This window comes from Triplophysa dalaica, chromosome 12 (assembly GCF_015846415.1).
Source record: "Triplophysa dalaica isolate WHDGS20190420 chromosome 12, ASM1584641v1, whole genome shotgun sequence".
In the NCBI taxonomy this organism is placed as follows: Eukaryota; Metazoa; Chordata; class Actinopteri; order Cypriniformes; family Nemacheilidae; genus Triplophysa; species Triplophysa dalaica.
Window position 1 is genome coordinate 19021634 of NC_079553.1, and position 216781 is coordinate 19238414.

Below are 216781 nucleotides of genomic sequence, written 5' to 3' on the forward strand. Positions count from 1 at the left end.
CTTTTTTTTGTAGCCTATGCTAGCAAAATAATTAAACCAGAGTCAATAAAAGCTTTATGGAATACACGATTGCTAGTTTTAAGAATAATGAATATAACAAATGAAAAGGTGTGGCCAATGCATCCTATAAATACTACAAATAGGCCTTATGTATTTGCCACACAGTTCTGTAAATCTGTCTGTGACATGCTTACACTGTAAAAATATTTATTTCTGTAAATATATTTCCTGTAGTTACTTTAGGCCTACATTTAAATGATATCAAAAATGCATATAATATTGAAATAATACAACTACTTTATTTTGCGTTTGTATTAATATATTCATCGACTTTTATCTTACAAATATCATAAAAATGCAACAGAAACAAACAAGACTTTTGCCTGTATTTCACAGACCGGATCGCAGATAGACTATAAACCTGAACAGCAGGTTTAGTTCTTTTCAAGATACTGATTCTTTTAATGATTTAAATGATTTTTTGTCAGTGTTGCCAACAATTTTAAATAGAAAGTAAACAACAAAACTCAGTAAGTGAGCTGGCAACACTGTTTTGCAGATCTACAAGTTGAAAGTGATGTTCAAACAAACGGACTCGTTCTCATGTTCATGTCACAGTAAGACGGACAGGTTGGGTTTCGCAATGAAATGGGCGTGAGTCAATTCACAAGCACTGTCAAACAGTCAAAGCTTCAGTCTTTCAGAGCAGAACACAACACAGAGAGCCGGTTAATACTTCTAATGTTATACCTTGTGCACGTTCACTGAGGAAAACAGATTCAGCTACAAAACTAAATTAGGATTCTTTGAAATAATTTGTGGGGACTGAAAGCAGTCAAAGTAAGACAACATGACAGATGATAGCAGAATTTTAATAAAAGGAGGGAAGGTGGTAAATGAGGATTTCTCAGAGATGGCAGATGTATACATTGAAGATGGAGTTATCAGTGCTGTAGGCTTAGATCTGCAGGTGCCGGCGGGCACACGGGTCATTAATGCCACTCAAAGACTCGTGCTGCCTGGTGGAATAGACACGCACACACATATGGAGCTGTCATTCATGGGCACTACAGCTGTGGATGACTTTAATACGGGTACCAGGGTGAGTACAACTGATATGATATGCTTTGTTGTTTCTCAAAAAAAGTCTGAACACATTGGAATGAATTATGCTTATAGTGTTTTAGTATATATAGCTATATGCATACATTCTTTTACAGCCACTGAAAAAAAGATTATTCAATCAGCATTTCTAAATATATTGTGGCCAGTCCAGTGTCTGCTGAATTTCAACAAAATCAAACCTCAGGATTGACATAAAGGCTGACAGTATGACAAGACACATGACAAATGCGTTTAAAATCCAAGTCATCACATAAAAAAAAGATTTAGAACTTTTCCTAAATACATGTACAAATATTTCTGTTATTTTACTTAAAAGTAAATATGAACTGTTTTTGCAATTTGTGAGGTCTAAAAGTGACAGAGTTCTGATATTTTCGACTGTTTCTCCAGTTTTCCGCAAGTAAATGTAAATAGAAACAATATTTTTATTTGAAGTTTGGGAGAAATATCGGCAGTAGTTGACAGACTGAAAAAAAATACACATGCATAAATAGTAAATTCAGTTTGAACTTCATTTTGAGACTGTATGCATTTATTTTTTGACATGGTGTATAAGTGGGTATTCTACGTTTTTTCCAAAATCACAAGGCAGGGTTAAAGTTAGTTACTATAAAAACAAACAATTACATTTTAACACGGTTACCTCAACTTGATAATAATTGACAGTGTTCTGTGTTCACAGGCAGCTGTAGCAGGAGGGACGACCATGATCCTGGACTTTGTCATCCCACAGAAGGGGTGTTCACTCCTGGAAGCCTATGAGCAATGGAGAAGAACGGCCGACCCCAAAGTCTGCTGCGACTACTCCCTGCATGTGGCTGTGACCTGGTGGGATGACACTGTATGGTTACTGTAAAAGTGTTTCATACCAGAAAAATGAATCATTATTGTTCTGCAATAGGGTTTGAATCATTTGTGTTAATAAAGGGATAGTTCACCCAAAACATAAATGGAATTGTCATTATAATGTCAGTTCATTTCAATCCTGTATGACTTTCTTCTACGCACAAAAGATATTTTGAAAAAAGTTGGTAACCAAACAACACTGGCTTCCTTTGTATAAACACAAAACCATTTCTTATAATGTCTTCTTTTGTGTTCCTCAGGAAAAATAGCCATATAAATGGGTCATGAATGAAAGGATGAAATGTTAATAAAAACAAAATAACATTAAATAGAAAAAATATATATTTTTACAGCATTTATTAGTTAATATATTTTTGAATTAACAATAAAAATAACACTTATAAAATGGCACTTTCTCTAGGTGAAGAAGGAAATGGAGACTCTGGTCCGTGAAAAAGGAGTCAACTCTTTTAAGATGTTTATGGCATATAAAGAAGTCTTCATGCTGCGGGATCACGAGCTGTACGCAGCTTTCTCTCAGTGCAAAGAGATCGGAGCTATAGCTCAGGTTCATGCAGAGAACGGAGATCTTATTGCAGAGGTGAGAGGCATTCTGTCTGTTATCTGTTTATCAGTGCACATGGTGAATCATTAACTCCCCGGGACCCTCATAAGTGTTTAGAATGACACATTAGTTGAAGAAATGTTCAGACTTTCTCAATCTGGCAAATAAGTTACCAAGTCAAAAATACTGCAGAGATCCTAGACCCCATGGTTAGGCAAAAGGAAGGAACATGCAAATATATTAACTAATATATATTTAAAAAGTTGTAACTGTTAAGATTAGAAAATGCACAATAATAACTGACATTAACAATAAAAAAACAGATTCATAAATGTTATAAATGTGCTCATTGTTAGTTAACGTATTTACTAATGTTCACAAATACAACCTTATAAAGCTGAAAGTGTTACCAGACAATGATTCATTATTAATATAATCTCATGTTTTTGAAAATTGTGTTGAATACATGTTTTGTGTTTGATACATCTTTATGGCTAATTTATACAAAACAAAATACACGTGTAAATAAAAATACTTAGAGGAAGATTTAAAGTATGTTAAGGATGTTGGTGACAAGTTAGGGTTAAATTGAGCTATTTATACCACAAACAATGAATATTTAGCATAATTCGAATGATAACACAATTTCAAAATATTATTAGTATTATTGTGTTTAATACATATTTAACTTCATAAATATATTTCACAATATATATTAAATGTAATAAAATTCCACTGGAGGGCACCAAATACATAAATGATTTGTAAATTGAGTTAAACGTTGTATAGAGGAGACTATGGAGCACCATACTAGAATTGTTTTTCAATTCTTTGCACAACAAAAGCACCTTTTGCCACAAAGTGCTCTTACACTAAAGCTCTGCCATCATTTATGAGAGGTTGTACCCATGCACATTAATATCACCTAGACGTTGTTTAAACTTTGCTATGTAAATGATTTAATCTTAAGAGAGAAATTTCTTAACTTTTGTTTTTAAGACATGTTCAATGAAGTCTTGCTCTCCTTTGTACTTACAAAGATAGAACCAGCATTCACAATGTGTCTTGAAATACTACTACACTGAATAATGATAGAGCATATTCCTTTAAATCTATTTCAATTTCAGTGAATTAAAATTTGTAAATGTTCAATGTTACACTTTGAGAAAAAGTTATGTGTCCGATGTATAGGTGCAAAACTGTAAAATTCTAAATCAGTAAATGTAATATTATTATTTTAACTTGCACATAATGATGTTTGAAAAATGCAAATAATGCAACAATCTCCCACACTACTATATTGATTTAGCTGAGAAACAGTCTACTCGATTCACACTGTTACCCACCTGCATATATTGATTTAAATGTTGATGTGTGTGTTTGTGTGTGTGTGCGCTCACCCAGGGTGCAAAGCGCATGCTGTCTCTGGGCATCAGTGGTCCTGAGGGTCATGAGATGTGTCGTCCGGAGGAAGTGGAAGCAGAGGCCACACAGCGTGCTGTCACTATCGCCCATTCGGCTAACTGCCCACTGTATGTGGTGCACGTCATGAGTAAATCTGCAGCAAAGGTGGTGGCCAACGCACGGAGAAACGGTGAGGGAACTGAGATCACAAGACCCATTATTACGTGAGGCTATATGCTAATATACCATAAACATTTGCTAACTGCTGAGTTATAAATAATCCTATTTTGGTTTAATGTTTTATTGCTCTATCCTGCCAATCCAAAATTCAAAATCTTGTTAACTTTTTTAATTCACGTTTTAGGTTTTTCTGCATTTCATACGTGCACGTTACCCCAAGTGAAAAATTGAGTAAATTTGATAATCGATTTCATCTTGTCTTTTCAAAACAAGAACATTTGCACAAACAGCTCTAGAGGATTTACAGTAAAAGACTCGAAGACTTAGTCTTCGTCAAATCATACCACGAACTGACGTGGATTTGTTGGGGTGTGGTTACACAAGCGTTTCAGTCAGGTCTGGGTGAGCATTCACTTTCAGATAGAATGCATCTTTTGCAAATCATTCATCACATCGGTTGTCTTCTGTCAGGTCGAGTGGTGTTTGGAGAGCCCATTGCAGCTGGACTCGGTACAGATGGCACAAACTACTGGCATAAGGACTGGGCTCATGCCGCAAAGTTCGTCATGGGCCCACCCTTGAGACCAGACCCCAGTACCCCTGGATATCTGATGGACCTGCTGGCCAAGTATGTAAGGTCATCATTTATTCAACCTTATGTTGTTTAAAACCTGTATACGACTCTTTCTTCTGTGAAACACAAAATAAGATATTTTGAGCTTTTTCAAAACATCTTTTATGTTTTGCAGAAGAAAGTCAAAGAGGCTTTTAATGAAACAAGGGTGAGAAAATGATTACAGAATTTTCATTTCAGGGTGAACCCCTTAAGATATGCTTTTCTGTAGTTATTCTCATTCATAAATTTAAATGGAATCCAAGTAAAATATCACAAAAGAAAAGGAAACACACCTTTCAAATGAAATGAGAGCGAGTAAACATCAATGTACTCTGTCAGGTCATGTGTAAAACAATATGGTCCTGCAAGTGTACGAATGCTTGCTGATCGATTCACTGTATCTTGCAGCGATGATCTGAGCGTAACAGGAACAGATAACTGCACATTCTCGATCTGCCAGAAAGCCCTCGGGAAAGACGACTTCACCAAAATCCCAAACGGAGTCAACGGCGTTGAGGACAGGATGTCTGTTATATGGGAGAAAGGAGTGGTCAGTTCCTTCTCACAGAAATTCCACATTCCACACCACACAAGAAATTTTTATCTCAAATATTTGCCATTTACACTCAAAAAACAGATCTTATATCTGCGGGCTCTGACTTTTGACCCTCTTGTTCTGTGAAATGAGGCGAAACGTTCACAAGGACACTCAGAATCCGTGTGTTTACTTTCCTCAGCACAGTGGCAAAATGGATGAAAATCGATTCGTAGCTGTCACCAGTTCTAACGCAGCGAAGATCTTCAACCTTTATCCTAAAAAAGGGAGAATTGCTAAAGGTTCTGACGCAGATCTGGTTATATGGGACCCGAAGGCCACAAGGTAAAAATTTCACCTCGTAATTTAAAAGAAATAGATATTGAGCGTTAGTTTTTAACAGCCGAAAGTTAGTTTTAGTCTGAATGTGCTAATTTCACTAGTGAAATACTGTAGGTATGTTTTTTTTTTTAATGTTCAAGCATTTTAGTCCAGATGAACACAAAATGAACACAGAAAAAAATGAAACAAAAATGACATGTTTGACTTTTGTAAATCAGGTCCAGTTTATGAAATGCACTCAGCGGCTCACTCCTCTCTTTCCAAGCACTACTGTGGCTGACACAGAACTAAGATGTCATCACGTTTTAGAAGTAGATAACGTTTTTACGAAACGTGCACTTTAGAGGATGTCCGTATAGGGCTACCGTAGAAACAACATGGTGAATTCCATGTAAGGGGAACCGCTGTCTGTGTAGATAGAAATAGCTCAGTCTAAGGTTATAAAAACATATCGCTTCATTATGAACACATATGTGCTCTTCTGTCAATAGATCCTCCAAACAATTACACACTGCTCCTTTAAATGCTTTAATAGCTGGTCTTCTAATAGTCCTAGATCCTGAACGAAAGAGGGCCTATGGTCGCAGGTTTAGATTTACATAAATTCTAAGACAAGATTTTACAAATCTTGTATGCTTGTGTACGTTTTCAAGTTCACATTCTGTAGGTTGTATAGGTGCTGGATGTGCTGCAGATGTTGCCATGACAAAGAGTAGTACAGTGAATTGCCTGCGAAGACGTGACTATAAATGGAAGAAGTGTGAAGCTCACTTCGAGCGTTTGTAAAGTGCACACATGAGAGCAGGGGACGGCTGGGAGTCTTATGTAATTCGGCCACGTTTCTCTACGGTTTCCTTTAATTCTGGGTTTGCTCCCTGTAGGCAAATAACTAACTGCTAATGTGATCGACACAGCGAACACCAATGTGTTACAATTAAGCGCAGAAGAGACTTGTGTTGATTGTAGATGAGCTCTTGTAGGGGAACTTCATACGTGCATGTGACGTTCTGGGTGTAGGTTAGACAATTAGGGTAAATGTGCTGAGCAGAAAAGCAACTGAAACAGTTTTTTGGATAAAAGTGCCAGTTAAATAATATTGACATATACACTCACCTAAAGGATTATCAGGAACACCTGTTCAATTTCTCATTAATGCAATTATGGTGGTGGTGTAATGGTGTGGGGCATGTTTTCTTGGAAAACTTTAGGCCCCGTAGTTCCAATTGGGCATCGTTTAAATGCCACAGCCTACCTGAGCATTGTTTCTGACCATGTCCATCCCTTTATGACCACCATGTACCCATCCTCTCATGGCTACTTCCGGCAGGAAAATGCACCATGTCACAAAGCTCGAATCATTTCAAATTGGTTTCTTGAACATGACAATGAGTTCACTGAACTAAAATGGCCCCCACAGTCACCAGATCTCAACCCAATAGAGCATCTTTGGGATGTGGTGGAACGGGAGCTTCATGCATCCCACAAATCTCCATCAACTGCAAGATGCTATTCTATCAATATGGGTCAACATTTCTAAAGAATGCTTTCAGCACCTTGTTGAATCAACGCCACGTAGAATTAAGGCAGTTCTGAAGGCGAAAGGGGGTCAAACACAGTATTAGTATGGTGTTCCTAATAATCCTTTAGGTGAATGTATATGAAGTCATACTTAATTCATCTGATTTTTATTCCCCTTTTTTAAATTTTTCATTGAATCTGTTTTTGAAGTTTAAATGAAAGAAACTGAGAAAAATGCAGTTTTTTCAATATTTTAAAACAATAGAACCTTTACCCTCACATCACAGATTACATTCATCACTTTGTGCTGCTAGTCAATGCATTATAAAGCTCGCTGTTATAAATCATACTACATCAGTATAATGAAAACATGTACAGTCAACAACACTTTCAATGGCAACAGAAAATAAATCACTTGCTCAATTGTTTTTGCTGAACATTAAAAAGGATCCATAACGTTAACTGTCTTCCTAAATAGGCTGTGTAAGACATTTTAAGATTAGTCTCGATCTTTACTGACACAAACTATCAGAAATGAAAATGCAGGGATGTGCTGATCCAGCAGTTGCGGCACAGAAAGGCTGAAATGACACAACATATTAAAACTGCAGATGGACTTGTAGTCCTGTGTTGATTTAGGAATCTCTAAAAGTGAGATTATATAATAATCTTGTGGAAAATCGCATACATGTTTATTAATGTTCGCACACAAGATCCTAAAAAGGATTCATTTGGGGTTTAAAAATGTATCAATGACAGAATTCACTCCTTATTATTGCTACAATCTTATCCAACGTACGGTTCTTGATTCATTTTCACATAAAAATTCAGGGTTGATGTAAAGAGCTGTGTTGGGGTGAATCAAATAAAACATATTTGTGAAATGTTTCAAACTGTATTGGATTGAAGATTAAATGATGGATAACATAATTTAGGAAATAATAAAAAAAATGGCTAAAGGCTTAAAACTGTTTATAGCAGTTTTCTTAGTGCCTTTCAAGTTAGCTTTACTTTAAACTACAAATGCCAATGGTTTTTCACAGCGATGCCATACAAGAACCATTTGGGTTCCTGAAAGAACCATTCTGTCAAAGGTTTTTTAAAGAACCATCTCTTTCGTACTTTTTTAAAATCTGAAGATTTTTTTATCATAAAGAACCTTTTGTGGAACAGATGATTCTTCAGATGAACCATTTAGACTAAAAGGCTCTTCTAAGGCATTGTGTTAATTTTAAGAATGTGGTTATTTAGCCTTGAAGTGAATCAAAAAGTTGTAATAGAATGTCTTCTATGCGTCATATTAGGGTCATTTCGGCAAAAACACACCATCAGGCTGTGGACTATAACATTTTTGAAGGGATGCTGTGTCATGGGCTTCCAGTGGTCACCATCTCCAGAGGGAAGGTGGTGTATGAAGACGGACAGCTGTTTGCAGAACAAGGCCATGGACGGTTCATCCCACGAAAACCCTTTGCTGAATTTGTGTATAAGAGAATTAATCAGAGAGAAAGGGTATGACAGCATCCCACACTTTGGGCTGATGTTTCATTTTTAGATCCGGCTAAAGAGCCCGATAAATAACTAAAATAACAATTTGATAGAGACATTTACACCTTACAATTTTAAGCAAATCTGCTTACTGACATTAAAAAAAGTGCAAAGGTAAAAGTTGTTTCACCCTACACTGAGAACTCTATGTGTGTTGCATTTGTATTTGTTATTATTGAGGATGGATTTCTTTTGTTTTTAAGGTTGGAAAACCAAGTCCCGTGAGCAGAGAACCGTTTGCTGGAAAAGTCATATCTCTAACCTCAAAATGACTCTGACACATCTGCTCAATGAAGAATGATGAATCATTCTTGTGCGTCATGTTTTGAGGTCTGTCTGCACAAAGGAGAATATTGTAGATACTGTATTTGTAAAATACATAACATACAATGCAGTATTGTCAATCAAAATGTGAAATATATTTTTTGGTTACACAGTGATTTAATAGAAATATTCAATTTGATAAATCATGAACAGACAAATAAATATTCGCAAAAAAAAATCCTGTGTTGTATTTAAAGTACACAGTCTATTTACACTCTTAACCGTTTCTGATACAATCTGTTTCTGTCTTCATATTCTATTATCCGCAATAATATAAATATATCATATGCAAAAATTATATCATATTGCAACAACATTAATGCAAGTTTACATTTTACATACAAAATTCAAACCCAGTTTATCACACATACCATGAGCTGACTACTTGGGTCACCTGAATCGCATTACATACACTTGGAAGGCAACACCCAGTCCCCTTTGGTGTACACATCGCACATGTCACATGTCCCAGGCCCCTCCATGCAGTACAAACTTAACACAATGCGTTGCGCAAAATGTGCAAATCGACTTTGCAATCTAACGTGGTGTGTATTATATCAATCTGTGATCAGCAGACAAACCTCAGACATTTAAACAGGATCTGTGTCTTTTCTGTGTTTATGGAAGAGTAGAGGGCACCAAAAACTGGGCTGCAATGAATAGAAAAAGACATTTCAATAAAGCTGTTGATAAAATCAGTGATAACATTTTTTTCAAATGATTGAAGATTCCTGCAATGAGCACTTCATGTAAGTCTGCCTGTGCTACTGCTCAGACTGCAAGAAAAACATTTCTATATCAGTATTTTAATCACGTTGTCTTGGAAAAAATATCAGCCCATACAACAAGATAAATTTACTTGAGAAGCAAAACGGCATAAGAGATTTCTAGATCTTGGCCCAGCATTTGATATGGTTGATCATTAAATTCTCAGTTCTATGGCAAGCAGAATTAACTTTTAATCATTCTCAGGATATACATTTTTTAAATCAACAATTAAATTTTTACTAGTAAAAATGATCAATTTTGATATAAAGAATAGAATTTCTAGTAGTTACAATTACTATTTTTGATATCAGTAATTACATTTCCATTAGTAAAAATTTGAATTCTTGATATCAACAAGGACGTCATCACTCGCAGAAATGTGTATTCTTGATATCAAAAATAGAATTTCAACTATTAAAAACGTAATTCTTGAAATCTGTAATTGCATTTTTACCAGTTAAATATCCCTATAGTCTGCCAATCCAATTCAATTTCAGATATCAATAATTTATTTCTTACATGTTAAAAATCTTATTTTGGATATCAGAAATGCTATTCTTACTAGTAAAAAACATAATTTTTATTATGATTACACACTTTATGCCTGTCTACATTTTTTGCCAACCCTAAAAAATTAGTATACTTCAAATTCATTTGATTAAAAATACTGAAGAAAACCTCAAGTATATGTGCAAATGTATTTTATGTATTAAGTATTCTAATACCGTTAGTAGTACATTTAGAAGTGTACTATTTTCATAATACTTGGAACTTAATTTTTTATCAAAGTTTATCGCTTTGAAGTAATAAACTTTAGCTGTTTTTGGGCGGTTCCCCGGATATGGGTTAGCTTAAAGGAGTCAATTGACTCGGCTAAGACGAATAATATTGTTGGCTTTAGATGTAATAGAAAGTGTATACACGATTTAAGGATAAAAACGCTGTATTTTCCACATACCGTGCATGTTTGTATCTCCTCTTTGCTCCGCCTCTCTGAAACGCGCTGATATTTTACAAAGCTATTCGCTCTGAAAAGCGAGGTGTGCTATGATTGGCGAAGTCACTAGTGCGTAGTGATTGGTTGAATACTGCACAGAAGTGTAACGCCCCTATCATATTCGGAACATCTGGCTGCGTCGGCAACAGTACAATGAGATTTACAAGACCGCCCACCTTACTTGTGTATACATTTGGGCGGTCCTAGTCAAATCATACCACAAAGTGACGTACATGCGTGGGGGTGTGGTTATACGAGGCGTTTCAGGCAGGTTTACGGTGCAAAATACCCTCTCAAATTGTTCTATCAGTCATAAATCAATGTGTAAAATGATTTAACAACAAAAATACCCTATCAGGTTGTCATAGCAGTATAAAATGAACAGGCTGGATGATTTTACAGCATAAGAATAGATATAATATTGGTGTGCACAGAAAAATCAGATGGGTGGGATGAAATTTCAGGATACTGGCCCTTTACGTTTTTAAGTGAATTTAACACCGTATTTTTACACTTTAAGTATCATATGTTCTATTTTTATACTTAAAATATGCCTTTAACTGCACTTTAAGAAGTATATTTCGATTAAAAGATTGAGTTCAAGTAAACTTAGCCAAATATGTTAAGACCTATCTGGCTGTATAAATCAACCACTTTAGTAAAAAATGGACTGAAAGCTTTTGTTTGCATATTTAGCAGAGTATGTTTTTTGACCACAGTCAGGTACAATTTCTGTTTGACTGGAAATGAAAAGATGCAGTACGTACCTGCATGGCTAAAGTCTTCAGCCCTCCGTGCAGCTCTTCAGCTTCATGTTTGTGACGCTTTCTTAAGATCTTGGCATGCAGATAGGCAGCACGCTTCTCTGCAACATCTGAGAAAAACTGCTCAGACAGCAGAACTCTGAGCTGCGTGAGTTGTGACGACAGCAGGCTCAGAAGAACCAGCGATACCAGTATGACAGACAGTGGAACCAAAGATCTGTAGAGCCACAGTTCAGGTTCAGGCAAACACTTCTTCTCGAACAGAGACACCGTGTAGGAAAAGTTTTCTGTTTTTGCACTTGTATCAACTGGTAAACCTAAAAATAAAGTTGCCTCCTTGCAACATGGAGAAAGAAAAAACGGTCAAAATTAAGACATTAAAATTGAAGTGACTGAAGCTGCTCATAGCCTACCTGAAGTTTTATGCCCACAGGAACATGAAGTGGCTCCAGATCCCCAAGACGCTTGCTTATAACCACAATAAGCCAGTAAATCATGCTGTCCAGACCGATAAACACCAGCCAGGTGAGACAGTGGGTGAATACGGGAATACTGAATTTGAGCATGGCTTTCCACCGCTGGGCTGTCAGACCAAGGGACGGCGTTATGACGTAACGTCTCGATTCGCTTTTGTTGAACGGCAGGACACTAGGCTTCCCTTTCTCCCTTTGCTTTTCATCAAACCGAATAAAGTTTTTTGTGATATATATGTTGTTGTATTTTTTGTCAACATGGAATCGCCTTAGGTACAGAGCGGTGAGAATTATCAGGAGGAAAAGACCTAACGTCGGTGACACAAACTTTCCTGCGGATGATATGGCGTCGGTCAGCGCAAGCACGCTCCGTGCGGTCTCGTTTAGGGTCCGTTCAGTATTGGCCAGTTGATTTTTAAAGTTCTCCGAGTGAACCTTTGGCTTAAGTTTTAAATCTACATAGAAGTCCCCTAGATCAAGATTTACAAAGTACTTTTTAAGTTGCTTTCCAACCCACTTCAGCATTTTTATGTAATTTCCAAGTGGCTCTGTGTCAATATACAACATTTTTTCCTCCAAGTTGCAGAGCAGGCCTTTCGCTAGCAATCTCGTGTTGCGTAACGTGTTCTGGACGTTGAAGAAAATAACCAAGCTGGTTCCGAATGTCAAAAGAAGAGACTTCACTTGTTTCAAACCCATGGAGATCAAAAGCAGGGCTCCAAAACAGCGGGCTCTTTCTGAGAAATACATGGCTGGAGTTAAACTTACACAAAAGCCACAGGTGATGGAAAGTGAGACTTCAGGGAGACATTTGAAGGAATTGTGGAGGATGAGGAAGAGTAAACTGCTCAGAATGAGGCTGGTGGTGATGCAGGTTAAAGCCAGGAGAAGTTTTTCCTTCCAGCTCTTAGTGGTGTTGCTTGTGTAGAGCCCATACACACTTGACCAGATCTGCCGTAGACTTGATATCAACTGATATATTTTCGTTCGCATCTTCATGACTTTGTTTACCTGAAATAATATCACAACAAACGGACGTGTAAAATGGAAAATGATGAATGATCTCTTAGAGCCACGGAATAAAATCAAGAGAAATTATTTTCATTCATTTGAATTTGTTGCTAAGTCTTGGCCTTCTCTGTGAAACCCGGCTGTAATGTTTCACATCTCGAATACTGCAATGAAAATATTTGTACATGAATTTTAGGATTAGTTATTAAAGAAAATTATGGAATAAGCCTGTTTTTTCTATTTATGTGTTTTTTCATTATCTCACAGAAATCTGTAAAAACTGAAATTTTCGGTACACTGAAATACAGAAAAATACCTTAAAAACAATTAAAAGATATAGGATATAAGGATGTATATTAAATTGTTTTCCCCGTTTAACTTAAAAAAAAGAAATCTTGTTTAAAAAAACGAATATTGCAACTGGTGTGCCAGTAATAAAATGTAAAATAAATAAAAATCCTGTAAAATTACAACCCCCCTGTGTTTCTTGTAAATTTGCCATCTTTTTAATAATTTTTTTTAAAAATCTGTAAGTTAAGTTACATTTCTGTAAAACTATTGACATTTACCCAGTTGAAACTGAATCTTGAATGATTTACTTGCAGGTGTCACATTGCTTTAATATTTTATCTATTGACATTCAGACATAAGTTATGTGTAACATTACTAACAATTGGGTTTAATTTCATAACCCTGAACCAAGCAGCAAAAAACTGTAAATATCATATAGACAACATTTCTAATCACAACTGCATTAATAGAGTGAAATTGTAAACACACCAAATGCAGGTGTTTGTCAAGTTTACCTTGTGTTTGTCAGCTGTCCGAATGCGTTGTGTGCCTGTTTGACAGCACACATAATAAGTGAAGCAAGAGGAAGTCGTTTTATTCCCCAGCATCCTTCACTTCCTTTTTAAGGCATCATCACAGTGCTGATTCATAACCACCAAGCAAAACTGACCAGTGAAAAAACACCTGATGATTAAAGCGTTTCTTCGTTCAGATGCTTGTTTTCGGAAAGTTGTTAAAACATGCATCTTTCATCATGTATGTTTTAGCATTGTCACTGCATGGTCGTTTACAGTAATTGCATCTGTTGTAACATTGTGTAATGGCTAAATAACGGGATATTCAATCGGTTTGCATTGTTTGTAAACGTTGTAAATAAAGACTGTGATTCTTAACACTCATTTTCCAGTGTAATATCCATTTTTTATTTTTTAATTTGAAAAATAACTTACATAAATCTCTGTACTCAACCATACTTGACCAAGACATAGCCTTGGCCAATTAACACATTGCACCAAAAAAAAGATAAAGAAATAATAATGAATCATAATAAAGAGAGAAGGCATTTGAAAGAGACATCATGAGACATTATCCCCCTTCCAAAACATCTATCTAGACAAGTTTGTGTCCATAGGATTCCTATTACAATATGACATTACAGATGTTCACAGAAATCATATGTAGACAAAGTTTGTTACAGAAGAAAAATACGCTTTGATAAATCACGAAAATGCAGAATTGTGTTATAACTTTTTTAATTGGAAGAGGTATAATGTCTCTGTGTATATTTCCATTCAGGCATTTTAACTGTGTCATACTTCCAAGATACAAGAAGCTCTGATTATTACTAAAAATAGAAAATAAAAAATAAATAGGTCTTGGCTCGTAAATAAACTAACAAAAATATATTAAATGACTTCTACTTTCTTGAAAAACAAAGAAATAAAAACAAAAGGTATATCGTGTGGCAATATCATCGTCCCAGTGTGCATTTCTCTTCAGACAGCATCATGCTTGGAAAACTGCACAGTACAATACTGCGAAAGTCCGTCGGCTGCAGTCACCTCCAGTGTAAAGATCTCGTGAAACGTTGGGCTCTTTTGACAGGAATACTGCAGCTTCAGTAAAGATATAAAAATCCCTGGTCACTTTTTCCTTGAAATTTTCAACAAAGAATGAGTTTACAAGGTGGAATGTTCATTCGGAACTTTGCCCTTCCGGCCCCCGTGAGACCGCTGTCTATCTTTCGCATGAACTGAATTCAGGGCTAAAAGGATCATCATCGACATGCACTGCACGAGAAACTGTTGTTTTTCTCCAAATATCGTCTTTATCGAAACATGCTGAGTTACTGTAGGATGTGCCCAAGCCATGTTGCCAAAAACCCTTTTCAACATGCTTGTTAAACGAATGAACTTCAAACAATATGCAGACTGAAACCGTCCGAAAATGAACAGCCCGGAACATAAAAAAAGATTGGGAACAATATTGTGAGAAATCAGACAACGGAAGCAATAAGTACATTATTTACCCTGGGACAAGGGAGAAGTAGAGAAACATGTACAATTTGCACATAGTCTTTACCTTCATTAGGCTTACGCCTTTACACTAGTAAATCATTTCATTTTTTAACATCTTTGTCACATGAACAGATTCTTCACTGTAAATAAATTTTAAGCACTTCATGTCTGTAAAATAGTCAGTGAAGACCAATAAACGGTCTACAGGACGAATGTTTTTGAAATCACACTGTAGCATTCACTCCCCCATGAAAACCATGCACTAGTGAAAGTTATCTTTAAAAATAATAGAAATCGTTGAAAATGGCTGATCCGGTTCGTTTTTTCCTTTTCTCTTGTCGTCTTTTTTTGCAAGTAGCAGTCTCAAGAAAACATTTTGTATTTCCCTCTTATTTTTTTCTCCAGTTCAGCTAAAGTTGTGTCCATGCAAAAAAAGTTTAGGTTTCATACAGTATCAAGAGAAGTAATTCATTTTGATCTTAAAAGTTCTTCACGATGATTCTAACGTACATTTCATCTCTGTATTGATCTAGTTGAATCCTATCTGGGGAGTGAGGTTTAATTATCAAAGCTCAATCCCATGTTATATTCTTGTGTACACTTCTGAGTCTGTTGGCATGGCTTGACCCAGTCTCTGGAAAGAAACACTGTTTGCCCATGTACATACAAATACATCAACATTAAAACAAACATGAACGAAATGGAAAACAAAAAGTCAAAGAGAACATTTCACCCCATTTCAAAAGGGCTTCTGAAGAACCCGTTAGGTTCTAAGTTAAGACCCATTTCTGATGGCTTCAAAAAGGTTCTAAAAGCAGGAATTGTGTTTTTCTTCAAGCTACTGAGCCCATTTCTGGCTTCGTTCACCTGTCTCACCCCTAGCCTAGTGGGTGCTCTTTTGCGCACAATGTGTGCGACTTTTTTTTGCGAGTAAAAACAGGACCGCTTTAATCACCCCTAAGAAACAAGCTCTGAACACACAACATCAAGCATGCAGTGTTACCGGGGAAACGGGACCTGTCGCAAATCTCAAACTCCGCTCGATGGCTGCTACAATAATGCTAAATTTAAGAAATCTGCTACGAGCGACCGAACGGGGCGGACCCGCTGTCGAGAGACGTCTGGGAAGCTCTTCTGGTCAACGGAGCCAAGGTTGGGTCGACCAGTGAAGAGGGAGGAAACAGCTTAAACCAGCCGATAACCAGGTTGGACAAGTCCAGATCATCTAAGAGAATCTGAGCAGCTCCCATGAAAGACTTGTGGTCCATACGGCCGTAGTCTCCCCACACAATGATCTACAAAGGAAAATAAAATACAATTTTCAATATCAAGTGACAAGGGGGATGAAATGATTATAGTATCAGGATTTCATTTAATTCAAGTGTATTTATATAGCACTCATAACAGTGTTGCATTGTTTTTACATGAAAAAAAAACACAAAATAGGAAGTGTAAAGAGTACAACGAGTACAATTCTCACAAAAGGACTGTAATGGAATTTGCAGAACCCTTAGTTAACATAATATCAGCAGTATTTTTGTAAAACCACAATTCCGGTAAAACTATCAAAATTCTGCCTATCAAACCATCTGAATTCTACCACTAAAACTATTAAGAGGCTGTTCACCCATCAACATTTAGAACTCAAAACTTTTTAAACGCTTTGGCTGTTTGTTTACAAGATAAAACAGCATTTTGGGCAACTGAAACCGCAAACTTTTAAAAACGGGTTTGAAAGTGCAAATTTGTCCTTCCATAAACATTAATGTAAATCTGTGATAATGTGTTCCGAATTACACAAAAACAACAATGGCGACCTAAAGACTGTGTGTTTGTTCTAGAAGAAGATTAACTGCACTACTTAATACATTGTCTGGATATGCATATGTGTGCGTAGTGTCTATTTAAAAAGCGATGTCGCCAACTACTGGCCTGCATAATACAGCTTTTTCACTTATTTCGGTAATACATGTAAACAAAGATAGTTTGTACAATGTTGTTGGGTGTACTTTTCACCTAAAAAAAAGCTAATTAAAAACCTTTTACAACATGTTGTCATGTAAAATCTCACTCTAAAACTGTACATGTACCATCAGAATTCTACCTTAAAACATTACAATTGTACTACATAAACCATCTGAATTGTATCTGTAAAATCAACAGAATTGTACCTGTAAAATTTTGCCTCCTGGAGCATCTTCGAATGATAGCTGCTGCTGGTAAAGTGGGTCCAGTGTTTTTCGTGCTACTTTTGTTTTCTTTTTGGCTATACATGCGCCGTTCTCCAGTAGATACACTTTCACATAAGGGGCTGTAGAGTAAACAGATGACGTTTAAACACACATCATGATTCATCAGCCGAGTATCAGTATCAGAAACAGTAACCACACTCACCTGGCAGTGACTTAGAACCTGTTTTTCCCACAAGGCCTCTGGCTCGGATGACCTCAACCTCTAGCGCTCCCTTCTTTTCCACCATCCCAATCTGAATGTCACCTATGGAGGATTTACGAGCAACAGATGTTACGAAGAAATTCAGGTTAAGTACGACCGGAGCCACAAGCCCTTGAGTCAAGAGTGTATACAGTAGCAAATAAAGGTCAGGGTTGAAGTTTTGTGCTTACCCATAGGGGGTGTGGCTAGCGTCTGCCTTCCCACGAGCTGGGCGGGGCCAAGTCCATCCAGGAAATCACTGAACTGGCTTTCAGAGGAGAGTCTTACACCGGGGAAGATGAGACTGAGAAAATACGATTTGCAAAGATTAAGTCTTTCGAATCATTTACTGATATATGGAAGTTCTGTTTGTGTGAGACGGCAAATTCAAGTGTTTTGTTACTCACTTCCCCTCCGAGCTGTAGCTGTTCATGCTGCCATCGGTGGATTCGCGGCTGGCCTGTCGGGTCATTCGGCTTCGCATCTCTACAGCCAGACCCGTCTCTGTGCTCCTTTGAATTGTACTGCGAAGCTTCTTTCCTCCTGCTTCTGCAGAGAAACAAAGAGAGAGAGAGAGTTGACTGTAAGGTAGCTTGACCCTTGCATTGCATACCAGGACAAGAATTCAAAAACATCTTCATTTTTTCCCAGTTTCTCTCTCCGGCCTACAAATACACCACTGGGAGCTCAATATGTTTTTCATTTAATTCTCAGTAGCTCTTCAATGTAAAGGGTTTTACTCTAGTTTAAAGTAAAGAAACATCTGTTAGTCATTTGGAGGTTCACTGAATGGTTCCTAATGGCCTACTGAAGTGATCGAGATCACTCATCTGTCTGAACAATGAAAGAAAGAGATAAAAGCTGGATGGAAAGAGAGACAATCCTTAATTCTGCTCTATCCAGTGGCACTGAAATTGCAAACATCACCTTTAATAACTATTTATGTTCAAATAATATAAAGTAAATAAAGAGATGAGACGGTAAGAACTAAGAGAGAGAGAGAGAAAGAGCGAGAGACATATTACAGGAAGCAGACTTGCATTATAGCTTATGATGTAAAACCATCTCTCTTTAGATTTCCTTTTGAATTCAATGCCATCCCCTACACCCGAGCCGTGGCTCAACACAAGAGAATGACGAACATATCGGCGGATGTGAAGGTTCCTGTCACATTAACAGTGCGCAGGAGAGTCTTATATAATAACAGAGAGCTCGTAACAGGTTGGAAAAAAACTGCAGTTTTAAAAATGATGAAAGACGAGCACTTAATACCTTTTATCGGTTAGATATTTGCAAAACCCAGTGATAAGGGGTGACTAATAATAAAAAATATATAATCACGAAATATGGTGATAATAAGTTTCAGAAGGACAGTTCTGTATTATTTATATATGATTATGTATATTTTAATATATTGTTACGAGCAAGACGGGACGAGAGCCGTAAGAAAATGATGCGAGGCCGGTATCGCGAGTGGTAATGGGTGTCAGCTGTGCGATGCACCGGTCTCGCATCTCTCATGGAGGAGATCGGAAGCATAGAAGGACGAGCGACAGGAGTGTTCGACGAGAGAGGACCAGGCCTGGATTTTATGTTTTGGTTTATTATTTTTGTGTGGCCGGCAGTCGTCCGTGACGGCATTTAACTTCCGTTTGGGTGTTTATTTATTTTATTAAAAGTTGTTTAATGTTCGCCAGTTTCCGCCTCCTTTTTCCTTATTTGGAACATTGCTACAGTTATTGTGTATCTATATATCACGGTAGTATTTGTCATGTAGCCATTGATTTATGTTGATTTTCATCTTCAAAAAATCAATATATGTCAATATTTTTGCAATACAGTATACTGTAAGTACAGTTTTACAGTCATGAGAATAATCTCTGAATAATATAAATCACAAAACTAAAACATCGAAGCATCCAGATGAAGAGAATTACAATAATGGATTCTCAGAAAAACAGGCCTTACGCAAAATATACTTCCAATAGAGTAAATGAAATGACTAAAATAATTGAGTTTAAATATTAAATATTTTAAAAGATAATGGTTCGCTCTATTTCATGAAAACTATCACATTAAATTAGACCAACAAATTGTGTTCTCCCCGATAGTATAAGTCACATGATATTTTCTAGGATATTAATCTCTGGAGGCTGAAACAAGAGAGGGAGAAGAAAAAGTGTGCGAGCAAGAGAGAATACGCAGGAAATCAAGCATCGTCAAGGTCATAACACTTGATACAGTTTGCACCCCAGCAAACCCTCACAACTCTGCATGACTACACACAAATAACTCTCTATAAAACAACCATGCCAGAGTTCCACTATATTGTCTACTCAACCAGAATCAAACATTAAAAAGAAGACGCAGTATATCCTACATATAATGCGACATATACCCGTCACATTAAAAAACAACACAATTGAGGTACGACATGTGAGAAGCGTGACCGGATCTCCCGAAGGTAAACCGTCACTCTCATAATCTCCTTTCTCTTACCTCCTTCTTCCTCATCGAAGGAATTCATGCAGGGGAAGTAAACAGCCAGCGCCTCGAACGAGGCCGACAGACTCATGCGGCTCTGGGAGCGCTGCATGCGCCCGCCGCTGCCGCCCGTGGTGGAGGCTGCATCATGGCTCTGCCTGCCCATGTTAACCGCTCTGCTGTCTGAGGCTACACACGCCGAGCCCAAAGGATGCTGTGGTGCTGAGACTGCGAAAGACGGGCTGAGCTCTCAGAACACAGCAAACTCTTAAACATCACTGATCTGGATGCGAGGTTTAACTGCGGTCCGTTCTGCACGTCCGGGTGCAGAAGCGGGTCTGTGCTTGGGTTGGCGGAACGCTCTGCGTCGACTTATCTCCCTGGTGTATGCAGCATAAGAGTGTATCCAGCGCTCAATGCAGTCAGGCTGTCTGCTCTTTTCAAGCTCTCTCTATTCCAACACACACACATGGAGGAGGGGGGAGAGAGGCGGAGTCAAGCTCTCTCTCGCATCCGCTCTCAGCCAATCAGAAGGCACGGTGTGGCTCAGTGCTTCAGATGCTCCTCGAAGCGCATGAGCTTTACCCAGAGATACTGAAAATGTGTGTGTGTATGGGGCCATTAGGAACTTGAGCATCTCTTGCCCTGACTGTCCACATGCAAGTCACCGACAGTTCACGTGTACACACACACACACACACACAGAGCGCTAATTCCTTCTTTCTCCACGGCTCCTATAAAGACGTGATTTATTTCTCTGTGCTGACGTAGATCTTTTATCTTGCACCTCCACGTCTCTTTTCACTACCTCCCAGAGTCAATGTTTACCGCAGAAGATTTTCTGCCTCAGAAACAACCGAATCACTGCTTTTAGAGAGAGAAAATACAACGGCAAAAACATGACAAATATTTGCGTAGCGATAAACTGCAAATAGCAGCCACATCAAAACATGTTCAACAGCCGCTTCGGACGTCAACACAAGTCGAAAGGAGTTTAATATGTGCAATGGCAAGAGTGATGCTTGCCTTAGCAAACAGCATTAAATAAGATTGTGACAAAAAGAAGACACTATTTCAAAAACGGGTTTAAAATTTAACAGCAGGGCAGCCGAGGTAAAGTGAATAGATTTGGGCTGTTGATGTGATCTTAACGAAACAGTTCACCAAGAGTTAATGGCCACCATTGACTATCAGAAAAAAATGCTTTGTACATTTCTTTGTACTTTTGAACACAAAAGAAGATAGTTTGAAGAATGTAGGAAAGCAAACAGCTCTGGGGCACTTTTGACTACCATGGTCAGATTTCCTATTATGGATGACAGAATTTAGTTTTTGTTAACTGTTCCTTTAACATGGCCATCTCTGTAAGGGGCGATTCCACCCAAAGAACAGAACACAACAGAACAGAATAGAAATATAATTTTATGCCATTGATATGTGAGATTACATTAAATTAAACAATTTCCATTTATGTGTAAGATAACATTTTTAATGATATTCATAATTAAAAATGTGCTGGGATTTTATGGCTCTTTTACATCAGATTGTTGCGAATTCTTCTGGCAGACATGAAAGAACATAACACAATATACGGCTACTACTAAAGCTGCCAAAAGCGCTCTCACACTAATGTCTCGCCAAATATGAGTTGAGAATATGAAACCGAACAAGGGCAGAGGTGACGTCTCCAAATTCCTCATTCTTATAACACAATACAGAGAGCTGCACCCGTTTAAACCGGCTGAGCAGACCACTGACGCCTGAACTCAAGTGTTATTGTAAAACTAAAAAGACCCCACAGTCTGAGTCTCTAAGAATTTTCAGACCACCTGTGCATGCACAAAAGCTAGTTTTAACACCAAGTTTAACTGCTAGGAAAACACTTGGAAAGGTTGGGTTAATGCACATGAGAGTTTGAAAAGATCCAAAAAGAAAAGTGCACAGTAAATGAAATGAAATAAAAATTATAATTTTACCTAAACGCATACCTATACTATAAATAGTCAATACTGAATAAAACGAAGCACATTTTAAAATGGTCTCCCTATTTTTCCGTGGCTGTATATGGTAACTGAATTAAATCTAATACTAACATCTGAGTAATAATGTTTTCTTTTGTTTTGGGAGATTTGGAAATTCTGTGAAAGTCCAGTTCTGTTATTTCTGAGACTTTGCAGAACGATAACAGGAAAGATTGTCAAATATGGTCTGCAGTCGATGATCTACAAACCAACAGATAATAAGTAACTGATGTGAATAACCGGGTCATAGTGATTCAGAAATGCAGGCGATGAGATATTAGGAATTCTGAACAGCTTGTACTGTATATAGGAATGTCTCAAGAGGACCTGAATGCGGTGCCATTAATCACACAATAAACAGCTTTCACAGACTAAACTGCAATTTTCCAGGAAGAATGAAATTAAAAAGGGGACCTCTTTGTTTGATGGGTTTACTGTAGGCCTATAATGTAAAGCTAAAAGCAACAACCCCTGCAGGACATCACATCTATAACCAATTCATACCTGGAAGCTGACAAGATCATTAAGAATTTTTAAAGAGGTTTAGAAACAGTAAGAAACACTATTTTTTCCTAAAAATGAATAGTATCCATTGATAGCTCATTCATTCATGTTCATCTGTGTTGTCTCTGCATTGCTTTAGCAGCCCATTTGGTTAAACCAAGAGATATCAACACACATATGGTCACAAAGAGTCGTTTCCTTGGAATTATGAAATATTATAATCTAACATAATACCAGACATTTTTCTCAAAATTGAGTAATTCACACATTTTAATTTAATTAACTTTTTTTCATAGAAACTCATCATCTCAAAACTGCTCAGAATGCAGATGGAACCTTGCAACTCCAAGGCGACGAATTTTTATGACTTAATTGTGTCACCCTATTTTATAAATCATTAAACAAAAGAGAAATATCTGAGATGAGTGAGATGAATAAATAACTCGCCATATCATACAGCATTAGCATTAAAAATGAGGTTAATGTTGTGTCCCTAGCCCAGATTTAACAGCTGTTTAACCACTAAACAGTAAAAAACACATATAAAATCACACACAGAGACCACATGCCTGGAATATGATAACATCTCATATTATGACATCACGTGCGAGAACTACAGAAGATGTAATGTCCTGGCAAACAGCTGTAAAATGAGTATGTGTGTGTGACTGATGATGTTTTGAACGGCTCAGGCTGGTATAAATTCAAATGTACAGCGATCGGTGTGTTTACGTCCTCCAACACACGCCATAATCCCAGCCAGACCTGCACCCCGTCATCACACTTGACAAGATAAAGATCTCCATGAATCTAACAAAAGGAATGTTCTGGTCTGGGGGAAACATGGCTGGTGTCTATTCCAGCAAAATAAAACAACTGTGATAATTGTGATGTGATGTCCAGTTTTTCTATTTCACTTTAAAATAAAGATAATTTAACAATAATAAATTGTTAAAATGTGTTATTTTTCTCAAAGAGATATAGTATTTTGAATAAATAGTATGGCAAGTAGTATAAATATTATACTAATAAGATATGAGTATATTTTCAGGTCTGCAGTATGTCAGTACATCGCAATTGTTATATGCAGCTGCTATAGGCTTTAGATTTAGATTTAAAATATGATCTGAGCATTTTGAAAGATCTCATAAGCTTCAACCTGAAACGACCTAGTAACAAAATAGATCTAACATCTCTCTCAGCTGTGAAGTGCAAATAATCACACTTGTAATGTGTCTTTTAACATGTCCAGTCGAGAGACAGACGATACAGATGGAGGAACGACCACTTCCTCAACCAGTGTGTGGCGAGAATGTGAACAGATGGAGAGAGATGGAGAGAGAGAGTGAGAGAGAGACCAGCACCGAATAAACCTTATCAAATCCTTTACCTACAGACAGATCAAACCAAACAGATTCTAAATAAACACAACAACGATGAGTCTGAGATGTAACTGATGTTATTGCATTAAACCTTTGCATTCAGCCTAACAAACTCCATAAGATCTTTGTTCGGCCACTTCATTTTACATAAAAAAACAACATGCAAAATATTAATTTGACATTATATAACACCGTTCAACTCTTAAAATTACAAGACTGCTTTAAAGCCTGATTCGATTGACCAAACAGAATCAAGTATTCCTGGGAGCCTTATAATAACATTCGCACTTTTGAACCCCTCAGTCCATACATGGTTATGGTGACAACGGAATAAAACAGTAGAGCTGAAGATAGTTCTGGTTTTTCCCCGCACCGCACAGTGTCTTCGTAACCCTGGTGTCAGATGAGGAACCAAATCACTGGACTATTTCTCACACGCTTGTTTTTAAAATAAGGAAGTTTTTGTGGGTGAGAGCAGAATGCTCTCCAACTCAAGAGAAAAAGGATTATAGAGATGATGCAACACAACCACTGAACATAAACATAATACTAAAGTGGCAATTCGTAACTTTTGCCTATTTATCGCCACATCTCTGTTTAAAACATAAAATTGTGTTTTATCTATGTAGGTGAATATAAAATGACCTTAAACTAGCAAATTGATTATATACCTTACATTTATAACCCACACCGCGTTCTTTCTTTTGATTTGGTTCATTTTCCTTTAAAGGAAAATTTTGCTTTAAAATGTACTATTGTAGCGACCTAAATCAACATTTGCTCAATTTACCAGGAAACTTTAGACTATCGTCATCTTTAAAATCTGACATTGTGTCTTTGTTAATCTGCTTGATGAGGAGTTCACATGGCGGGGCAGCATCTGCTTACAGCCGAGCATCTCTGTCGCCATGGCGACCTTCTGGTGGAGATGCATTACTTCTATTTCAACGACCAAACATTAGAGATATCACCATCATGGGCTGTTTGAAAAAAATGAATTTTACCTTTTTTGATGAAAAGAGAGCATTTTTCTCTTTGAATGTGCATTTATTTATAGACAGTAGACATGACCTTCTTTTTAAAGATCACTTGAATGTCTTCTGAAATTGTGAAATGTCCTGAATAGCCCCAACATTAATTGCTTTTGTCCTTCCTTCGTCAAATGTATGTTGTCATGGTGAAGGTTTTTTAATGAACCATTACAATTTATAGCAATAATAATGGTTCGAGAGGCCAAGCTATATTGTGGATGTACTGTACTTACAGTACATCTTTAAGACACAAGTTGTAAGGTGCTTTAAGACACAAGTTGTAGTTTATTACTTACAATCCTGTCTAATAAATAATATTAGTTACAATGGACTTTTTATACAAGAGAGAGGGTTAAAATGCTGTATGTTTTTCAAATTTTTTTTTACAAATATTCAATCTTAATGATCGAGAAAGATTAAACTACCTTCAGAAAATGGTGTATTATCATTAGAAAATCTGATATACAGTATATATATATATATATATATATATATATACAATACAGATATAGAGAGTTAGGTGGACCTGCTATTTCCTTAAATATATGTTATTGAGTACGTGGTCTAAAAGACTATCTCTCTCTCTTTGTATGACGTATCGATACAATTATACAATTGCCCCCTTTTGAAAAGTCACTGTCAAATGAAAACATCAAGAAAAATGAAAAAATATTTGTAAATAGGTTTTTTTAAAGTTAAGAAGAAATTAAAAAATTGCTCAGTTACGCTCCACAGACAAAATGACAGCACATAAGTTATTTTAATAATAAGAAGGGCTTGTGAAAACGTAATTGTCCTAGAAACGTTCCTTTCTACAAACACTTAATTTAGGATATGGATGAAAACGGCTTGAATATAACTGAAATAGGATTGAAGCTTGAAGCAACACATACTCGCAAAGCCCCAGTGAGACCAATTACAGTACATCCTCACAGACCAAAATACGATGCTCACATCAGGGCTCAGAATAAGACGAATGATCTTTTAATCTTCAGATATTTTTATTCATCTCAGGAATATAAGAATGCTGTTGAAGCTGCATTCCACCATCTGCTATCCATTCATTTACAAAGTACCTACAGTACATAGGAGTGAGGGGGGATGTGGAACATTAGCATCTAGGACACATCTCCATGACTACAAAGAATGTGACATGCTCTGCTTTGTCTCAGGTAACAGGGTTTGTCACAGCAGAAGATATTCACATCCCACTCTCTACATACAGTACCTTACGTTTACAACTACAAATAATGTGGTGCATACTTGTAAGAGTCATGAAACTTTCAACACAAATGTCATTGTTTCTTTTACTTTTTTGCCTTTTTTTGGTTCTTTCACAAACTTTTATTCATTCACAATGCTTTATGGGGGTTGGCGATGAATCTTCTCTGATCTGATTGATGACTGGCTGATCTAGTTCAGTTCTTCACCAGGATTTGTCAATTGTTATTTTGTTTTAATTCAGCCGAAGGCATACATAAGAAATAATTTCTATATAGTCCAAAAAATAAAGGTGCTCCATAATGCCATAGAAGAACCTTTTTTGTCTAAATGAATCCATAAAGGACCTTTATTCGGTTTCACAAAAGGTTCTTTGTGGTGAAAAAAGGTTATTCTGATTATAAAAAGGTAAGAAAGAGATGGGTCTTAAACCTTTGACTGAAAGGTTCTTTGTTGAACTGAAAATGGTATAAAAGCGAAGGTCCTTATGGTTTTGAAACAAGGTAGATTATAAAAATAAAGGAAGAAAGAAAGAGAAATAAAGAAAAGAACCCTTTAAAACAAGGGTGTAAATTATCTTGAGAATCAAAATATTCATGGGCTTATTTCTAATAAATGTAACTTTCGTTTGTGAAGTTTATGCTGAAACCAAGTCAAAACATGTTTTTCAGTGGGCTAAGAGAAATATATATTGTTTTATTAGTTTATTTTCATTATCCCGTTGGCAAACAGCTTTTTTGTTTGTTTTAAAAGCAAGACATAAAATCTTGCTAATTCAGAAGAAAGCATTGAAACAAAAGCAAAATGTCACACTGCAACTTTCCATCAGTGGAGGTCAAAGGACACCTGCATCATACACTATACAAGCGGTCTGAGAGACAAATTGTAAAGGCGTGACTGTTAGAATAAGTGCAGTATTTCTCCATCAAAGGATGAGCTGACCAGGGCATTCTGACAAACTCTGAATGTCAGGTCAGGTCTGAGATCGTCTGTGTTAAGTAAAGAAAACCATCGTCTGTGACCATTTCTGGGTCCCGTTCCAAAAGTCAAAGGGGATGTTCAAACTCCTCCACTTGTGTGTATAAACTCACATAATTTATGACTAGTAAATATGTTTGAGACAATCTCAACTTAGCGTGCGAACAGGGCAACAACTCAAACTGTGTGTGCTAACTCCAAGCATTTTGTTTACACCATCAAACTACAACATCTAAGGTGTCTAGAGTGTCTGTTCCTAATCCGGTACAAACACTACTGCACGGTCAGTTCGACAGCGAGGAACTTTAGCAAACAGCCCGCCAAAATTATTCTTTAACATTCCATGCCCTGCAACGCTGCATGACCTGTCTGCACAGAGCGGCGTCTACTAGCTCCATACTCCTTCTGTTCTACATCAAAGTGATGTCTCTGGAAACAAACAAAGGCAGAGGAAAGGTTTATACCAGCATGTCAAAGTTTTAAGTATGTGTAATATTTTTCCTCACAAACACATCTTAAAGAAACCGAACACAACATAAATCATTTGGGGAAAAAAGTGAGACACGGACAGGTTGTGCAGGAACTATATATAGAGGACATAATGGAAAATGATCTACAGTATAAGAAGAGCAATAAAAAAGAGGAATAGTTTTTTATGGAGATACCTTTCTGAAATCATTACAATTCTCTGAGCATTTTTATGTAACGTCCATAAAGCAAAATGTCACGTCCATATCACTGGAATTGCCCGAATGTCTTTCCTCATTTATTCATCATATTCATTTTTGGATGATCTTTTGACTGAAATACAATATAACATACACAACTAGGTCTATAAAGACCTTATATAATGAAGCATTATGTTTTTATTATCTTAGAATGAGCGATTTCTATCTTCATACAAAGCGTGTCCGCTTACATGGAAACCGCCATGTTGTTTCTACGGTAGCCCTTAACGGACAAACTACTCGACAGACCGCGTTTCGTAAATACATTATCTCCTTCGGTAAAGAAGCGAAAACATGATGAGATCTTAGTTCTGTGCCGGCCACCGTAGTGCTTTGAAAGAGAGGAGTGAAGTGGGCCGTTGGTAGCAATTTGTAACCTCACCACTAGATGCCGCAAAATTTCATACACTGGACCTTTAAAATGTATTGTTGTGATTTCAATTAAACATAGTGGTGATGAGCTTTTCTCTTTTGCCATGTGTACTAGGTGTAACGGCTTTAACAGTGAAGAGCGCTGCCTCGTCCGGGTAAGCTTCTTTTGCAGCATCACACCTCTCTATTACAGGAGTCACCTGAGGTTACAGTAAACATACTGTATAATCTCTTCATAAGAGTCATGGAAGCTAAGAAGGCTCCAGGATTGAAGGCAAAGGGCACACGGATGAGATTACATTGATTATCCTGATGGGCAAACCAGCAGTATCCGCTTTCCCATGATGCATTAGGAGCCAGTGGGATTTCTGTAAATCTATTACATGCAATGCTGCAGAGAGCGAGCGAAAGAGAGAGAGAAAGAGAGAGAGAGATCAGTTGATCTACTTAATATCTCATCCTTTTCTGCTAGACAGCAGTAGATCGGAGGAAATGGAGACGCTTGCTCAATTTGTGTCTGTGTAGATCCTCTATATTCTCACACGTCTCATTTTAAAATAAGGAGAGATTTGACCAATGCTGCAATCTGTCCTCAGATTTAAAATGAAACCAAAGTGTGTCATCAAATGATTTGAATGTAAAACTTCTCATCCTGTTCTTAATAACTATAAACATATAATATCCACATGACTACGTCATGCATGAGTTGTACATGTGTATGTGAACAATGGCAATGGATGTCCTTTTAATTCTTCTTACAAATTTAGGAGAAACATTTAAGACCAAGTTAAGTTTACATATATTCATTTAGCTTTTACACACAATAGCTTTTTTTTCTGAGCACATACTGCATGTTCCTTGGGAATCGAACCCACAACCTGTCTGGTTGCCAGCGCAATGATCAGTAGAGCTTTAGGAACACTGAAATATACTTTTTTTTATAAATCTATAAAATAAAAATTTAAAAACACCTAATACATTATATACAGCCACAAAAAAATAAGAGACCATTTCAGAATTACTTTCTGAATGAACTTTTTCTGAATAACTATTTATGGGTATGTTTTTAGAAACAATGATCATTATCATTTCATTCTGTGAACTACTGACAAATTTTCTCCCAAATTTGAAAAAAATATATAATTTCTATTTGTTTTTATTTGGAGAAAATTAAAACTGGAGAAACAGATCAAAATATCAGAAGAGATGCTCTGTATTATTTTCACACCACAAATAGGGCAAAGAAAACAAGTTCATAAACACTTTTAAGCAATACAACAGTAATATTTCTACATGTATTCTGAAAAAGTAAAAAAAAAAATATTGTGATAACCTTGATTTTTATCACAGTTTTCGTGTGTCTTTTCATGCTGTTAGTCTTTCACATTGCTGTTGGATGACTTAATGTCACTCCTAACCTGTGATTTTGCTCAAATTCAACAGACACTGGACCTGAATGCACACAGTACATCCAGAAACGCTGATTAAATGAATATTTGGAATGGTTTCCCAATTTTTTCTGTGGTTGTATGTATATGTATATATTGAAACATTTTAGTCTTCAGAACACTGAGCAATAATAACTCTCTAAAGCTTCTGCTTTGCCAAATTACGCATAAAAATTTCAGCTTAAAGCAACAAACATCATCCGTTTTCATCAGTGCTTCCAGCTACTGCCGTGGTGTTTTGCTGACACAGTTTTCGAGGCAGGCGCAGCAGCTCAGGAGAGAGCCGATTTCAGATGGTTCTCCATGGAGCGTTGGGTATAATTGCAAGAGAATTCAGGTCTCTTAACCCAGAGAAGAACAATCGCGCACCATAAATCAGAGCAATGATTCAGCTGGTCATGAATAAAACGGCGAGCCTTTAGCTCCGTGAAGCCATCTCTTGTAGGACTTGTCATCAAAGATTAATTAGAGGCGGCTGCAGGTCTCCTGCGCTCTCTCACCACCATCTCTGGACACTCGCTGTGCTAAACTAATAATAACCTCAAATATGAACGTAAAACAAAATGAACACATTTGAAGCACAGGGTTCCAGTAAAGGATGCTGATTGGGCAATACGTTGATTCAGTGCCTGCGGACAGCCACAGTCCATCACATACTTACGCAAACTATGCAACACGGAATCAAATCCTGCCTCTATTTCTTGAATTTCAGGGACTGGATCTTTCAATTTTAATAAACATATATTGTAATGCTTTCCTAAGCTGGCGCAGCTAAACGGCATCTCATTCGATCACATTCAAAAATATCACACAACCACTTTTATTTTATTGCTTAAAAGTCCAGTGTGTCATTTTTTGGAGGATCTATGGACAGAAATGCAATATAACATACATAACTATGTCTTCAGAGGTGTATAAAGACCTTACATAATGAAGCGTTAGGTTTTTATTATCTTAGAATGAGTTATTTCTATCTACATACAACACGGGTCCGCTTACATTGAATTGTGTTTCTACAGTAGCCCTAAACAGACAAACTGCTCTACCAGGATCGTAGCCAGGCTCGTTTTTTCATAAAAAGTGGCACTTTTTTATCCCCCCCACATCTATAATTTATGAATGAGGTTCAAATACTTGTATGCTTTAACTCCACTGTTTATGTGTATGCTTCTAAATCATTAAACTGTAAAGGCCCTGTTTTTTTTTCCTGTTTTCAAAGCTTTGAATGTGTTTTTTGGGTGTTTAACAATGGATGTTCATGTTTCTAGTTTCAAAAAAACCTTTATATTTCAAATTTTTCAAGTCTATCGTCCACTCCACTGCTTTCTCTCTTATCACAAAACGACTGGTTTTGTTCCGGTTTCTTCAAAGTCCCGCCTTCCGAAACGCTCTGATAACGCTGACCAGGCCTGTCGTGATTGGTTCCCCGGTTAGAGTGTGTGTGTGAAGATGTCCCACCCCTACTAAATCAGTGAGTTCCGCTCCTCAAGCTGTTGTGATTGGTCGGTGCCCCTCTCGGTGCATGTGAATTCATAAGCTTTGGCTTTTAGCAATAAACAGTAATAATAGTGTCAACTTCATCAGTTAAAAACATGGTGATCGATCAAAGTGTAATGAAGGTCTGCTAGTGCATACGCAAACGTCAATCTTTGTTAGAGATCAAGTCTTTTCCTACTATGGCAAGGGAAATGACACCGGACCGAATTGCGTCAGACCAGTTATATTAATTAACACTAATAACAGAAGCGTTAGTTTTGCCTTTTTGTATTGGACCCAAGTTGGATAATAAAAAAAGCAAATTGATCATGAGACATTGCAATCAGGACTTCAAAGGACGTTTCATAGAAGTGTTTTAGACAGAGGTATGCACACACACACACACACAATATCAGTGTATTACACAGGACATCAACAAACCTTTATCACGTGACGAATACGAGACGCAACCTAAATGCTGGTCATGTGACAATGACTATAATTAGACGTATAATGCAATATTGTTGACGAATAAAAACGAGACTAAATGTGGTTTACAAAATAAAGCTATGCTTAAATGTCCCTTCAATTTAGTTGACCAAAACGAGACGAAATGTTATAACGTTATTTCCTCTGATGCTTTAACCTAGATGCGGAGCAGAATCCTGTTTTTCATTTAAATGTGATCTGTCTGTTCTGCGTGTCTGAGTGAAATATGTGCACATTTAAACATACAACACGAGTGATGGTCAAGGATTTATCAGTGTCTGCACTGTATGAGGATATGAATAAATGAACTTGATCTCCAGAGTTGCTCTGAGAGTTTATTTTACGAGCGTTTACTCTTCGAGTGAAGCTATCGGCTAACACTCAAGCGTCTTCCCAAAGACCCTTCAAAATAAAAGTCCCGTTAAATTCAACACTGAGACAAAAAAAAATACTTTTTTACTGCAGTTTACTATAGTTTCTGCAGTTTAATTATATGGCCCTAATTTTTCCATCTGTATGTAACATGAATGTCTTTTGTCAGTTACCTGCCGTTTCATGATGAACTGCACTTGCATAATTTTTTTTAATGATGGCAACCAGCAATTTATACTTGTGCTCCTACTGTTTGGCCTGTGCTAACAAACTTTAAACCTTTCTAGCTCGAGTGCTATGTGCAAAAAAGTCTGCATTAATTTACTGCATTCTGTGTGCTACTACAGGGCACTGAGGGCAGTCACTCTTTTCCTGTTGGTTATTTGCAATTCTGGCAAATGTAACCCTCCAGTTGACTTGCAAAAGCACTTCCATTTGTTTTAGTTATAAAGGATTTTGGAAGAAAAATCGGTCTGGGTAACGACAAACACTTTCTATAAATAGTCACATAGCAAGAAAATGTTATTGTATAGGAAAAATATGCATCGAGAATCGTTTTATCATCGCATCGCAGCCACCTGAATCGTTATCGAATTCCCTCCCCTATACCGATGGCTGTAAATTCAAATCAGAGCATCTTCCGTGTCTGGAATGGATGTATTCTTGAGTCTATATGGTAACAATAATATACTAAGATAACCATGTTTGAAATGGGTTTGGCTAAAAGAAAATGTTGGTTTCGTCTGTACATCTAGGTACTATCTAGGTATACTATACTGACTGGGTTAAATAGAATTGCATTACTAAAAAGAGACTAAAATACAATTTTCATTGACTAAAATTTGAGTAAAATGTCATTAGTTTTCGTCAACTAAAAATAGACGAAGATAGTCATGGATAATTCTGACTAAAATAAGACAAAAATGCTCAAGACTTCTAGTCGACTAAAACTTGACTAGACTAAAAGAGTGTGAACGTGACTACAACTAATAAAAACTAAAATGACAGCTTGACACAAAGACTAGATTATTACTAAGATATCTAAGTTCTGTTAAACACCAAACAAGACATTTAAATAATTTAGGAAAGCAAACCGTTCTGGGGGACTTTTGAATACCATTGTAAGTTTTCCTTCTTTGATTTTTATTTTTGGGTGAGCTGTCCCTTTAAGGCAAAATGTTATGAGGTTGCAATATTATGAATGATATTATCATATGTGTAGCATAACACAACATCAATAGTAAGTTATTGTCAATACGTATATTGTGACAATCCTAGAATACACCTTAAAATAAATCCTGATGGGACTTAAAGCTTTCTGGAGGTTTTTTCTGCTCAAGAGTGTGTGGGCTTCAAACACAAAATCGTTTTAGCACAGTAAAGCCTAGAATAACCTCCTTTTGAAACACTCATCTGTGCAATGCCTCTTTACTGAGACGCTGGCAGCCTTTCTGAATTAAGCACAACAAAGCGAAGCTGCATGGAAGCAGCCGGAGAGTTGAGCTCGGCTCTGAGATCTTAAGACCTGCCCTGAAATATTCATTTGCATCTCGTGACTGTTCATGCACTTGTGTGGAGCTGAAGATCTCATCCTGATTTGACTTCCTGTGACTCATATGAAGTGTGACATTAGGCAGACAGCCCTTTAAAGACAAACACTGAACAGGTTTGGTTTGACTGTAATGACTTAGATGTGGATCTTCAAAAGAACAAAAATCAGTTCAACATGAAATATTATTATAAAATATACGGCACCGTATTAAGCTACAGCACTAAAGTGAAATGTTTTATTCAGCATACCTGAAGTGAATATAAAAACAAGTAGGATTTTAAAATTTATTTTGGAAATGTGAGTTTTGAGGTTTTCTTCTGCAGTCGTGACCCCATCCCACCCCAGGTTTCTATGATTTTCTGGAGAAAATTGTAAGTGTAGGTGAAAAAAAGTATTTTTATCCATATTGTTCCTTCACGTTTTTCTAAATTACTTCTGCTCCACCCATTTACATTACATTTATTCATTATTATTTGTCTAAAGTGGCTTACAAAGTTCATTTCATATTTTGTCATTGAGCTAACTGTAAATGCAGTCTACAAGGCCATGTTTTCATGACTAGTCCTCCGATATTCTTTGCACAACCAGCAGGCCCCCATGATACACCACTTGTTCAGTCAGACAAGATAAAAAAAGGATTTTTGTTCAAATGAACCCAGGATAATATTTTCCTATCAAACATCAACTTTCAATAACACTACGCTGCCAAAAACTCAAACCAAATATCTCTCAGGCAAAACGGCAACCAATCTGTGTGTTTGTCCTATTTTTTGCACGCAGATGCTCCGCCAGCGGAAAGATGCTCCGAGACATCACACGCATCCAGATCTAACTCCCCCACGAGACACGAAAGAGTGGCACAGCCCCCTGGCAACCAGCTGAACTTATAAAAACACACAGCGGACCTGTCATGTGCAGCACAAGCAAGAGTCGCCAGTTCATTTTTCAGGCATGTGATCTACCTGCAAGCCAGCCTTTATACTGACGTCCCTAAAGTATAAGCAGCCAGCCAATAGGGTGATTATAGGATGAACACAACAAAAAAGTAATCTGACCTCACAGTGAATGCAGTGGCATTCTGAAAGACCGAATTACAAAGTGCTCACTGATGGTACAGTATATAGACCCCACACAGACACAAGAAAACGGTCTTTCTACAGATTTACTGCAAACTTGCCACAAACTAAAGATAGCCAGATACTGCAAATGTAAACTAAATTTTATATAGTTCTGTGAAAACAGATGAGAAATCTGTTAGGATGGAGAATTTGTGTTAAGAGCTCTAAAATATTTGCATATGATTTGGAGCTATTATTAAAAAGTACTGTTGGTATCATGGTACAGTTAAAGTTTTAGAGTAGTACAGTGGTATTCTATACAACTTTCTCACTTGACTTTTCCTTCCAATGACTATCCATGCAGACCCGAAATAAGAGAAGTTTGTTAAACTCTGACCCCATAATTTGTATCGTGCCAAGATGGGCGACTAAAGATCAATAAGACATGGTTCATCCGAGTTTGAGGAAGCGCTAATAATATTAATATCTCATTGTGTACAATACAGCTTTAAAATGAAAAAAGTTTTGTCAACTTTATTTCTGGCTGCTCATACAGTATACGCACCAGCCTGAAGTTCTAGATTGACTATGGCACTACCTTAAAGAATACCATGGTAGCACTAGGGTCCATGTCCAAAAAAGAACATGAATAGTCGGGGGTCCGAGCTACTTTGAAAAAAATACATGATGTTATCTTCGTACATGTCCAAAAAAGCAAAGGAATGCCATTGTACTTCTTTTTTATCATAGAGCATATGCATTGGCGTCACTATCCCAGGTAAAAACGGCGGGACACGCTCCCTTGAGTGGGAAAACAATAGGAGAAACAAAGAAACGGGGACTAAAACACACAATTATTTTCTGAAATTAAATACATTAGGACTTGATGGGGATCCTTACGGCTTACCAAGGAACTAGGTGTCCTTGGACCAGGTGTCCATGTTGCGCAGAATTGCGTTCACTAGTATTGTTAGAAGCCATTTTGCTGAGTGTTTTGCTAGTCAAGTAAATACATCGTTTTTTAACCTTAAATCGTGTTTACATATTGCATTACATCTAAAACAAACAATAATATTCGTTTGAGCTGCGTCATATGACCCCTTTAAATGTTTTTTCGGGCTTCTGTATTTAGCAGTTGCTGGTTGATGTACAGCACACTTAATATACAAAAAGTAACCCAGTACTTGATCAAAATAGTTTAGTTAGTGATCTGTCCCTGTCACAAGTTTAACACAGTTTGGCTAAACATGAATCATCCTAATTGTATATAATGATATGATCGAATCACATGGATCCTGTTATGAAGCATTACCAATCAAATATTAACATCATAGAACGATGCAAGCAATCAAAATATAAAAACCCTTTAACACGACACAAAATCTGCAAAATGTTTACCCAGACATCAAAACAGAATTCATTAATTGCACATTCAACTTAAGAAAAATAGGGGATTCGTGTATCAACGAAAAAAAAACAAGGAGGTGTGAAACAAGAGGCGAAGAGCGGGTCTCAATTATCCAAAAGAAAGTAACTGGTGGTCCTTGGTTCTGCAGCGACCCAATTTACACTTTTCAGAAATTTGCTGTGGAGGATGCTAGATAAATGTTGTTAGATTGCTGGAGAAGATTCAAGAGCAGGGCTTTATGTGTTCATTAAAAGAGTTGCGAAGAACATACAGACGACAAAACAAAGAACACAGAGTTAAAAACAAACACGTGAACAGACAGGCACAGATGATTTTACTCTTACCTGTCTGGCTGAGCTGGGAGGCGCTGCGACTCTTCCGACTCAACCCCACAACTGCTGCCATCTTGGCGCCGATGCTGGAGCGTCGCTTCTTGTCAACGGTTCCCACCAGACTCACGGCCGTGTCCGATTGGCTACCGTCGGTCTTCTCCAGACTGCACATGTCCCCTCCGATACTGGTGCTCTTGGTCATGTTACCGCCGGGCGCCGCTCCCGTTTGCCTGTGTTTCATTTTGGATGTAAATTCACTGTCAGTGGTGGCCAGCGGAACAGACAGATGAAGAGAGGAAGAGGAGTAATAGGAGAGAGTAAGAACGGAGGATGGATGGTAGAGGAGGAAAAGAAGAGAGCTATGTGAGTGGGGGGAGAGAGGGGGCTTAGACTGAGGTCAGAAGTTAAGGGGTTTGGGCCTCCAATCAGCTTCACAACACTAGGATGTCAAAGCTCAGCCTATTTGGTTTAAACTGACCAACTGGTAAGATATGAATATATGGATATGGATACAAAATTCATTTCATTCGCTTGATTTTCATGGACAACCTTTGCGAATGCATTCTAGAACTGCGATTTCAGCAGGGATGTAACGATTCACCTTGAGCTGGTTGAAAATCATTTATAATATGTGACGATTCTGAGATGTTAATTGATATTCATGTTTTGAATAGCAGGGGCCACTGTGTTTACTGCAAACTTGATAAACGTTGAAATACTTACATTACTTTAAAAAATGTCAAAAAAATGTCAGATAGGAAATGCTCGGACAAAAGCTAACACCGTGTCTGCACCGGACACGACAGGTATGATGCGACATGACAACCTGCCTGTTCTTAATGGGTTTGTATGCCGTTTGTATCCAGTTCTACCAATTTATGCTACCCTATGAAATTTTGCTACCTCCTTACAAAACAGGACTAACCCCTTCCTCCACCCAGAGCCATTGATAGAGAGAGTTCTGTCAATGGAAGTCCAAAACAATGGAGCGTCATGTGATTCATAAAGTCTTCAGATAGTTCCAGGAAGCTTTATTTTCTTTTTAAATGCTTTATTTCTTAATTTTTTGTATTCATTAAATGGCTTCTGTCATTAAAAGGATTACTCGCAGCTCCATGCGTTACTACCCTGATAGCACACATACATCTGGCTTACATCTATTTGACATCTGCATTTACATCTGCAAGACATCTAAAATACATAGTTCGCTCATCTCCAATACGTCTCGGAGATGTCTGCTGTCAGACGTCATATAGACATCTAGAAGATGTCTGTAAGATGTTTATGATTTAGAATAGATGTAAAGCTGCTCTTTAAAAGATGTTAAGCAGATGTTTTTACGCAGGAGATATCCAGATCTTTAGCAGACCTATTACAGATTTGGAACTTGTTTAATAAATGCAATACACTTTTGCGATTTGACATAAAAAAAAATATTTTACAAGAAATGATCATTCTAGAGACAACATTTTGAGACACAATAAAAGGGCACTTGTTCATTTCAAATCAGTCTCAGCTAATTTTGTAAAAAAAACTATTGTAAGACCAGTATCGTGAATTGTATCGCGAGCTGAGAGAATCATTACATCCCTCCATTTCAGTAAAGTATGCAAATACTTGTCAATGCATGTTTTGTCGAAAGTCTAAAAAAAACTAACCAAACTGTCTTGTATTCACCAGCAGTCCCAGTTATCACTTCACCTTCAACAACGCTGGCTTTTGTTGTTAACATCACTCATTAAAAAGTGAAACGCATGATGCTCTTTATACCAAACAGACGGCTCTTTTTGACTTCATGCGAGATAAAGAAATGTCTGGCACGAATAATAGGACAGAATTAGCGAGTCGTGTGCCTGTGAGGAAGCCGAAAGACAAATGACTTCCTGCACAAAGGATCCTAATGAAATCTTAATGATAATAAATGTGTTCAAATGACGCTCAGGCAGCGCTGGAGAGATCTGATCTTCTTCAGCGACACAATTACGACTGAAAGAAATGTGACAGAAATCAATGAGCTTTAACAACCTGCTCTTCAATTTCTACAATTAGACTTTTGGAAATGCGACATCGTTCTTTGGACTGCTCTCCTTAAAAATAGCTACGCTACATCAAGCTGTCTGTAATCCTGGATGTTGAAATATTTGACCTGATGCGTCTCCTGAGAAATTTTGGAACTTATTGGAGAAACAATCACATTGCTGTAGGATTACTACTGTATGGACCAAAGCTCTCCTATTCAACACACAATGTCAAGCATTTAGGGCTCATTAAAAAAATGTCTACAAATGTATTTCATAAAGAAACAATATGGAAACTTCTGTCATCATTTATTCACCATCATGTGGTTCAAAACCTGTACATGACTCTTTCTTCTGTGGAAGAGAAAAGAAGATATTTTGAGAAATGTCTCATTGGTTAAGTGCCCATATACTGGAACTTAATGTGACCCAATGTTGTTTGGTTACCGACGTTCTTCAAAATATCTCCTTTTGTGTTCTGCCAAAGAAAGGAAGTCATACAGGTTTGGAATGACTAAACGATGAAAGGATATTCGTTTTTTTCCAGAAAAAATACTTTTAATATACCGTATCACTTCTCATTTTATCGCCTCCTCATTTTTAAGTCACTTTGTATAAAAACATCTGCTAAATGAGAAATGTTACGTTTCAGAAGAAATCCTGACTATGTCTCACATTGTGCTCAAGATGAAGAAAATAGAGTTGAGAGTCCATCACGGTTATAAATAGTCAGTGTTTTAAGATTATGTATTGATTGATTGATGTGGCGGGGTGTTGCCAGAGTCTCATCCAGCAGCAGGGGCACATGAGATGCTGTCAGGCGCTCACGTTCTCACGGGGAGATGTGTCGGGTGCTGCTGGGGATCAGACGGTCATTACCCCCCCTCTTATCACTGTAATGAGACAGGATGATGGAACTGTGATAGACACACACTTCACACTCCAGGAGAAGATTAATGCTGGACGCTGGATTCTTAAAATTCTTCATGCTGCATGTGATACAGCAACACATTTGTCTCACAGCCAGAATTCTACATCTACAACTTAAATTCACTAAGAACATTATGCGGTTTTATAGTACAACCATATACAGCAGTAGAACTAACCACAGATGACATTATGTCTAATTTATGGTACAACTGTGCAGATTGATAACCTGACCACAGGAACAAAAACGCACATATCCACGTGAATGACAACATCTGACACAAGACAGACCCGTCTTGGGTGGGTCAGTCTACTTATGTGCAAGATTTTTTTAGTTTCCTAAAACTCAAAATAAATAACAATCAACAAAAATATTGGCCTTAAAATGATTTGAAAAACGTATAAAAACATAATAATTTTGGCCTGGTTTCACACACAAGCTTTAAGGCTAGTCCCAGACTAAAATGAATGTTTGGCCTGTCTTAACTGAATAGAACTTGCCCTGAAATATCTTCAAATATATCAGTGCCTTTGTTTTGTCTCAAGATGCACACCAGTAATGTTTTATTCTAATGCATTTTTATAAAAGCAATAACATATCTTAATTCAACGAAAACGTAGTCCCGGTTTAAGCTGAAAATGAACAAAAACAGAATTTTACAGAATAATAATAAAATAAAAAAATCTATTCATCTTTTACTTTTAGATTTAGTGTGAAATTAGGCAGATGAATTATAATGGCACAGGTAGGTTGGAGGATCTTTTTGATGGAAATGTCACTGCACTTGTAGAAGAGGCGATTCTTTCATTAGTCGGTAAAACTCTGATAAACTAAGACTTTAATCCTCAGATCACTGGCATTATAAAGGCGTGAAATGAACTTCCAACATGAATGAGACTCGGTCTGCAGCTTTGGTATCTTGGCAAATCTGAGCACATTTTGAGACCTTCTCTAGAGACCTATAAGAGATACTGGGTCATTTTCTGATACGCACAAGTCTTGAGCAAAGTCTCCATTTGCTCTTTATTTAATCTCACTGCAGTCTAGACAAACAATACTATTTTAAAGAGAATTCCTTTACAAGTTCTCTTTCCTACAGGAAGATTTTAGTGTAATCCACTAGTTTATGGTAAAGTTACAATTCATTTCTAAAGTTACACATTGAAATGATCTCAACCTGCCAGTGATGGAGCAACAGGCTTTCGGACAGATGGCAGAGTTGTCTACTGTTGGGGATTGTGATCTTTGCATTAAAATATTCTCCAGCACATAATATTTATAGAGTGTGAATCAAAATTATATTAAATAATATATATCAGCTACTATATAATATACATACACACACACACACATATACTGTATATATATATTTATATATATATATATATATATTTTTTTTTTTTTTCAAATAAATAAAAAATTCCTTAAAATATCAAAGTGGGTAAAAAAGTAAAATATAAAAAAAAGAAGAAAATAAAATACGAGAGTTTGCTGCTTCCAAGGGGTCTGTGTTCCAAAATGTAAGGTCAACTCAAACCAACAAACTCATTTTTTGATTGACTTGTATTATAAAAGCATGTTAAACAAGCATCTGTTATACCAGCTGCATACCGCTGAGTTATCTGCAGTACAAACTGTTTCTGAGGCTTCAACTACTCAACACCTGACGACAACATCAGTTCCCTTAAAGGACCAATGGGGACCATTTTGGGTGAACTATTCCTTTAACTTTACCTTAGGAGGTCTGTGTCAGAGAGAGCAGAATCATGCACCACTGACAGACACCAGAACCATATGATGCTCCAAGAGAGGACATCACTTCTACAGCCAAACTGGACATTTCTCCACCAAAGGCCATCCAAAGCGTCTCCTGCTGGTCCATCAGGAGGTCTTGGCAGATAAGTTGATCCCTCAGCAAATGTACTTGGAATGTTGCGGTGTCTCTCCGGGGATGTTTTCGCTCTCCCACAGCTGAACAGAACGTTCTCCTCCATGCAGATTTTGCTAAGTGCATTTTTTTCTAGGCCACGATGTTCTTTCAAGGCAAACAAAACCTGCCACAGTGTTTTCAGTACGAACTCATTTGCTGTGCGGTGGCTTGAGTCCATTTTCTTCTTTCATCCCACAGTACTGTATAGATCAGTTCTAGACCACTGAAGCTCGAAAACCATCACAATTACCACACATTACCAAACTTATCTTGTGGAATAAATGTGCTTGTTTTAAAGAGTGGGTTCAACCATACACGAAAAGTGTTTCCTCATTTCCTCAACTGCTACAAACTAGTACGACTTTTTTGATATTTTATCTTAAGATATTTAGATATTCTGTTTAAGTATCGTGTCTGCGGTTTTACTTTGAAGTTAGGGGGGTTCAAAACAACATGTTTCTTTGTAAACAATTGACTTTAACTTTGTGGAGTAAAACAATTATAATATCTTTAGCATTTTCCAAACCAAATTCGCAACAAAATGAGGGTAAAAAAATGATGACGGCATTCTAATTTTTGAGTGAACTATCCCTTTAAAGTACCATTTCTGGAGGCCGAGCATTTAGAAACTGAGGATTTAGCTACGACAACTATGTAACCTCAAACTCACAAGATTCATTAGTTCATACCATCACGTTTGATGGAATTTTACTATGTCTGGCACGCGTGTCCACTGTCAACATATAATAACGTATTGAGCAGTGTGTGTACAGGACAGAGGATTATAGTCGTTACGTGTCGTCTGATTCAAAAAGAGGTGGTGATGCAGAAAACGGGTTGCCACGGAAACGGTGCCCTGGGATCCAATTAATTGTGAGTCTAAATGAACGTGGCCTATTAAGGACTCTGTATTCAGCCAAGGAATGATATTCGGCCGTCCCCACTATTAATACACACAATTTTAATGACAAAACCTCAAGGGCTCTGACACCCCAAAAATGCCATTTAAAATATTCCCTTGAGTTGTGTGCAAAGACAGTGTTTTATAGTTATTTTTAAACATGAAGATGGAAGATAGATGTTGATTTTTTTCTTTATGTTACTCAGTAAGTCCAAACTACAGCAGGGTGAGCAGGACCCTGACACAAAGCGCTGGGGGCTTGTATGACCCTGAAGGGGTTCACTTTGTGACAATGACTGATTATAAAATATAAAGTAATAAATAAATACATCTTAAACGTCTTAAGGTGGTTGGTTGGTCTTCCAGCCTGATCAGATAAAAAAAACGTTAAAAACCAGCTTTACCTGCTAAAACCAGGCTAAGAGGTCCATTTAAACCAGCCAACCAGCTTACGCAGTTTTTTCAGCAGGGTTATGCGAGAAGAGATTACGAAGTCATAAAATAAATATTACACTTGCACAGTTTTGTGGGAAATCTGTTTCCTGGGAAACAGTAAATGAGAAAATGTAGCACTAATTATACTACAATATCTCGAGTATTATTTCCCAGCCAACACAACAGCCTAGATTCTGTTCTGAGCAAAGCTGGCTGATATGCTAACAACATTTAAAGGGATAGTTCACCCAAAAATTATTTCATTATTAATTTTCGTTTTTTCTAAAACAGGTTTTCTTTCTTCTGCAGAACACCAAAGAAGATATTTAGAAGAATGTTGGTGATCAAAGAACATTCTACTTCCACTGTACGAATACAAAACCACTGAGACATTTCTCAAAATATCTTATTTTGTATACCACTGAAGAAAGAATCCTATGCAACGTAAAAGTGTTAAAATGATAACAGAATATTTATTTTTTAGGTGATCTATCTTTTTAATAGAAAAAACTGGTAACATGTATAAAACAAGGCAGATGACTAGATTTAGGAAAAAATCCGCTCTGCACCAGAAGGAAGTGACCTTTAAATGAAACGTGACGCAGTGCCAAACCGCTTTAGGCAATGCTAATAAAATCTAGCTTCATCAACAACATCCATCCACATTAAAATGTGAATTATAGAAGTGAGAATACAGCATTGGTTCCTTTTCTCTGCTGAACCTTCCCTGATAGAAACTACACAAACCCATCTGTAAAAGAGAAATACATCTCCAAAGCTCTCTATACTTGACATTTATGAAAATGTGACATTAATGATTCGAACTTCATTTATACTTTAGTTAAACCTGAAAATAATGATGGATAAAACTTGACCCACCCAATTCCACGACGAATCATTCTGTTCTGTATAAAGACAGGTCAGAATAAAAGCGCTGTAACACAGGGTCAGTTCAACACAGCTACTTCATTTTACATTACATACAAATAAATGGGCCTTTTAAGTCAATTTTGAAGTCAATTTGAGCTCCTTTGTACAAGAGGTCAGATTTGCTTTTCTACTAAAGCACAAAAGATACTCTTGGAACATTCGCCAGCTCAAGTGATGCTGTCATTAAAGCAAAAGAGGGACATAATAAATACCAAGAAATTCAATGAATATTTTTTTCTCTGTCATGTTTTATTATAAAATAAAACTATATAATTTCTAACGTAAGAAACTTTAAAATGTTCAAATTAATAAAAAACATTTTCATAATTTTTTGGCCACATTGTATATTTAGAAGCATATATCAGCAAATTCAAATTAGAAATTAAATATCAGATTAAATTAAAGATTTATTGTGTAATTTTTTTGGAAAATCTATTGAAGAATGAGCTATTTCTATCTACAAACACAGCCGGTCCCCTTACATGGAACTCACCATGTTGTTTCTACAGTAGCCCTAACCGGACAAACTGCTCTACATATTGCGTTTCATGAAAACCTTTTCACCGTCAGCAAGAAAAGGGAAAACGTAATGACATCTTAGTCCTGTGTCAGCCATCATAGTGCTTTAAAAGGGAGGGGTGAACGATGGAGTGAGCTGTTGGTTGCAGTTACTGCTAGATGCTCCTAAATGTCATACGATACAAAATACTTTCATGCAAAATTTCATGAGTTACATGAATGCATTGAGTTACAATCTCTAACTTTAGCTGCTATCGTCTGCAATCTAACACAACAGAAAACCAAGTATCATTAAAACATCTTATGACTGTCTTTGTGTGATATGAACACATGCTTTGGTGACCAAACAGAGACCTCAATGAGTCTACGTGCCTTCTTCAGCAATCCTCAACAAACACTTTATTCTCTTTCTTTTTCCACCTGCTAGTTTCAAGTGTATCTTAATCATAACTAACCCGCAGAAAACTGCAACCAAAACACGTGTCTTGCACATGTTACACAAGTCATCTGATAATGCAAACCAATGCCCGCGGCTCATCCACCATCATTGACATCACTTCCTGTTTTTCAAAGAATATATTTTCTGCCTCAGCGCACCTCGGTAAACACAGATGGAGAGAAATAAGTGATTAAATATTGGATCACCTGAAGAACGCATGAATGTAAAAGGGCAAACTGTATTTGCTTCTTCAGCAGAACCTGATCATTAACTCACATTTATTTAACCCTATATGAAAACCAACAAGCGATACATGTCTGTGTATTTTTCCGGTCACTTATTAACTAAGAAAATCACGTTTCTATCTCGATCAGAGCAGATCAGAGTCTAATGCACCACTTGTGAGACTGTGAGAAGTGCAAGGTCAACACTGTGAGATGGACATTAACTCACCCGAAATATCACCTGACAGAGCGGATAAGTATAACAGATGTATCTCACAAAGAGAGTCAAAAACATGTCCAGGTCATATTTCACTAAAGAAACAGAAAAATATATAATATATACAGTATCAGCAGAAATAATTAAAAGACCATACCAAATTTTCATTTATTCAGCAATTCGAGATGTGTTCCAGCCCAGTGTCTGTGATACTGGCATAAAACTGCGAGGTTATCACATTAGAAAATTTGTTTTTAACTTTCCTTAATGCATGTACAATATTACATTACCTCTACTTTACCTTAAATATTACTATATGAATGTGAACTTGTTGTCTTGTATTTGAGGTCTGAAAAAATAGAGAGCATCTTTTCTGTTATTTTGACCTGTTTCTCCGGTTTTCAACTTCTGCATATAAATGCAAATAGTAACAATATTTTTGTTTGAAGTTAAGGGGAAATAAAGTTTCCATTTTACCTGAACACATACCTATAAATACTAATTTAAGAAAAGCTGAAAATTGTCTTTGAAATGACCTCTTAATTTTTTCTGCGCCTGTATTTATATATATGTCAAAGAACATTTTTAAATATTTAGTAATTGTTTTGTATGAATTACTAGAATTGAATGAAATGTACTGTAATGGAAAATATCAAAACCCATGTCATTTGTCAAACTAAAATTAAATGATATTTTATAGCAGCAATCAAAAACTTTTCTGGGTTAAAAACACACAATGAATGTTATTGAGCAAGAACATCTCAATAACAATACATTTATAAAGTTGATTTATAAATTGAGCTGTTGGGCACTATTTCACAAGAAATATCCGTTTGGCACATTATTTGACTTCACACCACGCAAAGCTAAGTATATAAAGCAACCTGCAATTTTCTATTTCGAACAAAAGTTATTTGTTGTTTACCTGTTATTTTATATTTAGTATTATGACTACATAGAGGGAAAACACATTGCAGCTTTAAATAAAACAATCTAAATAAAATCATTGTGCTTCAGTAATGCCATAAAACCTGGACATGTTTTTGTGATGTGTGTTGAGTCATTTGTAACACTGTTCTGCGTCAATCAAGTGTGAAGCTGATGCTGAATGGAGGCCTTTACAGGAGTACGTTGGTACAAGGTTTTAGGAAACACTGGGATAAACTTTTACATTTCATTTCAGTTTTGTTAATAAACCACAAATAAAGCCCACGGTGTTAAAAGTGTTAGATTATAAAATCACAACACACACAAACAACACCACAGTAAAAAGGACAAAACAACAACGGAACAATGGTTTATAAGGAAGTGAAATAGGTTTGGATTCATTTATCTTGAGTTGAACACCATGGCTTGCCACCTACTGTATCCATTCATTCATTCAAGATTAAGTTTCTTGCGTTTATGTAACCACTACCAACAAACTATATTTATCATCACGATATATAATACTGTGCAGTATACGCTAAATAAAACCTAGAAAATGTTTGCATTATGCGATAATAAACATTTTAATTCTACATATACTGCCCATAATTTAAAACAAACTAAATAAACAAGCATTCACTTCTACATTTATTCAATAAAAGTCTTGTAGTTATATACTATTAGACTACAAGACAAGATACAGCTGGCTGCCATGGCGACTGATTTACCTGAGGTCCATCTCTGAGACTGTCCTCTGGGCCACGCCCTCTTCAGGCTCCTCCTCCTCAGCATCTTCCCTGTCTACACTACCTGTCCGTCTCCTCCCTTTACCTACCCTCCTCCCACCTCTCTTCTCCTCCCTCTCCTCCTCTAACCTTTCAACCTCCTGTAATGCCTCCTCAACAAACTCCTCCTCCCTGGAGAGTCTCCGCCCCTGCATTGCTTTGCTGTGGGCGTGGCCAGCAGAAGCAGAGAAGCAGAGAAGCAAGTGGCATGCAGAACAGAAACGAAGGGAAAACAGCCGTCAACACTATCTGAATGATTTCTGAGATATAGATTATGTATAGAATGAAGTATGAAAGCATGACAAAATAATGCAGATGATACAAACAGAAGCCAGACATTGTTCACATAGGACAGAACATAAACATGTATACAATTTATGTATATGGGAATAAAACAGTATTTCATTTGAGTAAAATTAAGGGGTTTGGCTCTGAATTCACTTTAATGGAGTCAAAAATGAATTCACTCCAAATCCGAGTAATGATCCGAACATTTTTACTCTTAGGCCACGTCCACACTACAGATAAATACAGTACTCATATTGTGTGTTTAATCCTATTTTGAACACACAGAGTTTCGTTATTTAGGATGGTGACAACTGCATTCTTAAACCAAATCAGTCCAATAAATACTAATAACAAATGATATTTAACAGAAGTGAAAAAAAATAATGATGTTATGATTCCATACTAATACCCCCCAACTCAAAAGTATATAATGTTGGATTATTATATAATACAAAAACAATTTAATCTCAGTCAGGTGCGGTAGCCTATGAAATCACTTCTCCATCCTCTAAGGAATGAATCGATTAGATGCAAACTGTATAACATAATTTGATTCCAGAAAAAATGCAGCTAAATACCAAAAGGAAGCGAAAATCACATTTTCAGTCTTTATATTTAAAACATTAACTGTGACTTTTCATATCACTCTTAAGAATAATCCAGTCATTTAGTAAATATAAAAAAGCTATATTAATCTTTTTAAATCATTTAAGTGACTTTTTAAGTGGGACATATAAAAAATTGATAAAAAAACCAACAGTTAATTCCTCTTAAATGTACATATTATTTAAGTTTATTTAATATAAAGAAAAACTATTTATAATTATGTATTATCTTATTATTTAAAAGTATTTCATTAAAAAAAATCACATAAAAAATTATATATTTAATAAACCCTTATTCTGGTGAATTCTAAAATAAATATTTGTGTTACCTAACTTTTTACTTAATAAAAAAATTATATATTATATTTTTTTATTTACATTTACTCAATTTAAACGGTATATTTAATTGATTTCACAGCTTGAAAATGTCCTCAATTTTATAGTGTACACACATTGGAAATTTACTCTACATGTATTCACAAATCAATGCAGTTGTCACCTCCAAAACTCTGCAGAGCGCAGGTGGCCTAACAGAACCCTCCAGAACCTCACGGGTCCCGAACACAGACTTGACTGTGATCTGTTCCCAACATCCATCTCTGTTCAAAAAGACAACAGGCTCTCACCTGATCTTTCGGCTTCCCCGCGGCCGTTCTGATTGGACAGAGATGTAGCTCATGCTGCTGAATCGAGATGCGCTACTGGTTCTCGACACAGCGGACACGTCGCTAACATCACTGTCCGAAGATTTGGCCGAGAGGTTTTCTCCTCGATGAGGGTCCCTGCCCGAACGCTGTAGAACAAAATACACGCCTATAAGACAACACTTAAAAGACAGAAAGTAGAAGACCTAGCAGAAGTCTTTGGTTGGGGGCGCGTTTACATAAACCAATGTGAGCAACCCCTTATGTAACATTTGTTCTCATTTTGGCCTTCACAGTGACAAACACACCGGCTTAACTGGATTTTAATAGACCCCTGCAGAACTGATGGCCATGGCGATATGATGCCTCTCATACAACACCCTTAATAGGAAATGAAAGGAGGGTGATTTGACCATATATGGTGTTGAACTTCCTCTAAAGATCATCTGAGGATGAAAATAAAGGAGTTCCCCGCATACTGGCAAGTATTTATAAATAGTGTGCAGTAAATCTTGAGCATAGAGACTGAACTACAGAGATTATAGAGTATAAATCACATAAAAATGTTATTTCTTTATTTAATCAATTTATTGAATTACTCAACACATTTTGAAAGTCAAATATATTAGATATGTTAAAACGAAAATCATAAAAATGTACTTCAACAACATTTACTACAACAAGAAAACAGCTTGATTTATATCAAATGGAATCAAAGCAGTTAACATCACCATTTAAAGCGATATTTCATCCAAAAAAGACAATTCTGTCATCATTTACTCACCCTTTGGTCATTTAAAACCTGTATGCATGATCTGCAGAACACAAAAGAAGATATTTTGAAGAATGTTGGTAACCGAACAATGGCAGTACACATTGACTTGAATTGGTTTTGTGTCCATACAATAGAAGTGAATGGGTACCGCCATTGTTTGGCTACCAACATTCTTCAAAATATCTTTTGTGTTCTACAGAAGAAAGAAAGTCATACAGGTTTGAAATGACAAGAGGGTGAGTAAATGATGTCAGAATGTTCATTTTTGTGTAAAACTGTAAAAGTGTGCGTGTGATGTGCTTCAAAATTTTTGCAGAGTTAAACACATTCACTTACCTTGGACTGATAATCCTGTTCCAGCCTGGAGTCTGAACCCGTTCCTTGTTTATACTTGTTCATCTTCAGCTTCATCTCCCGCGTTCGTTCCTCGACATCCAAAGCACCTTAAAAGCACAATAGAGGACAATAAGATGCGTGGAAACAGATCTGTTGATATATTCACTTAATGAAGCAAGAGAATAAGGTGAAATGTCTTCTGAAGAAGTCTTTCTGACCAAAAACTCAAGGGTTTTGTATAAGAGGCGTTTGGTACAAATACACAATAAGCACGTGTTGGGCATGATCAACAGTTGTTTCTTAAGGAGATTAAACTGTTAGCGAATTACTTTAAAACCGTCTGAGCTCAAGACATCTGCCTGTTTAGAAATTGTTCATCAAGTGTTATAAGGAGGATACACTGGCATTTAAAAATCAACCCAAGGCACAAAATAATGCTGAAAATATGAATTAATAATTAAAAGATTACAGAATAGCTTCAATACAAGATATTCACAAATGTATACATTACATATTGTGCAAATTTTTCTACAATGTCCCTAGTTGCAAATTAACAAATACGCCACAAATGCATATTTAGTGTTGTTTTTGAACAAAATTAAAATCACACATACTCAACATTCGCAAGGTCAATTAAATAAATACACTATATTGTATTTGTATGCCTAACTTCTAGTCAAATCAAACATTTGCTTGTCATGCAAATGTAAGATACAAACTTAATGACATTTTCGAAAGTAAATGTCACGGACACACATGTGTTTTCATGCACATAAACCACTAAGACACTTCAGGTTGCGAGGCAGTAAGCTCCTGTTTTAATTGGTCTGTTTGAATCAATCACATAATTCGCTCGTACAGCTAACAGCATCTGTCTTCGGCAAAGCAGGTGGCGTAAAATGTCAATAGCAATTTTCTCTTGCCAATAGCAATTGTGCTGTTAAATAGTTAACATGATTTGCAAAGTACCGAATGATAAGTGTTCTGAGAATCATTACATTGGTTTAATATAATAGCAGTGCTACAATGAGTTATACACGAAGTGTGGTTTTACCTTAACAGTGCTACGAAATACGTTCAAAACGCTGTGCTTCATGGGTAACTTACCCTAGTTTCCAGTTTTGTTTCAATGTAATCTAAAGATATTTCCAATACTAAAATCACCAAAAGTGTCCATCTTTATAATTCATATGATGGTGATGGGGAGGAAACAACATGATGTAAAATAACTGAAATTAGCCTTATATAATGTTTTTTTGAGGGCTGCTTCATTAGCTCAAGCCATAATCAAAATCCATACTATATTTTCAAATAAATCCGGTTAATAGAGCGTAACAATAGATCATACGTGCTCAAATTTTACCCTTACAGCTCATTGAAATAATGCTTCATTCCTCCCGAAGAGTGATGAAATTAAAAGCTATTGTATCATGTATACCTGCATGCCTTTGGTGTGTCCTAGAATAAAGCAAAGAAGCTATGGAAAGAGATGAATTATTGCTTATTCTACAAAAATATTGTATAATGGAGTGGACACATTTGTTGGTACCCCTTAGAGAAGATAATACATGTAGGAGAGTAGGCGGGGCGAGACCGTGGTTCGAGTCCGGTGAGTAATTGTGAATGAGCGCCAGCTGTGCGCACACCGGGCTCGAATCACGTAGGAGATTGGGAGCATATAAAGGGAACGAGCGACCGGATCGTCGAAGAGAGAGGACCGGGCCCGAACATGTTTTACGTTCGTATTTATATTTATGTTTATATTTTTATATATTTTTATATTTATATTTATATTTATATTTATATTTATATTTATATTTATATTTATATTTATATTTATATTTATATTTATATTTATATTTATATTTATATTTATATTTATATTTATATTTATATTATTTCGCCGCGGTCGTCCGTGAGGGGCCGCCGGCTGTTATTATTTATATTAAAACTTTATTTGAATGTCTGCCGGTTCCCGCCTCCTTCCTTCCCTTTTATGGAGATTTATTACATTGGTGCCGAAACCCGGGAGGAAGGAGAGACATGCTGTCGAAGCGGTGGCTCTGGGGAAATGGAAGTGCACAGTGCGGCCACCGTCAAAGCTTCGGTGGAACGGCAACCTTTGCTGCCGCGCACCTGGGTCGAGGTGGGGTGGCTTTCGTCCAAGCGGGAGCGGGGGAGGAGCAGGGGGCGGAAGTGCCGAGTGCAGCCAATGCCTGCCAGAGGCCCGACTCTGTGTACGTCCGCCCGAGGGGGAGGAGCAGGGGACGGGGAACCCGCCCCGACTCCCAGATAAAGGAGGAGCCACCACCGGCCGCCGGGTGGTTCCAAACTAATTCAAACTAATTAAGCCTATTTAAACCGAGAAAAGTAGTCACTGTGCTGTTTGGTATCATTGTGTGCACCACACTGAACATGGACCAGAGAGGCAAATAATGCAAAGGAAAGCTAAACAAAGTTGTCTGAGGAGTTTAGAAAGAAAATAATAGACAAGCATGGTAAAGGTAAAGGCTACACGACCATCTCCAAGCAGCTCAGTTTTGCTGTGACAACAGTTGCAAATATTATTAAGAAGTTTAAGGTCCATGGAATTGTTGCCAACCTCCCTGTGCACGGCCGCAAGAGGAAAATCCACCCCAGAGTGAACTGAAGGATAGTGAGAATGTTTGAAAAAGAACCAAGGATAACTTCCAAAGAGATACAAGCTGAACTCCAAGATGAAGGCACGTCAGTTTCTGATCGCACCATCCGTTGATTTTCGAGGAAAAGTGGGCTCCATGGAAGAAGATCCAGGAGGAATCCACCTTTGAGAGAAAAACCAGACTGGAATGTGCTGAAATTCATATTGACGAGCCACAATCCTTCTGGGAGAATGTCCTTTGGAACGATGAGTCAAAACTGGAGCTTTTTGGCAAATCACATCAGCTTGATGTTCACAGAGGGTAAAAATCAAGCTTTCAAGAAGTGAACACCGTACCTACAGTGAAACATGTAGGAGGCAAGGTTATGTTTTGGGCTGCTTTGCAGCATCAGGGTGCCTTGAATCTGTGCAGGGCACAATGAAATCTCAACACTATCAAGGGATTCTGGAGCAAAATGTACTGGACCGTGTCAGAATGCTCTGTCTCAGTCGCAGGTCATGGGTGATTTTTAGCTGTGTGTTCTGAGTCATTATCCTGTTGGAGGAGCCAAGAATGAATAAGAACAAAACATTGGACTTCTGTAGTTGCCTTATATGAGTCCTGATCTGAATCCTATAGAACATCAATAGAAGGAGCTGAAACTAGCGGTCTGGAGGAGGCACTCATCAAACCTGAGACCGCTGGAGCAGTTTGCTCTGGAAGAGTGGGCCAAACTACCTGTTAAGAGGTGCAGAAGTCTCATTGAGAGCTACAGAAAATGTTTGCTTGCAGTGATTGCCTCTAAAGGTTTTGCAACAAAATATTAGGGATAGGGGTCCCATCATTTTGTCCATGACATTTTCATTAGTTTTATTATTTACAATATTATGTTGAATAAAATATCTAAAACAAAGTCTTATTTCTTTTTAATATGGAATAAACAATGGTGGATGCCAATCACTTTTTATTTCAGAGAAAATTGTGCATTCTTCGTTTTTGTGGAGGGGCACCAACAAATTTGAGCTGTATTTATTTTCTCCTTGGATAAATTAATTATTTGCCAGTAATTTAAAGGAATAGTGCACCTTCAAAATAAAAATTCTTCCATCATTTACTTACCCTGTTGTCATTTTAAACCCGTGTGATTTTCTTTCTTCTGCAAAACATTGCAAAACACATTTTCAAAAATGCTGGTAACCAAATTTCGTTGGTCCCCATTGACTTTTGTATGGACAAAAACCAATGCAAGTTAATGAGGACCAATGGTTTTCTGTTAACAACATTCTTCAAAATATCTTCTTTTTTGTTCAGGTTTTAAATGACTAGGAGTGAGTTAATGAGGACAGAATTTTCATTTTTAAGGATGAACTATTCTAAAATTATTTAAAAAAAGCCAAAAGCAACATTTGCATTTAAAGTAAAATCAATAATGATTAATATTCAATATTTAACATATTTTATCTAAACAATTTAATAACATAATAATCATTAAAAAACAATGCTCAAAAATGCTTCATGACATCATAAAAGACATGCAAATTTTCCTTTCTGACATTAAATACTTTTTCTCAAAGCTGTAATGATAAATCACAGAGGTTCGTTCAAGGCATAAAATGTAAAAAAAATTATATGGAGAAAATAAATGGAAGTGATACTTCCTGAACTCTTTATAAAGCTCAATATATGTGCCACTGTTTCTAAGCGTGTTTTTAAAAAGAGGACAAGAGGAGGAGCTCATATCACACATGATTATGACTGGCGCTGGTGAAGAGTTTGACCTCGAGAGAAATATAACACCTACTGTACAACCACCACATGAAATGAAAAAAAGCTTGTGAAAAAGAGAGCAGAAAGGAAGAAGTGATGGAGAACAGCCAGTGAAGACAACAGAACGGGTGTTTTTAGCTTTCAAGCACAGTCCAGCATTTCCAACGTGACACTTTTAACGCTTTATATTTAATTCAGATGGATTTAAACGGGTCCAGACTGATTTTCACAAAGTCTATAAATAAATGTCAGGGTCATATTTCAAACACAAATCACAAGAAAAAAGTAAGAAATTATGTTTTGAATAAAACCAATGAAGCCTATTGTTATTACCTGAACAGTTTGATTTAAAATCACAATGTTTGTATAAAGCCAATCCAAAACAAATTCAATATATATGAATAGTACAAAATATATTATAAAGGTAAATTAATACAATTTATTTAGGATGAGATATGACTGTGACATGTTCTTTGTGAGTCTTAAACTAACATGAATTGCTTATACCCTGCTGGAAAAATATTTTTTTATGGTGATTGTCTAGATGGACCGGTGAACCTGGTTTAGTTCTAGTAGAGCATTTTGATCAGTTTGGTTAGAGCTGGTAAACCACGTTTGACAAGCAACAGACCAGTTAGCATTTGTTTTCTTTCCCAGCAGGGTACACAACCGTATTGGAGAAAAAAGACGTGCAAAAGCCAAGAGGATTGGAGAAAAACAAGGCAGAAGAGAGGACAGACCTGAGTTTATCCGACTGTGGGAGTCCGTGTCTTCTAAGAGGGAGGGGTTTAGGGTGGTGGGGTCACATCACAAACATGGACAAACACAGAGGAGAGGGTGTGAGAAGAGGTACGGATGGAGAACCAGGAGCACCCGGGGCAAAAACACACAGGGAAGGAGCACAACACAACACAACAACTACACGACACAAACACCAACATACACAAAATGAGGAAAAACCAAAAACACAAGTTTCGAGTTCCATGACAGAGAGAAGAGATCACTGGAGCTGAACACTAAAATCGCTAACTTCATGTGTCACTTCAAATGCATGATAAAAGCTAACAAAAAAAGAGAGAAAATAAAGGAGAGTTCAGAAGAAAGACAAGTAAAGTAGTAAGTCCTGCTTTGAGGCAAAACCTGAAATACTAGAGAACTGTTAATAAAGCATGCAAATGAAGATACATAAAAAAGGACCTGTGAAAATTAAGGAATAGAGCTGAAGAGAAAGATCTTCAAAACCCCTGAGGAGAAACATTTTTTCAACAAAAGTGTTCAACAACTTTCAGCATTTGTACACAATTATGGCTGCCATCAGTGTCAAATTTCTTAAATTATGCATCTGTTAAAAAATATTTTCTACATTTAACATTTCCATAAAGTGGAGCGTCAGTAACCTTGGTTCAACTATTGCCGTGAGTTTGGGGCGGGACTATCTGTTTGTTCGACCAATGGCAGTGGGAGTCCTCCCAAAATCAATGAACCCTATATTTATAAATACAGGGGCAAAAACACATGTCAATCAAAGGTAGGACGTGCCAAAAAAGTCTAGTCAGTTGGATGAACTGTAACGTTCACAGACAAGTTGAACAGCGTTCAGTGTGTTATGTAATGCCGTTTGCCACTAATTGGACTTCATCCTCCTCTGCAGATTTATTTCCTTTATCTGCATCTATACAGAAACAAAATCTGCTGATGCTTCTGTTTTTTTCTCCATTTTTCCTTGTTCTCTCAAGTAACAATGAGCTGTGCTTTAAACAGCCCCAGCATTAATCACACAACCGCCACTGTGTTCATAATCTTGTGTACCCAAGCATATTACTGAAGCATTAATAACCCAAAACCAGGATGCCACTCCATACCGATGACTGCATGACGGTACGGTCATTAGCCGGGCCTGATCCGAACACTATGATCCCTCCAACACACACGACTGTCTCATTAAAAAAATATTCTGAACTTTAAGGTGAGTTAGCAGCATTGGAGCGGAAATTCTGTCTGACAACATCTCAAAGACGCTACGCACCATTTGACTAGTAAGTACAAATTTTAACTACAGTCTGTGTTCTTCTCACCCAACTGTTAAGAATGTTACTGCTTTCAAATGCATAGAGACTGTGTCTGTCCCCCGAATAATACAACCAAATAATAATTTATTTAAAAGTCAGAGAAAAAATCTTATCATGATTAAACCAAAAGACAATATATTTAATGAGCAAAACCAACGCCTAAAGTTTGGGCTACTTAATATTAGATCACTAAATTCAAAGGCAGTTATTGTAAATGAAATGATCACAGACAACAGTTTTGATATACTTTGCCTCACTGAAACCTGGCTTAAGCCAAATGATTATTTTGGTCTAAATGAGTCTACTCCTCCAAGCTACGGTTATATTCATGAGCCACGTCCGGTTGGTCGAGGTGGTGGTGTCGCAACAATATTTAGAGACTTTCTTACCGTTACTCGGAGAACAATGCATACATTTAAATCATTTGAAATGCTTGCGTTGAACATAACAGTTCCAAACAAAAGTAAAAAATCATTGGTCTCTCTTACATTGGTTACTGTGTATAGACCCCCTGGGCCTTACACTAATTTTCTGATAGAGTTCGCAGACTTCTTATCGGATCTATTGGTTAACGTCGATAAAGTACTGATTGTTGGAGATTTTAATATCCACGTAGACAGTGCTAACGATCCATTAGCTGTGGCGTTTAAAGAACTACTAGACTCTTGTGGTGTAACACAATACATCAATAGACCTACTCATCGCCTTAATCATACCCTAGACTTGATTATATCTCACGGAGCCGATCTAACCAATATCGATATTATACCTCAAAGCGACGATGTTTCCGATCACCATCTTATAATATGTACACTGCGCACTGCAGAAATCAGTTGTATATCTCGTTATCGACAAGGTAGAACAATCACCTCAACTACTAAAGATAGTTTCGTAAAGAACTTGCCAGATCTGACTTCTCTAATTACCTTTCCAACGAATATAAAATTGCTCGATGACATGACCAGCAACATGGGCACTATTTTCTCTAATACATTAGAAGCGGTCGCACCTATGAAGTCAAAAAGGATAAATGAAAAGAACATAGCACCATGGTATGATAACACCACTCGCGCCCTAAAAAGAGAAACGCGTAAACTGGAGCGAAAATGGAAACAAACCCAATTAGAGGTCTTTAAAATTGCATGGAAAGAGAGTGCAAGCTGTTACAAAAAGGCACTAAAAGCAGCAAAAGCCGAGCACTTCCGTAACCTCATAGAAAATAACAAAAACAATCCAAGGTTTTTATTTAGTACAATTGCTAAATTAACAAACAAACAGACTCCACCTGACCTGGGTATTCCGCCGCACCTTGGTAGCAATGAATTCATGAAATTTTTTACAGAGAAAATCGAAATAATACGAGACAACATAGCTAAAACCAAACCTCCAAGTTTGTCGGAAGAATTAGTTTCAACCGTCAGACAAAAAGAAAAGCTAGAGTGTTTTTCTCCTATAAATCAGGAAGATTTAATTAAAATTATTGCAACATCCAAACCGACGACATGCTTATTAGACCCCATTCCGACTACTTTATTAAAAGAGTTACTACCTGCTGTAATTGAGCCCATTTGTAACATAATCAACTCGTCTATTAATCTAGGACATGTCCCAGGACCCTTTAAACTGGCTGTAATTAAGCCTCTTATCAAAAAACCAAATTTAGACCCAAATGAACTTGGAAGCTATAGACCGATTTCAAATCTCCCGTACTTGTCTAAAATACTAGAAAAAGTAGTGTCAACTCAACTGTGTACCTTCCTACAAAATAATGACATGCACGAAAAGTTTCAGTCTGGCTTTAGACCGCATCACAGCACTGAAACTGCGCTCGTTAGAATTACAAATGACCTTCTTATTGCTTCAGATAAAGGAAACATCTCACTCTTAGTCCTGCTTGACCTTAGTGCTGCTTTCGATACTGTAGACCATAAAATACTACTAGATCGTTTACACCATTATATCGGTATTCAGGGACAGGCACTGCAATGGTTCAGATCTTACTTAACAGACCGATATCAATACGTCCATTTAAATGGGAAATCGTCAAATCTTACGCAAGTCAATTATGGATTACCACAGGGATCGGTTTTAGGACCCTTGCTTTTCTCCATATACATGCTGCCCCTCGGCAACATTATTAGAAAACATGGAATTAGCTTCCACTGTTATGCAGATGATACTCAGCTATATATCTCATCAAGACCAGATGATTCCTTTAAGCTATCCAAACTGGCAGAGTGCATCGAGGACATAAAACATTGGATGACTAGTAATTTCCTCCTTTTAAACTCTAGCAAAACAGAAATATTACTTATAGCACCAAAATTAAGTAAACCGAATATCTCCGATTACAGCCTGCAAATTGAAAGCTGCACTGTTACTCCAACAAATACAGTTAAAGACCTAGGCGTTATATTAGACGGCAACCTGTCATTTAAAAATCACATCTCAAATATCACAAAAACAGCCTTCTTCCACCTTAGAAATGTTGCCAAATTACGAAATAGTTTATGTGTTGCAGACGCAGAAAAGCTTATTCATGCATTTGTGACCTCACGGCTTGACTATTGTAATGCTCTACTTAGTGGTTGTCCTGTATCATCGATAAACAAACTACAGTTAGTTCAGAATGCAGCTGCCAGAGTTCTTACTAGGTCAAGAAAATACGATCACATAACCCCAGTTTTATCATCGCTTCACTGGCTACCCATTAAGTATCGCATTGATTTTAAAATTATTTTAATTACTTACAAAGCCCTGAACGGTTTAGCACCTACTTACTTAACCGAGCTTTTATCACGTTACAACCCATCACGCTCGCTGAGATCTCAAAACTTAGGACTTTTGACAATACCTAGAATAACAAAATCCACCAAAGGTGGACGAGCTTTCTCATACGTAGCACCTAAACTCTGGAATAGCCTTCCTGATACTATTCGAGGGTCAGACACACTCTCCCAATTTAAATCTAGATTAAAGACACATCTTTTCAGCCAAGCTTTCACTTAATGCATAGTTAATGAACAGCAGCTACGCTAATTATTCTCTTTATTCTCTTTCCGCCTCTGCCTCGGGATGCCCATCCCGAGGTAGGAAGAAGTTCCACCATGTCCAGACGACCGACAGATGCCCATCCCGAGGTAGGAAGAAGTTCCACCATGTCCAGACGACCGACAGATGCCCATCCCCAATTTGAGATTACACCAGATACAGCTGCAGACTGACTGACCATCCCAGCTCCATCTAAGGCAATTCCACCAGCTGCCAAGAGAAATATGACCATCGGACCATCCCAGCTCAGACCACTACATCCCCAACCAAGAGCAAAGACGGACTATTTGTCTTATTAATGCTGAAGTTACAATATTTGGTATTAAATGCTAAACTAAAATCACATGTCACCAGTCTGAGTGCAGCTATGACACGTCAGAGGGGATCTGGCCCTCCCGGTTGAGCCTGGTTTCTCCCGAGGTTTTTTTCTCCATTAATCAATCATTGGAGTTTGGGTTCTTCGCCACAGCAGGGCAGTGTTGGCCTGCTCACCGGGAGACTGCATTCATTCATTTATTTATTTAGAAATTAGATGTTATTTATTAGAATGAACTTACTCGTTGTATAAATACCATGCACTGTGCTGTGTTTTAACTTTTCTGTTTTTCTTGTTTGCCCCTGTAAAGCTGCTTTGAAACAATACACATTGTGAAAAGCGCTATATAAATAAACTTAAAAAAAAAAAAAAAAAAAAAAAAAAAGGTAACAGTGATCATAATCGTCTCATTGTCATCTCATTTGGGTTTGGTTGAGTAAGAGCCAGTCATTTCCATGAGAGACGAATGAAGCTGAAACGCCCGTCTGCAGCACAATTCACCACATACAGCTCTGTGTTTTCTTACAATAGATTTGGTTTGATGAGTGGGTAAAGATAATGTTGAAGTTGTACTTGCTTTATACTTTTCAATGAATTACAATTGTACAAAATGAACGCAAAATGACACAAATAGAAGAACGTCTGTGTGGAACATGTAGAAAAAGGTTGTGCAGAAGATCATGAACATTCAGACTAATGCATGCAACCTACGGCAGCAAACACGCAGCATCTTTTGTTTAAAACAGAAGCAATGTGCTGCATTCTTCCACCAAAATATAACTATTAAAAACAGCATTTATGAACCGTGTCTCATTATTAAAACAGGAACAAGAGCTAGAAGACAGACACAAAAGAATAACATGTGCAATTCCAATAGTTGTACTGTAGATGACAAATAAAACTAAAGATCAAACACTTTTGTACTAAGCAAGAAATAATAAACCACTCACCATGAAATCCAACATGTTCCTAGATTTATAAAAGTGACACAATAAAGTTAACTTCAAAAAGCTTACTACAAAAGCTTTCAGGCCATCTGTAAACATACTGTGGTCAGTTTGGGGGCTCAGACTGATCCAGACTCCCCTGATCAGACAAGAGGGCTTCAATAAAGTCAAAGGTCAAACGCATTACGATGAAGAGAGGAAAGAGCGGACAGTCATGGTCAGAGAGGTCAGAGGTCACTGGGATGGACCTTCACAAACCTGTCTGTGCCGGGATGTGCATCACCTCCAGATGGCCATTAGTCAAGTGACCAGAACTGATCAATGAGCTCTGCTGGTCCTCCCATGTCACCTCTTAACACGCAGGTCAGCATCACAGAGACACCGGGAGCGTTAACACACGGCCAAAACGTTTAACACCTCAGAGAAACTGTATGGTAGAAATTCTCTCTATTGCATACAGCATCTCTAAAACACACCGGGACACTTCAGTCACACAGACAAATATCAACTGAAATGGCATTTATGACTTACATTTTTTTTCAAGAAAAACATTTGATTAAAATGATGTTTTCTACTGTAGGTTTTAAACGATAAAACAACCGACATGCTATTAATCTGGACAATGAAATTCAGTTAATGAACTATATTTTTTACTGGCTACAAGGAAGATGGCCTGGTCATTTGTATTATTAGTTTGAATAAAAATAGCTTTTTATTGAATACAGATTTCTTATAAAATGATAGAATCCACATTCTTAAGGAACAAAATTCTATATTAGTTTATAATTGAAAACTTCTTGTGGTTTATGCTTGAGGAATATACTGGATTATTTTCCTTTCAAATAAATGCAATTTGTTTTGACATTTTCCCATCAAATGCAATGTATCTATTCATTTTTAAGTGTGTCCTTAGTGTACACATCTTTGGGCCATCAAATCCAAAAACATTTCAGCATTGTGGCAGTAAAAAGCTCCTCTCACCATGTAATCGTGCGCCATCTGCTGGTGAGCAGCTCTAACTGACAGACTCTTTTACTGTCAATATTCATACTAGGATGCGTCTTGGAATAACATTAACTAAAAAAATGGATTAAAAGAATAAAGTAGAACATTTAACTGCAAAAACTCAATCCAGGTCATTGTCATTCAACACAATCTCTGAATTATTCACAGCAAATTACAGACCTAAAAAATAGCAACCCATCACACGATAGAGAGAGAGAGTAAGAGAGAGAAACGAGAGCAGGAGAGAAGAGACGAGCGAGAGACTGACCTAGAAACACGTTACAGAGAAAGAGACTCATCCATGCAGCACACAATGAACACAGACCAGCATCAACCCTTGACAGAGACGATTTAAACGATTTAAACTAAAGGATAGTTTAATGATGCAGATAAGGTTGGGCGATACATCTGAAATCAAACTTCAGATGCCGTTGCTGCTGCAAAGCAGCTAAAAAAATAGGTGTGTATGGTCCTATAATAAATATGTGCAATATTGTTCTAATCAAAACAAAAACTACACTGCAAACACACATCTCGTGACACTTGCCTTTCCTCTCGTTGACCGTCGGGCCACTATGCCTCAATTCACAATCTTTAACACAACAGCAGAAACAGTCGTATCAACACTAAACACAATGAAGCTTCAAACTGAATTTCCTGTATGCAGATTTTCGGATGCCCAAAATGTATGAGTTAGAATTTCAAATGGCTTATGTAGAGTAAATAGCAGTTGGTGAGAAATGATGCATGCTGGGAAGGTGGCAGACGTACAAACTTCCAACAGAGCAGATCTTGTGGCAAAAACACCGGATGTGACAGATGGCCGTGGAGGAAATGTGTCCAGCTGGAAAATCCAGCATTTGTGCGACTGTATCAGTCTAACTTACTACCAATTGTAATATTTCAATGCACAAATGATCATGTATGTATTTGTGATTTGAAGCTCTAATCCGACCCGAAAACAAGACCATGTGCTCACGCAACCTATTGATGTGCGATACACTGACCTAGAACCCTACAGTGTGTCGAGTAGATCTCTATAATCTGGGGCACAGATGGGACAAAAATTAGCACTTTGAGTATCAAAGCGCCACAAGTCTTCTGAGAATTTGCACGACATGATAGTTTGTGATCCGGAATGAAGCTTCCAGAATGTTTAAGGTGATTTCTTGAGATTGTCTGTGTCTTCAAAACAATCAAGAATGTAAACTACCTTCTAGTTTAAACTAGTAAACTAGTTTGTCTCCAGGTTTCTCACCCATTGTGTGGTGCAAAATAACTGAAAAGAGACTTGAGTACAACAAAGAACAAAAACTGAATTCAGAGACTTTTACTATTAAGTCTATTAGGGATCAAGTCTCACAAACATCTTATGAGTTTTAGATAAGACGTCAATAATGTCTAAAACTGTGCTTAGATTTGCCAATATCCTAAACTGTGCCAGACAAATGTGGAAGATCTATTGACAGAAATGTTGTGTGTACATGTTAATGTACATAACTATGTTTTGTGAGGTAAATTAAGACCTTACATCACGAAGCGTTGTTTTTATAATCTTATAATGAGCTATTTCTATTGACATACTACCGTGGCCGCTTGGTGTCACAGCGCTGCAACAGAAGAAAACACTTGCAAATAGAAAAAACACCAACAAATTCAGAAAGCATTTTCATTAGTTTGGCGACACATGCCCTGCAAACACTCGCAACACAAACAAACACTGAAGCGCCCTGAAATACTAGCAACACAAACGAATACAAAAACGCTCTGCAAGTGGCACAGACAGGGATGAGCCCTTCAGAATGGAAGGCAGGAAGTGAATGATCCTAGCCAGGTGCATCAGTTTTTAGAGTCCCCCAGAAACACTGTCGTTGTCATCGGTGACACTTGCAGCACGACTCTGTATTTGTTTGTGTTGCAAGAATGTGCAGAGCATGTGTCGCCAAACTAATGAAGATGCTTTTTGAATTCGCTAGTGTTTTTTCTATTTGCGTGTGTTTTGCAGCCACCGTAACATACACCGCAGGTCCCCTTACAGGGAATTCGCCATATTGTTCTACAGTAGACCTAAACGGACTAACTGCTCCGCAGAACGCGTTTCGAAAATAAATTATCTCCTTCGGCAAAGTAGAGAAAACGTGACAACATTTTACTTCTATGTCAGCCACCGTAGTGCTTCAAAAGGGAAGGGCGGAGTGAGCCGTTGGTTGCAATTCGCAACCTCACCGCTAGATGCCGCTTAAATCTCAACATTTACCCTTAAAGTCAAAAGTACAGTGTGTAAACAAAACGGAACCACACCATCACAACTAAGGAAAAGAACCAATAAAGGAACAAAAAAATAATAAATTTCATCACAACATTGTCATGATTACAAGGAAATAGACAAAAACTCCCTTAATGTGACTCATATTATTGCTATGTGTCACATTCATAAACAAACATAAAGTTTTGCAATGGAACTGGTCTCAAAAGCTCCCAAAGCTTTATTTATCACATGTCTCATGCTTTAAGAAGCGGGTCACTTTAAAATCAACTTTTAAATACACAGCATTTTAGAAAGCACATCCCTTTGGAATTCTCATTGATCTGCATACGTCAATGGGAATGCATTCTACTTTACATTTTCTTAACTTTTGGTCACACTTTTGCCAACCTTTGCATTTTTCTTGCTTCATAATGCATCGCCCCCTTAGAAATCAATGCGTTCTCTGACGCAGTTCATAGCTCAAGACCATTGCAGAAAGGTTTAATTTAATCAGAACAATATTTTCTGACTGATTAAACCATCACAGTCACGCTACACACCTGAACAAGGCTCAGGTTCTTCATCTCGGCCTTCTGAGACAAGAATGAGAGAGGGAACCGAATTGAGATGTTAAACAGTCGCACATGCATGACTAAACCACACACGTCTGTAATGTGATTGTGTGTGGTACACACTCAAATACAACAACAGATGTTACATCATGACTACTGATGTCATATTCAGGGTAATGAAACAATGCAATGTTGTGATCTGTAAAAGAGTTCAATTCATTCCTTAACAAACTGTTTTTACTTTTTTGTTAAAGCCAATAAAGACAGTTTGTAAAGTGGATTGACCGGCACTATGTGAAATAAAGAACTCCCAGTTATTGCAGCAACTTCTGCTTTTCAAGAGGTTTTGCATTTTTCAGATGGAAAAACATATTTTTTTTGTTCTATACTGTAGTTTTTGTGGAACCATGTAGTGAATACAAAACTGTGAGTAATTTATGCAGCTCATCTTCCCAATTTTTGTACTTTTTTTAAAATAACCAATTCGATTGCATTTTTCTTTTTCTTAAAACCGACTCCAACCAGGATTTCATATCCCTATAAACCATACGGCCCACTGTACCTACTGTATGGAAGATCAAAGCACCGCATTTATACCTTCTCACAGTCAGACCCTTTACAATCTCACCCCAGAACACATCTCTGCATGAGCATGAGACAACGGAGGTCAAATGGAGAGGAGCAGAAGAGAAAAGTAAACGTACTTCTTTCCAGCGTTCCTTTGGCAGGCAGTTGTGGTAGCTGTCGTCCTCTCCTGCTGTTTGCAGGTGTGTCTGTGGGGCTGGTCTGAGCCGATCCACCACGAGGATGTGCCCTGACACACAGGAAACAAAAAAACAATATTACTACTAATGTATGGACCTTTACCCCAATACCCATTACCCAGAATGCTCAGCTCTCAGTAATGGCACAAGAACCAAGAAACTGCCAACAAAAACAAAAGCTGTAAGATACAATAAAGGGAGATATCAAATATAAAGCCATAAAACATTTTCAAGTTACCTAAGGAAACATTGATTAAAGAAAAAATGATGTTATTCTATAAAATTCAACTTGATAAAAGTAGAGAAATGAAAGGTAAAAAAGCATGAGTTAAAATGCAAAAAACATGATTACGGCAGACATTGGAACATGCAAAGCCATTTCAATGCTGTTGGGGATTCATATAACAAGAAATGTACATGATGTGGTTTTCCATAAGCATAAGTCATAAACAAAACGAAAACAAATAATAATAAACTGATGCAAAGAATGTGTGCGACATGCTTGTGACATAAACATGGATCTTCCAAAGTGATACTGCAAATTTGTTCTTCCTCTATATATAAATATCTAAAAGTGTAACAAAAAAAGATTATTTCACACTTTTATAATAAGTTGTAATTAATGTGTTGTGTTCCAAAACAAAAAATGTAAAGAAATTAACAGTTTGTATCGTCTACGTGGATCCCAGAGGAAAAGTGTATCGCTCATAGTTTTCTCTTTTATAACTCAGGAGACGTTGTTGAGAAGATTTGTCCGAGACTTTAGTCCTTCAATGTCTTTAAAAAATTAAAATAGACAAACCCAACAACCCAACATTTTTAGGCTATGAGTGTGTAGCACTATAAAATGAACATAGATTAGAATAGAATAGTTGTGAATTGAGTTAGAGAAGTTTGCTCACTGTCTGCGAGAAACTATTGAGACATTAAACAGATCTCCTGTGTGATTTTTCTCTCCTGTGGGATAACATGGAGTAGATATTACAGCACGGTTGTACAGAAATCAAAAATCAAACACAAAATTAAAGAAACTGAGCGGCTGGGGTGGATGGATGAGGGGATGATCTTTGTATCGTAGTAGGATGTTTTGGTTAGTCAGGGCTGGGTCACCTCGATAAGGCAGGGGAAGGTGGAGCAGAGTTTCCTGACGGCAGGGAGGGCATTGAAGACCTCAAGTGAGGGACGTCGGGCGGCCGCTCCGTGGAGCGAGAGCGACTGTACATGGGACGCTCAAGTGCGGACCGCTGGTCTGCAGAACGGGACCTGTGATGGTAGTCGTGTCTGTCTGACGCTCCGTAATTCCTGAAAAAATGCGATTGGGGAAACAGATTGATGTTCAGTGTGGGTGAGGTTGTTGGGCTTATGAGGGCATTCAGAGAGACTCCAACTGGCATCTGGTAGCAGCTGGTAATATTTCCTTCTTTGGCACTAGGGAACAAATTATGAACAACTAACTCGCACCGCTACGGAGCGACTGTGATGAATTTCATATTGACTCATTTGCAGTCACTTTTTGGCCATACAATTAACTGTTTACATATAATCTTGTGTTAAAACTGAAAAATAAAATGGCAAAACAGATGGCTTCCAGAAATACTGACCCCTTTGATTTTCCCCATAGAAAAAAAATCTTAAAAAATCTTAAAAAATGCTAAAACGTTTAAGACTACCAGTGGCTGAAGATTGTGAAGTCATTGTATTCACGTCTGAAAAAGCCTCGAGTCTGGTTTCAATTAAACAAAAACATTCAACCGTATTTCAAATGCATTGAACAAAAACATTTCTAAAACTGAGGCCACTTACAAAGTGAGCTGTTGAGCTCTATAATCAATTACACTTTTTTTATAACATTTCAAACTGAGACATTTGACAAGGTATAACAGTACACAGGACAACGACAGAAAGGCACATGTAGTGTTATGTACAATATGTGAAATGCATGACCAGTTGTCCAGCAAAGATGTGATTCTCTGTTCATTTAGAAGCCTAAAACGATAAAGGTGTAATGGGTAATTTTTTGAAGGATCTATTGATAGAAATGCAATATAATAAACATAACTATGTCTTCAGAGGTGTATAAAGACCTTACAGTACATAATGAAGCATTATGTTTTTATTACCTTAGAAAGAGCTATTTCTGTCTACATACACCGTGGGTCCCCTTACATTGAATTCGCCATGTTGTTTCTACAGTAGCCCTAAACAGACAAACTGCTCTGCAGAACGCGTTTCGTAAATACGTTATCTCCTTCGGAAAAGAAGTGAAAATGTGACCTCCTTGACGACATTTTAGGTGAGCCGTTGGTTGTAATTCCCAACCTCACCTCTAGATGCCGCTAATTTTAATTCACTGGAGCTGGTGGCCTCCAGTTGTAAAATACAGCCATTTTAAGACTTGACTTCTTCTTTGAAGCTGCTAGCATCTGTTTTATATTATAATCCTATGGAGTAAACCATGTTTTAAAAAAACGTCCTAAGCGCTTTCTGAAACGCCAGCACCATTCTCTTTTTCTGCAGCTCAGAGCTTCTTTTGATGTTGAAAAAAGTTCAACTTCAAGTTCAAAAACGCCCTACGTCAAGCTCCTTATTCACAACTAAAAAATGACAGAGATCTGTCGTTTCCGCAAGGAACGTGATTGGTTGAGAAGGCTCAAGCTCGAAAAAATAAAGAGGGCGCCGAAACTAGTATAATGATTGTAGTTTTTAAATATGTGATTAGTTATAAAAAAAAAAACGCTCTCTGTTTGTAATTCAAATAGGCTTTCATTACGCTGCCTCTGTTTCTCTGGGCTGCCGTCTTGCGCAAAGTCGTGGAGTTCCGCTGCTGCTATTTGTAACCAAACGCTGCGGGCATTTACTTTTTTCCTAAAAAAGCGCTTTTGTCAACTTGATGTTATGACGTCACAAATATGCTAATTAGTTGGTGACCTCACCAGAAGTCTGTCCCAAAATACCAGGAACTGACGTAGATTTGTGGTTACACGAGGCGTTTCAGGCAGATCTGGGTGAGCATTCACTTTTAGATTTTTGCAATTTTACGTGTCTAAGACATGCATTGGCATCTTATAACACATCAAAGACACAGAAAAATATGAACATATGACACCAATCAAAAGATTTAAAATATTTTCAATGCATTATAATATAACACACCAGATAGCACTCTATCCTTCTTGCAGGACTGAAATAAAATGTCTTTTCTGCAAAGAGACAAATTATTGACATTACACCCTTTAATTCCTGGTAAAATTTGCATATCATAATTCTTTAGCAATTTTCAAAGGTCACTAAATCAAGACCGCCTACACTTCAGTAACTGTAATTACAAAAGAAAAAACTGTAGCGCTCCGGGCAAAACATGTAACAGCTGCTATTAGAAAAATGTGTGACGAAATGAATCCTCAAAATCACTTTACATGTGTAACCTTACGGACTATATTTTTAATTAGATACTTTTTCAATTTATCAAATCAGATGCTGGACAACTTTTCACACAAAAACACACAGTTAAAAAGATTACGCACACTTATATCACTGTGCAGCAAACTATGATCACGTCACTACGCTTTCAGAAGTGAAGTACTGTATTTACTGTATTTCATTTGTCATGATAAAAAACAACTTTGCCATACACTTATTTAGAAAATGGATTCTTTGTGATGATATAATGAAGAGGAAATGACCGTGATGCTTTAGGAATGAGTCAAATGTATACAGTAGCTCACCGTTCTCAAAAAGACAGAAGCATGTTGTATATATTCTTTCTTGAATATATATACATTCGCTGGGATGTGTACAATAAGACAAGAGGAATGGGGAAATGTACATACACTTTTGACAAAACTAAACAGCATTAACAGTGTTTTGAATTGTTCAACGGTCGTTCAACCTTGTGGCAAGTAATTTTGTTCCACATCACATTAAAAGTTATTTAAAAATGAAAGACCATCAAAGTATTCTAGATATGACGTTTAAATGATGCATTGCATCTTTTATATTTTTTCTCGTGTATGAAGTCCAACAGCACGGTTTTATCAACTAGCAAAACATATTTTACCAGTACACATGTTAATGTATATGTGAACCAGTTTCCATCCTTATGTTAACACAAGGCCGAGCCGATTCAGGTTTGTCAATGTCAGAGAGCCTCGGTAATGTTCAGAGGAACCCTGATGTGTTAGTGATGGTTTCTAACAGGAAGGTTAATGGGACGGACGGTGGTAAGAATGGTTCTACCTGAGCTCCTCCAGCTGACTGTCATGAGGCTGACTGTGTCGTGTTCGAGGTAAGGTGAGAAAATGACTGCAGGCAGATGGAGAGAACACATGGATTTTCCAATAGGAATAGAAATGGAGAGATTTAAGGAGAGAGAGGATTGTGATTTCATTGGAATTGATTGTAGATGTATGAACCCGAACCCTTTGTGGACGAAATGTGGTTACTGACACCAACATGCTCACATCTTTACGGTAATTGTGTCAAGATCATCAATACATTAATAATAATGCCATTAAAAACGTCATATCTTGCGATCCTAATTTTTGAAGTATGGTGTTTAAATTGAAGAATTGGGTAATTCTTGACCTGCACATAATATGAGTCTTAACATGTAATGTATTTATACATATCATTCATAACCGTTTGTAATATGAAGTTATAATATTATTTATATAATATTACAATATGCAGAATACAGAAATAGATTTGTTTTTCACTGAAGGTCTTGTTGTATGTAGTGCTGTTGAATCTAATGTTAAATTCAAAAGCATAAACAGATTCGGATGTAAAAAAGTAGAGAATAAGACCATTCTGACCTCTGAGAAGGGGGCACGCTGGGTGACCGTGATCGCGCCCGATTGAAGTCTGCTGATCGTGAGCAATGATTGGACGATAAAACCTGGTCTGGCACAGAGAGGGTGGAGCTCTGAAGGTCCCGGCCATTTCTATAGTCTGTAAAAGAGGACAGTATGAAATTAAGGATGAAAGTTATTGCATCTATTCATGTATCTGTATAATGTAAAATACATGTGATGTTTAGTTTTTTCTGTCTCAAACACACATTCTCGTGTGAAAGTGACCTCGGACCGCATGAGTGCACAGACTATATCAGCATCAGTAGATCATTCTGCGATAAACGAGCGCCTGCTAAACACACGGGCCGGAAAACAACTACAGCGGCACAGAGTGAATGAAGAGAAAGCGGCGATCTATAATCCTCTGAATGTTAATCATCTGCTCCCAGTGGAAAACACTGTATCAGCACTTTACAATCGACACGGAGCCAAAATCAATGAAAGAGAGACAGAGGGAGGGTTTCCCTCTCACATAGAGTAGCTATGACTGGAATTTTAAAATGTGCGTGTCTGGCTTGTTCGGACTTCCCTTTCTGCCTGTATTACAGATAAGCAGTTTGACAGCTCAAGTATCTGATGTGAATTGTGTGCAGTAAACGGTACATAAATACTATATCACGACTTTGTAGATCCAGAGTAATGAAGGAAAAAAATATACACTAATAAATGTGCTTTACGATGCCATATAACAACATTTTTTTGTCTAAATGGTTTCATGAAGAACCTTTGACCTTCAAGGAACATTTCTGTTTCACAAAAGGTTCTTTGTGGGGAAAGAAGGGTCTTCTGATTATAAAAGGTCAAGAAACCAAAAATGGTTCTTCTATGGCACATATGTCAGAGTCAAGGCCCGCGGGCCACATCCGGCCCGCGAGAAGGTTTTTTACGGCCCCTGGGATGATCTTGATTTATTATTAGAACCGGCCCGCAGACCGCAGCAAGCCGGCAGCCCGCAGATCTTTTACACGCACCAATACTACATTTCCCACAATGCAACGGTGACGCACCGAGCAGTAGGCTGCTTCATTTCAATATTTATTGGCACAGCAGTCGTCAGCATCACAGTAAAATTAACTTTCAGATACCCATCAAAAATGGCAAAACGGAAGGTGGACACTGAGAACCGGGGGTTTCAAACAAGGTGGGAGTCGGAGTATATGTTCACGGAGGTAGCTGGAAAACCTGTGTCTTGTCTTGAAAATTTGAGCCACTTTCCCAGCTGCCAGACCATGAAAGAGAAGCTCTCTACCAGTGCGTTCCCGAGCGCACAGTTGGCTGATAAAATAGGTATGCTTGCCGCTGACTTTCGACGCCGATTTGCTGACTTTGAAGCACAAAAAAGCAGGTTGGAACTGCTCGGTAACCCATTTGCTGTTGACGTGGAAAGCTCACCACCAAACCTCCAAATGGAGTTGATTGACCTCCAATGCAATGATGCACTGAGGGCAAAATATGCGGCAGTGGGTGCTGCGGAGTTCGCCCGTTTCCTCCCCGACACAATGCCCCAGCTGCGCATCCAGGCTGCTCAAACGTTGTCTATGTTTGGCAGCACATACCTGTGTGAACAACTGTTTTCTTTGATGAACCTGAACAAAACATCACACAGAAGTCGATTTACTGCTGAACACCTCCACTCAATTCTGAGGATTTCCTCAGCTCAGAGCCTTACCCCGAACATTGATGAACTTGTGGAAAAGATGGGACACCACCAAGTATCACCCTCAACCTCAAACAAGTGAACATTACTGTACAATCACATATTTAGAGTTTTTACTCAGTTCAAGTTTAAAAGTTAAAGTTTAATATTTGTTTTCACTGCATGTTACTTCTCCTTAAACAAAGTGTTGTTTTTGATTAATAGATTTTTGCACTTTATTTTATTGTATTTCAATCCAATTATATTTTAAAAATATTTCAGTTGAGTGGATGATAGAAAATTGCTATTATTGTTTTTTTCTTTGAAGTAAATTTAGCCCACTTTTGCTAAAATAGAAAATATAGGCTACTGATGGTGCCTTGAATACCGGTTTCTTTCATTTAATGTTCATGTTATGGGGATTTTTATATAAAGGAAATTTGTCTTTTGTGTCTGTTGAAAATTAAAGATTACTGACAGAGCCATAAGAAAATATTGCTTTATTTATCTGATCATATTGGAATATATTTGTTAGGTTTTCAGTAGGTTCAATTAGGTTCACTAGACTATATGCGTCATTGAAAAATTTTTCAATGAACATTCGAACAGTCCGGCCCTCGGCTTGTAGCTAAATTTTTTATTTGGCCCTCCGTCCATTTGACTTTGACACCCCTGTTCTATGGCATCGCTGTGAAGAACCTTTAAAGCACCTTTATTTTTAAAAGTATACTGTCTTGGCCAAAAGTGATGTATAACTTTGGAAAAGTGACAGCTTTGCTCTTTATTCCAATATATAATTAAACATGTATTAAAACTTTGAATTTATATTTGGCAATTGTTTTTTAAACATATGTCCGAAGCTTACTGAGGCATGAGAGAAAGACTGCAACATATTAAAACATGATAGGATCAACAAATGGACAATTCCAGCGTTATGGATGTGCAGTTTTGCGTTATGGACATGACATAAATTTGCTGAGAGAACGTATTTGTTACAAATAGATTGAACCACCTTGTTAATATTTTACCAAACCCTTGTTGATAGAGTTTAAACATCAAAAATATTAACCCTTTTTTTAAGGCACTGTTTTCGGGAGACAACAAATTTTGTAGGATTAATGAAAATTAGTCAATTTATGAGGAATATGTACATTTATGCATGTGACAATAATGAAAATAGCACTAACGTGACTATGAAATATCATGCACTTAAAATAAAACAAATGCTTTAAAACTTGAAGAGAGACCTCACATGGGTATTTGAATGTTGATGTCTTTGCTGTTAGCATAGTAATAACCGTTGCTAAAAAGGGATTTCCCAAATATTATTAAATGATAAACTGTAATCATTGTATGTTTTATTTTTTGTGAGCCGTGATATACTGTAGTTTGCTTTTCTGCCAAATACATTTGCCCAATAAAAACCTTAAAAGCCACATATCTCTTATTTTAATGGTTAAATCTAATCTGAGAAGCGATAAAAAGCAAATATTGTTCAATTATTTATATTTTGGTTCCTAACATTCTCTAAAATATCTTCTTATGTGTTCTGCAGAAGAAAGAAAGTCACTTTTGGAATGACAAAAGTGTGAATAATTGCTAACTGAACTTTTGTTTTTGGGTGAACTATCCCTTTAAAATTGAACCCGGCCCTTTGAAATTCTGTGAGATGTTGGTCCTCAATAACAGAGAATAACTTTATATTGAAGGAATTAAGCATTCATTCTCTTTATCGGCTCAGTAACAGATATTTTACCTGATACGACACCAACGCCCTCTTCACAGTCGTAGTCTGAAAATTCACTATCACTGATCCTCTGAGACCCTACAGGAGAGACAAACAGAACTTTTAACATCAGTCAAGGATAATGTCATGTGTCTGTTTTTTCAGTATTAGCAGTACACCTTCAAAGCTTCAAGTGGTAAAGATACTATATGCACTCGCTTATTTTAGACCACTTACAGGTAACCAAATATGTCAGTCAGATGTCTCTCTTGCTCTTTTTATATCACAATACAAGAACACGGTGTTCTGGGTCTCGTATTAAGCGAGAAAATGGATCTTCTTTTCACTTCGTTTTAGTCATGAGGAATAAACCTCACGGAATGCTGTTCCTGAGCGCGTAACGCTGACGCTTGTCGAGTTTGACACTCTGAGGCGGCCACTCCATCATTCATCTCACATTGAGAATGAAAGCTAATCTGCCGTACTGCCTCAAAGAACTCCAACTCGCGGTCATCCACCGAGCGGACGCTCGCGCTTTTATGGGGATAACAACCCAGCAATAAACCTTCTTCGGTGCTTTCCATCTCTTTCATAAGGCTGTCGTCTTTTTTGCCCCATGTTGATCTGGGTTTCATAAATCTCTCTGTCTATAGCACTAAATCAAACACGCGAAGATGTGTCAAAAGAGATTCGTGAATTTAAAAAGTTCCAGTTCAAGCAGTGGACATGTTTTTGGGATCTGATGGGATGCATATAGTATGAGCTCTATCATTTTAAGACTGTGCTTTTAAGTTAAATGCAGTTTGTATAAACATTTTCTGTGCAATGCATCAGATTTACCAAAGAAAATACGCAAGAGTGCATGCCAGAAAAATTACTACTTGGTATTTCTTATATTGTAACCCACAAACTGGCAAAAAATAGTTTGAAGGTAATCCTTACCTCCTTAAAAAACAGTAAATGTAAAACCACAAAGAGAAATCTCACTCTTACTACTTCAAATTTGGATGCAATACACGGTACAACCAAAAACAACCAGCAAAGCTAAACTAAAGTGTGTTAGTTTAGCCTTTTAGACAACATATTCTGTTACAGTATTCAGAGTTTAATAATGTTCAATATGAAGAAGAAAAACTCTAGGACTGGGCGGTATGACAAAACAAACGCATCGACATTTGCAGAGATTGCTGCTTATTTGTGAGCCAAACTGCTTTACATGCTTCTCATGAGAGAGAATAAGACGGATGAATGCAATACAAACAGCAATCGACATACAGCAAAGTCATCAAGATTATGAAAATGTTTATGATGGTGTGGAATCTAGTTGCTGTAAACGAACTCAATTGTGATTTCAGTCATACCGCCCGCTCTTACCGCAAATTCAAAAAAACAATACACAGATGTGTGTGAGCAGTACTGTATTGTGTATGTCGGGACGATCTGCAGTAAAGAGGAATAAACTGCAGCACGGGGGGGAATAAGAGGGCATTGTGGGAAAGTGTGGCGGAATGGGTACATGGTCCATTTCATTCTGTGTTCATTTAGTCTTTCACAGGAGTGAGAGGGAGAACAGGGTGGATCCAGTGTACAAACACACAGATGAGCATGCAGCGTTCTTTACCTGATGCGTATGAATACTGGCCTTTGGCTGCAGAAATAATGAGGTCAAGAAATAAAATAAATGAATGCAGGACACTGATAACCAAATGCCGAAGATGATCTGGACAGAGGCTTGTTTGAACGTGTGCAAAGGTCAGATACATACTCTCGCAAGAGTATGTTTCTGGCCTGATACTTTATAAAAGTATTATGTTATTCTTCTGTCACATTCACTATATTTCTATTTGCACATTGCAATGATTTTATATAAAGTGAGAGTGAGAGACATACTCTGAAGTCTGCGTGAGGGACTGTCTCCATGCAGTGCTCTTCTCTGCAGGCAGGGGGAGCTCTTGGGTAGGGGCACTGATGACACATCATGTGTTTGGAGTTTGTACCAGTGTGGCTCATCATCCAGCAATGCTGTTTCCAACTCAATGAGGATCTACAGAAGATTGAAAAAAATGTAAACTATATCTTAGATACATTGAGCTTATTCAGTGTATTAAAATTGTTACCTTTTTAGATATAGAATTTTAAATAAAGAAATAAAATATAGAAATATATACATTTCAATTATATATATTTTCACTATAAAATTTTGAGAAAAATGAAAAATTATGTTGTGGCATAAAAATCTTTTTAGTATTACATAAAAAAATCTTAGTACTGTAATTAAATATATAAATATACAATTGAAGTATATGAAGGCGTGAAAAAATTAAGAGACCATTCCAAATGTTATTTTTATTAGCATTTAATCAACATTTTATTTGAAATTTGGGAGAAATTTTGTTCACAGAATGAAACAACAATGATCAGTTTCCCTAAACACATAAAAGTAAATTCAGAAAAACTGAGAATGGTTTTTTTTTTCGATGGCTGTAAATGTAATACTGAGAAATTATGTTTTGGCATAAAAATATGTTAGTACTACATTCTTAAAATATTTATATTACATAGCTTTTGCATTTTAAAGCAACTTAATGTTATAAAAATAGCGCCACTAAGGACGATATTCTTTTAGCAAAACACATCACAAAATTGTATTTGCTAATAATATCTGTTACCAACGTTCATTGTGTTTCTTACCTCTCCCAGGAACTCGCTCTCTTCCTCTCGCACCCTGGCCTGATCCCACAGCGTGACCTCCAGCATGCGTTCCCTGAACTCTCGCCGGTGGACGGGAGAATACATAAAGGTCTGGTTCCATTTGGGCTCAAGTGATTTCTTTACCGTTTTTGTTCTTCTTTTGCTTTTGTCACTGGAGAAACAATTATTCAAACTGTTTTTATTTACCATCATGAAAAAGAACCCAGGAACAGACACTAAACACTGCAACCTCGCTGCAACCTTGAAGAGATTGGATTACTGCATACTGTATACTTTTTTGTAAATATATGCAACAAACAGTATGAGGTTCAGTCAGAGCTGTGACATTATTTCTCATCTCTACTGTCTGCTCGATGTTGTAGACAAGAAAAAAGCTTTTGAAATTGTTGTATGCTACATTGGCTATGTTTACATGCACCCATTTTTGTCAATCCGAATGAATTCAATCTGATTACAGATCATTTCAGTGCAGTTTACATGTCCCCTAAATGTTGCAATACGATTCAAAAACATGTTTACATGTTATATTCGGAGAAAAACTTCTGCGCAAGCGCACATATAGGGTTGCCAGATTCACGTAACAAGTCCAGTCCAACGGCTATTGAAATGGTCCATAGGCTATTCAAAACGATCCAAAAACTAGCTCAAATAATCTGGCATAACTCAAATACCAACATCTGATGAACAACATTCTTCCTCTTTTGACCCATGGTAAAGAAACAACTGCGAGAACTGCCTTGTACTTTAAATGTAGCAGGACCTGCCAACTCTGCGCAAGGGTGTAACATCTCACTTCAAACTTCGTCTTTGGATGGATGTATAATGCCAATAAAGTGCTTATTTTCACATTTAGAATGAAAACGAAGTTGTCGAATAATACAATGTTCTCTCTTTGCTTTATGTTATGTTATAAAATAACACACAGAAGCACAGAAGCTCTTAAAGTACAAGTAACCCAATCTCACCTTCTGTCAGGGAGGAAGTAGATTTTCACGTAAGGATTCCGCGGTCGTCCGTCTTCCCTTGAAGACAGGTCCTTCGCCCCCAGAATGGTGACGATGAGCTGATGGCCGACTTTGTCATACCACAGTTTGACCTGTAGGGGGAGAAAGATGAGAGTCCGATTAAGATGAACGTAGACTTGATGTGCTCAACTGATCCGTCTTGTCTGTAGGCTCTGACCAATCCCATTTTACCAACTGATCCTGTCTGACATCATTTTCTTTTCTAAAGCTTTATCAAAATCCTTGGAAAAGCATATGCTGGATGGAAGTACTTGATAGACCTCTTATCAAAATATGTATGACATCATTGAGAAATTTGACAATTGCTCTTAAGTATCATAGTAAGTATGCTGTAGATACATTAATGTTATTGGTTCAAATTGCATCAAAAAACTATTGCCTCAATTCAGTTGACTGTAAAAAAACACATGAATACATAGTATTGATTTCACAGTAAGCTTCTTTAGTCAAGCTTAAAAACCAGAGGACGTAATATGCATTCTAACATAGCAGTATTTTACATTCTAGATGCATGACAAAACAAGCTTGCTGCCCATGCAAGTATGGATGTGCCTAAAAATGCTTAGAAGTCAGACACACACATAAATAACAAATCATAATCTAGATCTTCTAAGCCCAGAGGCCACACTTGCTTTAATTTTAAAGAAATGCTTTAAAGGTTTAATACAAACACTGCCTCCTCAGGCCAAACTGTGAAACGTGCAATAATATGTAAGAAAAAAGAAAGGAGTTAAACAAATTGCACCAGTTAGCAATCCCAAAACGCCTAGCATGCCCTGTGCATTAAGTCTAAAATATTCTTTAAAATCATCTGAACACATCCTTACATTAGAAAAGTGTTTCTGTATAGTAAAGTGCGGAACAACTGTAAAAACTAGTACATGCACCACATTATTCTGTATATTTAAAGGAAGGGTTATCGATTTCTGAAAACTGTTGTTGTTATTTGAAATCGACAACAAAACACATTTCTAAAAAACAGGAACACGGCCATTCCTACATTGCTCCACCGTCAAACGTGCTCTGCAATGCAGACATGAAATGTCTTTCTCTGCTGGAAAGTCTTAACATAGTACCACAGGTCCTGACGCGTCTCCGCTGGACAGTCTTTATAATAATGCGGGTCCTAGCTCCTGCCTGACTTTTATTCTTGTTTTAATATTTAAAATCCACAGACCCCTTACTTTTATGTGATAAATAAGACATTGCTCTTTCGACAGTCTTTCTAGTGCCCGATTGCTCTCTTCCCTCCCACAACATGAGCGGAAACGCCCCGTTAATGCTGATTGGCTACAAGTGTGTTTTGGTACTCGGCCCGACTAAAATGCTAACCCTGCCTTTAAAAGAAAGTCGCTATCAAAACAGTTACTTTATTTATTTTGGTACCACTGGTTACAATTTGCTTTTTGCCGCATCTCTGCACTTGAGAAACATAAAACAGAGATCGTTTACTGTGCTATAAATCAGCTGATTTGCAAACTTCAATTACACTGAATCACTGCATTACCCCGCCCTCATGACTTTAACCACACCCCCTATCCAAGTCTCCGCCTTAGCTGAGATCAACACCGAAGTTTTAAAGGGGTCATATGCCGCGACTATGTGTTTTTCTGTGTCTTTGATCTGTTTGTCTTTGCCCACGTAAAATCACAAAAATTTAAGTATTGAAACAAAAGATGCATTCTATCTAAAAGCGTTTGCTCAATCAGACCTGCCTGAAACGCCTCGTGTAACCACACCCCCACGAATGTATCTCTATCTCACACAAACTCTGTATGATGTATATGGTTGTTTGTTTATAGTCTTTACGACGTTGTATATAAAAGGTAAAACAGTCAGCTATAGTTTTTAACTACTTAACATAATATTCTTTTTATAAAAACTTACCAATTCTTTACATCCTGCTCAAATCGCGCTGGCAAAGTTAATGTATCGTCTTGATCATCTTCATTTTCCATATCAGATTCGGGCTCGTATTGATATAAGGAAGCATTGATGACATTTTGTCACCTGTAAATACAATTGCTTTGGAACCTGATGTTCCGAATACGGTAAGAGGCGCTACATTTCCATGAAACGCTGTAGTATTCGACCAATCACTACGCACAAACCAACTGGCCACGCTTTTCAGAGCGATGAGCTTTGTAAAAAATCAGCGTGTTTCAGAGAGGCGGGGCAAAGAGGAGACGCATACACGGTTTGTGGAAAATACAGCGTTTTTAACCTTAAAACGTGTATACACATTACATTACATCTTTAAAAAAACGATAATATTCATTTCAGCCATGTCCTTTGACCCCTCTTAGAATAACCATTTTAGCAATGTCGTAAAATATCTTCCTTTATGTTCTGCAGAAGAAAAAAGTTTTTTTTCCAAGTCCAGGTTTGAAATGACAACAGGGTAAATAAATGATTTATATTTTTGGGTGAACTATCGATGTAGCTTTCTCGCTTCAATGTCCTTTTGTCAGAAACAAATTATTTTAAAATTTTAAAACTCCAAAAGTACACTGAATCCGTTTCATTTCTAACAGTGTGGACGTGTATCAGAATTCAATAGAGTTTCATGTTACATGGAAAAAGAATCAAATTTTATGTCCTCACATAATCTGAATCATTAAAACATTTAGAGAGACACAGTACCCCTCTGCCCGGGGTAAATGTCACGTCACAGTAACAGGTGTTACTGTCCATCATTACTCCTTGTTTGTAGAGAGTCAAGTGTTTTTTTTATATTTTGATCTATTTTATTACATGCACATGCTTTGTGGCTTATAACAACATTACAAAAAGATACAAATATATCTAAAAAACAGATCACAAGCAAAGACTATTTTAAACACGCAAACGGAAATAAAGTCGATAATGCAGTCGTTTTCCTGCTGCGCATTATCCATAAGATTTAAAGAACTAAAGCAATGCAATAGTGTGTCTTATAAACAGGAATGGTTACCTGGACTCTAGGGTTAAAAGGCTCAATTCTTCTACTAAGGCTTTGGCTCTGGGTAAGAAAAAGTGAATGAAAAAAAAAACAATGATGAGAAATGTTATAAACTTAAAACCTGAAATGACAAAACCAGTTGTTAATGCAACACTAGGGAAGCCAAGCAGGAGACTCAATTTAAAGATGTTCTTTCACATAGGAATCTTTTGCTTTTCTTTACATTCACCTCCATTCATGTTACAGTCTATTTTTTCTCTTCGAATTCAGCAGAATATTTTTGTCTTTAAGTCTAATGGGTGAACTGCTATTAACATTGAATCTCCCGCTTAGCAAATACACAATAGCTAGATTTTTATTTAACACACAAACACACGTACGGTACACGCCATATAGTGTTAGAATGGTCAGATTCAATGGGATACAGAAGAAGAGTATGACAAGTTTAGGAAAATGTTGAAAAATCGTGATATAAATTGATCAGCCAGGCCAGTAAATAGGTGATATTTGTCTGTCAATAATACAGGATCTCGCTTATGTCAGTTCCAAAATAAAACAACAACACATTCAATAAACTTTGATTTTAATTCCTTTCAATTCAAACACAAGACTGAGCAAATATGATTATGGTAAAAAGATAATACTATCAAGATCCCAACGATCATTTTCCACATATGCACAGTCAAATATTTTAAAATCATGAAATCTGCTTTTGTCGCTTAAGACAAATAAAATAAACATGAATGTAAGTTGTGTAAAAGTTCATATTTTAATGTATTGATGTTATATCAGGCATTCACTTGCTTTTTTCTCTATACATTAGTATCACTTATCAGACATTAACAAACCCATACTGTTTAACCTCTAGTTGAAAACATCCATTCTTTTCTTTCCCAACAGCTTTAAACAGAGAACAACCTGCACTTCATTTATATTGCTTAAATCAACCCGCTTGTGCACTTTACACCAGAGTTAATCATGTTATACAAGCAGACAGGGTATTTTTACAGTCGCACAATGGACTTCATGAGAGCTGAATGTAATCTGATCAGGTGTGGAGAGACTATAGCAGAGGAGGTCTCGCGTTATGTTTGCCAAACTTCCAATGAGCATTAAAGAGGCAAGGATAACTCATACTTAAATGACTGTCCATTAATGTCGGTTACACTGTGAATGTAATACTAGTAACATTCTCATAAGAGCGGGAAACCAATTGTAAAATGTCTTTTTTATATAATAGAGAACACCAAGTCCTTTGCAAATAAGAGAAGTATTGTGAACTTACTGTAAGCTGTCCCGATAAATACTGAGGGGCGTCCCGCAGCATGCCGGGACTCATGGGAGACGTGATGGATATGGATGGCCGATCCATCTTTTGTGACTCAAATGAACTGGAACCTAAGTAGACATTCATTGAAGGGAAAATGCATATATGAGACAGAAGAACAGACGCTCAGTTTACTGTAAAAACACAAAAAATAAATAGAAAGGTCTTGTCAGATGTCGAATAGAGTTTTTGCTGAAAGGTTTCATGTTTTGCTGAATTCAATCATCAATGTCATCGCTGTGAAAAAAAGTACTGAAAAATCTGTAAATAAAAACTTATGGTACATTATAACTTTCAAAACAAAAAAGGAAATTGGAATTTAGGAATCAGAATAAGAAAGATCAAATTAAGTTTATAAATCATAAACTAATTGTGACGGTGTGGAGTCAACCTTTTCAATTCAGCACATAAAAGTCAAGGTAATAGATTTGATTATACCAAGTAACCAATACTGTTTAAAAATCTTTATATATCTGATATGAACTGCTTTGGAAAAAAACTTAAAATTTACGGTATACTGCTGTTCTACATCAAAATCTTTTCATGAAGATTTAAGAAATACAAATATGTTCAAAATGTTCTGCATTTCCACCAGCTACTCACTGGACTCCAGTTGTGAATGTGTGCTTTCTGGTATCCTGGGTATATCTCTGCAATGACAAAACTTAATTTTACTTTATTACTTAATTTTATTATTAATAGAAAATGTACGGATACAAATGTATTTAACATATTGAAATGTTTTTTTAATACTAAAAAACAAAACAAAAGCTCAGAAATATATCATACCCAATGGGTCGTGCGACCACTAGTTCCACCTGAGGCTCTGGCTTTGAGTCTAAAATGATATTGTAAACTTCTTTAAATGTGGCTCCTTGCAACTTTCGGCCGTTCCACTCTAGGACCTGGTCACCTATGAAACAAGCACAATCTTTGATCAAAACACTCACAACTAATGCATAAAGTAACTATTTGAGTAATACAAATCCTATGTAAGTTACTAAAACACTGTAAGTACCTGGTCTGAGGTGTCCAATGGTATCTGCTAAACTCCCTTTCCTTACTTTGGTGATGAATGCACAAAGTTTACCAGACTCTGTCATCTTTCCCCCAACCACCTGCAAAATGAAAACAGGTGTAAAATGCAGATGTCAAAAGTCCGTTTGGTTTATAACATATATTTGTACATTAACAATTATACTTTTGTTTAGATTTATTTATATTAAGGCACTCAACGTTAACGTGTGACCTTTTCAACGTAATAACGTATTATGTGAAGTCATGAAAGCGCATTGCAGAACAGAGCAAGGCGAGCATTTTTGTTTATAAAGCATATATATATATATATTTTTTTTTTTTGACCGATCGGTTCGCTAGATAATACCCGTATTCATTGTCTGGGACCGTTTAAAGCCCTTTTGAAGCTGCACTGAAACTGTAATTTTGACCTTCAACCGTTTGAAGTCCACTATATGGAGAAAAATCCTGGAATGTTTTCAGCAAAACATTAATTTATTTTAAACTAAAGAAACAAATACATAAACATCTTGGATGACATGGGGGTGTGTCAATTATCATGAACATTTATTTTGAAAATGAATTACTCCTTTAAGCTCTCTTTCGAGCTTGGATGACAAAACCACACAATATTAAGCCAGAAAGCACATTTTGTCTAGCATTTTCGTACGCACAGACTTCAACGTGTTAAATAAAATCTTATATGAATGCAAAGAGTTGTGATATTAAGAAAGGCGTCAGATCTGTATAAAGAGACAGCTCTTAAATGGGCCGCATTCTTAAACCTGCTGCTGTGTCACTAATTTTAATTAAAGAACAAAAGAAAAGAGGAATTCAATGTGTTTGAGGCTTTAATGAGAAGTCTTCTGTATACAATTTAGCATTACAGACTGTAAAGTGTTTGAGAATTTCATTCAATTTCTGTATATTTTCTACCTATTTGTAGCTCTCAATTATTCTGTTGAAGGGCTATATTTAAGGATATAATAAATACAAAATAATCAATTTAATGGATTAATATCATAATGTTGGCTTTCTTTCTTTAAATTATGCTGTTAAAAAAAACAGTTCTTTCTACATTAATTTGAAGATTAAATGTCAAATTATTAGAATCTAAAAGTATATTCTAAAACATTAATGTAACAAAAAAAAAAATTTATCAGATTAGTTTTTTAATTGACTGACAGCACTAATATATATATATATATATATCTTGTTTCCCTTTCAAATTGTGTATATGAATATTTAATCTAAAACAATGTTTACTTAATTTGTTCTGTTGTTTATTGATTGTAATGTTTTATTTTGTTTCTGACTCAAACCTGCAATTCACTTGCTGATTTGCGACGGTAAGCTCATAATAATAAATTGTCGAGATGCACCAATATTTTGGCCAATAATTGGTATTGGTCGATAGTCGAAAAACAATCGATGATAAGGGCCGATATATCCTCTCAATCAAAAGAGGACTGGAAAATGCAACAAATTTGTGCTCTGTATATGGAAAATGTTTAGAAACATCAGCAGTTTGATGTTTAATATTATTAGTCATTATATGTATACCATTCAGAAAGTTAAGAAATATTAATTTAATCTTCAGAATCTGTCTCGCAGATATCACTCTTACTAATTGGTATCGTTGGAAATTTAATATAAGTTCATCTCCAATCATTTAAAATGGGAACTTTTGGTTAAAATTATGAGGAAAATATCAGTTTGAGGTCATCTGACTTCAACTCATGTGAGTTTAGTCTGTAGAATGACCTGCCTTTTTTGTTTCAAAAGTTACGGATTGCAGCTTTAAAAATACAACAAAAATCAATGTTTCATTAAAAGAGAAATACTTGAAGGCATGCATTGCCACACTGGAAAAACGAATGTGCATGTGTGTTATTTATCAGAGCTGTCCATGGTACTGAAAGAACTGCTGAAAAGGCCTAAAGGTTTGTTTTAAAAACCACATGACCAATCGTTCTACTGAGAGCATCATACAAATCAAATCCCCACTAATGGCAGCCCATTGCAAACATACAAAGAAGATTACCAGCTGCCTCCTGGATAAAGATGGCTTTACATAACGACAGGCGTAGAGCCGAGGGCAATCGTGTGCGTGCGTGTGTGTTTGTTTGTCTGACAAAGTGCTGTTGGTAACAGATATAATGCGCACGGTAGCACTGAGCTGACACACAGTCAGTCAGTCGTTCTCTATCAGTAACGATTCTCAGTAAGTGCTTTAACAAAGAACACCAGCTTCACGCTCCTGCTTTTAAACAGCTGACATGAGTGCACAGACTTCATTTACCTCCACTGTAAGAGCCTTACAACACAGCTTTAATTTTGTTTTGTTTTTTTTCACTATTTCCATGGTCCTGAAACATTAATTTAATCAAATACATGTGTACTGAATCAGATGTGAATATTCTGTGACACCATACATAAAAACGGATCAAAATGACCATCTATTAAAAAATTACTTTAAACTTTCAGAAAGATGAATATACATTCATCCTTACGATCTACATTTTCACTTTAATTGGGTTGTAAGAGAATGTCCCCGTCCAGTTGGGATAAAAGTTGTTGTTTAAACTAGAAATAAACAACTTTTTTATTTAGCTTCTATTCCTGTGTAGCATGTGCTGTTCTCTACATCATTTTGAAGGATCCAAATGTTATAAATGAACCCAAGTTTATTTTTTTTAATAAGGTTCCTCATTACTTTATCCCAATAGATTGAGAGACACATTGTAGTATTTATATTGCACATGCTAAGAGAGCGGCATGCTTTATAGGTATCAGAAAGAGTTTGGAAGTAGGTAGATGAAAAATAAACCTTAAATGTGTCCTATTGAAAAATGAAAAAAAACTAACCGTTTGATAAAATACTATTCTATATTATGACTATTTATATTTCTGATATAAAATAACATCGTAGAGATTTATCTTCATTGTTCGTTTTTTCCCCCACATTTTTGCTATGTCACACCATAGAACACATTTGGGCAATTCCAGCGTTATGGAACGTGAGATTTTGGGTTATGAACATGACATAAAAATGCTCATTTGTAACGATTATATTGAACCATCTGTTTATATTTTACTGAACCCTTGTTGATAGTCTAAACATCAAAAAATGTCAGCCTATGAAAAAAAAAGGGTAATAAATAAATAAAGATTTGATGTGACAAAAAAAGAACGTGTTTTTTGGGAGACGATAAACTTCCTGCACAATCCTGAAGCAATAATACCCAATGAATGGAGAAGGGATGCCTCTTATATTAATTTTCATGTGTTCATTTATGAAGAATATGTAGCGTTATGGATGTGACAATCCTGAAAATGGCACTTACCTGACTATGAAAAAACATGCACTAAAAATAAAACAATTGCTTTACAAACATGGGTTTTTGAACTAGTGAATGTTAAAATCTGTGCTGTTACCATAGTAAAAACCGCTGGTAAAAACTTTCGTGGTAAGGTTGACATTTTCACGGAATTGCCCATGTATGGTTTATTTGTCAACTACCCAAATATTGTTGGAAAGCTACATTAAATGTTTTATTGTGCAAAGATGTGGACACAAATTAAATAATTAAACAACATTTGACATGAAACTTTATCATAATTATTGCCATTATTAAACAACACAACCATTGTGACATCAAACTCAAGTCCAGCCAGGTGGCCGAGGGACTCACTTTCAGTCCCAAAAGAGCTCCGGAGTCGCGGGGAATGCTGCCATCCTTCATCCGCTTGTTGAGCAGAATCCTGCCTATGAGTCGATCTTCGTCTTTGGAGGGTTGCCATGCGACCGGGTGCTGTCAGGTCAAAGCCACAATAAACAGTTTCAGAACACAAAGAAACCTGCCAATGCCGGTGTGGGGAAGGCTGAGATTAATTTGATCCGATTTATCACACAAACTCTGTGGTTATTACAGACGTACATCTAAAATAGGCTAGAGGCTTAAAGAAATTTTTGAGAATGAATCTTTGATCTGAGCTTAACTAGACGGCAGAATTTTTATTTTAAGGTCTTAAATTAATCTCCACTAGAGCAATGACATGTCTCAAAATGTATTTTTTTCTACAGCACATGTAAAAATACCCTCATGTACCTAAATGTTTCCATGCAATGTCAATACTCATATTAAATACCTAATAAATATTTATTAAATATATTTATATATAAAAAGAATTAAAGAGAATATAGAGTCACATCTTGAACAAAGTGTTCATTCATTTTGATAAAGCAATTGATGACATTCCAGAAACAGTTTTACAGAATTGCACTTAAAGGGACAGTTCACCCAAATTACAAAGACATCTATACAGATTTGGAACAATTTTCGGGTGAGTAAATGATGACAGCATTTTAATTTCCGGGTGAGCTGTTCCTTTTAAATGGAAGTCCATGGGGCAAGTCATTTCATATCCTTAAAAAGCAAGAACAGAGTCCACATCATTTCTTATGGTACTATTATAGCTGGATGACCCTCTTATGTCTTTTAGGCAAATTTCACTTTCATTTTGATGCGATACTGTATCTTGCGCCATAGACCTCTATTGTACTTGCATTTCTGTAAGTTCTTTTCTGTTTTGCTTGAAAGACAAATTCTTAACTTCTTGTTCTTTTAACCATGGCCTAAGTATTGTAGAGTTTGTGTGATCTGGTCGGGAGTGACATGCACACATCACATGCAGAGAGAAGCCCCCAGGACCTTCTCAGTCACCACAGCCAAACCCCAGCAGAAAGAGAAAGCAAACACAATGCCAGAAGAACAGCACAGAAAGACTCATGAACACGAACGGTGATGTCACTTAAATGAAGAGCAAAGGAATGACAGTGGAAGGGAAAAAAAGAAAAACTTTGTGGCAGAACAATTTCTGGCTGGCCGCCTTTGAGCGAGTGAGTGTATGTTTCCTAGGTGCGTTTCCTGGGTAGTGTCGGGCAGGAAGGGGGGGAGGAGTGAGGATTTAAACCAGTGAGGGGGTCTGGGACCCTACTGCGGCTAACAGGGCCACTACATGGAAATAACACACGAGGCCGAGAGGACATGCAGCTCTAGGGGGAACCCACATTCTCCGAGTGCCATGACAACACACACAGTCACATGGTGAAGTGATACACCACTACGTCACTAGCGTGAGTCTACAGCCGCTAAGAAGCAAACGATAAAAGAGCAGACGACTGGCTCCCCAGCAACTGCCACAAGGAAAGGAAATCTGAAAAACGTCACTTTTATTTAAAGGAACAGTACACCCGAAATCAAAAATCGCCATTGACTCGTCCTCAAGTCGTTTCAAACAAAACAACTCCTAATCACTGAGGGAGATTAAATGATGCGACTTTCACCGGGTGAACTATTCCTTTAACATCCCAAAAGAGAAAATCAACATCTCACCTATTAGAACAAGGACCATATGAACATAGAACAAAATGAAGGAAAGGAAAGTCAAACGAAACAAAACATCAAACAAATGCAGGCTAGGTTTGTCCCAGTACCTTCTCACTATGGCTATGTTCCTCATTTAGGGTCGTGCTACTGCACGTATCAACCCCCGAGTCTTTAACTTGGGGTTCACACCAATCAGCATCTTCCTCCAAAGAGTGGCCCCCAAAGCGCACCATTTTCTTTTGGCCCTCAGATAAGATGTGTGACTGCTCAAAAGTTTGTCTTTTTCCCCTTTGACTGTCCCCTACAGACATGGGATACAAACAGAAAGAAACAAAAGACATGCAGAAGTGAAAATAAATCAAAAGAACCATGAAATGACAAAGAGAGAGAGTGACAGAGTGAGTGAGAGAGAGAGGTGGGACACTAGGCTCCGCGTGTCTCACCAAAGACATGGAGGCAGCATCGCTGCTATGCCACGTTGTGTGATCCCACCAGTGGCCATCCAAATCCCCTGCGAGTGCCACACACACATAGCAGAAAGCAGAGGTAGATTGTGAAGAAACAGAGAGACATAGGGACAAATACAGTATATTCATTCATTCACGACACAAACATTTCACGCCAATCAGACTCACACAGATCAAACACTCATTCAAACAATTGCAAACATGCTTGAAATGTGCAACATTTGCTCACATCAATCTGCAGAAAGACCAAAATTGTGCAGTGCTCAAAGAAACCTAATGTCGATATATCGTCTATGCCTGACTAATAAGATTTGAAAAGATCTAAGAACTGGGCAGCAATACGCTTAAGCTGAATGAAAAACTAGAACTGTCTAACTTGGCTTCGGTTTAAAATGCAGACCTTTATCAAACTGAGTTTTTTGCTCTGACACTACCACGTGACATCATCAAATTTTAGAATAGCAGAAATGACTCCATCAGATACAGTATGACATCATCAGATCAGTTTATCCAAAGCTCTGGTTCAAGCCTAGACGACACCCAGCCATAGACCGGCTAGATGTGTTTAAACACCAAAATTGACATATAGGACTTGGTAAGCTAAACGTCTAAACGCCAGAGCTTGGAGATATGAGATTTAATCCAGAAAAGAGAATGCGTCACAGCCTAAACCTTTTCCTGTGGTCCACACAAAAACCTTCAGTATACAGAACTGATGATGTCAGACAGAAACTTTGCATCTCTAAGACCACCACTTTAGATGAAATAATCCTTACAATAAAGAAACACAGTGTTGTTAAAATGGCAAGCTCTTTTTAATACTTTTTGTGGGCTAAATATTTGCGAAACCTACTCACAATTATGAATGATGAAAAGTAATGGTTTATTAAAAAGAAAATTATGAAATATGTTGTTGCATGTTTTTTATCAAAAATGTATTTTATTTCATTTCATTCAATTGTTTCTCTAAATCAGCTACTTTATATACTTTAAAACTGCTAAAACATTGTATTTTCAAAATAAAGAAACACTGTGTTGCTTAAGTATGCAAGCTCTTTTTAATACTTTTTATTGGCTAAATATTTGGGAAACCCACTCATAACCATAAATGATGACCAATAGAAAATATTACAATATGACCGTACAGGGTTTTAATTGTATAATTGTATTTTATTAATGTGCAAAATGCAGAAGTACTGTAAGATTTGTGGTCAACAGGATACTGTAGTCACCGAAGTGAAATACTGAATTTAAATCACTGTAAATTACTAAACTACATATAAAGTCTTGGAGGGATACAAACAAAGATGTTCCTCTAGCCCACTTGGTATTACCCGTTGAATGCGTCATATGGCGCGAACATGTGTTTTTACGTGTCTTTGGTGAAGTTGGCCATGCATGTATTAGTAACGTATAATAAGAGAGAGGCGGGGCAAAGAGGAGATACAAACACGTTTTTGAAGCTTAAATTGTGTATAAATTACATCTAAAACAAACCATAATATTATTTTAAGATGTGTTATTTGACCCCTTTAAGGGTCACGAATACGATTCAGGGCACCCACAAACTGATCAAATGTACATCATGAATGCATATCTGCCATGTTAACACAATTAGCTTCCACAGATTCGGTCGGGATCTATTTCTCTCTTGCTCTCAGCAGGCGGCTGAAGTGCTGATTCAGACACGAGCGCAGCTCTCAGCCCGCGAGCGCACAGCTCTCCATCACTCTGACAACTCAATAAAAAAACAGTGTAAACTATTAATTGGATCATTAATTATTGATGCCGCTTTTACTACGGAGGGACAGAAGCGGAGAGAGAGAGAGACAGAGGAGAGTGACGTGGCGTGCAATCATAAAACCAGTATTGATATTGGTCTTCCAGAAAGATTTAAATACGAACATGTTCTCTCTAAAAGAGATGCAGGCTCGCTGGATCTCACACATATCTTCAATAGAAATACAGTAGAAAATATTTCCTTCTCAACTTTTTCTTCTTTGTTATAGCCTTTCATTAAAAGAAAATTTAATAATGCCATCATCCAGGAAGTGACATCTTTTTTTATGAGAAAACAATAACGTTCTCCTTTTCTCTGGTAAAATTATAAAAATTAGTATGATTAAAACGTTACAAAAGTTTAAAAACATTAAGAATGCACTTGCTGATGTCATGCTTGTTTTCATGATCTGGCTAAGCTCCGCCCCTAATTTCTTCTAATCACAATCTGTTCTCCTGCCCATGACATAGTTTGGCTTGAATCACATGAGGTCTTTTCAGCTGGTTCTGAGAGCCGGTCTAAACGCAGAGCCAGACCTGAGCCAATCGCAATAGCTTATACTGATCTGAAAGCAGGCCTGCAGCCAAGCGAATGCCATGGTAACCTGCTTTCACTTCATTACGTCTGATCTTCAGACAGTCAGACAGCAAAACAAATAACGTCAAAATCTGAATTCAGAACTGGAAGCACCAACCATCTAGTAGCCTGCCTGAACCATAAAGTAGAAACAGGATGTAAAGGAAACTTCCTGAATATTAACTTCTTATGGCCATTCAGGTTTGATTGAACCGTTAAATACGGGATGTTATAAAAAGGAGAACGCACTAAAATCGCTGAACAAAATGTTTTGAGCAAACTTCACAACTTCATGGAATTAAAGTCACAGAAAATAGAGCATGCACTGTCTACAATGTAAGAAGTTAGTAATAATTTACTGGTCCCCACCTTTTTACAATCTTAAAGTTTTGTCCATGTGCTACATGACTTTTTGTCTCCTTGAAGTCTTCCCAAACCTGAACTTCGGTTTATACTCCAAATACCCAACATGCATACAAAACCATTCAGATATCTTCAAGAATAATTTGTTTAAAGGTCAATGACGATATGCAAAGATTTTCAACATGCCAATTTTAAAATTCTAATAAATAATAATATCTGTTGCAGTTATTCAAACATTAAGAATGTGGTGTACACACAAATGCAGATTCAAATTTGAGATTTTAGTGATTTTCATCTCCACAGCCCTTAAAAATGTCATGTGGTGTGATGATTTTTTGTCTTTAATTAACTTCCATGACATTAACTTTTTTTACAAAAAGTATTTACAAAGTATTTGCATTTCTTTGTGTTTTGGTAAGAAATCACCTCATATTCTTTTCCATAATTTTGTCTCCTTATATTAATTAAATCAACAAAGTTCATTTTAAAATCACATATAACTGATATAAATGTTTAAAAATACCATTCACTTAAGCAAACTGTATCAGAGATTCATATTGAAGCCACAAAAAATATATATATACTGTAAATATTTTATTTTTAATTCAATACAACTATTGATAATTTTGGTCGGACAACATGAAAAGTGGTCATTATACGTCATTGACCCTTAAATAAAGCCATCACTTTCACTAGGTCACATCACTTTTGGCCACTGTAGATGCCACATTACATTTGGAAAAGAATGTATTTAATAATATCCAAATCTAAATAAGACACTTGCATTTTCTTCTTTAAATAAATCGATAATAATGCACCAAAAACAGCCAATTGTAAAGACACGCTCTTGCAGAGAGTCTGCTATCCCCGTGCAGAATCTCCACAGCGCTCTGCTCTCGATAAAGCTGACAATAAAAGTCTTATCTGGCCTGGGGCTCTCTTCTCCTCTCTATAACACAGCTGACCTTCACAGAGAACGTTCCTACTCCCCTCTGCTAGAAGTGAAAGTGTGACTGTGAAACCTGCAAAAGCTAAACATCAATAATGTAGAATTGTATGGTTGCCTTTGTCCCCAGGACGCTTATGTAAGCACCTCGGACCGATCGCTGCAGTTTTCAGTCCCCTTTCCGTTATGTACTGTATTGTCCCCTACGGTATATCATGTCGCACCTGATGGGAATCCTGTTTGTAGTGTCAGATAATAAATCGTTTGCATATTTCTCTCTATTACTCTTTTATCATGAGTTTATTTTTACTTACTTGGTTACAAAGTATTTTTCACAAATCATATATCTGCTGATTTATAAAATTAATTTAAAGAAATCTTTAAAAGCAGCAACAGCTTTTCAATGAAACTTCAAATGAAGGTAGGCAGTTCGCTAGGTTTTTGAAGCCAGTTTTGCCTGTGGGACCTTTAAGCCTAATATTCTTTCTAACCAATTAGGTAATGCATTTCTAGATCAGCTTATGGAAAATAATAAAGCTCCTGTCATGTTTTCCTGAAGACTGCGGTCAAATCCTGGTGGAAAATGTTGCAATTAGGTTTAGATTGAAAGAACATTTACTTTTATGCTTTCGATTAACCCGAAGCTCTGAGCTAAAGAGTCGTGTGGATGTGGAGACTGCATTACTCAATGAACGAACACTCAAAACACATAGTTACAAGCACATAAACACATTCAAATACAGTGAGGGAAACAATTATTTGATCCCGTGATGATTTTGTATGTTTACTGCTTACTGCTTGTTTACTTTAACTGACAGAGACAGAATATAAAAAAATCAGGGGGAAATGATTATACAAAGGTCATACATTGATTTGCATTTCAGGCGGTGAAATAAGTATTCGATCCCTTACCAACTAGTAAGAATTCTGGTTCTGAGGATTGGTTATGTGCCTATGTCACTTTAAGAAAGTACTCCTAAGTCAACTTGTTATGTGTATGAAAGATGCCTGCCAACAGAATCTGTATCTTCCATTCAACTCTCCACCACCATGGTCCAGACCAAATTGGTTTTAAAGGACGTCAGGGACAAGATTGTAGACCTGCACAAACCTTGAATAGGCTACAGACAGAAGCTTGGTGAGACGGAGACAACTGTTTGTACGATTATTTGGAAATAGAAGAAATACAAAATAGCTATCAATTTCCCATAGTCTGGAGCTCCTTGCTAGATTTCCCCAATGGAGTAAAGATGATCATGAGAAAGGTTAAAGATAAGCCCAGAACTATTCAGAAGAAGCTTGTTGAAAATCTGTGGAGGAGGCCAAAACTCCAACTTGCTGAGCGACAGCCAAGAAACCTTAAAGATTGACAGAGGAGTGGACTAAAATGTATCCTGACACATGTGCAAACCTGGTGATCAACTATCAGAAATGTCTTACCTCTGTGCTTGCCAACATGGGTTTCACCACCAAGTACAAAGTAATTTTTTGTGGGTGATCAAATACTTGTTTCACTGACTGAAATGCAAATCAATTTATAACCATTATATACAATATTTTCCCCTGATTTCTTTTGTTCTGTATCTATCAGATAAAATAAACCCACCATAAAAATGATAGAGCCTTCATTTCTTTGTAAGCAGGGAAACTTACAAAATCAAATCAATTTATTATTTCCCTCAGTGTACATGCACAAAGGTGCTCACTTTTCACACACACTGCTGAAAGACACACACTCTGCTCACTAGGTGTGAAATCACACGACACACACGCGGGCACATGGACACACCATGATGACTCCTGTTAAAAGAAACACTCCTTGCACAACGTATACACAAAAGGTATTCACACACATCGCTCTCCTTCGTACACACACACACACAATGACTCCTGTTGAAAGAAACACTTTGCATATCCTTTGTAAAATGCACACCGGTACACACACAAAATTTTCACACACATCACTCTCACTCAGACACATAACTCCTATTGAAAAAACACTCTTCGTTCACTCTCTATAAATTCACATCATTCACACACAAATCATTCACAGACACACACACACCATACACAAACACTGTGGGAAAGTGAGATCAGCATCAATCAAGGGTTATCTGACAAGCATTTGAAATATTATGAACGAATATTATTAAAACGGTACTTTCTCAAAAATAATTTGCTTTTACCAGGTGATGTAACCACTGCAAAGTTTTGCAATCACTAACCACATTTTCTATTAGCAAAACCTTTTCAACTATTAGCACTGATGCTGCACTGTGTTTAAACATAACTCATAATAGTACATTACCTTTCTCACTGACGGATTCACTCTCAATCTCCACGTCCTCGCAGCTGGTGTACTCTGGGGTTGTGGCTAGTTCCTCCTCGGAGCTGCTCAGAGACACCTGCCTCATTTTGCCGCCCCTCTTGGACTTGTGTGGTTTAGGTGGCGGCGGCCTGACAGACTCGGATTGATCGGAACTGAGCGAGTCGTTCCGTAACATGCTTTCCATCTTCTCTCGTTTACTCTTCCATACGGCTGAGACGGGATCTAAGTGCTGCTGCCTGTGAAGGGAGTCCACACCTGGGGGGCTGTGGTTGGACCTCCGCTGGGTGTGTCCGGGACCCGGTGGGTGGTGGGGGCCGCGCAGGGGCCCTAGAGGCTCCTCCATCTCCGTATACGCCAGGGAGACATCGCTATGGCGCCGTTCGTGCCTGAAGCGTGAGACTTCCGCGTGCATGCGCATCTGCTCCTCATAGGGTTGCGGCTTGACCGGGTAGCGGGCCAGGTTCGGGTCACTACGGTACCGGTTCTGGTACTCCTCCTGCCGCTGACGCTGCAACTCATGCTCGCTGACGGGCGGGCCATCGGGTAGGAAGCCGGGTTCGGGCGGGTACTCTTCCTGAGAGTGCCAGCCACCCCGGCGAGTGCGGTACGCCCCCCGCGCTACCTCAGCATCCTCGTAGGTGCGGTCGTAACCTCCTCTCCACTGGCGCTCTCCGGCCCCATAGTCAGACGGCGATCGTGGCATGCCGCCCTGCCTTGGGGCATACTGTGAACGCCCCGCCTTCTCCTCCCTTTGGTCGTATTTTTGGTTTGGATCCCTTGTTGCTGACGGGCTTCTTTTTCTGCGAGGCAAAGAGAACAGCAAAATTGTTAATACAATATCAAAGGTAAAAAAATGCTATCCATGTGATCTTTGCCGAAATATAAATAAGAGTACACTATCAATAACAATCTCAGTCGTGCTTTAAACTGCATTGAGATTTTTGTGAACTCACACACAGCAGAAGAATTAAACCGCACACTGTTCTGTTGAAAACCAAAAACATTTTAAACTCATTTAAAAATGAAAGTTGGGCATTAAGATAAATAACCTTCGGTTAATGAAGTCATAACAAGGTAGGCTGGGCATATGAAGTTCAGAGGAACCCCAAATAAACGCAAAAAATTGCATTTGAAAAAAAACATTTGCAAGATTTCACCCATCCACTGTACGCTTACAAAAAAGCTATTCATACCTGAAAACACTCGGATATACTTCAAAGATGTAGATTAACATGAAAGTTAATTGAAAGGAGCAAAGTGGAGATTTAAGCGCCATCTAGCGTTGAGGTTGCGAATTGCAACCAACGGCTCACTCAACCCCTTTTGAAGCACTATAGCAGCTCTCAAAGGACAAAGATGTCGTCATTTTCGCTTCATTGCTGGAGAAGATAACGTATTTACAAAACACGCTCTGTGGTGCAGTTTGTCTGTTAAGGGCTTCTGTAGAACCTACATGGTGAATTCCATGTAAGGGGACCCGTGGTGTATGTAGATAGAAATAGCTTTCTAGTGTAATAAAAACAGAAAGCTTCTCTATGTAAGGTCTTTATTCACCTCTGAGAACATAGCTATGCATATTATAATGCATTTCTGTCAAAAGTTCCTGCTAAATGTCACACACTGGACTTTTAAGTCTACACAAGAACACCCGAAGACACTCTTATCCATAGTAACTTGTGTATTCCCTGGTACTCAAACCAACAACCTGTGCACTGTTAAGCTAACGCAACACTCACCCACTGAGCTACAAAAACACTTTAGAAATATCAGAAACCATTTCTCGCTCCATTCAATGGACCGCAAATCTGTTTAAGAAGCTTAGACAATATCTCAAATTTAGACACTGAAGACACTAAAACAGGTACTCAAACAATGCGCTCAGCAGGCAACTTGAATTTGTCTTGTCATACAAACTACACAGGCAGCCTGAAACAAAGCCAATGATCTTATTACAGTATATGAAACCGTATATGTGCATCATCAGTGCTAGAGTGATCTGCGAGCTGTTTTTGAGCCTCTACATGTACAGCCTGATTAATGATGGTCTCTCATGCGTCCCCTGGGCTCTGCTCGGGGGTTTTACTATGGCCGGCGCGTCCCTGCTGCATTATTCAACAGCAGCCAGACACAGCCGGAGTCCTGCGCCATTCACAAAACCAGAGCAATGCAGCGCCTCAGACACAAAACTGAATAAGCAGGCAGCATGGAACAAAATGTAATATCCCAATACAGGTAGCTTTATTCTAACAGACAATTCAACAGAAATGGTCTGTGACCTACTATATATACTGTGTGGGTGTATACAGGGGTGCCGTAACAGGGGGGGGGGGGATTGGTTGGGGAGATGAGACGATTCTAAGGGCCCTTGTTTCACTGGGGGCCCAGCAGATCCCGCGTGTGTATGTGCGTGTACCCTTAAGACATATGCGGTGTGTGTGTCCCCTTAAAAAGACGTAAGCAGATCATTCAGAGAAGCGGCACTGGTGCTGCAGCGCTTCACAGTTCTGTATGTGTATCGACCTGGCGCAGCGGCAGGAAAAATCAGGATATAAAAAGAGAAACAAGAGAGAGAAGAGAGGTCGAGACGAGAAAGACAACTAGTCACCCAGTTTAAAAAAAAACAAGGTGATTTACGTTCCCTGTTTTGTGTTATGGTTTTATAAGCTGTTGTAATTAGCATAAACTATCAATTGTATCAGTTACACACCCCAATGTTTTGTTACACAATGTGCCAAGGAACTATTTTTATGCATTCGAGAATGGAGTTGATTGTGATGAGCTTTAGAAAAGACTGAAACGCAACAAAGGCTAAAGTAGTCCATCTATGTATATTAAAGCTAAACACCTTGCAACAGCTTTAAGAAATCAATCAAAATTAATGTTGTAATCTGCTATTGCTATCCTCTTCATTTCATTTAAGTCATTGTAGAATCCTGTTGATAAAAAACTGTTCTAAAAATAATTTAAGATTATAGCTGTTTTCTCGAGTTCACTGTTGTAATGATCTGATTCTTTCATTATTTTGCTTGTGCGAAAACTGTTATGAAAATAATGATGATGATAATAATAATACAAGCTTCAGTCAAGCATTTCTTGATCTAGTATTATTCAAGGGAGAAAGTAAACTTCAAGAAAAGATGTATTGTTGTTGTTTGCCATGTTTAAATGTTACAGTTTTGTTGGTGTGTGTAACAGCTCAAGAAGGCCTATACTGTATGTGTGCAAAAGTATTTGTAACTTGGTAACGTAATTCATATTTTGGTTTAGCTTTACTATTTATAGACTGAGATTTGGGGGCCTGGAGAACAAATTACCCAGAGGGCCCCCAAAAACCCTAACGGCACCCCTGGTCCTACACGGTATAAATTAAAAACAATAATTTCCTATATTTGGGTGATCTATGCTATTAAAGTAAAGTCAAAACCAAACAAATCGGAATTGTTATTTTAAAAACAGTGCCGTTACCAAAACATATAGGCTATTCCCAAAACACTTAATCTCAACATTCTGCTTTCTGGAATGATCTGTGTTCAGAGCTTTGGTTTTAATATTGCACACAGTACTGATGCTCACAAGGGAACAAAATATCAGATGTAAGTGGGTCAGTTCTCTATAACATCTCCTGCATCCACACAGCTTTCCCCCTCAAAGCGACAGACCGCAGCAGTGTTCATCATGCTAAAGAGGAAAGTGTATAGGTTAACACAGGGTTATCATTAACGCTATTTATTATGTGACCTGTGCAGTCGTATAAATCTGTCCACCTGCACACAGACACAAATGTACTGTCCAGCTGTGCTTCAGATGACCCAGGTGGCATTAGTGATTACACGAGCATCCAGTGCTCTTCAGACAGTCATAAACTAGTGTGTGATGCTATTAATCCTGGTCCGGGGACCCACCAGCACAATTTATATGTCTTACTTATCTAACACATCCAGTATAGATATTACAAAATACATTCTGCTTTCCATACAACAAATTGGCGTACTTCAACAAGGTACTATGATACGGTATTAAATGATTATCGAATAACTAAGTCATGTGAGAAGTTTAAAAAAATCACAGTATTTTTCAAGCGTTCACATGTTTTAGTAAAAATTATTATTTATTTAAACATTCTGAATCTACTAGATAATAGAAGCCGTTGATATTATGGATTTCAATAAAATGATGACCCATATAAACCATTTCCGTGCAAATTCTTGAATACTGCTGCCGTAAAAAATACTAGACCGGTCTCAAATTATTTTTTGTTTTTCTCAATTTAATATTTATAATATTATTTTAATTTGGATTATTGCTGTAAAATGTAGCGAGACAAACTGGTCAAACTAACAAAAAAGATGCAATGTTTGCAGATTTTGAATACTGCAAAAAAACAATACTACACTCTTAAAAAATAAAGACGCTTAAAAAGTGCTTCTCAGCGATGCCTTTAATAAAAGAAACATTTTTGGTTCCACAAAGAACCATATCTTTCTTATTTTTTATAATCTGAAACAGAACCTTTTGTGAAACAGAATGGTTCTTCAGATGTTGAAGGCACTTTACGGAAAAAAAATGTATGGCATCATGAAGCACCTTTATTTTCAAGAGTGTAAAGAGTTTACACGTATTTAAGTATATAGATTTAAAAATAAATATTTGATGGAATAAGCCCGATTTTTTTCACAACTGATATGTCTTTGCATCGCTCTGTCTTTTACATTTCATCTCAATTTTTTTCCAAAGCTGTAAAAAAAATAATGTTTTAAGTATAAAAAATATAATTTATATAATTAAATCTCAAATTTGTTAAGCTAACAGTCCTTATGTGAAGCAAAACACAATTGGTCGTCAGTTCAGATGAGCAGGAGCGCTAGATTAAAAAGCAATCAAGGTGAAATAATGGCCCTCTGGGGACCCCTTAAGAGAAGAAAACAGTGACAAGTGTAATAAAAACGAGAGAATTCTACACATACCTTAATACTTCAGGCAAAACCTTACTGAAACGATCTCACGAAAAACAGAAATTTGTTTCTATGAAATCCACTTTAAATGGCAAAGAAAATTTAAATATGGTCCACCAAGAGTCCCCAAATCCCTCCAGCAAGATGATACCATCAATTCTGACGTTTGGAGTTTGTTTTCACACTCATCAAATCCTTCACTGTCACGTCATGCAATTCCCACGTACATCTGACAAAATCAGATTATATAAATGTCTCTCAAGACTAAAACGTACATAGAAGTGTCCTGTTTTGTGTTGGAGATATGTCACGATTCCCCGTCTCCCTCAGCGTTCTCCTTGATCTCAGTAACATCACAGTGCAAACTGGCTTTAAAGCAGCCGCAAGGCATGCTGGGAAGCCGGAGCCCAAGGCAAAGCTGAAACAGGTTGTAACAGATGACCTGTGAGCAGAGATAGAGATGTTTCTCTGGAACAAAAGTGGCATTACATCCCTCAGCCCGCTGCTGATTGGTGGAGATTCAGACCGTGCCCTGCCAGAGGATTTTTATCTAATCTGTGTATGACTGTGTGTTCTCACAAAACAGCACAGCAGAAGCGAACAAATCTCAAATTCGCGATTTACGGTCTCATCAGACTTCTTTTGATTTCCAAAAACGAGGCCGATTATATTTGGGAATCCAAATCTGTCAGCTTTGGGCAAGGACAGACGGTGCATTTTCAAAGATTCAACAGCATTACATAGCACAAACATTTAAAGACAAATCATGTCTGAATCCAAATAGAAACTATAAAATTACAACAACAAAAAAACAAAGATGCTCTACTACCATCCCTATAACACCTGAGTACTTTTTTGGCAATTGTATTCATGTTTCATGGTATTCACACTATAAGTATTTCAAAGAGTAACCCAAAAATCCCAAAGCAGAACATATGGTAGTACATTGGCACTCGTGGCCTCCACTGTGAAAGCATGTGAACAGGCTGACACAGGAAGTAGGACAGCACTGCTTCCTGTCTGCTCCCTGCAGTGGCGCGAACGTCATTATTACTCCCCTCTGAACACAACTCAGATGACCATGTGTTCCTAACACATCCACCCGGTACACTTTGAACACCGCGGCATCCAGGTTAACCGCACACGCTCTTACAGAACGCTGGCAGGGTGTAAAATAGGCAAAACCCCTGTAGAATTAAGCCAAAGAACCACCTACGAAACAATTCTTTTTTTTGCAGTTTTCCAAAACACTACCAAACACACATGGCAGAACATGGCAACGCAGGGTTCTCACTGAAAGCCTTACGAAAATGAAAGGATACTTCACAGATTTTGTTCAATTGTATTTCTAACAAAATAACAATGGTGTTTGTGGCAAATCTATGGTCATGAAAATCGATCTGCCAGAACAACACTTTTACTATAGAACACTTGGCATAATGTAAACACTGGTAAACACTGGCACTTCCGGTTTCAGTTTTTATTTTATTTTAGTAGTATTTTTTTATCTTACATATATCATTAAATCTTAATGAAAGCTTTTAAAGATTTTAAACTGGTTATACATTTTCTGTTGGTTGTAATTTGATTTTAGTATTTGTGTAGTGTTCTTCTAACCAAAGTTTTTTGAACCAGCGCTTTTTATGTCATCCGAAGAGTCTATAAAAATATATAATTATATTAAATTTTAATTTTCAAAACGTAGGGGCATGTGTTTATTAAGGTTACCCATTGTGCTTCAATAATCTAATAATAAAATAATAAAATAAAGCATTCAACATGAAAAATGTAAAGCAGGACTTTTCTCCATCAAGAAAGTGATGCACTGCATCTGAAATCGCATAAACGTACTGATTTAAATGAAGTGCCTATCGACTGTTCAAACAGTACATACTATATAATATGTGCGGGGTAGTATGAACAGATTTGGGACATACTCAATCCGCTATGTCTTATAATCATGTGACCCGTATGTTTCTTGACCTACAGTATGAAGTATTAACACCAACCTTTACCTAGGCGTCGGTACAAACCAAATTTTTTCGCGATTAAAAGTTACATTTAAAAAACGGACACCTGCTTTTAAATTTCCGCTATTTCTATTTGATTACATTTTGAGATTTGACCGTTGCTCAGCTCCCGTTGCATCATGGGATTGAAAAGTGTCCATCCGATCCACACTCACAAATCTCGGCATAAGCAGTAGACCATCCGGGTATTTCTCGCTCACTGTTTTGTGCACACTGAGGTTTCAGACATACTCATACTCATTGTCAGCTATATAGTAAGGAAGTCGGCGATTTCGGACGCGAGGATGGTTCATGTGAAGTGGGCATTACATAACAAAACAGATGAAAAGGAAGGATTGAAAAAGGCTATTTTTTATTTCAGTAATACATTACAGTAACATTCAATTGAAAGTTGTGAAGGATGCTGCAGGTCGGGGCGAAGCTGGCAGTTCATTCCACCACAGGGGAACTGAACGAGTAAAGGTTTTTTCAAGCGGTTTGGTGCCTCGCTGTGATGGAACAACAAAGCGTCGCTCATTTTCAGAACGAAGATGACGGTAGGGATGTAGACCTGGAGCATGTGACCCTTAAGCGGGGAAACAGTCCAGACAAACAGTGTGTAATAATGCTTATGTGCGTCAGCTGTGGCGGCCCGCACGCATCAGCCCAAAACCCATTTAAAAGGAAACTGCAGACGGCAAGCTGAGCATTCACCACCAGCGGCCTGCAATTAACATGATGTGCCGTTCATTGAGCCCAGAGGAAATAAACAGGTTTGGAAGTGAAGAAGGTTCAGTCTGAAGCACACCAAAGGACGTCTCTCCTCATAAAGACCCATCAAAGATCCTCGACAGGCCTCACACAGACTGGTTGTGAAGACAGACGGATGAAGCTTCATTGAAAACCATGATATTACCTAAAAATCATGATAGCATCATTTTATTTTGATACTTTAAAGATTTGTGGGTTTTGAATGCAAGAAATTTGAGATATATGAAGAAACAATCAGGTTAGAGAGAGATAGAAAGAGAGAGGGCAGACTTACATAAGCTCACTTCAGTGTTTATTTTTCTAAACCAACACTCGGCGCAGCATCTGATGTTTGTCGACATAACTGAGGCCGCCTGAGCTTATGGACAGCCTTTTCCCTCTAGATATGAAAACTATTACACACGCACACACTCATGTCGCCGTATCTGCTAACTTTGCATTTTTCATTGCGGCACATGAGCTGCGTTTTAGATGAATGACAGTCGCAGTCGTGCAGCAGGAAAGATGTTTGGCTGTGGAGATTGTGGAGGAAGGGTGAAAGAAACACACTTCAATAATCCAACCTCAAAAAACACGTGAGACCCTCACGACAAACTCGCTGTGTCAAAAACTAGCTGACATGTGCTGTCATTCTTGTGCTTCGCTATTTCATTTAGATGGAAGCCAGTATACTTTAACATATTTGTTACATTGTTTTATTCATTTTTTTTGTTTGTTTGTTCACTTAAATCAGAGAATCAAACAGAATAAAATTAGTCTGAACAAATGATGAACTATAATAAGTATCTTTATGTATACAGTGTGCAACAATATAATATAAAGAATGAATAAATATATGTATTTTATAATATGTATGATAAGAATATATAATATGTTATATATTAATAATAATGTATACCGTAGTCTGTGTGAATACTCGATTTTGATTGGCCTGAAAGTTAGCATTAAAACCCTTTTATCCACGGCTAGCATTATTCACATTAGAAAGGTGGATGTTGACAACAGGAACTGGGTTTCTTGAGAAACCTGCACTCGGAAAAAGAAACGAGTATTGAAGTGCTTTCGCAGAAAAGAGCGTGTCAGCTGAAAGAAAAACACCCACAATGCACGTCGTCTATATCTCCCCTCAACACTCCCATTCTATTTAAAGTTGGCTTCTTCCTGCACCAGTAAGCATTCTGCCCGGAGGGATACCAGGCAAAGCAAGACAGCCATTCTGCCATCTATTTTTAACTGCCATCAATTATGTAAAAATGAAGCTCCAGCAATAATTACAGTAACATGTACGGCACGCAAACACATCCCTGTGCGCGCTGGCATAAAATGCAGCACTTTACAGAGAAATAAAATCCTTTTCTGTACGTCACAGCTCACGTTTGTAATGCACTGCACTTACTTTAATCATTTGGCTGTGATATATGCAGTGTCTTGCTGTAGGATCTGATGGCATGTGAAAGGCCATTCAAAGTGTTTAATGTTGCTGTGGAGAGCAGTTAGAGTCATTACAGAAGGCAGACACACCATCTATCCATTCATCCGTCCATCCACAGCACTGCTGATCTGAAACAACTAACAGCATATCTGCTTACAAAAGAGAAAGTCTCGCTTTCTGCTCACATCACTGGATCTGTGCGTACATTAACAAACACAACACTGTCAACACTGTATTACAATAGCTTTTGGATAATATTATGGATAATATTGTTTTTAATGCCAAATTCATAGTTTTTTAATGATTAAAAAATATTGAACCCTACTGTTATGTTATGTCAAATTGACCCCAAAGCAACTTGACATCATCGGAAAAGTATCCTGATTGCATTTTAACCTTAAGTCTCAGAAAAAAACAGCAGGAAAATGCATGTATATGATAATAAAATAAATATATAAAAATAATATATATTTTGCATGCCTTCTAAAGGTGTGAGGGTTTTCCATTTCTTTCTTTTTTTAATATTTTTAAGATTCTTGTGGTTTCGGCAGCAACTCAGTTCAGAGAACTCAGCAATCAAATGTAAATATATACAAATCCAAAAAGTTATGTTTTGTCCTAATATTTTATTCTAAAAAACATTTTTTTTTTAAATTGTATAGAAAACATTTTATTCCAAATATTAGATACACAAGAATATTTAAAATTATGATATTAAATATTATTTTATTACCAATTGTGCATACAATATTTTATTTAAAATATGATATAGCATATTAAATAATACTTATAGAAATAATAAATCATATTTTATAAAAACAATTATGTGGGTAAAACTTGAGTAATTTTTCATTTAATAAAACATCAATACGTTAAATCATGAAAATTATTTATCATCATTTACTCTTATGTAAAATATTTTGTTGCTAGATATTGTTATTTTTTCAGTTTAAACTTGAACTTGAAATCTTGTTAATATGTCTTTTTGGTAAAGCTCTCCGCCGTCCCTTCTCTGTGCTATAGCAGACCAAGAACTGGTACTGCAAACATGAGCATCCCGCCTGGTGGCCTCCCAAAAGATTCTTGATGAATAAATTATTAGAGAATGAATTAATAGAGTTTGAGGTCCCTGCACCATCACCCCAGGCCTGAAATCATGCAAGTCTACTGTCTGACTCTCCCCATCACCAAGATGCGACGTCACCTCTCCACTCCGATTCGCTCAACATCACATCTGACTGACACCACAACCTGTTGTCATGGCAACGATTGAGGGCTAAAACCACATGGGGCGGAAAACAAACTTGTTAAAGAGAAAAACAGAGTTAAAGAACATTCAGACCGTGTGTCGGTCACTGGAGTGAAGATGACGCACTGTCGCAGAGACATTGAAAGATAGCCAACTAAAAACTGTTTTAATTATTAGAGGTCGTGTGTAATGGGAAATTACCTACATACATGTGTCAAATAATTGTCCAAAATATTTTTTAAATCATGTCAAAAACACAAAGACCACAGGGAAAATAACCCATCAACCATGACAGCAGGTCTAATACGACGGAGCACAGAGAGAAAGATGGAATTGGTTTGTGACGTGCGCCTTATCTCTGCATAACCTTATCTAGAGATCCTAAAACGTCCTTGAGGTTTCTCCATCGCCGCTGCAAATAGCCGAGTGCTTCAGCGAATGCCGACTATAACTGTGGTTTACCTGCGGGAATCACTCTAATGTTACATAATGAAGCAGAACAAAGCAAATTTCTTTTTGGGTCTCTCAAACACAACAAGTCTAGAAACAAGCTTTCTTGGTCTTCGGCGCCCTGGGAGATAAAATCAAGCACTTTCCTAAAAGCTAATGATGGAGTAAACACACATTACACAGGCTCTTAGTAATGAGGTCTGACCACAGAAATGAAAATGACATACAGAAAACTACCACTATCAATGCTAAACCAAGAGATCACAGCAAAGACTTTTCCAGACTGATTTCCCAAACGCTAAGCCATCAGAGACAAAACAGGCCTGGCCGACACATGCTGCGCAAACATACATCAGCAAAATTCTGCCGTCATTAGCTTCTACTACCACTTGGTGATGTTTATTTGAGGTGAAACTCCAGGTCGTGAAGTATTTTTGTCAGATTTTCTACACTGAGATTTTACTCTTTAAAGTGAACTTAAAATTGTTGCTGTCCTTTTAAAACCCTGTGATTCAAAATTCTTTTTAAATGACTACATACTGTGTTGTCAAAATTGACAAGCACTTTTAAATTTGTTAAATATTTATAAACCCTGTGACAAAAATAAAGGGTGAGTAAAAATGATTAATGGCATCGAAAAAAAAACCTAGATAGTAGGTTTCAAAAGGACACCGGCGAAATACAAATTCACATACACTCCCATTCAAAAGTTTAGGTTCACTTGACTGAAATGTATTTTCTGATCTTAAAAAACATTTGATCTAAAGTCATTTGCTTTTTAATTTTTAGACAAAAATATTATTGTGAAAACATAATAATTTCTTTCAACTGAAACTGACAATTAACATCATTCACTGTGAAATAAAAATCCCATAAAAAACTGTAATTTTGAGGCATCTGGGGCGTCAGACGGATACTGTAAAATAACAGTTTTCTCACGTAAAATTACAAATTGTTCTTGTTAGTATGTATCTGCGTGAACATTTGTGAAAAACAGTTAAATCTCATAAAATATTATTTTTACAGTGTAAATAAAGAGGAAAAGGCAGCTAATAAGAGAACCTGTTCAAAAAGCATCTCATGGTGAGACCTGAAGAAACTGGCTGATAAAATGCCAACTCTAGACACTATAACATAGATTTGATTTGTTTTAGTTTTCTAGTCACAACATAACTCTTATCACATTATTGTTTCAATTAGTTATTATTATTCTACAATCTATAAAAAAAGTAAAAAATTAAGCGGTCACAATCTTTTGAACGGCAGTTTGCATCCATTCATCTCTTCGAATGCCATTAATACAATACGTAATTTTGCGTCCATATCGCCATCTCAGTCTGAAACATAAACCTACAGGTTTCTTCATGGGCTAAAAAGAATTAAGTTACATTTACATTTCCAGACATTATATAGCATTTTAATAAGCTTACCATTATGTGTAAATTAAATTCATATTTATATCCGTGTCCCTATAATGTATTGTCTGCTGGCCCGTAAAATGTTATTTTTCACATCAGATATTTTGCCTGTTTAATGGATAACTGCAAGAATCAATGATGTAATTGGCAACATAATTGGATTCTCGATAACAGCTTTAGGAACCTGTTAACAATTGTTCAGAAGCTTTGATAAGAAGCTTTTAAAAAATCGATATCCAAGGCTAAATAAAATCAGGCTAACCAACGTGAGAAAAACATCTAGGAGGTCAGAACGTAATAGGATGTCATAGGTTTGTCTCCACCGTCACAAAGATAAATATGAGCAACTGAATGAGCTGTTTGAGATTCTGAAACGATGACATATTAGGGTCTTAATCTTCTACACAACAAACAGTTTTCCACAAAGATCCAGCGAGGTCCAGTGAGATCTCTTGCTTCTAAAATGACCCTAGAAATTTCACAGGTCTCCTCTAGAGTTTCAAAATATTTCTCAAACTGTTGTCAGATTTGCTAAAATATCAAAATCTGTGATCAAATATAAACAAAATTCCAGACCTTTGTATGTACTGTTAAAAACAAGAGTAACCCCTGAGCATTAAATAGTGTGGTCCGCTATTAAAAACACAAACTGAATGGAGTGTGTCACAGCTGGCTGAAGGCCTAAGTCCTATGCGAGGTCAACCTGAGAATGAGTTTTTAATACCAGGAAGAGCTCTCTGCCATTAGAGCTTTCCGCTGCCGTCCTCTCACAAACAAACTCTCATCATCCTTTCAAAGAATCACTTGTGCCTGCGGAGCATGAAAGAGAGCAGATGTCTCTGCAAACCATACACTCGGTACTGAGAAATACCAGCACCGGTCTCTGTGTCTCTGTCTACCTCCCTCCCTCCTCTCACTGGATGTTCTGTACAGAATGTCGTGAAGCTGTATGTCAAAGCCAAACTGAGATATAAATTCAGGAGACTCACACAAACTGTGTGACTTCTTTATAAGGGATAGTTCACCCAAATATTAAAAGCCTGTCATTATTTACTGAACCTCTTTTCATTTCAAACCTGTATGACTTTCTTTCTTCCGCAGAACACAAAAGAAGATATTTTATTTATGCATCCCTTCACTTCTATTAGACACAAAACCAATGAGTACCGCCGTTGTTCGGTTACCAACATTCTTCTTAATATCTTCTACTGTTTTTTGTGTAAGAAAGTCATACAGGATTGAAATTACAGGAGGATGAGAATACGATGACAGAATTTTTATTTTTGGGTGACCGATTTAAGAATATAAAAAAGCAGCCTATCTGCACTTTACCAAACATTTAATGAACACAAAAAGGACAAACATGCTACTTCTTATTCCCAAAAGTATATCAATGAAGAGGATCTACAAAATTGTGTTTTTCTTAGTGTACACTTTTAACAAAAAGCAGGATCATAGTGAACAATTGTAAATGTTCAGAGTTCAGGAAACATTACAAAATGACATGACAAAGAGACATGACCAATAGTTTCACAAAATGTCTCCCTTTAAAATGTTGTTTGTTAACATTCTTATTTTCTAAGATTCACATCTACACACCTGCATCATTTTCTCAGAATCTTAGACAGAGTTTACAGAAGCCTCGTAAATAAACCCACAATAATCCTGCTGTTCTTTCTCTGCATCTCTGTGCGGGGGACATCCCTCTCTCGCTCTCCCCCGCAGGTCTTCCTGTCTAACGCATCACCCACAGCATTGATCAAACAATGTTGCCATGGCGACGCAGCCTCACAAAAGACCGGGGTAGTGGGAAGGGATATTCCATCTAATAGAAACTTCAATTATGATTTATCGCTCCTCTGCTTCGCTCTCTCACTCTATTTCTGCGGAGACAAAAAATCTGCTAAGCAAAATTTAAGCACACGGTTGTAAAGAAAGAAAATACGGTCAGAAATATAAAGATCAGATAAATATCTATTTGTTTCCTCCTGTCTATCCAACAAACAAAGATATTTTGGATAAGCAGTCAAGCACACATCATTTCCCTTAAAAGTAAACCCACAATAGAGGAAATTTTGTGAGTTTATACAACACCATCATCATGGTCACCAAACAAATGCAACTTGCAAATCACTATTCCAGCTTTGAGAGCATCATTTTTAAAAAACCCTTATTTGCCTTAAGCCCTTAAATCAAGTGTTAGCAGAGAATAGTAACCCTCTGCCCATGTACTTGCAAGAGTTTTTGAGAGCAGCTGTCCTGCCACATACAGAGCATCTCTGGGGCCTTGATGGAGTCCAACTAGAGCAGGAAAAACACAGTTGGACTGATCTTTGAATAAGGGCTCCGGTTTTGGCAGACAGTGAAGTAACCGTTCCCTTAGGACAGATTTTGTCTACAGGAGGAAGCCATGATGAAAGACATTTTTGTGACGACATGATAGGGTCTTTGCCCAATGTTAACTATGAACTAAAAACACAAATTACGAAAAATGAGTACAATGTTCCGTTTTGTGAAAAACATCATATGAACATTACATTGTAAAGGCTCATATTGCTCGTGTTTAAAGGGACAATGTACCCAAAATCACTTACTGACCCTTAAGGAAATAGTTCACCAGAAATGAAATTCTTTAGAAAATTCTGTCATCACTTATGTCATGACTTGCCTTCTACCGCAGAGCACAAAAAATATCATTTGAAGAATGTTGCTAAACGGCATGCATTCACCTGCATTGGTTATGTGTCAATTTAAAATTGAATAGGTGTCAGCAATGTTTGGTTCCCAACATTCTTCAAAATATCTCCTTTTGTGTTCAGAATCTTCATTTTTGGGTGAATTATCCCTTTAAATATATATATATATTTTTTTAATGTGCATTTAACAGTTTTGTTAAAACTATTTTGTTAATTCCCACAAAGTGCATATCGAATGTTTGTGATTTTATCATCGCCTCAGTTTGATGTTTCTGTAAAATGCAGTCAGTGCAATTCTGCAAACAACAGAAGTTGGCAGCCACACCTCGCCTCCGATCGAGGCTTCAAAACGTATGTGAAAATGAGCATAAGCAAAGAACAAGTGATGCTTGCACTGAGCCCCTGGTGCGAGCGAAGTCTAGCGTGCCGATTTGCTGAGTGTGTGTTTGTTATGGCATGGGAAGGGGTTTGTGCTGTACATATCTGGAGTGAAAAGATGGGTTGATACACTGGTTTTACACTGCATAAAAAACATACGCTTCAATTGAAATGACTCATGCATTTACACCCTTCAGTAGAAACATTAACAGTTAGGTGAAGTACCACTACAAGCCCTCTTCAATAGAAAACTTGCAAAAATCTGTTACAAAAAGATGATGATGTATGGACATTGTTTCCACTTAACATGACACAAACTAGAACAGCACATTGCTAATGCAAGTTGTATGTGTTTTTTTTGACATTCCTACATCCAAAAAAGCTACAACTAATAGAACTAGGTGCGCATGGTTTAAAGTGTACCCTTTCACGTCTTTACTGGTAAATTGACAGACAATTGCAGTTACAGATCGTGTGTGAACAGAACCTTTCTGGTATCATTACCCCAATTTACCAGTAACAGAAGATTTCTATCAAATTACCAGAATACCTTGTGTGAACAGCATTTACTATACATTTACCTGAATGACTTTACCTGTAATTTACCAGAATTGCAGTGTGAAAAGGGCTATAATAGTCTATTGTATTATGGGAAAAGGGGGACCCCCAAATAAATGTCTGCTTAGGGCCCAGTAAAGGCTTAGGCTGCATAAAAGAGTTATGAATTGCCATGAAAGTGTGCTGGAACAGAGATTCAATCAATTGACGTGGAGCTGTAAACTGAGCCTGTGATAAAATAAAAAATTACATGAACTCGTATTTAACAAAATATTTAAACATTTAAACAAGAAGTGTGCATCATCCACTGACATCCAGTTTTTGGTTCTTTTCAACACCTAAGTTATGAACTTTAGAACTTCAGTCAATTTTTTAATATCCGCATATCAAATGATAACTGGCAGTAATAATATTGTTATATTTACATCCTAAAATTGTAAATTGCTTTTCATTGCGTTATTCCTATACTGAATTGTGATTGGTCCTTCCCTCCTCGCATCTACTGTATACGTACTGCAAAGACGGTGTCGCGTTATGTGATGCTCTCACAAGCGTGCTGAGTGTCATGACAACGGATGCGGCATTTGAATCACACATAACTAAAGCCACGTTACATGTGACCGAGAAACAAATGTGATATCCGTTCACCTTACACCGTCACGCTATTCTTGTGCCGCCTTCACGTGCAGCCATTTCCTTATAGAAATTCAAATCGAGTGACTGCTGGTGCGTTATGAACTCACCCGATACTGCCGAGCGCCTGCTCCAGCAGCTCCGTCTGCAGGATGTTCTGCGGCGACGTGAAAGCCCCATTAAAATGTGATAAAACCGAGCTACAGAACTGACGCAATGTCTCAAACTGCATTTTCCCTCTCCGTTATCCTGCGTATATTCCCTGTTCCCTTCAAGCGAAGCTCCACCGGCGCGCCTCGCTCCGGACGCGCAGCATCTCCAACGCAACATAAACACGATTCAAGTTCCCGATGTCTTCTGATCCGGATGAAACGTGCGCTCGACAGATGAGAGCGGACCGACACCGGCTCTCGCGGTCATTGTGGTCCGAACTTAGGAGAAACGACGCATCCTAAAAGGCGACGCACCGAGATCCCCCGCATCTATTCGTGATGATGAACATCCACGCAAACGCACGCAAGCGTATCCGGATGCTGCACGGTCCAGGCGCGCAGGAGATGCTGCTGTGAGGAATTTCTCTCCGATCTAACAGCCATCAGGAGGAACCGAGCAGCACTACACATCCTCTAACAGCGCATGTTGCGTGGGGTGGAGGGGGGATGGGGGAGCTTTCTGTCCCACATCAATCAGGGTTTTCAGCGGGGAGATGCACTATTGTGCGTGGATACTTGATGAGATGTGTGGGAACGAAAACACTCTCGTGTGGATCGCACCGCCCGGAGACCCGACAGAAAGCTTTTAAACATGTAGTCTGACCCAAAAAATCTCACAAAGTCTCAAAAGACAGCAGCACTCCGCTAAGAAATAATATCTATGACGAGTAACGTGATGCAACCTAAAACAGCACTGTATCTCTATTAAAAAAAGAATAACAGTGTGATATATAATTAATGGTTTAAATGTAAATAAATAATATCATGTAATATGATATGATATTATGAAATTTAATGTAATAATTATTAAATGTACTACTTGAAGTAACTTATAACATTTTAAATGACAGTAAAAACTAATTCTAATTAAAAATAGGAATAAAAAATATTAAAAAGTATAATAATAATCATTGTTAATATTTAGAAACTATAAAAAGTAAGCAACTGTAAATTTCTGTAATGTACTGTAACAATACATTAATGAATGAATGGGCCAATAGATGAATCTATAAATGACTATAAAAAAGTGTTCATGGATCAGCAAAAAAATAACATTACCAGCATTTTGTGTTTAAATGTCTAAAGGTCAAGCATGTGTGAGATCAGAATGCTGATAGTGAATTCCTGCAGGTGTATCTTTCATTCTCCTAATAACTGTCACCAGATAAAACCTTCATATCACAACATCAGCTCTTTAAACATAACACTAACCCATGAGCATTAATCCAAGTGATGTCATTATACTACTGAAACAGTCTATAACAAACATGCCTATATGACTCAATCCAGTCTGTCTATACTGGAGTATTATGCAGCGATAACAAGATCAGTGCCCAACCCTACATTTGTCAAACTAACTTCAGCACTAAAACAATCAAAGTTGTATGCTGAACAACCTGTGGCATCACATCGCATTCAACTCCAATAAAACAACACTAATGGATTTTATAGATGATGGGGAGGAGATGAAATCCAGGGAAACATTACAGCGGTAATTAAATTCAAATCCCAATGTAATTATTATTGTTTCATCCAGCAGTTTCACCCGCAATCGTGCCACGTCTGAGCTCTCAATGCGACGGCACCTCGGAGACCAAGACAAATTATAGGCTCTTCTCACATTATTTCAGGATATAAATAGTCTGTCAGCAGTTTCTCAGCAGAGGAGAATCAGAGTTAATTTAAACATTCTTCAAGATTAATGGAAGTGCTTTTCAGTGATATCCTGAGCACCATTACTGGGCATCAAACTCTTTAACACATTCTTCCGGTGAACGCTCGAGCCGGTCTTATCCACCGTGGCAGCGGTTAACCTGAAAACAGCCCCCGTCATCGCAATAACCTCAAGATTTAAAGTCACAGTAACCCCATAAATGAAAACTCTGTTATGCCTCTCAAAATATAGTTTTGTGAGAGCAAAAGACTGTAATTAAAAAAAGATAAAAAAAAAGAAAAGTGTGATCTGTGTGCATTCACATTGCATACTGAATAAATTTGAGGCAAGATTTTTAATTCTTGGGTGAACTCTATCAAACTATCGAACTCTTGGGAAAAAACTATCAAAACTAGCCCAACAACCCCAGATACCAAAACTCAAACTTAACTTTACCTATACCTAAAGTATAACTCACAGTCACTTTTATGCATTACGCACAGTTTTATCTAAAAAATAACTGTACAGTAGCACTCATAATATACTCTGTATCATAAATAACTTAATTATACACAAAAATGACAAATGACAAACAAAATCTTTCCATCTTTAACCTGTGGAATAAAAACAACCCACAGCAAGAGTAAAAAAGCCCCCATCCCTGTGGCACACGGCCCAACATTCTTCTGCCTCCCCAGGTATTCACGAATGGAAAATTAAATCCAAGCACTGCGGACGTCACAGATTCAAGGGAGCGGACATCTGTTTCTACAGAGACATCTTTCCAGGACTGACCTCTAACCCCTGAGCAATGAAGCTAATAGAGATATCTTAGAAAACGAGGGAAAGTGTTTAATGTCAAGACATTGAATTATCACCACCTAGTGGTCAAAGATGGACTCACGCCCGCCCTCTGTGAATTAGCATCTCTACGCAGATTAGGGGCGTAATGTTTGACAAATGTGTTATGACTGCCTGCATTTGTTCAAGAGCAGGTTTCATCATAAATTACTGATGGTTATTTACCTGTCCAGACTGTTCTGTTCCACATTAGCAATTATAAAAGGGTGAAACAGATGGAACCTGAACAAATGCAGCGTTTGGTACAGATGTTGTTGTATATCAACAGAATACTTAGATCCTTATTTGAAATTAGACGCCCAGATGTTTGTTTCCCCAAATTCTTCAAATATATAATTTTGTGTTCAAAAGAACAAAAAAAGGAATAATTATTTATATTATTAACATCCCCTTAATTCAATAAAAAGTAATAGTAGTGTCAGCAACATTACACACACCAAAATCAAAGTAGATGCATATTTTACTTTCCCATCCTTTAAAAGCATCAGCTGTAAGCCAAAGAATAATGTGGCCACCCACCTGTTGGTCAGCGTGTCGTTGTTGAGGGACGCCTGGCGAGGGAGTCCTGGGCCTCGGGTGCGTTCACCTGGGGGGCCCTGGTACAGAAGGGGGGCTTCCTGTAGTTTGGCCTTCTTCTCTTGTGGAGCCTCTTCGTGGCGTCGATGGGGGTCACTCGCACCCGAAGCCAGGGTGGCCTCAGGACCCCCGCTGTAGAACCAGGCCCCGGACTTGGTGAGGATCTCTTGTTGTTTTCGGCACAGGTTGCAAACCCACATCACCTGAGGGCAAGAGAACAGAAGTTAGGATGCAGAATCTACATGCAAGAACCTGAATCAGAAGCGTATTATAGAGCCAAATAAATATGATCAATGTAAGTATTGGAACTTTGCGCGGATGGTGAGAAACTTTTACGCAAGTCCCACAACAAATAGTGATGGTAGTGCCAGTGTTCCACTTGAAACGTAATTTCCGCAAGAACTGATGATAGTTTGCACTAAATTATAAATAATTAAATGTGTTTTGATTAAAAGCCATCCTTTAAATGTTGCAGAAATCTTTCGAAATAAAAAGGTTTAGCAGAATGTCCTGTTAAAAAAAACTGAACTGGCTAACTATAGGAAACCATAAATTCTTACACTGTTGAAATGCTGCCTTAAATGTAGAAGCGTTTCAAATTGTCAGTACAAATCGTTAGAACTTATTATTTTAAATTGTGATTAGATATTAGTATATATATATATATATATATACTATATATATATATATATTTACACACACAGTATGTATATAATAAAATACAACTTAAAACAGAATACAATTAAAATAGGCTGATAAGTTAATTAAGTCAATTTTTTAATGAGTCAACTTATTCTCAATTATTTTATCACATATTTTTTTTTCAGTGAAGGAAAAATTTAATTATGCAGGTAAATAATATCATATTGTGCACAAGTCTGTACTGTACTATCTGTAAGTCTATTTAACAAAAGGTGAATACTTACTTTTCTAAATGACCATTTAAATAAAAAACACAGATACACTCACATTGCGAGAGAAAACAGATCTAAATCTTTCCTCCAATATGAGTGAACTGTCTATTATAGAGATTTAGGAGAGCTGCCATTCAACCACAACACTGTAACACCTGTATATCAATGCACTTCAAACCTCTCAAAACACTAACAGCATAGCAACACCCTGGAAACCACCCACAACACGTTAGCGTCATAACTGCTAGTTTAACTACATGCAAGCATTCACACTAAAACAATCTCTTCAACAATCCAGAGGCCACGGCAGGGTCGTCCTCTCATTCTGTCCCTCGGGTCTAATTTTACATTAACAACCTCCACGTACCTCTCTCGAAAGTTCAGTCTCGCCAACACGGAGGGCAAGTTAGTCTGACCTTGTTATTTACCCTGCAGAAACAGCCAGTTGGGATCCAAGCCCCCATTGAGGTTGGCAGTAAAACTGACACACATACAGATGCTTGATGGGCGGACACAGGACATGAATTGAGAAAAATTCATTCCTTAAAATTCAGAAGTGAAGTACAGATATACAGAGGATAAAAAGGCCCTGATTAAGGGGGGTTAAAGGGGTCATATAGCGCGAATACGTGTTTTTCTGTTGTTTTGTTATAAGTTCCCCAATGCATGTATTAGACACATGAAACTGCAAAACATAAAGTGTCAGAACAAAAGATTAATTCTATCTAAAAGCGAATGCTCACCCAGACCTGTAGAAATGCCTCTTGTAACCATACCCCAAAAAAATCTACGTCAGTTCGTGGCATGATTTGACTAAGACCACTCAAATGTATACGCAAGTAAGGTGTGAGTGTACCTGTCAGAACAATTGCTTTTGAACCTGTTCTTCCAAATATGGTAAGAGGCAATACATTTCCGTCACTTGCTTGCAGTTTTCGACCAATCACAATGCACTGGTTAAGTGGCCAATCATAGCACACCTCGCTTTTCAGAGCGATGAGCTTTGTTAAAAATCTGTGCATTTCAGAGAGGCGGGCCAAAGAGGAGATACAAACATGCACGGTATGTGGAGAATACAGCGTTTTTGAAGCTTAAATCATGTATACACATTGCATTAAGTCTAAAGCAAACAATAATATTTGTTTAAGCCGTGTCATATGACCCCTTTAAAGAATAAAACCATTCTGATGTCAGCCTACATTGCTACACTACACATATTTTTAGGAAAGAACAATACCAATACCAACCATTTGGCCCATAATGCTGTTAGAAACTTGTAGTGATGATCTTCCCTTACAGATATACAGTAGGGACCAGAATTTGGGGATTATGCTCCATTGACTCGGACCAGCAAACAACCACTTAGCAGCCATTCATAACATCCTAGAAACTGAATATCAATGCACTTTGAGCATCTTAGCAACCGAATAACCATAAGAACCAATCAAATCACAGAAAACATCATGTCTCATCTTGAAACAAATTATCTTGTATCAAAAAACATAACTTTAGTTGATTTAGGTCACCTGTAAGGTAAAAATCTGTAACTTTGTCTTATATCTTGTTTTTTACTCAAGAACTGAAAATAAATATCTAAAATAAAAAAAAAGTATACACTTTCTTGACAGGTGAGGTTTTGCCTGGAGACAGAAAGTGACATCTTGCACTGCATTTTAAATGCAATCACACCTGTCTGTCAGAATAAAACACTTTCTCTAAGATAGAATTAATGATCGTGGCTTCCATAACATCTAAACCAAAACATGGTCCTATACACAAAACCGTTATCATTCCACATAAAGATTCATATTCAAAGTAAAAGTATATTCATATTCACTTCAAAAGTAAAAGGGTCACATCATTCGAAAGGATTTTGATAAGATCACAGCGAGGATTGTGAAACAGAGACTGCACAACAAATGTATTGTGAGTAATGTTTGGTCAGTCAACTATGGCCATACGAAAAGATGTGTGCAGTGAAACATTGATAAAGTGTTGAGTGAACTTTCGTTGGTATCAGATGGCACAGGATCTTTCTGGGAGTCTCACAAGGCCTGACCAGATCATGTCTGGGTCATATTTCACCCGAAACTCATAGAGAATAAAAAAATAAATGTTTTGAATGAAAAAAAACAAAATTTGTTTTCTATGACAACTCTTACATAAAAGTGAAAAAATTAAACTCTTTCTTTACAAATATCTAATAACGACCTAATTCAAAATCTTCAACACTCTATATTTGTAAAACATACAGAATATCCATATTAATTTACTGTATCCATCCTGGAGCGCTGAATATTTAATAAATGTTTGACAAAATGAAAGAAGTTCATGATGAGAAGGGAGTTATCATTCACCAGCTAAAGACTGCCTGCAGGTGGATCATGAATATTTAATAAAGTTCTATATTTAGATCCTAGCAGCTCCTAACAGCCTGGATGCATATTCATATGTTTGATTTTCTATGAAGCTTAAAGGAACCTGTTAAACAATGTGTGAATTATGCAGCGACACAATCAAAAATAGACATGTCGAGGACAAGAACATATATAAAGCTCCTCTTCACCAGTACATCACAAGGTGTTGGCCAAATTATCAATTCAAAAAACCAACGAGATTTAAAAACACAAGCAATTTATAGGAACGTAGAAAGCACAATGAATCAATATTATCAGGGACTTTAAATCATATTAATAAATAAAAAAATGCAGCTTGTCTAAATGTCAATTCCAAATTTGAGAAAATACTGTTTTTAGCTTACCCATGTTGGTTTTGTATATTGTTTGGTCCGACTAGGAAAAAAAGTAATGCTGAATAACAAGAGTCAAAACTTCAGGACCATGGACAGCTCCACGTGTATTTTTCTACCAAAGTCCTGCGTGACAGGTGACCTTTCAGATTTGGATATCAAATCCTTCTTCTGTAGTGGAAATTATGTTACTGTTTAAGTAAAAAAATGCTTATCTAGAGATGGAAGATGTCAACAATAATAAAGAGAAAAATAAAAGCAACTGTTTTCATTGGCTGATGATCCAGAATGATCTGAACGGCACGTAATCATGTTTTTGTCACCAGAGCATCACTAATACGAGTCTCATTTCCGACGCATGTGAACTCACAGCTCCAGCAGGCTAAATCTGACTCATTACCCACGTACAGCACTCTCTCTATCGCGCTACTGAAAAGACACCCATATTCATGATGATGAAGATACTATTAACTTAGTGCACAAATATACACACACTCCCAAATTCCTTCTGTTTTATTACAGAAGAAACAACTGTATGGATTTGGAACTACAAATAGAGTTCTTGTTTCTTGTGATAGCTATTTCTTCAAGAAATAAAGTTTAGTAGAATTTACAGAAATGAAAAGACACCAATTATAGGCATTTCGTCCAACGCTGACGCACAAGCCAGTGAAATCTGATCTTTTCCAGCAGACTCTTTTGCTCAAACACGGACAGTGAAAGAGATCTTGTCTGAGACGGCATCAATATTTACAGCACATGGTGTCCCGTGCGGCGAGGGGACCTGTCGGACATCACACACTGGAATATGATAGCACGGCTGAGTCGGGCTTTGGTGACAAACATGAGGCAATGTCTGAACGCTGACCGAATATCCCCTGAAAGCCACTGTGATAGAAAAACTAAAGCTACATTTAACATCTAATGAAATAAATTCACAAAGTCCAATCCATTTTTGTTCACGATTTTGCTGCATCTACTCACAAAAAGTGTTTATATATTTGCGGAAGGAAGTTTACAATATATCTTCGCGGAACATCATCTTTAGTTAAAAGTAAAGTTTGTAAGAATTTTGAAAACCACTAGGCCAATGTTATATATATTTTTACAGCTGAGTACAATCAATATCTCAAATGTTTCCAACTACTTTTAAATCCTGAGAAAATCACCATTCTAAACAGTGGAGTTGAAGACAACATATCCCATCATTCCACGATTCTACACAGTATCATCAAGCTATGTGATTGTTGTTGTTTTGATTGTGCGCCCTCTAGCGGAAATTTCTACAAACTTTACCTTTAAAATCCTAATGATTATTGGCATAGAAAAATCAATAATCTCTTTAAAATGTAAATGAGTACTAAGTACTTTAGCACTGTACTTCCACTAATATATGATCCTTTTTTGAATAAATCATTTGAGGGAAACAAACACTTAAACACAAAATAACGTTAAAACATAAAAAAATAACATTGAAACAGGCTTTTTTCTTTTAGCATGTTGGTGCAGGTATAAAACAAAAAACAACAACTTCTAGGATAATATAAAAAAAGTCAAATTGTAAAAAGTAAAAACGTCTATGAAATTGCCATCTCCTAATTCATGGGTCAGTGAGGTTAGATTCTCAATAAGTGCTGAATCTGTTCAAACGTTAATTGTGGAAACCACAGAGAGCAGAAATAGAAACCAGTCACCGAGAAGCATCCAGCAATTCTATCTTTAGCGCTGCAACCGGATAAAAGCTCAACAACCGGTGAGATACAACAGACCTGCAGAACCAGACACTTAAAGCAAACAATATCCAACCGAGGCCAGACACAACAAACATAGCACATATCATCATTGCCCCAGACTGCTTCCAGACAGAAAGCGATGTGTTTTCTGACAAACAGGACTGTGGAAATTGATAGAATAACATACTGAACAGTTGCCACAGGAGAGAAACATCACAACTGAGATCTCTTTAGAGTATTACACTTTTACAAGAGATCTCAATCATGTTAACCAAAAAAAGTCAGACATCTCAGCATAAGCAACTGTAAAGAACAAAAGAGTTCAACATTTATCATTTACTTCTGTGGAATTTTAGGAGAATCTTGTATTTTTCCAATTAGATGATGTGCTAATTGTGTATGTGTGTGTGTCTGTGTGTTTTCTGTCTCACATACATGTACGTGTGTGTTACAGTAAGTGTGTGTTTTATTTTGTGTTTTCTAGATGACAATGTTTGTGTGTGTGTTTTTGATGTCCATGCCCATGTATGTATGTGTCGGTGTAATTTGTGTTCTTCTGTAAGATGACCTGCATGTTTGTGTTTTCGGAATGATGTGCATGTATATGTGTGTGTGTGTGTTTCTGTATGATTTGTATGGGTGTGTGTTGTTGTGTTATTCTGGCTGTACGGCATGCATATACATGTTTGTACTGTACTGTATGTGTGTGTTATTTCATGTTATTCTTTCTGTAAGTCCATTGTAGTAAAATTGTACTGTCCCGGTGCAGGCTGTGCGACAGAGCAGCTCTTTGTCCAGAAGAACAATAGAAGAGATCTCGGGTTCCCCTGAGCACAGATGGTGATGCTGAAGTTCAACTAGAGTGTTATCTATCACACACTGGCCCCGCTTCTGACTTACAGTAACTCCCCATACACACAGATCTCACTTTCACAAACTGCGGCTATAACTCATAAAATGTCAGACTTCATTAGGTGTCCTCAGAATCGCATTACTGTTAAGGAGAAACATTTGATATATTAAATCAGATGTCATTTGTGAGTTTTACCTTTGCTGTTGGTTCTGCCATGTAACACATCTATATCAATATAACCAAAACCTGCATATTTGGTAATACCACAGCCATTTCTAATTAGAATGAGATTTTTACAATGCTTCACAATTATGCAATAGTTATTCAAATAATCAAGAAAAGAAAACAATAGTATAGGAATATAGTATTGTTTATAAAACAATATGTCCATTTCATTTAAAAATAGTAGACAACAATTTAAACACTTTTAATAATATTTTGAAAAATATATATAAAATTATAAAAGTTATAAAATATTTTATTGATACTTTAACGATCAAAATTAAAATGCAATACAAATGTTTACTTTGTAAGGGGCTCTTACAACACCATAGCAAAGTACATCTTAGGTCAAGATGCATCTAAATATCAAAACATAGACAAGGAAAATTATGCTAACCATTTTATCCTCCTGTTGCAATTCCACAGAGGAGGAAAAGCAAGAGAGAAAGACAAGAACAGAAGAGGACAAAACAACTGTGAGTTACATTCAGACAAACATATAAACACACAGTCAGGGGTGTAATTTCCACTGCGGACAAGTGGGACAAGTCCCCTCGACTTTCAAAATCCGTTCGTGACCCCCCCCCACTTTCTAATTAGTTTGTTATGAGTTTTAACCGCACACCGTCGTCGCCAAGGAGAAACAGGATTGAGTAGATTCCCTGTGTCGATGCGGGTGTCGCGTGCACACTCTTAAAATAGCTCACTGAAAGGTTGTTTGCAAACACGTGGACGGCAGCAAGTGACTTATGTGACAAACTCAAAGTACTTATGTTTAACAACCTGAACAACGACCAGGTAAGCCCAAATTTCTGACAAACCTTACTTGTAATAAACACTAGCTTCTGTTAAAAGAACGAGCACTTATTAAACAGATCAAATAAAAAATGTGTTACTTTCCTAAAATCCATTATAAGGACAGCTTAACGTACCAAAACAATAACCACAGAAAACCAAATTAAATACATTTTGTCTATCAGTGGTATTAAACATAAACATGATAACAGAAAAGTTATATGTTCTCATTTTGTGTTCACGTTATGTTTTTTTTTTTTTAATAAACAAGCTTAACGTGAGACTATTGTTTGGCCTGGAATAAGTGCTTGTTCTTTTAACAGTAGCTAGTGTTTATTACAATTAAAGTTTGATAGAAATTTTATTTTGCATAGTTGTTGTAAATTTAGCTGTTTTCATATAATGTACGATCAAACTCCTTTTTTTTAACAGCACCTGGTGTTTATGACAAGGCTTGACAGAAATGTGGTCTTCCCGGGTTGTTGTTAGGGTACGTCAAATGTCGTTAAGCGTTTTAGAAAGTCATCCGGCTCGTCTCGACAGCAGATTCAGGTTTACAAACCATTTTGTCCTCCGTTTCTCAGTCAATACGCACATTTTACCCCTTCCTAAACATCAACTTTTCCTACACAATAAAAACACAGTGTGGTTTCATGGATTAATCCATTTGAACAAACAAAAACGATGCAAAACAGGTATTTTGAGTTTGTGATAGTGAATTCCCTATGGAGAAAATCACTTGATGCCCTCCATCCGCACTTCGCTCACGTCACGCAGAAAATCCATTATTTCATTATTTCATCACCATAGTGCCTAAACGTGTGTAAATGCAGGAAATGGGACTTAAATCAAAAACATTTTCCCCCATTTTATGTCCCCCCATTTCTCAAACCAAAGTAACACTCTAGATATGTACTACTGCAGTCAATCCCATCGCAGTTTATTCGTATAATGATTTACAAGCGGCAGACTGCACTGGGAAAAACATCAAGAGGTTAGATAAGCTGTTTCTGGGCTGATACAGCCATCCCCCCGGGCCAAGACGCTGTTGTGACAAAAACCGAGGGAGTATTACCATCTTGTGGTCAATGTGGTAACTGCACAACCCTTGGAGCAGATCAAACATGTAGTATGTACAGTATATACGGCACAGTATGCCTTAATATAGATTATATTAGTATAGAAAGTAGATAAAATATATGGGATGTTATGGCTGTACCTTGTTGGAGCGTAGTGAAACTCGTCCCCCACAGCGAGCACAGAACTTGGTTTGGCAATAAGAACAGAGGTGGCCGCAGCCGTCGGCAAACTTGGTTTTATGGCAGATTCCGCAGGTGGGAGCGTCAGCCTTTAGTTCCTGACTGGTCTGTGCTTCCTCTCCCATTTTCTTCACCTGATCCTTGTAACTCTCAAATTGCTGGTGCAATTTCCTGTGGGGAGCAGAACACAGCCAATCAGAAAGCAGCAACGTTTAGTATCAGTAAACTGGTAGCCCCTTTTTGGTTGATACTTTTGACTCACTTTTCACTTATCACTTATTATAGTTTTTTCCACTATGAAAATGTCAAAAAGATGCTTAAAATACTAACAATACATTCAAATTGATACTCACACTCACTTCCCTACAATGTCTAACTTCAAATTTTATTTTCATCCCGTTACACATTTTAACAGTTTGTTGATTATGTTTACTATGTTCTTACCCTTGTGTAAAGGATAAAGTTACTGTATAATGAAAAAGTTCAATTCACATTCAAGTACATTTTATTTGTAAAGCTCTTTTCTCAATGTGCATCGTAGCAGAATGTAACAAATCTCCATAAAAGGGAAGGAAGGAGTCGGGAACCGGAAGACATTTTAAACATTTAATAAATTAATATAACAGCCGGCGGCCCCTCACGGACGACCGCCGGCGAACATAACATGAATATAAATACAAACATAACATAAGTTCAGGCAGGTCCTCTCTCTTCGACGGTCAGGTCGCTCGTTCCTTTTATATGCTCCCATCTCCTACGTGATTCGAGGCCGGTGTGCGCACAGCTGGCGCTAATTCACAATTACTCACCGGACTCGAACCACGGTCTCGCCCCGCCTACTCTACTACACAGAAAAAAGTCTAAAAGTCAAAAAGAGTTCAGATCTTCTGCGCTACATAAATATTTTCTTACCAGAATATTATGAAGTAAAAATGTCCTATGAGCAGAAACAACTATTTATAAATAAATAGCAAGTGCATTGAGGTCGTTTATGAAACATACATAATTACATAATAAGAGATCAGTGCTTGTAAGGTTTTCTCTCATTACAGTGAGAGTGGTTAGGGTCAAAGGCTTCGGACAGATCCTGAAATGCTAGCTGTATCCTTGCATAATACGCATACATTTTGTATGTCTCCTGTCAATCAACCTTAGCCGTAGAAACTAAACACAGGGTGAAGAGGGTGTAAACCAACTACACCACCTCCCACCCAAAATCAAAGATGAGGTAAATGCTTCTTTCAGCTAAACCAAACTTTCTCACTCGCACACACACATCGAAGAAAGGTAAGCTCCACTTCTCCCTTCACCAGACATTTTTTCTGTTCAAGGTACCCTTTCACCCTTTTCAGGATCAAGTCGCCCTGTCAGCAGGTCTACTCTCAATGAACTTTTGACCTGTGCACTTTTAGCATGTGGATATACAGTGCCACTCACTATCTAACCTTTATTAAAGAGACCGTTCACCCTAATTTTAATTCGGTCAATATTTACATCAAAAGCCTTGACAGATTTTTGTTCGACTAAGTGTGTTTCTATTTAGCACACACTTCACACAGCTGTCCGGTAGATCATATGTAGATAATGCAGTGCCGATCCTAGACGTCAGGGGGCCCTATGCAAACCTTTGTGAGGGGCCCCTTGTCATTATAGTTAAAATTAGACCAACGTAACTGTAAACTATAATAAATAAAAATAACAAATCAATTAACACACTTAAATGAATTAAAACTGAAAACAATAAACTGACAGTAAGAACAATTAAGTATAACATTTAATTCACATTTTGATTCACATGAAAAAACGTGAAAAGTAAGGAGTGGCTCTGGAACCATCTAGCTTTAAAGAAAACATTAACACGCAAACTCTGTGTGTATTTTACTAACCAAATGAGTGAATAACAAAAATAAAGCGTAATAAATGTAGTTTACTCAAGAAAGCTAAGCATACGAAAACACATCAATGATTCTCAAATGTAAAGAGATGAGATGTTATAAAGAGATGTTATTATAATTAATATCAAACATCTAAAAAGTGTGCATTATAGGTGACACCCACTTGAACACATACAGATGGTTTTGTGATTATTCCATTCCATTCCATTTTCTACCGCTTATCCGAACTACCTCGGGTCACGGGGAGCCTGCGCCTATCTCAGGAGTTATCGGGCATCAAGGCAGGATACACCCTGGATGGAGTGCCAACCCATCGCAGGGCACACACACTCACTCATTCACTCACGCACTCACACCCTACGGACAATTTTTTCCAGAGATGCCAATCAACCTACCATGCATGTCTTTGGACCAGGGGAGGAAACCGGAGTACCCGGAGGAAACCCCCGAGGCACGGGGAGAACATGCAAACTCCACACACACAAGTGGGAAGCGGGAATCGAACCCCCAACCCTGGAGGTGTGAGGCGAACGTGCTAACCACTAAGCCACCGTGCCCCCTGGTTTTGTGATTATAAGTTTTTAAAATGCTATTGAAGTGTATATGAATGTGTATGTAACTTTGGAGACAGTCCCTTAATTCACGACTATTGAACTACCAACGTCAAACCAACTGGATCCCAGTGGACAAATACTGAATTTGTAAATCTGTACTTGCATTTGACAAAACTAAATAAGAAATAGTACAAAAGCACATGCATTCTTGTTCTTTTGCTTCACATTGTTGGCGTTCTCGTGTACAGACAGGTTTGTAAAGACGCATATCAGCACATTTTCTGCATTGTCTTAATCACCTGCCACGCACCGCATGATTTACAAATATGTAACAGCAATTTAATAAACTAAGTATTGAAAATGAAATTTCCAAATGATTCCTGTAAAGTTAAATAAAGTTATAAAAATAGCTTCTTTTTACATTATAGCGTTTTTGATTCGGTACTCCTACGCAACTTGCTTAGTTTGTTAGGAAGGATTGGCTCTGAGATGATGTGAATGCTGGATGAGCTCCAGAGGTCTGGCAGCAGGCAGGGCAGGTGCACAAGCTCAGGTAGCATTACAGACAGATGGAGACCAGAGTACACCTCACCTCCAGTCCGTCAGCCAGGAGACGCATAACCCATAATATAATGTCTCATCTGATACACACGTCAGAGAAACATGAGCCAATGCATCGATACATGAGCGACACCATGCCCAGCCGAAGACCTACACATTAATTCTCATGCATTATACAACCAATGCATGACGCAACCATTATCTGCAATGTCTTTAAAGTATAGTATATAACTTTCTTTCCAGGCCAAGAATTTTAAAATATATAATATATATAATTTGTGTGTGTGTGTACAGCTGTGGGAAAAAAATATGAGACCATTTGAAAATCAGTATTTATGATTTAAGATTTACCATTTATAGCAATGTGTTTGGGTAAAATGATCATTTTTGTTTAATTCTGTGAACTATTATTAAAATTTCTCCCAAATTTCAAATAAAAACCCTGTTTCTATTTCTAAGTATACATTCACTTTTAAGCAATACAACAGTAATATTTGTAAATGTATTTAGAAAAGTTCAAAAAAATTGTTTTTTAATGTGATAACCTAGATTTATTAGTCTTGTCATCCTGTCAGTCTTTCACATTTCTGTTGGATGACTTTATGTCCATCCTGAGTTTTGATTTTGTTGAAAATTAAAAGACACTGGACTGGAATGGGAAAAATACATCAAAAAAAATCTGATAAAATGAAAATTTCTTGATTATATGTAAAGATATATGTTTATATTTTAGATTTACAGTCAATGAAAATTCTTGGCCTGGGAAGAGGGTTAAACAAAATATACATACAAATATTATTTGAAACTAAAGCTGCAATAGACAAAGAATGAAATAATTTCAGTATGGATTGAGTGCAAATAATTGAATAATAATCAATAATCTATTTTAATCTAAATTATAATTGAAACTCCGTCCCTCTGTAACCTTGGCTATTCTCCAGCATGAGTATAATTAGTGATTTTTTATTATTATTATTTTTTTCTTATGAATACAAATTCAATCAATAGTATTATAATTCAGTATTACTTTAACCTAAGCCTGCTAGCTAATTAAGCAATTTTTGGTTTGAGGGCAATGATAAATCCTTCCGGTCATACTTACGTCTCTGGCTCCTTTGGAGGAGGATCTGTTTGAGGTTGGTTTTCGGACTTTGTCTGGGGTTGAAGAACATTATTAACCAGATCAGTGATCCCGCTAAAGGGAAACCACCTGCATAAACAAGCAGACAGCGGAAACTCAACATCCTGACCATCAAGAGATGAAACACTGCAGACAAACGGGCCGACACACGGGCCAATATCACGACGACTGCAGTGCAGCTACATTCATGAGGAACATACATGAAGAGCACGTAAAACTACAAGAACCACAGGAACAGAGAAAAAGACAAAGATGAACAGGTACAGACCAGAAAAACCTGACAAGCTGTAATCTGATTGGCTGGATTTGTTTAATTTAGTAGATGTAAATATACACAAGGATGCCCGAAAAGTCAACTTAAAAGTTACCTGAATGACACAAAGATCGCTTTAGGAAGAACAACTTTTTAGAAGTTGATCTTTGAATAATCTTTAAATATAGCATTTGTCTTGTAGTGGTCTTGTTTACCTAAAACAAGGTTTTAAAGCCAAACCATAGAGTGGCCTCTACATCATATAAACTCTCCTTAAAAACAATCCTGATACTTCACACAGAATTCAGAAATATGGCTATGCAAGACTAGAGAAAGGGGAACAGACTGAGAAAGAGGTCAAGAACAAACGATGGAACAACATCAGAACACACAGTCAGCCAAAGAAGCCGGAGCGGATGAAATGAATTTAGCATCCATCAGCCCAAGATGCTGTTATATACCCAGAGACAGAGAAACGTATCCATTAGCAACTGACAGAATCAAGCAAAATAAAGCAGGACAGCTCACACACGTAAATGAAGCTGCCGAAGCCATGACACATTGCGGGGAGCCATCACCAGAGAGAGGAGCGTCAAACAGCTGCCAATCACAGAGGAAGCCACAAAAAATGCACACGGCACTAACCAGCCAGAAGGGAATGTCAAGATCTCTAGCTAAAATCAGACCCCCATGGAATCATGGACAACTTTGGAGAATTTGAGTATTAGTCAATTCTTCTATTAACAGACCAGTATGTAACATTGTACCATGTATTAGAACATGTATCGTTTTTGAATTCTGCTAGACGTTCAGTGTGAAAGCCAGTGGAGATTCATATGGGTCTGACATAGTTACTTACTGGACTGGCTGAGATTTTGCATCTTCTTTGACCCTAAAACAAAAAAAGTGAACAAAACTCAGTGAGAACAGCACAATGATAACCGAAATATAAGACAACAAACATGTACAAACAAAATCAAACATAAGATGAAAAGGACATTATCAGAAACAGATAAATATCGATCAAAGGTCAAAACAAATGTACTAAATATGCAAACACACAGGCAATGAATGTGATGAATCAAACAATAAAAACACAAACATGTAGAGACATGCAAGACTTAGAACGTGATGTTTGTACTTTCTGCACCGCTAGTGTCGCCAAATTATACATTGTTTTCCTAAATGCCTGCTGCCATTGGTCAACACACAGAGGGTTCTGTCCTGAAAAATGCCATTGCAAAAAATTATACAAATGGTATCATATTTTGAAAAATATTTAAATGGGAAAATGAGTCTAAATATTTAGAAATAAGCAGAGAAAAATGATTTTTAAACTAAAATGACACTTTTGCTACCAACTGTTATATCACACTATGTGTCCATTGATAACACATTCACAACACATCTTCTTGCAACAGTGATGAGCTTAAAGGGAAGTTCCCCAAAAATATATATTTTTTTTCGTCATTTACGAACGCAGAGAAAGATACTGTATCTGGAAGAATGCTTGTAACCAAACAGTTCGGCCACCATTGACTGCCATGGTAGGAAAAATAACAATGGTAGTCAAAAGTGCCCCAGAACGGTTTGCTTTCCTACATTCTTCAATAATATCTTCTTTTGTTTTCAACAGAACGAAGAAATTTGATAAGCAATTATTCCTACTTTGGCAGTCAATGGAGGCCAAGAACTGTTTGGTTACAAGCATTCTTCTAAATATCTTTCTCTGTGTTCATCAGGACATTTCTACGGATTTGGAACAACTCGAGGGTGAGTAAATGAACACAGAATTTTCATTTTTGGGTAAACTGTTCCTTTAATAACCCTAATGAATTAATAAAATCAATCATTTAGATTTCCTTATATCCAATATTCCCATCCAGACCAAAACCTTAAAGTGATACCATCAGGACAAAGAGTTTCATTTCACTTCGATATGACTTTTTTGTATCACTGTGTTATCCTTTACATTACATTTTATGTTATCTGTAATTATTTTATGGAAAAATGTTGTACTGTTTGTATACCCCCAAAAAATGTTAGTCGGTATGATAGTGCCCTCTAATGGCCAGATATGTTTATCATATGAAGAGACATCAACCATAGCCATTGTATTTTTGAAGTTTCTTTTAAACTTATCTGGCAACACCAATTAAATGTATAACTAATCAAATTAACCCCATACAGTCCTTTAACTATTCGGAGACCTTATCAATTATACAACCCCTCATAGCAATAGTCCTCAAAGGGATAATTCACCCAAAAATGAAAATTCTGTTATCATTCACTCACCCTTAGATTGTTCTTTGTTTTGTTGAACACACAGGAAGAAATTTGGAAGAATGTCAGATCTCACCCACCATTTACTGCCACTGTAGGGAACATGAATACTATTGGAGTCAACAGGGGGTGAGATTTGACAATCTTCCAGATATCTTCCTCTGTGTTCAGCAAAACCAAAAATTTATACAGGTTATAATGAGTAAATAATGACAGAATTTTCATATTTGGGTGAAGCATACAGCCCCTTAGATCTCACTCGCACTCACATAGTTGCGAACTAGACTTCACTTCTCTTTTTCTCTCTCGCTCTAACTCTCTCTCTCTTCTCTCTTTTATGGAGAGAACAGGTGGAGAGAACTAAATGAACTTCTTAGACTGGCAGGGGTGACACCACCTTTAACAGAGATGTCTGTATCACTCTCTATCTCTCAAGTTTCATGAGAATAAGATGCCACATCATGTTATGACGACAGCGCCAGAGCCGTTGAAAAACAGAGTTATGACACTCCCATAGATGTCCGTTGAAAGAATGGAATGCTGAAGGACCTTGTGTTATGGAATAACCAATAGTTCCAAACACTGCACTGAAGCCCATTCATATCAATGTCTCTCAAACGCATTTAATGTACAGTTGGTGAAATAACGGCATGTTCATGCATTTTAACAAGTTGGCATCTTATCATAGATCTTATATTCCTATTACTCACCAGAAAAAATGCTGTCATAATAGTATTAGTATTAACATGGTATTCAGTGTACACAATGTGCTAATATATTTAGCAAAAATTATGCAAATAGAGTTGTCTGTCCCGCTAAAATCCATTCAAGTAGGTTGAGAGCAAGGATTTGTTTGGAACTATTGAGCGCTCCATGAACCACTTGACCACATGGCGACAAGATTGAGTGTCGTAACTCTGTTTTTCAATGGCTCTGGACAGCACAACGTTGTGTCAGGTTGTCATGGAAACCTCTACGCAGTGGAAACACTCAGTTATGACATCACGTCAGCTGATGCATATGAAAGTAAAAACATGATTTCAGACCAGCGTGACCCCGAGCTAAGCTTTATCAGAACTCAGTGGTTGAAAGCATCACGTCATGAGGAATCAAATTTTCCTTGATTTTTGAAGGGGGAAAGAGTTCAGTGTACAGTAAAAACATAATACAAACAATAGTTGCCCCAAAGTTTGTATTTGCATTTTTTGGCAGATAATGAAAAATAATCTTCCGCAGCTGTATATTATGAAGCGTATCAAATACTGAGTGTGTGTCATATATGTATATTTTAAACATATATATTACAAAGACACATACTGTATATGTATGTGTGCTGAGCGAACGTGTCAGAGGTGAAAAGAGAAGGCAAGTCCTGTTACATAACACAGAACTGAATGTCTGTATGAGGCGTAATTACTCTACAATTCCAGCTGCCAGTGTGCCAGTCTGTGCTGGTCAGTAGGGCTGGCAGTGCCCACACTCTCCTCCTAGAACCAAAACATAGCCTTCACCCTGATCTCAAAAACCCTGAGCTTAAAAACAATCCAGGGTTATTTTCGACGAGAGCATGTTTACAAACCATATTCTCATTTCTTCACAAAAATGAAATACAATAATGAACTGTGACAGAGCAGTTTAATACTTAGATATGTGAAATATAAATGTGGCAAGGGGGGCGTGGTTTATTGACGTCTGTGCCGGGGAGGAGAGACACGGGAAAGACGGTAAGCAAGTAGGTTGATTGCAGATTAAGATCACCTGCGTCTCATTACAGTGATTGGTGAAGAGACAGCTTAAAGGCTCACAGTATCGGAGGAGAAATGGAGAGAGAAACGGACTGGGAGAGCTGGGAGCTGAACCACGCAACTCACACAGAGAGCAAGAGTGATTCGTACGGACGGTGTGCCGGAAAAGCCGAAGAGAGCTGTTTATTTGTTTATCTTGTTGTGAGATAACCAGAATAAAAAGGAATTCTTGTATCCCAGTCCACGCCGACCCCGCCTCCTTTCTTCCACGTTCTTACGAACCTGACTACATTGGTGCCGAAACGCGGGAAGGAAGGAGCAGTGCCGCCGCCATGTCCCAGCCAGGATTGCCATTTGCAGACGTAATCCAGTCACTCGCCGGTCTCCATCTGGATGTTTGGTCGGCACGGCTGATCCTCCTGCTGACGGGGAAAGCACAGCTAGCCGCCAAACAGTTACCAGTCCCGAATCTTCTGATCTACGCAGACCTCAAGAAAGCCATCCTCCAGCGGGTCGGCCTGAGCCCCGAGCAGCAGCGGCAGCGGTTCCGGTCCTTGGAGCTGGGGGACGCTGGCCAACCCTTCGCCCTGGCTCAGCAGCTCCGGGACACCTGCCGCAAGTGGCTGATGGCCGACGGAGACGACGTCCAAAAGATCCTCGACCGAGTGACACTGGAGCAGTTCGTGGCGCGGCTTCCGCCGAAGACCGCCCAGTGGGTCCAGTGCCACCGTCCGGCGTCGCTGACGGAGGCCATCCAACTGGCTGAGGACCAGATGGTGGCGTGCCCAGGTGTCGGCGTACCTCGACCTTCCTCTCTCTCTCCCCGACCTGTACCCTTTCCCAGGTCTCCGCTGCAAGGGCCAGGGAGACAGCTGGAAACGGACGACAGTTCTACCGGGGACCCGGCCGTTTCAGCCAGACTGTGGGCCCTCCTCTGCCTCAAGCCCCTCCTCACCAATCCGTCGTCCCTGATGACCCACAGGTTGCCCACGATTCAGCCGGCCTGTATCAAATACCTGTGAGTATCAAGGGGAACACATATCAGGCCTTGGTGGATTCAGGTTGTAACCAGACCTCCATCCATCAACGCCTGATTCGGTCCGTGGCAAAGGATAAGAGCCGCATGGTTAAGGTACGGTGTGTACAGGGGGACTTGGTGAACTATCCCTTAGTGGCGATGCCCATACAATATCAGGGTCAAGAGCATAGAGTGAAGGTGGCGGTTAATCCGCATCTCAAAAATCAGCTAATTTTGGGGACGAATTGGCCGATGTTTTCTGTGTTATTGGGTTAACTATGTGCGGATGTTTCCTCTGGGAATCAAAGGCGACGGGAGAGGGCGGCCGTGCAGGCGCGGGCGACTTACTCAGGGGAACGGAGTGCTGTAGAGAGGCATCATCTCTCTCGGTGTGATGATTTTGCCCTTGTGCAGTCTCACGATGATTCGCTCAAACATGCACTTGACCAGGTTCACAGCGTCTCCACCCTGCACAACCGTTCGTCTATCCGTATTTTGCCTTTTAAAAGACAGGTTGTATCGAGTGACCCGAGACACTCAATCAAAAATACAACACAGTTAGTCGTCCCAAAGAGCCGTCGGGAAATGCTTTTCCAGACGGCTCACTGTAATCCAATGGCTGGTCACCTAGGACAAATGGCAACCTTAAACCGCCTAATGGCCCGCTTCTTTTGGTCGGGGATTCATGAGAACGTGCGCAGATGGTGCGCGTCTTGTCCTGAATGTTAGTTGGTAAACCCACCGGCCACTCCGAAAGCACCATTGTGCCCTCTTCCTTTGGTTCGAGTCCCCTTCGAGAGAATTTGTATGGACCTGATCGGGCCATTAGAGCGGTCGGCAAGAGGGCATCGTTTCACATTGGTTACAGTAGACTTTGTGACACGATACCATTAAGAGTAAAAATAAAAGTAAATCCCTCACACTTAAAATGATTCAAATGTGAAAACTAAAAGGGTACTCAAACTGAAGTGAATTGTGAGTTTAGATTGTGCTGCGTATGTAGTCTAAAACAATCCTTTCAATCACTCATATTTCTATTCAGTTAATAGGCGATGTATAATGTTCGCCAGCCACACTGAGTTCAGTTTTATGAATGTGTATTTCTCTGCATGTGGGATATATAACAGGTGGCACAATCGCTTCACGACCTGTGCACAGAAGTTATCTTAGGCCAAAAAGACTTACGTCAACATGAACTTCATTTTACTGCATCTTCCGAGAGATCACTGAATAAACACATACACACAGTTTCACAGGTAAGGTTAAAGGTAGAAAGTATTAGTGTTATTTTGGGATTGCTTTCGTTGCCAATGATACATGAGATGCTGCCTAATAATGCCACGTACCTACTGGAAAAATATCACGTGGAGTGCCCATGACAGCTCAAAATCTGCCTACGTAGGGAGCTCGCAAGGTTTCGGGACAGAGACACAGTGTGACATGACTGTGGAGGCTCTTTTTGAGCCAAAAGAAAGCTTCGTTTACAGCTCGCCATCACACAGCGATACCCGAAATAGCAGCCGGGTTCAAGCCGCACCATTTTAGCATCAGACACCTGTTCATTAGGACCATTCAGCAGGATGGCCTCCCCTGAACACGCTTCCCTTTAAAAGAGGATTAGCACCGGGGAGCTCTTGATTCCAGCTGTCATCAGTTCCGCCGTGGCATCTGGATCAAAAGCAATCTCATTTGGGCTCAGAGAGCCGCCATCGGCCGCGGCGGACCGGGATCACCTTTGACTGGCAGCTTTAAATCCCTCCTCACATTTAGCTCCACCCCATACATCTGAAAGGCATGTTCTTTTGGATCTGTCAGCTGATGTCGCAACACGACTCTAAAGGCAAAACAATCAAGCCGATGAGCATGTCAAAGGCATCATCAAAACACTGTCACAGCACATGGTTATTATGCATGGTAAATGTCACAACTCTGTGTATATGTACTTATATTTTCTGTAAATTCCATCAAGCTTAATTTTATTTATAAGTCATGTTTCAAACTTCATAAATACATTATAACCACTGAACAGATATACTGATAAATACTTTACCTTAAGTGCACTGTAAGTCACTTTGAATAAAATGTATAAATGTGGTTTATCAATGTAGTAAACCACACCTGTGGTTAATCTGGTAGAACACATGGTAACTAGAGCCCTGCATTTCAGCCAATTTTCACGTCATTGCTCACATGCAGGGCCTTGGGTCTGTTTTAGGAAAATAGGTTTTATACATAAAATACATTTTATGACCTATCACAGCACCCATAACGTATTTTACGCACGCACACAGCAACGCGTGATGCACGCATAGAGGTTCCAGCCATAAATCACATTCATTTCACGTGTAATGGAGAACATTGGAGAACAAAAATCGCTAATGCCATGTTCTGTGTTGAAGTTGTAATTTTTCAGGTTTTATATTATATTTATTTGTTCATTATTCGTTTGCTTTTCCACTACAATGTGCGATATCATGCAACAGAGCAGCCTGCCTTGCTCTTATGTTAGAAATGCCTTTGTTCTGAGATGGTGATTATAAACGTTTAATCTAACATTGTGATATAGGCTACAGTTGTGTGTTTTATAACTGTGGATTTTATTGAAGACTAGTCAAGTGTTGATGTGATATTATGTATAGGCTAAATTTATCAAATGTGGTAAACTTACTGCCGGCTGCAAGCCGCTTGCAATCAATGCCGCCACTTTTTACAAACTACTTTTAACAAACAAAAAAACACTCCAAATATGGGACCAGATGCTTTAAAATGACTAACCCCTTGTTTACCCCGCATGCTACGGCTCCGGCGAGGTTTTGTTCCGTCCTCAATGCGGTGCCAATGTACACCAGGAGCTTCTCAAACGTGGAACGGTTGAATGCACGAGACCACGTGATTGTTTCCATGTGACCATAAGAAAGTTTGCATAATGGATATGTTTGTTTTGTGTATTGTCTTGTTTATTGCTACGAGTCATGTTTTGTTCCCTTACCAAAATAAATCATGGTTTAACTACGCTTAAAACAAAAAACATGATTGTTATAATAGAACCATATTTAACCACAAAATAACCAAGGTTTTATTCTAGGGTGAACCTCTCGTAATCCATTTATGGTCTTATGTCAGGGAAGTCTGCATAGGAACTTTTATTTTGACATAAAACTGTGCGGCTTGGATACAGTGTCCGTCAAAAATAGACTAACCTATCTTTAAACAAAAGTTTTGACTAGAGTGGCCACGATCAGCTGCCGTCGGAGCCGTAACACCACACACGCATGTAGTGTTAATGAGGGGTAACATGCAAATAAATCAATAAAAGTGAAAAGTCTTTTGAGAAAAGCAATAAAAGAAAAAATAATTAAGGCAAAACCTGGTCAGGTCAAAGTGTCTGAATAGTTTGGTCCCAGATTAGTATCAATTTGGTAGTCACTGCATGAAGAAATTTTGGTATAATGTGACGAAGTTTACTTTATTCTGCTAGCCTTGCTTACATAAATGAACTACAGTGTTTAGCACCCACTAGTAAAATATATATATCGTGTCTTAATAATTTTTGGTTTGACTATATACTTCCTAATGTAGAAAAAACAGTTGTCAGAGACAAAAATGTAAAGGGGTGATATGGCACGAATACGTGTTTTTCGGCGTCTTTGGTGAGTTGTAATTTTCCCCTACATGTATTAGAAAGATAAAATTGCAAAAATTTAAGTTTTGGAACAAAACATGTATTCTTTCTAAAAGCGAATGCTCATCCAGACCTGCCAGAAACGCCTTCAGTGACCACACCACCACAAATCTAATTCAGTTCGTGGTATTATTTGACTAAGACCACCCAAATGTAAACACAAGTAAGGTGGGCGTACCTGTCAGTACACTTGCTTCGGAACAGATGTTCCAAATATGGTAAGAGGCGTTACATTTCCATCACACGTTGCAGTATTCCACCAATCACTTCACACTGGTTAACTGGCCAATCATAGCATGCCTCACTTTTCACAGCGATGAGCTTTGTTAAAAATCTCTGCGTTTCGGGGCAAAGAGGAGATACAAAGATGCACGGTATGTGAAAAATACAACGTTTTTTAAACCTTAAATCGTGTTTACACATTACATTACATCTAAAACAAACTATAATATGATTTTAGGTTTTGTGGGTCATCCTGACACACACATGTGATTGTTGTGCTGTGGGGGGAGGGTGGTGGTACAGGAGAGTCTCTTAAGGGTATGTTACAATAATAGCCTACATGACTAACAATAGGGCAGTAATGGATACCCCCAGCATTGCTGAAGAGTGCAATTTCCCTGTCCCTCTTCAGAACAGCTCAGTTAGTTTCAAACACACACTAATGCTGCCATAAAACACACAATAACAACTGCAGACAGAAAGTCAAATGAGGTCACTGTGGGACTTTAACACGGTCTCTAAATATGATCAGACTGGGTCAGACATAGGACATCTTTCCAAAGAATAGAAATACAAGACAGTTCACTGAAACAATATGTACCATCATGTTGTTCAAATCCCAGATTTGAGCTTTTATTTTTAACTATCTACAATTAAAGTAAATGGGAGCATTTGAGTGTTCCTTTGAATAAAAAACATGTGGGATTCAGAAGACCATGAAGGTTTATAAATGACACCAATATGACAGGAGCAGGCGAAATTTAACAATTACATCTCTAAATGGTCCAAATGTCCATTTATTTAGCTAGAATAAGCAGTAAAGTGGACCAGACTGTACCCCAACATTTTCAAGCACAGCAGGCCAATGTACTACATCACCGCACATTGAATAAGCCCATAAAAATCAGTGGAGTTCTGCTGATTCCATTAAAGGATTCTCTCATGGGAGCGCGGGTTCCACAAGAACAATACCCTTTACAATAGCATCCTTTTGATTCCCTTTCATCCCAATATGCACCAATCAGCATTCATCCTATTCTCCCATCAATCAGGCGGATGAGACGTACTCACAAAGAAAAAAATCACTGGAGTAAAACAAACTAACAGCAGGAATGAGCCAACAGAGCTGAAACCATGGAAACAACGGGCCAAGAGGACAACTTTAAATGGTCAGATCGGGCACATGGTGTGAAAAGGGCACTGTCTTATCGCCTGACATCTGAATGGCCAAAGAGCCATCAATATAAAATGATTCCCCAGCGAGAGTGGGATATCTAATGACTTGCAGTATGCTTCTCCTTATCGATGGTTATCTGGTTTATCCAACAGTCTGGGAGGTTTGTAGTCATTCAAACAATTAAGACTTCTATCCAGAAACACATCAGATATTACACTAAAATCTAGGATTCCATAGATGGTTTTTTAACATTTCTTTAGGCACCTTCAATGGAAGTATTGGATTAACAGATCACCCTAAAATGAAGCTGGTGTTCATTTATTCCCCCATGTCACTGAAAACAGGACAGTTTTAGGAACAACTTAGTTGGTATTTTTTATTATGGTTCAAGTCTGAATATGCCAGAACATTTGTAAACTGGGTTACTTTTGTGATACCTTTTTGTGGATTTTTTGTCATTTCTGTTATTTTTCTACAAAAAAGCTTGTTTCAGGGTCAACAAAATCAGTTCGATCTGATAGCTACAGTCTTCATTTACATTCTGTTATATTCATATACAGCCGCAGACCATTCCAAATTTTCATTTCAAATCAGCATTTCTTAGATGTATTGTTTCCATTACACTACAGTGTTTGTTGAATTTCAACAAATCAAACCCCAGGAGTGAAAAAGTAATCCAAAAGAATTGTGAATGTGATAGACACTTGAAAACTGAGATAAAATCCAGGTTATCAAAAATATATTTTTAACTTTTTTAACTTTTTAGTATGCATGAAATGCTTTTGTAATGCTTAAAAGTGAATATGAACTAGTTTTTTTGCGGTATTTGATGTCTGAAAAAAATAAAGAGCATCTTTTTTGTTTTTTTCACCTGTTTCACCAGTTTTCATTTTCTGCAAATAGAAACTTTTTTCTTTGTTAAAAGTATGTTTAGTAGTTCCCAGAATTAAACAAAAATGATCATGTTACCCAAACATATACCTAAAAATAGTCAATAAAATCAGAAAACGCGGCTTCATAGTTAATCAGAATTTTTGGTGAATAAATTTTGACCAATTTTTTAGCAATTGTAATCCTGGAGAAACTATTGAGATATCATTTATGCTTTGCATGTCCTTTGGGTATAATTTTCAACAGATGAAATAAGTAAAGGATTATCGACTAAATCGTCTCTGCTAAATAAATAATGTAAATGATATCACAGTAGTCTTACCTATATTTATAATCTATAAATGACAACCTAATGCCTGTAAGATACCATTAAACATTTTACTTGTGTAGTAATAGACAGGATGTAACAAATAATGTACAAAGAGTTCAACTTAACCTGGACCATTATTTCTTAAAGACCAAACTAAACTTTACAGGATGACCTTTAAAGCCATAGCTCATTTCTATCCAGGACTTATAAAAAGATGCGGTAACACTACTTAAAGCATATATGTATAATGCATTCTAAAAGTAGTTTTAATGAATTAAGCATGCCTTGTAATGCACCTTATAATAGGGCAAGATTATAAAAACGACATTTATTGTATGACAACAGACAAAATGAACAATTATAATGCATTATACCCTTTAATAACCCTTTATAATGAATTATATATAAAGGCTTTAAGTAAAGTGTTACCAAAGATGCTTATCTATTGTTGGACATCGAAGGACCAAGTGTAGTACAGTTAATACATCTCCGAAACACCCATCAAATGCAAAGTTAGAAAGAGTCTGTAATGTATAAAGGCCTACAACATGATTAGATATTCTATAAACACTGACAGAAGTGCCCAGAATAAACACTACGAACATATTCTCACTTACCCACTGGCTAAAGGTGCAGTTTATTATGAAACAGACAAATAAGACGTGATGATTAAAATGTCACCCAAGTTTTATGGCATCCATTCACACAACAGTTATTCTGTGACTGCATGAAAGGTGATTGTTGCCCAGTGCAATGTGACCCACCTGTCAGTTCTTCTAGCCTGCCGGAGTAAAGAGAATGACTTCAGTCAAGCTATTTTTAGTCACCCATGAATATCAGAAAGCTCTTTAGTATTTGCATGCAATCAGCTTCAGGTGAACCGATACCGGTGTTACATTTCTGACCCAAGTCAACAGCCAAACACACAGTGCCTCAACATTACAATATCCTTCTGTTAAGGGCTGTCAAACAATTAATCATGATCCAGAATGAAATTTTATTTTTAAACTATGTATGTCTGTGTACTGAGCATATTAATTTTGTATTTATAAACATTCATATTTATATTTTATAAATATTTACATATAATTTAAATTATTGGCAAATATAAATAAAACCATGTTAATATTTTCTAAATATATATATGCATATGTAAGCGCATTTGTTTATAAATACAAAATGAATATGCACAGAACAAAAACATATATTATGTAAACACAAACTTGTTTTGGACGCGATTAATCGTGATGAATCGTTCGACTGCCCTACTTCTGTTGATACAATATTATCCAGAACCCACAAGGCTTAAAGTCAACATCAACCCCGTTAGTCATTTTACTTTAATAATCTAATGTATTCCCCTATGAAGCAGGATGTCAGTTCAAGAACAACAAAAGTTGATTACAACATTAAGCAGTGAAACATTTTAGCTCGGAAAAACAAACAAAAGAGACGGCCAACCTGTCCAACAAATAAATGAATCAACCCTAAGATGTTCCATCCGAACCAATGACTTTTTATGACTGATGTTTAGTCTTCACTATTATTATTTTTTTATCATTAACTGTGGAAAAGAAAACCCACTTCTTCCTGCTGTGTTGCCTGGAAAACAAAAGTCATACAAGTTTGGAATATCACGAGGGTGACAAATTAATTTTCATTTTCGAGTGAATTGTCCCTTAAAATGGCATCTTTAACATCATTCCTTTCTCTATCATAAAGTTGTGCCCCCACAAACAACACTGGGAGATGACACGTCTATAAATGTAAAACAAACTATGAAACATCAAGCGGGAGATTTTACTTGTGCCAGCACGACTCTTAATGCTACAAAGCGATCAGCGTGTTCTCTCTGTGCGTTTCTCAGCATGCTGGGTCAGTCTTATGCAATAGCATGGCAGCAGTATACGGCAGGAGTGATGGGTTGCTCAGCGTTATGACGTACTGCTCTCTGTACGACACTCACGCTGAGCGCTTCTGCTGCACAGGAAACTGGCTGTGGTCTAGTTTACTCATACACTGCGTATCACAGCGTGATAGTTTGAGGTCATTTATTCTGTTTTTATTCATTTGACTAATGAATTGATGACTCTGTGGTAGGATCTTGTGCAAAAAAAGTAAAGCATACATTTTTCCCTTGTTCAGTATAAAACACTAGGTAAAACGTATAGTGTATTTATAGTAAACCATAAAATGAAAATTCTGTCATGAATTACTCCAAACCTGAATACATTTGTTTGTTCTGTTGAACACAAAGAAAGATATTTGGAAGAATGTTCGCAACTGGCATTTCTGGGGCACCATTGACTACCATTAAAATGGTTGTCAGCGTTATTCCAGACCTGTTTGCTTTCCTAAATCCTTCAAAGAAAATTGTGTTCAATAGAATAAAAAGATTATGCAATACTTCTTTCTACTATGCTAGTCAATGCACCCCCAGAAATCTCAGTTGCTAGCATTCTTCCAAATATCTTTCTTTGTGTTTATCAGAAAAAATACATTTATACAGGTTTGGAACAACTTGAGGGTAATTCATGACAGACTTTTGGGTGAACTATCCATTTAAAACCGGATATGCTGTACACACTAAATATTGCCTACTATATGCAGTATTGAATGTTCAAATCGAATAGTAAAATATGCATAGAGGTAAATAAAAAAATGCCGTACTCGAAAGCTCCAGACATCCACCATATTGGATCGGCCCACACTGAAGTTGCTGATGTCACAGTTTGGTAAGATGCAATAACATTGTGCTCTAAAAAGCTTTAAAAAGACCTTTCAAAAGGCGAGAATGTGTTGGTTTGTGTTTTATATGCATTTACTCAAGTTTGTGATAACTTTAATGTCATCACTTTATGTTGTTAGTTAGTTTTGCAATGGGTCTACACAACACCACATAACATTTGACATTCATACACGCGGTTACTACAGGGTTGCCATATCTGTATCACAAAACCAGCCCAACGGTTAATCTGAACAAGCCTAATGACACTAGCCCAGATGCCAGAACTTTACTGACATAAAAAATCATCTTAAATCATGGAAGTATTTTCTCAAAATTGACAGCTGATGGCAAAATATTTCCACTTTTACTGGCAACAAAACAATCTAGGATAATAGTTTAAAGTGATTGTTCACTCAACAATGAAAATTCTTTCATCATTTAATCACCCTCTTGTCATTTCAAACCTGTATGACATTCTTTCTTTTGCAGAACACAACATATATTTAGAAAAATTGTAAAAGTTGTGAAACCTAACAGCGACGGTATCCATTAACTACATTGTGTTCATCCATGGGTATTGTCAACGTTTGGTTACCAACTTTCTTTAAAATATCTTCTTTTGTGTTTCTGCGTAAGACAGAATGTCATACAGGTTTGAAATAACAAGAGGGTGTAAAAAAGCTGCTTATGTGGAATCCAGGCCTATTTATATATCTGTGACCACATGACACATTATTTATTTTTTGCAAAAGGTGTCAGTTTTCATGAAAACGCACAATGGTTGTATAGTGTTGATAGTCCAGTTAAGGAGATACTTCACCCCCCAAAATAAATTATTTAATTATTTAATCACCTTTGCATTGTGCCACATCTGTATAAATTTCTTTGTTCTGATGAACACAGAGAAAGACATTTGGAAGAATGCTTGTAACCAAACAGATCTTGCCCCCCATTGAATTTTCTTATGGTGTGGCCTTTTAACACGGCGCATCATCCATCCGTAACGTCCCTTTTGTGGTGTCTGTGCTTGTGTTATATAAGTAGAAAATAAGATATTTAACTTTTAAAAAATATTGTTTGAATACAAAATAAGATATTTTGAAGAATGTAGGCCATCAAACAGTTCTGGGCGATTTTCGACTACCATTATATTTTTTCCTAATATGGTAGTCAATGGTGGGCAAAATCTGTGTGTTAAATGAAATTAAGTAGATTATCCGAGTATACAGAAAACGTACATACTCTAAAATTCCTGCTGATAGCACCTTCGCTTTGTTAAATCCTTGGCCTAAAATGTACACCACTATATCAATCTAATAAATGAATAAGTTAAAATTACATGGGTTACAGAGCGTTTGCTGTGGACAGCGAGAGAGGGGTGGGTTACATCAGAGTTGTGTGAAGAAATAAGAGTAAGCATGGCCAATGCTACGTGACACAGCGTGTCACAGCCAGCGAGTCAATGGAAGATGAGTGGAAAGGAGAAGAGGGCAGAGGTAACTCAGAGGAGCAAATACAAACACACATCAATTTTTTCCAACCATCTAAATTTCCAAACCAACCTATGAGCAGATGGAAGACGTGATTGAACATGATGGAGCCATGTGGCGTGTGTTCTGCTGTGTGGACTCTTTCTCACTGTTTTGTGGTCGAAATGTGGGGGAAGGGGAACTCACAAAGGTTCTTTTACCAGGAAGATTGGGAATGCCATGTGTGTGAATGTGTGCCCGTCTACAGTTTATTGTGTATTATACTAGTATCATAGTGGTCCTCCAGACGTCTGACATCCACAGACGAATTTGAGGATGGTTTGCTTTGGTAATACATTTCTGAATGAACAGCTTACAATGTGTGGGTTACAATGGTGAGGTCTATGTGGGTCATAAGGGCATCAGACGGAATCTTTGAATGATCAGAAACAATTCAAAGGCACTGTAATACATCTCCATAAAATGGAAGGAAGGAGTCGGGAACCGGAAGACATTCAAAACATTTAATAAAGTAATATAACAGCCGTGAGGGGCCGCCGGCGAACAAAACATAAATATAAATACTAGAACATAAATACATATACAAACACTTCGGGCCCGGACCTCTCTCTTCGATGGTCCGGGCCCTCGTGCCTTTTATATGCTCCCAATCTCCTACGTGATTCGAGCCCGGTGTGCGCACAGCTGGCGCTAATTCACAATTACTCACCGGACTCGAACCACGGTCTCGCCCCGCCTACTCTACTACAGGCACAATATAAAACTTTTTTGTTCAGACAAGCATCACTATTGCTTCCATTCATACTTTGGGTTGTAGATTTGAAAATCGTAAACCCTAAGTATTAAACTGGTGTAGAAACAGCATTTGCCAGCATCTGCCAGATTGAACTGCAATGTAAACCAGTCCACGAGACAGAAGTCTGGATATGTAAGACTACCTGAGGGCTATTACCTTTGCTAACAAAAACGAAAAAAAAGTTTATTCACCTGCAACAACAACTAACAAAACATCAAGCAATGCTGCAGCAACCATCCACAAGATCCTACCATTGTGGTGGCATGCTTTCACATTTTCTAAAAGTACAAATCTATTCCTTACACACTTATGAAAACGTATGAGCACAACTCCATAAACATTTCTCTATTCTATCTCAAAAAACAATTTCTCACTCTTAATCTCTCTTTTTTAAATTCCATAAGCACATCCTTGGCCCTCTCTGTCTTTCAGCTGCTAAATCTTTTCCTCTCTCTCTCTTTGGATTTGTTTCAGTTTCTGTGGCTCTTCCAGTGAGATGACAGGAAGTTGGCAAACACTCATACACTGGGCTTCCACTCCTCCTTATCCCAGGATTCCCTGAGCTGGCTTACGGCCACTGTTGTGCGTCTACGTTTGCATATAAATGAGTGTGAGTCTTCAAAAACCACTCCTTTCAAGAGGAGCGTTCCATACCCTGGCTCCCATGGTTACGCTGAGATTTATGGTGAAACAACCAGAGCTAAAAAATCTCATTAGTGACCAGTCAACCAATTAACCTGCTTGTTCTCCATCACTACTTTGACCAGACAGAGCAGAAGAAGAGATCTACAGTAGCACAGCTTTCACAAGCCTGTCACGTAAATGAGCAAATATTATATGATGAAAACACAAAAAAACCTAACTATTAATCTGAAAACTTTTCATTGAAATCCATCCAGCTTGACACGAATAATACCTCAAATCCTGTGATTTGTTGAGAAAGGTGTGCTGTTAAAAGGAACGCCTTGATACCCACAATACAAAGTCTTGGGAATCAACAAAAATGGCATTACATTGTAATGGCTTTTACATGGGCAACCATCAAAACCAGTCCTAACTTGACCTTGTTTGGACCGGGCTTTACCTCAAAACCCCCAGGTCTAAAAGTCAAGGCAAAAAAACACATCCCAAACATAAGCACAATTTCTTATTTGTTGTTTAATTCCAAGAAGTACAGCAAAATCCTAGCAGGTGGCATCTGTACAGATTTAACGAAGGATTCTCTGATGAAAATCATGTAGTCCATAAAACAAACAATGAAATATGAGCCCTTTACATAAAATCAAGGGATGGCATAGTAGACCAACAAGAAGAATGTAGGCCACAGGTAGAAATACTGCACACTCATTATTCAGTATAAGTAACAGTCAGAAGCCAACAAGCCACTTTGTTGTTGTGTAACTCTACACCAGCCATTTGCACACTACACACCAAAAGATCTGTCTTGTGACATTGTCCACAATGCCTGTAACCGACTATAACCATTACTCATGACATCACCACTAGACTGGCTAACATTATCTTGTTCTCTATCGTTCGCCGCGTGCAAACTATGAATGGTAGAAGTGTGTGTTTAAGAGGGAGGGTTCCCATGACTCACCTAACACATACACATTGAGGTGGCAGTCAGCTTTACGTTTGTGACTCATGTTTACTTCGCTTATTGCACGTAATCAGATCCATTTCCACGCTGCAGTGGTAATATTACCCTAATAATACAACCCTGCCTCCACACCCTCGCACAAAAATACGGGTGATGGAGTCAAAGGCGAGACACAGTTTCTCGTAATTTCTAATAGAACGACTACTGCTCTCCTGAATGAAACCCGGGTTTAATTGTTTTAATGCATCTTGACTTTGGGGCTTGAAAGTGACGTAAAAGTCTCACGATATCAATAGCCCCAAAAATATGCATCCTGTAAAATTATGTAGATTTGTGATGTTTAAGAAGATGTGCACACATTAATTTGTATGCTGTAAATGAGGTTAACCAAATTAGTAAAACATTATACAGGCATTCTGCATTGATAAAACCGTCTACAGACCTATTTTCGATAATAGGAAGAGCCTAGTCTACATTCCTGTAAATTTTACAGTTTAATGTGTCATCATGATACCATATAACTTTAAAAAAATATATGAAATTACACTGTAAACTATGTTAAGCAGTCGAGCTCTCGATTCAGTCCTCTTCCAGAACGCCGTTCAATGAGTTTCTAAGGCGCTCAGTGGACAGCGCCGTGGTGCTGAAACCTCTGGCGCCGCAGCTTCAATGCTCAGGTCAAAACAACATCAGATATTCATATCGATTAAAGTGGAAAAACGTTCTCTTACACTCTAAGCTGTTATTATGAAGTGTGCGTTGTAATAAAGGCGAAAATGGCGTCCGCTGCCAACAGAATCCGAAGCCAAGAGGGTAAAACGGGCCTGATCTCAATATAAAAAGCCCCTACTGTCTCTGATCAAATAACACAAACGTGATTTCCCAGCTTCTCACCATTAGATAATCTTCATTAAAACCTCAGCACACGTCTTTGATCGGTCCCCATAACACACATCCAAGAATAATTCAGGCCAATCGTCCCATTCAAGCTTCCCTTAATAACAGAACCCATCCTAAAAACCAACGCTTTGTCATCTATTTGCATTTTATAAACCACCCACAATGCGCTTACTTCAGCATGGACTGCTCCTTTTCCTCTTCTTTCTTTTGCCGGTCCATGACACCGAGGATGATCTTTCTCTCCTCCTCGGTGAGGTGGCTCAGGTCGGGCATCTCCGGCAGGACAGGCCCGCTGCGGGTCCCGACTGGAGCAGACATCTTTACACACTAATGCTGAAGGAGATCAATAATCAGACATATTCTGTGATGAATACAACGCCTTGTTTGATCAATGAGCATGGGCTTTTGCTTGCTTAAGACTCAAAAGCCAAAACCAACAGCACCGTCTCACAGACGAGGAGTGGGGCCATTATGCTGTTTTACACTGAGATAGCTCGTGTGTTGAAAATTACTGGTTATTATAATTGGTACAATGTTAACTCTAGACTATATAATCGAGGTTTTTAGCATTAAGAGATTCGTTAAGATATAGGACAATGAATACCACCGGTCCATTTAAAAGCAATAGCTCTATAAATGCATCTTATCCTGCACAGATTTCTCTTCATCCTCATAACGGTAAAAAGGCGATATATTATGGATAAAACAGCAGATTTCCTCCACGCGACGTTATTCCAGATGTCTGTGGTGAGATGAAAGAGCCTCTTGCCTTTTATTTTGCCATCATCGTGTACAATCCTATCTAACCCATCGCTGTCATCGTCCTGGGAAAGTTCTCTTGCATCTCATAATACAGACGTCGAATCCACCTCGTTTGTGTTCGTGTCGAGTCCCTCCACACTTCTCGCTTTCCTCCAGGTTGTTAATTCTTCAGGATATCTTAAATACACAAAAATGGATGCAGCGATACAGAATCCCAATTGGAAGAGTGGGGGCGGAGCGAAACCGCCCGGCCGGAAGGAGAATTTACGAATCCTACTATAGCAAAGGGTCAAATGTTAATATTCATAATAGGGCTCGCAGTCATTGGAAGATGACAAGCAGCGTCATTATGACTTACTTAATATTCACGAGAAAACCCTTTGGCGATGAAGAGCCAGTACTCAACGTCATCGGAAGAAATCATCTACCATTGGATATTAGGGACGCAGTGTAATTCATATTAAGGATCATACTGTGCCCATTGCACGGAAACCTCAATCTCATCATCGCATAATTAACATTTTATCGGCAGTTGTCGGCGCAACGTCAGTACACCTCGATTAATATTCACCAAAACCTTTGCAATAGTAGGACTTGCGATTTCATTGACATTGTCTGGGAACAATGTGAAAAAGCGGACTGGAATTTGCATTTAAAAAGGATCAGTCTAAAAATAACCCGAACAGGGCCGTTTCCCATCGTGAAAAGTAAACAAATAATGCATCAATTTATTACAATCTTTATAGAAATAATTCAGCCTTATACTAAAAAAAATGCTAAATAAACCATCTACTTGTTTATTTAGATATACATCTCAGTATAACTTCACTTCTACAGACTGATCTTGTTTCATGCATTAAAACAAATATTAAACATGTATGACGTGATCTTTGACCACATAAAGGATTAATAATAATATTTATAATAATTGATACAAGTTGGTAGTAGGCCTAATAGACAACACATTTAATTTTACATCATTGTAAACACTGCTTTAAAAAAACGAAATCTTGTCTCTGTTCAGCAACTTGTAAAATAATCTTCTTTAAAGGCATGTTTGTCAGACATTTTGTGTATTGTACATTAAAAAAATAGATACAATTAAAATTTTATGTCGGCTGAATAGTCCTTCAAAAAACGATCACTACGTACAACCCTCAGAATCTTCAGGATGCACAGCCTGAGTTTTAAATGAGATCAGACAGATATGATTGGATTATGGGCCTAAGAGGTAAATAAAGGCTTATTTCTCACTGTAGAGATAAACTTTTACAGGATGAAAAGCCCAACAATGGCTTACCTGAAACAAGTAAAAAATGTCTTGCAGCAACAACATGAAAAAGCTGGGACGATGACCAGCAAACGGATTATTTACATGTTTCTGTACTTTTTAATAAATAATTAAAAGTTTGGGCTTTATTTTAATTTTATGCATAAAGAGTTTTTATTGATCATACTAACCCCATGAAAAAATACTAGTACGTCCATGTTCCTTTTTGTACATGTAAAAATCCTTTTGAAACGTCACAAAACATACCTTGTATGCATCAAACTTAAATGCTCCCACATGACAGCTGCAGTATGCTGAAAGTTCATATACATTAAAAAAATGTCTTGGTACTTTACTTAAAGAGAGGACAAGGGCGAAATACATCTGTATGGAGCACAGACACCTTTTCCCCGATACAACCTTTATAAATAATCTTTTATTCCAATACAGCCACCACATGTTTCTCCTTTTCTGGCACCAAGGGAACAGATCCAGGCTTGCTGTGTTTGCGCACATTTTGTTCCCTAAAAACACACAGAGAGAGAAGCGCAAACAATCAGAATGACGATTGAACTCAAACAAGGATTAATTTCCTTTCCTCCATTTCAATAAGGCCAAAGGGCAAAAATACAGTGAGATTGACAACCGTGTAATGTTTCGATGTTAAAACCCTTCCTTTGACCACAACTTGGTACGCAGAGACAACTGTAATTAAGCCATTTGTAGGTTCATTCTCCTAAAAAGTGTGCGGTTGACTATTGCTCAGATAGTCCCCTCCTAAATTCACACCATTTGGAATTGTTCGGTTTACACATTTGACAGATGCTTTCACCCAATGACAATCACAATCCAAAGTGACTAATTGTAGATTCAAAGACTATATGCTTTTATAATTATTACAAGTTCCATTTTTTGGGACCTATTCTTGGAGACCAGTCCTCTCAAAGAGTTGATTAAGGTTTGTATGACTTCATTTCTTGTAAACACCACTCACTTCCTGCGTCTGGCTTCTTTCATCTCCCTCTGTTGTTTCTTCTGCTTCAGGACGTCTCTGGGCAGGTGGCGATGACGGGCGATGCGCCTCACCTGCGGATGGTGCTGAAATTTCTCTATCAACTTCTTGTTGTAATTTGCAGCAGTTTTTTCCCGGGAAGACAACTGTGAAGAATGAGACTTATGTCAAAATCTTACATTCTATATATTTGACAGCCCAACACATACGGTGTGTGTTTTATACGAAGCAAAAAAGTTGATTCCTAAAGCTGATTCGCTTCAAACTTCAATGCAAAATCACAATATCAATCAAACTACAAGCCAGATTCTCAAACAAACACACAAATTTCTTAAGAATCAGGTTATTTTATCACATATTCTGCTTCTCATTAATTCGGAAATCAACATATGGACTTTGAATAAGAATAAAGCTTGGCTTTTAAACACACAGACACGCCCTCATTTGTCTCTTGCAGTCATAAAATGCCTGTGGCCTGCGGGCTACAGCTCCACACCCCTCTGAGGGCTTTTATTCTAATTAAAAGCAATGATTTTCTCCAATTCAATTTGTTTAAGGCAATCTAATAGCTGCTGATGCCATCAGGGCACTCGGGATGAGAAGCGGAAGGCCTGTTAACTCTTCCTTACAAATTTCCCGATCTTTGGCGTTCATGTAAGCAGGAGAAATCTCAGCACAAATGTGACTACTGTTTTTTTAATAGAATCCCACAATACCTTGGACAAGATGTTTTCAAACACTAAAAACCTCAAAAAAGATTGAAAGGATGATCTGAGGCATTTAGAGCCTTAATTTAAGAAAGAAATAAGAAACAAAACAGGGCAATGCAGTAGCACGCCATGTAACAAAAGCGTTTTTAAAGAGAGTGAAAAATGGTCACGCAAAGTGGCCATTGCACCAACTATAGAGGGTGCAAAAACACTAAATAACCTAATAAGTGGACTGCAATATATAACAAAATGATGGAAATATCACAAATGTTTTGCAATAATTTATTGTTTTACTTTTAAAAATAATAAATTGTCAAAGATTTAGGCTGAAACAGGCAGCAGAGACAGGCGAGACAAAGAATGTGAAACGTGTTTGTTGGTTATATAGAATTCAATTGTTAAATATATTTTAAATCATTATTTTTATTTGGGGGGCCATTATTTGTATATATAGGATAGTGAAGGCAGACAGGAGCACGAGGGTGAGAGAAGGGGTGTAGGATCGGGATATAACCTGGGTCGGAATCAAACCCAGGTCCCCGTGAGGCAACAGCTAACACGTATAACACTCAATCATTAATTTGCAGTATGTCTGTAAATGACGCGACTCAGCGCTGCCCTCTGATGGATCTTGTAGAGCACACATACTCATTTGTATTGTGCATGTGTTGAACTCGGACGTTTGTGCCAGAAAGTCAAGTATACCATGGCCCTAACCGATGAGCTACAGCTCCAACATACTAAGATGAACTTTAACCATTATGAATTGCATACACCATATAGTATGGTTTGGCAAAACATATTTTTCGTCAATATCGTGCAGCCCTAGTAAACAGAACCCAGATCAGACAGAAAAAAACAAACCCTGTCAATTTGGGACGCTCTACGAGTCCGGCTCTTGATTCAGCATCTGTTAATTAAATACCCTCATGTGCTTGATAGTTTAATGTCTTCATTATTTGTCCGGCTTTAAGTGATTGGCTGATTCAAACTGCTGATAGCTGCACTGAGTGTCTGATCTCTTTAAGTGAAAAGGATCAAAATAAATTTCTCTCTCTTCCAGATCAGTGAATGCCAAAAGTCTGCCAGGCCTGAAGTGCCTGGGAATCAGATGGTCTGTCTGGAGAAGATACGAGACGATCGAGAAAGTACCTTTCACCTGGAGTGGAACCAACCTCAGTCTCAGCAGAAAAACATGACGCGCTTCAACGTGCATTTACACGCTAGATTTACTTCAAGAGATATTTTATAGCATTTAACTGCTTCCCTTAACAGCCGTTGAACCAAAAACATGCATTATATACAAAATGTATCCTAACTGAGCTTTTTCCATCTTCCAGTGCCAGTACTGAAATAAATACATCAATACTGAATATAAATGTTAACAGTTGAAAACAATTTAGACTACTTTTGCTTTTAGAAAGAACTAAATACAGTTTTGCCTTAGTTAAAAAAAAACATCTAAGGATTTCCCAGGAAGCTGCTCATCATGTAATATAGTAAAAAGCAGTTAAGGGCAATCTATTACAAGGGCTATAAAAGCATATTGCTGTGCTTTGACAAATTACATAAAACCGCGATGCCTTTTCCTGGCCAGGTTTCAGACGGCGGCAATAATGCCATACAGGCACTTAATGAAAGTGATTTGTGAGTGAAATTATTTTAAGTGCTTACTGGTCGGATGCTGAAGTTTGTGAAACACTTTTAAATACAGGTATGACTCATAGAGACTCTCACCACTCCAAGCTTCTCCGATGCGTTGGCCTTCCACAGCCGGATGTTCATTTCATCCGATCCGCTCAGGACATATTTGTTGTCAGCCGACCATCTCACGCATATAACGTGCTGCATGCGTTTGGTGTGGTATACCTCCCTAAAGAAATATTGAATATCACATTAACATCAATTTTAATTTACTTTCTTGATGTACATTTTTCAGTAATTTTGTATAATACATTGGACTACTTTTTTTTTAGAAAAACACTTTGCAGTCAACTATCACCATGTAACTTTGTTTGCCTCTTTTCAGCTTGTGTCACAAAGGCATTTTTTTACCCTTGCCGTTCAATTGTATCTGGTATGTACCCAAATCAGTTCTACTGCATAAAGTCAAGTCTTTCACGACACATTTGCCAAACACAGATTAGTTATACATTAAATTTATTCATTATAAATTCCACTGACACCATCAGGAAGGGATTCACCTGCTGTGACCTTTGTCCTTCGGAAAGATGCGAATGGTTTTGTCAAAGCTGGCGGACACAAACTCTCTTCCTGTGGGCGAATAATCCACATCCAGAACGGCGGAAACGTGATCCATGTGCACAGTCACAGGACATGTCAGATGTCTCATGTCGTAAGTATAGAGACTGTGAGAGATAAACAGAGGGATTAACAGTTGCAAGACACTAAAATAAAACTTTAACTTGCATGAAATAAATTTACTTGTAGTCCTCGTTGGAGCAGGTGAAATAATACGCTTCCATTGGGTTCCAGCAAAGTGTGTTGCTTCTCAATTTCATGACGACCTAAAATGAAGCGTGACTTCAATACAGTCGTACTGCAAACACCACAAATCTGTCATTTATCCACGTAGGCGAAAATATAAAACACACTCACCTTTCTGAGCGGTGTTGATTCTCTCATGTCATATAAGACGACACTTCTGTCTGATGCACAGCTGGCAAGAAGTTCTGTCTAAAGAGGACAACAGTTTTATTTGTTTAATAATACTTATGTGTAAACACATGAACACACCGATGTTTTCTTCGAAACAAAACTGGAAAACTTTTGGATGTTCAGGAGGTTACCATGCAAACTAGTGTTTACATTGCACTATTCTTTGTAAGCTGCGTTGGTACAATGTGTATGGTAAAAAGCACCATATATGTTTAGATCAAATCGTCTTACTGCTATTATGATTCAATCTCACCTCCACTGGGTTGTATCGGACGCAGCTAAAGCTATCCACACCCCAGCTGAAGGACCGGATGGGGCTGCTTCTCTGCTCATCATAAATATCCACCGTCTGGCCACAGGTGGCAAATGTTGCCTCCCTCTGGTGATGGTCAATACCTGTGACCACAGCCTACATGACAAAGCCGATCTGTTAGAAGACACTCATGCAGACGACTGAGCCTCTATGAATGTTACACGCTTTTATTTATATATACTTATTTACATAAGTGTCTATTATTGTATTTAAATAAAGCGAATGCCAATTTAACCACAGGTGAAAATGGATTACATTCTGTTAGGGCTGAGCGATATATTTTTCACTGCATTCACAATGATTTTCCAAGTGATATAGAATAAGGAAACATCTCTAATGCTGAATTTGATTCAATATAAAAGTGTCAAAATTGAGAGCTAAAATGATCATCTATCTTTTTGCATTGAATAATAACATTTATCTTCATTTTGTTACAACACAGAAAAAAGACATTTGAAGAAAGCTGATAACCCAACAAGACTGGTGCCCCATTGACATTCATTGTATAGACACAAACCACTGGGACATTTCTGAAATTGTCTTTTCAGAAGAAATAGTCACATACAGGTTTTGAACCACACGAAGGCAAATAACTGATGACAAAAATTTGGGGAGATGGAGATGGAAGATACTCTGTAAATATCATTGTAGGTGATGTATATCACTCAACCCTACAACCTACTATATAATTTGAGTAAATTATACCTTTCCCAAAATTGTGTTAAGCGGTTCCTCCTGCAAGCCATATCCTGGCGGATCCATGTTCCATTGTTTGATGGTCTTGTCATCTCCCACCTGTGCATGACATCAACATTTCTCATGAAACTGAGAATCATGATAGCAACAGTGATTACAGACATTTAAAGTGATGGTTCACCTAGAAATGAAAATTCGGTCATCATTTACTTATTCGCAGATTGTTCCATTCCAGTAAAAACTTTGTTGTTCTGGTAAACACAAAGGAAGATATTTGGAAGAATGTCAGTAAGCAAACAGATCTCATCCTACATTGACTCCCATTGTATTCATTTTCCCTACTATGACAGTAAATATAGGGTGAGATCTGTCCGTTTACTGTCATTCTTCCAATAATCTTCCTTTATAAGTTTTGTTGTTCTGGGTGTTAAATATAAAGGTTTGGAACAATTTGTGGGTGAGTAAACGATGACAAAATTTTCTTTTTTGAGTGAACTATCTCTTTAAACTGCTTTGTGTTCATCTGAGAGGAAACACCATTGAGTAAATTACCGTGAAAAAGGAAGTGCCACAAAAGCGGGTGCAGATTCCACGTACAAATCCTTCGTGAGCCTGGACGGTCCTCACACACTCCCGCTTTGGGAGGTTCCATACTTTCACCTGATAGGAAGTGAATAAATATGAATACATACGAAGTGATTGAAACAAGTTTGCAGAACAAGTTACCAAACTTAATATGTTATATTTTAATAACAACACGCATTGATTAACACTCAACAGCAATACTAAGAACAAACATGTACATAAAATAAATATGGTATATTTTGATATTATGATGACATTAAGGCACAACCGAAAAAAACCCACATAATTTCTTGTATAATATCTTATAATATACTGGAGTGTTAATATGGAATTTAAAATATAACAGAAAATATCTGGTTGATATTTGTATCATTATATTTCAACTGTGTATTGGTCTTGAATGGAAATGATAAAAACACACTAAAGTCTCTCTAAATTCACAAATGAATATGAACTGAAACACTTCACATGATCATCCCATAATAAAAGCTTTGACTTACCTCTCCATCACATGCTCCAGATAAGACTGTTGAAAGGCTTTTGGCGTGTTTAGCAATGCAGCTGATGCCATCTCTGTGTCCATCCAATGAAGCCACAAAGGGTTTGGCAAACACCCTCTCGAGTTTAGTGGCATTTAGGGCTCTGGTGTACTCCCTGGGCACCTCAAAAGGGTGCAGTGTGGGGTCATAGTTCCTAGGCACTGGATGGGGTACAACACTGCATTAAGTATCCTTCCTATCGCAGTTTATGCATAATATAGTTATTAAATAGTCTCCTACCTCGCTGTATATCTCTGGTTGTCTCTCGAACGTAATCGTCCGGGTTTCTGCAAAGTACTTTAACCTTCATCCTACCGATTTACAAAATACACACAAAAAAACAGGCTAGATCTGCAGCGTCCACCATGTGTTTGCGTGACGCGACCGCGTGTGTGTCACGTGACAGAGCACATCCGGATGCCGAGAGCGGTAGAAACAGAATGAGACAGAATGGCTAGAGACCGAGGAAACAATATGTAAATGTATTACAAAACGTTTTCTCAAGAAATTGTCGTTTGTTGCCTTGCTTAGCAGACTTGTTTATGTATTAACTGTTTACCAAATATCTCACTATTACAATATATTTTATATTCTTTCAATTATATTATGTGAATGCTTCTAGAGGACTCGGCTTTCTGGGCCACCATGCTCCTCGTGGAGGATGAATTACAGTTGCAGACCAACATAGAAGCCACGTTGACCGCTGCAACGTCGACGCCATGTCTTGAAGGGCATTATGAATTGTGAGCTGCGGCTTTTCTTGATAAAAATAACAGTTACATATTTTCTACAGATTTCAATGCCTGGCCATTTTCAAATTTCTGTATGACAATAATAAGTCCCGGATATGTACATTAACACAGAACGTTTTTGCCGTCTACGTATATCTTAAAACATGTGTGTTTCTATCAACCAACAACCCAGTTTGACCTCTCCAATATGGCGGACTCGTTGACTCTTCAACAACGGAACACAGCATTTCATGCGTCCAAAGTGCGACGCTGCGCAGACTAATGTGCGTCCGCGTACTACACCGAAGTACCGCGAGAGTGCGTTGGACGATAGGAAATTACGCACGCTGAAAAGCATAAACAAACAAACGAAACTTCAAACAATGTTTCTCTTTTATTAGATTCTTTAACAGTCATGATATATTTCGCGCTATGGTTGTCAAATAGGTGTTACATTGTATTATAAATGAGACGCATACAGTAAGTGACAGTATATTCACGCACGTGTGTTTTTATCATGGAGATCCTCGGCAGCACGTTTGATGATTCTATGTTCGAAGAATCGCGGAACAGAGTCGCAGCAGTTCTTCCCATTTACGAGCCTAAACTCTGCGAACCTCTGGTGGGTATAATTCATAACCCCCACAAACAATCATAGTAATAATACTGGTAACCTGATACAGTGATCAGACCTAATGAAAAGTAAGGCACAGACAATCTAATTGATTTGTGGATTTGATAGGAATTGTATTGGATTTAATGGAAACCATACAGGTCATTAGTCTCATTTATGTCTGTCTGTCAGTCCACTTGTTAATGTGTTGGGTTCTGTTGGTGGGATGTAATTTACGGTTTCTGGCAGATGGGAAACAATAGCAGCATTACATCCTCCTGGAGGAGGACACTCAAATATTCATTTACTTGGACAATTATGATTATAATGATTAATTATGTATAATTGGTCATCGTTATATTTTATATAATTATAGGTTTAGAATTATACAGGTGCATACATTCATGGGAAACCTGGAAATATTTGTCAAATGACTTTAAAACACTTTAATCTTGGAGGACCTGTCATAAATCGCTCAAATCTCATGCTTTTGTATTTTCTTGTTTCCCTGAACTAGTGGTTTTGTCAAGATAGACATTTTGAAGATGCATTAGAGGAGCAAAAAACCCATAAGTTCAGAGGAGACTTGGCCTTCGGGAGGAAACAGTATCAGGTATCTGATGGCACCTTTTGTTAATGCTTTTTTGTAGTCATGTAGCTAAGCATGTGATGTTTTGCCAATGAAAGGTGGCTCTGGATGAATACATGTCCTGCTTCACTCTGCTACCTGCTGGAAACACGTCAGTGAAGCGAGATGTTTTGGAAGGGATTGCACGATGTTGCTGTCATCTGGGACGAAAAGAAGAAGCTCTTAGCGCCTGCGAGAAACTGGTAAAAATATCTTCACGACCATCACAGATGTATGTTGTATAAATTAAATATGTCAGATGGTCTCTTTTAGTCTAAGTGGGTTGTTATTGGTCAGAAAAAACAACAGTTATACTGTTGATCAAAGTTTTGCTTAATGTACTTTTAATTTTTAATTTTATTGGACAGAGGTTAGAGATTTCCAACACCTGCCACCTCACCTGCGTGCTACAGCTGGAACTGAGAATTCATGAACAGCATCGAGATCTGACAAACATCATCTCCAGCCTGCAGCAGCTGTGCTGTCTTCATCCCTATCATTCCGGGTACTGGCTGAATCTAGCCATGAGTTATCAAAGACTTCTGGAGTCTGAACGCTGCCAGGAGAAACAATCTGAAGATCAGATGCAGACAAATAACATTTTAAACCTGAAGACCATCATGTGTTTTATTAGAACAAGGTACCTCAACCACAAACAAATGAGCGACATATATATTTCTTTAAATTCACTTATGTTATTCTGAAACATAGAAAGTTCATAAGTGAACAGGTTTGGTGAAGTATTGACAGAATATAAATTTTGGATGAGCTGTTCATTTAACAGAAGATGTTTGTGTCATTTTCCTCAGGTTGTTAATTGAAATCCTGAGGATTCAGCAGTTCTCATTCGTGCTTGAGAACAGCCAGAGGCTTCTACAAGAGGTTGAGGAAGCTCTACAGGTTCTGCATCCGAATGAGAAAATTCTCCAAACAGTGTCTGAGGTCAGATGAGAAACTGATCACTAATCCTCTTTTAAAAATGTCTTAAGTGTTTTGTAAAATACTGTTAAAGACACAGTTCAACCAAGATATTATAGTTGTTTTTTATTGACTTACCCTTGTGTTTCTGACTCACTTCTGTGGAACACTGAAAATGTATGGTCGATTGTCCATATATTCTTCTACGTATAATATATCTACATATACAGTTTTTTGGTTAACTACTTTTTTATTTATTTAGAAATGTGTTAATCATATTAATTAACTAAATTGTTTATGTTAAAATAACAACAATTTTATATATTTGTATGTAAATTTCATGGTATTGTTTTCATCTATATCCAGGTGATGTCAAAAGACCTCAATCCAGAGAAAATGAGGGAGGAAACCCAAGATGGAGAGAGTTTATCAGGTCTTTATATTAAAGACTTTGATGACAGGTGGTGGACCAAATTGTACACAAAATTGCATAAGACAACAACTCTATCCATGCACACAATACAGGTGGACAGATGAAAAAATGATGTAATTGCATTTAAGAAAACAAATGTTAATCTTTTATTAACAGTATTATGTGCATTTACTGTTACAGAGCAAATAACATTGAACATTTCAGAATGCAAAATAAATTTATGTAAAGTTATTGCAAACGGTTCCCTTAGGTTACTTTGAAAATTAAACATTACAAAATGCAAAGAATTGTATGTAAAGTTAATGTAAACAGTACTTTTTTGACCTTTTATGAAACTACCCTTAGGTTACTTGTACTACCTCAGACAAGCTATAAAAAACTCAATGTCAATTTTGAGGCCTAATGGGGGTTAAACTTTACATGAAACTTTAAACACAAATTATGTTCATTTATATTATTATTTTTGGTAAAATGTTAGCAAACAGAAATCACTTCCATAGACAAAAGGTATGTAATATGGCGGATCACACCAGGAAACTTGTTAAAGTTGGGCGGGGCTTAGCAAAGCATAAAACACACCTATAAGTTAGTATAACCAATTAATACAAAGTATTTATACTAATTAATTTTACACACGGGTTGTTATTAATCTTGAATTATAAATCTTGGATTAGCACCAGTGAGTAGATGCCTCAGCATCTCTACTGTTCTGCACTGGCCTCTAGATTTGACCCCATGTTATAATCATGGAAGAGAGAGAACTGAGATGGAATGGTGGGATGGATCGTGTTCTTCCGTTGAAGCCACTGAGATCTTTGTGGTGCAGTTGAGATGCATGGATAGCTGGTCCGTCTTACCAGTACAGGAGGTGTAGGGATGCTTGGGAAACTTGGGCTCCTCGGCTTGTGCTGGAGATGATAAGCCTCTGAGGTGCCTGCCGGGCAGATCAGGGTGTGTGTTTGCTCCAAGGGTGGGAGGCTGTAGGGATCAGAGGCACTGGATGTTTGACAGGAAAGACCCGGCACTGGTTTAGAAATGGCAAATAGTGTGCGAAACTCCAGGTCAAAGGGTTTCACCCCGCTGCCTTTAAAGAGCACAGCCAAGCTTCGGTGAACCTGCCAGGAGAGCCAGGTGAAACTGTAACAGAGTCAAATTATCATCAACTAATAGGTGTGCAACTCAAAAAATATTTAAGTAACAAGGCCTATCATAATTCAGTATAATGATATGTGGGAGAAAACTGACCAGCCACAATTTTTGTTAAATTAAATATACAACAATTTAGCTAGAGAGAGTCAAAGAATTAAAAATAGAAAGTAGGATACAAGAATGTTACGATACCTGTAGGAGCCGACCAGCGCCTGTGTGCAGTCTACAATGATGAACTTCTCTTTCACCTGACCAGTGAACTTTCTCCCAGATTTGGCACAATACGTTTGTCCCTGAACGCTACGAATTGACATCCGCTGTATGAAGAGAAGAAAGGAAATCCAGACTTTCATATAAGGTTCATGTGTTGTATTTTCATAGCTCTAGCTTTAGTGTAGGGTTTACTGTAAAGTCCAGTACGTTCCATAAACTGTACAGCAAATACATAAAATAACTAAATCATTAATCATTTTCATAATATGTTGCTGGATTTGTCTGTATTCTCAAAACTTTGCAAAAGACACATTAAATACAGGTCACATGTCTTGTTCTGACCATAATTTTCCTTTGCATTATGTAATATAAAGTTAATGATAGTATTTTGTACTATAGTTTTCTGGACTGTGTTGAATTGCCATTTGGAAGAAACAACAAGGTCTCTTCGGTTCCGTACACACTACATGGAATTTCGTTAAGTGCGATTGTCTGCATTTTTCGTCAGTTAATTCAGTGGTAGAATACGGGTTTCACTCCCTTAATTTAGTGATGTGTAGAACAGGATTAAGTTTAAGAGGGTGAAGTGACAATTTATCTGCGGTGTGTTCACGGCCTTCGAGAGTTAACAGAGGAGCAGAACTTACAGTAAGATGTGACTTGTTGATCTTCAAATGTTCACACATGTCCTCAAACACCTGTAAATTGGTGTGGTCCAAAAGCAGATAGACGTACACATTCCGCTTTCTTGTTGCTTCCAGTAGATCACAAAAAATCTCCACATCGCTGAATGTGTCCATGACTATTGCCAATACCTGTGCAACAAAGTATTGACAAAGTTTTTTTCAGATTTTTGTACGAATGTTTACAATTATTTCAAAATTCAAGTGTCTCTTTCATGTATCTTAATGTGAAATGTGATTTCATTTATAAAGCAATAAAGGCACTCAGGGTCCAAAATGAGTTTCAGACCACACCTGGCAGGGGAATAAGGAAGAAAACAGGTTTTATGATTTTCTTGCTTTGATCTTGTATTTGGCATTACTGCCATTAAAATACATTTGTGCCACCTGCAACCATTGCTGCAGAAAAAATTAAGAGACCATTTCAAATTTTCATTTCAAATCAGCATATCAAGATCTATTGTGACCATTCCAGTCCAGTGTTTGTGAATTTCAACAAAATCAAACCTCAGGAGTGACAAAGTCATTGAACAGCAATGTGAAAGACTGACAGCATAACAACATGAATCCAGATTATCATATAAAAAACATTTTTTTTTACGTTTCCTGAATATATGTACAAATATTACTGTTGTGTTGCTTAAAAGTGAAGATAAACTTATTTTCTTTGCAGTATTTGAGATCTAAAACACTATTTTCTCCTGTTTCTCCAATTTCTCCAGTTCATTTTCTGCAAATAAATACAAATAGAAACAATATTTTCATATAAAATCCACTAAAAATGTTGTTAGTAGTTCACAGAATAAAACAAAAACGATAATTTTCCATTAACACATACTAACAGATTTGAAATGGTCTTCAGCTGTAAAGCTGTATTGCTTTTGACAATGCTTTTTGACATTCAGGTTCTTACTTTAGTGGCTTGCCTGATAAGTTCCCGTAGCAGGTCTTTCATAGAAGCGGATTTAACAGACTGGAAAAACACCTCCACACGAGGAATGCCTTGCAGGTGGTAACTCCAGTCAGCCACTGGCCAGCCATAGTCAAGAACGGGGGGCTCACTCTCTGTGGCCAAAGGAAAGTACGTCCACGAGGACACAGATGGAGACCTGGACATCTCTTCATACCCTTCTGTTTCTTCATCTTCAACGAGGGGCTTAACGGCACTGTTTAAGATGTATGCTTTCTCCTCTACCGAAAGAAAGTTGGCTTCGTTCTCCTTGTTCAACATCTCCTGGTATCCGGTCAACCCCGTGTCCAGAAGAGCATCCATGGCCAGGCGTGTGCTCTCGTTGTGACTCAGATCCACCCCACACACCAGACGGTTTGGCTTTCTCATCTCCTGAGCCCTCCGTTTTATCTTCCCTATCATTTTGGGATTCAAGAAACGCTGCACAGACAATCCATTACCTGCAAGGTTCATGTTGATCTGGAGTCTCCTGTCTTTTGTGTTAAACAAGCTATCTTTTGGACTTTAGGCAAGTAAAATCTCATCTCATGAGGTGAAATGAGTCTTCGTCTTAAACTTTCACAAATAATCCAGCTCTTCATGCACCGTGCATTTTATCATCTCACGGTACACTGGGCATTTCTGCACCAATTTGTCAGTTTTTAATGATCTGTGAGTTTCAATGTGAATATCAGTGCTGCCCTAAGCCCTCAAGGGAAGTAGTTAGTGGTTTTTCCACAAACAAAAGTAAAAAAGAAAGGTAGTAATTGCGTTCACAGACTGCTTTTGCCCGCAGGCTTCAGAGGGTGGGGATGTGAGTTTTACAAGTGAGGTGAGTGAGACTGAAGTTTTTGTCTGTTCCAGCATGCAACACAAAGTGTGAGTGGCAGTGATGAAAATGCAGCCATCAGGTTGACTGTAGTCACAATGTGTACCGATGCCTCAATTGATAAAAACATTTAACATAATCCTCTCCAAGACACACCTGCTTAGCTAATGACCTATTAAATATTGAACATTCATGTTAATTTTTTGGATGTTTTTACATCTGTTGTTTATAAATCACTAAGATTGCTTAGTTGGGGATTTGTTGTGAATGACTAACTCTAGGTATAACCTTGATAATAAATTTTTTTGAAGAGTGATCATATGTCCTGTTGTGAATTAAATCTTAAATGAGTGTGCTTAGTAAAGAGAGGAGTGCTACTTATAACTACAGTCTAGCTGAAGATAAAAATGGCAAGAATAGCATAAAATGAATTCCAATGATTTACAGTTCAAAAGTAGGGTCACTTAGTAATTATTAATAAAAAAAATTCCACATTGTGGAATAATGCTTTATTTATCAAAACTAGGCTATTTAATAACACAAATAGAGTAGCTGGAATTAAAAATATGTAAAATAATTCACTTTATCTTATATCAGTTTAGCATAAGAGGTAATCAAACAATATGGGAATCCCATCTATTCTTGGCTCCTTTTTACATCATTATTCAGTTGAAATCATCCATTTTAAATATTTTTGTTAATAAAAAAGTATATATAGCTTGTATTTATATTTAAAAATATTTTTTATCAAATAAAAATTGTAAGCATGCACCTTCAGATCAAAGGGTTTTAAGAGCTTCAGAAACACTTAAGTGACCCTAAACTTTTGAGCAATAATGTATATTAAAGACGGACCACAATATAATTTTTGGATTGGCTCTGTATACTTGGGCCAGTAAGCAACTATCCAGCACAACCTAGCAACCAAATAGCAACGACCTAAAACTACTCAGAACATCTATAGCAACTCCATAGCCACAAGCTGAAATCCACTCAGCATACTTGTCCTTTATATGTACACAATGTCATAATATCCCATTCATGCTTTTTTGAAGTGGTTTTCATGATGCAGGCATGACTATCCTAACATGTTACCCACATCCAGACACTAGACACTTCCATTTCAGTAAACACTTCAATGTCAGTGCATGACATCTGAAACGTCTACGGTAAACGCCTGTAAGACTGTAAACTAAATAAACGAAATAATATTCTTACAGGAATGTGGTGTAATCACCCAAAACAATAATAGTATTAAGAACAGCACATGCAATCATGCTTTAGTAGCGGGTGTGTCTAACTCAGAGCAGTGTGGCTGTCATGAACGTATAAAAACATGTTTAAAGAGTGATGCTTAGCCTTAGTCAAACAAAAAACCTCCCTAATGTGACATGCTCTCGGCAAACGTGGAAATATTTTGCTTTGTTTCTTTTCTACATTTAATCTAATGAAAGCATTTTTGGGGGTCTACACAAAAAATATTGTAAATACTTTTGTATATGCTATGATGCTGAATGATAAACATATTGTATAATTAACATGCCCAATACCAATGTACTTTTTGTTGGTGCGACATTATTATTTCAATTTACATAAATTTGCAAGAATCTGATCTTTTCCAAAACACATCTTGATCCAGTAGCTTTGCTGCATATCTGGCAAAAGCGACTTTCTTGTGGCTTGGTATGGCTTTGTTTAGCATCTCTTTAAGCTTCGGGAAGTCCAAGGTTTCCGGATGATGGGCAGAAACCAAAAACAAGTTCTGTCGTAGACCCATTACCCCCAAGACTCCCTCAGCCCATTCCCTGACCTGCCCAACAAACGTTTCCTCAATCAAATCAGCCATAGAGATCACCAGGTAATACTCTTTCCCCAGTGATGACAACTGCTGCATTAACTCTATAATTCCCAATCTAAGTCTTAAAGGAGACACCAGTATGTACACATCACAGAAAGCAAACATGGAAGCTACAAGCTGAGCTGGGTTTAAGCCGGATGCAGAAGGTTGGCTATCAAGACCACCTATTTTTCCAAGGCCAGGAAGGTCCCAAAGACAGATATTGGGGAACTCAGGGTAGGGATATTCTGTAGGCTCTTTGGTAGTTTCAACGACACCAGTTGGGGCAGATTGTTCCTCGTTGTTCTTCATGCCCGAGAGAGCATTGACCAGGCTGGAGCTACCACAGCCTGTCTCACCCAACACACCGATATCCAGACGGAAGTCATCGAGAGATGTAAGGATTGCCAGAAGCTTGGAGGGATGGTCTGTGACATCTCTAGGCTGTGACAGCTTGGAGATGAAGTTGAGGTCGTCTCGGTTTATCTTCCTATATTTTAAAGCACTGGACACCACCACCCTGGAGAGTAAATATGTTGAATTTGATCAAAAAATGTGGTAGTCTTTTCTATTACTGTTGAAAGGAAAACTTTCCCAAAAATGGAAATTATTTCATCATTTTTTTCATCCTCCCGTCATTTCAAACCTGCATGATTTTCTTTCTTCTGCAGAACATAAAAGAAGATATTTTGAAGAACATTTGTATCCATTGACTCTCATTATGGACACCAAACATTTCTCAAATATCTTCTTTTGTCTTTCACAGAAGAAAGAGTCATATACAAGTTTTGAACAACATGAGGGTGAATAAATAATGAAAGAATTTTTACTGTGTTGTGGAACTTCACTTTGTCCACATGACTCTAACACATTTCAAAACACTCAATGGACTCACTGGGTCTCATCAGCAATGAATTTAGGAATCCGAAGCTCCCTTGTGATCGCCACCAAGAACTGACTAAATGCCCTTTTCTTCAGGTCAGGCAGGGCTTTAGTAAACACCTCACTGATATCCTTCATCTCCACAAACTCGGATGCGTCTGTTGTATTTGAAGGACTCTGGCTATCTGTTGCTTCAGCCGACTCTCCGAACGCTTCTTTCCTCCTCCTCTGCAACTCCAGATTACGAGCCCTCATTCTCTCCCAAGCGCAGGTCATGCATGGCCCTGAGGGTTTTTCCTCGACCACGTCCCACACCTTCTCAGCGTTCACCAGAAAGAAAGGCTTATCTCTGTCGTGCAGCTCCATCTTGAGCCACATGTGGTCCTCCTTGCGTTCTTCTGTCGTGAGGACCACCAGAACATCAAAATTTGTGGAGTCATACAACTTGCTGTTCGTCTTAATAACTGAATTAGAAATCGGATGGTCCTGTACAGTCCTGACGCGAACATTGGAGATTCGACTGTGCGAAAGCATCGAGTCAAAATCAGGAATGCCCCACCCGATATATTCGGATTGTTCTGCTATCCGTACACGTTTTCTCCTGCTGCTCTGACGTTTAGCATCTTTCGGAGATTGTATGTCATCTTCTTCATCTGCTTCTTCATCTTCCTCCCAGTCTTCCTCATCTTCTTCATCCTCCCCCTCCTCGTCCTCATCATCATCATCATCATCTTTCAAATCCTCTTCTTCTGTCTCTTGTGTCATGTCGAGCCCACAGACGGCAGAGGCGAGCTGGGCATTGGCATCAGGGGTTCCTCCAGTCACTGTTATGTCTAAAGGAAATCGCTCGAAGAGCTCAAGAGCCGTCAGTAGCCTGTCTTCAAACCCAGCGGTCCGGAGGGAAAACCTCCACGGGGCCTGTAAACACTTCACCTGTTCTTCAGACAGCTTTCCATCCATCCTCAACTTTCCCCTGAAAATAAAAGAACACATTTGTATTTAACAGTATAGTTTTTCTCAGCAATTATGAATTATGAGAAAATATTGACAAACAGACAAACAAAATATAGTCACTGGAATAATACATCATATAACATAATAACGCAGCAGTCATCTCTCACCTGTAATGTAACAGTAAAGGAGCTCCAGGATAATGTGTTCGTCCTTAAATATCCCTAAAAGAAGGTGTTAGCAGAACAGTCAGCTGATTTAAGTCAATAGTTTGTATGTATAAGATGACATTGTAAACAGTTCTTTCAGGGCGTTATTGTTTAAGCACCATGGTTTACCTAAATTAACCCTTTTACTTCCACAGACATGATCCAAATGTGCACTAAATGCAAATGGGCCAAAGACAAAAAAATTGAAAAAAGAAAGTGACCTTACAGAGTTTATCTTCAATTACTGAAGAGGTCAAACTTAATTCTAAAATTATTTTACTTGCCCTATTGGCATATATTTTTTGTGTTTTAACTTGTTTTAGGGAAACATAAAATTCAGATTAAATATTTATTAATATTTATTTAATTATTTATTTAATAAATACAAGACTCTCCATTTCTTTGTAAAGTCATCTAAAATATTTGCTTTTAGAACCGAGCACATGGATCACGTTTCAGGACGGGCCGAATTCACAAGATATTTGAATTGGTCCCCGATATCCAGATCCAACTCCTCCCACTTTAAATACTTAGCTACAATTTAGAGAGTAAGTTGCAACCTGTGATCACTAACGTTTGCTTGTTTAATTTAAGTCTACATTTGATTAAAGCGGAGGTAACAAGCTATTTCATGCATTCTGACGTCTTTACGATGTTAAACTTACTGGCTTCTCAAGCTTAACATGGTCCCCTCTTCAAAAAAAGAGTAGAATGCATGACATAGCATTTCTTTGCTCGATTCACTCCGCAAGTGTTCGTACATATTTCGGAACGTTTTTTTCGAACATGGATTCCCGTTTCGTAACAAGGGTTCTTAGTTCCTTATTCCACAATTCTGCCTGAAAATCACACCCACGCGTCATCCAGAAAGTGAACGAACACCCCAATCAAGACCTCTTTACTCAGCTGATGGAAGTTTAGCTGTGTTTGTTTGCTCACTGCATTTAGGTGATGAATGTTATATAAACGGTGGATATAACTCTGGGTTTGAAAACCATTTGAAAATGATAGATGGCGCGGTCCCAGCACTAAACGATGCCGGTCATAAACCGCACGCGGTAAGTCAAACTAAGTCATATGTATGTGTTTTGCTGGCAATCTGTGTTTACGTGCATAATGTAAACAACACAAACTTATAGATCAACAGTTAAGCATGGTTAATGCGATGAGCTATTGTTTGCTCGTGTAGTTCCACCCCCCCCTGCACGCCTTCCAGGCACTTTCCAGAGATAATCGGAAAGCGGTATCTGTCTTTTATAAATTTGATCAAACTAAATAGTATTCGAAGATACGAAGTATGCGATATTACTGTGTTGGTACTGAAGATTTATATGAGATTGGCAGAAACTGTGTTTGTTACCTAAAAAAGAATGTAGTCGAGATAGATTCAGAATTAAGTGTATGCCTGTAAGCAATGATCACAGTTAAATATATATGTTAACCCCAACCCAAACCCTTCCCCTGAATCTATTTAAATACATAATTAAATTAAAGCTGCAAGCAGCCTTTAAGCGGGTTTCGAGTATTTATGCCAGTCAATGGAGCAGTGCATCCACGAACAGTGTAAGGGGTCAGACCCCAACGAACCCACGACGGATCAAACTCCCACCAACACAGAAAAATTATAGAAATTATCAGTATCAGCTCAAAGAAGCGTTGCATGCTTACACACTCATGACTAGCTGTTTTCTCTCAATCAAACAACAAAATAAACTAATTCAAAGTTGGTTGGTGTCAGGTAATGGTATCATAAAATACTGCCTGCAGGCATAGCCTTTATCCCCTAGCAGGATTCCATCATAGTCACCTATATAATAGAAAAATGCAGTTCTGTTAGGCCCAAAATTAGTAATCCAGTTAGTTTGTAAAGTCTATTTGACTTGCCACGTCCAAATAATGTGCATAACTCTCCGATACTTGAGTCGTGAACAGAGCCTGGCCATTTCGCCACCAGATTTATAATGTGGAACATAGTCACACACCATCTAAGAGATGTGTTGTATAATTGAATACATTCCCTTGAATAATTATCAAACTAAATGTTATGAATGTTTACTGGCATGGTCATTTCATAATCTTTATGATCAATTATAATGTACCTGCAATAGAGAATTTAGAAATTGCTTAAAAAAATCAAAGAACTAGTTAGCAAAAGTCAGTTTTAAACACCATCACCGATAACTCGTGAACCGTTTGTGTGACATCAATGGATCAAGAGGCAAAGTTGTTCAGAATGAAGAGGAGGACTATTAAATGATATCATTAGTTTGTGTAAGTGTCAAATGTCATGTGATACACAATTGTTTAAGATATGAGATACACGTCAATTTTGCCATTTTTACTGTTTTAGCGCCACCTAGTGTCCAAACGCTACCTCCTTTTTTTACGTGACCTCGGAGTGATGGTCTACACATATCAACTGAGCCCCATGATGATATGTTAAGCCCTTCTGGATTTATGGCCATTTTAATGTGATAGGATCTGCCCATTTTAAGTTTTGGCGTCCCTAAGCAACGGTGAAAAGAAATTTCAACTTTTTTTCAATGATTATTTACATTCACACTCCACAGAAGTCATCTGCATTGGTTTGGTTCCGATCGGTTGAAAAACCAGGAACTAGTTCGCGAAAGTAGGTTTTTGACATCATCAGCGATAACTCACGAACCGTTTGATCGACAGAAGCATGTCCAGAGGCAAAGTTGTTCAGAATGAGAAGAGCAATCTTATGATACCAATAGTTTCTGTATATGTCAAATGTCACGTGATACAGAATTGTTTATGCACTCCAAAAGCGCTATTTCGCCCCCCGGTGGCCAAATGAGTTCACATTTCTTACAGACCTTAAAGACCGTGAGACGAATAAGCCCAGCGAGTGTCGTTTTGATCGGCCTCCGTTTACCCGGTATAATGAGTGCTCACATTTAATTGACCGATGGCAGACTTGTTTTTTGAGATACGCAGAAGTCCTTTTATACAGTCAAGGTTCATGACACAAAGACACACCATACCAAATAATTAGTCGATCGGGCAAACGGTTGCTTAGTTATAGCCCTTTTCGAGTTCTTTGCTATTATAGCGCCACCTAGTGGCCAAACACCGAGTTTTTTTTATTGTGACCCCAGACTGAGGGTCTACACATATGGCCTAAGCCCCGTGAAGATATCTCAAACCGTTCTCTAGGTATAGCCATTTTAATGAAATAGGCTACTTCCGGGTTTGACGTTTTGATGCCCCCTAGCGACCCTGAATCGAAATTTCAACTTTTTTTCAATGAATATTTACATTCACACTCCACAGAATTTATCAGCGTTGGTTTGGTTCCGATCGGGCAAAAATCCAGGGACTAGTTCATTTTTTTTTTTTTTCCTAAAATGCAAATTAGCGGGAAAATTTGCATACCGGAAATGAAATCGGGGATATACGTTTTTTAGGTTTTGAGCCAATGATTACAATGATATAAAACACTTGGGTGTGCGACAAACGGTTTAGGAGTAACGAGCGTTAACGTGCGCAAACACGCTTTTCATCGCTGTAGCGCCACCTATGGGCCGATTTGGCTGGGTCACTGTATCTGAGTAGCCTGCACAGATACAACCAAATGACCAAGTGTCGAGTTTCTACGACTTACGGTTTGGGCTGGGCGACCGGTTTTATGGCGGAAAAATAATAATAATTAAAGCTGCAAGCAGCATTTAGCGGGTTCGAGCGATTTAAGGCATCTAAGGTACGTCTGCCATCGCCGATCAGTTTCAAGAATCGCACCATAACAGATCAAGGACGGACGACACTCTAGCGCACCAAGTAAAATGTCAGAAACGTTTAATACAGTTGCAGAGATATAGATCTTGCTAAAAGGTTGCTAAGCTAATCCGTTTGGTTGCTATTGGCGTGGAATGGCACCTGCCAATTAATAACACATCAAACCACAAGTGACGAAACAACTCCAGTGACTCTGCGATGCTCTATTGCAGAGATGGAGGTCTAGCTTAATGGTTGCTAAGTTAACAGTTTAGTTGCTATGGGTGTGGTATGGCACCTGCCAATTGATATTACATTAAGTCACAAGTGAAATTAACCGAACCCCTGTGTCTCTACAATATTCAACTGCAGAGATATAGGTCTGTGTAAATGATTGTTAAGCTAATCTGTTTAGTGGCTATGGGCATAGCTTGTCACCTTCATATTATAATACACTTTTCCATGAGTAGAACAAAGCAACTTCTTTGTCTCTATGACATTCTATTGCAGAGATATTGGTCTTTTTGGTTAATTTAATGCATATTTTTCAAAATAGCCTCTTTTGTGTTTTGAAGAATTAAAATTGAATTAAAATTTAGGACCATTTTAAATGGATACATTGATTCATATTCATGAATACATTGTGGTCAGTAAGACATTGACATTGTCTGCAATAATATTTTAGAAGGCCGTGCCATTTAAATTATGTTTCTTTGGTAGACGCGCCTCACATGATATATCCCATTTCTTCTCAAGTTTGATGTTTGGTTTGAACTTCAGGAAGTCATGTTTACCATGTCTAAATGCCTAAATGCATTGAGTTGCTGCCATGTGACTGGCTGAGTAGCAATTTGGGTTTACATGCAATTAAACTGGTTTTATCTAATAAAGGTGTGTTGTATATATATATATCAATACAGCATCATAAAAGCAGCCAGACATGTGCTATATTTATAGATGTGTAAATATGCAGCAACGTTTAATGTGTAATACATTATATTTTTTAACACTGTCTTCCTGTGAAACACATTTCATTCCACACACATGCACAGTCTCGATCACGCAAGACACACAGAACTATACTGTGCATTTACACTCTTATGATACAGAGGGAAATGATACCCATAAACATACACACATGCACACTACACACCTTTATCCTGCACACATTTATCGTTCCTTAAGCAAAGCTACATGCATTGTGATCTGGTGACTCTATAAGAAAACCATTGAAATGAATGATATTTCACCTTTTTATCATTTATGAAGGAATGCCTCTTCCTATGAGCATCACATTTTGCATCCTTGTTAAGTGTCATAATATGTATAATAGTACTAAATGGCAAGTCAGTTGGATTATTTCTTAAGGAGTAGCGACCTATAACATACTCGTTTCACGCTAATATAATAAAGCACCCTGTTATGGTCACAAAACTAAAAAATACTCAACATATTTTTGATGATTATTGACCTAGAGAGTCCAAAGAAATGTACTGTGGTGGAAATTTTGAAATTGCTTGAAAATCCTTGAACAAGTTAGCAAAAGTAGGTTTTTTACATCATCACCAATAACTCACAAACCATTTGATAGACATCAATGGTTCAAGAGGCAAAGTTGTTATGAATAAGGAGATCTATCGTTTGATATGAATAGTTTTTGTATTAGTCAAATGTCACGTGACACAGAGTTGTCTAGGCCACCAAAAGACATGTACATTTAGCCATTTTTACTGTTATAGCACCACCTAGTGTCCAAACGCCATGTTATTTTGTATGGGACCTCGGAGTGATGATCTACATATATTTCCCGAGGCATATGATGATATGTTAAGCCGTTCTGGATTTATGGCCATTTAAATGTGATAGGCTCCACCCATTCTTTTATTTTGGCGCCCCTAAGCGACCGTGAAAGGAAATTTCTACTTTTTTTCAATAATTATTTACAAACACTTCCCACAGAAGTCATCTGCATTGTTTTGGTTCCGATCGGTCGAAAATCCAACGACTAGTTTGCGAAGGTAGGTTTTTGACCTCATCAGCGATAACTCACAAACTATTCGATTGACAGAAGTTGTTCCAGAGGCAAAGTTGCTCAGATAGAAGAGTACTATCCTATGATACCAATAGTTTCTGTATATGTCAAATGTCACGTGATACACAATTGTTTAAGCACTCCTAAAGCGTTATTTCGCCCCCCGGTGGCCGAATGAGTTCACATTTCTTACAGACCTTAAAGACCATGAGACGAATAAGCCCAGCGAGCGTTGTTTTGTTCGGCCTCCGTTAACCCGGTCTAATAAGTGCTCAAACTTCATTGGCCAATGGCGGCCATGTTTTTTAAGATACGCCAATGTCCTTTTAGATATTCATGTAGAATGAGACAAAGACACACCATACCAAATAATAAGTCAATCGGGCAAACAGTTGCGTAGTTATGGCCATTTTCTAGCTCATTCAAATTATAGCGCCACCTAGTGGCCAAACGCAGCATTTTTTTTACTGTGACCCCGGATTGAGGGTCTACACATATGTTCCAAGCCCCATGAAGATATCTCAAACAGTTCAGGAGTTATGGCCATTTTAGTTCAATATGTTACTTCCGTTTTGGACATTTTTGCGCCCTCTAGCGATGGGGGATGAAAATTTCAACTTTTTTTTAATAATTATTCATATTCACACTCCACAGAACTCATCAGCGTTGGTTTGGTTCCAATAGGGCAAAAATCCAGGGACTAGTTCATTTTTTATTTTTTTCATAAAATGCTAATTAGCGAAAAAATTTGCATACCGGAAATGAATTCGGAGATATACATTTTTTAAGTTTTGAGCCAGTGATTACTCTGATATAAAATACTTGGGTGTGCAACAAACGGTTTAGGAGTAACATGCGTAAACGCGTTTTTTATCGCTGTAGCGCCACCTATGGGTCGATTTGGCTGGCTCCGTGTATCTGAGTAGCGACAAGGACTACAACCATCTGACCAAGTCTCAGCCCTGTCGGCCTTACGGTTTGGGCTGCAGTATCAGTTCTAGGGAAGAAGTATAATAATAATAATAAAACCAACAAATACAATAGGTTTCTAGCCCTTCGGGCTCGAACCCTAATTAAAGCTGCAAGCAGCATTTAGCGGGTTCGAGCAGTCTAAGGCCTCTATTGGCCTTGCCATTGTCAACTAGGCTCAGGAATGGCACCGTAACAAATCCACAACGAATGACACTCTTCCACACCAAGAAATATGACAGAAACGGTCGGTAACTTTTAATACAGACCATGCATGCTTACACTCGTATGCAAAAACGGGCGTAAACCGAAAATACCTAAGGGACGAGTGCAATGAACCAATTCTCATGTCTCTACGATGATTTGTTGCAGAGATATAGATCTTGCTAAACGGTTGCTAAGCTAACCTGTTCGGTTGCCATGGGTGTGGAATAGCACCTGTCAATTAATAACACATCAAACCACAAGTCAAACGAACCAAGCCCCTTGTCTCTATAATATTCTACTGCAGAGATGTAGGTCTGGCTAGACGGTTGCAAAAAATAATCTGTTTGGTTGCTAAGGGTGTGGCTTGGCAGCTGTCAATTGATAAAGAACGAAGCCATAAGCAAAACAAAGCAACTCCTGTGTCTCTAAAACATTCCATGCACATATATAGGTCTTTTTTGTTAATACAATGCACATTCTTCAAAATAGCTCATTTTGTGTTCTGAAAAATTGATTAAAAAAAATAAGACCAATTTAAATAGATAATTGATTCACATTCATGGTCTGCAACAATATTCCAGAAGACCTTGCCATTTAACTGATGCTTATTTGGTTGAGTCTGGTGACTCTGAAGGCCATTGGAGTACAGTGAGCTCATTGTCATGTTCAAGAAACCAGTTTGAGATCATTTGAGCTTTCTGACATGGTCCATTTTTTACTGCTGGAAGTAGCCATCAAAACATGGACATGGTTGGCAACAATCCTCAGGTGGTATGTGTTATCTAATATATCCCATACCATATATCCAACTGTTTCTCCATTTTGATGCTCGGTTTGAACTTCAGCAAGTGTGTTTACCACGTCTAGAAGCCAAAATGGATTGAGTTTATGCTATGTGACTGGCTGATTAGCAATTTGATTAGCAAATGATGTATTTATTAAAGACAAGTTTAAAATAGTAATTTTAAATGTATGATATTTCACCTTTTTGACTGTTGTGAAGGCATGCCTCTTCCGATAAGAATCACATGTTGCATGCTTGTTTTTTGTCATAATATGTATAATAGTACTTAATGGCAAGTCAGTTGGATTAATTATTAAGGAGTAGCGACCTTCACCGTACTCGTTTCACGCTAATATAATAAAGGACCCTGTTATGGTCACAAAACAAAAAAAACTCAACATGATTTTGATGATTATTGACCTAGAGAGTCCAGAGAAATGTACTGTGGTGGAAATTTTGAAATTGCTTGAAAATCCTTGAACAAGTTTGCAAAAGTAGTTTTTTTACATCATCACCAATAACTCACAAACCATTTGATAGACATCAATGGTTCAAGAGGCAAAGTTGTTATGAATGAGGAGATCTATCGTTTGATATCAATAGTTTGTTTATTAGTCAAATGTCACGTGACACACCGTTGTCTAGGCCACCAAAAGACATGTACATTTAGCCATTTTTAATATTATAGCGCCACCTAGTGTCCAAACGCCACGTTATTTTGTATGTGACCTCGGAGTGATGGTCTACATATATTTCCCGAGGCATATGATGATATGTTTAGCTGTTCTGGATTTAAGGCCATTTAAATGTGATAGGCTCCACCCATTCTTTTATTTTGGCGCCCCTAAGCAACCGTGAAAGGAAATTTCTACTTTTTTTCAATAAGTATTTACAAACACTTCCCACAGAAGTCATCTGCATTGTTGTGGTTCCGATCGGTCGAAAATCCAACGACTAGTTTGCGAAGGTAGGTTTTTGACCTCATCAGCGATTATTCACAAACTGTTCGATTGACAGAAGTTGTTCCAGAGGCAAAGTTGCTCAGAATGAAGAGTACTATCATATGATACCAATAGTTTCTGTATATGTCAAATGTCACGTGATACACAATTGTTAAAGCACTCCTAAAGCGTTATTTCGCCCCCCGGTGGCCGAATGAGTTCACATTTCTTACAGACCTTAAAGACCATGAGACGAATAAGCCCAGCGAGCGTCGTTTTGTTCGGCCTCCGTTAACCCGGTCTAATAAGTGCTCAAACTTCATTGGCCAATGGCGGCCATGTTTTTTAGGATACGCCAATGTCCTTTTAGATATTCATGTAGAATGAGACAAAGACACACCATACCAAATAATAAGTCAATCGGGCAAACTGTTGCGTAGTTATAGCCATTTTCTAGCTCATTCAAATTATAGCGCCACCTAGTGGCCAAACGCCGCATTTTTTTTTATTGTGACCCCGGATTGAGGGTGTACACATATGTTAAAAGCCCCATGAAGATATCTCAAACAGTTAAGGAGTTATGGCCATTTTAGTTCAATATGTTACTTCCGTTTTGGACATTTTTGCGCCCTCTAGCGATGGGGGATGAAAATTTCAACTTTTTTTTAATAATTATTCATATTCACACTCCACAGAACTCATCAGCGTTGGTTTGGTTCCAATAGGGCAAAAATCCAGGGACTAGTTCATTTTTAATTTTTTTCATAAAATGCTAATTAGCGAAAAAATTTGCATACCGGAAATGAAATCAGAGATATACGTTTTTTAAGTTTTGAGCCAGTGATTACACTGATATAAGACACATGGGTGTGCGAAAAACGGTTTAGGAGTAACAAGCGTTAACGCGTTCGGAATCGCTGTAGCGCCACCTATGGGCCGATTTGGCTGGTTCCGTGTATCTGAGTAGCGACAAGGACTACAACCATCTGACCAAGTCTCAGTCCTGTCGGCCTTACGGTTTGGGCTGCAGTATCAGTTCTAGGGAAGAAGTATAATAATAATAAATATAGCTGCAAGCAGCAATCATCGGGTTCGAGCAGGCTAAGTGGACTAATGTCGACTGCCTTTGGTCACTACGCTCAGGAATCGCACTATAACACATCCACAACGGATGACACTCTAATACACCAAGAAAAATAACAGAAACGGTCAGCAATGGTTAATACAGACCACAAATGCTAACACTCGTATGCAAATTATTTCTACACTATACAGAAACACTTATGCACATATAATACACAATGCAGTGCATCAGACAGCAAGGCCTTACAGTGGACAGTGAACACATCTGCAAAAATAATTTTGTTTCCCTTTTCCCTTTATCCTGCACATACTTAACGTTCCTTCAGCAAAGCTACATGCATTGTGATCTGGTGACTCTAAGAAAGCCATTGAAATTATGATATTTCACCTTTTTGACTCCTTTGAAGGCATGTCTCTTCCAATGAGCATCACATTTTGCATGCATGTTCACTGTCATAAGATGTATAATAGTACTTAATGACAAGTCAGTTGGATTATTTCTTTAGGAGTAGCAAGCTTTCAGGTGGACTTTTTTGAGGTTGATATAATAAACAACCCTATTATGGTCACGTAAATGAAAAAGTTCAACATGTCTTTGATAATTAATTATCTAGAGAGTCCAGAGAATTGTACTGTGGTGAAAATTTGGAAATTTCAAGAAAGACCTAAAATTAGTATGCAAAAGTACGTCTTTAACATAATCACCAATAACTTGCCAACTGTTTGATTGATATCAATGGATCAAGAGGCAAAGTTGTTCAGAATGAGGAGAACTATCATATGATAGCATTAGTTTGTGTAAATGTAAAATGTCACGTGATACACAACTGCTTAAGCAATGAAATACGCATCAATTTTGCATTTTTTTGCTGTTATAACGCCACCTAGTGTCCAAACGCCACGTTCTTTTGTGGGTGACCTCGGAGTAACGGACCTTCCGAGGCCCATGATGATATGTTAAACCGTTCTGGATTAATAGGCATTTTAATTTGATAGGCTCCGCCCATTTTTTTTATTTTGGCGCCCCTATTCTACCAGGAAAGAAAATTTCAACTTTTTTTGGATAACTATTTACCTTCACACTCCACACAAGTCATCTACATTGGTTTGGGTCTGATCGGTCGAAAAACCAACGACTAGTTTGCGAAATTAGGTTTTTGACATCATCAGCAATAACTCACGAACAGTTTGATCGACAGAAGTGGTTCAAGAGGCAAAGTGGCTCAGAAAAAGGAGTCCTATCATATGATATGAACAGTTTGAGTGTATGTCAAATGTCACGTGATACACAGTTGTTCATGCACTCCAAAAGCGTTATTACGCCCCCCGGTGGCCGAATGAGTTCACATTTCTTACAGACCTTAAGGACCATGAGACGAATACGCCCAGCGAGTGTCGTTTTGATCGGCCTCTGTTAACCCGGTGTAATGAGTGCTCAAAATTAATCGACCAATGGCTGCCATGTTTTTTGAGATACGCCAATGTCCTTTTAGTTATTCATGTAGCATGAGACAAAGACCCACCATACCAAATATCAAGTCATTCGGGCAAAGGATTGCGTAGTTATAGCCATTTTCTAGCTCATTCAAATTATAGCGCCACCTAGTGGCCAAACGCCGCAGTTTTTCTATTGTGACCCCGGACTGAGGGTCTACACATGTGTTCCAAGCCCCATGAAGATATCTCAAATGGTTTACGAGTTATGGCCGTTTTAGCTAAATATGCCACTTCCGGTTTGGACGTTTTAGCGCCACCAAGCGGCCGTGAGTGGAAAATTCAACTTTTTTTTGATAGTTATTTACATTCACACTCCACAGATGTCATCAGCGCTGGTTTGGTTCCGATAGGAAAAAAATCCAGGGACTAGTTCATTTTCTTTGTTGTTGCATAAAATGCAAATTAGCGGAAAAAATTGCATACCGGAAATGAAATCGGAGATATACATTTTTTAAGTTTTGAGCCAATGATTACTCTGATATAAAACACTTGGGTGTGCGACAAACGGTTTAGGAGTATCGGGGGCAAACGCGCTTTTTATCGTTGTAGCGCCACCTATGGGCCGATTTGGCTGGCTCCGTGTATCTGAGTAGCGACAAGGACTACTACCATCTGACCGAGTCTCAGCTCTGTCGGCTTTACGGTTTGGGCTGCAGCATCAGTTTTAGGGCAGAATAATAATAAGAATAATAATAAAACCAACAAATACAATAGGTTTCTAGCCCTTCGGGCTCGAACCCTAATTAAAGCTGCAAGCAGCATTTAGCGGGTTCGAGCAGTCTAAGGCCTCTATTGGCCTTGCCATTGTCAACTAGGCTCAGGAATGGCACCGTAACAAATCCACAACGAATGACACTCTTCCACAGCAAGAAATATGACAGAAACGGTTGGTAACTTTTAATACAGACCATGCATGCGTACACTCGTATGCAAAAACGGGCGTAAACCGATAATACCTAAGGGACGAGTGCAATAAACCATTTCTCATGTCTCTATGATGATTTGTTGCAGAGATAGAGATCTTGCTAAACGGTTGCTAAGCTAACCTGTTCGGTTGCCATGGGTGTCAATTAATACCTGTCAATTAATAACACATCAAACCACAAGCCAAACGAACCAAGCCCCGTGTCTTTATAATATTCTACTGCAGAGATGTAGGTCTGGCTAGACAATTGCAAAAAATAATCTGTTTGGTTGCTAAGGGCGTGGCTTGGCAGCTGTCAATTGATAAAGAATGAAGCCATTAGCAAAACAAAGCAACTCCTGTGTCTCTAAAACATTCTATTGCACATATATAGGTCTTTTTTTTAATACAATGCACATTCTTCAAAATAGCTTATTTTGTGTTCTGAAGAATTGATAAAAAAAATACGACCAATTTAAATAGATAATTGATTCACATTCATGGTCTGCAACAATATTCCAGAAGACCTTGCCATTTAAGTGATGCTTATTTGGTTTAGTCTGGTGACTCTGAAGGCCATTGGAGTACAGTGAGCTCATTATCATGTTTAAGAAACCAGTTTGAGATCATTTGAGCTTTCTGACATGGTCCATTTTTTACTGCTGGAAGTAGCCATCAAAACATGGACATGGTTGGCAACAATCCTCAGGTGGTATGTGTTATCTAATATATCCCATACCATATATCCAATTGTTTCTCCATTTTGATGCTCGGTTTGAACTTCAGCAAGTGTGTTTACCACGTCTAGAAGCCAAAATGGATTGAGTTTATGCTATGTGACTGGCTGATTAGCAATTTGATTAGCAAATGATGTACTTATTAAAGACAAGTTTAAAACAGTAATTTTAAATGTATGATATTTCACCTTTTTGACTGTTGTGAAGGCATGCCTCTTCCGATAAGGATCACATGTTGCATGCTTGTTTTGTGTCATAATATGTATAATAGTACTTAATGGCAAGTCAGTTGGATTAATTATTAAGGAGTAGCGACCTTCACCGTACTCGTTTCACGCTAATATAATAAAGGACCCTGTTATGGTCACAAAACAAAAAAAACTCAACATGTTTTTGATGATTATTGACCTAGAGAGTCCAGAGAAATGTACTGTGGTGGAAATTTTGAAATTGCTTGAAAATCCTTGAACAAGTTTGCAAAAGTAGGTTTTTTACATCATCACCAATAACTCACAAACCATTTGATAGACATCAATGGTTCAAGAGGCAAAGTTGTTATGAATGAGGAGATCTATCGTTTGATATCAATAGTTTGTGTATTAGTCAAATGTCACGTGACACACCGTTGTCTAGGCCACCAAAAGACATGTACATTTAGCCATTTTTACTATTATAGCGCCACCTAGTGTCCAAACGCCACGTTATTTTGTATGTGACCTCGGAGTGATGGTCTACATATATTTCCCGAGGCATATGATGATATGTTTAGCTGTTCTGGATTTATGGCCATTTAAATGTGATAGGCTCCACCCATTTTTTTATTTTGGCGCCCCTAAGCGACCGTGAAAGGAAATTTTAACTTTTTTTCAATAATTATTTACAAACACTTCCCAAAGAAGTCATCTGCATTGTTTTGGTTCCGATCGGTCGAAAATCCAACGACTAGTTCGCGAAAGTAGGTTTTTGACATCATCAGCAATAACTCACAAACTGTTCGATCGATAGAAGTTGTTCCAGAGGCAAAGTTGCTCAGAATGAAGAGTACTATCATATGATACCAATAGTTTCTGTATATGTCAAATGTCACGTGATACACAATTGTTTAAGCACTCCTAAAGCGTTATTTCGCCCCCCGGTGGCCGAATGAGTTCACATTTCTTACAGACCTTAAAGACCATGAGACGAATAAGCCCAGCGAGCGTCGTTTTGTTCGGCCTCCGTTAACCCGGTCTAATAAGTGCTCAAACTTCATTGGCCAATGGCGGCCATGTTTTTTAAGATACGCCAATGTCCTTTTAGATATTCATGTAGAATGAGACAAAGACACACCATACCAAATAATAAGTCAATCGGGCAAACTGTTGCGTAGTTATGGCCATTTTCTAGCTCATTCAAATTATAGCGCCACCTAGTGGCCAAACGCAACATTTTTTTTACCTTGACCCCGGATTGAGGGTCTACACATATGTTCCAAGCCCCATGAAGATATCTCAAACAGTTCAGGAGTTATGGCCATTTTAGTTCAATATGTTACTTCCGTTTTGGACATTTTTGCGCCCTCTAGCGATGGGGGATGAAAATTTCAACTTTTTTTTAATAATTATTCATATTCACACTCCACAGAACTCATCAGCGTTGGTTTGGTTCCGATAGGGCAAAAATCCAGGGACTAGTTCATTTTTTATTTTTTTCATAAAATGCTAATTAGCGAAAAATCTATAATGGCGGAAATGAAATCGGAGATATACGTTTTTTAAGTTTTGAGCCAGTGATTACTCTGATATAAAACACTTGGGTGTGCGACAAACGGTTTAGGAGTAACAAGCGTAAACGCGTTTTTTATCGCTGTAGCGCCACCTATGGGTCGATTTGGCTGGCTCCGTGTATCTGAGTAGCGACAAGGACTACTACCATCTGACCGAGTCTCAGCTCTGTCGGCCTTACGGTTTGGGCTGCAGTATCAGTTCTAGGGAAGAAGTATAATAATAATAATAAAACCAACAAATACAATAGGTTTCTAGCCCTTCGGGCTCGAACCCTAATTAAAGCTGCAAGCAGCATTTAGCGGGTTCGAGCAGTCTAAGGCCTCTATTGGCCTTGCCATTGTCAACTAGGCTCAGGAATGGCACCGTAACAAATCCACAACGAATGACACTCTTCCACACCAAGAAATATGACAGAAACGGTCGGTAACTTTTAATACAGACCATGCATGCTTACACTCGTATGCAAAAACGGGCGTAAACCGATAATACCTAAGGGACGAGTGCAATGAACCAATTCTCATGTCTCTACGATGATTTGTTGCAGAGATATAGATCTTGCTAAACGGTTGCTAAGCTAACCTGTTCGGTTGCCATGGGTGTGGAATAGCACCTGTCAATTAATAACACATCAAACCACAAGTCAAACGAACCAAGCCCCTTGTCTCTATAATATTCTACTGCAGAGATGTAGGTCTGGCTAGACGGTTGCAAAAAATAATCTGTTTGGTTGCTAAGGGTGTGGCTTGGCAGCTGTCAATTGATAAAGAACGAAGCCATTAGCAAAACAAAGCAACTCCTGTGTCTCTAAAACATTCCATGCACATATATAGGTCTTTTTTGTTAATACAATGCACATTCTTCAAAATAGCTCATTTTGTGTTCTGAAAAATTGATTAATAAAAATAAGACCAATTTAAATAGATAATTGATTCACATTCATGGTCTGCAACAATATTCCAGAAGACCTTGCCATTTAACTGATGCTTATTTCGTTGAGTCTGGTGACTCTGAAGGCCATTGGAGTACAGTGAGCTCATTGTCATGTTCAAGAAACCAGTTTGAGATCATTTGAGCTTTCTGACATGGTCCATTTTTTACTGCTGGAAGTAGCCATCAAAACATGGACATGGTTGGCAACAATTCTCAGGTGGTATGTGTTATCTAATATATCCCATACCATATATGCAATTGTTTCTCCATTTTGATGCTCGGTTTAAACTTCAGCAAGTGTGTTTACCACGTCTGGATGCCAAAATGGATTGAGTTTATGCTATGTGACTGGCTGATTAGCAATTTGATTAGCAAATGATGTATTTATTAAAGACAAGTTTAAAATAGTAATTTAAATGTATGATATTTCACCTTTTTGACTGTTGTGAAGGCATGCCTCTTCCGATAAGAATCACATGTTGCGTGCTTGTTTTGTGTCATAATATGTGTAATAGTACTTAATGGCAATTCTGTTGGATTATTTATTAAGGAGTAGCGACCTTCACCGTACTCGGTTAACGCTAATATAATAAAGGACCCTGTTATGGTCACAAAACAAAAAAAACTCAACATGTTTTTGATGATTATTGACCTAGAGAGTCCAGAGAAATGTACTGTAGTGGAAATTTTGAAATTGCTTAAAAATCCTTAAGCAAGTTTGCAAAAGTAGGTTTTTTACATCATGCCAATAACTCACAAACCATTTGATAGACGTCAATGGTTCAAGAGGCAAAGTTGTTATGAATGAGGAGTTCTATCGTTTGATATCAATAGTTTGTGTATTAGTCAAATGTCACGTGACACACAGTGGTCTAGGCCACCAAAAGACATGTACATTTAACCCTTTTTACTGTTATAGCGCCAACTAGTGTCCAAACGCCACGTTATTTTGTATGTGACATCGTAGTGGTGGTCTTCACATATTTTCTGAGCCCCTTGCTGATATGTTAAGCCGTTCTGGATTTATGGCCATTTTAATGTGATAGGCTCAGACCATTTTAAGTTTTGGCGTCCCTAAGCAGCGGTGAAAGAAAAATTTCAACTTTTTTTCAATGATTATTTACATTCACACTCCACAGAAGTCATCTGCATTGGTTTGGTTCCGATCGGTTGAAAAACCAGGAACTAGTTCGCGAAAGTAGGTTTTTGACATCATCAGCGATAACTCACGAACCATTCGATCGACAGAAGTGGTTTAAGAGGCAAAGTTGCTCAGAATGAAGTGAGCTATTGTATGATATAAACAGTTTGGGTATATGTCAAATGTCACGTGATACACAATTGTTTAAGCACTCCTAAAGCGTTATTTCGCCCCCCGGTGGCCGAATGAGTTCACATTTCTTACAGACCTTAAAGACCATGAGACGAATAAGCCCAGTGAGCGTCGTTTTGTTCGGCCTCCGTTAACCCGGTCTAATAAGTGCTCAAACTTCATTGGCCAATGGCGGCCATGTTTTTTCAGATACGCCAATGTCCTTTTAGATATTCATGTAGAATGAGACAAAGACACACCATACCAAATAATAAGTCAATCGGGCAAACTGTTGCGTAGTTATGGCCATTTTCTAGCTCATTCAAATTATAGCGCCACCTAGTGGCCAAACGCAGCATTTTTTTTACCTTGACCCCGGATTGAGGGTCTACACATATGTTCCAAGCCCCATGAAGATATCTCAAACAGTTAAGGAGTTATGGCCATTTTAGTTCAATATGTTACTTCCGTTTTGGACATTTTTGCGCCCTCTAGCGATGGGGGATGAAAATTTCAACTTTTTTTTAATAATTATTCATATTCACACTCCACAGAACTCATCAGCGTTGGTTTGGTTCCAATAGGGCAAAAATCCAGGGACTAGTTCATTTTTATTTTTTTTCATAAAATGCTAATTAGCGAAAAAATTTGCATACCGGAAATGAAATCAGAGATATACGTTTTTTAAGTTTTGAGCCAGTGATTACACTGATATAAGACACTTGGGTGTGCAACAAACGGTTTAGGAGTAACAAGCGTTAACGCGTTCGGCATCGCTGTAGCGCCACCTATGGGCCGATTTGGCTGGTTCCGTGTATCTGAGTAGCGACAAGGACTACTACCATCTGACCAAGTCTCAGCTCTGTCGGTCTTACGGTTTGGGCTGCACGATCAGTTCTAGGGAAGAAGTATAATAATAATAATAAAACCAACAAATACAATAGGTTTCTAGCCCTTCGGGCTCGAACCCTAATTAAAGCTGCAAGCAGCATTTAGCGGGTTCGAGCAGTCTAAGGCCTCTATTGGCCTTGCCATTGTCAACTAGGCTCAGGAATGGCACCGTAACAAATCCACAACGAATGACACTCTTCCACACCAAGAAATATGACAGAAACGGTTGGTAACTTTTAATACAGACCATGCATGCGTACACTCGTATGCAAAAACGGGCGTAAACCGATAATACCTAAGGGACGAGTGCAATAAACCAATTCTCATGTCTCTATGATGATTTGTTGCAGAGATAGAGATCTTGCTAAACGGTTGCTAAGCTAACCTGTTCGGTTGCCATGGGTGTCATTTAATACCTGTCAATTCATAACACATTAAACCACAGGTCAAACGAACCAAGCCCCGTGTCTTTATAATATTCTACTGCAGAGATGTAGGTCTGGCTAGACGATTGCAAAAAATAATCTGTTTGGTTGCTAAGGGCGTGGCTTGGCAGCTGTCAATTGATAAAGAATGAAGCCATTAGCAAAACAAAGCAACTCCTGTGTCTCTAAAACATTCTATTGCACATATATAGGTCTTTTTTTTAATACAATGCACATTCTTCAAAATAGCTTATTTTGTGTTCTGAAGAATTGATAAAAAAAATACGACCAATTTAAATAGATAATTGATTCACATTCATGGTCTGCAACAATATTCCAGAAGACCTTGCCATTTAAGTGATGCTTATTTGGTTGAGTCTGGTGACTCTGAAGGACATTGGAGTACAGTGAGCTCATTGTCATGTTCAAGAAACCAGTTTGAGATCATTTGAGCTTTCTGACATGGTCGATTTTTTTTACTGCTGGAAGTAGCCATCAAAACATGGACATGGTTGGCAACAATCCTCAGGTGGTATGTGTTATCTAATATATCCCATACCATATATCCAATTGTTTCTCCATTTTGATGCTCGGTTTGAACTTCAGCAAGTGTGTTTACCACGTCTAGAAGCCAAAATGGATTGAGTTTATGCTATGTGACTGGCTGATTAGCAATTTGACTAGCAAATGATGTATTTATTAAAGACAAGTTTAAAATAGTAATTTTAAATGTATGATATTTCACCTTTTTGACTGTTCTGAAGGCATGCCTCTTCCGATAAGAATCACATGTTGCATGCTTGTTTTGTGTCATAATATGTATAATAGTACTTAATGGCAAGTCAGTTGGATTAATTATTAAGGAGTGGTGACCTTCACCACACTCGTTTCACGCTAATATAATAAAGGACCCTGTTATGGTCACAAAAAAAAAACTCAACATGTTTTTGATGATTATTGACCTAGAGAGTCCAGAGAAATGTACTGTGGTGGAAATTTTGTAATTGCTTGAAAATCCTTGAACAAGTTTGCAAAAGTAGGTTTTATACATCATCACCAATAACTCACAAACCATTTGATAGACATCAATGGTTCAAGAGGCAAAGTTGTTATGAATGAGGAGATCTATCGTTTGATATCAATAGTTTGTGTATTAGTCAAATGTCACATGACACAAAGTTGTCCAGGCCACCAAAATACATGTACATTTTGCCTTTTTTAATGTTTTAGCGCCACCTAGTATCCAAACGCCACCTTCCTTTGTATGTGACCTTGGAGTGATGGTCTACACATATCATCTGAGCCCCATGATGATATGTTAAGCCGTTCTGGATTTATGGCCATTTTAATGTGATAGGCTCAGACCATTTTAAGTTTTGGCGTCCCTAAGCAGCGGTGAAAGAAAAATTTCAACTTTTTTTCAATGATTATTTACATTCACACTCCACAGAAGTCATCTGCATTGGTTTGGTTCCGATCGGTTGAAAAACCAGGAACTAGTTCGCGAAAGTAGGTTTTTGACATCATCAGCGATAACTCACAAACCGTTTGATCGATTGAAGTTGTTCCAGAGGCAAAGTTGCTCAGAATGAAGAGTACTATCATATTATAACCATAGTTTGGGTAAATGTCAAATATCACGTGATACACAGTTGTGCATGCACTCCAAAAGCGCTATTACGCCCCCCGGTGGCCGAATAAGTTCATGTTTCTTACACACCGTCAGGACCATGAGACAAATAAGCCCAGTGAGTGGCGTTTTGATCGGCCTCCGTTAACCCGGCGTAATGAGTGCTCAAACTTCATCGACCAATGGCGGCCATGTTTTTTGATATACGCCAATGTCCATTTAGATGTTTATGTAGAATGAGACAAAGACACACCATACCAAATAATAAGTCAATCAGGCAAACTGTTGCGTAGTTATAGCCATTTTCTAGCTCATTCAAATTATAGCGCCATCTAGTGGCCAAACGCCACTGTTTTTTTATTGTGACCCCGGACTGAGGGTCTACACATGTGTTCCAAGCCCCATGAAGATATCTCAAACAGTTCAGGAGTTATGGCCATTTTAGCTAAATATGTTACTTCCGGTTTGGATGTTTTAGCGCCACCTAGCGACCGTGAATTGAAAATTGAACTTTTTTTTTATAATTATTCATATTCACACTCCACAGAACTCATCAGCGTTGGTTTGGTTCCAATAGGGCAAAAATCCAGGGACTAGTTCATTTTTTTTTTTTTTCATAAAATGATAATTAGCGAAAAATCTATAATGGCGGAAATGAAATCGGAGATATACGTTTTTTAAGTTTTGAGCCAGTGATTACACTGATATAAGACACTTGGGTGTGCGACAAACGGTTTCGGAGTAACAAGCGCAAACGCGTTTGGTATTGCTATAGCGCCACCTATGGGTCGATATGGCTGGCTCCGTGTATCTGAGTAGCGACAAGGACTACTACCATCTGACCAAGTCTCAGCTCTGTCGGCCTTACGGTTTGGGCTGCAGTATCAGTTTTATGGCAGAATAATAATAAGAAGAAGAATTAAAGCTGCAAGCAGCATTTAGCGGGTTCGAGCAGTCTAAGGCCTCTATTGGCCTTGCCATTGTCAACTAGGCTCAGGAATGGCACCGTAACAAATCCACAACGAATGACACTCTTCCACACCAAGAAATATGACAGAAACGGTTGGTAACTTTTAATACAGACCATGCATGCGTACACTCGTATGCAAAAACGGGCGTAAACCGATAATACCTAAGGGACGAGTGCAATAAACCATTTCTCATGTCTCTATGATGATTTGTTGCAGAGATAGAGATCTTGCTAAACGGTTGCTAAACTAACCTGTTCGGTTGCCATGGGTGTCAATTAATACCTGTCAATTAATAACACATCAAACCACAAGCCAAACGAACCAAGCCCCGTGTCTTTATAATATTCTACTGCAGAGATGTAGGTCTGGCTAGACGATTGCAAAAAATAATCTGTTTGGTTGCTAAGGGCGTGGCTTGGCAGCTGTCAATTGATAAAGAATGAAGCCATTAGCAAAACAAAGCAACTCCTGTGTCTCTAAAACATTCTATTGCACATATATAGGTCTTTTTTTTAATACAATGCACATTCTTCAAAATAGCTTATTTTGTGTTCTGAAGAATTGATAAAAAAAATACGACCAATTTAAATAGATAATTGATTCACATTCATGGTCTGCAACAATATTCCAGAAGACCTTGCCATTTAAGTGATGCTTATTTGGTTGAGTCTGGTGACTCTGAAGGCCATTGGAGTATAGTGAGCTCATTGTCATGTTTAAGAAACCAGTTTGAGATCATTTGAGCTTTCTGACATGGTCCATTTTTTACTGCTGGAAGTAGCCATCAAAACATGGACATGGTTGGCAACAATCCTCAGGTGGTATGTGTTATCTAATATATCCCATACCATATATGCAATTGTTTCTCCATTTTGATGCTCGGTTTGAACTTCAGCAAGTGTGTTTACCACGTCTAGAAGCCAAAATGGATTGAGTTTATGCTATGTGACTGGCTGATTAGCAATTTGATTAGCAAATGATGTACTTATTAAAGACAAGTTTAAAACAGTAATTTTAAATGTATGATATTTCACCTTTTTGACTGTTGTGAAGGCATGCCTCTTCCGATAAGGATCACATGTTGCATGCTTGTTTTGTGTCATAATATGTATAATAGTACTTAATGGCAAGTCAGTTGGATTAATTATTAAGGAGTAGCGACCTTCACCGTACTCGTTTCACGCTAATATAATAAAGGACCCTGTTATGGTCACAAAACAAAAAAAACTCAACATGTTTTTGATGATTATTGACCTAGAGAGTCCAGAGAAATGTACTGTGGTGGAAATTTTGAAATTGCTTGAAAATCCTTGAACAAGTTTGCAAAAGTAGGTTTTTTACATCATCACCAATAACTCACAAACCATTTGATAGACATCAATGGTTCAAGAGGCAAAGTTGTTATGAATGAGGAGATCTATCGTTTGATATCAATAGTTTGTGTATTAGTCAAATGTCACGTGACACACCGTTGTCTAGGCCACCAAAAGACATGTACATTTAGCCATTTTTACTATTATAGCGCCACCTAGTGTCCAAACGCCACGTTATTTTGTATGTGACCTCGGAGTGATGGTCTACATATATATCCCGAGGCATATGATGATATGTTTAGCTGTTCTGGATTTATGGCCATTTAAATGTGATAGGCTCCACCCATTTTTTTATTTTGGCGCCCCTAAGCGACCGTGAAAGGAAATTTTAACTTTTTTTCAATAATTATTTACAAACACTTCCCAAAGAAGTCATCTGCATTGTTTTGGTTCCGATCGGTCGAAAATCCAACGACTAGTTTGCGAAGGTAGGTTTTTGACATCATCAGCAATAACTCACGAACCGTTCGATCGATAGAAGTTGTTCCAGAGGCAAAGTTGCTCAGAATGAAGAGTACTATCATATGATACCAATAGTTTCTGTATATGTCAAATGTCAGGTGATACACAATTGTTTAAGCACTCCTAAAGCGTTATTTCGCCCCCCGGTGGCCGAATGAGTTCACATTTCTTACAGACCTTAAAGACCATGAGACGAATAAGCCCAGCGAGCGTCGTTTTGTTCGGCCTCCGTTAACCCGGTCTAATAAGTGCTCAAACTTCATTGGCCAATGGCGGCCATGTTTTTTAAGATACGCCAATGTCCTTTTAGAAATTCATGTAGAATGAGACAAAGACACACCATACCAAATAATAAGTCAATCGGGCAAACTGTTGCGTAGTTATGGCCATTTTCTAGCTCATTCAAATTATAGCGCCACCTAGTGGCCAAACGCAACATTTTTTTTACCTTGACCCCGGATTGAGGGTCTACACATATGTTCCAAGCCCCATGAAGATATCTCAAACAGTTCAGGAGTTATGGCCATTTTAGTTCAATATGTTACTTCCGTTTTGGACATTTTTGCGCCCTCTAGCGATGGGGGATGAAAATTTCAACTTTTTTTTAATAATTATTCATATTCACACTCCACAGAACTCATCAGCGTTGGTTTGGTTCCGATAGGGCAAAAATCCAGGGACTAGTTCATTTTTAATTTTTTTCATAAAATGCTAATTAGCGAAAAATCTATAATGGCGGAAATGAAATCGGAGATATACGTTTTTTAAGTTTTGAGCCAGTGATTACTCTGATATAAAACACTTGGGTGTGCGACAAACGGTTTAGGAGTAACAAGCGTAAACGCGTTTTTTATCGCTGTAGCGCCACCTATGGGTCGATTTGGCTGGCTCCGTGTATCTGAGTAGCGACAAGGACTACTACCATCTGACCGAGTCTCAGCTCTGTCGGCCTTACGGTTTGGGCTGCAGTATCAGTTCTAGGGAAGAAGTATAATAATAATAATAAAACCAACAAATACAATAGGTTTCTAGCCCTTCGGGCTCGAACCCTAATAATAAAACCAACAAATACAATAGGTTTCTAGCCCTTCGGGCTCGAACCCTAATAATTAAAGCTGCAAGCAGCATTTAGCGGGTTCGAGCAGTCTAAGGCCTCTATTGGCCTTGCCATTGTCAACTAGGCTCAGGAATGGCACCGTAACAAATCCACAACGAATGACACTCTTCCACACCAAGAAATATGACAGAAACGGTCGGTAACTTTTAATACAGACCATGCATGCTTACACTCGTATGCAAAAACGGGCGTAAACCGATAATACCTAAGGGACGAGTGCAATGAACCAATTCTCATGTCTCTACGATGATTTGTTGCAGAGATATAGATCTTGCTAAACGGTTGCTAAGCTAACCTGTTCGGTTGCCATGGGTGTGGAATAGCACCTGTCAATTAATAACACATCAAACCACAAGTCAAACGAACCAAGCCCCTTGTCTCTATAATATTCTACTGCAGAGATGTAGGTCTGGCTAGACGGTTGCAAAAAATAATCTGTTTGGTTGCTAAGGGTGTGGCTTGGCAGCTGTCAATTGATAAAGAACGAAGCCATTAGCAAAACAAAGCAACTCCTGTGTCTCTAAAACATTCCATGCACATATATAGGTCTTTTTTGTTAATACAATGCACATTCTTCAAAATAGCTCATTTTGTGTTCTGAAAAATTGATTAAAAAAAATAAGACCAATTTAAATAGATAATTGATTCACATTCATGGTCTGCAACAATATTCCAGAAGACATTGCCATTTAAGTGATGCTTATTTGGTTGAGTCTGGTGACTCTGAAGGCCATTGGAGTACAGTGAGCTCATTGTCATGTTCAAGAAACCAGTTTGAGATCATTTGAGCTTTCTGACATGGTCCATTTTTTACTGCTGGAAGTAGCCATCAAAACATGGACTTGGTTGGCAACAATCCTCAGGTGGTATGTGTTATCTAATATATCCCATACCATATATCCAACTGTTTCTCCATTTTGATGCTCGGTTTGAACTTCAGCAAGTGTGTTTACCACGTCTAGAAGCCAAAATGGATTGAGTTTATGCTATGTGACTGGCTGATTAGCAATTTGATTAGCAAATGATGTATTTATTAAAGACAAGTTTAAAATAGTAATTTTAAATGTATGATATTTCACCTTTTTGACTGTTGTGAAGGCATGCCTCTTCCGATAAGAATCACATGTTGCATGCTTGTTTTTTGTCATAATATGTATAATAGTACTTAATGGCAAGTCAGTTGGATTAATTATTAAGGAGTAGCGACCTTCACCGTACTCGTTTCACGCTAATATAATAAAGGACCCTGTTATGGTCACAAAACAAAAAAAACTCAACATGATTTTGATGATTATTGACCTAGAGAGTCCAGAGAAATGTACTGTGGTGGAAATTTTGAAATTGCTTGAAAATCCTTGAACAAGTTTGCAAAAGTAGTTTTTTTACATCATCACCAATAACTCACAAACCATTTGATAGACATCAATGGTTCAAGAGGCAAAGTTGTTATGAATGAGGAGATCTAATGTTTGATATCAATAGTTTGTGTATTATTCAAATGACATGTGACACAGAGTTGTCTAGGCCACCAAAAGACATGTACATTTAGCCATTTTTAATATTATAGCGCCACCTAGTGTCCAAACGCCCCGTTATTTTGTATGTGACCTCGGAGTGATGGTCTACATATATTTCCCGAGGCATATGATGATATGTTTAGCTGTTCTGGATTTAAGGCCATTTAAATGTGATAGGCTCCACCCATTCTTTTATTTTGGCGCCCCTAAGCAACCGTGAAAGGAAATTTCTACTTTTTTTCAATAATTATTTACAAACACTTCCCACAGAAGTCATCTGCATTGTTGTGGTTCCGATCGGTCGAAAATCCAACGACTAGTTTGCGAAGGTAGGTTTTTGACCTCATCAGCGATTATTCACAAACTGTTCGATTGACAGAAGTTGTTCCAGAGGCAAAGTTGCTCAGAATGAAGAGTACTATCATATGATACCAATAGTTTCTGTATATGTCAAATGTCACGTGATACACAATTGTTAAAGCACTCCTAAAGCGTTATTTCGCCCCCCGGTGGCCGAATGAGTTCACATTTCTTACAGACCTTAAAGACCATGAGACGAATAAGCCCAGCGAGCGTCGTTTTGTTCGGCCTCCGTTAACCCGGTCTAATAAGTGCTCAAACTTCATTGGCCAATGGCGGCCATGTTTTTTAGGATACGCCAATGTCCTTTTACATATTCATGTAGAATGAGACAAAGACACACCATACCAAATAATAAGTCAATCGGGCAAACTGTTGCGTAGTTATAGCCATTTTCTAGCTCATTCAAATTATAGCGCCACCTAGTGGCCAAACGCCGCATTTTTTTTTATTGTGACCCCGGATTGAGGGTGTACACATATGTTAAAAGCCCCATGAAGATATCTCAAACAGTTAAGGAGTTATGGCCATTTTAGTTCAATATGTTACTTCCGTTTTGGACATTTTTGCACCCTCTAGCGATGGGGGATGAAAATTTCAACTTTTTTTTAATAATTATTCATATTCACACTCCACAGAACTCATCAGCGTTGGTTTGGTTCCAATAGGGCAAAAATCCAGGGACTAGTTCATTTTTAATTTTTTTCATAAAATGCTAATTAGCGAAAAAATTTGCATACCGGAAATGAAATCAGAGATATACGTTTTTTAAGTTTTGAGCCAGTGATTACACTGATATAAGACACATGGGTGTGCGAAAAACGGTTTAGGAGTAACAAGCGTTAACGCGTTCGGCATCGCTGTAGCGCCACCTATGGGCCGATTTGGCTGGTTCCGTGTATCTGAGTAGCGACAAGGACTACAACCATCTGACCAAGTCTCAGCCCTGTCGGCCTTACGGTTTGGGCTGCAGTATCAGTTCTAGGGAAGAAGTATAATAATTAAAGCTGCAAGCAGCATTTAGCGGGTTCGAGCAGTCTAAGGCCTCTATTGGCCTTGCCATTGTCAACTAGGCTCAGGAAAGGCACCGTAACAAATCCACAACGAATGACACTCTTCCACACCAAGAAATATGACAGAAACGGTTGGTAACTTTTAATACAGACCATGCATGCGAACACTCGTATGCAAAAACGGGCGTAAACCGATAATACCTAAGGGACGAGTGCAATAAACCATTTCTCATGTCTCTATGATGATTTGTTGCAGAGATAGAGATCTTGCTAAACGGTTGCTAAGCTAACCTGTTCGGTTGCCATGGGTGTCAATTAATACCTGTCAATTAATAACACATCAAACCACAAGTCAAACTAACCAAGCCCCGTGTCTTTATAATATTCTACTGCAGAGATGTAGGTCTGGCTAGACGATTGCAAAAAATAATCTGTTTGGTTGCTAAGGGCGTGGCTTGGCAGCTGTCAATTGATAAAGAATGAAGCCATTAGCAAAACAAAGCAACTCCTGTGTCTCTAAAACATTCTATTGCACATATATAGGTCTTTTTTTTAATACAATGCACATTCTTCAAAATAGCTTATTTTGTGTTCTGAAGAATTGATAAAAAAAAATAAGACCAATTTAAATAGATAATTGATTCACATTCATGGTCTGCAACAATATTCCAGAAGACCTTGCCATTTAAGTGATGCTTATTTGGTTGAGTCTGGTGACTCTGAAGGCCATTGGAGTACAGTGAGCTCATTGTCATGTTCAAGAAACCAGTTTGAGATCATTTGAGCTTTCTGACATGGTCCATTTTTTACTGCTGGAAGTAGCCATCAAAACATGGACTTGGTTGGCAACAATCCTCAGGTGGTATGTGTTATCTAATATATCCCATACCATATATCCAACTGTTTCTCCATTTTGATGCTCGGTTTGAACTTCAGCAAGTGTGTTTACCACGTCTAGAAGCCAAAATGGATTGAGTTTATGCTATGTGACTGGCTGATTAGCAATTTGATTAGCAAATGATGTATTTATTAAAGACAAGTTTAAAATAGTAATTTTAAATGTATGATATTTCACCTTTTTGACTGTTGTGAAGGCATGCCTCTTCCGATAAGAATCACATGTTGCATGCTTGTTTTTTGTCATAATATGTATAATAGTACTTAATGGCAAGTCAGTTGGATTAATTATTAAGGAGTAGCGACCTTCACCGTACTCGTTTCACGCTAATATAATAAAGGACCCTGTTATGGTCACAAAACAAAAAAAACTCAACATGTTTTTGATGATTATTGACCTAGAGAGTCCAGAGAAATGTACTGTGGTGGAAATTTTGTAATTGCTTGAAAATCCTTGAACAAGTTTGCAAAAGTAGTTTTTTTACATCATCACCAATAACTCACAAACCATTTGATAGACATCAATGGTTCAAGAGGCAAAGTTGTTATGAATGAGGAGATCTATCGTTTGATATCAATAGTTTGTTTATTAGTCAAATGTCACGTGACACACCGTTGTCTAGGCCACCAAAAGACATGTACATTTAGCCATTTTTAATATTATAGCGCCACCTAGTGTCCAAACGCCACGTTATTTTGTATGTGACCTCGGAGTGATGGTCTACATATATTTCCCGAGGCATATGATGATATGTTTAGCTGTTCTGGATTTAAGGCCATTTAAATGTGATAGGCTCCACCCATTCTTTTATTTTGGCGCCCCTAAGCAACCGTGAAAGGAAATTTCTACTTTTTTTCAATAAGTATTTACAAACACTTCCCACAGAAGTCATCTGCATTGTTGTGGTTCCGATCGGTCGAAAATCCAACGACTAGTTTGCGAAGGTAGGTTTTTGACCTCATCAGCGATTATTCACAAACTGTTCGATTGACAGAAGTTGTTCCAGAGGCAAAGTTGCTCAGAATGAAGAGTACTATCATATGATACCAATAGTTTCTGTATATGTCAAATGTCACGTGATACACAATTGTTAAAGCACTCCTAAAGCGTTATTTCGCCCCCCGGTGGCCGAATGAGTTCACATTTCTTACAGACCTTAAAGACCATGAGACGAATAAGCCCAGCGAGCGTCGTTTTGTTCGGCCTCCGTTAACCCGGTCTAATAAGTGCTCAAACTTCATTGGCCAATGGCGGCCATGTTTTTTAGGATACGCCAATGTCCTTTTAGATATTCATGTAGAATGAGACAAAGACACACCATACCAAATAATAAGTCAATCGGGCAAACTGTTGCGTAGTTATAGCCATTTTCTAGCTCATTCAAATTATAGCGCCACCTAGTGGCCAAACGCCGCATTTTTTTTATTGTGACCCCGGATTGAGGGTGTACACATATGTTAAAAGCCCCATGAAGATATCTCAAACAGTTAAGGAGTTATGGCCATTTTAGTTCAATATGTTACTTCCGTTTTGGACATTTTTGCACCCTCTAGCGATGGGGGATGAAAATTTCAACTTTTTTTTAATAATTATTCATATTCACACTCCACAGAACTCATCAGCGTTGGTTTGGTTCCAATAGGGCAAAAATCCAGGGACTAGTTCATTTTTAATTTTTTTCATAAAATGCTAATTAGCGAAAAAATTTGCATACCGGAAATGAAATCAGAGATATACGTTTTTTAAGTTTTGAGCCAGTGATTACACTGATATAAGACACATGGGTGTGCGAAAAACGGTTTAGGAGTAACAAGCGTTAACGCGTTCGGCATCGCTGTAGCGCCACCTATGGGCCGATTTGGCTGGTTCCGTGTATCTGAGTAGCGACAAGGACTACAACCATCTGACCAAGTCTCAGCCCTGTCGGCCTTACGGTTTGGGCTGCAGTATCAGTTCTAGGGAAGAAGTATAATAATAATTAAAGCTGCAAGCAGCATTTAGCGGGTTCGAGCAGTCTAAGGCCTCTATTGGCCTTGCCATTGTCAACTAGGCTCAGGAATGGCACCGTAACAAATCCACAACGAATGACACTCTTCCACACCAAGAAATATGACAGAAACGGTTGGTAACTTTTAATACAGACCATGCATGCGTACACTCGTATGCAAAAACGGGCGTAAACCGATAATACCTAAGGGACGAGTGCAATAAACCATTTCTCATGTCTCTATGATGATTTGTTGCAGAGATAGAGATCTTGCTAAACGGTTGCTAAGCTAACCTGTTCGGTTGCCATGGGTGTCAATTAATACCTGTCAATTAATAACACATCAAACCACAAGTCAAACGAACCAAGCCCCGTGTCTTTATAATATTCTACTGCAGAGATGTAGGTCTGGCTAGACGATTGCAAAAAATAATCTGTTTGGTTGCTAAGGGTGTGGCTTGGCAGCTGTCAATTGATAATGAACGAAGCCATTAGCAAAACAAAGCAACTCCTGTGTCTCTAAAACATTCTATTGCACAGATATAGGTCTTTTTTTTAATACAATGCACATTCTTCAAAATAGCTTATTTTTTGTTCTGAAGAATTGATAAAAAAAATACGACCAATTTAAATAGATAATTGATTCACATTCATGGTCTGCAACAATATTCCAGAAGACCTTGCCATTTAAGTGATGCTTATTTGGTTGAGTCTGGTGACTCTGAAGGCCATTGGAGTACAGTGAGCTCATTGTCATGTTCAAGAAACCAGTTTGAGATCATTTGAGCTTTCTGACATGGTCGATTTTTTTTACTGCTGGAAGTAGCCATCAAAACATGGACATGGTTGGCAACAATCCTCAGGTGGTATGTGTTATCTAATATATCCCATACCATATATCCAATTGTTTCTCCATTTTGATGCTCGGTTTGAACTTCAGCAAGTGTGTTTACCACGTCTAGATGCCAAAATGGATTGAGTTTATGCTATGTGACTGGCTGATTAGCAATTTGACTAGCAAATGATGTATTTATTAAAGACAAGTTTAAAATAGTAATTTTAAATGTATGATATTTCACCTTTTTGACTGTTGTGAAGGCATGCCTCTTCCGATAAGAATCACATGTTGCATGCTTGTTTTGTGTCATAATATGTATAATAGTACTTAATGGCAAGTCAGTTGGATTAATTATTAAGGAGTGGTGACCTTCACCACACTTGTTTCACGCTAATATAATAAAGGACCCTGTTATGGTCACAAAACAAAAAAAAACTCAACATGTTTTTGATGATTATTGACCTAGAGAGTCCAGAGAAATGTACTGTGGTGGAAATTTTGTAATTGCTTGAAAATCTTTGAACAAGTTTGCAAAAGTAGGTTTTATACATCATCACCAATAACTCACAAACCATTTGATAGACATCAATGGTTCAAGAGGCAAAGTTGTTATGAATGAGGAGATCTATCGTTTGATATCAATAGTTTGTGTATTAGTCAAATGTCACATGACACAAAGTTGTCCAGGCCACCAAAATACATGTACATTTTGCCTTTTTTAATGTTTTAGCGCCACCTAGTATCCAAACGCCACCTTCCTTTGTATGTGACCTTGGAGTGATGGTCTACACATATCATCTGAGCCCCATGATGATATGTTAAGCCGTTCTGGATTTATGGCCATTTTAATGTGATAGGCTCAGACCATTTTAAGTTTTGGCGTCCCTAAGCAGCGGTGAAAGAAAAATTTCAACTTTTTTTCAATGATTATTTACATTCACACTCCACAGAAGTCATCTGCATTGGTTTGGTTCCGATCGGTTGAAAAACCAGGAACTAGTTCGCGAAAGTAGGTTTTTGACATCATCAGCGATAACTCACGAACCGTTTGATCAATAGAAGTTGTTCCAGAGGCAAAGTTGCTCAGAATGAAGAGTACTATCATATTATAACCATAGTTTGGGTAAATGTCAAATATCACGTGATACACAGTTGTGCATGCACTCCAAAAGCGCTATTACGCCCCCAGGTGGCCGAATAAGTTCATGTTTCTTACACACCGTCAGGACCATGAGACAAATAAGCCCAGTGAGTGGCGTTTTGATCGGCCTCCGTTAACCCGGCGTAATGAGTGCTCAAACTTCATCGACCAATGGCGGCCATGTTTTTTGATATACGCCAATGTCCATTTAGATATTTATGTAGAATGAGACAAAGACACACCATAACAAATAATAAGTCAATCGGGCAAACTGTTGCGTAGTTATAGACATTTTCTAGCTCATTCAAATTATAGCGCCATCTAGTGGCCAAACGCCACTGTCTTTTTATTGTGACCCCGGACTGAGGGTCTACACATGTGTTCCAAGCCCCATGAAGATATCTCAAACAGTTCAGGAGTTATGGCCATTTTAGCTAAATATGTTACTTCCGGTTTGGATGTTTTAGCGCCACCTAGCGACCGTGAATTGAAAATTGAACTTTTTTTTAATAATTATTCATATTCACACTCCACAGAACTCATCAGCGTTGGTTTGGTTCCAATAGGGCAAAAATCCAGGGACTAGTTCATTTTTTTTTTTTTTCATAAAATGCTAATTAGCGAAAAATCTATAATGGCGGAAATGAAATCGGAGATATACGTTTTTTAAGTTTTGAGCCAGTGATTACACTGATATAAGACACTTGGGTGTGCGACAAACGGTTTCGGAGTAACAAGCGCAAACGCGTTTGGTATTGCTATAGCGCCACCTATGGGTCGATATGGCTGGCTCCGTGTATCTGAGTAGCGACAAGGACTACTACCATCTGACCAAGTCTCAGCTCTGTCGGCCTTACGGTTTGGGCTGCAGTATCAGTTTTATGGCAGAATAATAATAAGAAGAAGAATAATAAAACCAACAAATACAATAGGTTTCTAGCCCTTCGGGCTCGAACCCTAATAATAAAACTAACAAATACAATAGGTTTCTAGCCCTTCGGGCTCGAACCCTAATAAATATAGCTGCAAGCAGCAATCATCGGGTTCGAGCAGTCTAAGGGGACTAAGGTCGACTGCCTTCGCTGACTACGGTCAGGAATCGGACCATAACACATCCGCAAGGGATGACACTTACCCATAACCAGAAAAATGAAAGAAATGGTCATCAACGGTTAATACAGACCACGCATGCTTACACTCATATGCAAAAACAGGTGTAAACCGATAATACCTGAGGGGCGAGTGAAATTAACCAATTCTCATGTCTCTACGATGTTCAGTTCCAGAGATATAGGTCTAGCTTAATGGTTGCTAAGTTAACATGTTTAGTTGCTATGGATGTGGCATGGCACCTGCCATACATTATGATAGACGTGTATAAAAAAAGCTTAAGGCTTATGGCCAGGAGCATCTTAAATAGATACATTGATTCCCATTCATAATAGTCTAGAATGCCGTGCCATTTAAATTGTGTTTATTTTGTACACACATTATACAGTATATCCCATTTTGATGTAAGGTTTGAACTTCAGGAAGTCATGTTTACCATGTCTAAATGCATTGAGTTGCTGCCATGTGACTGGCTTAGTAGCAATTTGGGTTTACATGCAATTAAACTGGTGTACCTAATAAAGGTGTGTTGTATATATATATATATATATCAACACAGCATCATAAAAGCAGCCAGACATGTGCTGTATTTATAGATGTGTAATTATGGAGCAACGTTTAATGTGTAATACATTTTATTTCTAACACTGTCTTCCTGTGAGACACATTTCATTCCACACACATGCACAGTCTCGATCACACATGACACACAGAACTATACAGTACATGCACACTCTTATTATACAGAGAGACATAATATCCATAAATACACACATTGTGATCTGGTGACTCTAAAAAAGCCATTGAAATTAATTATATTTCACTTTTTTGTCTGTTATGAAGGCATGCCTCTTCCGATGACCTTCACATTTTGCATGCTTTTTTTGTGTCATAATATGTATAATAGTACTATATGGCAAGTCAGTTGGATTATTCATTAAGGAGCAGCAAGCTTTCAGGTAGACTTTTGAGGTTAATATAATAAAGGACTCTGTTATGGTCACATTTATGAAAAAGTTCAACATGTCCTTGATCATAAATTATCTAGAGAGTCCAGAGAATTGTACTGTGGTGAAAATTTGGAAATTGCTTGAAAGACCTAAAATTAGTATGCAAAAGTACGTCTTTAACATCATCACCAATAACTTGCGAACTGTTTGATTGACATCAATGGATCAAGAGGCAAAGTTGTTCTGAATGAGGAGAACTATCGTATGATTATATTAGTTTGTGTAAATGACAAATGTCACGTGATACACAACTGCTTAAGCAATGAAATACGCAACAATTTTACCATTTTTACTGTTATAGCGCCACCTAGTGTGCAAATGCCACGTTATTTTGTAGGTGAACTTGGAGTGATGGTATACACATATTTCCCGAGCCCCATGATGATATGTTAAGCCGTTCTGGATTTATGGCCATTTAAATGTGATAGGCTCCTCCCATTTTTAAATTTGGCCGCCCCTAAGGGACCGTGAAAGGAAATTTCTGCTTTTTTTCGATAATTATTTACAATCACTCTCCACAGAAGTCATCTGCATTGTTTTGGTTCCGTTAAGTCGAAAAACCAACGACTAGTTCGCGAAAGTAGGTTTTAGACATCATCTGCGATAACTCACAAATCGTTTAATCGACAGAAGTGGTTCAAGAGGCAAAGTTGCTCAGAATAAGGAGAGCTATCATATGATAACATTAGTTTGGGTATATGTCAAATGTCACGTGATACACAATGGTTTAAGCACTCCTAAAGCGTTATTTCGCCCCCCGGTGGCCAAATGAGTTCATATTTCTTACAGACCTTAAGGACTGTGAGACAAATAATCCCAGCGAGTGTCGTTTTGATCGGCCTCAGTTAACTCGGTGTAATTAGCGCTCAAACTTCATTGGCCAATGGCGGCCATGTTTTTTGAGATACGCCAATGTCCTTTGAGATATTCATGTAGCATGAGACAAAGACCCACCATACCACATATCAAGTCAATCGGGCAAAGGGTTGCGTAGTTATAGCCATTTTCTAGCTCATTCAAATTATAGCGCCACCTAGTGGCCAAATGCCGCAGTTTTTTTATTGTGACCCCGGACTGAGAGTCTACACATATTTTCCAAGCCCCATGAACATATCTCAAACAGTTCACGAGTTAGGGCCATTTTAGTTAAATATGTTACTTCCGGTTTGGACGTTTTAGCGCCACATAGCGGCCGTGAATTGAAAATTCAACTTTTTTTTGATAATTATTTACATTCACACTCATCAGAACTCATCAGCGTTGGTTTGGTTCCGATCGGGCAAAAATCCAGGGACTAGTTCATTTTTAATTTTTTTCATAAAATGCAAATTAGCGAAAAAATTTGCATACCGGAAATGAAATCGGAGATATAAGTTTTTTAAGTTTTGAGCCAATGATTACACTGATATAAAACACTTGGGTGTGCGACAAACGGTTTAGGGGTTACGTGCGCAAACGCGCCTTTCATCGCTGTAGCGCCACCTATGGGCCGATTTGGCTGGCTCCCTGTATCTGAGTAGCGACAAGGACTACTACCATCTGACCAAGTCACAGCTCTGTCGGCTTTACGGTTTGGGCTGCACGATCACTTTTAGGGAAGAATAATAAGAAGAAGAAGAAGAAGAATAAAACCTACAAATACAATAGGTTTCTAGCCCTACGGGCTCGAACCCTAATAATAAAACCAACAAATACAATAGGTTTCTAGCCCTTCGGGCTCGAACTCTAATAAAACCTACCACCGCCCCTAGCTTCGCAGTATTCAAGTGACAGAGCGGGTTGTTATCTGTGAGAACAGTGAACTGAGACCCAAGCAAATAACCACGGAATTTCTCAACTACAGCCCACTTTAGAGCAAGGAGTTCTAACTTCATGCTGCTGTAGTTCCGGTCATTCCGCTCAGCACCCCTCAACCTACGGCTGGCATAGGCGATGACCTTTTTCCTCTCCCCTTGATACTGGTACAAAACAGCGCCGAGTCCCACACCACTGGCATCTGTCTCTAACACAAAGGGAAGAGAGAAGTCTGCGAACCCCAGCATGGGAGCGTGAGTCAACACTTCTTTAAGATGCTCAAATGCCTGTTGGCACTTAGACGTCCAAGCACCCTGAAACAATTTTTCACACTGGGGTCCCCGACGCTGTGCAGCACACACATTAACCACATCATGTAAAGGCCCTGCCACTTTAGAGAAACCTGCGATGAATCTGCGATAATAACTGCAGAACCCCAAAAAGGATCGCAGTTCTTTCCCTGACCTAGGTACGGGCCACTGCTGTACAGCACTCACCTTGTCTGGATCAGGGCCTACCCCCTGAGATGACACGAGATGCCCTAAAAACCGTACCTCGCTTTGGAGAAAACTGCACTTCTCCACTTTGATTTTTAATCCTGCCTCCCTTAAGCGACTGAGCACAGTTTCAAGCCTTGCCAGGTGGCTCTCGAAGGTACTCGAATAGACCAACAGGTCATCCAAATACACCAGAACCATTTCAAACACCAGTGCGCCCATAACGGCCTGCATGAGCCTCTGGAATGTCGCCGGAGCATTGCAAAGACCGAACGGCATCCTCACAAACTCATACAACCCGAACGGTGTAACAAAAGCGGTTTTAGGTCTGTCCTTTTCATGGACAGCGACCTGATGATAGCCACTTGCAAGGTCTATTGTGGAAAACACCTGAGCCCTGCACAATGCATCTAAGCTCTCGTCTATCCTCGGCAGGGGAAATGCGTCACGCTGAGTTTTTGCGTTCAGCTTCCGATAATCTACGCACAATCGTAGATTTCGTAAATGGTCATCAACGGTTAATACAGACCACGCATGCTTACACTCATATGCAAAAACAGGTGTAAACCGATAATACCTGAGGGGCGAGTGAAATTAACCAATTCTCATGTCTCTACGATGTTCAGTTCCAGAGATATAGGTCTAGCTTAATGGTTGCTAAGTTAACATGTTTAGTTGCTATGGATGTGGCATGGCACCTGCCATACATTATGATAGACGTGTATAAAAAAAGCTTAAGGCTTATGGCCAGGAGCATCTTAAATAGATACATTGATTCCCATTCATAATAGTCTAGAATGCCGTGCCATTTAAATTGTGTTTATTTTGTACACACATTATACAGTATATCCCATTTTGATGTAAGGTTTGAACTTCAGGAAGTCATGTTTACCATGTCTAAATGCATTGAGTTGCTGCCATGTGACTGGCTTAGTAGCAATTTGGGTTTACATGCAATTAAACTGGTGTACCTAATAAAGGTGTGTTGTATATATATATATATATATATCAACACAGCATCATAAAAGCAGCCAGACATGTGCTGTATTTATAGATGTGTAATTATGGAGCAACGTTTAATGTGTAATACATTTTATTTCTAACACTGTCTTCCTGTGAGACACATTTCATTCCACACACATGCACAGTCTCGATCACACATGACACACAGAACTATACAGTACATGCACACTCTTATTATAAAGAGAGACATAATATCCATAAATACACACATTGTGATCTGGTGACTCTAAAAAAGCCATTGAAATTAATTATATTTCACTTTTTTGTCTGTTATGAAGGCATGCCTCTTCCGATGACCTTCACATTTTGCATGCTTTTTTTGTGTCATAATATGTATAATAGTACTATATGGCAAGTCAGTTGGATTATTCATTAAGGAGCAGCAAGCTTTCAGGTAGACTTTTGAGGTTAATATAATAAAGGACTCTGTTATGGTCACATTTATGAAAAAGTTCAACATGTCCTTGATCATAAATTATCTAGAGAGTCCAGAGAATTGTACTGTGGTGAAAATTTGGAAATTGCTTGAAAGACCTAAAATTAGTATGCAAAAGTACGTCTTTAACATCATCACCAATAACTTGCGAACTGTTTGATTGACATCAATGGATCAAGAGGCAAAGTTGTTCTGAATGAGGAGAACTATCATATGATTATATTAGTTTGTGTAAATGACAAATGTCACGTGATACACAACTGCTTAAGCAATGAAATACGCAACAATTTTACCATTTTTACTGTTAAAGCGCCACCTAGTGTGCAAATGCCACGTTATTTTGTAGGTGAACTTGGAGTGATGGTATACACATATTTCCCGAGCCCCATGATGATATGTTAAGCCGTTCTGGATTTATGGCCATTTAAATGTGATAGGCTCCTCCCATTTTTAAATTTGGCCGCCCCTAAGGGACCGTGAAAGGAAATTTCTGCTTTTTTTCGATAATTATTTACAATCACTCTCCACAGAAGTCATCTGCATTGTTTTGGTTCCGTTAAGTCGAAAAACCAACGACTAGTTCGCGAAAGTAGGATTTAGACATCATCTGCGATAACTCACAAATCGTTTAATCGACAGAAGTGGTTCAAGAGGCAAAGTTGCTCAGAATAAGGAGAGCTATCATATGATAACATTAGTTTGGGTATATGTCAAATGTCACGTGATACACAATGGTTTAAGCACTCCTAAAGCGTTATTTCGCCCCCCGGTGGCCAAATGAGTTCATATTTCTTACAGACCTTAAGGACTGTGAGACAAATAATCCCAGCGAGTGTCGTTTTGATCGGCCTCAGTTAACTCGGTGTAATTAGCGCTCAAACTTCATTGGCCAATGGCGGCCATGTTTTTTGAGATACGCCAATGTCCTTTGAGATATTCATGTAGCATGAGACAAAGACCCACCATACCACATATCAAGTCAATCGGGCAAAGGGTTGCGTAGTTATAGCCATTTTCTAGCTCATTCAAATTATAGCGCCACCTAGTGGCCAAATGCCGCAGTTTTTTTATTGTGACCCCGGACTGAGAGTCTACACATATTTTCCAAGCCCCATGAACATATCTCAAACAGTTCACGAGTTAGGGCCATTTTAGTTAAATATGTTACTTCCGGTTTGGACGTTTTAGCGCCACATAGCGGCCGTGAATTGAAAATTCAACTTTTTTTTGATAATTATTTACATTCACACTCATCAGAACTCATCAGCGTTGGTTTGGTTCCGATCGGGCAAAAATCCAGGGACTAGTTCATTTTTAATTTTTTTCATAAAATGCAAATTAGCGAAAAAATTTGCATACCGGAAATGAAATCGGAGATATACGTTTTTTAAGTTTTGAGCCAATGATTACACTGATATAAAACACTTGGGTGTGCGACAAACGGTTTAGGGGTTACGTGCGCAAACGCGCCTTTCATCGCTGTAGCGCCACCTATGGGCCGATTTGGCTGGCTCCCTGTATCTGAGTAGCGACAAGGACTACTACCATCTGACCAAGTCACAGCTCTGTCGGCTTTACGGTTTGGGCTGCACGATCACTTTTAGGGAAGAATAATAATAAGAAGAAGAAGAAGAAGAATAAAACCTACAAATACAATAGGTTTCTAGCCCTACGGGCTCGAACCCTAATAATAAAACTAACAAATACAATAGGTTTCTAGCCCTTCGGGCTCGAACCCTAATAAAAATCCTTACAAAAACAATAGGTTTTCAGCACTTCGTGCTCGAAACCCTAATTAAAGCTGCAAGCAGCATTTAGCGGGTTCGAGCAGTCTAAGGCCTCTATTGGCCTTGCCATTGTCAACTAGGCTCAGGAATGGCACCGTAACAAATCCACAACGAATGACACTCTTCCACACCAAGAAATATGACAGAAACGGTTGGTAACTTTTAATACAGACCATGCATGCGTACACTTGTATGCAAAAACGGGCGTAAACCGATAATACCTAAGGGACGAGTGCAATAAACCATTTCTCATGTCTCTATGATGATTTGTTGCAGAGATAGAGATCTTGCTAAACGGTTGCTAAGCTAACCTGTTCGGTTGCCATGGGTGTCAATTAATACCTGTCAATTAATAACACATCAAACCACAAGCCAAACGAACCAAGCCCCGTGTCTTTATAATATTCTACTGCAGAGATGTAGTTCTGGCTAGACGATTGCAAAAAATAATCTGTTTGGTTGCTAAGGGCGTGGCTTGGCAGCTGTCAATTGATAAAGAATGAAGCCATTAGCAAAACAAAGCAACTCCTGTGTCTCTAAAACATTCTATTGCAACTATATAGGTCTTTTTTTTAATACAATGCACATTCTTCAAAATAGCTTATTTTGTGTTCTGAAGAATTGATAAAAAAAATACGACCAATTTAAATAGATAATTGATTCACATTCATGGTCTGCAACAATATTCCAGAAGACCTTGCCATTTAAGTGATGCTTATTTGGTTGAGTCTGGTGACTCTGAAGGCCATTGGAGTACAGTGAGCTCATTATCATGTTTAAGAAACCAGTTTGAGATCATTTGAGCTTTCTGACATGGTCCATTTTTTACTGCTGGAAGTAGCCATCAAAACATGGACATGGTTGGCAACAATCCTCAGGTGGTATGTGTTATCTAATATATCCCATACCATATATCCAATTGTTTCTCCATTTTGATGCTCGGTTTGAACTTCAGCAAGTGTGTTTACCACGTCTAGAAGCCAAAATGGATTGAGTTTATGCTATGTGACTGGCTGATTAGCAATTTGATTAGCAAATGATGTATTTATTAAAGACAAGTTTAAAATAGTAATTTTAAATGTATGATATTTCACCTTTTTGACTGTTGTGAAGGCATGCCTCTTCCGATAAGGATCACATGTTGCATGCTTGTTTTGTGTCATAATATGTATAATAGTACTTAATGGCAAGTCAGTTGGATTAATTATTAAGGAGTAGCGACCTTCACCGTACTCGATTCACGCTAATATCAAAAAGGACACTGTTATGGTCACAAAACTAAAAACACTCAACATGTTTTTGATGATTATTGACCTAGAGAATCTGAAAAAATGTACTGTGGTGGAAATTTTGAAATTGCTTGAAAATCCTTGAACAAGTTTGCAAAAGTAGTTTTTTACATCATAACCAATAAGTCACAAACAATTTGATAGACATCAATGGTTCAAGAGGCAAAGTTGTTATGAATGAGGAGATCTATCGTTTGATATCAATAGTTTGTGTATTACTCAAATGACATGTGACACAGAGTTGTCTAGGCCACCAAAAGATATGTACATTTGGCCATTTTTACTGTTATAGCGCCACCTAGTGTCCAAACACCACGTTATTTTGTAGGTGACCTCGGAGTGATGATCTACATATATTTCCCGAGGCATATGATGATATGTTAAGCCGTTCTGGATTTATGGCCATTTAAATGTGATAGGCTCCACCCATTCTTTTATTTTGGCGCCCCTAAGCGACCGTGAAAGGAAATTTCTACTTTTTTTCAATAATTATTTACAAACACTTCCCACAGAAGTCATCTTCATTGTTTTGGTTCCGATCAGTCGAAAATCCAACGACTAGTTTGCGAAGGTAGGTTTTTGACCTCATCAGCGATAACTCACAAACTGTTCGATTGACAGAAGTTGTTCCAGAGGCAAAGTTGCTCAGAATGAAGAGTACTATCATATGATATCAATAGTTTCTGTATATGTCAAATGTCACGTGATACACAATTGTTTAAGCACTCCTAAAGCATTATTTCGCCCCCCGGTGGCCGAATGAGTTCACATTTCTTACAGACCTTAAAGACCATGAGACGAATAAGCCCAGCGAGCGTCGTTTTGTTCGGCCTCCGTTAACCCGGTCTAATAAGTGCTCAAACTTCATTGGCCAATGGCGGCCATGTTTTTTAAGATACGCCAATGTCCTTTTAGATATTCATGTAGAATGAGACAAAGACACACCATACCAAATAATAAGTCAATCGGGCAAACTGTTGCGTAGTTATGGCCATTTTCTAGCTCATTCAAATTATAGCGCCACCTAGTGGCCAAACGCAGCATTTTTTTTACCTTGACCCCGGATTGAGGGTCTACACATATGTTCCAAGCCCCATGAAGATATCTCAAACAGTTAAGGAGTTATGGCCATTTTAGTTCAATATGTTACTTCCGTTTTGGACATTTTTGCACCCTCTAGCGATGGGGGATGAAAATTTCAACTTTTTTTTAATAATTATTCATATTCACACTCCACAGAACTCATCAGCGTTGGTTTGGTTCCAATAGGGCAAAAATCCAGGGACTAGTTCATTTTTGATTTTTTTCATAAAATGCTAATTAGCGAAAAAATTTGCATACCGGAAATGAAATCAGAGATATACGTTTTTTAAGTTTTGAGCCAGTGATTACACTGATATAAGACACTTGGGTGTGCGACAAACGGTTTAGGAGTAACAAGCGTTAACGTGTTCGGCATCGCTGTAGCGCCACCTATGGGCCGATTTGGCTGGTTCCGTGTATCTGAGTAGCGACAAGGACTACTACCATCTGACCAAGTCTCAGCTCTGTCGGTCTTACGGTTTGGGCTGCACGATCAGTTCTAGGGAAGAAGTATAATAATAATAAAACTAACAAATACAATAGGTTTCTAGCCCTTCGGGCTCGAACCCTAATAATAAAACCAACAAATACAATAGGTTTCTAGCCCTTCGGGCTCGAACCCTAATAAAAATCCTTACAAAAACAATAGGTTTTCAGCACTTCGTGCTCGAAACCCTAATAAAAATCCTTACAAAAACAATAGGTTTTCAGCACTTCGTGCTCGAAACCCTAATTAAAGCTGCAAGCAGCATTTAAGCGGGTTTCGAGTATTTTCGCCATTCAATGGAGCAGTGCATCCACGAACATTGTAAGGGGTCAAACCCCAACAAACCCACGACGGATCAAAGTCCCACCAACACAGAAAATTATAGAAATTATCAGTATCAGCTCAAAGAAGCATTGCATGCTTACACACTCATGACTAGCTGTTTTCTCTCAATGAAACAACATATTGAACTAATTCAAAGTTGGTTGGTGTCAGGTAATGGAATCATAAAATACTGCCTGCAGGCATAGCCTTTATCCCCTAGCAGGATTCCATCATAGTCACCTATATAATAGAAAAATGCAGTTCTGTTAGGCCCAAAATTAGTAATCCAGTTAGTTTGTAAAGTCTATATGACTTGCCACGTCCAAATAATGTGCATAACTCTCTGAAGATATTTGAGTCGTGCACAGAGCCTGGCAATTTCGCCACCAGATTTATAATGTGGAACATAGTCACACACCATCTAAGAGATGTGTTGTATAATTGAATACATTCCCTTGAATAATTATCAAACTAAATGTTATGAATGTTTACTGGCATGGTCATTTCATAATCTTTATGATCAATTATAATGTACCTGCAATAGAGAATTTTGAAATTGCTTAAAAAAATCAAAGAACTAGTTAGCAAAAGTCAGTTTTAAACACCATCACCGATAACTCGTGAACCGTTTGTGTGATATCAATGGATCAAGAGGCAAAGTTATTCAGAATGAAGAGGAGGACTATTAAATGATATCATTAGTTTGTGTAAGTGTCAAATGTCATGTGATACACAATTGTTTAAGATATGAGATACACGTCAATTTTGCCATTTTTACTGTTTTTGCGCCACCTAGTGTCCAAACGCTACCTTCTTTTGTACGTGACCTCGGAGTGATGGTCTACACATATCAACTGAGCCCCATGATGATATGTTAAGCCCTTCTGGATTTATGGCCATTTTAATGTGATAGGATCCGCCCATTTTAAGTTTTGGCGTCCCTAAGCAACGGTGAAAAGAAATTTCAACTTTTTTTCAATGATTATTTACATTCACACTCCACAGAAGTCATTTGCATTGGTTTGGTTCCGATTGGTTGAAAAACCAAGGACTAGTTCGCGAAAGTAGGTTTTGACATCATCAGCGATAACTCACAAACCGTTTGATTGACAGAAGCGTGTCCAGAGGCAAAGTTGTTCAGAATGAGAAAAGCTATCATATGATACCAATAGTTTCTGTATATGTCAAATGTCACGTGAAACAGAATTTATTAAGCCCTCCAAAAGCGTTATTTCGTCCCCCGGTGGCCGAATGAGTTCATGTTTCTTACAGACCTTCAGGACCATGAGACAAATAAGCCCAGTAAGTGTCGTTTTGATCGGCCTCAGTTAACCCTGCCTAATGACTGCTCACATTTAATTGACAGATGGCAGACATGTTTTTTTAAGGAACGCCAAAGTCCTTTTATACAGTCAAGGTTCATGACACAAAGACACACCATACCAAATAATATGTCGATCGGGCAAACGGTTGGATAGTTATAGCCCTTTTCGAGTTTGTTACTATTATAGCGCCACCTAGTGGTCAAACACCGAGTTTTTTTTATTGTGACCCCGGACTGAGGTTCTACACATATGTTCTAAGCCCCGTATAGATATCTCAAACCGTTCTCTAGTTATAGACATTTTAATGAAATAGGCTACTTCCGGGTTTGACGTTTTGATGCCCCCTAGCGACCCTGGATCGAAATTTCAACTTTTTTTTAATGAACATTTACATTCACACTCCACAAAATTTATCAGCGTTGGTTTGGTTCCGATCGGGCAAAAATCCAGGGACTAGTTCATTTTTTATTTTTTTCATAAAATGCTAATTAGCGGGAATATTTGCATACCGGAAATGAAATTGGAGATATACGTTTTTTAAGTTTTGAGCCAATGATTACACTGATATAAAACACTTGGGTGTGCGACAACTGGTTTAGGAGTTACGAGCCCAAACGCGTTCAGTATCGCTGTAGCGCCACCTATGGGCCGATATGGCTGGGTCACTGTATCTGAGTAGCCTGCACAGATACAACCAACTGACCAAGCCTCAGGTTTCTACGACTTACGGTTTGGGCTGGGCGACCGGTTTTAAGGCGGAAAAATAATAATAATAATTAAAGCTGCAAGCAGCATTTAGCGGGTTCGAGCAGTCTAAGGCCTCTATTGGCCTTGCCATTGTCAACTAGGCTCAGGAATGGCACCGTAACAAATCCACAACGAATGACACTCTTCCACACCAAGAAATATGACAGAAACGGTTGGTAACTTTTAATACAGACCATGCATGCGTACACTCGTATGCAAAAACGGGCGTAAACCGATAATACCTAAGGGACGAGTGCAATAAACCATTTCTCATGTCTCTATGATGATTTGTTGCAGAGATAGAGATCTTGCTAAACGGTTGCTAAGCTAACCTGTTCGGTTGCCATGGGTGTCAATTAATACCTGTCAATTAATAACACATCAAACCACAAGCCAAACGAACCAAGCCCCGTGTCTTTATAATATTCTACTGCAGAGATGTAGGTCTGGCTAGACGATTGCAAAAAATAATCTGTTTGGTTGCTAAGGGCGTGGCTTGGCAGCTGTCAATTGATAAAGAATGAAGCCATTAGCAAAACAAAGCAACTCCTGTGTCTCTAAAACATTCTATTGCACATATATAGGTCTTTTTTTTAATACAATGCACATTCTTCAAAATAGCTTATTTTGTGTTCTGAAGAATTGATAAAAAAAATACGACCAATTTAAATAGATAATTGATTCACATTCATGGTCTGCAACAATATTCCAGAAGACCTTGCCATTTAAGTGATGCTTATTTGGTTGAGTCTGGTGACTCTGAAGGCCATTGGAGTACAGTGAGCTCATTATCATGTTTAAGAAACCAGTTTGAGATCATTTGAGCTTTCTGACATGGTCCATTTTTTACTGCTGGAAGTAGCCATCAAAACATGGACATGGTTGGCAACAATCCTCAGGTGGTATGTGTTATCTAATATATCCCATACCATATATCCAATTGTTTCTCCATTTTGATGCTCGGTTTGAACCTCAGCAAGTGTGTTTACCACGTCTAGAAGCCAAAATGGATTGAGTTTATGCTATGTGACTGGCTGATTAGCAATTTGATTAGCAAATGATGTATTTATTAAAGACAAGTTTAAAACAGTAATTTTAAATGTATGATATTTCACCTTTTTGACTGTTGTGAAGGCATGCCTCTTCCGATAAGGATCACATGTTGCATGCTTGTTTTGTGTCATAATATGTATAATAGTACTTAATGGCAAGTCAGTTGGATTAATTATTAAGGAGTAGCGACCTTCACCGTACTCGTTTCACGCTAATATAATAAAGGACCCTGTTATGGTCACAAAACAAAAAAAACTCAACATGTTTTTGATGATTATTGACCTAGAGAGTCCAGAGAAATGTACTGTGGTGGAAATTTTGAAATTGCTTGAAAATCCTTGAACAAGTTTGCAAAAGTAGGTTTTTTACATCATCACCAATAAGTCACAAACCATTTGATAGACATCAATGGTTCAAGAGGCAAAGTTGTTATGAATGAGGAGATCTATCGTTTGATATCAATAGTTTGTGTATTAGTCAAATGTCACGTGACACACCGTTGTCTAGGCCACCAAAAGACATGTACATTTAGCCATTTTTACTATTATAGCGCCACCTAGTGTCCAAACGCCACGTTATTTTGTATGTGACCTCGGAGTGATGGTCTACATATATTTCCCGAGGCATATGATGATATGTTTAGCTGTTCTGGATTTATGGCCATTTAAATGTGATAGGCTCCACCCATTTTTTTATTTTGGCGCCCCTAAGCGACCGTGAAAGGAAATTTTAACTTTTTTTCAATAATTATTTACAAACACTTCCCAAAGAAGTCATCTGCATTGTTTTGGTTCCGATCGGTCGAAAATCCAACGACTAGTTCGCGAAAGTAGGTTTTTGACATCATCAGCAATAACTCACGAACCGTTCGATCGATAGAAGTTGTTCCAGAGGCAAAGTTGCTCAGAATGAAGAGTACTATCATATGATACCAATAGTTTCTGTATATGTCAAATGTCACGTGATACACAATTGTTTAAGCACTCCTAAAGCGTTATTTCGCCCCCCGGTGGCCGAATGAGTTCACATTTCTTACAGACCTTAAAGACCATGAGACGAATAAGCCCAGCGAGCGTCGTTTTGTTCGGCCTCCGTTAACCCGGTCTAATAAGTGCTCAAACTTCATTGGCCAATGGCGGCCATGTTTTTTAAGATACGCCAATGTCCTTTTAGATATTCATGTAGAATGAGACAAAGACACACCATACCAAATAATAAGTCAATCGGGCAAACTGTTGCGTAGTTATGGCCATTTTCTAGCTCATTCAAATTATAGCGCCATCTAGTGGCCAAACGCCACTGTCTTTTTATTGTGACCCCGGACTGAGGGTCTACACATGTGTTCCAAGCCCCATGAAGATATCTCAAACAGTTCAGGAGTTATGGCCATTTTAGCTAAATATGTTACTTCCGGTTTGGATGTTTTAGCGCCACCTAGCGACCGTGAATTGAAAATTGAACTTTTTTTTAATAATTATTCATATTCACACTCCACAGAACTCATCAGCGTTGGTTTGGTTCCAATAGGGCAAAAATCCAGGGACTAGTTCATTTTTTTTTTTTTTCATAAAATGCTAATTAGCGAAAAATCTATAATGGCGGAAATGAAATCGGAGATATACGTTTTTTAAGTTTTGAGCCAGTGATTACACTGATATAAGACACTTGGGTGTGCGACAAAGGGTTTCGGAGTAACAAGCGCAAACGCGTTTGGTATTGCTATAGCGCCACCTATGGGTCGATATGGCTGGCTCCGTGTATCTGAGTAGCGACAAGGACTACTACCATCTGACCAAGTCTCAGCTCTGTCGGCCTTACGGTTTGGGCTGCAGTATCAGTTTTATGGCAGAATAATAATAAGAAGAAGAATTAAAGCTGCAAGCAGCATTTAGCGGGTTCGAGCAGTCTAAGGCCTCTATTGGCCTTGCCATTGTCAACTAGGCTCAGGAATGGCACCGTAACAAATCCACAATGAATGACACTCTTCCACACCAAGAAATATGACAGAAATGGTTGGTAACTTTTAATACAGACCATGCATGCGTACACTCGTATGCAAAAACGGGCGTAAACCGATAATACCTAAGGGACGAGTGCAATAAACCATTTCTCATGTCTCTATGATGATTTGTTGCAGAGATAGAGATCTTGCTAAACGGTTGCTAAGCTAACCTGTTCGGTTGCCATGGGTGTCAATTAATACCTGTCAATTAATAACACATCAAACCACAAGCCAAACGAACCAAGCCCCGTGTCTTTATAATATTCTACTGCAGAGATGTAGGTCTGGCTAGACGATTGCAAAAAATAATCTGTTTGGTTGCTAAGGGCGTGGCTTGGCAGCTGTCAATTGATAAAGAATGAAGCCATTAGCAAAACAAAGCAACTCCTGTGTCTCTAAAACATTCTATTGCACATATATAGGTCTTTTTTTTAATACAATGCACATTCTTCAAAATAGCTTATTTTGTGTTCTGAAGAATTGATAAAAAAAATACGACCAATTTAAATAGATAATTGATTCACATTCATGGTCTGCAACAATATTCCAGAAGACCTTGCCATTTAAGTGATGCTTATTTGGTTGAGTCTGGTGACTCTGAAGGCCATTGGAGTACAGTGAGCTCATTATCATGTTTAAGAAACCAGTTTGAGATCATTTGAGCTTTCTGACATGGTCCATTTTTTACTGCTGGAAGTAGCCATCAAAACATGGACATGGTTGGCAACAATCCTCAGGTGGTATGTGTTATCTAATATATCCCATACCATATATCCAATTGTTTCTCCATTTTGATGCTCGGTTTGAACTTCAGCAAGTGTGTTTACCACGTCTAGAAGCCAAAATGGATTGAGTTTATGCTATGTGACTGGCTGATTAGCAATTTGATTGGCAAATGATGTACTTATTAAAGACAAGTTTAAAACAGTAATTTTAAATGTATGATATTTCACCTTTTTGACTGTTGTGAAGGCATGCCTCTTCCGATAAGGATCACATGTTGCATGCTTGTTTTGTGTCATAATATGTATAATAGTACTTAATGGCAAGTCAGTTGGATTAATTATTAAGGAGTAGCGACCTTCACCGTACTCGTTTCACGCTAATATAATAAAGGACCCTGTTATGGTCACAAAACAAAAAAAACTCAACATGTTTTTGATGATTATTGACCTAGAGAGTCCAGAGAAATGTACTGTGGTGGAAATTTTGAAATTGCTTGAAAATCCTTGAACAAGTTTGCAAAAGTAGGTTTTTTACATCATCACCAATAACTCACAAACCATTTGATAGACATCAATGGTTCAAGAGGCAAAGTTGTTATGAATGAGGAGATCTATCGTTTGATATCAATAGTTTGTGTATTAGTCAAATGTCACGTGACACACCGTTGTCTAGGCCACCAAAAGACATGTACATTTAGCCATTTTTACTATTATAGCGCCACCTAGTGTCCAAACGCCACGTTATTTTGTATGTGACCTCGGAGTGATGGTCTACATATATTTCCCGAGGCATATGATGATATGTTTAGCTGTTCTGGATTTATGGCCATTTAAATGTGATAGGCTCCACCCATTTTTTTATTTTGGCGCCCCTAAGCGACCGTGAAAGGAAATTTTACCTTTTTTTCAATAATTATTTACAAACACTTCCCAAAGAAGTCATCTGCATTGTTTTGGTTCCGATCGGTCGAAAATCCAACGACTAGTTCGCGAAAGTAGGTTTTTGACATCATCAGCAATAACTCACGAACCGTTCGATCGATAGAAGTTGTTCCAGAGGCAAAGTTGCTCAGAATGAAGAGTACTATCATATGATACCAATAGTTTCTGTATATGTCAAATGTCACGTGATACACAATTGTTTAAGCACTCCTAAAGCGTTATTTCGCCCCCCGGTGGCCGAATGAGTTCACATTTCTTACAGACCTTAAAGACCATGAGACGAATAAGCCCAGCGAGCGTCGTTTTGTTCGGCCTCCGTTAACCCGGTCTAATAAGTGCTCAAACTTCATTGGCCAATGGCGGCCATGTTTTTTAAGATACGCCAATGTCCTTTTAGATATTCATGTAGAATGAGACAAAGACACACCATACCAAATAATAAGTCAATCGGGCAAACTGTTGCGTAGTTATGGCCATTTTCTAGCTCATTCAAATTATAGCGCCACCTAGTGGCCAAACGCAACATTTTTTTTACCTTGACCCCGGATTGAGGGTCTACACATATGTTCCAAGCCCCATGAAGATATCTCAAACAGTTCAGGAGTTATGGCCATTTTAGTTCAATATGTTACTTCCGTTTTGGACATTTTTGCGCCCTCTAGCGATGGGGGATGAAAATTTCAACTTTTTTTTAATAATTATTCATATTCACACTCCACAGAACTCATCAGCGTTGGTTTGGTTCCGATAGGGCAAAAATCCAGGGACTAGTTCATTTTTTATTTTTTTCATAAAATGCTAATTAGCGAAAAATCTATAATGGCGGAAATGAAATCGGAGATATACGTTTTTTAAGTTTTGAGCCAGTGATTACTCTGATATAAAACACTTGGGTGTGCGACAAACGGTTTAGGAGTAACAAGCGTAAACGCGTTTTTTATCGCTGTAGCGCCACCTATGGGTCGATTTGGCTGGCTCCGTGTATCTGAGTAGCGACAAGGACTACTACCATCTGACCGAGTCTCAGCTCTGTCGGCCTTACGGTTTGGGCTGCAGTATCAGTTCTAGGGAAGAAGTATAATAATAATAATAAAACCAACAAATACAATAGGTTTCTAGCCCTTCGGGCTCGAACCCTAATAATAAAACCAACAAATACAATAGGTTTCTAGCCCTTCGGGCTCGAACCCTAATTAAAGCTGCAAGCAGCCTTTAAGCGGGTTTCGAGTATTTGCGCCATTCAATGGAGCAGTGCATCAACGAACAGGCTAAGGGGTCAAACCCCAACAAACCCACGACGGATCAAAGTCCCACACACACAGAAAAGTGATAGAAATTATCAGTATTAGCTCACAGAAGCGTTGCATGCTTACACACTCATGACTAGCTGTTTTCTCTCGATAAAACAACAAAATAAACTAATTAAAAGTTGGTTGGTGTCAGGTAATGGTGTCATAAAATACTGCCTGCAGGCATAGCCTTTGTCCCCTAGCAGGATTCCATCATAGTCACCTGTATAATAGAAACATGCAGTTCTGTTAGGCCCAAGATTAGTAATCTATTTAGTTTGTAAAGTCTATTTGACTTGCCACGTTTAAATAATGTGCATAACTCTCTAGGATACTTGGGTCGTTCACTGAGCCTGGCCATTTCGCTACCACATTGATACTATGATATATAGTCACACACCATCTAAGAGATTTGTTTTATAATTGAATACATTCCCTTGAATAATTATCAAACTAAATGTTATGAATCTCACCTTCACATTTATACTGTGAACCCCATTTTGGGCCACAAAATCCCCTTCATTGTGGCCTGGGGGTGCCTTGATGGCAATGTGTGTGCAGTCTATGGCACCAATCACATTAGGGAAGCCGGGAGACAATCGCGTCATATTAACTGGCATGGTCATTTTTTAATCTCTATTGATAAATTATAATGTGCCTGCAATAGAGAATTTTTAAATTGCTTGAAAATCAAAGAACTAGTTAGCAAAAGTCAGTTTTAAACCCCATCACCGATAACTCGTGAACCTTTTGTTTGACATCAATGCATCAAGAGGCAAAGTTGTTCAGAATGAAGAGGAGGACTATCGAATGATATCATTAGATTTGTGTAAATGTCAAATGTCATATGATACACAATTGTTTAAAAATGAGATGCATGTCAACAAACTGTTTTAGCGCCACCTAGCGTCCAAACGCCACCTTAGTAGATGACCTTGGAGTGATGGTCTACACATATCATCTGAGCCCCATGATGATATGTTAAGCCGTTATGGATTTATGGCCATTTTAATGTGATAGGCTCAGCCCATTTTAAGTTTTGCGTCCCTAAGCAACGGTGAAAGAAAATTTCAACTTTTTTTCAATGATTATTTACATTCACACTCCACAGAAGTCATCTGCATTGGTTTGGTTCCGATCGGTTGAAAAACCAGG

The 216781-nt window shown here is 38.0% G+C and overlaps 7 protein-coding genes across 27 annotated transcripts; 2 read left to right on the forward strand and 5 right to left on the reverse strand.

The window, feature by feature from the left end:
- Positions 1-676: 676 nt before the first annotated feature.
- On the forward strand, positions 677-9125 carry dpys (dihydropyrimidinase). Its single transcript, XM_056762433.1, has 9 exons — positions 677-1102; positions 1808-1966; positions 2393-2572; positions 3941-4130; positions 4592-4748; positions 5145-5286; positions 5474-5616; positions 8436-8643; positions 8883-9125. Exons 1-9 carry the CDS (start codon positions 851-853, stop codon positions 8949-8951), a joined length of 1500 nt encoding a protein of 499 aa, XP_056618411.1. The 5' UTR covers positions 677-850; the 3' UTR covers positions 8952-9125.
- A 196-nt stretch (positions 9126-9321) lies between these two features.
- On the reverse strand, positions 9322-13971 carry LOC130432864 (dendritic cell-specific transmembrane protein). 2 transcript variants are annotated; one of them, XM_056762431.1, is made up of 4 exons: positions 13823-13971; positions 11946-13016; positions 11536-11868; positions 9322-9653 (listed from the first exon to the last, which is right to left on the reverse strand). In XM_056762431.1, exons 1-4 carry the CDS (start codon positions 13913-13915, stop codon positions 9594-9596), a joined length of 1557 nt encoding a protein of 518 aa, XP_056618409.1. In that variant the 5' UTR covers positions 13916-13971; the 3' UTR covers positions 9322-9593. The 2 variants fall into 2 exon arrangements, with proteins under 2 accessions (XP_056618409.1, XP_056618410.1); XM_056762432.1 differs by having other exon boundaries at positions 11946-13180; positions 13823-13881.
- Positions 13972-14203: 232 nt separating this feature from the next.
- On the reverse strand, positions 14204-146548 carry rims2a (regulating synaptic membrane exocytosis 2a). 17 transcript variants are annotated; one of them, XM_056762341.1, is made up of 32 exons: positions 146359-146548; positions 145762-145922; positions 122301-122511; positions 113759-114018; positions 93946-94766; positions 87613-87806; positions 85808-85927; positions 82114-82213; positions 81885-82008; positions 81699-81745; positions 81054-81166; positions 79781-79828; positions 76768-76898; positions 75782-75953; positions 74981-75134; positions 74712-74738; positions 73121-73189; positions 69690-69825; positions 69112-69177; positions 65986-66177; positions 64816-64925; positions 64100-64132; positions 54644-54676; positions 49516-49622; positions 48387-48553; positions 46811-47029; positions 36627-36844; positions 18166-18307; positions 17950-18062; positions 17720-17821; positions 17497-17636; positions 14204-16620 (listed from the first exon to the last, which is right to left on the reverse strand). In XM_056762341.1, the coding sequence occupies exons 2-32, from the start codon at positions 145905-145907 to the stop codon at positions 16405-16407; spliced, it is 4731 nt and encodes a 1576-aa protein (XP_056618319.1). In that variant the 5' UTR covers positions 145908-145922; positions 146359-146548; the 3' UTR covers positions 14204-16404. The 17 variants fall into 17 exon arrangements, with proteins under 17 accessions (XP_056618319.1, XP_056618318.1, XP_056618317.1 ...); XM_056762340.1 differs by having other exon boundaries at positions 54644-54673; positions 75782-75974; XM_056762339.1 differs by having other exon boundaries at positions 75782-75974.
- Positions 146549-147302: 754 nt separating this feature from the next.
- dcaf13 (ddb1 and cul4 associated factor 13) lies at positions 147303-154556 on the reverse strand. The gene is made up of 11 exons (XM_056762822.1): positions 154396-154556; positions 154117-154316; positions 153584-153691; positions 153041-153130; positions 152276-152431; positions 151963-152040; positions 151789-151871; positions 151548-151712; positions 151081-151216; positions 148616-148779; positions 147303-148145 (listed from the first exon to the last, which is right to left on the reverse strand). The coding sequence occupies exons 1-11, from the start codon at positions 154463-154465 to the stop codon at positions 148058-148060; spliced, it is 1338 nt and encodes a 445-aa protein (XP_056618800.1). The 5' UTR covers positions 154466-154556; the 3' UTR covers positions 147303-148057.
- Positions 154557-154563: 7 nt separating this feature from the next.
- Positions 154564-157726, forward strand: zgc:101716 (uncharacterized protein LOC492784 homolog). Of its 4 annotated transcripts, none has more exons than XM_056762827.1 (8): positions 154564-154637; positions 154778-154898; positions 155410-155508; positions 156017-156112; positions 156187-156330; positions 156496-156767; positions 156937-157069; positions 157412-157726. In XM_056762827.1, exons 3-8 carry the CDS (start codon positions 155437-155439, stop codon positions 157580-157582), a joined length of 888 nt encoding a protein of 295 aa, XP_056618805.1. In that variant the 5' UTR covers positions 154564-154637; positions 154778-154898; positions 155410-155436; the 3' UTR covers positions 157583-157726. The 4 variants fall into 4 exon arrangements, with proteins under 4 accessions (XP_056618805.1, XP_056618806.1, XP_056618804.1 ...); XM_056762828.1 differs by having other exon boundaries at positions 154578-154631; XM_056762826.1 differs by having other exon boundaries at positions 154597-154898.
- Positions 157727-157901: 175 nt separating this feature from the next.
- LOC130433117 (protein FAM83A) lies at positions 157902-160946 on the reverse strand. The gene is made up of 4 exons (XM_056762823.1): positions 160437-160946; positions 159488-159655; positions 158820-158944; positions 157902-158615 (listed from the first exon to the last, which is right to left on the reverse strand). Exons 1-4 carry the CDS (start codon positions 160944-160946, stop codon positions 158180-158182), a joined length of 1239 nt encoding a protein of 412 aa, XP_056618801.1. The 3' UTR covers positions 157902-158179.
- Positions 160947-162843: 1897 nt separating this feature from the next.
- On the reverse strand, positions 162844-164985 carry zmp:0000000951 (uncharacterized). The gene is made up of 2 exons (XM_056762821.1): positions 164034-164985; positions 162844-163658 (listed from the first exon to the last, which is right to left on the reverse strand). The coding sequence occupies exons 1-2, from the start codon at positions 164978-164980 to the stop codon at positions 162890-162892; spliced, it is 1716 nt and encodes a 571-aa protein (XP_056618799.1). The 5' UTR covers positions 164981-164985; the 3' UTR covers positions 162844-162889.
- Positions 164986-216781: the final 51796 nt, after the last annotated feature.

What these genes read in the sequence shown, in the direction of transcription:
- dpys (XM_056762433.1), top strand. Translation starts at nt 851, where the DNA reads ATGACAGATGATAGCAGAATTTTAATAAAAGGAGGGAAGGTGGTAAAT. An exon ending in ACTTTAATACGGGTACCAGG is followed by an intron (nt 1,103 to 1,807) that starts GTGAGTACAACT and finishes CTGTGTTCACAG; the next exon opens with GCAGCTGTAGCAGGAGGGAC. An exon ending in GAATTAATCAGAGAGAAAGG is followed by an intron (nt 8,644 to 8,882) that starts GTATGACAGCAT and finishes TTTGTTTTTAAG; the next exon opens with GTTGGAAAACCAAGTCCCGT.
- LOC130432864 (XM_056762431.1), bottom strand. Translation starts at nt 13,915, where the DNA reads ATGCTGGGGAATAAAACGACTTCCTCTTGCTTCACTTATTATGTGTGC. An exon ending in GGACAGCTGACAAACACAAG is followed by an intron (nt 13,017 to 13,822) that starts GTAAACTTGACA and finishes ATATTATTTCAG; the next exon opens with GTAAACAAAGTCATGAAGAT. An exon ending in TGAAGACTTTAGCCATGCAG is followed by an intron (nt 9,654 to 11,535) that starts GTACGTACTGCA and finishes TATTCATTGCAG; the next exon opens with CCCAGTTTTTGGTGCCCTCT.
- rims2a (XM_056762339.1), bottom strand. Translation starts at nt 145,907, where the DNA reads ATGTCTGCTCCAGTCGGGACCCGCAGCGGGCCTGTCCTGCCGGAGATG. An exon ending in GTCTCAGAGATGGACCTCAG is followed by an intron (nt 36,845 to 46,810) that starts GTAAATCAGTCG and finishes AATGAAACACAG; the next exon opens with GCAAACGGGAGCGGCGCCCG. An exon ending in GCTAGCCACACCCCCTATGG is followed by an intron (nt 17,822 to 17,949) that starts GTAAGCACAAAA and finishes AATCCTCCATAG; the next exon opens with GTGACATTCAGATTGGGATG.
- dcaf13 (XM_056762822.1), bottom strand. Translation starts at nt 154,465, where the DNA reads ATGAAGGTTAAAGTACTTTGCAGAAACCCGGACGATTACGTTCGAGAG. An exon ending in GTGGCACTTCCTTTTTCACG is followed by an intron (nt 153,131 to 153,583) that starts GTAATTTACTCA and finishes TGTCATGCACAG; the next exon opens with GTGGGAGATGACAAGACCAT. An exon ending in AAAGAAGCCAGACGCAGGAA is followed by an intron (nt 148,146 to 148,615) that starts GTGAGTGGTGTT and finishes GTGTGTTTTTAG; the next exon opens with GGAACAAAATGTGCGCAAAC.
- zgc:101716 (XM_056762825.1), top strand. Translation starts at nt 155,404, where the DNA reads ATGGAGATCCTCGGCAGCACGTTTGATGATTCTATGTTCGAAGAATCG. An exon ending in TCGGGAGGAAACAGTATCAG is followed by an intron (nt 156,113 to 156,186) that starts GTATCTGATGGC and finishes TGCCAATGAAAG; the next exon opens with GTGGCTCTGGATGAATACAT. An exon ending in ATGTGTTTTATTAGAACAAG is followed by an intron (nt 156,768 to 156,936) that starts GTACCTCAACCA and finishes CATTTTCCTCAG; the next exon opens with GTTGTTAATTGAAATCCTGA.
- LOC130433117 (XM_056762823.1), bottom strand. Translation starts at nt 160,946, where the DNA reads ATGAACCTTGCAGGTAATGGATTGTCTGTGCAGCGTTTCTTGAATCCC. An exon ending in TCAACAAGTCACATCTTACT is followed by an intron (nt 158,945 to 159,487) that starts GTAAGTTCTGCT and finishes CTCTTCATACAG; the next exon opens with CGGATGTCAATTCGTAGCGT. An exon ending in GCGCTGGTCGGCTCCTACAG is followed by an intron (nt 158,616 to 158,819) that starts GTATCGTAACAT and finishes ACTCTGTTACAG; the next exon opens with TTTCACCTGGCTCTCCTGGC.
- zmp:0000000951 (XM_056762821.1), bottom strand. Translation starts at nt 164,980, where the DNA reads ATGGATGGAAAGCTGTCTGAAGAACAGGTGAAGTGTTTACAGGCCCCG. An exon ending in TTCATTGCTGATGAGACCCA is followed by an intron (nt 163,659 to 164,033) that starts GTGAGTCCATTG and finishes TTTACTCTCCAG; the next exon opens with GGTGGTGGTGTCCAGTGCTT.